This window comes from Argiope bruennichi, chromosome X2 (assembly GCF_947563725.1).
Source record: "Argiope bruennichi chromosome X2, qqArgBrue1.1, whole genome shotgun sequence".
Lineage (NCBI taxonomy): Eukaryota > Metazoa > Arthropoda > Arachnida > Araneae > Araneidae > Argiope > Argiope bruennichi.
The window spans coordinates 22,169,402-22,457,759 of record NC_079163.1 but is presented as its reverse complement, the minus strand read 5'-3'; the positions used below and the strand labels follow the sequence as shown (position 1 = coordinate 22,457,759).

Sequence of the window (288,358 nt, the reverse complement as noted above, 5' to 3'; positions counted from 1 at the left end):
ATTTTTATGGCAAAGTAAAACAAGAAGCATATAATTCCATGAAATGCAGTTTTCTCAATTGTTAATGGATTTAATTCGTATGAATGAGCATTTTTATGAGCATGAATGCGAAGAGCCAATTCTATTTAGCAATCAATTGCACATCTTAATGTTTTATCAAAGCACAGTGTAAAACAAAGCGCCGTTAAATGTTTAGATGACACGAGCAGTGACGTTTGTCATGTGACTACGACATCAGATGGATTTCCATTCTGTATAAAACATCTATTTGCCATCATTTCTCTGATAAGACATAACCTTGATGTTACTCATAACGGAACATTAATATAAATAAACTTATCAATTAACAATTTCATTGATAATACCGATCGATATAAAAATATTTTCGATGGGCGATATTTCATTTCAGGGATTCTGTTCCTAAATAGTCCTTTAATCTTTAATCAAGAATTCAAGTATTTGAAAAATCGAAGATGATGTGTAGGTATTTTGGAGAAGGAAAACAACCTAAAAGAATCCAACATCATCGATTGAAAAATATGAATGAATCAATGAAAAATATTATCTACAAAAGGAATAATCCGCCATGACAATCATCGATGAATAAGTCACAACGCAAGCAGTTTCTCAAAAAAGTCGCCAGAAATGTGTGAAAGAAAAAGGCAAAAAGTCTTTATAGATATTAAAAATTAAGTAAAATGAATGAACAAATTAATATGTTCTGAGTTGTCAGTTCGAGTCTTATTTTAAGCTCAGATATACCGTTTAGTTTTAGCGATTCGACAGATATTGTTCAGAAAATAAGACGAAAAGTATTGAGTAAAATAATAATAAAATAATGAACTTTTCTTAAAGGCTTAAATTAATATGAATTTCATTAAAAAATCGGACATCTTTATTGTTATTCTTATATATATATATATTTTTGGCGTATTTTGGCGAGATTTATAAATGTTAGAGTTAAAGAGATGAGATAGTAGAGCTTTCTTGCCATTTCGTTGCTTTAAAAAAAAATCTGATATTCGCTGACATCTGTAAATATAAGGTATGATTATTATTATCAAGCTTGCTTTATTTAAGAATTTTTAATGAATTTAAAAACTTACTAGCATTTTTAATTAAATATTTTTTCCGTATCTTCCAAATTAATGATCACACTATCAACTCAGCTTTTTGCTATTTGAGAGCAATAAAAGTTCTTTTGAAAAAATTAATGCAAGTATCAAGCTTAAAAACCTCGCTTGATTGTGCATCGGCCTGCATCAGGCTAAAAATACACATGCGATAATAAAAGATCAAGTCAATCGCTGCAAGCTTTGGAAATTAAATGGGAGTAGGGAATTACGATTTAGTTTCAAACTTATTATTAAAAAAGGAACAAATTTAATAAGTGAAAAAAATAGAAAATCTAATTTTCTAATGAAAAAAAATGATTATTCTCTTTTTGTTGGAAAAAAATCAAAATGGCTAGAAATAAGTTAACTCATATTTAAGCCCATTATGGATCATGAAAACAAGTGCTGAAAAATCACTTTCAAATATAAACTTTAAAATACAATTCAAATATATACATTTAAGCTTACAAATTAAGTTACTGAAGAAAATCATCACATAAATGCAGTGGATTAAATATTGGAAACACAGAAATAACATATTAATATGGTACAATAATCTGACTAAAACTAATCTGCATATAAAATTAATAACTTAAAGCAAATTCTAATTTTACAATCACAAGGGATTCACAAACAGATAATATTTTTACATTTCTAAATCACAAAATTAAACTACTCAATATTTGAGTAGTTATCTTTCGCCAGATGTGATCCTAGAAAAGATGACAGATTATCAAGTACAGTTTCAGTTCACGTTTGAAAAACTGTTCACTTCCAAAAATTTTACTCAGGAACACAGACAGATCTAAAAATTATGGAATCATTCATTCTGTTTTTTGGAATGTCTGATAGAAATGAATGTCTTTTCTGTTAATCACTTTTCAGCTCCAGGGCCCAAACGTGTTGTGGCCATCCTGTTCTTCCTTTGGATTTCCTATCGCCGTTAGGACCTGGAGTAAGATTTGCCTGAAAAGAAGATACAATAAAATGAATGAGGTTTTAAAGTTAATATGAATTTTTATGATTCCAATTATTACTGAAATCGTTAAGAACAAGAAAAAGTTAATATTCATTGAAAGTTAAAATGAATTTTTATCATTCCAATCATTCCTGAAATCATAAAGGAGCAAGAACATCGTTAAGGAATAGGAAATGTTGATATTCATTTAAAGTTGATATAAATTTTCATCATTCCAATCATTCATGAAATCGTTAAGGAACAGGATAAGTTGATATTCATTTAAAGTTGACATGAATTTTTATCATTCCAATCATTCATGAAATCGTTAAGGAACAGGAAAATGTTAATATTCATTTAAAGTTGACATGAATTTTTATCATTCCAATCATTCCTGAAATCATTAAAGAACAGGAACAAGATCTTGAAATGTTTTTAATATGAAATATAATAGAAAAGAGTGACAATTTTTGATACAATCTTTAGAGAAGTAAGAATAAATATTTTATTGGGTGAAAATACAAGAAAATTTAAATACAAATGTTGAAAATAGTGTACTATATTAAGAATTACCGTTACTGTAACCACATGCGAGCTACCCTCGAGCTTCTAGGTGTGTACAGGGTGATCTGAATGATAGGAACGCCGCGCCAATTAACACAAGAATTGTACTGATCACAAAATAATCCCCATTACTGAGCGGCCTTGAACTTGAAAGATACATCCCACTACTTGAGGGACTCAACCACACACCATTTCTGTACCCACTAGGGAAGCGAGGACCTGCTTATTTATACAACGTTTTTCTTATCCTCTAATTGGAGTTGACCTTAGGTAAGGTTACTGTTTCTAAAAGTGAGAAGTTAATATGACAACATCAGTTTTTTCTAAACACTCTTAATTAACTTGAAATGTTTTTAAGTTTTTAATGAAAGGATTTTGAAATCGATATTTTACTCACTTTCTGATGTGCCAGAATTTTGAAATTTTGTGCGCCTGCGTGTTCTCGATGATAACATATTATTTTAATATTTTTATAATTTAATCATTAACTAACGGATTATTTTATTTAGATTTAAATTTTATACGAGTGACATCAATTTAAGAGAAAATTGATTTCAAGAATTCTTAATATCAATAATAATAAATCATAAATTGGAAATTAAAATGTAGAAAATAATTAAAACAAAAAATTTTTCTTTTTAGCCCACTATTAAAAGCTTATTTAAAAAAAACTGTTTTAATTAAATTTATTTAAGAAATTATTAATTCTGAAAAAGCGATTTGGACTTTCAACAAATTATAAGATGATAAAGCACCATATTGATTACGGAATGTCGCATTTAATTGTAATTTCCTCTCCCAATTTGTATCGAATATTTTAAATGTGTTTTTCCTCTCCACCACATAGCAGTTAGAGCTTTAGATGAAAATTTTCAAATTTGATATTTACAGAAAATAACTAATACGTAACAGAAGATATCAATAATAACTGTAAATCTTAGCGCTCGATTTTCACTGGGTGAATTAATAATAAAAATGACTGAACAGCAAAAATTATCTGATTTTCTATCTGAAAAATATATCTCTAATTGATTTAATTGATGAGAAAAGTGATTTGATTCGGATAATTCTTTATCTTCTTAATTTTTTTTTCTTTCTATTCAATTGCAAAGTGTTTAAAAAATTATTTGAATCGCATATTTTGCCTCTATGCTTAATTTCATACGCCATGCATATTTAATTCTTTAGCGTATAAAGTTTAAAATCGCATCGTAATTTTCCTTTACTTATCTTACTTCCTATCTATTACTTTTTATAATTCCTTGGCAAAGAGGCATCTGTAGCGGACGCCCTTTGCGTTTTCAATTATAAAAATAACTTTTTTCTATGTGAATGACCCAACCTCTAAGTTTATATCATGATTTTAGTGCCACACTGTAGTTTTTACATGGGGTGTGAACACCAAGGGACTTTCATAAGTTAATTAATTGAAAGAAAAGGGTGCACAGGTTGAAATGCACATTTACACTAAACAATAACATAGTTACATAAATAACTCAATCACAAGTTTACGTAGCATGATGGATGCAAAGACAAGTAGGATGCTGTATCAATGACAGACATTTAGAGCTTTAGAACAAAATTAAAAGGACATGTCATCCATAGCTATATGCGTTTCACATAATGTTACTCGTGCACTGTATTGTTCTGCTATTTTAAATTTGTATTATGTTACTTGTGATGTACACTTTATTTGAACTTTTCCTTAATTTCCTGCCAAACAGCAACATATAGCAGTCGTTTGTGACTGTATGTTCTGTTATAAAAATGATTTGTTTCGCATTCTTCACCTACCGACTAAGTGAGTTTCATGATTTTAGAATAACCCTGTCGTTCAAGCCATCAACGAATTCAACAAGAAAATTTTATATTGTTTGTCTTTCAACAAGTTGTTTATACGTTGAAAAAGTTGTTATCATGTTTATTTTTTCCAAGATCTCACAAAATGAAATAAATGCATCATTTTTTTTTTTTTTCGTAATTATGCAACATGAAAATCTTAAAATAAAGTAGACGATATTATACAAATATATTTGACTTTAGAAACTTATATGTATTGCTTGAGATGACTTTTATTGGGTTCAAAATAAATTATTCTCCCACGCTAAAAAAAGGAGGGGGGTTGAGGAGGCGTTAAAAAAAAAGCGAAATTGCTGTTGATCCATGAATTTTAGCTAAATAAATTTCAAAAAAACCCGAAAATTTTTTTGATAGGGAATCAAATGTCCTTCCTTCCCCCGAAAATATTGTTGGATGCGTAAAATCTCGAGGAAACAATTAAATTCTTTCTGCAACTGACAGAGAAAAAAAATCCTGGCAAAACAGCCTTAAGAGATTAGTCTTGAATTTTTTTTTTTTTTTTTTAATTATGATAAAAAATTGAATGAAAGGTCTGTCTGTTGGGGATCTGCTGAGCAGATAGGTGAACTTTGAGTTACCAAATTTTGTATAGATATTTTTTTAGATCAAACTTTATATAGATTGAAACGGTGTTAAAGCGAATCTAGGAGCTCTTCTTCTTCTTTTTTTTAAAATTTGTATTTAAATTTTGCTTACTTTAAAATGAGATCAAATGTCGACGACTTCGGCCATTATTTCTCTAATAACTTGCGAAAGAATTATGCTAAAAAAACGATTTTTATACTTTTTTCAGTTATCGTGATCTTCAGTCAAGGTCGTTGAAGGGGAAAGTTTAACGCACTCTCCACGCGCGTTGAAAATGTAAAGGTAAAAGTTCGTAGTTCGATATTGAAAAGTGTTTAAAAAGAAATTTAGGGTTTCAATACTTTTTATTTTATTTTCCAGCATTTTTGATTTGATATGTATATTAAAATATTAAAATTAATCTTTAAATATTAATCCTAATGTTACGAGAGGTTTTTGTGAGATTTCACATCAATCTTTAAATTTGCTTCATATTTTAGCCTAACTTCTGTTTCAAAAAATTCAATTAGAGTTTCACAAATTGATAGATGAAATATTAAATTAAAATAATTTTTGCCCTAATAAATATTTTTTTTCATAAATATACAAATTTTCTGATTATACATGTTTCTAAACGTTTCATGATTACGTATGATTATCTTTTAAATTTTATTCTTTTATTGGTTTGAGTGATAGGTATTATTGCATTTTTTTATTTCATAAAACACCTCTTTTTTATTTTTATAGCGTCTACCACATTGTGTGTGTGTGTGTGTGTGTGTGTGTGTGTGTGTGTGTGTGTGTGTGTGTGTGTGTGTGTGTGTGTGTGTGTGTGTGTGTGTGTGTGTGTGTGTGTGTTAACAAGACATTTCCTTCAGATATACTTAAAATTATAATGTATTTCACATTTCACAGTATTTTTAGTATAACAAAACATTTAAAGTTTAGATTTAATTTACCTTCTTAAAAATCTGGTGTATGAATTGATATACCCATGAAGATGATAACATTTTGATTTTAATCCAGAGGGATTTCATTTTTGATTCTGAAATTAATTATTTCATCTAAAAAAATCACCCCAAAATTCACATTACTTAAACATTTTACTTCCTTTGCAATAATCATTCTCTTGAATTTTAAATTCTATCCATCGTCTTGCTCAAAATTAATAAATCAAATGAAAACTATTTTGCCGGCTATCTTTACTTTCAAATTAATAGCATAAAGTATACAATAATAAAAAGCTTTCAAATCTGATATATAATATAGCGGAAGGAGGACCAAATTGTCGCTGAAGCCCGCTAGTAAAGCAATAAAGCAACATACCAACATAAAATAACAAAAGACTTGGGCAAAGTCGCCCAGAGAATTTCAAAATAATATTCTAACATTTACTTATATGATACTGAATCCCTTCAGAATGGTTCTACTTGCAATCATGAGACTCCATTACTTTCTCTCAAACGAAATATACAAAAAGAATAAGTATTATAATCATCAAAAAAATTTGGCCTCGAAATTGTGATGAATCTTCGCATTTCATACTTTCCTGTGTCTGAAAAAAGTCTTCTTGTATCTGCTTGTTAATTTGATAATTTGATAGTTCAAAACAGAAGGATAGAGCCGAATGATAATTGGTGCATGGATAATACACTAATAATTTGTATATATATATATATATATATATATATATATATATATATATATATATATCAGATTTTGAATAAAATCCAAAGAAAGAAGTCTGTATGTTCGTTTACATATGAACATAACTCAAAGCTAGTACAAGGTAAATAAAAAAAAAAAAAATTGGCTTTTTTTTAATCACCAGAATTATAAATTTGTATCAAATTTTAGATCTCATCGGTCAATAGGAACTGGTCTAATGATTCTCTTTCTCATACTACAAAACTACACCCAAAGCGTGCTATTATGTGTAGGTGTACGAGAAAGTTGAGAGGAGAAAATCGCGCTGGTTTATTTCTTAGATTCTTTCTTTTGAAGCATATCTTGTTTCTCCATTTCTTTTCGAATGCTCAACAATTATTCGTTTAGTTTTGGATTGTGAAAAAGAGACTTTTTCACTAAAGAAAAAATGAACAGGAATGGTCTCACAAAAACTCTCTCGCATACTTTCTAATAAAGCTGTTATCCCCCCCCCGCCTTTAAAACTGTGGACCTTAGACAAGGCTGTGAATGATACGAGTGCTCAAAATTTTATTTTTAGATCGCTGCACGTGAGAGTTGTGCACTTCGTAGTGTAGTAAAGAAAACCATTACCTGCGTGCTCATTGCACTCCATTGGCGAACAAAGAAATATGAATCCTTGGCGTGAATCTAGATTTTTTAATGGAATCTAGCATGCAAACTTTTCAGGGGGGGGGGGTCCGATTAGCACGGGCACGTGATTTGAATATATATTTTAGGCCCCTATTTTTCGATCGATTGAAACCATAAGTTCACACAGAATGACAATTGTTGTAACAAGATCACATATCAGTTTCATTTACTTGTGTCTCTGCGTCTTAGATTTGCCGTATTTATATGTATGCAAAAGTACAGACCGACATATGATCAATCCCTGTATGAATTTGGTCCCAAAATTTATACAAATATACATTTTAGATGTTAAACTTGTATATCAAATTATCTATCTAGCTCTTTTCGTTTTGTAATTAACATGTTCCCTTGTATTCGGATAGCCGAACAGAGAGACATCATCTGAATAGATTTCGTACAAAATTTGATAGAAATCACTATATATATATTACAAATTTGATGTAAAATCCATGTGCCAAATTTCATACGTCTAGCTCTAATCGTTTTTTGAGCTATCATTTTTACAAACAGACAGGCAAACACAAATTCAAAAATGTGTTTTTCGGACTCAAGAAGGTCTGAAATGAGAAGATTCATTAAAATCACGAAATCGAATTTTTTGGCGATCACAATATTTTCTTTTTTGTAAGGGAGAAAGTAAAAACATTTGCCTGAAGGAGTATTTTCTTGTTAAGAAATGTAGAATTTTGAATAGATTATTTGTGCAACTTTACGTTTCAAGAACGTTCAACGTTCACAATTAAGAATAATACAATGCAATCGTTTTCCTGAAAAATTTACGTATTAAGTATATTCAAATGAGCGGTATGCGCTGTAAATCACTGACAATTAATTTCTGAATCACTGAAAATTAATTTCCTTTTCTATGTGGAAAATGGATTCTAATATTTTTATTTATTTAATAAACTAATATTTCACCATTTATTTAATAAATTGATATTTCACCACTGTAAGATTAGTTTTCACTTACTCAGTTTTCTGGAAACTTTCCAGAATATAATAAATGTATTTTAAAACACAATAACAAACTAGAAAAATAACTCATAAGCAGTTAAGATCTACTTCAGCTTTAACTGAAAGTTAATTTATCGATTATATGGTACGAAAGTACAAGGGATATGAAGCTTTCTATGAGGAAGAGGAAAACGGACGCAGTGCCATCTAGAAGAAAAATAGTACACTTTCACCAGCATTGATTTTTAATCACGAGATATCCGTTAGTGTCATATTTATGACAAATTTATATTCACTTTGAACATATTTTACAAAAAACGCAGTGTACAGTTCCTGTACATCTTAAATTCTCTCTTGAGGTAGATAACTACGTTAAAAAGTTGATTTTTGACGAAAATAACGATTTTTTTTTTAATTCCACGTTCGGAATAATTTTCTTTATAAAATCCTTTGAATTTTTTTCTGCTTTCATTCTTTGACAGATTAAATTCATTCTTATACTTGCATGTATTACTTTTTAATGGTATTTAACATCTTTAAATGCTATTTTCCCAAGTTCTAAATTTCAGCAAAATCTTCTAACGTGAAACATCTTAAATTAAAATCTAAAGCATATTTTTTGCTCAAGTTTGATATAGGAATTTTTCAATATATTCTGTAGTTTCTGAATTACAGAATAAACAATCTGTTCATTTAAAAAGATTTATTGTTGTTTTAATACTTTGCAATGTGAAATTTATTATTTATTTTTATTTTTATTTTAATATACAGACTGTCCACTCTAATCGTGACCAAACATCTAATATCTAAACAGTAATAGTACTTCCAATTGAAAAATTGTTTTACATAACGTAAAGAATTAACTTTATGTAATTTGTGACAAAAAATAATTTTTTGAAATTTTAATAATACTTATTATTAATAATAAATATATTGGTGAAATTTTTATACAGTCGTTTGGCTTTATAACCATATTTAGTAAAATAATTTTGTTACAGTAACACCACAAATAAAAGAAGTTCTATATTACTGCAGCTTTTACCTCAGCTTTTTCGTATACTTCCAGAATATAAGTGATTTTAGCATTAATGTTCTAAACAAAAAGTTTTAGTATTCTGTGACCAAAATCACTCCAGTTATGAAGCTTTGAATAATCTTATTTTATATCAATCAATGGTCTCCTCGATGAATCTCTATGCGTTAATTGGTAAATCTTTATCCAAGTAGCAATAGAAAGTGTATAAAATCGTCTATAGCAGTGGTATTCAAAAATTCCTAACTCTCTGAGTCTTAGTCGGAGAAGTTAACTTATTAGGGTGTCAAAAATATTATACGAAATTTAACTAACAAGACCGGAAATTGTATAAAAATTTTGATATCGTAATCGTTTCAGCAGTACATTAATTAACTCATACAGCATAAAGAATAATTCCTTACATGAACATATTTGCAATAATTAAAGTATTAAAACTCAAATTACTGAGTACTGAAATTTGGTCTGATTCTGTTATAAATAACAGAATCAGACCAAATTCTCGTTTTCTCGAACCAAATTTCTCGTTTTCTTATTGCTTGTACACTTGTTAAAATTACACTAGACCAGGTTCATTCCATTGAGCATAATTATGTCTTGATATGACAAGTGTTCAAAAATTAACTGTCGTCCCTGAAAACCATATGTCTCATGCGTGTAAAGTTGTTTTTAGTGTTTAAAAATTTTTTCTTAGAGGCCAGCTTTGAAAGGAATTGGGGACATTTAGAACTTCTAAAAATTGATTTTTTAATTTTAGTCTTATAAAATAGAAGCGTTTCATTGATTAAAGAAATGCATAATTTGTATAGGTTTCGAAAATCGGAGGCTCATAAATTATCCTTTAACTATGAATCTAACAAAAGCCCCTATGATGGAAAGATAGTTTTTTTGTATTTTTCTCGAAGCATGTTTTCTTTAAATTTCGGTACACATACTATTTATTATAATCTTATAAGATTTCAGACAACAGTATTTACAAACATTATACATAGGTTAAACATATTTTTATTTTTTTCCTACCCAATAGTAATAATCTTTAGAGGTTATTTATCATGCAAAATATCCTATTTTATATTTACATTTTTTTAATTTTTTTTTTTTTTTTTTTTTTTTTTGCAAAATATTTTTTTTATTTTCAAATTACACAACATTTATTTATTTTTTGAAATTTTTATTATTAGCATATTTAAATGAAAATAAATTAACTCTAATTATTAAACTTATGTTCATATATATAATGCTAATTTTGTAGTGATTGTACTCATGATTATTCTTTCTGAGCGTACCGATTTGTCGTTATGAACTTAAAAGCTATCGCATCACAACACAGGTTCGATTTGCCATTGAAAAATAAATACTTTAAAAAGAAAATATTTTCTACTGTTTTATAATTAAAATAAACCATTCGTTCTATATGACATAAAGTTTCTACCAGATATTAAATTTTACTTGAAAAAAAATCCCTTTTATTTACAACTGAAATTTCGGAAATTTCCATTGTCGGGAATGTCTCAGTTCCATTGAAGTTTTTTTTTTTTTTTTAGTGCGATTATCTAGAAAACCACCCGTCACAGAGATATGGTAATTTTGATATTTTTTATTCTCTGAGAGCGAGTAATTGCGCATAATCAATTTATGTGGTCACTGCAGGGCACTCTGTATCCTGTGTTTGCTGTCGTTTCTTTAAATTAAATTTGCATTAATTCACCATGCTTCACAAAAAAATGTGCATCTCTGATTCGACTTTCTTGAATTTTTTCCAATTATTTTTGATTTACAAAATCGAAAAGCAAGTTGTTGCTGTGAAACATTTTATATTTAATTAATTTTTGAAACGTTTTCTGCATTATTTATTTGACGGGATAGTAAATAAAAGGAGACATTTAGCAGTTTTGTTGAATTCCTGAATATGTTCTTTTTTCCGATTTTAAATTATCATTGATAATGCACTGAAAATTTATTCTTGCAGCTACATCATTTTCCGTATAGAAATGTAAACCGTTCGAAAGAATTAAAAAAAAAAAAAAATTCCCTGAATATTCTAGAAATACCGAGTTCAAATTCAAAGAAATATTTCAAATTGTGGTTTAAAAACAGTTTTTCTTCTTCATAATTCGCATCTAACAAGGAATAGTTAGTAAAATAGTTTTTTCAAACTAAAAGACTTTCAGTTGCACGACTTCCATGCATGATTTTACTTACCGTTTTAACAACTTAATATCATTTTAATATCACTTGATATCATTTTATTTTTTTCGAACATGATTTTTTTTCATACACTTTAATTCTTTTTGAGCTCTGACAAGTTTTCAACGATTTTAGAAAAGGCTCAGTATGGATTTGTCCAAAACAAATTTTTATACATTTTTTTTTACCTTAATTATTTAATTTTTTGGTAACTTTTTCATATGTTGATTAAAAGATAAAAGATTGATATTAAGGTTGATTAAAGATTTATCTTTATTATTAAATTCTGTTATTAATTGCTCCATGATGAATTTTATTATTTAATTTTTATTAATTTACTTAATTTTAATTACAAATTATTTTACATCTTTTGAGATATTTTATTTTTTATCTTTTTGTTTAAATTGATTACAAAAATTTATACAAATATTAAAACAATTGAATTTTTTTGAAACTCAATATAGACCATGCTCACAGAATCAAACAGTCCATTGCACATGGACCACACAGATATGATTCTAAGCAGCAATGGAATGTTAAATAAGTAATGTTGAGAAAAAATACTGATGTTTTTGTTTCTGATATGGCATTGAATTCTGCCATTTTATTTCTTTCATTTGATATATTTTCACCTTTCATGATGATAAATTACTTTTCAAATTGGAGTCAGATCCTTTTTTTCAATACAAGAAACAAATTTTTAAATTGGCAAGTAAATGTAGACTAAACGGGATAAGTTATTATAAATTAGATATATTTTTAGGTGTGTCGAGGAGTGTTAGTTACATCAAAAAATGTCATACAACTCATGTCATATATAAAAATGTCATCATCATGCCATATAACTCTAAATATTTCTCAAGCGAAAGTTTTGATAAATTTTTAAGCTATTTAATTGGATTTAAGCGAAAATAATTAACATTTCTTGATTTCTATAATATTACACGATGAATTAAAAGTTCTAAGTTTTAAAAATGTATCCTTTGAAAAAAATGGATGAAAATACTAGACTTTTCTACTTAAATAAAGTGAAGAAACGTAATTAATAGTTAAATAATAAAATTTGGTCAAAATCTTTCATAAGTACGCCTGGATAACAAATAAATGATTGGAGAAGATAAAAATTTGAGTAAACTGTTTTAAAATGAAGGTAAAGTAGAATTTTTTCTAAATAAACGATTAATAAAAGTAATAATTGTATTACCAATCGGTAGTTTTACTACTGCATTTTTTAATTTCCTTTTTACGATACTCGTTTCATTGTTCATAGCTTTTCCTTTAATATCTTGAAAACTCAAATATTTGTCTTTGCTCCCGCTCCACTTCGTCATTTCGCCTTTGTTGTATTTAAGTAAATAATGAATTATCCTTGTGCTTTAATCATATGTCTTTATTATTTTCAGCACGTCATATTTTGTTTTTCTCCCTTTGGATTACATCCAACTATATAACTGCAATAAATTATTTTCTGCATTACTTCAAAGAAGAATCAGAATACAATAAAAGATAATAAAAAGAATGATTTACCTTTATATACTAAGATAATAAGTAGACTTGAAGAATAAGAATTTTGCAAGAAGTTTTAATGTTACTTATTCTTTTCATCTAAAACTCGAATTATACTATACAGTTTTTTTAGTACAGAGTTCTAGTTTTTCAAGAGCACAATAATTATAGTAATAATTCTAAATGGTAAAATAAAAAAATAAAATAAAAAAGCGTATTAATTGAAATAATAATAATAATAGTTGCAAATCAATAATCTTTTTTTTCAGTTGATGAAGCAAAAGTTTCTAAAATCCAGACTTCGTAAATCCCATTAAAAAATTTGCTATTATTTTGTTAATAAAGTGTTAGTACATCAATACCCACGTAAAGCAAGTATGTCTCACAGCTAATGTATATGTTCCGGTCGTATGAATCACGTATGCTTCATGGGAAATTTCTTTTTTATTCGAGGCTCAGCTTCGATTCACACTTGTGATATAGATGTAGAGTAGGGAGAAAAAAACTGATAAAGCTTAGAATACTGAAAAAAAAGCTAACTGACCTATGTTTATGACATTTTTTTTAATGATGGGTTATCCCGATTTGCAACACTGATTGGTGCAAATCACGTGCGCGGAAGCCTAGAATCGATCATGCTCCCCATCGTTTTGTATATTAACCATTAATTTTGAAAAAAAAAAAAAAAACTGTTGCCCCTACTCATCACTACCCACATTTCTTTAAAAAATTATATAAAATTATGTATTGAACTAAAATGTGTGGTATTAGTAATTTCATACGATATTACTTTGCTCTACTGAGCTGCTGACAGAATGCAAATGCGAGTAAACTACAAGAATAGACTCATCCGTTTCTGAATCATGTATACAGTACACTCCCGAGTATCCGGTTCACGACTATCCGGCTTCCGTACACCCGGATTAGTTTTCTTTTATCGTAATTAAATGAGGAAGGCAAGGCGTTGCATTGGCAACATTGCCAAAGCATTGGATGTGAGCGTTTGTTACGATCTTTCTTCGTATCGTGTGCAAAATGCATGTTGTGACTGGAAAAGAGCAACATTAGTGCCTGTGTAATCATTTATCAGTGAAAAATAAAATCAATTTGAGCCAATTTTCTTAAGAATTAGGCCTACGATTTCCGTAAATGTTTTCTTTATGTTTCCTGCATTTAAGTTACGCATTATAGAATTTATGTTCGAATGGGAACAATTAATTCTTTAATTTACTTTTTCTCTAATAAATTCTTGAAACGTGCAGCGTAGTGTATAAACATATATAAACTACCAGTACAGACAGAGCCTTCTATTTTAACTCCACATGTTACCGGCAACTGCTTCTATGATTCATTTAACCGCGCTCACGCGGCATGAAATAAATGGAGGGCTTAGTACTCAATAAGAAGTGAGAAAATACATATTATAACAGTGAGTTGTGATATTAAAACTTTGTCTTCTGATATTGGTAGGCAAAGAAAATGAATTCAAAGAACTTTGGTCTATCCAGCTTTTTTGTTATTCCGCCTACCCTTCCGAAACATTAGACCGGATACTCAGGAGTGTACTGTACTTCGTCCGGTCTGCTTCATTGCTTTGGTCAAGGAAGCCGCTTGAAATACATTTACTTCAAGCTCAGAAACATTATTTTTGACAACTTTAATCAATATTGTCAATATTTTGGATGCATAATAAGACAATCGTTTCACGTGGTTTATTTGACCCAAACAATATTTTGTATGTGGTGATTAACGTGTTAAAACCATTAATATACATACAATTATAAGGCTACTAAATTACATATTTATTACATTGTCTTATTATCAATAACCTGTGTCAGCTATATGCATAGTGAGGATCGATAATAAAGCGCTCCCATGGTGGGGGGAGGCGGGGGGGGGGTCGAAAGAATTTCCGTATTGTTTCGGTGGAATGCTGTCCTTACTTGGTTTATTTGTTCAGCTGCACGCGCTCCGATATTAATGCAATGAATTTCCGAATCTATAGGTTTATTTATTTTCGGTTTGACTGAGGAAATTTCTTTACGTTTAGTAGTAATGAAAAAAATCAATGGATAGCGCAAACCAGAGCAAGGAAAATTCAATTTAGCAATTTAAATAAACAACTTTGATTTAATTGTTTCTCAAGACATATTTTGGAATTTCATATCGCTACTTTTACATGTGAGCATAATAAGCTTAACCAGAAAGTTTAATTAGCTTAATAGGGCTTTTTTTTTCACTGAACGCAGACAAAAAAAATTGATAAAATTACAAAGATTACAAAACAAATAAATTATACATATAAATCTATTATGAAATTATATTTAATCATTGCATACAAAAAGTATAATGATAATTCGTAATTATAAACTAATCTTTTCTCATTTATGCAAGATATTACTTAGGAAAATTGGATAACGTTTAATTGATTTCTTCAACAATTAAATATTTCAATGAATATACCGTCTCCTGGTTTTCTGAATTTGGTTGGGATTTCAGTTTGAAATACTAACATACACAAAGGAAGATGAAAAGAAAAATAGGATAGGAAAATCCAATTCGGATGTATGGGTTCAAATTTTAATTTAAAAAACGATTTAGATTTTTATTTTACCTGTTTAAAATGGTATTATAAAGTAAACAAATAGAAAGACTTAATGTGATTGTGAAAATTGTTAATAATAAATATAGTGATTTTTAAGAAATAGTGAATGGTAAAAGTTCCTGTTATTTTAAAGAATTAAAGTCAAATATGTATAAGTTGAACTTAGTAGTTCTAAAAAGGGTTAAAATATATAATCATTGAAAGTTGTAAATTGCATAGCCGATATGAACCATGTGTTTGGACAACATTAGTTTTTTTTTTTTTTTTCAAAGTGAGTCAGATATAGTTTTTTTTTGGTAATTGAAGAACATTTATATGTTTCGATTAAATTATCCGAGTTAACTATTGAAAATATTCGGATTTTTTTTTTCTGTTTATCGGACAATAATTGGTTATTAGACCTATTTTCAGAGCCACTAGCAATTCCGAGGAACGCCAGCGTAGTCGATATTCGAAATACTATGCTATGTCATAAATATAACAAAAGTAATCCTAATTGCAAAAATTCTAAAGTTAGCAATCAATAATAACTCTTTCTTAAAATAAATTCTTGATGATTCATAATTAAACATCAAAATTCATTATAATAAAAAACAGAAAAATTGACATAAAAATCATGAAGCACAAAAGAGGACATGCAAGGACAAGTATTCACTATAAAAATAAATATAACACCCATAGTAAAATGTAATAGCAATACGAGAAATCAATATATGAATCATAAGCCATTACAGTCATTCAAAAACAAAGATAATAAAAGAGAAAATGTAAAATTCGGTCAAAAGTAATAAAAAATGCTTCTAACTTTATCCATTAGATGCATTAATTTTTCACATGAAATTACAGTGCAATAAAAATACAAAACATTTAATACTATCAATATTTTAATTCGATATTCGCATGAAATTAATGGCAAAATATTGTACATGTCATTAAAATAATAAACGTCGATAATTTTTTTTCTGACAAGGAAAGAAATATGGCGAATATGGCTCAAAGGGAAGACGTTAATAGAATTATTGAATCGATTAAGAAAAGAAATTAACATAGCTAGTTAATTGCTTTTAAATTTTTAAATATAATTGAAAAAAATGCAAACGCAATTAAAAATTTTCCATAAATTTCCTTTGGATTAAAATTTTGAGAAATACTACATTTCTTTAACGAATGATTTTTAAATCGTTAAAAAAAAATCTTGCTTTTTATTTGTTGTTACTCAAAAGTTTTTTGACTGCCTTAAAAACAACTTTTTGCGTTCTAAAAAGAAATCGATTATTTCAAAATATTTCGCATTAATTGTAATTTTCAAAAAATATGAAGTTTAAAACATAACTGAATCAAAAATTTCTTTTCAATATCTACAGTATTTATTGATAAATAATATGATGAAAATTTCTCTTTAGTATTTACTGTAATTTAGGATATATTCAGTTTGGATAGGAGATACATATTGAGATATGAAACATTCGTAATAATATACTGATTCTCGGTCACACAAAAAAAGATTTAGCTTTCATTTATAGATCTCCAATAAACAAATAAAAAAATATCAGTTTCAGTTCTTTTAATTGTTCGAAATTTCAAAATTTGGCATACTTAAAAAACATGGATGGCCTTAGTAATTTTGACCTTTTCACTTGAGGCACTCTATGTCCTTTATATAATTACAAAAATTTTTACATATGTGCTTGATTTTCTTTAGAGCAAAAGTTCTTAAAATCTATGGGCCCGGCCCCAAATAGGATAGCACTCACGAATTTTTGAAATGCGAAAACATTGATGGAATAGAATTTAAAGAAGTTAGAGGATTTTAAATTTTTTCGATCCTCTAAACCATTTTGGCTACAAAAGAATTTCGACATTCCAACTTCGCATGATAAATTTATTTGGGATACCTTGTGATCGTTTCAGTTGGAAAATAAAGCAGGCCATGTGAAGCATTAATAAATGATGAAGAAAAAATCACGTGTGTTTATTTCAGAAACTTTAGAGAAATGTTTCAAATCCAGAGCTTTTTCGGGGGATATTTCTGCTTGTTAATATTTAAAATTGACTGAAATATTAACATTTAGCGTTTTCGTGACTTAAGAATTCCTGTAAGCGACGCGATTCTTGAATTATAGTTTAACCAATTAAGTGCGGAATTTATTTTTTTAAGTCCCTGAGGTCTCCCTTTTTAATGTCAAGTGATAATGCATATACAAATGGAACGCAATACAAATGGTTGCATAGTAAATTTTGCAAAAAATCATAATAAATCATAATAAAAAATTACACATCGACCGCGCCAAAATGAAGATCTGGAGTGACGTATGTACATGTCGAAAGCATGTAAGTGGTTAAAATACTCTGCTCTAATGAAAAGCAAATATTTTACAAATAAAAGAAAGGGAGAAAAAAAATGTTTTTTCGGAATTATTTTTACTTTCTGATACTGAAAGGTCTTGTTGAGGAATGAACCCTAATGATTTCGCGACTAAAAATCGGCGTACAGAATCCCACTTAAAACAGGAAACTACAGTTTAAAAAAATGTTGCTCTAAAGAAAATATACACTATACAAATAAATGAAAAATTATATAATTATATGAATGACATGGAAATGTTTCAAATGAACTCACGGTAACCAGTTAATTTTTTACATTGAAAGAAAAGAAAAAGTAAATAAAAAACTATTTTCAATTAAGCTTTTTCAATTGTTCGTTCTGTTTAGTTATTTTGGTTATTCGCCAGTTTGTTTTTATCAAATATTTAATGCGCACATACTAATTTTTTTAATAAATTAAAAGTTGTTTGCAATTTGCTTCGGTAAACCTTTCGATGAGTTTCACAATAATATGCCCAGAGCGTATAAATTCTACTTTTTACAAAGGGTTGAAATTTTAGTGTGAAAAACATGCTCAATCTAACGATTAAAAAAAATTGACTTCGACAGAGAGAAAATTTCGAGATGGAAATTAATTAACTTTGTTATTAATTTCCATGCTGATTCAATTTCCACTAATAGAGTTATTTTCGACACATTCTCAATTATTTCAATATCGTGAAAATGTAGTTAATATTTTTCGAATTATCAGAGGTTTTTGGTTTTTGTTTCTGACGATTTTGTATTCTCCATGTCTTCGAGGGGAAAAAAAAAAGTAATTTTAAACATTGGTGCATTATTTGTAAAAATAATTAAAATGGTTTAATTATATTAACGTCCCGTTTTAAAGCAACACTACGGCGATTTTGGGACGGACCTCGGAATTTTGAACCTCGCTCAGATGACGAGGACGACACCTGAGTTGGTACCCCCCTCTCCACACCACACCAGCAGGAGAGCGTTTGGTCCGAACGTTTAGCGTGCACCAGACCCGCTTACACGGCGGTTCTTCGGTGGAATCGGGTCTCGAACTTGAAACCCCCGCCTCCGAAGCCGAGACCTTACCACCAGGCCACCGTGGCCTCGATTATTTAAATAAAGGTACTATGTTTATTGGTAATATAACAAGGAATATTCGATGAATGAAATATGAAAAAATGAATTAATTGGTCTTCCAAAAAAACTAAAATTTAACGTTAATAAATATTACTGAATATTGCCAATTGGATGACTTCGAACCTATAGAGTTTTGAACAAGAATTTCATTACATAATACAAAACCTCTTTTCATTTAACATCATTAATGTAATAATTAAGTTTAAACTCTAATAATATGAAGGAAAAAAACAAATTGATATTTACATCAACTTGTCACGCTAATATTTTGATTTCAGTACTATTGGTGCAATCCAAAGTATGCTTCCAACATTAGCATAATTTTTCTTTACCTTATACTTGCAACGGTGATGCGTTTTTAGTGATAATACTGAATACTTTTATACCCATTAGTTTTGAGACATTGCACATTTTGCACATATATATATTTTCATAATTTGCATTAAAAAGATCAACAGAAATGTCATAACAGATGAAGATTTCATTGCTAAATCCAGTTCCGTTAATTAATGGGTCAACTTTTTTAAAAACCGAATGCAGCATAAAAATTTTAATTAAATATGAAATGAATTATATCTGTTTTTCAAAAAACAAACTGTGTTATAAACGGCGATTTTTTTTTTTTTTTTTTTTTTGCGCTATAGTTAGTAATTTAAAATATATGTTATTAATATTTCCAATAATACTGTCTATGGGTTTTTCTTCAAGGAAAATTATATTGTGGTATTTTTCACATTTCAAATGTAACAAATTCTTGGTTGATGAATCATTTGGCTGAAAACGTTATAGGGAAGTTTGCCAAATGGGGGATAAGGGATCTCTACTGGATAAACTCCCGATATTACTTTTTATTTCGGATTACTTATCTGTTTAAGCAATTTTTGATTGAAAAATTTCTCATAATACACCTCGACCTGGGTTCAGACAAAGAAAGTTTCAATTTGTAATCGTAATTTACTCTTACATTATTATAACGGGGATGTTTTTCCTATATTACATATTTGAAGTTTTCAGAATTTCAGCAGACAACCATTAATAGAGATCATAACTCTAACGATACAGTAATTTTTTGTGATAAAATTTCTGGTAAATTCACTGCCTTTAACATTAAACAAAGTATAAAAGACTGGAAATTTCGTTTCCAGAAAAAAAAAAGTGATTGAATATTATAATTATCATCATCATGATTAATTGAGCATGGTGTAGATTTTATGGGAAATGCTTTACGAAATTTTTACATGCTGTATGGATGAAAATCACGAAATACTACAGTAGAACTTCCTAAATTTGCTTCATGTAAACATCATTTGGGCTGCGAAATTATTCAGCAGCTCGACCTAAAAACAAAAATTTATTTCGATACATCAAACACATACACAAGAAGGGAAACAAAATGTAAAATGGAGCATTAATTAATGACAAAAAATTATTAAATATATTCATGTATCAGAATGAAATGAAGAATATATCAGAAGACTTGTTGGCAATTTTTGACACCAAATTTCATGTATATTGTCCCCACTTATAATCGATCCTCATAGTTTTAAAATCTAATGCAAGTTATGAACATTTATTATAGGAAATTAATAAATATATAACATATACATAGACTACACGTAATATTATATTTTACAGAGAAGCAAAATCAGTATAATCATTTAGAGTGACAGCCCCGTTTTTTTTTTGTTTTTTTTTTTTTCAAAACAATACAAAATTTCGGACAATTAAAAAAGCGGGAAGGGTGCAGTGGTGTTATGGAAAGCGAGAGAGGGTGTTCGACACGATTCTTGGGTAAATATTGAGTAGTTACACAGATAGTCGATATTATTTTGTTCATTTCACTTTTTTTTTACACGGCATGAAAAAAACTACTGCATCCCGAGTGTCATTTCTCCTTTCTATGCCTTTGGACAGCAAAAAGAATGAGAAATAAATAAATAAAAACAACATGCAGTGGCGTATCTAGTCAGTACAGCTCTCCGAAAGAAGTTTAGGGTGGGGCTCTAAGAAAATTAATCTCATATCTGTTACTATTTATAAAAATACTTTGTTTTCTAAGATGTTTAATTACTCTCTGTCATACTAGCGGGAGTTAACCTCATAATTTAAAAAGAGAAAGAAGAATCATTTTTCATTTGCATTTTTATTTGACACAGTTTTTTTTTTTTTTTAATTCTAAATGACTGATATTCTACAATTAATTTTAAAATTTTTATTTCGAGTTTTCATTTCAACAAAAGTGTTAATTATTCCTTAAAAATCCGAAATTTGGACCAAAGGATGCTCAGTTAGCAATATTGCTTGATTAAACAACTACTATTGTGCCATATAATTCTTCGAGTGTAATTTTATTAATTTTAATGTAGAAAACGAAATATGTGGTTAGGTCATTAGGTGTGGTTAAAAATAGCATCAAAGTAATAAATACTTCAGGAAAGCTTGATGATAAGCTTGAAGGTTAAATTTAATTTTATGCTATCTGATATCTTAATGATTTTTATAAGCACATTTGTTAATTTTTTAGTCCTGGAGTAAAGGACAGTAGCATTGCCTATGTAACACCTCCTAGACTAGGACCTTAAGACTAGGAGCTTTTAGAAGTCCTGTCACCTATAGTTATGTCAATGCTTTTTGATGAAGTTTCGAAATCAAAACTAGGGAAAAACACAAATAATTAAAAATGAATAAATACTCACTATTTCTCTCTTTCTTCTTTCTTCTCTGGATTCAAACTTTTTACAAAGTTCTGCCTTAAACCCTCCTTGAGGCGCCCTGTTTGGATCTTCCTGTGCCAGAAGATCCATGAGATAAGCAATGTAACTCGTGGCTAGTCTCAAAGTCTTGATTTTGGAGAGCTTTGTATCAGATGGAACGTTCGGAATGCACTCGCGAAGTTCCGCGAAAGCATTGTTGATGGACAGAGTCCGTCTTCTTTCCTTGCGGTTGGCCGTCACTCTTCTTTTGAAGCCTCTCTCTGGCCTGTTGCCGATGCAATTCTGACTCCCACCGAATTCCAAAGATGCGTCCGAACCGTAAGTGCCGAATGACCAACCCAGGTACGAAGTGTCCGGCGAAGATGTGACGCCGGAAAGCTCGTACCGATTGCCGTAGTAGTGTTGCGGATACGCCGTTTCCGAACTGCGAAAATGTTGCTGGTAATTGCCGACCAGGCTCATGCTGTACCAAGACTGCAGGGGCTTCTGGTTAGTCTCATCCGTTGCGGAGATTGGACTCCGCCTACTAGGGAAAGGCGTGGCCACGGCATCGTGGAAATCAGTAGCCCGTAAAATGGAAGACGGGTGCCAAGCGTGGAACGAAATAGAAATGTATAATCTGAGTAGATTGAGTTTGTTTATGAACAGTGCGAAAGTTTTATCAAGATTTATTGATCAGTAGCAAGGTAAGAGGCATTATTGAATTAGAAAGCATTCAGTTTCGTACAATTTGTTCTCAGAGTTCTCTCCCCCCCCCCCAATATAAAAGCATTTCAGTCATAGAAATCATATTTATTAACTGAGATACGAATAGAAGAAATAGAAGATTTAAAAATAATAAATTTCATTCGTCTAAAGGAGAGTAAGGCTCATAGTTATACAATTTTAGTCAACAAAATATAGTTCAATAAAATTTCATTTCTTTTCGATTAGAAAGCATTTTCAGTTTCGCAAAATTTGTAGTTCTCTTCCCATATATAAAAGCATTTCTGCCATAGAAATCATATTTATTAACTGAGATACGAATAGAAGAAATAGATGGTCAAAAAAATAATAAATTTCATTCGTATAAAGGAGAGTAAGGCTCATAGTTATACAAGTTTAGTCTACAAAATATAGTTCATTAAAATTTCAGTTCTTTTTCAGATTGCTTTAAAGTGAGGAAAATTTTCTTCAAATTTTGCAATGTTCTGTCACAGAAATCATACCGACCTTGATATGTAATTGGAATGATAGAGTTAAATTCGTTTTCTATAAATATTCGTGTTTTCCGAGAGAAAAATTCTTTGATATAACATTCTAATTATTAAATCCTTATTAGTGTAATTCTGTAATTTTTCTGATGAATTCTAATTATATTTTCTTTTTATTATTTGACTTCTCTTTGCATAATCAATGTGCTACAACATTATGGAGTCTTATAATTCAAAATTTTAGAAATCATTACAAAAATTAAAGAATTATTCTAGCAATGCATTTATTTAATAATTACCGAATTGTTCATTAGTTGATAGTGTATTTTATTATTTTTTTTATTTTAAAAAAGAATTTAACGTTTTGGTATTTAAAACAAGCATCATAATGCTCCGGTAAAATTCTAACTGAGTCACAATGATTAATCGTTTTTAATATGGCGTTAATTTGCTACTTAACAGCGCTTAATAACAAAGCATTTGGGGTTATTTAAGTTTTTTTTTTTTTTTTTTCAAATCTAATAATTACGATGCGTTGTTTTTAGGCCAATGATGAAAATTTTCTTTACTGGTTAGATAATAATTCTATACTTATTGAAAATTGATATTTATTTATTTTATAAGCATTTTAATTCAAATCCTTACTTTTTTGTTAACAGATGAACAATACAAAGAATAAGCAACAGTAATTTTAATGCAACCAGTACAGTGGTAAAATTAGTAAACATAATTTTAAAAATTAGTTTAAAGCTTAAATTTTTTATGAGAATCAATTCATTAAAAACTAACTAACTAACTAATTATTAACTAACTTTTAATTATTAACTAATAAAAAACTAATTAACATTAGTTAAAATTTCCTAACTAAGACTTTTCCTTCTTTAAGTCAAAAATGTTATAAGAGAATTATTTTATCAATTAATCTTCGAATTATTAAAAACTAATTGAAAAATGCAGAAATGTAATCGGTGCAAACATACGCATCACTAAGCACTGAAGGGTAAATGCATACAATTCTTTCTCATTCCAGGGAAAAATTATCAGAATTATAATTTGTCCCTGAATAATTATTTAATTCTCTACTATGTTCACTTTTGCTAAATTTAAAAATCCATTCGGTTTGAAAATCCATCAATACAAAGGTATTAAATATAAAAAATTTTTTAAAGAAATACAAGAAATCAACGTAAGAGGTAAGTTGTATAGTTTCAAATTTTTTTAAATGAACCTTAACTCTAAGATTTGTATTCAAATTTCTTTCTGAAATTGTTAAATGACTTTATTTTTTATTCTTTCAATGCATGCATGAGATCGCTCATTCTTAAATCTGCATTGCGTTCATTCTTCTCATGTTATGCATTCATTCTGAAACGAAATACACTATTGCGTATAATTTCTGGAATCAAAATATTCTAAAAAGGAATTTTACCAGGAAATTTCCCTTGGATTGTGTCAAAATCTATGAGTTTAATAATCTTTCCTGTAGAGTGCTAACATCTTGATTAATAGTAGAAATAGATGAGAAAATGATACAAGATTTATACTAGATAAAAATTATTATATTCAAAAATAGTTTAATGATATTAGTAGTAGTTTAATATAGTGAAGTGTATTTAACCTATGTCTATACGACCACTGAACCTTTAAAATCAAAGTTTGGAATAAATATACTTTGGACAGATAGAAAGTACGTTTTTTTTTTACTAAGAATTTTAAATACCGCTTGATTAATGAAATTATAAGTGGAATTTACAGTTTTTTTCTTTTGATATCTCAAATATAAAAATTATGGTACAAAAAGATTAATTAGATTTTAAAATTCAGCAAATTATATTTTAAGCGATACTAATTTGATCGCCATTCCATTTTTCCATAAGGCCGCGGTGGCTTGGTAGTAAGATCTCGGCTTCAGAACCGGCAGGTTTCAGGTTCCACCGAAGAACCATCGTGTAAGCGGGTCTGGTGCACGTTAAACGTTCTGGCCGAACGTCCTCCCGCTGGTGTTGTGTGGCTTGGAGAGGGGGGTGCCAGCTCATATGTCGTCCTCGTCATTTGACCGCGGTTCAACATTACAAGGTCCGTCCCAAAATAGCCCTGTTGTTGCTTTAAAACGGGACGTTAATATATAACCAAACTAATTCATTTTTCTATAACATCAATAAATTCAAAGAAGCCTTTTAATTAAATTATCTTGGATTTTGTAGCGATATTTTCAACTGTTATAAGAAAATGAAATAAATTCCCTTATTCTATACATTTATGTTACATCATAATTCCTATTTACTTTCTGGTATTTGAAGTATGCAAAGTTAAAATATTGTAATCGTCAAAATATTCGAATCTCCAAGTTTTAGATTCCCATTTTTCCGAAAAATACATTTTTGTTATTAAGCCTGTTTGCATGTCCTTCTATCTGTTTGTGATATGATAACTCAAAAACAGTATCAGCTGAAAGGGTGAAATTTAATATGTGGTCTTTGCACAAAATTTTCAGATTTCTGTTAAATTTTTAGTGAAATATATGCACAGATAGTTTGTCTATCCGAGTGTATGTAGAGATAAGATGACTATAAAACGTGTAACAGTATATAGATAAAATTTGGTGTATAGTATTAGCATCCAAAGTATAGATTTGTATCAAATTTTAAACAAAATTGGTCCGCAGTTTGTACATTTGTATGTTTGTAAATATGATAACTCAAAAATGCTGTCTTAAACAAATTAAATTTTGTAAGTAATCTTTTTTCTAAAATTATAGTTCAGTATCGAAATTTGGTTTCAGTTGGTTGAAAAAAAAAAGCGTAAAAGATGCCCACTCGATTTTTTTTTACAGTACTACGAAGAACACTGAAAAGAAATTCTTGATGCGGCACTCTGGAAATAAAAATCTGAGCACTCCTGGCATTCAAGGTTTTGCTCGAAGTATACAATTCTTATACGTTGGATGTAGGGAAAACACCTTTATTAAGGAGTATACTATTAAATTTTACGGATAACTCCCGCTGGTTTGTACTAATTTATGTTTGTATTAATATAAGTTTTTAGAACTGTTTCCAATCATTCGTAGCCGTATTATACGATACAATTTGGGAAGGGATAAAAAAGAAAAATATTAAATTTGGGAAAATAATATTACGAGCTCAGCGAGTGGCCTTCACGCGCCCTTTTCCAACCTTTATTTTATGTAAGTTTTACAATTTTTTGTTTCATACATTTGATAAACTGAATTTCACGAATTAAGATTGCATTTTCTTTTTTCTTCCCCTCTCTCCTTCATATTCTGTATCTAACATCTTTTTTTACATAGTTTTTGAGCTTTGTCTAACCAATCATACCTATTTAATTCGGATAATTAAAGCTTTATTGTTTGTATTTTTGTTCATTAAATTGAAACTGTGTGTTATTTCGATTTCAACTTATCATTAACATAAATAGCTTCAATTTTTTAAGAAAATGGGTTTTAAACCGAATTCTTAAAAATTATTTGAAGAAGTCTTAAAGAGACGCTGGACTTTGAAATTAGAAATAAATAAATAATAAAAAATAACTATGAAATTTTTCTTTTTTTAACGTTTCCTCTCTAAAATGCATGCTTATGTGAGATTAAAACAGCATTGTAAAAAGTATTATTCAATAAATTTAATATTTAATGAGTTCAGTGATTAAATATATTTTGATGGCTTTTTTCGCAAACGACGTTTCTTGTAGGTTTAAAAGCCTTTAAAATATCCCTAAGTATCCTAATTATTGAGGAAATAACATAAAATTTATAATAAGATTCTTGCTAAACATTAAAAAAAAAAAAAAAAAAAAAAAAAAAAAACTTAGTTTATGTTTTATTCTTCAAATTCTTTTAGAAAGTTAAATGTCAATTTTAGTTCAGAGAGACACAAAATTCTTGGAGAAATTCAGTGTGTGAGCAAAAAAATATTTCTAAAAATTAATTTCTGAATAGAATTACAAAATCTTTCACAATCCTGTTCCAAATGTATTTTTATGCGATAATATGAAGGGGGGGGGAATAAGAGAAAAATTTAAAACTACTTCATTTGGAGAGGTTTTAAATTTTTAAAATTTATATATATATTTTAAATTTAATAAAAATGGTACATTTTATTTCAAAGAGTTTTTTTAAAGATATTTGACTTATTTATATTCTAACACCAGCCGCCTAAGGCGACCAGTTGGCTCCCCGGGGTTAATGGTTGATAAAGATTTCAATTAAATATTTTGTATGACTTGGTCTTAATGATTTTCACAATAAAATATTTTAAAACTTCATTTAACTCAGACATTTTAGCTTGCAGTATTTTTCAAATCATTCTTTTCAGTGAGCCGTACATTTTCTTCATTTTCGGTTTCATTTACATCCAATTACATTACAGAAAAGAACAGCAATATTTAAAAATAGACGCACATAAAATATTTTTCACTTGCTTGATTCTGAAGTTAAACCTTAACTTCTAGTATAACAAAGTTTCAAACATTTTATTAAAAGCATACCTTATACCTAAATGTATTTAACATGGAAAAATAAGCCAAATACTCATATCTTGGTTATCCACAATGGGTTAAAAAAAATGCCAGGATGAAATATTAGAAGGAAAAATGAAAACGGTTTGAATTTCACTCCAACAATGAAACATATTGTTGTAAAATACACTTAAAATATTTTAAATTGATACACTTAAAATATTTTTTAATTGATTAAGAATAGAAAAAAATATATACGGCTAACACATTGATATAATTGAAAAGAAATTTTGTTTTTTGAATTTTAAGGTTATCTAAATATTATTCTTGTGCTGTAATATTTTCAAGAGTTATCTTGGAAAAATGCCAAAATTTTGCTTACTTTTTAATTAACTAAAATTCTAATTAAAATTTCAAAACAAATCACTCCTAGATACACATTTCCACCCTCCAGAATAATATATAAGTCCCGAATTTAATAACTGTAGGTGATCCTAGAGTTATTAAATTCGGGACTCTATTAGGTAAAAATCCCTAATAGAGTCCACCATCCTCTAAATAAGTTAAATTTCATTAAATTTTGTTACATTCAATTATTTTTTAAATAATTCAGTTACAAAAGAGTTCTCAGTTACACACAGTTATTATCTGTAGTATTACGATATCATCAATCGACGAGGGACGAGTTTTTGGTAGATTATTTGGTTTCTATGATTATCAATTGCTAGAACTTACAAATGCAGTTTTTTATTTGCCTAATATGTTAATTAATTAGATGGATATTTAAATTCGAATAGATTTTTTTATTATTGAAATTCAACAAAGTTACCAAGGTGAGAGAAAAATTAGTGAAAAGATAAGGAATAAAAAGGGAAAGGGGGGGATCTGAAACAGAAAGGTCTAGAGCAGGGGAGGGCGAACCTTTATGGACCAACGTGCCATTTTTTCTAAGGAAATGTTTAATGAGGTATAGACGTGCCTCAGATAATTGTGACTTGCGATCATTGGTAAAATAATAAAACTAAATACTAACAACTCTTTATTTACTACGAAAAAATACGTTTTGCACTGTATAGTAGTAAAGGTTTTAGTTATACGTGTCATTCAAATTAAAGTAACATTAGTGTGACTTCTTTTGTTGCAGATTAGATGACAACTTATAATTTATATTAGGATTGCAATATGTTACTTTTTGCAGAATGCATGCTGAATTTGAATCATCTGCCAAACGGTTTCTAAGCGAGTCTTTAATGTTATTCATCTCTGAAAATAATGACTTGCAGGCATAGGTAGATGAGAATATGGTTAAAATAGCATGAGCCAGCTTCTCCAAACCATTAAATGTGTCTGGAATCGAATTCCATGTTTCCAAAATTTCGTTACTGGCATATTTACTTATATTGCTTGTTAATCTTTCTGTTTCAATCAATTTCGACTTTTTCCTTATTTCAATAAATTTTTGAATCCATATTGAACTAGACTGGAAATCAATCTGTTCCATTTCAAATTCTTCAATTTCCAACTAATCGAATTGAGACAAGTTCAGTTAATCAAATGAAGTCACATCAGGCAGGGTACATAATAAATTTGAGCGTTTCCGATAAATCTTTGAACTGACAATATCTGGATGAAATTTCCTTGATTGCTGAATCAATTAAGGAAATAAATTCTTCAATAACTTTTTCTTCGTCTGGTTTCTTATGTACAACTAAATCTTTGATATATTTTTTTCAAATTTAGTAAATACTTGTAGTTTTTTTTAGTAATATTGTTCCTAAAACGTGCAATCTAGCGTCAAAAGCGTGACGCTAGATTGCATCCATCATGACCATAATTTTTTTATTTGTACCTTGAAGCTTTACGTTTCATTCATTGAATTGTTGACCTATGTCTGTAAAAAGCAACAATTTTGAGTCACATAACATACAACAACTGTGGATATTGTTGAATTTCCCCTTCCTTTTGCAGAAACAGTCTGATTTCTTCCAAGCACTCAACAAATCCTTGAAGTACGTTCCCGCGGCTCAACCAGCGAACATTATTATACATTAGTAAGCCATTATATACCTAACTGACTTCAACCAACAAAGCCTCAAACAAAGTCAAACTCATATGAGGTTGACTATTTTTGTGACTAACGCCATTACATTATCAAAAGATGTTAAATCACTTTTCGAACACAAGATTTATTGTTGAATAAGGCAGTGAAGTTTCGAATTCTAGAATCAAATGTCCTACACTTGTCTGAAGTAAACTAATAAAACCATTTTTTTTTTCGCCACCATATTTGGAGCACCATCAGTTACTGAAACAATTCTTTTCAAATCAATTTCTTTCTCAGTAAACGAATTTTTAACAGCTGTACAAATATCTATGCCATTTTTTAAATGGAACGGGAACACTCGCGTTTGTTCATAATACTTCATAATGAACTTTGTTATTTTGAACTAAAATGCAAACCGTTTTGATCGGCGGCGTGCCGAAAATATTGTGTCGCGTGCCAATGGTTCACCATGCCTGGTCTAGAGCATATTTACATAACTCAATTATTGCATACCTACTTGAGATTATCTCCCCATACGCTTGGAACTTGTCATCTTTAAATCTGATCGCTTCAGACCGGCCAGCTTGGTCCTAGGTTACATATGAATGGGATTTTCCCTTGCAGCCATGGCAAGTACGGTCCTCGCTCAACTTTTCATTTGACCGTTCGTGTCTGGAGTCCGCACATGATCTCTTCGCTGAATGGCCTTTTCTTATCTTGTCAAGGATCTTGATGGGTTGGATGGATTAGAGTACCTCGAAATAAGTTTCATCAGTGAGGGCATGAAGGTAATAGAAATGTTTTATGGAAATTCACAGGATATTTAGTGTCTAAAAAGTAGATTCTCCCCATGTCTCCCTAAAAGTAGATTCTCTTCTATATCTAAAAAGTAGACGAAATTCTAGAAAAGTAGATAAAAGTAGTATTAAAGAATTCAATTTTAATAAAATATATTTACATTTTCTAATTTCTTATGCATGGTTTTAAACCTTGTCATTATTAAGAGACATATTTTTGTGCATGAATATATGTTGTATTTTACACAATTGGAAAAAAAAAAAAAAAAAATTCTAAGATAGTATGGAATGTTATCTTTTCTCTTTAATTAAGTGTATTGTTATAAAAATTAGAACTTGGATGAATCAGTTGATTATCATGCATAACTGAATATCATAACAAAAAATTTCCAATTTCTAATAATTTTTAAAAAGAAAGAAAAAAGTGAAAAATGATGGAGAAATAAAGGTGAATTGTTTTTTAATCAATGATTCAGAAATTTTTTTTCGATAAATTTAATTTTGTGCATCATGAATTCATCCATAAAATGTTACAGAAGTTTAGAATAACCAATCCTCTTAATATCAGTAATATTTTCAACGACAGCAGTTCTGTAACCGACCCAGAATTAATGCTAGAAACAATTTAAGAAGACTCATTCTAGAAGACGAGGAACAGTGCTGTTGAGGAAAGAAATCTTATTAAAAATATATATGTTACGTTAAATGTAATAAACTGGTGATTATGAATTATCGCTGACAATTTTACATAATCACTGAAATAATCACATTTACTGCAACATATATATATTGTTTGCAGTTCTGACAATGCAAATATTTTCTTTTTATTTGGTGCGTTTCATGACAATTGTATGAAATGTAGTTACTATTTTTTGTGTATGTGTGTGTATGCAAAATGTGTTGCAATTTTTTACTCAGCATTTTTGTGAATGTGCGTATGCCAAAAACACTGCAAAATGTGTTGTAATTTTTTACTCACCATTTTTGTGAAAGTGTGCATGCCAAAAACACTGCAAAATGTGTTGCAGTTTTTTACTCAGCATTTTTGTGAATGTGTGTTTGCCAAAAACACTGCAAAATGTGTTGCAATTTTTTACTCCCCACTTTTGTGAATGTGTGTATGCCAAAAAGACGGCAGAATGTGTTGCAATTCTTTACTCACCATTTTTGTGAAAGTGTGTATGCCAAAAACACTGCAGAAAATATTGCAATTTTTCACGCACCTCTGTATAAACTAAATAATCTGTAAAACTAACTTTACTGTTGCACCATTCGAATTTTGCACTCCAAACAGAACACGATTTATTGATCGATCAATCTGTTAAAATCCTGATAGATTAATATGATTTAATTTTCAACAATTTAGTTGCACGCTCCCTTTTTCATATTGTTCTCATAATAATGCATTTGAAACATAAACTCACAACTCTTATCTTTCATCACTTTCAAATTAGAAGAATGAGTTGTTGCCAAAATTTAATAGGTTAAACTAAAATCCTTATTAAATAATATAATTAGCCATTAAAAAATTCAACTGGCATTCTTTATTTCATTTGTGGTTTTCAAATGATATATCTTCAAACCTTTATTGAAATTTATTAGGAGTAAGACCAATGAAAACAATCATTTGAAATAAACAGTAATATTTTTTACAGATATAATATGTACTATGCCTCAATTCGAGTCTTTTTTTAAAAAACCATTTTATTTAATTAGATTGTCTCTAAATGCACTTAGAGTAAATCAATTAGATTAGTTAGCTATTTCCACCCTATATTTTATTCTGAAAAGAATAAACATTGAAATGTTCCAGAATTCCAAAAATATTTCTTATTGTGTTGTTTACATTTCAAAATTTGATCACGGAATTTATAGTTTTAATTTACTAAAATACAGCATATGGTAATAGCACTGACGAAATTTAATTTCTCAAATTACTTATGCACATTTTCTTTTCAATTTTTTTTTTCTTATCCATTAATAAATGAGTTTGAAATAAACGAAATAGCGGTTGCTGACATACTTCATCAAACAAAACGTGATATATTGGAATGTGGAGTTCTTTTATGAATCGAAATTATTGTTATCAATGATTCATTTGCAAATAAATAACATCACGTTTTCAAATACGGAATACGGCGTCATGCATTTTCTTTCGTAAATTTGCTCTAAATACATTTATCTTTCGTTTGAGTCAACTATACATATATAGCTATAAAAAAAACTTGTGGCTAACTTGGTTTATATTCAAACATAACCCGCAATGCGGAAAATGCGTAGTATACATTTCTGTAGCTACATGAAAGCTCCGCCTTTCAAGCTTTGATTGGCTTCGAAAGAACTCCAACCCTCCAATCACATTACTTGGTGAAGTAATAACAGTATCTCTGACGAAAAGTCGCTTGGATGCGCAGTTTGAAGACAGAAAATCGAAGATTTTCAAGAGAGTAAAAACTGTATACAGTTCCGAAAGTTTCCGCCTTTCTTTAGCATCATAATAGCATTTAATTCCGCACTTAAAGATTAGGAGGAAAAAATGATGTAACCTAGACTAAAAATTCATTGTCACGCCTTTCCCCCTTTTTTATTACGAATATTTCCATATTAATTAATTGCATTCGAAACAGAAAGAATTATATTTTGCCCGTAAGATGTTATTCCTAGTTTGTTATACAAAAAAAAAAAAAAAAAAAAAAAAAAAAAAAAAAAAAGATTTGATTAATATTGATAATAATAAAAGGAAGTTGGATGCAAAGTGCTGATCATGAATGCATTTAAAATAGCATTTGAGATATTGATCGCAAGTTGAGTTTTCAAACGTAGTTTGTTAAATCAATTTTTTTAACTAAATAAATAAGTTGTTGAAGTAGATGCTTACTGCATGAAATTATTCCTAAGATCATGTAATTACTAAATTTGATGGATAATTTTTAAAAATTTTTGATAATAAATTCACACTCTGAACATTCACATTAACTTTTACTACATTCAAGGGTGAAAAAGAAAGTAAAAAAAAAAAAAAAAAAATAGAAATCTAAAAGTGGATTTTGTTTCTAATGGTACAAATGATAGGCCTGGCGATACTGTGTCTGAAAAAGTCTGAAATTCACTTTTTCATATTGCTTGGAAATTCCAAAAGCAAACAATATTATGATTTCATTTCATTTCATTCATTTTAAAAACTAATTCAAATAATTTAAAATAAAATGGATAAAAAATGCACTCTCTTATTACAAGTAAACCAATATTAAAAAAAAAAGTCAATAAATCTTTTCTAGAGCCATTCTTGAAGCACCCTATTGGGCCCGCTGGTAAGGTCTCGGCGTGTGAGTCATAGGGCTTCAGGTTCGAAACCCGATTCCACTGACGATCCGTCGTGTAAGGGGATCTGTTGCACGCAAAATCCGTCGAGGCCAAACGCTTTCCCGCTGGTATGGTGCGGTGCGGAGAGGGAAGTGCCAGCTCAGGTGTCGTCCCTATCATCTGACCGGGGTCCAAAATAGTCCTAGTGTTGCTCTAAAGCGGGGCATTTAAATATAGTGTTAATATAACTAAACTGAAGCACTTTATATGTATGACCTTGTGGATGAATCAGGTATCAATAATTTCATTAAACTCATTCCTCACATAATAAACGAAAATAAAAATACGGCTGATACACGAGTGAGATGCTAGGTCAAGCCGGAACTTCCATGTTAAGTCTACGGACGGAAATTTCACCTTTACTCAACAGAATAACAACAAACGTGACGACTGTCATATCAAGCCAAATTATTAGTCTATAGTACTTATATTAATCAAATATGTAGAAGATTTTTACTCCAAACTACAGAGAAGGTTAAAGAAAAATAGCTTCAAATTAACTGATCTTAATTAACTCCTCCAATGGAAAATTTCATTAAAAACAATTAAGTTGACACTTAAAAAGTAATTAAATTATCAGCTGACCAAATTCGAACCGTTTTGGCGAGAATATTACTAAACTTCATTTCTACTAATATCACTTGGCAATCCATGAAGGATTCAGCCTTTCTCATGTAAATGCAAGGGATTGCTGAAGTGAGAGTAGGAATAAATGAAAGATGAAAGAAAAAAAAAGTTATCCCTTTTGATTTTCGATATTAATTCTATTTTTACTTTCCTATACATGAAATATATAATCAGTTTTGAATCAGTTAAAGAATATTACTAAACTTCATTTCTACTAATATCACTTGGCAATCCATGAAGGATTCAGCCTTTCTCATGTAAATGCAAGGGATTGCTGAAGTGAGAGTAGGAATAAATGAAAGATGAAAGAAAGAAAAAGTTACCCCTTTTGATTTTCGATATTAATTCTATTTTTACTTTCCTGTACATGAAATATATAATCAGTTTCGAATCAGCTAAAGGAGAATATTACTAACCTTCATTTCTACTAATGGCAATCCATGAAGGATTCAGCCTTTCTCATGTAAATGCAAGGGATTACTGAAGTGAGAGTAGGAATAAATGAAAGATGAAAGAAAGAAAAAGTTACCCCTTTTGATTTTCGATATTAATTCTATTTTTACTTTCCTGTACATGAAATATATAATCAGTTTCGAATCAGCTAAAGGAGAATATTACTAACCTTCATTTCTACTAATGGCAATCCATGAAGGATTCAGCCTTTCTCATGTAAATGCAAGGGATTACTAAAGTGAGAATAGGAATAAATGAAAGATGAAAAAAAAAGAACAAGTTATCCCTTTTGATTTTTGATTTTAATTCTATTTTTACTTTCCTGTACATGAAATATATAAAGAGAAAGTATTATCATAATCGAAACGGATGTTATCTGTTTATAACACCAGATTCTGTTGATTGTCATCGTTTTAGATCTTTCTGAGTCCGAAATCTGAAATTTATGCCTGCCTGTCTGCTCATGTGTATTGATTTCTGTTAGATTTTAAAAGATATCAACAAATGGAAAATCTGCCCATCGATCTATTTAAGAAAAGATCAACTCAATAATTTAATAAGAATTCAAAAATGAAATTTAACATTTGACTTTAGCACCCGAGTTGTAAATCAATATTAAGTGAAGTTTTGGACCAAATATGCCGACGGACTGAACGTCTGTCGCCAACCAATCAGATAAATGAAATTGAGTATATGGTCCTGGTCACAAAAATTTTAGATCTGTGTTAAATTTTGGTCTGAAATCAGTTGATAGAAAGTAAAATGTCCAAACTGCATATTTCCTTTCTTTACAAAAATGAGCCAAATTCTTTTAGTATAGTCGTGGAGATCTAGTTGGTTTTAAAACTATTTTGAGACAACTGAAAATATTTTTTTCTTTTTAATACATATAAATATTGAAATATTTTATCTTAAAACTCAAAAAAATTTTTAAATATCGAGAAGTCCTGTGCAGAAGAGAATGGGAAACTATAATTTTTTTTTATTATTATTACATTTCTGTTATAGGAAACTCGTTGTCCCCAGAAACATTCAGCGCTCCCAGATTTTATTATCTCATCAAGTAATTGTTATGACAAAACTGCAAATCAAGAAAAAGAAAAATATTCCCATCCCTTTTCTTTATTCTTCAGCCTTTCAGAAGATATTTTCTGCATATAAAGGTTCAACAGGTTAAAATGTACCATTATTTTCTGAAGCGTGGATTCTTAAATTTTTTCTCTGGATCGCATTCGCAAATGAAGTTGCAGAGAACAATATTAGATCAGAAAACTGCTTTAAAAAATTTATCAGTTGTTATAAATAAAAAAAGATTAAAAATTCCTCATGGCATAAAGCAATTCCTTTCAGTCTGTTTAAAAAAATTATGCTAAATTTCATTGTTAGTTTCCTCTTCTAGCGCTTTCACATCTCGGGGAAAAGTTAGTGAATTTTCATAGTGAACTTTCAGGGTGAATTCATATACAGCTTTACTTCATTCATTCTGAAAATATTTTATATCCAGGCCAGTCTCCATTTCCTTCTTTTCTTCCATTATAAGGCGGTTTATATTCCATTCTTATAGCTTTCATTTATTATAGCAATCGCAAAATTAAAATGTATCTTAGAAATTCAGAAGCATGAATTTTTAAATTTCATTTTTCATTTTACGAAATACAATGTGATTTCTTGAAACTCTACTTTCATTTTGAAATTCTTAAAACTTCAAATTAGTTAAAGATTTTCATGATCAATTTCTGTGCTTTTGTTTTGTACGTATATCCACCATGAAAAATAAAATTATCTATTTTATTCGACCGGTAATTGGGTTTTAATGTATCAAAGAAGCTTGTACAATTGAAAATCCATTTATGCGTAAAATTGTGTGAGGCATTTTTTGAAATTCACAAAAATTGGAATTTTTATTGTAGTTTAATATATTTCACAATTTTTTATGTTTTAAAATCGTTTCTAGATCAAATGACAAGACAATTTTCTCTAATAACCTCCATGTAATAGCTATATTAAACCTTTAACCTTTAACAACTATATTAAAAAGAACTATTTGATACCTCAACCTTTTCAACTCAATTTGAGAGATTTTTTATCACTCTAAATTCGAGAGGAGAATAGATAGAGGTTAATATTTTGCTGCGTTTATTTTATTAGAGCAACTTCCCCTTTTAAAGCGCCACAAGAACTGAAATGAATTTTAGAATTTTGAATTGTGGCCAGATGACAATAACGATACTTGAAATGGAATTTCAGTCTCAAGACTTTCACACCATTCTAATGTTAGAATGAAATGTTCTGCGGCATCTTTAGCGTATACTAAACCTTTATGGAGACGCATCTTTTAACTCCTTAACTTAGTCGAGTATATAGAGTCGAATTTTTAATTGTCTGTCCTACTGTTCTTAATACGAGACATCATCAAGCCGCTAGGAATGAATAGTAATTCCTTTCTCTTCTTTAATGAATGTCTAAATATTCTGAATTTTTAACTAGAAAGACAGTAAAAAGGACATTCTTCACATTTGCAATTCAGAAAATAATTTTTGTTGTTAATATTTAATTATTTATTATTAACTTTTCGTACTAACTAGTATGTGTGTGTTTTTCTTTGAATTCCAGTCTCTTATTTATTTTTTTCCCATCAAATTTAAATAGTGCCCATTCTGGGTACGAAACTGTATGTTTAGAAATGTAATCTCTTTTCTAATTATCAAGTTGACAATCTTTATTCCAATATAGTTTTCACTCTTTAACAATTTTGATTCAAATGAGGTTACTATTATAAAGATGCGTCTATTCGAAAACGTCTATCATCTTCAGCAATCTAAATTCCGCTCTATTCTATGCTAAAGAACTGGAGTTTGAATCAACAATAGATGTGAAATGCAAAAGCCTCGCTATAGCGCTAAATTTTATGCAACAGAAGTCAGTGAAGAGAAACCTTTAACTTTCACGAGACCAACAGTATACTCGACGTGGAACGATCTCATGAAAGCCATTTATAAATTACTTTGCAGTTTTAATCTTGGTTAAAAAGTCGGTAAATGTCTATCTGTTCTCCCATGGCTTTATTATTAGGTTAGTGGAGAAAAAACGATTCGTTCCTTTCCGCTTTCATTTGAGATTTCAGAAGATAGTCGGCTATCCATAACAATTAGTGGTTCCTATATGACTGTTCCCTTTCCCGGTGATCGTAGATCGAGAGCAATACCCAACTGCGGGGGAACTCCAGTAATTCAATTACGCGATAGAACGGATGATTCTGTCTCTGGGCTAAAATGAGGGCGGGGGGAGAAAAGAATGGCCCTTAGTAATCCCGGAGAGGGGATTATTACATGGAAGGTAAACAGAGGGTATGAATATAATTCCTGAAAGAAATGCCCTCTTTTCGCGTTCTTTTTTTTTTTTTTATCACAAAACAAACAATTACACGCATGGCTCGTTTATTCAGTTGTAAGCGTGAGCTGATATCAGATATATTCTATTTTTTTGCCTCCTTAAATAACTTTAGTACCCGTTCTCCCCTCAGAACATGTGTAGGTTGTTGTGAAATTTCAGTTTCGAATAAACTATGACGTTACGGATAAATTAAAAATATATTTAATAAAAGCAGATTTTAAAATTCACGCTTTTATCAGAATATTGAAAAGCTGAAATTGTTTATTTGAATTATTTTTTTTATTTTTAGTCTTTAATTTATATTTTTTTTTATTATAAGTATTGCGGAATCTTAAAATCAATTTTTCACAGATTCATTAACAGATTTGTATGGAATAAAATTTAATTTAATTAATCAATTAATTGTAGATTGAGTTCAAATTAAATTGGTAATTAATTGTGTATTTCTATTCGGAACATACAAGAATGCAAAACTTGGAACTCTAGACCATCAGAAACTGAGTAAAAAAGAGGTTAAAAATATTCATCTTTACAAATATGAAACGAGTCAAATGAGATAAAAGTGTATAAAACGGACTTCAGTCGAATGCAGGGTAATATCTATATACTAACTTTATTAACCATTCTCCTTGCACAGTATATTTGTCATAGGACGTTAAGGATTGGTACTTATGAAGAAATTTTTTAAATTTGACTTCAGTGGGCTATAGAATTTCGGATTTTAATAAATATTAAACACTTAATATCTTAATATCCAGAATATTAAAAAAATGCGTGATGTATATGTATATATAAAAGGAATGATTATTAGAGAGAAATTAAATGTTAGAAAAAAAATCGCTCTTACGATACTTTCGCAGAGATACGAATTTTGCGATTCTGAGAATATAGCATCTAAAAATTTTTTACATTATTAAAAATACGGAACGAAGTAATTTTATGAAACTATAGTAATTAATAAACTAATCTTAAATTCAAGGTTTCCTTTAAAAATGTTTTTCAATTCATTCTGCCAACCTGCATTTTGTAACACTACCATCCTGTTAGCTCCATGAAATTGAATCAAAACTGGACCTCGTAAGGGAGTAGTAATATACAAAATATATGCATCCAAATTATAAATAGTTATAATTTATATAAATAAAAGTACAGCGAGAAGTGAAAATTTGTACTCAATATAGAAAAAAATTAAAGGTTTTTATTTATGTACATATTTTTGTATATATGTTGTTATTTTTATTTATTTATAAATTTATTTTGTGTACACGCAAATTGCTTTTTGTTATCACACGAATCGTATCATGCGGTAGTCCATTTTATGCTGGAGACTATAAAATTCGCAGTTATTAATGCATGTTTGTGAACCACATGAATGTTCAGTATTAAATCAACGTTTTTAAAAATATAAAAATAATTTTGATAAAAAATTTTTTTTATCGGAATCTTTTAAAATTACTTCTTTGTATCTTCACTTTATTGAAATAAGTCGCGGATGATTAACTTAACGCCTATTTTGTATGCAGCAGTGAGAAAATATTTCACATGGCTTAAAAGGTGACCAAAGAAAATCGCAAAAAACAGTGATTAGAAACTCGAAACTTATTTTTAGTTATTTTTTTAGTTTTTATTTTATATTCAAATTTTTCTTCCTTTCATTATTTATAAGGAAATTAAAGCCTATATACATTCGCTGTAATTGTTTTGAAGAACCCTCGATATAGCTTGCAAAATACATCGAATTGAATTCAAAATTCTGTAACGAAAATTCCTAAAAGCTTAGTACCAGTTTTTTTATTTTATGCATTCATTTCCATGCTGCTAACAATTCGTATCCAGCATTAACTGTAAACTGACAAACAAATCAATATCATGTTTTATATTATTGAGTCTTTCCTTTCTGATTTTGTTTTATTCATTTTTACTGTTTTTACTTATTTTATTACATTTATGATTATTACAGAAGTTTTTATCATCATTAATAATTTAAGATTATCATGCTAAGCAATGCCTTCAGAGTCAAGCATTGTCCTTTTTGCATTAATACGAATCAAAATTATTTAGTATTACGCAAATATTTTCTAATTTGTTTTTCTGTTCCCCTGGTATAAAATTTTAACTGAAGTTTGATTAATTTTTCCAGAATTGTTAGACAAATGCATTAAATTTTAATTTTTAAGTATTTAATTTATGCTTTAATTACTAATACTTTTATTCAATGCAGTAAAAAATTTAATTTAGTCTTCAATGTTTTATTTACGAAGTTCACATTTTTAAAGAAAAAAATTATATTTATTTGTTTCTATAAATTTCAATCAACATCAGGACATTTGAATTCAATAATTTCCATAAAAATGCTTTGCATAAATTTGTTTATGCAGTAGGTTTGGTAAAGGATAAGTTTTTTTTTTTTTTTTTTTTTTTAATTTAATAAATGGGTATACATACGTCGCATTGTAACCGATTTCACTAGAAATAATAAATTACTTATGTTACCTGGAAATGAACAAATATTTATGATGAATTTGAAAAAAGAAGGAACACAATTTCATCAACATTTATATTTTATTTTCGCCGCGGTATCGAAATCGAAAATTAAAAATAGTGTTTTCAATATATTTTGTTCAGTTTCTCATGGGGGAAAATGTGCCGTTCAAACCCATAAAAAACTATGCATTGTGGGTGTAAGAGGAAGGTTTCTTAAAAATTATGAGGGTGCCAAAATCAATTTGTTTATTTCGGCTTGGAAGTTTTGCGATTAAAGAACCATTGCGATTTAGAAAAATATTCGAAACTGATGACCGTTAAATAAAAGCATTGATCGATAACGCATGAAAGAAATTACAAGAAAAGGACTGATAATCTGAAAATATCAAGGTTTGAATATCATTTAATATTGCATGCATTGGTTGATAACTTCATAATTTGAGTCAGCTCAAAGATGTTAATTTCATTAAACGTGTTGATATATACTTCGGAAAAGTCGAGAAAATCACCCTTTTTATGAAAAGTATAATAATTTTCTATACTCTAAAACATCACCGAAATATAAAAATATAAGCTTTATAAGCATGCTTATAGACTTTCAAAAGTAGATATTTTTCACTGAAAGGTAACATAAGGAATTTTTCGAAAGTCCTGTACATTGTTTAAATTGCTTCTAAGGTAATACATAATTAAATGTGATATAATCAGTCGTCAGCTAATTGATTAAAGTGATGTCAACCAGCAGAAACAAACTGAGCTACTGATCTAACTGAATCACCAAAAACATTGTGCTTCATCATCATCATAATAAATCGTTACATATCGGTTTCAAAAAATTGCCGAATCTAGGTTAAAAAATCCTTCTAACTCATTTACCAAACTTTTCACCATCCAATTATGATTGTTCCGTTTTATACAATAATTAGTAAATACAATCGTTATTGCAACTTTTTTTTTTTCAACAAAAGATAAAGACGATTCCACCTTCATAAGAATTTTTATGGGGGTTGGAATCATGAAATAGTACGAAAGAAAAATAACTGAGCAAAATTGTTATTATTAATTATTAAATTATTAACATTATTACATTAAAAACATTATTTATGTTTTCTTCTTCTTATAGAACCTTACTTCATTAACACAGAAAAAAAATTACTTTTTGTATAATTCATTAAAATATTGACTGCAGATATATGATAACAAATATATATAACAAATAACACTTGTCTTGGATGAACAGAATTGAAAATATATTATTTCGTTTTCAACCGTTTACATATTCCATGCATACACATAATGTAGAAAAATACACTTACTTCTACAACATCTGAATTTTCTTTTCATAACTTTCTACAAAGTACATGGTATAAGTGATCTCATGCGTAAAACTATTTCAAGAAACTATAATGCGAATGGACGCAATTTACTCGGTAAAGGAGGTATTTTGGGAGGCATCCTCAAAAGTCTCAAGTTTTTCATTGCCTTTCTTTTATTACAATGTTTGAGCACCTCTGTCCATTAGTGAAGACTCCAACCCCTGATGATTAGCTTTACAATGACCGTCGTTATTCGGAGGGAGGAATAAGAATAGCGTTCTTATTCATTATCTGGAAGAAAAACGATTTCTGACTCGTTAGGTGTGTATAGAAAGTCGTGTAGGTAACCAGATGATTTGGTGGAGAGGTGTAATTCAGTTCAAAAGTAAAGTAGCTCTGATTTCTTATTTTCCGCATTCTTCATGGAAGTAACTTATTATATATGTTCCTACTTAATAGCAATCATAATTTCAGTCAACTGGATTGAAATTAGGTATTTAAGAAATCAGTAATTAAAGAGATTACATTAGTTTTTTTTTTCGATCAAATTGACACTCATCAAAGAAAAACGATTTCTGACTTGTTAGATGTGTATAAAAAGTCGTGTAGGTAACCAGATGATTTGGTGGAGAGGTGTAATTCAGTTCAAAAATAAGGTAGATATGATTTTTAATTTTCCACAATCTTCTTGGAAGTAGCTTATTACTTATGTTCCTTTTTAATAGCCATTATAATTTGAATCAAACAGATTGAAAGCAAGTATTTAAGAAATTAATAATAAAGAAATTACATGAATATTATTTCCCACCCCTCATCAAATTAACACTCATCAAAGAAAAACGATTTCTGACTCGTTAGGTGTGTATAGAAAGTCGTGTAGGTAACCAGATGATTTGGCGGAGAGGTGTAATTCAGTTTCAAAATAAGGTAGATATAATTTCTAATTTTCCACAATCTTCTTGGAAGTAGCTTATTATTTATGTTCCTTTTAAATAGCCATTATAATTTGAATCAAACAGATTGAAATCAAGTATTTAAGAAATTAATAATGAAGAAATTACATGAATATTATCCCCCCCCCATCAAATTAGCACTCATTAAAGAAAAACGATTTCTGACTAGTTAGGTGTGTATAGAAAGTCGTGTAGGTAACCAGATGATTTGGTGGAGAAGTGTAATTCAGTTCAAAAATAAGGTAGCTCTGATTTCTAATTTTCCGCATTCTTCATGGAAGTAACTTATGATATATGTTTCTACATAATAGCAATCATAATTTCAGCCAACCAGATTGAAATTAGGTATTTAAGAAATCAGTAATTAAAGAGATTACATGAGTATTTTTTCTCGATCAAATTAACACTCATCAAAGAAAAACGATTTCTGACTCGTTAGGTGTGTATAGAAAGTCGTGTAGGTAACCAGATAATTTGGTGGAGAGGTGTAATTCAGTTCAAAAGTAAAGTAGATCTGATTTCTAATTTTCCACAATCTTCTTGGAAGTAGCTTATTATATTTGTTCCTTTTTAATAGCAGTTATAATTTGAATCAACCAGATTGAAATCAAGTATTTAAGAAATTAATAATGAAGAAATTACATGAATATTATTCCCCCCTCCCATCAAATTAGCACTCATTAAAGAAAAACGATTTCTGACTCGTTAGGTGTGTATAGAAAGTCGTGTAGGTAACCAGATGATTTGGTGGAGAAGTGTAATTCAGTTCAAAAATAAGGTAGCTCTGATTTCTAATTTTCCGCATTCTTCATGGAAGTAACTTATGATATATGTTTCTACATAATAGCAACCATAATTTCAGTCAACCAGATTGAAATTAGGTATTTAAGAAATTAATAACCAAAAGATTACATAAGTATTTTTCTCCATCAAATTAACACTCATGAAAGAAAAACGATTTCTGTCTCCTTAGGTATGTATAGAAAGTTGTGTAGGTAACCAGATGATTTGGTGGAGAAGTGCAATTCAGTTCAAAAATAAGGTAGCAGTGATTTATAATTTCCCGAATTTTTATGGAAGTAACTTATTATATATGTTCCTGCTTAATAGCAATTATAATTTGAATCAACCAGACTGAAATCAAATATTTAAGAAATTAATAATTAACCACTTAACTGTTTTGCACGAATGCCATACGTGCATCGATTTATCGAATTTTGATAGTTGTAAGCAAAAAATAAACCATTCATAACTATTATAATTCAATATTAAATTACTTCGAATGCATAGATAAGTCAAGTATTTATGAATTTACATTTGAATCAAAATAAGAAAATATTCCTAAAATAGAAGGTATTATCTTATTAGATAGTAAACAAAATAAAACAGTTAAGTGGTTAAGAGATTATATGAGTATTTTTTACCCATCAAATTAACCCATGAAAAAATTCCTGTGAAAATGAAGAGGCAGATAGATACATAAGGCGGCATCCCCTTTCTAAATTATCATTCCATACTTACTGGAGGGGAACCTGAACTCGACGGATTTTCAATGGAATTGCGTATCGATTCCGAGACTCTATCATCAAGTCACTGTGGCTAGAAAAAAGAAAGAAATGTTAGGAAATTTCTCAATAAATTAAAAACTTCAGAAAGCTAAAAATCGCTTTCTTTATCTATCAAAATTGATTCAGAAAGCTGAAAAAAAGCTTGATCTATAACACTCGAATAAAAGTACCTCTTTTTATATCATGGGGAAAAATATTCTATATGAAACATAACAAGACAGAATACGAAATTATATTTTAGTCTATATTTAAATAAAGCAATTATAAAAGTTGATCACAAGAATCGAAAATTAGCAATATATTCTTAAGACATCGTTTCCTGACAAAAAAAAAAAAAAAAAAAAAAAAATCTTGCGAAGACATTATAACGTATTAATTGTTTACGAGCAAAATCACTTGCTTTAAAACCAGAAAAAAGAAAGTCGGGAATTGAAAGAAATTATACATTTTGTATATTTTTTTTATCTTCCCACAATTGATTGATTGTGGGAAGATAAAATTTTTGAAGATAAAATCTTGATTTTTTTTAAATCTCCAGTTATTTCAGTTTTTACAACCAAAAATCACTGAATATTACGTAGTTGCGATTTTAATTCTCTCATTTACGTATACGAACTTAATTATTTTATTGTTATGTAACGTTCCTAACAATGAATGTACTAAATGACTATACAATGAACACAAAATAATATTCATATGCACTTTACGTATATTATTTAGATTTACATAAAAATTGTCCACTATGTTTGGCTGCCTCAAGCAGATAATTTCTTTCGCACATCAGATGTAAGTTTGAATACTGCGAAAAGCGCCAATTTTGTCATTAGACGACCCTAGGCAACTTTCCAGGAGACGTAACAAGACTGGGGCGCACGCATGTCGATCAGGCATTAAAAGTTTATTACAAAATTACTTTCTTATAATAAATATGAAACTGCATTATGTATTTAACTTTAATCGTAGATATTAAAAATTTAGTGTGTTAAGGAATTTTTGAGATTTAAATATGATTTAATGAAATACAGAAAAAATATTTTTCTATTTTGAGCTTCAATATATTTTCAATACAGTTTTCAGTTGTTTATTTAAAAAAACTCAATTAAGTGTTTTTAATAAAAGATGCTTATATTGCTTCTATTTGGTTACTTATATGATTATATGCGTAAGTATGAATCGATTCAAGTACCCTTGTATTGATAGCGATTATGGCGCAAATGAACTTTATTTTGATTGAAATTTTGATTTTGATAGATAAAGAAATTGATTATTAATATGAATATGTGAATAAGTATTGACAAGGAATACATGAATCGATTCAGATACCCTTGTATAGATAGCAATTATGGTGCAAATGACCTTTTTTTTTAATTGAAATTTCGATTTTGATAGATAAAAAATTTCGAATGACACAAATTCTTGTATTTTTAGTTTTTTATTTCCAAACTTTGCATTATTTCTCAGATATTTATTTATCTTCCTTCTTTAATTTCATTTTCTTTCACACTGCTTCGCTTGTTTCTTTTCAACAGCTTTCACTTGACTCATATCATATTTTTAAAGATGGAATTGTTCATTTTGATTTATTCACTCATTTATTGATATACCCGAGTTCTGAAATTCGTACAGTTGTAAGTTTCCGATAACAATACGGCATTTTAATATTTTTGGAACGTAATTATTAATCATAATCTTATTTTTATTTAGTTTTAAATCGATATGAGAAGAACCAGCGATAGTAAATTTTGTGAAAAATTGATGATAGGATTGTATAAACACTATAATAATCAATTATGAAATATATGAAAGACTAAAAAATAGAAAATAATAAAAATAAAAAAAAATTAGTTATAAGAAAGTAGAAAATAATTTTTAAATCAAACTTATGGAGGCCAAGGCTTCTCATAGATGGATTTTGACCAAAACTTGATAAAAGTCTACAATTTGGGTGAAAAATCACTGCCAATTCTCATTTGTTAGCAATTTGTTATGAGTTATATGTCTATGAAATGTTGAATAAAAATATTTTACTAAGGACGTCATTAAAATCAAATTACATAAAATATTTAATTGAGATTTTCGGCAATCATTAATCCGAGCGAACCAACTGGTCGTCAAGAAAATAATATGCAAAAAAGCAAAAAAATATTGTTTCAATATTTCACTGCATTTTTACAGCTTCGTATTGTCTGTATATTTTTCTAAAACTTCCTTTCATAATTCACTCGAAAATGCCACTAAAAGGTGAATAAAGCGAAGTACTCCTCGAATAATTCTCAATGACGCCTCCTCTTATCACATCCAGAATCAGCCTCATGCTCTCCCAATTCTACGGATAGATCAAGATCTGATAGACACGGGCTGAATCGCTCTACAATTTACGATCGACGCACCCATGTAAATGTAATAAAGAGAACCTCGATGACTATCTATTGTAATGCGTTTAGCACATTTAGCACACATCAGTGCGTATTCTTATCAGCAAATAGCCTTCTAAATTGAATTTGCAGCTCTGGCAAGAGTGCAATGATTATCCGGAGTTTGTTTTATGATCAATACATTTACTACTTACGTTGCTTACACAGACAGTTAACGATGAGTATCTTTAAAATTAATTAATTAATTTTCATCAGTTATTACATAATGATTATTAATTAATAAATATTCTGTCTTAGTAATTGAAGAATGGAAATGGAAAACGAGGAAGTATCAAGTTGCAAATTTTACAGTAGACCGAAAAATGAATTTTCAACCCGATTTGAGCAATTATTAATTTTTCCAGATAAGTAATGCATCGTATTCCTTTCCCAATTTTTTTTATCCTTTTTTTCCTGCTATCTATGTAAATATACATTACACTTACATTTTTTCGGCAATATTCATATTTTTATTTGCTATGTGAGTATTTCTAGATACATTTTATATTATATTGTACTATTAATAACAAATAAAGCAGTTGATGAAATGATAATGGCATTGAGTATTATCATAGTATCTACAACATTCTTCAAGTCATTTACCGCAGTATTTATATCATAGACAAGTTTAGTTTAGTTATATTAACGTCACGTTGTAAAGCCACACTAGGGCTATTTTGGGACGGACCTCGTAATTTTGAACCGCGGTCAGATGACGAGGACGACACCTGAGCTGGCACCCCCCTCTCCATACCAGTGGGAGGACGTTTGGCATGACGGATTTAACGTGCAACAGACCCCCTTACACGATGGTTCTTCGGTGGAATCGGGTCTCAAACCTGAAACCCTACGGCTCAGAAGCCGAGACCTTACCACCAGGCCACCACCACCTCCGTCATAGACAAGATCAATGTATGCGTTCTACTTGAACTACTTAGACATTTTCATCGTTTCCTAGGTTAAAACTCCTGATATTTGGTACGTTTGGAAAGTGATTATTTTTTTACTTTTGCCACTTACTACATTTGTCATTTCCAGTCTTCAATTAAAGATAAATGATTATTATTTGATATTGTTTAAGTGTATAGCATTAAGAGAGAATTAACAAACATATTGAGCTGAAACTCTATACGCTTAGTATTAGTAGGTGAACATATATTTGTGTGTTCCCGACTTCAATTCTTTAAAGAAAACCAAATCAAAGGATTTTTTATACTTATTACATTGATAATCTCTTGTATTTACGTCTTTTCCTCTTCCAAAAAACACATCTTTATCCCAAAATGGATAAAAAGAAATTGAATTCTATTATTACGCAGAAACTATAAACTTGAAATGGCTGGGTTTTTTTTTTTTCTATTATAAAAATGACTACTCACATTTTGCATTGCTTATACAGTAATTTAAATAATTTTATGGTTCCCGATACAGTTGGTCCTTTCTATTTAATTTTCAGGTTGTAGTAAAAAGAACATTTAGAAAATTTTGTGAAAAATTGAATAAAATTGCAGATTTTGAAATCCCTAAGATCTCTCATATTTACAGTATCTTAAAATTAAATATTATCATGTCCTTTAGTTGTTAAATCTGTGGAAGTTAGTTTCAAATTACAACAAAGCAAATCGAAACTTTCTATTTAAAATAATAAGGTTGTACAGTATTATAGCTTCAGAAAATTGCTTACTTCTTCTTAAAACTGCCATTTATAAGAGTTAAATATAACTTTATTAGAATTATTTGAATTTAATAAAATGCCATATTGTGTAAGTGTCGTTTTTTAAAACTTTTATTTGATTTGACTAGTTTCATATTTATAAAGATAGAATTTTGTAATAATTTTTTTTATTCACTCCTGACTATCTAAAGTTTTAAAAGTATATACTCTTCACTGTTCTCTGTGACAATAGACAATTTTAATATTCTCAGAATCTAATAATTAGTTAATATATACATCTTATTTTTTTCTTCAGTATGAGAGGCGCCACCCGGTAATAAGTTTTAGATAAATTGATTCCTAAATCTGTAATAACGAATAAAAGTGAAAACAAAGAAGTAGGAAAATAATTCAACTTAAATTTTTTAACATTACTGAAAGTGTATTTTTAAAAACTATTTTTATTAAATTTATTCGCATTAAAATTTTATTTTTAAACACGAATGTAATTAAAATAAATTTTCACTCGTTTTTTTTAACATCTTTCTTTCACTTATTTTCTATGCTAAACAGGTAACTTTTTTATTTTAAATATTTTCTATTCTACTTTTTAACTAAACAGTGTAATTTTTTTATATTAAATATTTCTATTTTTTAATTTAGACAAATATTTTTCTCCAGATACTAAGCGGTGCTCGTGGTATGGAATAAAAATTTAATTAATGATTAACTATAATACTATTAAGAATATACAATTGCTCAAAATTGCCAAATCTCTAACGAAAATCAGCGAAAAATTGATTTAAAAATTCCTATTTACCAACTTGAAAAAAAAGTCATGTTGAATAAATCTATTTAATAAAAAGAATTGTGGTTGTCCACATTTTATGTAAAAAGGCTGAACATACTACCGTGAATACTTTTTCAATGAGAGAAATTTTGGTCAGAATATTATGAAAGGTTTTCAGTAAAACTATTAACTTTTAATACCAGAATGGATAGCAGACCTAGAAAATGATTAACTGAAATGAACACATTCATATAAAATCACATTTTATTGTCCTTAATCTTAAAAATGCGTTAGAATTATTCCTGATTCAGATATTCCTTAACGTGATTTTTTTTTATCAAGAAAAATATAGAAGAAGTCGAAATATGCTAATAAATATGTCAATAATTTTGTTACTTTTGTGTTTTAAATTTTTAAAAGCCTCCCAGAAAAATTGTATTCCTGATAAAATATTCCTGATATAAAATATCGCATTCCTGATATCGTATTCCTGGTATATGATATTCCTGATCGTATCCCAGAAAAATCGTATTCCTGATTATTTATATGTTATATTAATCAGCCCATTAATTTATTAATATTCTCACTTAATTAAATAATGATTGAAGAATGTATTCTACTGATTTAATGCAAATATAATTTTTGTAAGATATTTTTATTTTGAAATGTTAAGCAATTAGAATTTTAGTGAGTGAAATACTATGGGAGACAAAACTTTAAAAAAAAATCCGAATATGAGGTTGTCTATTTGATTAGCCATTCCATTAAAATTTTAAAGATTGTTTCTCTTCCGTTAAAATAAGAAAAGATGTCCATTTAGACTTGCCACCCGTACTTTCGGCGCCTGCGAAGGTCAAAGATCGTCATGCTGAGTTCACTGAGCCTCATTTAACTCGTCCAAAAAGCCATTATTTGACACAAAAAAAAAGTTCCTCTCTAATGACAAAAAAGAAAATTTCTTTTTCAATGGAAAAAATAAATAAATATAAGGGTAGCAGCGAGTACCATAAAATGACTATTAGATTACCAAGCAAGACTCATAGCTACGTATACATGGATTATTCAGTAAAGCAAATATGTATCAGCGTACTAGATACATATTTGCTTTATTGAAATTCATTTCACCAGAAATAATCTACATCAGTATCACAATCTATCAGTATATCAATTCCTATATCAGTATCACAAATTGATGGCATATGATGAAACTTTGGTAAAATTCTGAGATCAATAAGACCATGGACTGGATAATGTGAGGTTAGGGAGGGCAAGTGTGCACTCATTACTGGCAGTAAAGAATGATAGGAGAGTAAGTAGTGCCCAGCCTAATTGTATTCGTCGTTAGAAAATAAATGCACTATTATTTTTCCCAATTTATTTCATAAGTTTTAACCAGTTCTTTTGAAACTCTTTTCCCTGTTTCCAAAAGGGAAATTAAACTTATAATATTTTCATGGTGGAATCGAGCAGGGCCGAATTAGACCTTCTAGGGGCCCTTAAGCAATGCAAGTCTTTGATAGTCTTTTTAATTAATTAAACTTATAGTATTTTCAAGGCAGAACCGAGAAAGGCAGGATTAAACCCTTAGGGGTCATTAAACAATGCAAGCCTCAGGCCTCCTTTTCCCCCTCCCCAATTTTCAAAACTAGAATTTTTTTTAAAATTGACTTTAATTTAATCACTATGTAATGTATGCAGTTTTAAGCAGCAAATTTTGGCAAACTAAAACAGCAAAACATTATTTTCAAGAGAGTCAATTTTGATATATCACATACAAATAAATAAATAAAAGTAATTTTTGATATAGAATAACAAATAAATAATGACAATAGAATAACAAATAAATAATGACAGTAGAATAACAAATAAATAATGACAGTAGAATAACAAATAAATAATGACAGTAGAATAACAAATAAATAATGACAGTAGAATAACAAATAAATAATGACAATAGAATAACAAATAAATAATGACGGTAGAATAACAAATAAATAATAAATAATAACAAATAAATGATGCAACACATTTAAATAGCATAAATACATATAAAGGCTATTTAATTATAAGATAAGATATATTTTTAATTATGAAGTAACTTTTTTTTATATTTATAAAGAAACACGATATAAAACTTACAAAAAGTAGTTAATTAGAAATAAATTCGAGTACATGGCCTTTGTATATTTAATAAAGGTACAAAATTAAATTACTCTAAAATAACGCAAAAAATTCCATCTCCTCTTCCCCCTTCCCTCTCTAAATTTACGCGGCCCTTAAACAATAGCCTACACTGCTCATTTAAAAATCACCTCTGGAATCAAAATGTCAAGCACTGGCCTCACTAATTTTTCAATTTGACAATTCTTTGCTTCAAGTTACTCCACCCCCCGATTACATCCCGGCGTTCTCGTGGTACTTTGTAAAATGAAAGGAAACATGACACGACCTTCTCCGTCTCCGAGAAAGGCGATAAAGAGTCTCTCGGACTGAAAAGGTTAAAACTGAAATAAATGTAGTTTTGAAGAATCAAATATGAGCTATATTTTTAAATGAATGTTCTAATTGTTTTGGGCATAATAGAAATTTTATTTGAAATCATTTTTTAATGATGCACTTTTATGAATATGCTTACGATTCTTTTCATTTTGATTATTTTCTACTTTTAATATTGAGATCGATTGCTTCTCACACTCACTACCAGATGGCACTACTTTGAGGTAAAAAAATTAATTCAATCAATAATTAACTGACGATCAATCTAAAAATAATAAAACAGTATATTGTTATCAATAATACACAAATAATTAATCAGAGGGGGTGTAAAAAATCGAATACAAAACTTGAGTGCACTAATAAAGTGCATTTATTAAAACTTTTTATTAAATTTATTGCATTTAAACGTGATTTTAACTAAACCGAATGTACACTTTTTTTATTAATTCTTTGAGTCAAATAAAGTATACCGCGATAAAAATAAAGACAATTAATCTAACTTAGGGCTTTAGGCTAACACAGTTTTTAAAATCATGCTGCTACTAGTATTTTGAATTGAAAGGGTGATAGATTGTTTTAATTACTTTCTATTCTTCAGTTTTTAATCTATAATTTATTATAATGGATTGCATGGCATCTTGAAATTAATTTTTAAATCCGCTATTAGTTTTACTACTAGTATATTCTTTACCACTATCCGCTATTAGTTTTACTACTAGTATATTCTTTACTACTATCCGCTATTAGTTTTACTACTAGTATATTCTTTACCAAAATCGATCTGAATCAATCGACTTACTGATAATTAGGCTCCGGAAATATAAAGTGGAGAATTATTGCCCAAAACACATAATTGTTTTCAAAATTTCAAAAATTTAGCATATTAGGAAGTGATAGAAGAATAGATTACGAAATTCCATCTCTAAAAGCGTGAAATAAATGTAATTAATTTGAACTGAAACAGTCTTTTCTCCGTCGTGAGAAATGAGGAATATCTGTATAAATTAAATCGAAGTAAAAATAGCTTTTTGTAGGGAGAAAAGTTTTCATAATTATGTTAGTAAATGCCCTATGATATAATGAAAGGTTTAAAAAGTTGTCTAAAGCAAAGCTTTTTTCCCCCTCCTACAGATTCGTAAATAACTGGTATATCAACAACTATTGTATTTATGTTATTTGCATTCTTATCAGAAGTTTGGTTTTCATTTCTCGTTGATGTGTGAGACTTTCTTCATTTTAATTTTCTGTAAAAAAAAAAAAAAAAAAGTCGTGAAATGTTTATTTTATTGGAATGACTCTAAATAATTCTGTAATAAAAATTTTTTTGTAAGTATTAACATCTATTTCATAGATATCAAAAATTTTAAAATAAGTGTCACAGAATGAAAAAAATAATAATAATTTTCCTTCCTAATTAAATCATATTTCATTCCTTATTTCGTTTAAGATTTTATTATACTAAAAAGTTCCATTCAACCATATATAATCTATCTATTGTGGCAATTCCCTGATGTGGTGCGGAAGTTTGAAAGGAGTGAAATATCGGCTCAACATTTGATCACAGTTCAAAATCAAAATAACCTTTTTCTTCAAAACTTTTTTTAAACATAGGTAATGGATTTTCTGCATTAATTAGGCATTCGAACTAAATACCGCAATAAATGACATCAAATTTTCTAAATATCAGGTTTTGATCTATTTCGAACAACGCACATAGTAGAATTATTGTATTGAAGAACATTATATCGGGCTTCAAACCATAAACGCAGCTAAGAAATTGAAGCTAAAAATCAATAATTTTAACCATTCATATTTATTTTCTCATATACCAGGAGAAAGCTTCGCAATCACCAAAAATTCGACCTTGAAATTTTGAAGAATCTGCTCATTTTAGATCTCCTCGAATTCGAACAGCTCATTTTTGAAATTATGTCTCTTTGTCAGCACGATAATTCAAAAACACAATAAGTTGGATGAAATTTAATATCTTTTCCTAACACCAAATTCTTAGATTACTGTAAAATTTTGGACGAAATCCGCCCGCAGGAGGTATGTGTGCATGCGAACACGATAACTCAAAAACAGAAAGAGCTAGATGGATGAAATTTAGGATATAACTTTTATTATCAGATTCGTGTATAGATGCTAAATTTAGGACATGATATATCAAAGGGTTAATATCAAACATAAACCATTATTCAGTGTGTTCCCGTGTATGTGAATGCGATAACTCAGTGTTCTTCATTCTTTTATGAAACACAAACTGCGCCATATTGCTTCACTATACTCGAAAGGGGAGAGAGGATGAGGGGGGGGGGTTGTGGACTTTGTCGTGACCCGTTTTTCTCATCCATCCCGCAAAATCTTTAGGGGTCGCAGAAAGAATAATCGATAAGTAGGTGCTAAATTGTCTAAAGCAGCGTTCACACGAGGTATACTGTTACGAATCCTTGATGCGGCTTCCCAGCATAGTGGGCTTCATAGGGGATCCCAGAGCTTGGCGACAAACTTGGCGACCATTTGGCGACTTGGCGACGAATTTGGCGACTTTGGCGCCAAAATAGATTATACCCGAAACATCGAGAATTTTCCCGATCCGTTGAGTAGGAACGGAGATACGCCTCGAACGTTCCTGATTGGTTGAGAGGCGTCTAGCCCCGCCTCCTGAGACCTATAAAAGGAAGCAGCCGCAGCTTCCGGGCAGTCGTGAACCGGGACGGTGAATTGAGAAGAAGTCGGAAGCGGCAGAGTGGAGTAGTGTGAACCAGTGGTGAGTCGAGCGGTGAATTGAGGAGAAGTCGGAAGCGACGGTAAAGAACTCGTCTTCCATAGACTAGCGGAGCAGCGACGGAGTAGAGCTGCTGTGTCTAACAGCTGTGTATGCTAGAGTCTGTTGTATGCTGCACGTCTCGGCTGAAGATAATCGTCTTCTGTGCTGTATATAGTTGTCGTCTTTGTGCTGTCCTGTGTGTCTTCGTGTAAATAAACGTCGTTGTTTCATTTTCTACTGCCGCCTGCTGATTGAGTGTTCTCCACACCATATAACTCCCACTATCCTAACGAACCCCCGGAAATTTCGTAACAATACTATTGCGGTGCGATAGAAGACCACGCCTATCTCATGAAGATCACGTGACTCCAATGGGACAGTGGCAAATTGCTACTTGCCATTGCCCCGAATCAAGTTGTCTCAGCTATTCACAATAGGACAATATCGGGACAATAGCAAAGAGAAAACTATTGCATGGTCACAGGTAAGTAGGTCTCCTTAAGTAGGTGAACACTACTTAAGGAGAATCGAGGAGAAAATACGCCTGCTGGCTGTGTAGAAGATTAAAATTGTATTTAAATACTTTCTTTAGTAAAATATACTTTTTTAGCTTTACATACATGGGGAAAAATACATAGGAAAGTTCAGAAAAATTTTAAGAGATGGAATTTTATTGATCAGGCAGCTCATAAACGATCCGCGATTCGTGGATTCCATTAATGAGACAAGGTGAAAAGAGTAAACCTCAATTATCTTTTCTGTCAAGAACTTTGTGGACAACCACTAGGCTGAAAGCAATGTTGATTTAATTAACAGCATTCTTAAACTTTAAATGCCCTAAGTTTCACATTTGATACCGACTTTTAAATCGCATTGTACGCTTGGAATTAGTTTGTTTTTAATATTTGGCCTTACATATGTTACCATTGCATATTGCTCTTTTGTACAAAAGCTTCAAAAATAAACGCCTGCGGCCAAAATTGTTCAAATAATATGACATTTTGTTTCCTCGCCATATTGAACGAGTGACATATTTTTAGAAAAAGTTTTGCTGAATAAATCTTTGACGCATTTCATTTTTCCGAAAAATGAAAATACTTTTGAGGTAGGTGAGTATCTTATCTTTACTATAATACAATTATTTTTTTTATCAAGGGTCAGTTTTGTTTGAAGAATTAATACCTGCTTGAAAATTTTTGCCTGTTTTTTTTTTTTCGAAATAAATATATAAAATATGTATTGTGATTTTTTAAAATTATTTTTCCCTTTATCTCGCTACTGCAATAAACACATTTATATATATTTTTATTTAATTTGGAAAATCAGGCTTCTGAGGGTTAATAGCTATCATTTCCCTGAAAATCTTGACTGTAATAGAAAAATAAAATGAAAGATCAATACCAGCCAGATGGGATATTTACTCGATGGAAGATTACTTTTAGAATCTGTGTAAACAAGTCAGTGACTACAGACTCCTCCATAGCTAAGAAAGAATTTTTGATTTTTTAAGAAAGCACTACATCTTATCTTCTTTTCTAAAAATTTATTTGAAAAAAGCGCATTTTGCAAGACGACCAAGAACACAAAGTGAAGTGATAATAAATATAGGAATGGGTAGGATGCAAGCACAATATATGAACATCAAGGAAGTCTTTGTGGGCAATGAAGTCTCAAGAACTAGCATAATCTTGTTTTCCAGTTATCAATTATTTTAAATTTTATATTTTAAATGGATGAAGCAACATTTTCTAGGAGCAGTGTGTTCACAAGTATGAATGGAAATTAAAAATCTACGAGCAATAAGATTCACATTAATGACAATATAGGATCATCTATTGGGCTGGAATTTTGGGGAACATTTCTCGACGTGATAATTGGATTTTCTTGGAAAAGATTCTCCTGGAATCTCCTGTTTCGGCAGGTATATTTACCTTAACATGAAGCCTTATTCTTTTCGGTATTTTATTGCCATGGCGCTGGTTGTTCGTTTGAACCATGCATTCCGGTGTAACCCTGCAAATTCTGAATTATTTTTCTGACCCGTTCTCTTATTCTTCAATGTATACAAAAGATACATGTAATAGAATTCACATTTTATTATTATAGAATATATTTCACTTCGAGAATATACTGTAATAAAACAAAAACAAAAAATAAGTATCGCATTGTAAATCATACGTATACTTATTTTGCTGCATATGTAAATGCTTACTTAAACTTGTGATATGTTTATTGTAATTCATTTATCATGAATAATGATATAGAGTGACTTAAAACTGGCTCCCTAGACGAAAAGACATATTCTTGTGATAAATACTAGAAGAGATAAATATAATTTTTCAATTAATGAAATATTATTCGATGGAGGAATAATATTTCATTAATTGATCCAACATTAATTCAACAAAATCCCCAATTTTTGAATACCCGATTCCAAAAATGACAAGATTTTAAACTTGTCGTCATCTGAATGCCAATGAAATGTAAGTTCAATCAGAACATATGAGCTGACTAGAATTTGATTCCCATGGTACATCTTCTTAATGGAATAAATTCAGAATGCAAAATTACCATAAGTCAGCGAGAAAAGGTAAAAACAAAATTCTAGTCAAAAGATAAAACGGAACATTTTAAAAAGGTGAATCTCCCGAATTTTTTTTAATGTTCTCTGTAGGATCTAGTATCACTGCATGCATAAGCTACTGCATTTCACGAATGCAAATAATTTTAAGATCGTCTTGATACAAGATGATTTTCAATATCCAACACTCTTACTTTTATGCGAAAAGTTTTTTGAATTGAAAATTTGTATAAAGCAATCCAATCGCGATTTAACTCTTATAGTACGAACCCGGCAAAGCATGTTCTATTCTGGTTATCCAATTTCTATTTCAACGAGGAGTGCTGGATGTAAAGAGAGAACATCATTGGCGATAACTCGCCTTACATCCTGCACTCCTCGTTTGCAACAAATGCCGGCCTGCCAGTATAGAATTTTCACTGCTGGTTCGGCCGGATCAGTAGTGAAAGGGTGAAATCAAAACAGGTCTTCAAAATGGTCTGACAAAAAGCTTTGTTATTTGTGCCTCATTCATAAATTAAAATAAAGAAATTTGATGTTCGTTACTTATTTGTTGATAAGCAAAAACTGAATGTACCAGAACGGATAATTTTACCTTCCATTATGCTGTCTGTGGTTTAGACAAAAATCCAAATGAATATCCTGAATATTAAAAAGTTTTAATAATTTACTTCGAAAAGTGTTCTAATGGTCTCAAAACGAATTGGGTCGTTTTGAAAACTTTCATGCTGAAGTTTGTCTAAAAATTAACCAGATATAATTTGATACATTTCATAAATTTAATTAAAAAGCAGTTAATTAAAGATGTCTGAATCCATTTGTTTAAAAATATCTATTCCATTTTTGAAGATGAAATTTCATGAACACATATTAATCCATACATGATTTTATCCATTCATACTTTTATGACGACTTTCATTTTTGTTGTATTGTACCAATTTTTCGACAGCAAATTCCGCTTCATTTTCTTATTGCGTAAATGAAGAATTTCACAAACATTTTAGTAACGGGTTTTCATAGTTTCACCGGCTTTTCTTTTCTTTTTTTTTTTTTTTTTTTTTTTACTACCGGTTTTACTGCAAATGCTAGCTAAATCATGTGGATTGTCCACGGCTTCTTTTTTTGCATAAGAACTTTTTTTAAATGAATGTTTTATTTTCTAATCATTATTCTAAAATTACATGTAAAGACATGATTAACGCTTTGTCGACATGACTTACAAAAATAAAGAAAATGGCATTCTGAAAATGTTTGAATTTCGCTGTATATTTGAATTGCATTATTAAATGAAAATGCACGTTACTTAAAACAACTGTGGTTTACTTACCTAGGCGATTGAAACGAAACACTTCTGAGGTTCTGTTGAATTTTTAGATATGAATAGATATAGAATTAAGTTTTTGGATATTAGTTATGAATTGAAAAGTATTTATGAAAATTAAATATTTGAAATTTTTGTGAAGTTTTGATATTTGTTATATAACAGTTTAATGTAAAAGGATGAATGATTATTACAAACCGATTATCTCTAAAAAATGGTTATGTTAATTTAATCTTATGAGATTCAAATTTTAGTAGAATATAATAATCATTTCTAAGAAACTTTAAAGTTTTTTATGCATCTGGGCAATATCGAAATTTGAATTCAAAAAACAAAACAGAAATGCGAGTTTTGATAATTGATTCTTTATATAAACTAAAATTCCATACAATAACAGACTATTTCTAACATGATATACTTTTTAGAAATTTACGAAATTCTGGATTAATGAAGAGCAATCTGACATTTAATGGACTGTACATAAATGGGTCTTTACACCCAAAGTTCGGCCCAAATATTTTTACAAGTTATGTCTAACATTTCTTGAAAACTATAAACTTAGATATACGATCATAAAGTTTAGAAGCTATTGAATACTAAAATATAGGATGGTCATAATTTTCTTTTTAAAGTCTCTCCCAGATATAAGAATTCCTAGCAGTCTATCCGTTCAGTGCACGGTGTTGGGGTGGAGTGCCGTAATAAAAGTCTATCCGTTCAAACAATCGAAAAGAAATTTCAGATATTATTTTTGAAGGTATGCGCTCGCAATTGTGAAGATTTAATAACAGTAGAGCGCTTAAGATTACGGTTATAGAGAAAAAAATATCGAAATTTTCTAATGGGAAACCCCACTTTTCTCCTGCGCCGATTGATTAGTGCATAGAAAAGCCACAAACGTCAATGGGACAGCACACGTATGACGAAAACAGGCGTGTAAAACATTTGCAAGTACAGGACCAACATCAACCTAGAGAAATGGTGAGTTTTGTATAATACACAGGGATAGACAATAGAAGCTCCAATCACAGAACACAATGCGCAAAGCATAGTTTTGATGATAGATTTATTGCGTTGAGCTATTCGATACTTAAGGGAAGAGGTATGAACTGGTCTTCGTATTTATCCGATATTCCCTGCGACTACTTTTAGGGGACGCACTTCATTTGAGTCGTATGTGTTTTGCGAAAGGGGCACATTTTGCCTCTCTTTTGATGTAAATGCATTAAGGATGATGCGGGTTTGCATCACCCGTAATCTGCAGCCTACTTATGGTAATGCCACCGTTACGGCCATCTATCAGTACAATTTGTAAATGAAATTTTGAGGTATATGTATCAGATTCTTCTTATTTTTTTTAAAAAAAACAACTATTTTCATGCCCCTGCCTGTCACAGCTTCCAAATTATTTTCAATGTTAGGAGCCCTTCGTGAAATATCCCGCAGAATATTATATTATATATATATATATCTTTCGAATGCCGTAAATGATGAATATAAATTCAGGTTGAGATGAGATCAAGATCGTTGTATTTTGTCCTTTATAGTAAATTTGATAGTCTGATATATTACGATGCGACTCCTGTTTCTAGTCCTTTAAATAATAAAAAAAAAAATTATTTTGAAACTGGAAAATATTTATTTTATAAATCATGAATTTAATATACTTTATTTATTTTTCTCCTAATGTATTTTGCAACGGAATTCTTAATAAGTGTGATTAATGAAATATCTTTCTTTGTAATGCATTTTTGACTCACTTCTCGATGCGATAAAGTTTACAACTGTATGCACGTCTGTATTCTCTATGAATATACACAAAATGTTTTATCAGAATTACTTATCAATTAATTTTAATTCCAAGCCACGGAATGGACTTGGAAGTAAATTTTAGAGAAAAAAATTTTTTTTTTAAGGTTCCTTACACAATGTATATACTAATGACAAGAAAAAATTTCATTCACTAATAAGTTGCTTTTAAAAAGTTTTTTAAAAATAATAACATGTTAAAAGGTACGCCGATATTGTCTTTCCGTCTTCACCGATGTTTAAATTTATCTTGCAACAGGTAATGTTTTATGAAACTCAAAATATTTTGATAAGGAACATTGAAGCGCATTTATTAATTTCTTAATAGAATGTAATCTTTTTTTTATATAGTATTTCACACGGTAAATCACTGACAACTGTCGGAAAATTTAACATCAGTCACCAAAGATTGACGCGAGCCGAACGTAAAGTTCAGTGTTAGTCACCGATGACTGACGCGGCACTTAGGGTGTTAAATTTACTTTATATTCTGGATGAAAGTTGGCTGGGAACCACGCATTATCGATAATTGTTTCCATTTTGGGTCGTAAGATGGTGCTTCATCACACGTTAGACAAGTGATGCAATGGCACTTTGATGATAAATTTTCCATAACTCAGCAATTTCATAGCCATAGCCCTCCAAACTTAACTCCGATGGATTTCTGTTTCTAGTTTATCAGAAATATGGTGTAGGAGAAACAAGGGGAAGTTGTACCATGCAAATTACACCATGGTTTTTAAAATTTTAATTGGAATTTTCGCTAAATACGGTTCTTATAATGGGCCTTATGTCAACACAGTCCATTCACAGCCGAAACGGATAGCTAGAAGTTGTGAACAGAAAAATATTTTGCAAATTCCGATTTAAAATTTTTTTAAATATAAATCTACAAATATGTCCAAAACTAGAAATGAATTCTCTATTTGCTTGTGTTCATTACAATTCTGTTGCAGACTGACTTCTATGTTGATTCATTAAATAATTTTTATTTTGCTGTAAACCAACTGATATAATTTATCATTATGCTAAATAAAGTAATTACCATTTGCCCTATGCATTTAAATAAAATAATAGCACAGGAAAAATAATTTAATACTTGCGTTTTAATTGTTACAACTTTCCCTACATCTAGCTGGAGTTGTAATAGAAGACTTGTTTTGAAAAAATATTTCTTGTTCTAAAATCAACAAAATTGTTGAATGTTTTTATGCATGAAATAAATGAATAGTTAATCATAAATTAGTTATAATCATAAAATCTCTAGTACATTAAAAAAAATTAATTTTTGAGAAATGTCTAACTAGGCCCCATCTCTCCAACATATTATAAATTTTTGAAATTTGTCATAGGCCACAAAATGCGAATAATTCTCTTCATGTATTCAAAGAAATTCCTCTTGCATTGAATAGGCTTGTTAATATTATCAACATCTCCTGCATGTAATACGTAACTGCCTGCGAAGGCAGACGCGATGAAAACTGTTATCCAAAAGAATGACCTCCACCCCACCTCGTGTTGTCATAAGTCCATTACATAACTGTTTGTTGCAAATGTTTTACACCGCTAGTTTTCGTCATACATGTATCATACCAACGATATTTCTAGTTTTTCAATGAGCTAATAGATTTGCACAGAAAGAGTCGATGTTGCCACTCGAAAATTTTCCACAGTAACAGCAACAGCTCCATTTTAAATTTGCACAATCAACATTGCACACATTCAAATAATACCTGAAATTTTCTATCGACTATTTCTGCTGATTTTCTATTGCAAGTTCACATAAAGGAATTTTTTTTAAAAAAATAGTCTTGTACTTCTGGTAAGTTCCGTCAAATACATCTATAAAAGGAAAAGTACTTAAAGTAGTTTAATTTTCAAATTTTTTTCCCTCTCAGGTTTGTCTTAAACATTCATGTAGAATGACAAAAACTGATATCTTTTTGGAAGTATGTCACTCTTAATTTAATGATAGATTTATAATTTTGGCTAATTCTGAAGAATATTGGAATGCCTGAAAATTTTCAATGGCACTTGTTTACTCAGTGTTTAAATGGAAATATTTGCAAGTTACTTGCACTATTACAAATGGATCAGAAATACACACATAAAAGTGATTTTCATTGTTTTTTATTGCCCGCACACACACATACACACATGAAATAATCAAATGTCCCAAACCTCATAACAGAAACAATCAAGCAGTAATAAATGTAGCAAAAAGCTTAATTACACAATACAAGCATCATATTGATGCACCTTTACAATACATAGGTACATTTTTAATCACTTCACACAAATTTTCAGATCAGAAAACAGGCACTTTTAGAACTTTAAAGCTATTCACACTATTCACGAATGCTTGCACTTGAGCAAAAATGAAATGTACATTTGACATACACAATAGAAGTTTAATCTGTAGATAATCCAAAGTAATTCACAAAAATTATGTACAAACACAAATATTTTTAAGTAAAGAATGACTATATTGTGACAACAAAAGAATATTTGCCATAGAATCATGCAAAATTTTCACAGTTAAGTTTTACTTAAAACACTGAACTGTTCACTGGGATCACAGCGTTTAAATCTCAAATATACTGCAAAAATTTTATAAACCCATCACAAAAAGAATTTAGCTACTTGAAGAAAGATAAGAATTTAGCTCATGACCCTGAGGAAAACCCAAAATTCTGTCAAGTCTCTAATTAAGAGAGCTATTGAATAATTAAATTGAGTGAAAATGGCACTAGATGAAAAGCTCCTGTTTTTGAAAAGGTAATGTACCATTCCAAAAACATACAATCTCAATGAATTTTATTGAATCATGAGTCATGCATTCTACAAACCAAGATGAAATTACAAAATGTAACAAAATGATTTTAAATTTAAGGGGATTTTTTTAGAACTTAATTAGTCGACCGAAAATTGTTCAGAAGCTTTTGTAACCATTAAATAGATTTAATGAATACAACTATCCATCTAATGCCTGATTTGAAGTTAAAGGAAACTTAAATTTGGCACACAATGGGCGTTTACCAAAGAAAAATGAGTATATTATTGCTAGAATAATTAAATGGTTATGTATTTGAATACCTCTTTGTACAAGATAAATTTATTGCATAGTTGTAACAAATTATTTCATTACATGTAACAAATTAATGCATTAGGTATAACAAATTATTGCATTACACGCAACAAATTAATGTATTAGGTGTAACAAATTGTATTCAAACCACAAGTTGAGCACTTATTTAAAACCAATAAAGGTATAAGAAAAACAACAAAGAACGAATTACAATGAAAAACATTTTAACAATGAATTCTTATTTACGGCATATCTTAAAATATCCGAACCAAGAAAGTTCGAGAAGGCTACGCATATGTTAACATCTAATAAATATAAAACACTGCCCTCCCCTTTCCAAATATCTTCACATAAGCGAAAGTGTGGAAAAAACTGAACATAATTTTTAGATTATCTATAAAATATTCTAGCGAATTCGACGAACTTCAAGGCACTAGTAAAAAACGGAATTATCTGAAAATGCATGCTTGGCTTTTGGAAAAACAGCATGTTCACATAGGATAGAAATTTTCTGAATGAAATGCAAAAATAAATGCCAGAGAAAATAAAGACTATAGTTTATTATCTTTTGAAACATATGCTCATTTTAGAGCACACAATTTTATTTTTCTTACACTATTACCAATCATTAACAAATCAAACAAGAAATTCAATAGACTAGGGTTAAGCAATTATTGGATCATGAACATTGACTAGAGATAAAAATATTTTAAGGAATAACATTCCCAAAATGTTCCAATTAAAGATAATAGTTAGAGCGAACCAATTATTTAATGTTTGAGACTTAATAATCTTTTTGCTTTATATATATATTTGACAGGTAATGACATAATGATTGGTAAAAAACATGGAAGGAACAAATTATTCCAAGAATCGGTTTCACTTTAGTATTTACATCCTTAAAAAATATTTTACAATTTTCATGTTTTATATTTGTTGGAGAACAGGTATGGAAGCAAATAAGATAAGAATGCATATCAGTATATATATATATTTAGATGAATTAAAAATGTTGAACAGAAAATTTGAACTAAAACATTGATATTTTTCTGAAATTTAAATTTTAAAAAGGAACTGTAAACTTCATTATAGGCATCTGAAGCACAGAATATTTCTAACTGTCAGTAAAATGCTTAGAAATAACTGTAAAAATAATCAACAAACTTTGCAATTATTGACTTCAATTTGGCACTGAACCTTATTGTTTACAGCAGCAAAACTATTATAAAATTTTCATTTAAAAAAGCACCAAACTGGATGTAATCAAAGAAATAGAAATCAGCTTATACATTTACACTCAAAAAGCTACATAACTGAAATTTTTACATCCTTAGCTTTTGAGTATTTCAGAAGCTAACAAACATGAAATATCAAAAATAATTCACAAATAATAGGACACAAGTTCACAACACTTGAAGGGATACAAATCCAACGACATTTATATATAGCTCACATTTTGGAGCTTTTTTTCAATATTTTTCTTATAAATATTGCTGACATTTTTACATTGCTTAAACACTAACTCAACAATTTTCTTCGCCAGTTCTAAATACTAAAAAATTTAAATATAACGTCACGTAGAAAATGTTAAATTTCCCGCAGAGAGAAAATCGTTAATAATGAATGCATAGATAGTCAATCCTCTGAAAAACTAGTACACTAGGAAACACAGGATAGGTGTTTTTCTTCAAAAAGGCCAAGAAAATGCCAGTGTTTTATGTCACAATCAAGTTAAAAATCTATACATTGTCACATGAATTTAAATGTAACTAGAAAAATATAACTTTCCCAACAAGATGTATTTCACATATAAAGCTGCACTCACTCAAAATAAGTACATCATACACAAAAGGAAATGTTTAATTACTAAACATTAAATAAAAAATGTTTGACAATAAACCGTTATTGTATCACGATGATACAAAGTAAATACATATCTACCAAATGTACAAATTTTCTATAGATGCAAGATAACATTTTTCTTGCATGACTTGTCTTGCGGTATAAAATAAAGGTATACGTGAAAACTTTCATACAAACCACAGCATAGTAACTATATAATTCCTTTCATTCTTGGAAAATCAATACAATACATACTGCCTCTTTCAACTGAAATTTACTAGGCAAATCGCACTTTTTACATAAAGTAGTATTAAAATAATACTTGTATTTAGATTTTTAAACATACATCATATATTACATTGAATATAACTAATCAAATACAAAGAGAAATTTAACTCTTAACTGAGAGTTTGCACTTTTTCAGAGATTTTTTTTTTATACAAAGATACAAGGCACAAATATTACTTGAAAATGGCACAAACGAATTTTGTGTACTTCTAGAGCTCAGTTCCCAATACAAAAATATCTTTATCACAAAATCACTTTAAATTTGTAATAGCTTGAACTCAGGAACAGAGGGAAAAAATGAAGAAATATCTGGACTTATTCTTGGGAAGAGAAAAGGGAAAGAAAACCCACCTGAAAAAAGGCAAACTTAAGTTATACTATTGACCATTCAGTAATAAAATGTTAGGAATGGAAAAGTGATAATTTTATAGCAATTAGAATTCAGTCATTGTTTACTTAAAGAATGACTTTAAAAGAGAATTCATCAGAGGTAAGCCTGTCCTCTAATGATTATGAATTAATTCAAAATAGTAAGTGACGTTTCATAAATGCAATTATGATCAAGGCAGAAATAGAATTTAAAGAAATAATGAATCTACGACTACATGCTATTAAAAATCATTACATTAAATGGTGCTTCATAATATAATTAAGAGTACACTATTCTGTACATTATTTTTCAATTGCATATATCAAAGGAAGTACAAGGAGTTAAAGAAAAATTTAAAAGTAGTTCTGAATTTAAATTAACCAAAATAAATTGTTTCATTAAATTTCCATTAATAAACTTAAAAATATATACCTATACCAAATTATTACAAATGGTATGCATACATCATTGTTGTGCTAGATTAATGTACTAATATAGAAAATGAGCCATTTCACATAAAGGCTTTATAGATTACAGTATCATTAGCATCATAGAAATGAAAATAAAGAAACATTTTACATAGATAAATGAGAAAGTAAGCATGTAATTTTATAAGTACATACACCTATAATTTTATATGTACAAGTCAGTACTACCAAAAAGGGTATTTGAAACAAAAATAATCTTACTTAATAAAAAAAAAAAAAATCTTTAGTCGTGCTTTTCTTCTTTTAAATCATTCACAGTACAAGATTCTGATGTGGTAGCATTACTTTCGTTTCCATTGGGGTTTGCGCTGGAAATAGTACTGCTCAATACCTCAGTATTATCAATTGAGGAATTCTCCTTGACTTCAAGGGATGCATCTTCAAGCTTTGGTACTGTAGCTTCTGATTCCACGTGAATTTTGGTGTTATCAGGACTATTGGATTTTTTGGACAATGATTCACTGGAATTTATCTCTGATGAATCAGAAGTAGAATTTTCTTTTTCTTTTGGCAAAATATCAGAAGTACACTCTGTATCAGCCACAGATTCAGTAGCAGGACTACTGGAGTTTTCATTTGCAATACTATTTTCAGTGACATCTGATACACTTTCAGAAGCAGTCGGATCAGTATGGTTCAATTCTGGATCACTTACGCCAGGGTTATTTGAATCATTAGAGGATAGGGAGCCTTTTGACAGGGTTTCTGGATTAGATAATGAATCACTGGATTTTCCTGATGAAGAATTGATGGAATTTTCACTTTCTGAAACTTCTTTGATTTGTTTATTAGTTTCAGAAGATGAATCAATGACTGTATCAGAAACTACATTTTTTGTTTCAGATGAAGGTTGCTTATTTTGAATGGAACTCTTTTTAGAATCATTTTTGGAACCACTGCCTTTTCGGCGGCGAGATGTATCAGCAGCTGATATAGTATTTCTACGTGATCTGGAATCAAAGTTTTTATTCTGTCTTGACCCTGAAGATTCAGATAAATTGCGATGTCTTTCCACAGTAGGACCAGTGGCATAACTACATTCATATGCCTATAAAGAAAACTGCATTTAATACATACAGGTAACTTCCAATTTAATTACTTAATATGAAAGTAACGTGTCTTAAAATTTTACATGCACCAAAAATCAGCTAATAATTATTACAGTGAAACTACAAACATAGATAGTACTCTAAATTTTTAAAAATACATTAAAAGTATAAACATCAATACCCTGAAATCTTCCACAGTTTTAAATCTTTGAAGGGTTGCTTTAAGAACTGGGTCCACATTTAAGGTATCCTTTTTTCCTGAGTACTCCAAAAACGCCCAAAATTTTTCCAATCCATATAAATAACCTAAAAATAAAATTTATAATCACATTTGCTATTATTTCCACAGGTTGAATGTCAGCAAAATAAGATGTTTCGATTAAATAAATTGAAGCAAAATTAAGATATTCTGGTTAAGGTATTGTCTATTCAAAAACTTCAAAACAATATTACAGAGAAAACTGCTAAGACAGAAAGACACTACACCAACTTTCTATAAATAAAAATCTATTAATATTTCATCAAGTCAATTTGTACAACAGATGTTCCTCTAAATTTTGCAATACACAGCAAAAATGAAATCTAACAAGCTTAAAAAATAATGCAAAAAAATTAGCATTTTATGTAGCAATAGCACTTATATGTAATGAAATAATTATAACATGCTTATTTGAATAAGGAGGGTTAAACAAATGTTCTATGCTGGTCGAAGTTATATGAATAACAATCAATAAAATATGAAAGAAACCAACTAAATACAGAGAATCAAAATTAAAGACATAGAATTGTATACAATGATAAATTTTTACATCAAATTATTTGAAAAGGAATTTACACCAATTATATGAGCAGGAATGATGCAAATTCAATAAACACCGCGCACATTCATAACTATTAAATTCCAATTACAAAAAGCAAACCATTAAAATAAATGGAAAATATAAAAATATAAGGTTTATAAATTATTCTTTGAAGTAATAAACGCAAAGGACAGCCATAAGAAAGTTTTAAATGGACTATTCTAAAATAAATCTTGGTGAAAACAAATATGGTTAAGTGTAAACGATTTTACATATATTTAGGTATGATTATTAAAAACAGGGCTCAAATGAACAAATTGGGCTATGATGTAATGTTTAGTAAAATCTTGAAACTGATTATGCTGAATTACAATCAAAACTACGTCTAAAATGACATTCTTCATAAGTGAGCAAGTTTATTAAATATGGTTATAATTCTGGTAATAAGAAAAAGGGTTTTTTGCATTTTAAAATTAACGGAGTCTTGTGCAATAGTAAAACATATCAATACTAAGATATCCAACTTGAATAAAGATAAATAAGTAATGAATAAAACATGCATGCCAATGTTTTATATTAAAATTAAAGATAATGCACAAACCATTCTGTAAATCTTTTAAGGTTTCCTGTTGAAAGTCTTCATAAATGTCTTCTCTAAAATGTTTTTCAAGCCCATAACTGAAAAATCTGAAGAGACATTCCAAACCATACCTATAATGCCATAATAAACAAATATACTGAATCAGTTTTGAAAATATTACTCACGATTTTATATAAATACCAAATAAAAAAGATTTAACAATTAAAAGTATATTTAAACGATATGAAATAATTGTACATTTAATTATCTTTAAGAGAAAATTCAAGACTAAATACCACCTAAAATTTTTGTACGCTTATCAATAGAGTAAATTTCCTATTTTAAAACTCTTTCACAGTTCAATGACTTTATGAAAACTACAGAAGCACATTCACATTTTAATACATTCAAATTAATTACCTAAAGGCAATTCAAAATGGGGAAAAAAATTAAAAACAAGTTATACATATTACAATTTTAATATTTATTACTGTATATGCACAATATTAGTGAAACGCTTTCTATTGTAAAACAAATTGTCTTTTTGGTTTCGACAAAAACAAAAGAATCAAAAATGAAAAAGCTATCAATACCAAAAATTTAAGCGTACTTTTAAAAGATACAAAAGATCTGTGATCTTTTTAATATTTTTTTAAATAACAATTTACCAACTTTAGAAAGATATATCATTTCTGAAAATGATATATCTTTCTAAAGTTCATAATTTTGGTTGGTTAGTTGGTTGGTTTCTAAAGTTTTCATTGTTGTAGAAGCATAGGTATGATCAAACAATTTGTATTTGATTTTTATACATGCAACAACAAATAAGATTCGATAAAGCTGAGATAAAAAGCTTTAATTTCCTCCTGCACTAATTCGCTACATTTAAAAAACTTATTTGCAGTCTTATACAACTAACTAACCATTCTGGCTTCAATTTCATGGTAATTTTGGCAAAATTGTCATGCAATTGACGATAGATCTTTACCATGTTCTAAATAAGTTTTTTTAATAGAAAATAATAGCAGTATTTTGAAATGGTCAGACTATAAAAAAAATCTTATTGCTTTTAACTTCTGAAATTAAGTACAGGGCTTTAAATTTTAAGGTATGTGACTATATTTGGAATGGAACCTTTTTGAAAAGCATTCAAATGCACTTATATTTTTGAATATTTTTATAAAAAAAGATTGAAGGAACATCTATAAAACCAAATTATATCAGTTAAGCGAAAAAAAGAAAAAAAAAAAAAAAAAAAAAAGGAGGTATAAAACAAAACTTCCAATTTAGAAAATTATCAAATGATTTGCTTAACATTTTGCAGCTAAAGATCTATATTATCTAGTTCCTGAACTAAAAATAGGCTGTATTTTTATCCGTTCTTTAAACATTGGGATTCGACTTGTAAATTAGACGAAATTTTCATTCTGAAGCAATAAAGCAATTATAAAATATTTTTTAATGAATAGATTACTTGCATTCTAGTGCAGGAATTGCGGAACATAAAGAAATTATAAAAATTCGAACAAAAATTATATATTGGATTTTAGTTTATGAAGATATTTATATGAAAATTCTATAAATGATTAAAATTTGAGAAAATAGCATGTGAAGATGTAAAATAGCATTAAAACGTATGTAAATGCATAAGAATCAGTGCAACTTGCCAAAAAGCGGACAGGGAAACAAGATTTTTATGGTTTCTCAAAGAAACTTGTTCAAACATTAAGAATATTAAATTAATTTTTTTAAATCATAATTTTGGGGGATAAATTCAACTTTTTAATGTAATCGTCCACTTTAACATTCTGAAAATTTAATAAAAACTTGCTCTTTAACTCATATTACACACACACACACAATTTACTTTAGTTTTTTTAAAAAAATAAAAATATGATTATGTATTTTGTGAAGAAATGAATATAATTTAACTTTTAATTTCCCTACATAACCGAAACAAGTTCGTGAAGTTAAAAATGAGCTAGCTCTGTAGTTAGAAGCAAAATGAAGATAAAAAACGCTAACAGAAGCATTTCTTAAAAGTATTTTTTGAAGCCAGGACGAGACAATATATCGGATTGCTTTGAAATTTAGCAAAATTCATGAAATGACGAATTTTATTCAATGAACTGTTTTAAAAACTTTAAAGTTTAAATTAAAGAAAATAAAGCATTTTATTTTTCCTTTATCACAACGTCAACAGCGATAAATTAACGTGACTCAACGATTCGAAGAAGCAATGATATTGTTTTGATTTCATTATAATAAAAAATTATAATATATTATAATGTTATAAATTATGTCCAAAACTAAATTTTCAAAAATTACTAAAACTAAAGGGGGAAAAATGGATTCATTCAAACAATATTTGATGTAATTGGAAAAACTACTTAAACGGTGTTAAAATAATTTTCGTGCGATGATGCTTTAATGTAACGGTGACAAAACGTTAAAATTATAAGATTAATTTAAAAAATAAAAATAGAACTAAAATTTTGAAATATTCAAATTTTTTGAAATATATTCGAACGTTATAGAGTGTCAACAAATATGGCACAGTAAGTATTTCTTACTGCCCCTTCCGGACAACCATTTCAGTATTTCAATAAAAGGCAAAGCACATTGTTGAAAAAAAAGGGAGGGGGTATAAAATCTCATGAGACTTTAATATGTCATCTTAATATGCACTGGCACCTCTGGATTGCTTGTCCAAATCCTTCCCTTTGATTTTCTTTCTTGATATATCTAATGAACAAGCTTTTACTATTATGATTCCGAACTATCGTATTCAGCATGTGGGGAAACAAAGCTGTATTTGCACTTTTCAGGAATATTAAGCACTTTTCATGACCCTACGCACTCTGTCGAACTTTTTTTTAAATCCTAAGATTTTGTTAAATATGCAAATATTTTTTTCCACGTCACTACTAAGAAACTATAAAACTTGCTGTATTTCTCTTGCTAATATTTAAATTTTTTACTGTAAAGCATACAATTTCTGGAAAATGCATTAATTTTGATTTAACATTTTTTAAAAAGAAAAATATCTACATATCCTAGAAAAATTTCACATCTCTATTTCAATGTATAAAAAAACAAGCCTTAAGCTTTCATATATATATATATATATATATATATATATAAAGGGGGAAAAAAGATGAGAAATATGAATTATAATTTTTCATTCATCAATACCATCATAAAATATCCACCCAATTTGCCTGTATCTTTTACAAAATGTTATGACTGTGAAACGAAAAATATATGAGTGATCAATCTTTCACAAATCTTAAGGAGCAGACATTAAACTTGTCCATAGGCACACACATACTTTGGAGACATCTAAGGAAATTTCCATAAGATACAAGTCAACTGAAATCACTGCAAGTTATCAGAAAAAAAGAGTGAGTCATTTCAGTTTCCACTTAAAACTCAAGGATAGTGATTTGTCAGCATCATGTATGTTTTTCCAAAAATTACATCTACATACATTCAGAGATAGAAATAGGTATCAAAATTTGCAATGCAACACACAAAAATCAGATGCTTTTAAACTTGAAAGATTTCCACCAAATGAAATATCTGTTTGTTCAGAGGATTTACCTATAACATCTTGCACATACTACCACACTGGCATAATCAGACCATTGCTGTTTAGTTGATAATTACATAACTGACTACAAAAATTGACAACAGAATTTTAATAACTTTTTATAATGCAAAATATTAAATCAATTAAACTATTGTTTGTATGCAAACTTGATCATCAATTTGGCAAGTTAATAAGCAATAAAAATAAATTTGGAATTTAAATTACCATGGCACTTTTAAGGTTCACATAACTTTTTAAAAATCATAAAGGACGGAAATAAAATTTCCAAAAATCTTATATCCTCAACAATAAAAGAATATTTAAGTCAGAACAAGTTTATACTATTTTAAATTAACGAAATGTATTTTTCTCAAATTATATTAAAAGGGCTTTTTTTATGCAATAAAAATAAATTTTTCCATTTAATCAAAAACACGAATAAGCATACCTGTAGTGATTCTTTGCATCTTCTTGAGCTAATTTGCGAAATTCATTATACATTTTACGATTAAAATGGTCTCTGAGGAAGAATGACCAAAAACGAAAGAGAGTATTCATTTCTTGAGACTGACCAATGCCAAGATCTTGTCTTTCTGGAAAAAACAAATGTATTCATTATTCTGATTGCCTAATTTCGAGTTACAAATAAAAAATGAGTGATGTAACAGATGCACTGAACCTTGCAACATTAAAAAAAATCCACTTTTCACTGTATCTTCTATTTAACCAGTAAATCAATTAATGGTACATCAAAATGTAAAACAAATTGAAATACAGTAAAGGTACAAGATTCTTACAGTTACATACTATATACATTACAGGAAGTCTATTGGAACAAGACTTAAAAAATAAACTAACCTTTTAAACATCGTTTACGATAATTTTGGTATTCTATTTGAGTAAATCCATTTTCTTTTAATAAAGCATGGCTTGGATGTTCAAATGAGGGCAAAAGTTGAGGAGTACTACCATAACTACTAGGTGATAAAACGCTTTCACTGGGGGAAAAAAAAAGTTTTGTTACAATGAACTGATATTTAACAAAAGTTATAAAAAACACAATCCATAAATACAGTATGAAACACCTATATTTTAGGAATGCTTACTTAGAATATTTGATGTCTTACGATTAACTGAAAAAATAATATGTCAACATTTATACCTGGAAGAATTCGTCCGGGAACGAGAGGGGTGTTCTTTTATGTCCATCACCCATCCAACATGTTGTCCCATGGCATCGCTGTTACTCCGCATTTTTTGAAATCTTTGCCGCTTTAAAAAAGAAAATCAAAACGTTATGATGATCATTCAATTAAAAATTTAATTATGCATCAATTTTAATGCAAGTACAAGGAGGAAGGGAGATAAATATTTTTCATCGCTTTCGTAGATTTATCTTCGTAAAATTTGACTACAAAAATAACAAGCAATAAATTAAAGCAATATAAAAATTATCTTCACTCAATTTCAGATGGACTGATATTCGATTCCATTTTACTGAGTGAAAAGTTTTATACTTTCCATTAAAATCCCCCGAAATAAAAGTAAGGGGAAAGAATGGCAAGTATTATATCAAAATGATTTAATATTGTGTGATTTGAGCTTTATTTTAACTCTAAACAGCATAATCAACCTTTTCAGATTTTCATAATTATTTTAAGTATAGTAAAAAAATTCAAGAGAATATTTTTTTAAACAGAAATTCGATTAAATCCAACAAACTGAATTTAAAATTCTTGTTCGACTTTAAAGCCTTAAATAGAACTACTCATTATTTTATGATATTGGCTAATCATTTTAACTAAAAATGCTTCGATTAATGAGAAAATCCCAATCATTATTAAACTCGAGGAGGATGTTTCGTAAAAGACTTAAGTATATTATTTTACATAAAAACTTTGAGCTGACAAATGTAATTATGTTACTAATAAAAAATTAACCACCCTTGACAAACCAAAACTAGACAACCAAAATAAAAAAAACCTATGATTCTGATAAGAAAAGAAACATGAAATTCTTAACTAACCAAATTAGAAATAAATATTAAGTTAATAGTCAAAGAATCAAAAATTCTTAACTAGACACTAACTGCTCTTATACAAACTAACTGGTCTAAATCAAAGCATTAATGTTGCCCACAAAATATATACAAATAATTATCAAATATTTACCTGCGTTTCCATGGAAAAACTATTGGTTCTCACAACAGGATAAAATCTTGAAGCAGGAGTATGATTTGCATAAGACCATTTCCCAGACATCTGGGGGTCATTCATAGGTATGTGCATTCCTGGAGATGGTAAAGACATAGACCCATAGTACAAACCAGCTCCTTGATAACCCAACTGAAAAACAAATATTTGTTAAAAATTATTAAAAGTTTTGTTAAAAAGTACTTATTCATTCATGCTTAGTTTGGTTTATTGCACAAGGCCCATAAATATAGCACGGGGAGAGTTTAAGAAACAAACTTTTTTTTTAATAATTTAGTTCAACTTTAACTACATCGGCATAAATGTAAATAGTCGACAGAAAATACAAAAATTAATTCAATATTTAAAATGCAGAGTACTTACATCAGTTTGGTACCTTCCAATTAAATCCTGTTCATAATAATGAAGACCATCATTTATAGTAGATGCCATTTCTTGACTCATAACATAAGAGGGAAAGCTTGATTTATTACTGCGGTCACTTTTTCGACTTCCAGATGTTTGAGTCACAATAATAAGTTTATTAACATCTTGATCACTCAGTTCATAGCCACTTTTATCTGAGCTGCAATACATAAATAAAAAGTAATTAAATCCCCACTTAGGTAATAAGCTAGTCACAAAACAGAAAAAAAATTCAACAATGCTGATTTACTGCCTTTAAATTCCATATTGATAGCCTGTAATCTGAACAAGAAACTAATTAATTGAATATACTGCTTAGAAAAACATTTTAAAGAGTCATATCAAAACAATCAGAATATACACAAATCAACAATTTAAATGAGCATTTAGATTTGATGCAAATATTTTTTTTTAAAAATTGCCCACCATTAAACTGATTTAAAATTATTTAGCGAGCCATTTAGAATTTCAACCTCTTAAATATTCATCTGCAAATTTATAGCCAAACTAATGTTTTTGGCTATAAATCAAGCTGAAGCAAGCTAAGCATTTGCTATAAAGTTGATTCAAGCAGAAATTTTAATTCATGACTAACTTAAAGTTCTTTGATTCTAAAAATGGAAATTAATAAAAGAAAAAAAATACTAATATATACTATACAATTTTTAATTAGAGAATTACACTTTACACAGATTTAAGGACTAAGCCCTAAAACTCAACAAATTTTATAACATCAAACTATATAATGTAGTCCATTTTCATATTAATAGTTTTATTAGAACGAAAAAAAAAAAAAAAAAATTCTAGATTACTTTAAATCTCTAACCATGCAATTTCATTATGACTACAACACATAAGATTTGTTAAATATATACTAACTCTTCCTTCCTATCTTTTGTCTCTGCAAAAGCTTCGTTTTTAAGTTCTTCATCAAATTTAAAATCAAGTTCATCACTTTCAGACATCTTTGGATTTTCTTCCTTTATGTCCTAAATAAAAATTGGAAATCATTAGAACTATTATTCCATGCATTTGCCAAATTTTTTTTACACAATACATGAGTTACATATACATAAACAATTACCTAAAAATAGAATTTGAACTTGCTTAGGAAAGCATTATAGTTTTTACTTTAGACTCGATACTAAAATGAATTTTAGAATAGTTTGCTATCACAACCTCTTCAGGATCAAGACTGAAAATGCTAGACAGTAAATAAGCTTCACGAGTTTATTAGGAGAGATATACAAGCACATAAGTTACCCAAAATATATTATAAGAATGCAGAACATTTTAACTGCATATATAGATTTGAAAATCTTATGAAAATAGCGAAAAGTTCATTATATTTAAATACAACAAAATAATAAGCTTAGGATTAAATATTTTCGATTTCAAACTAAAATAATGTTGAGACAAGTCTTTAAATATATAAAACGTTCTCCATGATTAATTCATTTTATTTGCTTGCATTTTTTAGAATTTGTCAAACTTTCAATAAAGACTTCATTTCATAATACCCAAAGTTAATTTAACCAGGTTTTCCTTACTATTGCGCTTTAGGACAAATTCACAGTGTACCATCCAAATATTATGATGCGAATTACAATAGCAGCGTTCCCGAATTAACATCTGACCACCCCAAAATACAACCGATTATTTCCTTAAACTTTTCACAAATCAGTAAATCATACCTGGATCACATATTAAGACAAATGTAAACTTTACATCTGCTTTCAATTTTATATGAAAATTACATAACAGATATTTTTTACGGTAAAAACTCTTCAATACAATGCTATGAGATGGGGGGGGGGATTAATGTTGTGATTTGTGCAAAAACTATGTACTGGATCTCAAACCATTACTTAACACTTAAAAAAATTCGAAATGCCTACTATTTTAACATACAAAACACAAGTAGTTAAAAAAAAAAAAAACTTGACTCCTTGAAACCTGGCCAATGAGCATCACAATGCAATGAAATTTCCGGTTCAAATACTTCATGGTTACCAAAGAGGCATGGGTCGTCACAGAAGTGTTAGAAGATTTGTCTTCAACATCAACAAATAAACTCTTCACTTTGATCACTTCAGTATTAAAAACGATTATATGCATAATATTGAGATGAATTTTTTGAGGAAGATTGAAGGGGGGGGGGGGGAGGGGGCTTTCTATCACAATTCTGAACAGAGTAAATTTCCAAAATGAACAAAACTTAAAAAAAATGAAATAAATGTAAGATTTATACACATTTCTAATAGACTCAAGAGCTACAAAAATTAAACTTATTGACTGTCTTGTATTCATCTACTATTTGCATTCATTGAAAATTTAAAGTCAGATGGAAATACTTTTTAAAATTATCATTCACATAAAATGCATAGAAAATAAAAAGTGATTAAAAAAAAAAAAAATTCAAGCTTGGCTATGACCAAAATTCCCTAAATTTGGTACTTAAGGTCTTAACAGAATATATACAATTGAATTTTATAAAATTAAAGCAAAAACGCAGGAAAACATCATGCTGAAAGCTTTAATCCTTTTGCATACAATAATAAACCCTATTCATGCACCGATTTACAGAACTTTGTATCTATGAAACTGGGAAGTCCTTAATATTTTTTAAATGGTTTGAAATAATGAATATCCTCTAAAGGATTCATAACCTAAAAAGGCGTAAAATGCAAAATTCAGAAAGCAAAAATATAAAACATTAACATACTTTCATGGTCGAAGAAGATTTAGTCCGGAATCTTGATTCCTTTCTGTTGCCGTTTTTGGGCAATACACCAGTCTTCTGCTGAGACTCACTTTTTGCACTGGATCCTGTTGACTCTGAAACATCAGCTGAAAAAGAACATGAAAAAGTTATGTTTAACAAATTGATTTCAGGTTCAGTAGTCGGTTGAATATTTTTTTGGAAAAGTTCTCACACACAAATATAAAATCATAGAATAATTACTATTTGATGATCTATTGCAAAAATTTCATGCTTACAATTATCATATTATACAACAAAATTAAACTAATACAGTATCAAGTAGTCTAATGTCTTTCTGACCATTCAATTTTAAATGCGAAACCCATCCTGCCGTTGTTCATTTTAACATACATACCAAAAAATTGAGAAATAAGTTACAGTACAGAACATTCTTATAATTTATATTGATTAAACTAGGTCAGGTAATAACTTGCATATTATAGATGTTAGCAACTGGTAAATATGAATAGTATATTCTCAACAAGAAAGGATTCACAGTCATTGTACTGTGTGCAAGGGCATAAAGCAAATCTTATCCATTAAGGCAATAACATGAAAGGACTACCACAGATAGATGAACTTGCATTTTTTGAAAAATGGAAGCAAGAAATATCAATCCTTAATCTGCCAAAAAATGTTGGGGTAATAACTGATAATGTGTTATATCATACCATACAAATTAATGATGTTCCAATTTCCATTAGCTACTTGCAAAAGGAATATTATATTGGTTTACAGCAAATTCAATCATTCATTCATTCACTAGATGTTTTAAAAACAGAATTCTTATAACTTATAAAATTAAGTACCCCCAAATTTAAGACAAATTTCATATGTTACAATAATTCCTTTCAAGTACTTTGCCTTCAACCATACCACCGCGATTTTAATTTTTGGTCAGATATAAAGAGATTTAAAATGTAAACCCTACAACTGCCGAAGATATGAGACCCCTCCCCCCCCAAAGGAAAAATGCCTAATTGTCAGCTTGGTTTTATATTCTCAAGACTAAAATGGGCTTTATACTTATATTTATAGCATAAACTATAATTTATACTATAAATACAAGTATAAACTATCAAAAAGTTTTATATTTCCTAAACTAATTTCAACAGAAAAGATTCTTTTATTGTGTGTTACGAACTAAATCAAAAATAGGAACAGAAAATCATAAGAGTTGCAAGCTGTAAAGCAGCAATCAAGACTGAAATTTTATTTAGAAATAATCAATGTAGAGAAAAAAAAATGTACCTGGAATATTAAATTGTTTTCCAGGAATCACAACAGGAATTTCACTATGGAATTCAGTTGACAGTGCATCATGAATAGGCCACTTTTCAGGAGTAATAACAGTTCTGACCAATGGACCTTTTTCAGGGCAATCTTTAAGTTCCAATAGTTCACTAGAGCTAACAGCCTGTAAAACAAATACACATGTAATGCCAACACAAAAATTTAAGTTCCATTCAAACAATATTTTCAAAATATTAAATCATACTTAAAATAGCATTTTTATTACCTAACATATTTGCAAATTGCAGAATATGAATAAAAAACAAGAATATCCATAATAATAACATTTGATATAGCAACCAATAAGAAACTCTGCGACTTTAAAAAAAAACAAAACTTAAGCATAATGCTTGAAATTTTAAACTAAAATTAAAGAAACATTCCTGTTTTCAATTTTTACTATTCTGATCACTTCTTGATATAAACAAAATATAACAAACAACAATAAGGGCAACAATTTAAGCTATCTAAGAATACTAGTATACTCAGGACAAAAAGGTTAAGATTATTTTCAAAATAGCTCCAATAATAATTTTAAATGAATGATATAAAGAATTGTAAATGGAATGTTATGACAATGCCAGGCAAAAAATAATTAAGAACTAGATAAAATTATTTTAAGGTATTTAAAAAAAAATGACAGTAATAATTTTTCTATTCAATGAATTTTGTCAACAAAAATTGCTTCTTCTAGAAACAATACAGTTAAAATGAATTCTAGGAATTGTTTGGATGATGACCCGAGTTAAAGGCCCAAAGTAATCATGACGAACCTAAAATGGATAGCATAACCCACAGTATTCAAATTATGACACTAAAAGAAAACTACAGTAGGACTTTCTCTCCTCCTGGATATCAAATGGTAATTTACAAAAATATAAAAGAATCTGTATATAAGTTCACTGATTAAGACCATTACTGACATTCTTTTAGATTCTGCATGCATGAGTGACAGTATCTATGTTCCTGAACAATATTTTGGATGATGAAAGCGATTTCAGTTGTTTTACCTACAAGCCATAATTGAAGACTTCAGTGAAGGAAAATATCAATGCTTCATTACATAAGAAATCACAACATTCAAATTACAGTGAAAAAATCGACAAAGAACATAGAAAGGAATGGACCCACCTTTGAAGTCGCAAAACATTAATGGTAAAAATCCACAAATGCCAAAATATACAATAATAATGTTTTATATAAAAAGAATGATAATGATAAATTCATATCAAAATGAAAAAGAATTTCATTACATTGAAAACTTGCAACATTTAAGAATATTGTAAAGAATCATGGCATTTTTAGTTAAAATACAAACTTACATTATAGTTATATTTAGAATGCAAGCACCTTGTAATAAAAAAGCAATCAATCAAATGCTGAAGACAACTAGACATTAAAAAGGAGTCAAGTCTGATAAGTTTTTTTTTTTTTTTTTTTTTTTTTAATGAAGGACCAAAAGAATTTGTATTCAAATTATAGATTTATGCAATTTTAAAAACATTCTGCATTTCAAACTTTTGTTGGCAATGCATAAATGCCATAAGAAGGAATTCTCAGGAGGAAAAATTATGCTTCTTTGAAAAAAATATCAAATAAATGGAATTTTCATAGTATTTAAATACAATTCAAATCAGCAAGACAAAATACTGCTTTAGAAATTTCACATTTATCACAAAAATTAAAATATATTTTTTTGTATTCGTGCTTCTGAAAACCACTTTCTACACTGACCTTTGTATTAAAAAATCAAATTTTTGAAATCAGCCTAAACCATTACATTGCCTTAAAATTTATTAAAATGACAACATGTTATTAAAAGTACTCAAAATCTATTCGGTATAAATTTTACTTAAAACTGTTTGCAAAAAAAAAAAAAAAAAAAAAAAAAAAAATCCACATTATGCATACATACTTTGCCAATCTAACTTACCTCAAGCACTTTGGTAATATCCTGGGTTTGGGCTTGAACACGGTGGAAACTTGCAATAAGAGCAACAGGTATGAACCCTTCTGAATTCATTCTTCTCCGCATAAAGAAATCTTTTTGCAAGTTTTCTTCACTAAAATAATATTCTCTGCAAAGAATTGATGAAATTCAGAAAATTGATTAAAGAATACAAAACATAATTGACACTCAAGTTCTATTATTTTAAAGTATTTTTATCAGAATTCAAGCACCTTTAGAGAAAAATAAGAACCAACATGATTATAGTGTTACAAACATTAAAACTACATTTTAAATGGCTTTCATGCAAGTTTTATTTGAAAAAATTTATTAAGCTATTTTTATTGCATATTTAAAATTATTAACACTACTTCATTAATTCAATTAATTGAAAAAAGTGTTACAAACATAATTAAACAAAGCTCTGATATAATAATCATGCTAATTTTATTATTTATGTACAAAATTTGCTTCTTTCCACAAATGTTTTCCAAACTCTTTCAATTTATTCAATAGCTTTTCCCACAGCAAGAATTTTGATAGAAATGAAAAGCTTCTTGTTGAACTAGTGCATTAACTTTACATTCAATTTCGGCAATTTTCTTTTCTAAAAGAAATATAATTTTCCATAAAGACATCAAGAAATCAGATAATTTAATATCATTTAGTCATGATGTTGATATTTTCAATTCTTTAGTAATGTTTAACCAGTGGATTCCTAACAGACTACTTTTTACATGGATCAAAAATGTTACAAAGTGAAATAAGATTCAAATTTCCCACATCAATATTTTTTTTGTATCAAAGATGAATCTTCCTCCATCAAAAGCTAGCTCATGAAAAAGGGCCACGGTACCATAGTGGTAAGTACTCGGCTTCCAGACCAGATAGTTTTAGATTCAAAACTCGATTCCACCGTACTGCGATGTAAGTGGGTCTGGTGAATGTTAAATCCGTTGGGGCCAAATGTCTTCCTACTGAAGCTTGGAGGGTGCCTTTCAGGTGTCTTTCCCGCCATCTGGTCATGGTTCAAAATTACGAGGACCATTCCAAAATAGTTCTAGAGTTGCTTCAAAATGGGATTTCAACTAAACTTGTTTATAAAATAATAATGAAAAATTTTCAAAACTATCCTCAGTTCTGTAAAATTGTCTTCAAATAAAGAGCAACAACTTCATCTGCCAGACATTAAAAAAAATCTAAAAACCATGTACAGATAATTTGACAATCATGCATATACTCCACGAAATAAATATGTACTGCATCAAAACAGCATCACTCGTTTTCAATTTTCTAATATAATAACACAGAACAATTCTTTTTCACACCTGCTAGTTTTCTCTGATCTTTTACTGATACATAACTTATTAGAGATCTATTTAGGAAGCATTCCATAGTGAATTTCAGGCTTGATAAGCATACAACTTCAAATATTTGATCTGGAATGTAAAATTTTCAATAATTTATCTCTGTTTACTCCTGCACTTACTTTAATAATCGCAGAAAATGACGCATTATTAGAAAATTACTAATAATGCATCATTTCATTACTACTAGCACTAATTACAAAGTGAAGAGATTTTACCTAAGAAATTGTTTTACTAAATTAAGAAAAAAAGTAGAACAAAAAGGTAAAAAATGGGTTATCACTGATATATGAGGAAATGGCTGAATATGCTCTGCAACTCTTAAGACAACAATGGAAGTAATTTCTCTGAAATTTTCTAGCATGCTCCCCTAAAAAAATTCTCTCCCTCTCACATAAAAAATTAAGGATACTGGAAAAGGACATGGAAACAATGAGCATTCCAATTATTTTTTATATAGTTATACATAAATGTTTTGTATTTTGCATTATAGTAAGAAAAACTAAATTTAGGAAGTATTTGGTTGACCAAATGAAACACAGCTACAATTTTAGAGTCAAGATTATTTTCTAAATTGTTGCATCTTTCAGTTCCCGCGTTTATACGTATGCGAATGTCGAGACCGACAAATGGCCAACTCTTTGAAAAATCTGGTTTAAAAATTGATACTGATCCTTACTTTAGATGCTAAAACTGTACACCAAATTTTACTAATATAGCTCTTAGCGTTTTGAAGTCTGCAATCAGATAGATAGAAAAAAACTTTCATGTAAATGAATTTCATTCAAAATTTGACAGATATCTGTAAATTTGGTGTTAGATAACATACACGTTTCCCACATCTAACTGACAGAGTTACCATAATCACGGGCAGATACTGATTTTAAAATTTTATTTTTTGGAGGTCTGAATCGTGGAGACAATTCTCTCTGAATACTTCACTTACAAGTAAAAAAGGAATTTCATTGGCATCAAATTACACAATTTTTTTTTACATCAAATATTTTCACATAAAAAAGTAAAACACTTTTACTGCAAGAAATTTTTTGCACAAAGTGTTTAAATAAATTATAACTGGTAAATTACTAAATGATAAAAATAAACTCTCAACAAATCTTTTTAAAAAATAACATATGCAGAAAAGTGCATAACGACTTAAAGATGCTGTTAGTAACTAAGTCAATATGAATATAACATTAATCCTAAAAAGAAAGGATCTTTATATGTAAAGAAGCAAAAAGGTGAAAGAAAAGTCGGGTAAATAAAAGATTCTCATTATCAGTACTTCTCTATACTCAGATAAAACCTTTTCCCGATACTTCTGGACTAACTGAAACTATTTTGGGGATGAAAGATCAGACTTCACAAAGAAAATGCAATCATACTATCAGGCAGATCTGACATTGTTCTGCAATGTAGTAATTTTTTTTTCCCTCCTCAGAAAGAAAAATATGCAATCTAAAGGAACATATAAAAGGACCATTAAAAATTAGCTGCATTTAAGGACTTTTAGTGATGGTACAAACCTTATAAAAGGGCAGAAAATTTTATTTAAGTCTTCTGATTAAGAAGATTGCAGCAAAATGCCAGACTTTTGGGGAGGAGAGGGGTCAACGAATGTATCAAAAAATTTAAAACCCTAATTGCACAAATCTAAATAATTTTCTAAAATTTCCTAAGCGTGATACAAAAAGTAATTACATTTGTTTTTTCAAAGTATCTTTTAGTGTTTCTTCAGACAATGGGTATCCATTCCAATAGTATGAACAGTAAGAATAATAGGTCATATCTGTTGGGACAAATCCATTCATGTCCTGGTAGTAAGCTTCATCTTGGGAATATCCTGGGGAAAAAAAATGTAATAATTACAACAGTTTTATAAAAGAAAACAGTAGTACCTTTTAATAAGAGTTAGGTTCTATTTAAAATCTTATCCAGGTTTTTAAAACCGTTTTCAAAATTCAAGACAAAAGCAAAGAATTCACTAAAATTACAGAAATTACTTTTCCCAACTTCAAATATCAGAAACAGGTAATACTAAAAAAAAAAAAAAAAAAAAATCGCAAATATTGAATAAAAAGATTTGGCAAATGTTCTCAGTATTTTATACATTTATGATAGTAAGCTATATAAGAAATGCATCCATGATTGGATTTAAGATACAATACAAATAGCAGTTTTCAAAATGTATACCTAAGAATAAGTTTAGTCTCCATTCAGCAGAGATAAATTTTTGATTTGATGTCAAATTTAACTGAACACTGATGCATTAACCAGAAATTCAGAAAAATGCCAGCAATTAGCAAAGAATTAAATATTATTCTAAACACAAATGTTGGGCCATCTTTTAACAGTCAAATATTTTTTTAAAAACCAGGCAAAAAACAGAGAATCATATAATGTGCATTAAAACAAATTATAAAGGAAAAGAGATGGAATAAAAAATAAGATTAAATTATAAATAAAAGCAATAATGTATATTTTTAAAGGTTATTGTTTTACGCTTAAACACGCTTAAGAGAAGTATACAAATACACAAATAGATGTTACCAATACAAAAATATTGAACAAAAATTTAAAATTTTCCCCATTACACAAATTAGAAAAAGTTTCTAAGCAATAACAGGAGAATTTCATATAATGCATAATACATACCCCTTCGCTTTGAATTCCAATCTCTAGAATACCCACGTCCCTTTTTACCTCGCTGGCGTGAATTGCCATTTCGATCTTTCCTGTTTTCTGTAAACAAATATTAAATGTTAACAAATCTCAAAAATTTGAAATTTAGGAGTAGCATTAAAAGTTTAGGAGTTATCTATATTTTTAAAAAAATAATTGCTTGAAATCAATATTCAATACATAGATCTTGCACAACAAAATAACTAACAATTATTTACAATGTCACTTTTAAAAACTTTAAAATTGAAAGGTACAAAGCAATCATATTTACAAAAATCAGAAAAATGTCAAAGTAAATTCTTGCTTTAATCTTATCCCTTTCAGAACCTTGTATGCAAGGTAAAAAGTAATGATTTTTTCCATTGAAAACGATTAATTTCTTCAATTTTTCACAAGCTAGCTTATTATTCCTTTCCTAGTTATCGGAAAGAATACTAAGCAATTTGCATACTTTCATAAACTGTGATTAGAAAATCTATGAAGAGTCTTGTATTAAACACCCATCTTTTAAATTTGTGACCATACTACGTAATGTAAGGACTTTTAAATTTAAAAACAGTCATGTTTAATGATAGAGAATGAAAAGGGTAAAGACAAAAAAATTAATTCAAAAAGAAAAATACTGACAGAAATCACTAGGGTTCTTTTTTAAAAACAGAAACCATAACCATTCGCACCAAGTTTTTGAATGTTAAAAATATTAAAAAAGATATGAGAGCAAGAGAAGAAAGAACAAAACACAGAACTTTCATATAATTTGTACATTACACTATTTGATTACCAGACTTTTCAGGGAATGGAACATTGAGCTGATTCATGCAAAATCAAGCCATTCATTTAACAAGTGTATTGTTTTTATTTTTCATGTATTCAATAATAAATTCATATAAAAGATTTTTTTTACACATTACCTTTTCTACAGATAGAAAGTTCACTACTTTTCACTTAAGAGAATCTTTTTTCCATTTTATATTACTTAGTTTTATTGTATTAAAAAAATTCTTCCTACCAGATTTCTTGGAATCACTTTCAGACCTCCGCCGTTCACCGTTGAAAGTACCATCATCCTTTCCCGCAAAAGCTTTTCCATTGCGAGTCAGCTTCCGTTTATCACTTTTTAATGTTTCTACATCTAATGGCACCCATTTTTGCTTAGATCCTGGAAACAGAATATCAAATACTTATAGCAGATTAACTAAATCTAAGAATATAAACATTTCAAAGTTTTTGAAGAATGTCAAATTGTCCTCAACTGGAAGAATTTAGTTACTTGACAGAAATTTATTAAAAATAAACTTTATTTCGTCTCTATTCTTCAAAAATTATGAAGAGAATTTAATCAACAAGACCATTAGTAGATTATTGACCAGTTAATGACTGGCTGCCCTTCCATTAGTGCATGAGTTTTCTTATGATACCCATTTTGTTTGAAAACGTTTTTAGTCGCCAATAATTTAAAATTTCAAAATTACCAATATTTTTTAAAATAATAAATACAATTTGCAACAATATATTTTATTGTAATGTAATTAGAACAATTTCAATCAAATTATTTGTTTGCCTGCTTTTGTCATTGTTAATGTTAAGACAAAAACTTGCATTCAAATCTGGAAAGAAAACTAATATTGTATTTAGAGAGCTGCAACTTTGTTTGAAATTTAGCAAGCAGAATTAGCTCAAGCTTTTAAAAAAAAAATATTTTAATCATATTTTTAATGGAACATATTTTAAAACAAGTAATATATTATGCAAATAAAATAATAACCTATATAATCTATTAAATTCATAATCTCGGTATACGTTTAGGATTTAATAAAAATTTGTATAATTTGAAATTTACATGAATTTTTCATTTTTTTCAATATTAACGAGAAATAGCTTATTTAATATCTATTTTCAAATCTGCATTATATAAAAAGACATTTTAATGAAAAAATAAATATAAAATTTACTATTACTATCGTATTATTTTCAACAAAACTACAGTTTTGATACATTTTTAACACTCATCTTACCAATAAAAGCTTCAATTTTAATTTTTTAATACGATTTTAATTCTCGTTTTCATCATTACCTGAAATGCAAAATTGTACATAGATATTCATGAAATTTTGCTAATTTTTGCACACATATCTGAATTATTAAGAATTTCATTGAAGTTAACGTTTTAATTTTTAAGGAGGTGGGAACAAGTAATTAAATTGTTTATTCTAAAATTTGAAGCTTTGCATTGGTTAGATGTTAATTGGATATAAATAAAGATTTCTAAAATATCTATCACACTAAAAAATAAAACATTTAAAAGTTTTTAAAAAGTTATTATTTAAGGCTTCTGGTTTAGCTTTAAATATTTTTTTCAACTATTCTAAATGAATCCTAAGATGCTAAGGGACATTAAGGTTCCAATTTTGGATATCTGAATTTGCTTCTGAGCAACAAAAATATTTTCTCAAATGTATATTATTCTTTATTCTATTAAATCATTAAGAGATTTAAATAGAAAATTTTAAATCTGATTCTCAAAAATAGTAAAAAATAGAAAATTTTTAATGAACAAAGGCATAGCTTTAACAAACCTTTTTTCCTTGCTTGGGGAGCTGTATTTGATTTCACAGATTCCTGATTTTCTTTGGCAGAATCATCATCTACACCAGTATCATTTGGGCTCTGTTCTTTAGAAGTTTTTGCAGGAACAGTATTAGCAGAACTGGATGCTTGCTTCTGTAATAAATAAACAAGTTAACAACAAGACTTGTTTAAATTTATCAAACATAATTAAATTTACAAAGCTAACATATGCTTTACCTCATTCATATGAACTTCACCCAATGTTGGCCACTCACTAAGAGATCTGGGATCCTCCTGTAAAAAGTGAATTTCACATACATTAATAAAAGTTAAAAGGTATCATTTATACATTTAAATTTCCATATTTATGTTTGCCTCAAAATACTGGTACACATGAACAAACATGATTTGTTGATCTTTTAAATTCAATTTTTTAAATATCAATAAATGCACTTCAAATATATTAACCTTCATAATGTATTTTATTTTAATTACAGGATTCATTATCAACTCAAAGATCAATTCTTCCAAAAAGACTATGTTAAGCTGATTTAAAAATCTCTATCCAATTTCAACTAAAAATTGCAAGAAAATTCAATAACTGAAATTAAATTTTGAATGTTAAAAATTTAAGCAAGTAAAACCTACCTTAGATGCTTCAGGAACATCCTGGGCTTCCATGTTTAACCGGCAAGAAGCTTCCAACTCCACCTGAAAATAATAATGTTATTTTTCCCTAATTGTCAGTATTTAATGCCTTTAATATGATAAGCATAGCATTTGCAATACTCTGAAGAAAAGCACAGCAGATAATAAAACATGAATAAAAATATAAAAACAAAATTCAATACGAGTATGTTCTTACACTAAAGTTTTTTAAATAGTCCAAACACACATCACAAGGAAGATCACACATTGATTTTTGCTCAAGATTAAATTATTTGCAAATGTTACAGATACGAAATAAAATCAATCCAAGTACTGCACCAAACACAACAGATAAAACTCCAATGTAAAAGTGCAGAATTAAAGCTAAGTAAATTCATTTGACCATTTTTTTTTAACTGAGAACAAATTAACCAGAAATAAAATTAATAAAAATAATGTATATTTCCATATACAAGCCGATCCTTGAGTGCGTTTTTTTTTTAATATCAAAAACTTCAAAATTCAAAACCCGTTTACAAGCCAGAATTAAAAACGACATTCAAAAATGTTGCCATGAGGGAAAAATATTATGAAGCTATTAAAATGGGGGGAATATTCTCCAATCAAATCTGCACAGAGCGCAACACCATGTGCCAATAGTTTCAACTTTGGTAACTATCTAAAGTTAGCACCCCCCCCCCTTCCTAATGCTGTCTTGTATACGATTTGCTGTATCCGTTTTAGTCTTATTTTCTTCGCTATTTTATTTTTCGCTTGAAAGATAAGCGGGAAAGAAATTTTTAAATAGTAAATTTCAAACAGCTACTTTTCAGGAGAACTCTTAACTAAGATCATTTTTTTAAAGGACTTAAAAATAAATACAGAAAAAGTGATATCTGGCGATATTTTATTGCTTCCGTCCAAATGATAAAAATGCATCTACGTTTTTTTTTTTTTTTTTTTTTTTTTTTTTTTGAGGGAGATTAGAAGACCGTATATAAGCCGACCCCCAATAGTTAAAAAAAATTATTGGTTACCAAGAAATATACGATAATAAATGGTAACTTGGTAAATAATTAAAATCACATGAACTGAAAATTTTGACAATGTTTAAAATAAAAATAGTGACACAACGGAAATCATTTCCCTTAGATTCAAACAGTTTATCTTACGATCTAAATAAAGGGAGGGTGAAAATGTAGAAATGCAGGATAATTATGATCCCCCCCCCATACCACGAAAAACTAAGCTCTTGAGATTTTAGAAAAGACAGACGAAAATTACTGGATTATCTCAGTGATCAAACTTATTCTAAAGTAAGACAAATTGCAGATCAATAATTATTCTGTTTGAGAAAAAGAGATGGAATAGATAGAATTTTAATCTAAGTACATTCATTATCTGTATACGAAAACAACTGTCTCAACTACTGGTATATACTGGCTCAGAATCTCCATCAACACAAGATAACCCAACATATTTTACCAAGTGTTTGTAGAAGGTAACTTTTCATTTACATCTAATTATGAGAATCCAAGAAATGACACTCTTTATAAATGCCACACCTATAAGAAGTTTTCATAAGCAAAAACGAGAAATGCAATTTTGAACCAAGTTACATTTCAAATTTAGTTAAGATATAAAATACGTCTTTATCACCTCAATCTCAAATTAAAATAGTAGGAATTTTAAGATCTTAATCACATTTTGTTCGATATTTAACATTACAGAAATAATACCCTTTTAAAATCATGACAAACAAAGAGTCAACATCAATAATATATACGTGAACACAGTCTATATGCTAGAATACAGCAAGTTAATAAAAACTTTATAAAATGGCAAACCATAAGATTGACACAAAACTCAAGCAGTTTAAAAAATATATTTGCTTATCTATCTTCCAAAGCATAAAATATTTAAAAACATGTCAAAGTAAATTACGACTACTGCAAGTAGCACCAATTTAAACAATACTGGAACAGTCAAAATGGATCTAATGAAATAGATTCTTTGTAATCAGATTTTTAAATTATAATAAGTTATTTACTACTAGCAACTAAAAATCTAAAAAGGTGCCATATAGTAAAAGTTCATCTGATTACAGTTAAAAGATGTTCCAGATAAATTAGATGTCTCTTGATTAGAGCTTCACTATATAAAAAGTGTACAAAACATCTAATAAGACAGGATTCTTTTTCTTTTGAATGTATACAAACAGAACAAAAACTGACAACCACCTCTATAAGACAGAATTTAAAAAAAAATGCAAATAAAATTAAATATTTGTTACATAGAAAAATTATTAAAAAAATGGAATATTAATCTTATAAATTTATATAGAAGCATACATGCATGAAATAATCTGCAAGGCTATGATGAAATGAATATGGTTATATTATGCAGCTTATCTAAACAAACCGAAAGCAATAATCCTCTTCAACATTTCTACTCCCCCCTTCATTTTTCTAGGCGAAAAGGTAAATCGTTATAGGCTTAATGACTCATTTAGTTAGCTATTTCAAAGCATATATGTCACTATATACATACCAGTAACTTAAGGATATTCTAAAAAGTATATTAAAATTATATGTTATTATCAACAATCATTTTTTTAAAACATATGCAATATTACAATATTTTAGGAATACTAAAAAATTTCCCAAAAATATTACCATTGCATTTGAATTATACCTTTTAAATACAGATAAAATAAGAAAGCTTATCTAATTAAAATTTCTTTTAAATTGAATTACTGAAAAAACCCTTGCTGCTATTACTGATTATAGAAAAGGCCACAAAAATTTTGGATATTAAAATTTTCCTCATCAAAATCACAGATCTAACCTATGAAGTATAAACCTTAAGAAATAATTTTTATCTCGCTCTTTATGAATTATCTTAGAAACAAGAAAACAATACCTTCAAATCGTAACTCCCTCAAAGAAACCAATTATAATACTATACGTCAAAGTTTAAAATTTGCAATCATTTACCACATAGGTTTTCTTAAAAACAGGTTAAAAAATTAAGGGGACGGGGAATATTATCAAGTAAAAGCTAAAAGCTGGCAAAAGAATTACACAGTATATGTTCCAAGACATTTTTAATGGGATATTTTAAAGCAAATTATTTCATTTTAATTACAATTTGAACTATTTTATGAAAGTCTTATGAAATAATAAGTAAAAGAAATTAATATCTTTAATAATGAAAGCTTAATTATAACAAACCAATACACATGGAGTAACAAAGAATTGAATCATTGTAGTAGCAAGAGTATGAAATCCATAAAATCGTAAAGAGAGAGGAAGGGGGGGGGCACACCACTTAAAAGTAAAACTAGAAAACCTGTCAAATTTAAAGAGCTACTGCAGAAATTATCCTATAAACAAATATTAAGTCTATATGAATGTTGTTCTCAGGCAACTCATTAAATATAACTAAATATTCAAAATGGAAACATAGCAAATTCTGAAAATATTTTCAAAGCACCTCAAAGCAAGATATTGATTGCACCTCAAACAGCATGAAAATACAAATGAATTATAGAGCCTTTTTCCTCATTCTAAAAAAAGTATTAAAGACAAATATACTGTACAATCCAGTTCCGATTAGCAACCATGTACATAATTCAGTTCCACATAAATAGATTTCTTTTACTCTGCAACATTCAAAGACGCTTTCATTTGCTTTAAAAACTTAATGCATGGTACTTTCAAATTTTATTGAAACTGACAGATAAAAAGTTTTATAAATTTAAACAGAATTATTAAAATTCAAATACTGAAGTAAGCATGTTGAATTTCAGTTCTAAATAAATTTAGGGTTATACATAGATGTAAGAGAAAAATATACAAATATAAAAATTCTATGATTTCCTTTATTCAGATATTTTTTCTTAGACTTATAGAAGTTTAAGGCTACAAAAATACATCTTATAAATTCATAATATTCACATAAAAATAAGTCAATATGTGCTTTGTATCCGAATTGTACTAGTGGAAAGCCAAATTTTTCGGATTAAATTGAAAATAATACTATTAGAAATCAAAATGTCAACCTGGTCAAAAAATTTACACAAATGAACAAATTGAAAATCATACTTAAATCAGATTCTATATATTGACGAATTCACAAAAAATTGTAAATAAATATGCAAAATTATTTAAATAATAAATAAGGGCCTTTAATAAAGCAAGTGTATTTAATGAAGTAGTTGATGCTAGATACAATTATATATGCTATCTGAATAGCCGGCATCCACTATTTAAATAAACAAATAATTTAACATAAAGCAAATATATTAACTGAAAGAAAATTAAATGCTACTTTGAAAGAAAAAGAAAAAAAAACAGCCCTGAAAAGGAATAAGCAAAAATAAAGTATATTATAGCCTTTGTTCTGAAAACCAAAGAAATCCGTATTACTGCATAGGTTCATTATTTGACTAAAATATTATACAAAATGGCTTTAAAGTCAGATTTGAGTGAAACTTCCCTATTTTTATAAACTAAAATAATAGCATCTACTAAGCTCTACAAATAAAAAATTAACTGAATTACGTAAATGAGAACCAATTATTTTATAAATTTAAAGTTACTCTTATAAGCAAATTATACCTAATTGTGAGTGATTTGTTACACAAAATTATACCAACTCCAACCTGTTGTATAATAGCCATTTGAAATGCAAAATGAATTCTAGAAAAAAAAAATATTAACATTTTCCCGAGTTTCTAAAAATATTTATATTGATTTAAATATATTAAAGCTATTTTCTCTATTATAAAATTTAGCTCAATTTGCCTTCTTTTTTAAATACTTACAAGCTACAAAGATTAAATCAAGTTATTCTAGTCAAGTGATATGCATGACTAGATATTGATAATATCGATTATCAATATCAATAAATTACATTAAATCATATGCTGATGATTAGGTATTAATGAACTCCTTATATCTTTCATACTATTAACTGAAGTTATTACTGATTATAATATAGTTACTATATGATGAAATCTATTAACTTTCAAGTACTCACTAAATCAAGTAACATAAATAGCTAATACATCAATTTTAGAAAGGTGCCTACACAATTCGGACGTTTAACTCGCATTATGAATGGCGTTTCATATCAAAATTTTCATCTCAAATACTTAAAATAAATCTGCAGATGCCGGCCCTTGAAATAAGATAATTTGATTTTTCTTTTAAAATTATTTAAAAAGTTTTAAGTAGGATAAATATGCAAAAGATATGTACCAAAAATTGGAAGTCCAGACATCGACTTATTTATCTTCTTAATGGATAAGTTTTACATTCAGAAAATATTAGAGAGGGTATGTAGATTAATTTTAACCTAAAAAATAAGTAATTTTAGAAGGGGGGGGGACCAACCTTGAAGTAATTTTTTTTTTATTATTATTAAAATAGAACTACGAGTACGGTAAAATAAACTAAATTGGGTATTAACAAAGTAAGTGTCCAATTTTATTTTATACAAATATAAATGTAGAAACCACCAGGAATAACTGAATATATTTCACCAACACTAAAACTGAGTAATTTAAAATGCTTTCATGTAAGTTTAGCTTGAAAAATCTTAATTTTTATTAACATTCCAATTCCTGAAAAAAAAAAAAAAAAAAAAAAAAAAACTTAAGTAAACAAACCTCAAACATAAAAGCGTACTAATTTTATTAAATATGATAATAAAAGGTTGTTCCCTTTTAGAGATTTTCCTAAATTTTCAGTTTTCCCACAAATAAATTTTCTTTACTCATTATATTTTATTAGCAGTAAAAAGTTTCTGGCTTGGCGAACAAGTGTATTAGCTTTATACTCAACTTTTAGCAATTTCTTTTTCTAAGAAATTTCTTTTCCAGAAAAGTAATAAAAAAAAAATCAGATTCTAACTTTATGCCATTAACATCTATTTCTTTTGCCACCCGTTTCCACAAAAATAGACAATATTTCAAATGGGCTAAGAATTCTAATTTTTTTTTTTTCCCCCATAATATTTAGTGAGTGGATTCTGCCAGACTGTTTTCATTGGTCATGGATTATAGTTACAAAACATTTTTCCTTCAAATTCCCCACTTCAATATTTTTTATTAATGCTGAATCCTCTTCCAACAGATACTTGTTCATAAGAATAATAATGTTGAAAATAAATTTTTAATATAAATTTATAGTCTTCAAATAAATGATAAAAATGACTACAATCTCATATCCTGATATTAAATTTATTGAAATCAAGTAAAGATTTAGCAAATAAATTTATAAACTCAAATTTGGTTCAAAGTTTTAATATTAGATGCATATTTTAGATGCTAAAACTGTGTGCCATATTTTACCGATGTAGCGTTTTGAAGTTATTCTGTTCACCTCTACTTGGATAAACAAATAGTCATTCAAAATTTGAAAAAAAAAAAAAAATTACAAATTTGGAATTAAGAATTTCCAACTCAAAGCTTTTTGTGTTATCCGGTTGACAGATAAATTCCAAAAGTGTCAAATTCTGAGGATTGAATCAAAAAGATTGGGTAAAAACTCAAGTTTGATTTTTTTTCCTTTCTCCTTTTTTTTTTTTTTTTTTTTTGAGATTACATTTCCTCCTCTTTGAATAGTTTGTATACAAAAAAGTAAAAAGGAATTTTATTGGCATCAATTCATTTTTGAAATCTTTCGGCAAGAATAACAAATGACCTACAAGTAACTTTAAGACATTCAACATTTTACTTTGCTTTCATTTTTGGAAGACTTGAATCATTTGGTGTAGACACTATTAGAAATCTACAATAAATCAACTAGACATTTTCCTGCACATAGTTAAAAAGTTCTAAAATTTTGCATAAGAATTAATTGAAGTAAAATATTTAAATAATTCACTAGTGGCAAGTCACTAAATAATGTTGAAATATATCTAACAAATACTCTACAAACAAGTAATTGCATGTAGAAAAAAAACCCTGCTGATTCACTGATAATAACCAATATTAGCAGTTCCATTTGAATACATAAGATTTGTAAAAAGAAAGTACTTCTATTTAAACAAGTCAAAGGAGGTGAAAGAAGAGTCAAGTAAATGAGAAAAATATATTTTAATCATTCTATCAGTACTTTTCAAAATTGAGAACGTTTAACCACTGGCCTCCGGATTCATCGAAATCTATTAAACATTGAAAGATCCGATACCACAAAGAAAATACAGGCTATAAATCAAGCAGATCTCGAATGGTGAAATGGAACCCTCCCCCTCCCCATCAGAAGGAAAATACAAGCACTTGAATTTAAAAAAAAAAAAAAAAAGCACTTTTAAGGTCCTCATAAGGATTATCAAAAGTAAGTAGTTTTTTAGGACCTTTAAGGACACTCACTATACACTCGGATTAGATTTTGTAATAAAATTTTTTTTTTTTTTCCTTTTCTTCTAATTTCAGAAATATTAAAATTTTCAGGAGGTTGACAAACAAAATGAATATTTCATCAAACATAGATCCCCCCCACACCTCATCGGACACAGAGCAAGTTTCTCATAGTAAAAAAAAACACCACAATTAATTTTTTTTTAATTTTTATTTTTTTAAGAAAGCAAAAATATTATAACTCTCAATGAAATTTATACCCAAAATTTCAATTTGGGACACTTTCATGACCTTTTAGATTAGTAAATACTTTGCAATTTTAAAGTGGTTAGTTATATAAACAAAATCTTGAAATAATTATTAATATGAATTCAATATAAGCTACAAGCATGAATTTAAATGAACAATGAACTGTATTATAAAATATTATAAGCCATTCAATTAGATATTCGTAAAAAAAAATCTTTGTAAATGCCTTTAGAATGAAATAATCAAGAATCTTGAGTTCATTTCAAAAATTAATCTTTATAAAAACATAGGTGATATAACCCTTCCAGAAATCCATGCAAGTATTATTACTTGATGCACATATAAATTGATAACTTGCCTATTAAAAAACATTTCGCTATATAAATCACTACTTACTAAAAAAGCATTTTTATAGGTAGTGATTTTACAGAGTGCTTTAGATTCTAATGTTCAGATATTGCACTAGAAAAGAAAATCAAATAATAGGACATGGTATTCCAATAATAGAACATACACACAAGTCGGTCACAACTACAAACATTGAATTGCTATTCCTATGATAAAAATATCTGAATATAGTCTACTTTAATAAAATAAAAAATATATCTTACGAGAAGTCAGATGCTTAATTCACCTTTTCTAGGCATTCAAAGAAGGAAAAGTAATATATATATATATACAACATACATATACATACACACACACTTGGAGTTGAATAATCACTGACCAGATAACTTTAAATCCTTAAAAACTTACAAGAACTTCAGAACCCAATTAATAAGTATATACATTAGAATTAATTTTATGAATATTGTTTTCTGACACTGAAGATACTAATAAAAATACACTACAAAATATTTTGACTTTTTCAGATATTAAATTTTTTTTATAGATTTCTGAAAATATTCATAGCTTGTAAGAATCGTTAAAAGGAAAAGAAATGAATTTAAAAAAATTAAATTTACCTGGTTAATTTTTTCTGTTGTGTTTTAAGTTAACATGGTTGTTTGATTTTTACTATCATTTCTAAACCTAATAGGTCAAGATCACCAAAACTGTTTACTCTGAAATTTTGCTGCAGGACCTTGTCAATTCAGGTTCTTCTACATTTTCAATAAAAATCATTTTAACTACCAATTCATAATTTTTTTAAATAACTAATTTCTTTATTATTTAATGTCGTTTACTTTACAACTTTGAAGTCATGAGTGAAAGAGGCTAAAGAATATACTTTTCAATTCTAAACCAATATATCACAGCTTATTATGTATGTCTACATTAGATAAACTCCTTTTTACCAAGATACAACTTTAGGCAGCGATTCCTCGCATCACGTGCTTTTTTTAACTATAAAATCTTAACCTGACTTCTGTAATCAGATACCCACAAGATATTTAATTTTGTATTTACTATAATAATCAGGGTGCAAAGCGGGAAATTGTTACAAAAATAAAGTACTTTGTCCAAAAAAAAATTAAGCACTATTTATATCATGCATACGCAAACCTACTTATTTTTTTAGCATAAAATGTTTTCTGTTTTATAATGATGCATTGTTTTTACTTGAAAATTCTTATATTTAAATGTGTTTTTAAAATTAATTTTAAATGTGTATTTTTTTTAATTTAGTATCTATTTCTGCAACACTGCAAAAGCACAGCATTCTCTTATAAAACAATTTTTTCGTTTTGAAAAAAAATATATAATTACCAAAAAAAATGAAGTCAACTTTTATAAGATTAACAATAAACAGCTTGGATCTTTTACAATATTTCTTAAAATTAACAAATAACTAGTTAATTTAGATGGACATATTTCTGAAAATGTCGACATTGATGTAAAAGTATATGAATTACCAAAAATCTAACCAAAAAGCATATGATCAAAAATTTTGCATTTGATTTTTATATATGCAGCAACAAATAAAATCTGACATGGCTGAGATGGAAAGGATAAATTTCCTCCTATGCTAGCTCACAATATTTAGCAGCTTAACTAAAGCATTTCAAGAGGTACCATCAAAACTGCCAAAAATTAACAACAGAACAATGTGATATTCTAATTAACTTTTTTTAAATCAAATTTTTTTAACAGAAAAATATAATAATGTTTAGAATTCTTCAATCTATAAAAAATTAGTTTAGCAAAAGTTTTTTTTTTTGAACATTTCAAAAATTTAATAACCTGCTTCTGTTTCTGCTTCAATATTACAAGAATAAATAAAAACTTTAGCTGTAAGAATATTACAGAAAAATGCGATTATATATTTTACGAATAAATGAAAATGATTTCATAGTATAAAATCGCATTACTTATAAAAAATGTTTTTTTTATAAGTAACAGAAGTAAATTCACAAAGGTGTAAAAAAAAAAATTTTTTTAAATGACAATTAATGCATTTTTAAAAACTATTTTTTGAAGCTAGCACGCAGTAATATATCCTTTTGTCTTAAAATTTAATACAGATTCAACAAGCAGAGAAATTGTGAACTGCTTTCAAGTTTTAAATTAAAGCAAAGAAACCATTCTTTTTAATTACAATGTTAACACGTTTAATATGATTCAACGATGAAGCAAAGACAATGTTTTAAATTTCTTTATAATAAAAATCATTGTCACAAATTACATCCAAAATTAATTTTCCAAAAATTACTAAAGTTTTAAAAAATGTTTAACAAAATTGGTATCATTGGAAAGTCACCCTCTAAAACTTTTCACTATAAAAATTACTTGCAATATTATAGCGGAAACATTTTTAAAATTCTGTTTTTATTTTTTCATTACTCTAATTAAAACTTTCAAAAATCCATTCTTAATAGGTTTCAAATATCCAAGAAGTACTTTCTGCCAAATCTTGTGTTCCTCACTTCAGTGGTTTGTGTTTAATGTTACTCTGTCAATCAGAACAAACTTCTATATGGATAGGAATTTTCTTTTTTTTTTTTTTTTGTATGAGGGGGAAAAAATGCAAGTTTCAAAAAGAGAAAAAGCAAAAATCATTACCAAAATGATAAAATTTAAACCCTAAAGAATAAAAGTTTTTTTTTTTTTTCTCTTTTTCTTTAAAAATTTTAAATACCAGATCCAGTAGGACTTCACATAAATTAAAATTTGTCGATATTGATCCAAATAAAAATTTTCAAATGGATGGAGACATTAAAAAACATGAAAGAAATTACAATAGTTGAAAACCTATAGCTTCAAGTTAAAATTTCACCCTAGAGCTTCAGCAATCAGCTAACGTAATTGCACATAACAATGAATCAAATTCAGTACAGTACTGTAAAATCCCTCCGAACAGGTTGTTCAAGAGATTGCTTATAAACGACATATTGTCGAGAGCAATGATTGAATGTGTAATGTACTAAAGAGGCTTTATATTGAATATTTTTAGAGCAGCTTCTCCTATGTTCGATATATCTCTTTGGCACACCAAATTCATCCTACTGTATTCTTATTTTCTGTTGATCGGACCAATCTGCTTATTTTTTTTCAATACATAAAAAGGTTACATGTATATTTATGCGAGATAACAAAATCTTCACCATCTTTGAATTCCAATAAAGTTCAAATGATTTTCGAATCGTAAGAAGCATGGCATGGTAAGAATACCAATATTTCAATAAACATGGCACATCATTGAAGAGGTAATGGGGAAAAAAAGGCATTCAGTATAATTTTAATACAAATTTGCTATCTTAATACATATATGTGGGGAACCCCCCAAAAAGTTTTCTTTACACATCTTGAGAAAATTAAGCACTTTTTAAGGACCTTTTTTCAAAATTAAGCACTTTTAATGCGCTTAAAATGGTTTTAAAATTGAAGCACGTTTTAAACACTTTTCATGACACTACGCACCCTGATAAATATAACAATCTTGAGAAAGGGAGAGGAAATATAATAGAAGTAAAAGAAATTTTCATTACATTAAAATTTCAGATTCATCATTGGTTGTTAAAAAAATCACAAATTAGTACCGACTTTGATATTTATAAACTTGTATGTATATTAAAGAATAAAATTGTGATCCGAATCAGTTTTACATTTCATATTACTATAATTTAAATATAAATAAATCTTACACATATAAACACATTCTTTAATTTTTTTTTTTAGTGCTTGAATAGGAAGTCTTACCTTTCAATTGAATGTTGACAAGAAAATGAGGAGAATCATTTTCAAGGAATGAATTTTTTAAATCTCAAAATAGAAAATAGCAAGTTAATATTCTGGCTTGGATATTTTTAATACTTTACCAGCAAAGAGTTAACAAATGCATAGGGAAAGCTCCAAACTTTATTTTTAATAAATAAAATTTTTCATAAGTAGTGTTTTTCACATTAAACACCATGTTAATATATTTTCATATTCCATCAGTCGTTGACTTTGTACTTTTCATTAAGATGGCATCTCATGGTTGACTGACAATATAATTTTCATTCAGGCTATGTTAGTCATTGTTGACAGATATGTATTAGAAATTATATTGTTTAAATTTTAATCTGGATATCACAAAATAATGAACCTAAACACATGCTATCTTACCGTAACTTAGCATAGATTTCTGGTATGGCCAATCAAATATTGCAGGCTAGATAAAGAGGAAGCAAAAATAGGCTTTGCACTTAATGGGTTTACATTAAAAATAATTGCTTTTGTGACATTATAAGATGCACACATTTTACCAATACAACTGATTCTTCTGTTGGTCATAAAATTACACTTCCGGCATCTTTAAAAATATGTCTAATATACGATATTGATTTCAAGCAGACATTTCTCATTTTTACAAAAGATTCAAATTTTATAATGAATAATTACAATATATAGGCAAAGTGAAAAAAATATAAACTTAAGTATGGCAATCTCAGCATACAATTGAGTTTTCAGGTGCTTAAAGGCGGATGACTGAAAGTAAATTTCATCAATCTTCAGTTCCTTAATGATCAGTAAAAGTAGCTAAAACTAATAAGAAATTGGCTTAGAGGGAAAAAATACACTTAATGAACCAAGAAGTGCCCTGCACTTACCAAAGGGTAAACAATTATACCTTCAGACTAAAATATATTTCTAACACAAAAACTAGAATTACTTCATTAATATTGCATTAATATAAAAACCATGAGAAAGAAAGAATATTTTCCAACAGTAACATACTTTCCTATTTAAACATTTAAGTTTTTTTTTAACTTCAAAATAACAAAGAAATTGATAACTAATACTTCTTTAAAGAATAAACTGCTACAAAAAGTAACTTTTCAAAATAAAACACATAATTGTGGTCTTTCCTTAACGCCCTAAAGACTTTCGCAAGCCCTAAAAATATCGTATACATAATCATGTAATTCTGAGGTACTGTAATATAACTATCAGAACTTAATTCTAAAAAACAAAAATAAAATCTTTAACAATATTTACAAGAAAAGCTTACATAATTAAGAACCATTGTGTATACTTTATAATACTAAGCTAGAAGAAAAACAGGCTTAAAAAAAACTCAGCAACTAAAAAGAATTATAGTAAGCTCTTCAGGAATTTAAATCAAGATCTTACAAGCAAATTAACTTTAAAATGATGAGACACTAGCATGAATGCAATTCATTGCTAAAAAACAATATTAAATAAAATGTTCTTCGATTTCATAAAAAAAACTTTCGATTAAAAAAACTTCTAACCTTTAAAATGTTAGTTTTATCTTATTCCATAAACAGTTAATCAAAGCATTATAATTAAATAAGCAAGTGCCTCCAAATGCTTATAGTTTTCTTGCGACAAGCGATTTAATTTTGAGATTCATTTAATTTACAATGACTTTATACTTGAGCTAATTCAAATTAAAATCAAGTATTTTTAGAATAATTTTCAAAAATCTGAACAGCACTCAAGTTAACTCTAGAAAAATATTTTGCTTCATAATACAAAAATATAGGATCTTATAAACAATATTGTAGCTGTTTATTATTTTATTTTTCTATATTACTAATATTATTTTTAAATGTAAGTCCTCCACCACCACCCCCGTATACAAAAGGCTGAAACTGACTTGATAGTGTTTTACTTCAATTTATCAAGATTTAATTTTGATATAAACAGTTTTAACAATTTGCAAAATGTCATTTTAGAAGTTCAGAAAGAAGAAATTGTGCCCCCCCCCCCCCAAAAAAAACTATGAATCATGGTAGGCTTAATCTACCATGATTCATATTCAAGAACAAATTAACTTTACAATGATTTACAAGTACACAGCAAAAAGATTAAACAGAGAATACCTAAAAATATTCGAAATGAGACAAATCAACTTAAAATAACTTGTTATCAACTTAACATATCCATTTTAACCAGTAAATGTTTTTTGGATCCAAGAGTTAAAAACTAGAACAGACCAAATTACAATTTGCATTCAACAGAACTAACAATTTAATAAACACTGGAACTAAACCATTTGATATTGGAATGCTTTTGGAATAGGAACTAAACTATAGTTAAATTTAATCGATTACAATCAATGTTTTCCCAATTTAATGATATTCAGCTCTATTAATTAAAAATTAATCTGTTTTTCCAATGCTTCATGCAATAATTTTTATTGAAGCTTATAAAACAGAACAGTATATTACTTTCACAAGTAGTAGTTTGCCTCGGGCAACATCTTATTGGATACAAGAAACTTAGGTAGAAAAAAGTTTACAGAGACGATTCTAATATAAAATATTTTAGCTTTTTTTTATGTGCAGCTTAAAAATACCACAATCCATAAACAATTATGCCTGAAAAATAAACCCTTACCTAAAGGTGACCCTTGATAAAGTCTTAAAGCAGGAATCATTTTTATTCCTATTTTCTATACATTATAAACTTGAAGCTTTTGTTACCATGTTAAGAATACCGTAAATCGATATAATCAAACATTTACACTGTGATAATTGTTTTTGTTTTCTTTGAAGAAATCAAGAGATTATTATAAAGTATTAGATCTGCATTTTCTTATACAAAGTTTAGATGATAAAATTAAAATAAAAAATTACCAATTTTTAATAAGGAACTGGATATCCCCCCCTCAATTATTTTCAAACAGCTTAAGTACTAAACACAAAGTTTAAATAAAATACATATTTCCTGATAAGCAAACTTAGCTAAATTATTAATTTTTTATTAGTTAAAAGTTTTGATCTCCTTAAAAACTTAAACACATTACATCTCATACCTTTTGAATTTTTGAAAAATATTTCATTTATAATAATGTATGCTTATAATGTTAAAACTTCTTAAAAAATTAAAAATGCTTTATTTTTTCCTTAATTTTATTTCTATTCCTCCATTATTTTATATTAAAATAAACATTTAATAAAATTCTTTTCAATTTATAAGATAAGTTTAAATGCACAGGAAAAAGTTTCAAAGCATTATTTCAAAGTGAAGAAGATTTTAGCTTTATTAGACATAAAAGTATTTAAAATGCATTTCTTTTCCTCCAAAGTTTCAATAAGTACAACTTGAAATAAAAGAATACCACTGTCAAATACACATATCTTGTAATAGGAAGATTTTTATACATAAATACATCAACATGTCACATAGAATCTGAATCGCATAAGAATTCATATAGTCTTTGATATGCTCTTCAAAGTTTACTGAGAAATTATGCTTTGGAGGTGCTAATCAATATTTCAACTGACACGAAACAGAAAACTAAAATAATTTAGATTGTTTTAAATAGCAAAATTCCTTTTTAAAAAACAGACGTGTAAAGACAAAAAATTTAAGTAATATAAGAAGAAAAAGCCTTGGATTGTCAATAAACATACTATGACAATGACACAAGCATATTTTTTTTATTGCATTTCGTGTACAAAAATGTCATTTATGATATGTTATTAAGTGCGATTTATAGAATTTACAAAATTTTACTTAGTTCATTGAGAGAATAATTAATGCCAATATAAGTTATACAAAATCGCAGAATAAATAGACATAAATAGGATAAAAATAGTAACAGCGCTGAATTTCATCTTTATTTTAGTTCAATCCAACTATTATTCTACCATATAAACTAAATTTATCGCAGACCTTTAAATTTTTTTAAGATATCGCATATGTAAAAATCGCTAAATTAGTATAATTACAAAATAAAATAAAAATTAATTTAAAGTGTTCATAAAATAATGTGTGAAACTATTTTCAAAATTAATACACGTACAAGAGAACTCAATGGGCTTCACATATACTCAACGTGAATACCTATAAACAAACACTCCCGGCATACTGAGGGATGCGCATGTACACAAACTTATTGAACATGAAACCAAGGTGAGAAATAACGAAAAATTTCATACTGACAATACCTTTCAAAACTATCTAGGCTGAAAAAACAAAATTTTAATTTACAGACATTAATTTAAAATGATTAAAATTAATTATAACACATTTAAAAAACAACGTGCTCCACAAAGTCCAAAGGAATAAAACTATATTAATTTTTTATTTAAAATCTGAAACACCCAAAAAACAACTATTTTAAGTCTTAACAACAAGGCAAAACTTAAATGATACTATAAACAAGACTTACCTTCAAAATTAGTGTTAATAAAGAAGTTTTACAAACTCCTTATCGAAATAGCCATATGGCGAAACGTGCTTCCTGAGATTCGTACGAAATTAGCAAGTTAGTCAAAATAGTATTAAACCAACAGTTACAGCTCAAGGAAAAAATTTTATGCTTAAATTATAAAGTAATAATGAGAAATTTCATAAGTGTATAATTAGTTTTTATGTATTCTAAATTCAACGTGAACTACGTAGGCACAACACAAGTACCACGAGATACGAGAATATACTTATCTCGAGTAGAGAGTATAGACTTTGTTGATACTTCGTCTCTTCGGACCGATTTGTGCATGGGCAAAGTAAAGGCACTTTTGATTGGTTGATTTTTCGGACGCATGCGCATAAAGTTGGAAATCAGCAATCACAGCGTCTACATATTAAATTGCACGTTTGCTGTGCTTATCTCTATAACGCTGATAACATAAATAATCTCTTTTGATTGCAATAAATTAATATAAAAATTAATATAATTATTAGTTTCTTAACTTCTTTCGTAAATTTAGAAATTTAATCGATAGAAAACATGTGTGAGTAGGGAGCAATACAATGAGTTTAGTTGTTCAGGTGTTGTTTAACTAGTTATTAATTATGAAATGTGCTATAAATTATAATGTATTAAATCACCTGAAAGCATAGTGAACAGTAAAAGATGCACTTCTGTTTAGATTAAAGCTATCAAACTCATAGTTAACCAATTTTATTATTCATTCAGAGAAATTTCTAGCAAATTTTAAGATGAGAAATAAGAAATACCTCAAAAATTAAAAAGAGCTATTGAATGCACAAGATTTATTCATAAAATCACTTAGAGCGACTTGTCCGAAATACAATGATACTATTTCTTCTAAGTTATTTTTTAAATTCTTATTCTTTATTTTCGAAAGTTCGATCAAACTGCTGAACTTGAAATATAGAGAGGAGATTCAACTTAATAGGCATCAACGGCCTCCTTCTACATGACAGAAATTTTGCATATAATACGGTTGTGAAAATTTTGTAAAGCAGAATAGTGAGTTCAAGAAATTAAAAGATAGTTTTTCATACACTTTTATTAAACGTATACAGGTTTCATGTTTGTAAAAATGAAATACTGTAATCGATTTTTTTTTTGGCAGCTAGAATTCTGAAATTTTGTTTATTTATGTGTCTTTTCTATGTCTATACACTATTTTTATATTTTTAGAACTTAATCCTCAATTAATAAATAAATTCAATTTGATTTTATTTCCTGTTAGCACAAGATATTTTATACTATCTCCTCGCTATCGATCAAAATTCTGAACGCCGAACAATATCGTGAAGATATCATAATAATGTTTTTAGGCATTTCCTGATTCCGTACTAGTCGCATCATCCTAATAGTGAATTGAATAAAGAAACTGATCTGAAAACTTCCCAAAATAAACATAGTTGCGATTAAAAAGTAAAAAATAATTCAAATTAATAAAATTAATTTTTTAACTCTACTTCAATTTCTGTTCTTAAAGATGTGTTTTAAAAACTTTGTTTTATAAATTCTTTGAGGAAGGGCTCGTAAAATGCTGTTCTGAATTAATTTTTCTAAAAGAACGAGTCAGAATTTATCTTCAGTTGCGGATTTCTGATATTAGGAGATGTAGGGCCCAAATGGAAACAATTTTTGATGGTATCTGGTCAGCCAACTTCCATCCTGAATATAAAACTGATTTAATAAAAAACACTTTTTAAAAATTATGTTTACTCGTGAATAAGAAGATAGAAGTTATTTTTTTAATTATTTTCTGCTTTTTAATCATTAATTACTGTTATATATATTATGGAGTCTTAAACTGAAATTCTTTCTTAAATCCACTATCAAATGGTGCAACTAACATGAAATTAAAATTTAAGTAAATTGATAGATCAATTCATATGTAAATTCTAAAAAAAAAAAATCGTGTATAGTCATAAAAAATACAAATATGGGTACAATTTTAAAACTCTACCAAATCAAGAAGTAAGTGAAAATTCCAGTCAAAAGAAAGATATTCCATTAATTACGCCAGTTGAGAATTCAGACACAAAATACATTAGAAATAGATAAATAATGCAAAACTGCAATTGCAAATCATATGCAAAATTTAGGAAAATAAAGATTTTCCAGATTGAAGTCAAAATGCTTATCATTATTTAAATAGCTCTGTAGAAAAGTGTTAAATCGTAATATTTCAAAATATCAAAATTTTTATAAAGGATAAAAAATTTTATCTTGATATTAAAACAATTGTTTCGAGATTCAACTGCGTTTTTATTCATCGTCATCATATTTATTACATTGGAACGAAAAAAATCTTATTTCTCTTCCCAATATTTGAAAAATCTTCATTTCGTTTTTTATTTATTTCATCACGAACATCCAATGTTAATTTATACATGTATACATTTACATATCTGTTAAAACAAATAATGTTTTTGTAAGCAAATCATGCAAATGGAAGCTATCACAAAAGTTCGATTTATCAATAATAATAATAATAAATAAAATTTATACAAAAATGCAGCAGGAGAAAATAATGAATTGTAAATTAAAGTAGGCAAAGAATGATTCATTCATTATATTTCACAGCACATAATGAATAAACAATTAATGAAATTTAAAAAAAAAACATTGAAACTATGTTTATTGATAGGAAGTTTAACAATTTAATAAATCTTTCTAGGGCCGTGGGAAGTATGCTTCCCACCAAATTTATCAATATTTGTATGAAATTATGTAGGTTGGCATAAGTTCTTTTTAGAAAGACAGAAACTTAGATGCTTCAGTTCTTTATCTCAGACAAAATGATGTGTCTTGATTTGTTATTTAATTATTAATTAACCAAATTAATTAATTAATCAAATTAAATTCATTTAATAAACTAAATGAATCCCTTTCCTTATTCTAATTTCAAGCCTAAAATATTTTAACATAATATGCCTAGAAAAAAATAGCCCTTTTAAGGGATAACAGTAATTTTTATAAACATACTTAAATTTTTAAGAAATCCAGATATTTATTTAATTCATTGAATAACAATCAAATGAGAGAGGGAACTAAAGGCTTTAAAAAGTTATTTAGTCATGAACACTGTGGACATAAAGAACGGCTGAATTTAACTCATAAAAATAACTTTGGTTTCAATTTTTTTTTTTTTTTTAATTCGTCTTACAGGCGAACATCTTAACATCATTCAAGGTTATTCGGAATGTAAGGTTCGATTTCTTATAAAATATAAATCATCACAGATTATTTCAAAAAAATCATTTTCTTTACTTAATTCTTTACATATTTCTTATCTTCCTACTTAGTTTCTATGTTTATTTAAATATTTTCTATTACATTCTACAATAGAAAGTGTATATATATGTCGTAGAAGTTTGCTACTTTTGAGGTTAAACAATCTTTAACTGCTTCTTTCACCTCATCATCTGTGGCGAAGTGTTTGTTGCCGAGAAATTGCTCTAGGCAGTGGAACAAATGAAAATCGTTCTGTGTCGAATCTGGACTATTCGCTGGGGGAGGAATGGGGGGTAAATTTGCTCCCATTAAAAGATCTGATCAGATTTCGGATTCGACTGGCATAATAGGGTTTGACATTGTCATGAAGCAAAAAAATTCGAGACATCAGAAGGCCATATCTCTTATTTTACGTCGAAGTTTATTAATGGTAGAGCAGTAAGCGGCTGCATTTATTGTTGTCCCTGGCTGCATAAATTAAACTAAGAAAACTATTTCCTTTTACTTTCAGGTTGAGACTTTTTATTCGGCCTTGATTCTGACTGATGATCCGTATGACGCCTGTTACGGCCTTGTTGGCGCCTTTTGTAAGGAATGTAGCAAACCTATGCTGACTTGGCTTCAGCGATAAAATTATTGTAACCCTGCTGACATGGGGTCAGTTTGAAAAACAGTTTCGTACTGAGGAGTTCGTTGCGGGGTCGTTGCACCTCGATGAAATAAAAAGTTGGCTTTCGAATTGTCGTTTGATTTTTAAAGAATACAGTCCACTTATTAAAAAATTGAATGAACCAGCTTAACTTATGGTAAATTCGTACCATAAAATTTGGTCCGTCGAGCCGGAGTTTGAATTTTAATTAAATTTCGATTTGAATAGTAAATAATAATGGAGAAAGACATTACTTCGTTAAATAGGACTCGTGGTGGAATCAAGGCGCAAATAACTAGACTATTAACGTCAATAAAGGATCAGCAGTTTGAGGATGTTGAAATAGAAGAAATTGAAGTCAAGTTGGATAAAGTGCGTAAATTAAATCAACAGTTTGAACTTTTAAGACAAGACTACTACAAAGTTGTGAAAAGAGATGAAGATTTAGTGGAAATTGAAAATAGCTTCGAGGATATCGACTCGGATCTCCTAAAATTGGAGGTAAGCTTGAAAAAACTTTTTAATAATTGCATGCATGAAAATGGGAATGCAAAAATTAATAAATCTAATGATGTTAATATCAAGCTGCCAGAAATCCCATTACCAAAATTTTCGGGTAATTTTGAGGAATGGAACATTTTTAAAGCTCAATTTGATTCGTTAATTTCTTCTAACAAACAACTTTCAGAGTCGCAAAAGCTTTATTATTTACAATCATGCTTAGTTGGAAGTGCGGCTCGGATGATATCGAATGACGATACATTTCATTCCTTATTGAAAGCTTTGGAAGATAGATTTGATAATAAAAGACTTATTGTTAATACTCACATTAATGAAATATTTTCGATTGAAAAGTTGCACAATGAAAGTGCCAAAGATTTAAGATCATTAGTTGATCAATTACATAAACATTTAAGAGCTTTAAAATTATTGGATTTAGATTTGGATAAACTAAGTGAAGCTATGTTGATTAATATTATTATGCAGAAATTGGATAAAGAATCGCGTAAACAATTTGAAATGACTTTGACGTCAAATGAGCTAACTGATTGGAATACCTTTATAAAATTTATTGAAAAAAGATGTCAAATTTTAGAAAATTTACAAAGTAATATCGTTCAACCACCAAAATCGAAATTTATTTCCCAAAGTTCTAAACCTCGTACTTTGGTAACAAAGGTAAATGACACTTCATCAAAGTGTCCTGTTTGTCGTCTACCAGCAAATCATCCTATCTATAAATGCAAAAGTTTTCTTGATTTAAATGCTGTGGAACGTTTTAATATGGTTAAAAAACTCTCTCTGTGTGTGTTGTGCTTAAAACCAGGGCACAAATTAGCTTTTTGTCGCCAATCTAAGTATTTGTGTAACATCTGCAATGGTAATCACAATTATCTCTTGCACAGACATCGCAAACCTTCGATCGGAGGAGAAAATGTTACTCATTCCGAAGCAATTCCTTCGGAGCAGAGGGCTGATTTATCCCCCACAGATGTGACCTTGGCCGATCCACAGCATACTTCCTCTGCCTGCTTAGTCGTAAAAAATAAAAGCGTTCTACTTCCAACTGCAATAGTACTTATTCAGAATATTTATGGCCACTTCTCGAGGGCTAGAGTAATACTTGACAGTGCTTCTCAGGCAAATTTTGTAACAAAGCAGTTTGCGGACAATGCGAATTTGCGAAAACAAAAAATAAATACATCGGTTTCTGGATTGGGAGGAATTTCTACTTCGATTGAATATGAGGCTGTTGCAAATATAGCCAATTGTAATGGATCTTTCTTTTTATCACAAACCTTTTTTGTAATAGATAAAATTACGGATATGGTTCCGGCAACAAATGTTAATTTAGAGAATTTAGAAATTCCACAGGTTATGCTTGGTGATCCGGAATTTACACGGAGTTCCAAAATCGATGCCCTTTTGGGTGCTGAAACCTTCTTTGAAATTGTTAAGGGTGAACAAATACGTTCATCTCTAAATTCATTAATATTTCAAAATACTGTATTTGGTTATGTCGCTGGTGGCTATGTAAATACAAATAATCAGGAGCCATGTACTAATTTATGTACTTTAGTTTCCCGAAATGAAAATATTGAAAAAGTAATCGAAAAATTCTGGTTAGTGGAAAATATTAGTGAAGAAAATACTATTCTTAGTAGTGAAGAAGAGTTTTGCGAGGCTCATTTTAAAGAAACCCACACCAGAAATAAGGATGGTCGATTCGTAGTTAAAATGCCGATGAAAGAAGGTTTGTTGGGTGATTCTAAAGCCTTAGCCAACGTTAGACTTAACCAAACAGTTAAGCGATTGCATAAGAATCCCATGATGCAAAATTTATATAAGGAATTTATTGCAGAATATGAAAATTTGGGTCATATGGAAAAAGTGAATAATGACATGTGTGAAGGATCTTATTATTTGCCGCATCATGGAGTTTATAAACCTGAAAACTCAACCACAAAATTAAGGGTTGTATTTAATGCCAGTGCCCCTAGTACATCGGGACAAAGTCTAAATGATTTGCTTCTTGCCGGTGCAGTGAAAGAAAATATTTTTGAAATAATGACTAGATTTAGGACTTATAAATACGCATTTACGGCAGATATTAAAAAGATGTACCGTCAAATATTAATTGATGAATCGCAAAGAAATCTCCTAAAAATATTATGGAAAGATGATATGAATGAGTTTCCAACTACTTATCGCCTTAACACTGTCACTTACGGCACAAAATCGGCTCCATTTTTGGCCATTCGTTGTTTGAAGCAACTCGCTTTGGATGAAGCGAAAAAATTTCCGTTAGCTTCGCAAGTTACACTAACAGACGTGTATATGGACGATTTCGTCTCGGGTGCTGCTACTTTAGAAGCAGCCCAGGAATTACAAAGGCAGTTGATACAAATGCTGCAAACTTGTGGCATGGAGCTTCATAAATGGACTTCAAATTCATCTGAACTCATAAACAATAGCACTGAGGAAACTAACCACCAATATTTTCTCGTTGATCGACATTCTTCAGTAAAGGCTTTGGGTCTGAATTGGCAACCAAAAGAAGATTATTTTCTCTTTAAGGTAGACTTAAAGATCAAGCCTTTCTACACTAAAAGAGGCGTGTTATCTGTTATCGCTCGTTTATATGATCCATTAGGTCTCGTTGGTCCGGTTATCACAAAGGCCAAAATTTTTATGCAAAAATTATGGATCCAACAATTGAACTGGGAAGATACTCTCCCCCAGTCTATTCAGCCAGAATGGTCGAATTTTGTGACATCTTTGAAAGTAATTGAAAATCTCAAAGTTCCTAGATATATCTTGACAGAATCTTATGAAAGAACTGTTATAGTAGGTTATGCTGATGCTTCTGAAGCTGCTTTCGGAGCGGTAGTTTATATGAAATCTATTATGGAAGATGGCACAGCTGTCAATAAACTTATTGCCAGTAAATCAAGAGTTGCTCCCATTAAAGTAATTTCGATCCCTCGTTTGGAGTTGTCAGCGTGTCTCCTTCTGTCGCAGTTGATAGAAAGAATTCGTCCTTCTCTTCAGATGCTAATCAGTGAAACAATCTGTTACACCGATTCAACAATTGCACTTGCCTGGATAAAAACACCTCCATATAAACTAAAAACTTTTGTCGCTACTCGAGTATCAAAGATACAAACTCTCACAGAAAACTTCCAGTGGAAACATATTTCTTCCCAACTGAATCCTGCTGATGTAGTATCTAGAGGTTTGAACCCTCATGAACTCTTAACCAACGACTTATGGTGGCGTGGTCCTGACTATTTACCGGACTCTAAAAATAATTCTAGTGAACTTGATGAGTCTGCAATTTCAGATGAACAATATCTGACTGAACTTAAATCACAGTCAAACATTAGTTTATCTTCTGTAAATAATATTTCATTTCTTGAGGATTTTTTAGCCATAAGTAATGACTATGTAAAATTAATTCGTGTATTTAGTTTTATTTGCAGGTTTTTATTCAATATTAAGAATAAAACAAAAATTACCGGTCCAATCACAAATAGTGAATTGGAAAGAGCAAAAAGGAAATTAATGGAGATTATTCAGGTAAGTGAATTTTATAAAGAGATAAAGGCCCTAAAAAACGGAGTAACTTTGAAGAAGGGTCCTGTAAGTCATTTAAATGCTTTTTTAGATGCAGATAATTTGTTAAGAGTAGGTGGTAGATTGGTTCATGCAGATGTTAGTTATAATCATAAACATCAGATAATACTGCCTAAAAAGCACAAAATTACCACTCTAATTTTCCAGTATTATCACTTAAGGAACTTTCACGCAGGACCTCAATCATTATTACATTTTGTTCGGCAAGAATTTTGGCCCATTGGAGGCAAAAATATCGCAAGAAAGGTTTTGCGCAACTGTATAACTTGTTTTAGGTGCAAACCTACTCCTTTAGACCAATTAATGGGGAATTTACCTCCAGAGCGAGTAAATCCCAACCCTGTATTTTCTAACACAGGTGTAGACTTTTGCGGTCCATTTTTCATAAGGTACAAAAATCAAAGAAAGGGTAATCTACATAAGGTGTATGTAGCTATTTTCGTTTGCCTAGTTACTAAGGCTATACATCTTGAAATAGTTTTTGACTTGACATCACAAGCATTTATTGCTTGCTTGAAAAGATTCTTCTCACGTCGAGGGAAATGCTCAACTTTATTTAGTGATAATAGTAAAACCTTTATAGGAGCCAACAAAGAATTGAAAAAACTCGCTTCACTTGTTAATTTTCCTGATGAAAATTTATCAAGGTTTTTGGCAATGGAAAATATCTCCTGGAAATTTCTTCCCCCTCGGGCCCCTAATTTCGGAGGACTCTGGGAGTCTGGAGTTAAGTCCTTCAAGCATCATCTGAAAAGAACTGTTGCTGATGCAAAATTATTTTATGAGGAATTTTTAACTGTTATTAATCAAATAGAAGGCATCCTAAACTCAAGACCTATCTCACCTTTATCTTCCGATGCTTCGGATTTAGAACCATTAACTCCAGGCCATTTTTTAATAGGCAGGCCCATAAATTCTATCCCAGAGCCTTCAGTAATAAATGAACTAGACAGTAAATTAACCCGTTGGCAAAGACTAACAAAAATAGTAGAACAAATCTGGAAACGCTGGTCGATTGACTATCTAAATCATTTGCAAGACCGAAAAAAATGGCGATTTTCAAAAAATAATATTAAGAAAAATGATATGGTTATACTAAAGGAGGATAACCTTCCACCTTTTAAATGGTGTCTTGGAAGAATAAGTCAAGTTATTCCCGGACAGGACGGCAAAGTTCGTGTTGTAATTGTCAAAACTAAAAATGGTCATTTTAAAAGACCAATATCTAAAATTTGCCTCCTACCCATTCAGACTTGATTTTCTAATCTGTACATAAAAAAAAAAAAAAAAAACTGTATATTATTCTGTACATATTCAAATGTTTATTTTCTATTTTTACATATTTAATTGTACATTTATGCTTTATACTTATTTATATTTCTATGTCTTTTTTATATATGTTTTCATGTTTGAACTCGAAAAAAAAATTTTTGTTGTATATTGTGGATTATAACTTTGAATCTTGTATTGTAACTTGTGTTGCATAAACACGCAACGCGGGGCGGAATGTTACGGCCTTGTTGGCGCCTTTTGTAAGGAATGTAGCAAACCTATGCTGACTTGGCTTCAGCGATAAAATTATTGTAACCCTGCTGACATGGGGTCAGTTTGAAAAACAGTTTCGTACTGAGGAGTTCGTTGCGGGGTCGTTGCACCTCGATGAAATAAAAAGTTGGCTTTCGAATTGTCGTTTGATTTTTAAAGAATACAGTCCACTTATTAAAAAATTGAATGAACCAGCTTAACTTATGGTAAATTCGTACCAACGCCATTCCATTGACTGATATTTGGACTCTAGGGTCATGTGAGAAACTCACATGACCCTAGAGTCTTTCGTCCCCTGTGACGATATTCTTTGAAAGTTGATCACCCTCTTTGTGACATAGGTTTAAAAAATCAAGAGCACAAGCCTTTTTTTTCTTTGGTATTCTTCAGTAAGCAGCCTGGATACCCAACGTGCATGCAATTTGCAAAATTGCAAAATTGACCATTTTGACAATTTTGTGCAAATTTGTACTACCCACATTCAGAAATTCCAATGCTAAAGTTGAAATAATGAATCGCCACTCTTCTCGAATCTTTTCGTCCACGGCATTCATCAAAACTCTGATTACCGATGATCGGCCTGACTGCGGTTCATCATAAACATTTTCTTGTCCTTCCTTGAAAGTTTTCGTTCACTTACGCTCTTTATCACTTATCTCATTGGGGCCATATACCTCACTTATCTGTCGATGAATTTTCACCGTTGAAAAACGTTCTTTGATTTCAAAAACGTATCCCTGGCCGTATTTCATAGCCAACGGATTATCAATTGTTTTAAACATTTTGAATTGACTCGTTACAACAATATCAATGACATTGTTTGATGACGCAAATGACGTTGTTTGATGAGCAAGGCATACAGAGAGTTGGGGCACGTGTGCATTTCAAAGTTCGTCCGACATTCGATTAACTATCTCGTTTCGGATCTTACTTTCGGAATAACCCTCGTATTAGCAATAAATCCAATGCTCCAGAGAAAAAAAATCTTATTTGCCCATGATTTAAAATTAAAAATCACTTAACTAAGTTATTCAGTTCCATCAATAATTACTTAATCAAGTTATTCAATTCCATAAATAATTGCTTAACCAAGTTATCCAGTTCGGCCATAAATCTGTTAAGGTACGTCTGTTTCGATTCTCTTTTTCGCAAATATTGCAGTCCTAAGACATCATCGAATTACACCTTTTGCTGACTGACCAGTTTAACAACTTGCCCTACAGCAAGCCCTTTAACCCATAAGACCTCAGGATGTGTCGGTGAGAGAGAGAGAGAGAAAGAGAAGAACTTGAAGTTACAGAGTATTGCTGGAACTTTCCGCACTTTTTCTCAAACAAATAATTAGTTATAAATTTTATGTAAGAAGCAATCTCTTCTGTGCAAAGCCTGGCAGAAAGGACCATACAGATTTTTTATGGCTGATAAGGCTCATGAAAAACAACAATTAGGAAATAGCAGTCTTTGCAGGAAGTGACTAAACGATGTGCTTTTTTTTCTGTTTTCTTTTCTTCCTTTCTTTTTTTCTTGTTCTTATGTAAGACTCATGGCTATAAGAAAAAGGACCACATATGTCAAGAAATGAATTTAAAAATGTGAAAAAAATCCTTGATTTAATTATCAAAAAATAAACTGATATCTGATTTTGATTTGAATAATTTCTAGTGTATTTTTGTTGCAGCTGGCGTGGGGCCCTATTGGAAACAGTCGGTTGAATCGGCTAAAGGCTGATCCTGATTCCTGATTATTATCACAGTTTTTTTTTTTTGGTTGTAGCATTAAAAGTTTATTTTGCAAGATTTTTATCTACACTGATGCATTAAAATTCTAAACCGCACTTTCATTTTACGTCACTGGTCTTAAATAGCATAGGTAGATGAGCTCATCATATTGTTTTATTATATAGGGCACCTAGAATGCTTTATTATAAAGTTTCTTATAGTTTTAATATGAGAATGTTTAATGCCTTATATAGTATAACACTAGGACATTCTTTTGAAAAGATTGGGTATGTTGTAAATCTTTAATTTTGGGTAGGGGATTATATTACTGATTATTATCGTGCTTTTTTTCAACTTCAGATTTTATTTTCTATCTGAAAAGTCAGTGTTCCTGTTTGAGATAAATATTTGTATTGGAAAAAGGGCTTGGTCTGGAATTTGACTTGAGCATGAATGGTAGTATCCAGTAATACAGTGTGGGTAAATGTTGCTCAAAGTAAATTTGATTATCCGTAGTTTTCATCAAAAATTTAGCGAGTGGAAATGTTACTCAGGGAAAGGTGTTATATTGTCGTTCCTCTTCATACTTCACTGTAAATAGTAGCATATGCACATTAACGCTTTGTTCTCATGGTGATCCTTAAGATTGGTGTCAAAAACACCCTTGCTGCTTTACCACTCTATGTAACATCACTGATAGTATCTCCAGCATGTGGACTCAATAATATATTTAGTTGGTATGTATGGAATTTGTGAACTATAAAAAGTATTAGAGAATCTAAATTTCGGCCCTGAAGGTAGGCTTTCATTTTAAAGTTTTTTTAAAATTAAAGTCAGGTGAGAGTAGTTACTATAAGCTATTTATAAATAAAAGATTTCTTTAAAAGTTTTATACCATAAAAGTGTAAATTTTAAATTTAGTCAAAAAGTATTGAAAGTTATATATATATATATATATATGTGTGTGTGTGTGTGTGTGTGTGTGTGTGTGAAATTAAATTTATTCGAATATTTAAAAATAGCCTTTTTCTAACCACTTGAAATTATAATTCACTTTAACTTCTGAGTTGCGTGGGTAATTGGCTTTCTCTCGTTTCTCGGTTTGATATTTGTATACGTAACTATCCAACGTTAAATCACAGTATCATATGAAAATTACGCTCTTAAAATAAACGCTTGTTTCATTAAATTTTGTTAAAATTCCCGGTTGAAGCTCTGTAAACCTTGAATGCGTTCCCACACCCCTTTTCTTACTCTGATTTCCACATTGTTCTTATCAGTGTGCCCATTGAGTTTCTGGTAATGGATCTAACAAAAAACTCTTAAAAGCTGCTGAAAATGTAGCATTCTGCCTAATAATGTAGGAGAAGGAAGTTGTGATTTAAATATAATTCATGTTCTGCTCTTTTATTAGAAGTTTCCTTATATAATTTTATGGCAAAATGTATGGCCACTTTGCCTTAAAATTCTATGTGTTTTGAAAGGCTCGCAGGAACGAAGGGAAAGGATGGAATAGCTATTGCTTTCTAAAGGATATTCATCTGCTGATATATTTTATTTTTATCACTAGCTACCCCTGAAAACTGCAAACGTCTAATGTTTATTCTGAATATTATTAATGAACTTTTATGATTTATAAAAGTTTAAGGAATATTGATAGAAATTATCAGTATTTTAAATTCCTTTATTTATTTTGAATTTTCTGAGTATTTATGTTTTGAAACGTTTGACTTCATAGTTTATGTATTAGGAAATGTATTTTAAATTCAAGAGTATTTTCATATCGTTTTACAATAGAGCACGCTATTCGAATTTTTGCAGAATAATATAAATTAAATAATTACATTTTAAAAGCGAATACAGAATTAGGGAAACATGAGTTGTTCATGATTATCAAAAAACATTTCATTCTTGAAAATATTTTAAATATAATTTTTTAAATTTGATAAAGCATGTATCCAGGATAGTGAAAGGGCCTTACTAGTTCATGAAATCCCCTTTTTCAAGTAAAATTCAGTTTCATGGAAGGAGCAAAAATTTTCTCCTTTTGATTTGCTTTGACCAAACGGCAAAGGGTTTAGTGACCAGAGAGGGCATTTGTAATACAAATACCCCGGGCTCCAATCTTAAGGGGTTCTATGATTACAGACTATTAGTGGGCTTACGACGTTTTTAAAGCAAAATATGGTGACGGGACAGAAAATATTTCTATGATTGCACTTTCAGGGGGGGGGTATACTAACTTCCTGACACCATTTACGTACACTACGCCACTTAAACGAGGACATTTTTATTTTCAAATAAAAGCATTGAGTTGTTTGCTAAGTTCAGTTGTTCAAGAAACATACTTTGCTTCCTTTTATGCTAGACGATGTATTATTACAGCTGTGAAAACACTCTTCGAGTTTAAAGCTGTAAGAATTTCAAAAGCAATTAAAAGAATTATTAAAAAATTATTTCAGATTTTATTTAAATTTTTTTCGTAAATCTTAAAATTAAGCCTCTTCTATTAAATTAAATTACGCTAATGAAAAAAAAAAGTATACCTAATCTATCTATCTATCAATAGCATATGACAAATAAATTTATAGAGCTATAGATATATTTTACCTCATTCATATGATCGTCAACTAATGTTAGCCATTCACTGACAGGTCTGTAGGGTATCTGTAAATGAAGCGAATCCCACATGTAGCTATTAAAATTTATTCATTAAATTCCCATTTTCATATTCTTATAAACATTTAATTTGAAATATTAATTAACTTGAATGAACAAGTGTTGAGAATCTTATTATTTTCATTTTTAAACTATCAATTAATTCTTTGAAAATACATAAAACTTCTAATGTATTATAATCAAATGCTTTAACTTAGACATTAATTCTGAGATAAAAATTCCATTCCGTCATAGAATATCTATGTGAGGCTAATTTAAAAACTAGTTTTTATGCAGCAGCTAAAATAATCAAGTAAATTGAATAACTATGTTTAAATTTTACATATCATAAACTTAATAAGGTAACACTTATCTTAGATGCTTCAGGAACACTTTGTGTTTCCATGTTTGACTAATAAGAACTCAAATTTCACTTGAAAGAAGAAAGATATTTTTTCTGAATTTTTTAATATTTATATACGTTTAATATTATCCAGGCAAAACGTATTGGAAGACATGGCAGAAATAAGAAAACTATATGCATATAAAAAACATACCTTTCTTTCAAAAAATATAAATTCTTAGATCTAAAATAAACATATAATGAAACACTAAAATTAAGGTAATTAGGGTTCTTAACGAAGACTCTAAGTCAGTGGTTTCCAACCCATAATAGTCAGTGGGTTCCGAAGGCCTGTGTCCTTTACAGATATGGTCGCAAATCTGCCAACTGACCCATTGTTTGACCAACCCTGTCTGTGGACTCGATCCTGAGCTTCCCGCAAATTACCAGTAAACTGAGCAGACATCAAAGAACTACGGATAACCACAAGAGAGGGGGAAGTGTGCCTATTTCCAGACGCGCACAGGTCGTTGGAACGGGGCTTAAACCAGAAAGCGAATCATGGGCAGACCACCATCAACCCCAACTTGGGAGGAAAGTTTTTCGGGGAGTATGGAATTCCTGCAGGCAAAGAAGGGGCTGAGGGTACCCCAGAAATTTTTTTAAAAAAAATTAGGATGCTAAAAATTGCACTTTTAAGTATTTTCAACCTGTTATATGTGCTGCCGGATCCACCTGTGGATTACACCCGACGCCCTCGCTGACTATCCGTGGTCACGAGCCACCAGTTGAGAACCACTGCTCTAAATCTTAGCTTTTAGGAAATTGGGCTATTGCAAAATAAACGCACCAAATTATTCCATGTATTAGGTCAAAAAATTATATCCAATGCACAACAAATTCAGTAAAAGTCTAGATTTCAAAAAGTAGAATCATATGGCAAATGTATTTTAAATAAACGCTTGAATTAGCAAGATATTGAAATTGGTATAAGTAATAAATTGTAAACCAACAAGTAGTTGGAATCAGGTACATTTAAATTCTCAAGTAACTTTAGGAGAAAAACAATAAAATTACAGTGAACATATTAAATTTATTTGTTTAAAATATATGCTGAACTAATATTTTTTTTCTGTTTATCAAAAAAAAAAAAAAAAAAAAAAAAGCTTTTTTAAAACTAAGGATAAGACAAGAATTCTTATGATTTCTTTTAGCTTAAAATTAAATAGGGAGATCTTTTATTATGAATTAAAAGCATTCAGTATCTAACAAAGTCCGAAGAAATATACCTTGTTTGCTTTTATGTTTGACTTATATGTCGTTAGAGTTGTGGAAATGCATTTCGGATATGATACAGTAGCGATCGATAAGCAAGTAAAAAAAGTATTATTTTAAACTTTTCATAATAACTTGCACTAAATCCTTTCTTTTCATTTAAACTGAGCTGTACAATAGCAATTATATTAATAAAATTAGGACTGAAGATTGTATCACATTTATCTGCATGTACAATTTAAGTGCTCTTATTCTTATGGATATTTTTAGTCCACTGTCCTTATTAATGCAATGAAAATTAGATACAATTATTACTCGTTTAAGAATTGGCCATACGAGACTTACACATAAACATTTGTTGTTGGGGGAGCCCGCCTCTCGATGTACAATATGCCAATGCCTTTTGACAGTCCGACACATTCTTATAGAGTGCCCACGTTTGAACTCTCAACGAGTTCAATGTTTTCATTCGCCTCACCTTGTTTTAAAAGACATCCTTAACAAAGATCCTCATCCTCATCTTTTTACCTTTTTAAAAATGATAGGCTTCTTCTATTTTATATGAGTATTGTTCATCCTCTTTTAATGCTTCAAATCTTTACAACAGTTTTTTCTTCTCTAGAGCAGAGGTTTTGAATAACCTTTTAAAATGTGACCATGTACCTTTTTAATGAACCATATGTATGCATTTACCTTATGGTTGGCGCTGCATAATCAAAAATGGTTTTAGCGCCAGTAAACTTCATCAAACTCAAACCCTTATTAATGCAATTTAACCGATCTTGAAATTTCTTGTCATCACTATCCAAAAGTTTATATTATCAGAGTAACCAGATTCGCCATGATGAAGCGTCTGCGGAAATATGATCAGGCCTCTACTACAGTAAAATCATGCACTGAGGTGAACATAAAATGGTCCTTCTTACGATACAGCCCATACGTCCACCCCACACGAAGGGGTACAAACCGGCATTAGTATGGAGGTCGCTCATTCTCACACAATTACTCTAACCACCGGGGAAGAGAGAACTTGCTTAGTTATATAGCAATTTTTCTTCCTAATACCTGAGATGTCTTCTAGTAGAATAGAAAAGAAAATCTAGAAGTTAGAGCAACCACAAAAGGATAATCCACCCCGCCCTAAGGCATTCGGATTTACCTGAACGACAGGGACACCACGATATCATTGGTGGGAACTATGTTTGAATCCTCACCGGTTACAGGACCATCACCAGTTACGGCAGAACTCCTCCAATAGGAGGCGCGTCCCTTCTTAGGTAAGGATAGCCAATCCCATACCATTTCTGTGCCCAACAGGGCGGTGAGAACCAACCACCATGCCGGAAGAGTCTTATCTCAATTTTTGAAACCCACCCGGGGGAACAGAAATTAGAATAAGAGAAGAGAAGAGAAGAAATAAGAGTAAGTGACACAGGAGCGGATATATTTTAAAAGTATAGGGCTGTTAGAGTTGTCACATGTTGAAAGAGAAACATTAAGTTTCTAATTTCTCAACACAATGCATTCGTCCATAAGAACTAAACAGACAGTTATTCATGATTTACATTGAAAGAGTAATCTCATATTCAAAGAGAACTTTTAAATATTTTACATTTCTCTATAATATCTGCTCAGTTCTTATTTCTGAAAAGAAAATCACTCAAATCTTTTCAAGTCTCTTGTGCGAAACAGATGCAGATTCTTTACCATTATGTGATATGGGGACGTAAAGTAATTATAAAAATGTCTGAAAACGGTTATAGTCACAATAAAGCAGAGTTTAGAAATACTGTTAATACAAGATATACTTCGTTTGTACCGAAAATTACATATTTTATTAATAGCAGCTATTTATCATTTGTTTCCAAAAGCAATTAATCCAAAACTCAGTCAATTTACTTAGGAGTTTCGGTTTATATTCCTCTCACATTTTAAAGATCACAAAATATAATATGATGAATATCTTGCCATCACGTAAAATAGAAATTTCCCGAACGGAGGGAGGAACAAGACAAATGAAATTTCCCAAATTTTGCTCCAAAACAGCACACAGTAGTTAATTTACACTTAATTAAAGATAATTAAGAATTAATATCTAATTCAATTTTAATAAATAATTATATGCTATAAACTGCTATTTGTATGGTGTTGGGCAGTGCGAATTGTCCGAAGGAATGGCAAGAAAGAAAAAAAAAATGGGAATATATTCTCAAATGAAGTGTAGAAGTCGGTTGGTGGAAACAAATTTTAACATTATTATTTAAGTCTCATAACAAAATAAAATGGTATACGATACAAGTGAAAATAATTATTATAATTATTATGGTCGAATGTTGGAAGATATTTTAAGCTAACTGAATGAGACCTTTGGAAAATAAATGGATGCCATATGAAATGAAATAAATTAAATAAAATGCTAAAAGCTTTTCAAAATCATATTTGGACTGTTCATTAAAATATAAAAATTCATTTGTAGTAATTAGTGTTATTTTTTATGAATTATATGAATATTTACTTAAAATTAAATTGGTACTTCTAAACATATGCTAAAATATCAGTACCAAAATTTTTTAATTAAAAACAATTATTGAGAGGATATTTTTTGTGATAAATTATTGTATGTAAATATTTTTTTATATAATTGTTTATATTTTTAGTTCTTCAAACTAAAGCAGCTTGAAGTTCTTTTAAAAGTAAAAATAATAGTGAACAACACGGAGAAGTATATTCATATGTTTCAAATTTCATTCGAATATCTTTAAAAATTTAATTGTTTAAAAAAATTCCCCCTTTGTCACACCCCCCCCCCGAAATTTAACCCTTTTTCGCTTCCCTTTCCCTCTCTTTACATTAAGAATTTTCCCCTTAAAATCTTTCCCTTTTCCCTTAAATGGAAAATTTTTCCCATTCTTTTTCTCTTAAAAATGACGCAATTTAAATGTTGACATTAAAAAAAATATTTAGAGTGAAAGCAAAAATTGTTTCATTGAATTTCAAAACTTGTAAACTGAATAAACTTAAAGTCACCTTTAACTATTTAGTCAATTTTGTCTCCTCACGTCAATATTTCTTTCCAATTACAATGGCAGGGCATGTATTCATTGTTTGAACAGTATTTTGTATAGTATAAACAATAAGATATTCGAATTTAAATATGACAATGAAATCATACCCTAAAAGTTGACTACAATCTTTCTCTATATTTAAAAACAAGAAACCAACATATGATATACATGATACAAAAGATAAAATTAAACCTGCTGGCGTTGTTTCCCCGAAACTTTCTCGTTTACTGTCCTATAAAACTTTTATCCCCCTTCTTCGAGCACAACATTCTGAGCCTTAGGTAAAGCCGCGTATATATTGCATAGCAGTGGTTACGAATATAGATATTTGATACGAAATATGGATATTTGACGTGAATCTAGAATTTTTACAGAATTTATCGCAAGAACATGTATTTTGAATACCTTTTTACCGGCCGATTGACAGTAAAATTTGACACAAAATTACAGATGTGGTCACAAAATGACATACAGAATTTTATTGATTTAATTTATTGAACTTACATAGATGCAAAAGCTCAGATTGATAAACGGTCAACCGTTTGATGTATTTGGTTCAAAATTTGGTATCTATATTCTAGATGTTAAACCTGGGTACCAAATTTTATCTACTTAGTACTCGTTTTGTAGTTATGGATTTAACTTATACTAAAACAACCAGAGAGACAGCCTTCATATAAATGGATTTTGTTCAAAATTCGGAAGAAATCTACAAATTTGGTCTTAATTCCATGTATCAAATTTCATCCATTTAGCTCAAAGTGGTTTTGAGTTATTGTGTTCCCAAAGAAAGAGACTGACAGACAGACACATAAAATGGCAAAAATGTATTTTTCGGATGTAGGAAGGTCCGAAACGTGGAGATTCGTCACAATCTCGAGTTCCTATTTTTTAACGATTATAATACTTCTTCCATACTTTGTATACGAGAGAGTAAAAAAATTAATAATTTTATAGCAAATTTGTTTAAAATTATACAAAAATTACCGATAGCTTCGATTTAGGAAAGCTAGATTGAAACAATTTTCAAAACGCTTTGCATATTTTATAATTCAGACAAATTATTTTTGTATGCAGTATCCAAAAAATAAGGAAAGATTTGAAATAAAAAAAAAAACATTTTATGATGAAAAATGCATTATATGACAGAATATAAAGTAAAAGGTATCGATTTTCCAACAAAATGCTATTATTTGTAATGTATACAATAATTATGAATAGTGAAAATATTGTGATACAAAAAATAAGCAGAAAATTACACTGTTTTTTAAATTTTTTTAAAAAAATTATTATATATGAATTTTCTTTTTAGAAATATTAAAGGAAAGATTGTTCAATGAACAAATCTAAAAAGATAGCATACCTAAAATTTACCTTTCCCATTTTGTTGAAACTACATTACAAATCTCAGAGTGAAGCAGACACTTCTAAATAATCAGATAAAGGTCCAGATAAAATAGCCAGGTAATTATCAGATATTAAAGCATAATCGAAGAAAAATTGTCTAATTAAAGTACTCTTCGACACCCGTACTAAATATTTAGGGCACAATTCACTTGGGGCTTATTTGCCGGTACATAATGAGGATTTTCTAGCAGGGAACCTGACTATTAAGTGTATTATTACTTTCTTCTTTTGTAAATTAACACTCATCGTTTCACAAAATTTGATTAAAAAAAGATGAACCTTTGTCATGTTTGTTTAAAACACAATTTTAAAAGTCAAAACGCTGCTCTGGTTTTCTTGGCAAAAACTCTTGCCCTAACATATTGCGATATGGATATGCCCTATAGTTGTTGTTTAAAATTTTCGTACTTGCGATTTGAACATGCACAGATTTTGCTGATTTCTAGTAAACTACTTTCGGAATTAGTGAGGACATTACTCAGATAAATTTCACTCAGCATTAATAACGTTAATTCAGTAGAGCTTCTAATCTGAATAGAATTTTTCATGTCACCAGTTTTTCCGAAGCATTTTTATAATTCTAAAACCAGCGGTTGTGGTCTCCACGAAACTTTCTCGCATACTGTCTAACAAACTTATCATTTCATAGAACGCCTTGCATGGCATTAGCGTATAATAGTTAAGAAATATTAACTTTTAGTGTGGATTTAGCATTTTTGCTAAATCGATGGTATCATCCTTGGCGAGTTTTTTTTTTTTTTTTGGAGATTACTTCCTGGCGTGCCATTAATAGTACCCGAAAAGCGAATTTTCGCTTTAGACACGTTTTTCTCAACCGGTTGGAACAAAGATTTGACACAAAATTGCACTTGTAGTCACAAAATTCCATACAAAATTTGATATATTTAAGTCATTGAACATTTGCAGGTTTCTGAAAGTACAGACCGACAGACAATCAATCAATCCATTGTTGGATTGGCTCAAAATTTGATAGGTGTCTATATAGTATAGATGTTAAATTTGTGTACCGAATCTTATCTATCTAGCTCTCTCCGCTTTGTAGTTATCGTGTTAACTTACATTCAAACAGCCGGACAAGCGTATTTCCTCTGAACAGATTTTACTCACAATTTGATAGAAATCTGAAAATTTGTTGTAGACTGTATACCAAATTTCAACCATCTAGTTCAAAGCGTTTTTGAGTTATCTTTGTCAGACAGACAGACAGATGGACATTTTTCAAAAATTCTGTATTTCTACATAGAAAGTTCTAAAACGTAAAGATTCGAATTCGAAAGAAAGAACTCGAGTTCGAATTTTTTTGACGGTTACTATACTTTCTCTATATTACCTATACAAGAAAGTAAAAATGTCATTTTAGAAAAGTTAAACACTTTAGCATTTGCAGATAAATTCTTTCAGCAGGAAAATTTAATGCATAATGCAGGGCTTCATTTATTTCGATTCCACTATCCATAAAGCAATAACATTTCGCAATATGTGTAAATATTCTTTGGCTGTCAGTTATCAGTAGACTGTAAAATGAATCATTCAAAACGATTTTAGTCTTAATTCTTGGCCAGGTGTACAGCCACCAAGACTAAGCATAAATAATAGTAGCAGAAGCTTTAATTCACTGAAGTTTTTACAATAAAAAACAATCTCTCTTTCACAAATCGAATATTAATTCTCTATAAAATCGAAAATATTAAAAATTAAGAATAACATATTACTACAAGCAGCTGCAATTCTACATAATAAAAGAAGAATCAAAATTTTGGTTTGCGCGTTGACAGCTGTTTGTGATCTATTAGATGTGATTATTTTTTGTATTTAGAAACACAAATATTTTTATTTCACTCTTCTGTTTTGCCTTTATGAGTTTCTAATATTTTCTGATTTTCTTACTGATATTAAAGGTTTACAATCTGAAACACAAACTTTATTTATTTATTTTGCTAAATTGTCCCCAAAATAAACGAAGAAATGTATATTCTTCAAATTAGATGATGTTCTTTTGCAAAATGACTAAAAAATAGGCGCAAGAAAATAAAATAAAAGAACTATTCAGAAAAATAATAATATATTAGTAATATCTTCTCGTATATAGTATTCAAAAAAAATAAGGTTAATAATATATCAAAGCATAATTTCAATTTGCAAATGACTATATGATATTTCTCTCGAGACTGCGATGTTAGCCGCCAAATTCGTCTTGGGGATTTCGTCTTGGGGAAGTGGGGATTTTCAACACCTCATAATTCGATCAGTTTCAGTCACAGAATATGTATATATATATTGTTTAAAATATTACAGTGTCAAAAATATTTTTTTAAATATGATTGATAAAAAGTAAATTGTATAAAAATTTAGATTTCGTAAATTTTTTAGAAATATATTTATTGACTTAAACAACATAAAACAACATGAACATGATAAAATTAAATTATATTTCATGAATTATAGGAAAGATGTATTTATCAAGGTCTTAGATGGTATTTAACAATGAAATCGTGGATTGGTAAACAACAGCCATTCGCAGTGAAGAATCTGAAATTTGACAAAAACAATATCAATCGCTTGGACTCATAATGCCCATATTGGATTCATTTTAGAATCGAAAATTAGAATTCAGTTCCTTCTATACATGCACTTACAGCAATTAAATAAAGCTTATGAAAACAGATAATCTTATGAAGATAAGAGATAGAATAATAATAGAAAAGAAACAGAATATTGCAAGTCTTCAGCAAGTCAATGGACATTTCCTGCCATGACATACATTACTTGTTTTGTACTCTATTTCTTAGCTTTTATCATATTGGCCTATTATCTTAAACATTTCTAGTATTGATGTAAATAAATTTCTGTCTCTGATAGCGCTTTTTTTTAAATTTGACAGTTTTGCTGAATATTTAAAATTTTCCTTAATTCTAATTTTATTACTCATTTGTTTTCTTTTTGATTCCAGCTCTTTTCACTTAAAGAATGATTTTTGGAGAAAAGCTTCCATTTAAGCAAGTATGTTTAAAGTGTTGTAACTTAGAAATGTTTAACAAAGATCTGTGAAATTTTGTAAAACATAAAAATTTCATTTAAGAGATATTTGTTTTAAAATTTTGCGAGTTTGAAGATATCAACTTCAAACTCAATATCATAATAAATCCCTTTTGCACATTTTCCTCAAGATTATTTTTATCATTATTTTACATTTTGAATATTACATTTGAATGACAAGTAAATAAATATTACCAATTTTTTTTTTTTTTTTTTTTTTTTTGAAAAATGAGTACATGGCGATCCCTTGACATAAGTCTTTAATATCATTAGACAAGATTCAAGATAATATTGTCGTTATCATATCAAGGATAAATGCTTGATTTCATATTGTAATTTGCATTTTGTGGGAAAATATTAAGGCATAAAAATATGATTATAGACGAATTCTTTGCATTAAAAATTTGGATACTCCTTGAAAATAAATTTTGATTTAAAGAAATACATGTGACCATTTTTGTATAGAAAATACGAACATTAGATGATTTTGTGTAAAAAATGAATAATAATAAAATTTACGAGCAGCAATTTGGGTCATGTTGCGCAAATAAATGAAAAAACAGCTGTCAAAGAAGCACATCAACCTTGTTAAAGAAGAACGCTACCTTATTACGTAGAATGTTAATTGCTTTGCTATTGCTTCTATATTCGTATCGTATTCAACTTGTAATGTTTATTTATTTTGAATGTCTTAATGCTTAATTGTGATAAATGTAATATCACGATCTATTAGTTTTCGTCGGAACTTATTATCATTTAATCAAAGGGGGATTGATTTTTTTAAACACTATTTTCTCTGTAAATTTTCTCTTTTTTTTTTTTTGTTGACTGCTTTTTTTTGTTGACTCTTCTGCAAATTACTACACTCGTCTCCATTCATAGTTACTGGAACACAAAACCACTCTCTGTTCAATTCATTTGTATACAGAGTGATGCCGAATTCAACGGACAAATTCAGAGGAGTAATAATAGGCATCAAGAGGATGAAAAATTACCATAGAACACATGGTTCTCAAATGTTGGCTGTTCAATGATCTTATTGAATCAGTACAATTCTTTCAAAAACTTCTCGTCCGTCTCCTTTCTGATGTTGAACTGTGTGGATTGTCTGTATTACAATCCTACTTTACATCAAATAAATGTTTTCATACTTATTATTGGCCCTTTTTTTTTCTACTCGACGTCACAACCTTCACTCATAACTATTTTTGAGATTTTTTCCCCACTAATCTAGGTTTGTAACCCATGTTATATTGCAATTTTTCTTCCTCTGTATACCTGCATATATATACACAGAGTGAATTTGGACTGATGTGCCATTCGATAGAAGGTGATAAAAGAGCCCATTTGGATCTAAAAGCACTGTGACCACACTGTGTTATCTCTTACCTGTAATGGAGGATAAAGTGATTATACTATCAATCGAGAAAAAAAAAATATTAATTTGAAACATTTCAGACAGACCTATATGTAAAATATGGATATATTTTGAAAGAGCAGGAAAAGTATTATAAGAACACACCATTTTCATCAGGATGGACTTAAAGCTGAGCAACAAGGGCCGAAATGGAAAATCGAATTGTTGCCAAAATTTTTAACGTTGAATACCGCAAATTCTACAATACTTCTCTTTCTACAATACATCAAATTTACCAAAAACTTTCCCATTCCATAAGCTATTGAATGAGCCTACAATAAACCATATCAGTGCTCGGATTCTAGAAATATTTAGTCTTTGGTTTTCAATACATCACTGAAATCGACGGTCTACGAAATAGACATCCGTCATAAAGTCCATGAATGAAAGGATGGTGGAGAAATGGAATGAACACAAACCTTCGCTGGTGGAAATTTGAATGAAAAAAAGGGAGAGCGATCGAGAAATTTTGCAAATTTTTATCATCTTATAAAAGAGATACCATGTTTTGGAAAGGAAACTGGAACTAAAACCAAAGAATTGCTTGAGCAGCAATATAAAATAGCTAAAATTACAACTATTAGATTCATAGATGCGTGGGAAACCTGCTGTACTCAATAGATAAATTGTTTTTTAAGGATGAACTTAAGTGGGTGGAAAATAATTAATTTTTACTACAGGGAGTTACTACACCACAAGCACATGCATGCACACGTGCACACACGCAATAAATTCAATTTATTCTTGTTCTTGGAATAGATTATTTTCCAATCGTTTGAATCCAAATTTAACAATCATCATCACTTTAACTTCTGAATGAGCTTGCATGTCTAGCTTGAGTTATAACATTATGCAGAAATCATGCATATAAACCAAAAGTTTGCCAACCCATTTTCGGTAAAATCCCCTTCAAGAATGTGCATAAACTGAACGCTTTACCAGGACTTCTTTTCTATCCTAGCATCAATGCTGAGAGGACGCTGCTCTGTTTCCTTGTTTTGATTTAAGAAAAAACTTTAAAATGTCCTCTAAATGATAAATATTTGGCCTAAAAATGAAGAAAAAGAATAAAGAATTGATTTATTGACACTCTTCGGCTACTTATTTACCAAAAGAAGGCTTCATATAAATACATAATTTCAAATTTTAATACAGTCCACTTTGCCGCTCTTGAAATGCTTTAGACTAGAACCTTTCACTGGCTATGATTTCATCGACATTCTTTTTTTAAAAAAGCTGGATTACAATTTGGAGTTTTCATGCTTTCATTTTAGTATGCTTGCCCGGAAGTTGAGTCGATAACCCCTTTCGAAAATAAGTTTTATAAGAAGCTGAAGGTTTAGCTGTTCTTAAATCGTTGAAAGCAAGTAGATTGGCGACCAGAGGATTGCGAGTTCGAAACTTGATGACACCAAAGAATCGCCATGTATACGAGCAGTGTATTTCCACTAAACCGAGTTAGAAAAAATTCTTCCTTCGGTTTGTAGATAAAGATTTTTTTTCCTTACTGTTTTACCGACGTTTTTTTTTTTTTTTTTCTTCTATTACCAACTTATTTATAACTCAGTATATTTCATTTCTTTTAACACGGACTATCTTAACAGATTTAAAATATGATAAATCAATAAATTTCTTTTGGGTAATTTGGATTTTGGATGAAACTTTAGAAGTGTAGTAGATCTCAAAACTGTAATTATAACAGTGTTCATCAAGTTGTACATTGCGGCATAGACCCCAAACAAAGATAATCTAAAAAGAGCTACCCCACTATGCTTTAGCGTTCGGTCTTAACTAAATGACTGGAATTATAAATGAGTTCTTTTGGCCAACATTGGCCACAGTATAATCCTTCTAGTAGGCAGTATGGAGTTAGCCAAACCTACACCATTTCTATATCGCCAGGGAAGCTAGAACCAACCACCACGGCAGAGGCTTCTCGCTCCCATTTTGGAGCTCCTGTGGAGGCCCAAACAAAGATAATGCGAGCGATTTCGATACCTAAAACTATACTGATAATACACTTTCCTACTTTTTGAAAATTTTCTTATCGGAAAATGGTACAAATGTTTAAAAGACTGCATATACTTTATTTTTGACAGCAGCACTTCATATGTAATATAAAGATGCAACTATGTTAAAAGCGAGAAAATCTTTTAAAAAATCTTAAATGAAATATATTTTAACAAAATTTGAATAATAAGTGGTTAAGTCATCGCTTTCACTGCACAGTAATGAAAGAATTCTATTGGAAAAACAGCGATGATCACAAAATACAATACTTTTTTAACACATTTTTGGCGAGTTAAGAAATCAATGTAAGACCAGAAAAAACAAACGGTAATATATATCAAATGGTTAAATTATTACAAAAAGCATTGAATTCTGCATTTTTGAATTTTTTTATTGTATCTATATTCATGTAAAGTTTTTCTTTTTGAAATATCTCTTAATCAAAGTAACATTACAATTTTTCTTTAGATTTTATTGAACCTCAAATCATAACGGGAAAAAAACACTTTTTTTATTGATAAAATGCTATTTTTTTGTAAATATACCTTTTCTACTTATTGATACTTTACTTTATCCTTACTGATTTGAAAGTCTGATTTTTAACATTAGTTACAACTATAATTTTTTTTAAAAAGGAAAACTCATTCTTTTCCTATTAAAGGTCTAAAACAGATACATTAGCACACTATCTTCGTTTCCTAGTAATGTTTTTAATAGAATTTTTGGTTTAGAATCTCAAAGATCTTCGAGCTCCAATAATATAAAGATTATGCTTTTATCGAATTCATACAGACAATAGGGAAATAAATTAAATCCCTTTCTATGAAGGTATCTACAAATATAACATATAATGCTATAGTATGAGATACAATTTTCTTAATTATATTTGTCTTAACTTGTATTTTATCAAGACGTACCTTTCGTTTTTTATGCATCTATATAATATTCATTTAATTATTTGATAGCTACAGGAATAACATTAAATTGCTTTAAAAAATAGGTCATCATTCGTAAGTAACAAAAATTTAAATCTCACCATGCTAAATTTGGAGGAAAATAAAGCCGACATTCTAATTACACTTTGATAAACCACAGAGAATATGAAAATAAACTTAAAAAACAAAAAGCAAAGGTATTTTCAGAAGAAAGAGTAAAGCATTTATCAATTACTGATAATTGTAATAAAATATTGAGTATATGATTTCTGCAATAAAATATTGAATTGATTATAATTCTGGAAATAATATTTGGTTTGAGAAAAATCAATATTTCAGCACAAGACGTAATTTAAATGATAAGCAGATATATTTTAAGAAATCTTATGATATACCTATGTGTGCATGTAACGGTAAATTAACACTTGCGTTTATTTATCGATACATAATACATAGGTATATCACAAGGATTCAGGATGATATTTAACGAGTTTACTTTCCCGGACTCGCCTGATTCAAAATTAGCTAACACTTTTCAGCACTTTTATTTTCCTCCTTGTTGCCTAGCAACGTTGTGCATGAATGGAGCGCCGCCATTCCGTCTCCCAGACTATGTCTTAGTCATTAATTCAAAAGGGCGAAAACCTATGAATGTATTTTTAATCCTATATGGTTTCGATATCATATAAAGGATATTCCTATAAATGAAAAATTATAATACATATTAATACTTCTTGTTCTTAATTGATTCTTTATTATTAGTAGTAATTCTTTATTATTATTAATAATAATTGATTCTTTATTATTATTAATAATAATTGATTCTTTATTATTATTAATTGTATTAGATTCTTTTAAGATTTTATACTTGATGAAATCTGAAACTCTTGTCTTCTCTAAGCATAATCTTCTTTTTAAAGTTTGGTCTTACATTAATTGTTTTTGAGTTTTCTTCATAAAAGTCAGCTTTTCAGGCTAAAAGACATTCATGATCATATGTTATTATTAACATTTTTTAACATTTTAACATAACGTATATTAACCTTTTTCATGTCCTTGAGAAAACGAAGGAGAACAAAAGAAATAAAACATTACTGAATGATAAATATATGAATTTTAAAACCCTTATGTCTATTTATTCTTAAAAATTTTAATATATCTAATAAATTTCAATGATGTCATTAGTCAATTAATTTAGTAATTTTTATTTACCGAGCAGAAAAATTTAATGTAAAGATAAGCTGTAAAGAGTTCCAAGATCTCGTTCCGTTGGCAATCCATCGGTTAAAAAAATCCACTTGATATGTCTATATGAACTATGAAAAACCGGTTTAACTTATGACTGTTTAAAAAAACTGCAAATTCAATTGGAATAAAACGAAAATTCAGTAACTCAGAAGAGGTCAAAATTGTGTAAAATTGATGAATAAAGAGAAGGAGAGAATTTCAAAATACTGAAGAAAAACTGTATACTCTTTTTTAATATATGGTCGTTTAGCAAGCAAAACCTCCTATCGCAATTTTCCAATTTTTGCAAAAGTAAAAAAAAAAAAGCTAAATTATTTTAAACCAGTATTGCATGTGGCAGAACATAAACGTGTGCAGCTTTCCTTTTTAAGATTAAAAAAAGAAGAAGAAAAAAAAAAAAAAAATCCACAACATTCGCTAGTAGTGTATGGCGGAAAATTCAACTTTATCTTTCGGTTAAGAATGGTATTATAGCTTGTTAAGCAACGATATATTTAAAAAAATCCATAAAAATATTGATTGAGTCTGAATATTATCATAAACTTATTTATTTTAGCGAAATATTAATAATTTATATTAATTTATTGGCAACTGTTCAAAGGCACGCTGAGTTTCTTTATTCCAGAGTTTTACATGTAACTTAAGCTTTCAGACAACAATTTCCAGACTAGCTTTCATAACAGAGGGAATTAATTCCAAGAAGCTTGAAATTCGCTTAAAGCATACAAACACGCAGTTCATTCTGAAAATATGTATATCTTATATTTAAACTCTTCAAAATACACTGCCTCTAAGCTCATTGAATCAGTCTAAAAAATAGTTGCTTGCATCTATATTATTATGATACTATTTAGATACCGACAAGATAAATAACATTAATTAATTAATTTATGATGATGATTGATTAACAATCAACACGTATTAAAATCGAACTATTTACATGCTGACAAGATTAAACAAAGAAAAACTATTGCAAATAGTTGTTTGAAAATATGAATACACATTTTCTGAAAATATTAACTCTTCCATATCATGGAGCAAATATCTTTACCTTAACTTATATTTGTGTAACTCAAGATAATTACAATGAGAACTATATTGCATGCAAACATAAATTTACCTTTTTTATTTCTACCACAAGCAAATTGAATTTCCATTGGCATAATATGATTTTAATCTATTTTCTTATGCATTTCCCACTCACTGCATTTCTTCATGAAGAAAAAAAAGTTTTTTTTCCACCTCAACTCAAAGTGAAACCCATTTTTACGACTCCGAAATTGGAAAATAAATAAGAAAATGTATCAAAAATCAAGACAAATAAGAAAATAAAATTAAATGAAATGTAGATTTTTTAAATCAAATTTTGATGTTCTATTAGAAACCTGGATTATTTTCTGTATTATTTTTACTGTTTAACATTGAAAGAATTGAAAAAAGAAATCCTTGTGTAAACTTCGTACTACTACTACTTTCTGGACTAACATTCATGGCACAAGCAGTTTGAATTTTGATAGGGAAAATATGATTTTCAATCTATTTTCTTTTACTTTTTTTCTAATCATGGTCACGATGTGAATGAATTAAATTTCATCATCGATTAAACGGAGTTTTTTTGTCAAATTTTTAAGCACTCTTAGAAAACCTAGATTATTCTCTAAATTATTTTTACTGCCCAACGATGAAAGAATTTCAAAGAAATCTCTGTATATTTTCTCCACTCTTTCTAGAGAAACTTTCTGTTACTACTACTTTCTGGACTAACCTACTTGGAATCATAATTTTTTACTTAAAATTTGTTAAATCTTGTCTTTATTCGGATCTCTAAATAATTGGTCTTGAGGGCGCTTGTTTTAATTCCTGTTTTTTTAAATTCATCAGAATATATATATTCAGAAAATTTATTACGAAAATGAAACTCTCATTATCTTCCAAGAATATCCGTGTGTATATTTTCACCATTGTTTTTGGAGAAACTTTCTACTTTTTCTACTTTCTGGATTAACCTACTTAGAATTATAATTTTTTACTTAAAATTTTGAAAGTCTTTTCTTTATTCAATTCTCTAAATAATTGGCTTTGAGGGCGCATTTTTTAATTTCTGTTTTTTTAAATTCATCGGAATATATATATATTCAGATAACTTATTACGAAAAGGAAACTCTCATTATCTTCCAAGAATATGAGTCAAAAAATGCTGTCTCTTTTCTTCCACTAGCCGTTTTGTTGCCGACAAGACAGACCCACATGGGGAAATTATTCTCTCTCTCCCCATCCCTTAATGTCAGGCGAGATACGCATGCTCCACTCCATCCGCTCACGAGGAGATGTGAAAGCTACGAAGCTCCACGCTTTTTTTAAAACTTCCATTGCGACGAGAATGCTTTAGAAAGATCTCGAGATGCCTGTCCTAAATCTTGATATGGTGGATCTTGCAAGCTCAAATCCGGTGAGTACTTGTTTATTCATTCTCTGTATTTGCATAACATGATGCAGAGAAAATGCTCTTCGGCTTCCGATGATTCTCAGAGGTTGTTGCGATGGAGAGTCGATACGGGGTCATTACCCTGTCCTGTCAACATAATAGGGAGGCTTAATCATTTATTGCGAGTCAGTTTGTTTGTAAGTGATGCAATCCGAATTTTTTTTTTAATGCAGCTGTGTGGGGATATTTGAAATACAATTTTTGCGAAATTTGTTCTTTGGTTTAACATGAAATATCGTGTAAAGGAAAATCGAAAATAAAGGGTGTTTTATTCCATTACATGTTCATGAAATGTTAAAACATTTTGTTAGCAAGTGTGTTTTATATATTCATGTCGCCATAAATATTTTAAGTATTCAGTTTGTTAGAAGAAAGGGTTACCGACGAAAGTGTTAAAACAAGTATCCATTAGCAAATGGTCACGGAAAAGCCAATGCATGTGTCAGAGAGTCTGAAAATGAAATTATTTATTTAAAAGCTTTATGTTATTTTTGTTACAGACGTATAAGTTGTGTACATTGTTTATTACCCTCTTAAATATTGTGAAAATAGCTACTGTTTATCAAAATAATGCAAAATATCATATGCCATATGATAACTCGACGCATATGTCATTTTGAAACAAAATGTGTTATTTCTCATGGTGTCTAATTACTCAGTATAGTACAATTTTGTAAGTGCATGGTGTTTAATGCGAGTTGTTGACACATTTGAATTTCTATTACTAAAGCTAATAGCATGAACTGATATCAATTTTAAGACATTTACATTACTTTGTAATTTGATGTAAAAAATACTTATTTCTTTTATAAGAAATGAAATAATATTCTATGGAACTTTTTAAAAATAAATTGAGCAGGTAAAAGTTAGATTACAATTTTAGAAAAATTTAGTTAGCTGAAAATTTTTTGAACTGAAATATTATGTCTTCATACACTAAAGCAAAATTTGAAAACAACAACCACATGTTGAAAACCAAGTTTAAAAAGATGAGTAATTTTCCAAAGTTGCTACCTAAGTTCTTCTTTGTAGTCGTATGCATATGTTATATATTATGATTTATACAAATTTTGTATAAATTGTTGTATATTTCTTGATCAACCTGATATAATGAAACATTAATAATATTTCTCAAGATCCGTTCCTTTGTAAATTATCAATCCAGAAAACAGATTATCTCAATTTTTATTCAGAAGTATTATATTTTAATTTTATATATTAATTATATATATATATATTTTATTATTTAGAAAGAGTCTAGTTGGAAATGGTCTAGTCTTGATAAATTGAATTCCTCTAACCTCCTATCAATATTGAAACTGGCACTTAAGGTTAAAAATGCAATAAAAAACCTGCACTAACGTATCTTTTATATCAATATGCCTGTATTACATCATGTAAAGATTGAGTCATATAAAAAATATAGACCTGAGAGATATAGACCTAAATATAGACCTAAATGTATTTGCAATATTTTGATATTTTGATTCAAATATTTAATGCACCATACAGAACCAAATAGACCTGAGAAGATTCAGAATGCATTGGCAATAGTTTAATTCAGATATTTAATGTTCCATACCAAACAAAAATAAAACTAGTTCCTTTTAATTTTGTTGTTTGTAAATCCTTTAGACCAGGAACATGGCAAAAATATTGTCAGATATTGACCGTTAGATCATGTTTGAATTGATTAAGAGATATATTTTCATTGATTAATTAATTCACTTGCAACATTTGCACACAAAAAATAGTTAAAGTTGATATGTAGAGTATTCAATATAATCGTGTTGCCATTTCAAAATACATCATTACTGTCGTATATTGCCTGGAAAAGAAAGCAACAACAACAACCTATTATTACAGTTTTTTTGTTACCTATATATTGCATCCAAATATCCATATTACTAAATTATATTCAAAACTACTTAAGTATTTTTAGATGGTAAGAAAAAAAATATGAGATAATAATGAAGAATTTGTCATAGTCAGTTAAGTACATTTATGTTCTGTTGATAGCTAAAAATGTGTCAGAGATGCTGCTGTTTGTTCATGAGAGGAAGGAAAGATTTTTGAATAATATGAGCATGTATCCCAAATAATCCTGTTTTGGGTCAGATGCTTAGTATTACTAGTTGTTTATGTCAGGAAAGAAAGATGTTAGAATAATAAGAGTGTGGCTCTGAAATACTCCTGACTTGGGAATATTTATGGTACAAATTGGTATTTTCATATTAATGCAACAGAAAAACTGTTTTGATGGATTTTGACATTTATAATTAATTAATTACATTAATATTACATTCTAAATTTACATGAGAGGTAATAATATTGTTATGAGCACTTTTAGGTAGGTTCCTATAAGAAGATTACCTATTTTTTAATAAATATAACCAATATCCTCTAAACATGTTGAACCTGCTTATTATTAAATGATTGCAATTAATTGGGATGCACATAAGTTCTGAATGCTCATCAGTTTATTATGGTTAAACAAAAATAGCTTTATGTGAGCCGTTTTATTTTTACATTTTAAATCCAAATACTTCATTTCGTGAGAAGATGAAACTAGGACGTTACATATCAATGTCACCCGTAACAGCATCTGTATAAACAGCGTGGGTTTGCCTCATCATATTTCTTTGTTAAAAAATTATTTATAATAAAATCCGGAAGGAAAAATTATCTGTTTGGATATGTTTCTTTTTTCCGCCATCCTGAATTTTGTATTATTACATAAATTAATCTGGTGCAGTTGTTTCTCAATAGTCTGTGCTTGCACAGTAGGCGTTTAACACTTTTCAACGCTACCGACGAAATATCTCGTATTTTAGATACTTCCAATTACAGGTTTCTGTGGGCTAAAATTTGTCTCTTATGCCAGTTTAGATAGGTTGAACTTTCTAATACATATCTGAAGAATACCTTTACTTTTTTTCAAACTGGCATAACAGACAAATTTTAGCCCACAGAAACCTGTAATTGGAAGTATCTGAAAGACGAGATATCCCGTCAGTAGCTTTGAAATTGTTAATGGACTTTTTTAGATGACGGCTAATTTGACGTATCCTTTTATTAATAAAGTAGAACGATGACATATCATTAAAATTCACCTTGATCTTTATTTAATCAATAAATATATCTAATTCCTTTTATCTTTTAAATTTAATTAAATTCAACAATTTAAAAGGGAGATACGATTAGTCTATCAGAATTCCATGTACTTTTTTTATTTACTTACTTATTTATTTCCCTACGCAAGACACAAACTTTCATATGTTTTATTATTATTTCTGTAGGCCCTGGTACAGAAGAAAGCTCGGATTTGTGTAGGACTAGGCATGGCTCAAGCCAGAGATTTCGAGATCGATATTCCTCCCTCACATGTGGTTGAGCGGTGAGTAAATCTTTTGATTTATTAGCGATAAGTTATTTACACTCGGCGCCCAGGGTGGTGAAATGACCTGGAAACAAATGTATAAATCCTTATAATAAGAATCTTTGGATAGGAATTTTTTTGATTGTAGGTTTTTGATTCGATCTGCTTTAATAATTCACAATCAAAATTCTTATGAACCTAACAAATGGACAATTGAGGACTAAAAATGGAAAACGTTGCAAGTGCTAAAAGCAAAATAATGTTGGGAATCACATTGATACACGCAGAAAAAAAAAAGAAAAGAAAAAAAGTAAGTAATAAAGAAAGAAAGAAAAAAAGGTTGTTCGATCAGTACTCAGCGACCTCTTTACACGTTCTTTTGCACGACGACCTCTTTACACTTAGAGGAATGTCAGGCACTTTTACAGTTTACCGCATTATAAGGCATTGCTTAATTGATACTTCAACGTGAAAAACGATGCCTGATATTTTTTTATTTTTTATTTTTGCCCTCATATATCGTTTACTATTTTTATTCCTCAGTTAATTCCACCCATTTGCTTCGGAACATGTAGAGTTAGAAAAGAATAAAAGAATTTTTAAAAATGAAAAACTGGAATGGGAATGGTTGGGAGATAAAATACCAAATATATTGACTGATACTAACCACATTTTCTTGTTTAATCGTCTTTAATATTATAACTTTCACAAAATTGATTTTTATTTATTTATTTATCAATTATTTTACGTAATTAGTCCCTTTATAAGAAATATTCTGGGAAGTAGTTTCCAATGCTTCGATTTTTTTAGTCCTCTAGTTTCGTAAAAAAAAAAAAAAAAAATGATTATTTGCCGGAATAATCGAATAATAATCTTAGAAAATGTTAAAAAGTCGTAGGAATTTAATCCATCAATTAATCCGTAGGAATTTAATAGTCAAGAAATCCATCAATTATATGTTTTTACTTAATGCTGTACCTAAGTAATGAAGTGATTGAATAAGTTACTGAAAATTTCCAACGCGTTGCATATGTGTCGTTTGAAAACTTGGTAATGCACAGAGAGTAAAATTTATTTTGATATAGAAAAGTAACATTAAGTATTAATTAACAATACATTTTATCTAGAAAAGTTTATAAAAATATTTTAAAAAAAGATTTTTTTTTTAATGTAAAATTCCTTTTTATTTTTTCAGAGAAAGTCTATTCATTTCGGTTTTAATGAGAATAATTTATAATTTATTCGCATGAGGAAAACTCACCATTTCTATTATCGTATGCAGTTCTTAATAAATAAAGAATAAGCTAATACAAATATTTGTTATGTATTTTAAAAAGTTTAAGTTGTTGGGGGTGTGACAGTGATATCAATTAACAATGAAATTTATTGAGCAAAATTAGTCAGAACAGATACTTTTAAAAAAATATATTTGGATTCGTTTGCTATTTCAGTCATTTCTATCTTCTGCAATATTTCGCATGTACCATAGTTAAAAAATGTTTTTTTGGTTTTAGCAAGTATCTGCTCTGACAGCTAGTCACAGCGGATACTTTTTAAAGGTTCTCTGGTTTTTAACTCTTCTTCATATAAAGATTAATTAAATGTTCGATTATATGATATCTGTGAAAATATATATTTTGGTATAAACCATGCCAAATTTAGAGTGGCACGTTTTTTTTTATATAAAATCTGATTTTATAAAGAATAAAATGCAATACGATGCAGTAACACATAGTCCATTGCAGCAGTCACCATATAATGCTCCGAGTTGATTCCTTGAACGATAGCTTAGCTTAATTCTGTTTAAAAACAAATCAGAACTAGTGATCAGATCACAACCTTAATCGCATTTACAAGAATTTTATGCCTTTATTTAGTTTTTATCATAATGCCATATTTATTTATAAATAAGATTGATTCATATTAATTCCAATGCATTTCATCTTTTAAATGAGCATCCATCTTGAAGTTTGAAAGATAGAGGATGACCTTGTACTTTTAAGCTATGACCACGCAACGAGAATGATACTCTGTCTTCGGTATCTTCCATGCCACACGTACATCGTGATGCTTCACGCACTATCAGATGCCCGCATACACACCTTTTCCGGTGGAAAACGTTATAACTCGAAAGCTTCCGATTTGGAAGGCCAGATTGCCACTGTAAATTCACCAATAGAATTGATACTGTAAAATATAACTGAATATAATTATGCGAAATTGCACCGCTTTGTATAGAATGTATGTCTGAATGAAAATATTTTCAAATTTGTTAAATTTTAGGACAAGTATATAGCGTTTTCAGCTTCCTATTACGTTAGGGAAGAGAAACATTTTGTGTGGTGAACAGGGCAGCCAAAGCAATCTATTTTGAGCACAATTATCTAAACGTCGCTTTTGGACCTTTCTTTCTTTCTTTCTTTTTCTTTTTTTTTTTTCTTTAGAGGAATGAAAAATTTATAACCTTTATTTCGTAAAATTAGAATCAGACATTTTTTTTTTTTGAAAAAATTGGTAAAAATTGAAGTTTTCTATTTTTTTTAACACAAATAATGATCTTGGCGTTTTATTGCGTTTACCTGTTCAAATAAATTTTTGAATGCTTATGATTGGTTCACTAAATCCCTATTATGTTTTTCTCTATTTCAACAACCACAAAAACCAGAGGAAGTGGTCTCTACAGAACTTTTTTGTGCTATCCTCTTCCCCCCGCACAAAATAGTGAACCTTAAGTAAGAATGTGAACGTTGTGAGCGGTCAAATATTTGTGTTCAGATTCCCACAAATGAGAATTCTGTGCTTCGTTGTAATATTAAAGAAAACTGGTACTTGTGTATTAGTTGCATGCACTGGCGAACAACAGTTACGAAATATTGATCTTTGGCGTAAATCTAGCATTTATATTGAATCAAACGGATAACCTTTGACTATTAATATACAAGATCTAGAAAATCAAATATGTATTTTGGATTCTTTTTTCTGAATGATTGGAACTAAAATTTGACGTAGAAAACGATAGTAATCCTGAGATCATATATCAAATTTCGTTTATTTAAGTCATTGGGCTTTTGAATTATTACGCTTACATTAAAGCGAAAGTAGAGACCGACATACGATCAAACTCTTGTCAGATTTGGTTCCAAATCTGCTACTGAACTACATTTTATATTTAATTCATGTACCAAGTTAGTTAGTTAGTTATATTAACGTCCCATTTTAAAGCAACACTAGGGCTATTTTGGGACGGAACTCGTAATTTTAAACCTCTGTCAGATGACGAGGACGACACCTGAGCTGGCATCTCCCTCTCCACACCACACCAGCTGGAGGACACTTGGCCCGGACGTTTAACGTGCACCGAACCTGCTTACACGACGGTTCGTCGGTGAAATCGGGTCACGAAGCTGAAAGCTTCCGGTTCTGAAGCCGAGATCTTACCACCAAGTCACCGCGACCAACAACTCATGTACCAAATTTTATCCCCCTAGCTCTTTTCGTTTTCTATTTATCGAATTCACTTGCACTCCATCAGCCGGTACAGAAAAACTACCTGAGAATGGATTTTGTACAAGATTTGATCGAAATCGATACATTTGGCGTAAAGGCCATATACCAAATTTTAACTGCTTAATTCAAAGCGTTTTTAAATTATCGTTTTCTGAGACAAATATAATTCCTGAAATGGTCTTTCGAACTCAGGGATATTTGGAATATGAAGATTCCTAAAAAGTCGAATTCAAAATTTTGTGACGATTACTGAATTTTCTCTTTGTATACCTCGTTTACGTAAAAGTAAAAAACTGCCTTTCTTAATGTTTAAATGAATTCCTTTTTTTAACATATGGGACAAATCTTCTTCTGAAAGAGGGGAAAAAAAAGCTAAATTATGAAAGATTATTTATTTCAGAGTTTGTAGTAAAAAAACAATTTAGAATCGGTTGATCTTATTACCGCAACTTGCATTAATAAATTCAGTTTAATGATTGCTAATAAAGTGATGAAACCTAACAGTAATTCAGCTTAAATACAATTAAAATGGGACAAATCTTCTTTTGAAAGAGGGGGGAAAATACTAAATTATGGAAGATTATTTATTTCAGAGTTTGTTGTAAAAAAACAATTTAGTAATCGGTTGATCTCATTACCACAACTTGCATTAATAAATTCAGTTTAATGATTGCTAATAAAGTGATGAAACCTAACAGTAATTCAGCTTAAATATAATTAAAAAGGGACAAATCTTCTTCTGAAAGAGGGGGGAAAATACTAAATTATGGAAGATTATTTATTTCAGAGTTTGTTGTAAAAAAACAATTTAGTAATCGGTTGATCTCATTACCACAACTTGCATTAATAAATTCAGTTTAATGATTGCTAATAAAGTGATGAAACCTAACAGTAATTCAGTTTAAATACAAAAATTAAGAAACTGACGAAAAGCTAGGTTCCAGTTACTTTTTTTTATCATATATTATCAAACAAGTTTATGTGAAAATATGATTAAAATAACTAAAACTAAAATATTTCCATTTTATTTCAATTATCGCATTTTCAATATTTTATGATGTATTGAAAAAGCTGGTATCGTTTATATTGACATTTATACTAAATAACATTACTCTTTTTTTCATGAATACATTTATTCACTTCAAGAAATGCTCAGAGTGGAGTCAAACTAATAGAATCAGCCAATTTATTTCACAATTGTTTCTCGTTAAAATCATTATATAGTTTTCATCAATCATTTTACATCCTAAATTCTTGTCATTTTTTTTAAAAAAACAATCCATATTCTGATGTTACAGTCACTGTTTATGCAAGAAAACTGATATGCATTTCAAAATTTATCAGCTTTTCTAAGATAGAAAATAGAATTAATGATAGGCTCCTCTTACAACACAACAGTATTATTCGTTGGAATTGAATAAGCATCCTGATGTTTCTATCGCATTGCACAAACATATGCTTACATAAATCAACTATTAAAATAACTGCAACTTCGCGCTTCGTTGTACATGATGAAAGTCATAAAGAAGGAAAAAAGACGAGCATCTAAAACTGCTCAAACCTTTCTTTCATTTATTTCACTGGGTTTCAGAAAATTAGTATGGATAGAAATAATTAAATATCGGCGTTACCGATTAAATACCGATTTTACATATCGAGTAAATTGGAGATCACTGAAGTCTGATACAAACGAAATATCAGTTCCGATATATGTTTCTGTATAAATAGTGCTGTATTAACATTTGTAATCACTCTCAAAACATAGATTTATTTATGTACGAGTTCTAACGATTGACAGAAAACAGAATAGATTTTAGTGTCGTGGAACCTCTGTGGTGGAAATGACATGCTTAATATAATCCCACACTGACTACTCCCACCTTCCCTGAGGCACACGGATAAATCTGAATGACCGGGAAGCCGAGACAACATTGGTGGGAACTGAGGTTGAGTCCTACGGATCATCACCGGCCACGGCACAACCCTTCCCGTGGGAAGCACGTCCTGTCATCGGTAAGGCTAATCGATCCCACACCATTTTTGCACCCACCCGGGTGGGGAGAATCAACCACTATGCCAAAAGCTTCTTATCCTCATATCTGAGATGCCTCCGGTGAGAGACATGCTTAATATAAGAATAAAGTGAAAACATGGAGCCATGGAGACACCATACCCCCCCCCCCATGGTAAAAAGAGGAGAACACAGCCTTTGACTTAGCTATGTTACCAACAAAACCCGAGGCAGATAAATAACTAAGCATTGTTCTTGTAATGTCTGCTACTTTCAGTTCAACAGAAAATTTTTCAAACTCTATGAGTCAAATTATCACCTCTTATGAGCCAAACTGAGCATCAGGATCTTGGAAAAGTACAGATTCAAGTGCCGAGAGTCCAATTAGTTTAGTAAATTTTTTGTTGAAACAATAAAGAAGACATACATAAATGTTACTTTGAACAATTGATTCATGAGCGTTGCTTGAATATTGCACCATGAAAATTATAGATTAACTGCCATCGAAACTCAAATTTGAATGTGAACACTTAACAGAGATCTGCGATGAAAAAAATGTCTTAAAAATAAGATAGCAATTGTTCGTATTTTTTAATGCTAATTGCTAATGAATATTAATTAAAAAAATTCCATCATATACAGTTTTATTTCCTATCACAAGTTTAATATATACGAATTTTATACTTTGTAATGTAATATTATTTGTTAAAAAAAAACTAGGTAAGTATATTTATAATATAATATTTTTATTTAAAATTTATTATTATTTAAATTTTATGGCTTTAAATAATAATTTGCTCTTTATAAACTCTATCTCAAAAAAATTATTTTGCATGTAAGATTTTCCTCTAAACTGTTTGGTAAACGCAACAGTAAAATAAGATAAAACAAGTTAAATTTCGTAATTTTAAATAATAATTTACTCTATATAAATTCTATCCAAAAAAAAAGAGCAAATTATTATACATTTAAAATTTTCCTCTAAACTCTCGGTTAAACGCAACAGTAAAGTCAGACAAAGCAAGTTATAGCCAGATTGCTGGTTTGTTGATGCATGTCTGTTATTCTCTTCTTCTTCATTCTCCTCGACAGTTTCTGCTATTTTTTTTTTCTGCTTCCCCGTCAAAGTTTTTCTTAGGTAGCGCTGTAAATCTGTATATAATTCCGAGCTCTGAGTACGATGAATTTTTGTAATTATTTTATGTTGCGGTTGAGAGAAATGACTTCCAGAGGATACTTTAGTTGGTATATTTTTTTTTAACTATAAACATCTTAAGGAAACCAAAGGAAACCTCTTAGAAACACTTCAGAGTTTGTAGAAAAAGAGTACGTAATTTATCTGGGCACGAAACTGGTAGATCAATATAAACCTTGGGCACAAAACAAACTTTGTTCCGCCTGTATAAAAGAATTAAGACAACAGTTTCAAAGTAGAATCAAAAATAAATTTCAAAAAAACTTATTTTAGGTGTAATATATACAGGGTTTGAAAAAATTAAATATATATATATATGTAATAATATCTCTTAATCTAATTTAAGTCTTAATTAATTTATAAATTTTTATCATAATTTAGTCCATATTAACTTCATTCTAAAATGATCTCTTATTTCCTGATCCGATTCTCCCTTTTTTTATTTAATTAATGCGACACGTGCTCTATAAAACTGCTATCTTCAGCAAGTCCTCACGCTCTGAGTGAAGGGATAAAAAAACCTTAATGTTTAGCACTTTCTTTAAAAGATACCTAAATTTCCCTTTCCTAAGAAATCTCTATCAAAATCTCATCGTAAAATCACTGAAGGAAAAAATTTTGCTCTCTTTTACTTTGTATCGCGATGTGAAGGGGCGTCAGATTATCATCGCTTTTTCTTTGTTCAGAATATGCCTCCCAGATGAAATCGAAGTTTAATGTTTTTAATCAATAAATCGAAGTTTTAAAATTTCAAAAGTTTCTTCTATTCGGCCATGCAACTACTGAAGTGTATATATATATATATACACACACACAGAGTGGGAGAGAGATATGTAACCACAATTTTTGAAGTAGAGTCATGGCCGAAGACAGAGAAGACACTTTGAATTTTTAACTTCGTTTTATTTCATCCCGGGAGGCATGATTTATGTACAAGCATGTGCGACGAGCACATCAACACAAAACGACACAGAGCAAAAATGAGGGAAAGCTAATGAAAATTTTATCCCTGTGAATATGTACTGTGAGATTTTGCGAGGGATTTCCTACACGTGTCAAATTTAAGTAAGGGGATTATAGGGATCTTTTAAAAGAATTTGTTTAGGTCAGCAATTTTTTATCCCTTCACTCGGAGCGCTGACGAAAGTATTTTTACAAAGCTTTCTGTTACATTAATTAGATAGAAAAAATGAAATGGGATCAGGAAATAGGAGAATATTTTAGAATGAAGTTAATATGTGCTGAATTGAGCTAAAAATTAGGAAATTAATTACGTTTGAATTAGATTTTAAAATATTATTACACACACACACACACACACTACTGATTGTTATTTTTGTAAGTGCAATATGAAATGTTTTAATCTGAAGAATTAAAAGAACATATTTTATCCTAACATTTGATCACCGTGACGCCCTGTTCCATATGAACCTAATATATTCATTCTGTCTCCTCCAGATCAATAGCGTATAGGCAGGAAGGAAGGGGGGGGGTATAGATATCACGGACGTCATGAAGACAAAACATTAGTGCATTTTCTGCCACTTTTAAAAAAGAAATATCATGAAGAGAGTTAAAAAATATTGTCAAGCCCCCTGCCCCATTTACACTTGCTACATCTTAGAAACACTTCAGAGTTAGTAGAGAAAGAGCACTTAATTTATTTGGGCGCAAAACTGGAGGAATTTTATAAACCGTGGGCACAAAACAAACTTTGTTCCATTTGTATAGAAGAATTAAGACAACAATTTCAAAATAAAGAAGAAAAAAAAAATTTTTAGGTGTGATATACACAGGGCTCGATTTTTTTTTTTCAAATTATACTACTAACGGTTATTTTGTAAGTGCAATGTAAAATGTTTCAATCTGAAGAATTAAAAGAAAATATTTTATCCTATTATCTTATCAACGAGATGCCCTGTTCCACATGAACCTAATATACTCGTTCCATCTTCTTCAAATCAGTGGCGTAGTGATAGGCAGGAAAGGGGGGGGGGGTTGTATGCGTCATAGTGACAAAAAATTAGTGCATTTTCTATCACTTTTTAAAAAAGAAATATCACTAAGAGATTAAAAAAATATTGGCAAGCCCCTGGCCCCATTTACACTTGCTAGACCATTTATGACAACTGGGTGTGAAATAGTAAGATTTCCGCAATACCGACTTTCCTCGCAACATCAACTGTAGTTGCTCTTAGTAACTTACTTAATACTACTGTTTAAGTAATTGTGATTTTAAGAATTGTAATCCATAAACAGAGCAAAATTATTCTTGGAATTTTAGATATGTACATTAGGAAATGCTAGAGACATAAATGTTTAATGATAAAATGAAATGTATTTGAGCCATAAACTGAAAATAAACTTGTCAGTCATAATCATATTCATAGAAATAAAAATGAGAATTTCACTAATTTGATTTTCCGTAAGCAGTAATTTAAGTAACTCAGTATCAATGCATATAGTTCATTAATGGTGACCGATTGTTCTTAATTTATATAGATGTATGAAAATTAAAAGTAATTTAGATGTATAAAAAATAAAAGTAATTTACATTCTTTAATGTAGCTTCTTACTGACCAGAATGTCTGTTTGGAGTAAACTTTATCCATTGAGTCTTCTGCTAAATATATACATATCGATATACGACCAAATTAGATAAGTTCAAAAGGTATTTCTCAGAAGAACAAGCAACAATCGATTTATCAATTTTTTTCAACAAATGAATAAGAAAGGTTTTTTAAATTCAAAAAGTGATAAAAATATATTGAAAATAGGCGAGCTTCATCTGCAGATAATTTTTTTTTGGAGAAATCAAAAACAATTTTGATTTAATTCTTGCGATTAATAACTGAAAAAAACCACACTATCTTTATCACCTAGAATATAGCATTCCTGGAATAAGTAATTTAAAGAAAAACATAAAACTAAAACACACTGAAATACAAATAGACTCTAGGAAGAAAGAAAAACCCTAACAACTATTCTACAGCTGCGTTGAATTTCCAAAACATTACAAAAAGAACGAAAAATTAGAATATTCGTATACTGATCACAAAATGAAGTGAAGGTCAAATTTTCACGGTTTCAGTTCAAATTCTTCATTCAAGCGTAACAGACGTATGTATGATTCTCACAAATAAGAAAAAAAAATTCTTCACAAAAAAACTATTGTTTTCTTATGTAACGTCAGGGATGAAAAAGTCTCTTTCAAAAAAGAATGCCTTCGGCCGCTGAAGTTCCATGATGAAACGGTCGATGAAGCTTTCTTGAGTCACTTACATCATCAGTGGACTTTGGTCATTCAATAGACGGCGTATTTTTGCAACAACAAAATAAATTAGCAGAAGAAAGAAACGAAAATATTATTAGATTGGAATTTGGGTCTTCTTTGCAAAGGAAAGGACTTACGACACATACAGAAATATACATCGATTAATATAAAGTACAGTGTACGCGTGTAATGCTTTTCCAAATATTTTCCATGCAGAGTCGGATAGGTGATGTAAATTTTTAAGTTCCTTTTCCCACCAAACAAGGGCTCCACGCTTCTAAGGGCCCATTGGCAATGGAAATCTCAAGGCCCCTTTCCCCCTCCAAACTTTTTATTTTTATTTTTATCTAATTGAATTTAGCTTTTATATAAGTAGTTTTAAGTAGCGAGTTTTGACAAATTGAAAGTGCAAAAAGCGTAATTTCAGATAACATTTTAGAAAGTTGGTTCCAGTAAATCAGGTATTAAAAAAAAGACAGCTGAAATTTAAAACTAATTTTAAATAAAATAATAAAATAAAACAACAAACTTTTTGAAACAATGTAAACAAAACTTAATAATGAAATCGGACTTTTTAAAAAATGATAATGCACCATATTTTTTTAAGAATTATAAATTCATAATAAAAAAATTGGTTTATTAATGAGGAAGGTTACTAGAATATAATGTTCGAAATATAATTTAAACAATACTTGATTTTATTGTGAATAATTTTGATTTCCCAACCATTATAGTTAAAAGAAAGTACAAAATAAAATAACTTTCAAATACAACAAAAGAATTTTGATAGCTATGCCCCTCTAAAGTAGTGGTGTTCCTAGGCAAATGACAATATAACCTATTTAATAATCCGGCCCTGGTTGCACGAGACTTGACTCTACTTAAAGCACACAATAATTCTTATTAGGTGTTAAAAACTAAAACTCTGACTTATAATGCAAAAGAATTCCCATAATTCAACCATCGAATTACAAGGATGTATCCAGTATAATCTGAATGTCAGAAACAATGAAAGAAGGGAAACATTTCAAATTCAAATTAATTGTATTTTAAAAATCATGCAACATATTTATATTTATAACTTAAAGACTTTCTATTAGACAAAAAGACATTTTATTTTATATATTTTTTTACGTTCTGCGCAGGAAAATATAATATCATTACATTTCATTACACTTAAACTATTCTTGTATTTATTCTACGTCTATTCTATTTTTTCTCTGAATTCGTTTTTTTTCTATTTCGGTGACTAATTTTTATCAAATAAAAAACATTATTTTAGACATCTATGAGACTTATCATAATTTTTATAGACTAAATCTGTATTTTTAACCTCTAAATAGTTTTATGTATACACAATCAACGAAAATTATTAAACAACTTACTTACATGGAAATTGCAATTACTTACGCTTTAAGTTATATCAATATATATAATTTTTTTTAAAAATATCGTAATTAACGCAACGGAAACATCAATCCAGAAAATTCAAGCTATAAATAGCTCACTTTTAAAATAAATATCATAAGTTAGTATTATTTCATTATATTATCAAAAAATACTAAAAAGACATGCAGAAAAACTGTTTCATTACGTCGTCGTTCTGCTTTTGAAACGAAAGGCCAAAGTTAATGAGATTTCACTCAAGTATATAATATGTCAAAATTTTCCATCTTTCTTGACCTCACACCCGAATACGAGATTATTGATGAAATATATCCATACTGATATATAACGAGATTATTGATGAAATATATCCATACTGATATATACAACGTCCTTTCTAATTTTCAATAATAGTCAACAATACTTTCGGTAATACTAAAGTCCACTTAAATGTACAAACATCTTACATGGAGAAAACACTGACACGATAAGATCACACGCAAACTAGTATATTTTGTACCTTTCAGGGGAAATTTACGATTAATATAAACATGCACTTCGGGAAGATAACCAAAACGTGTCGGGAAACAAGGAAGTAGGGCATTTTTTTTGTCGGACTTGACTGATAAGCTGAAGTAACACCTGGAGGAAAATGAGGGTAGATAGCCGTTGTCCAAATGCTGAGGGATGCTTGCGATCGGAGATAACCTCATATTTTGGTAACTTCGGAAGACATCGGTTGACCTTGGAAAGACATCAGACACGCCCCTCCAGAGGGAAAGCAAAATGTGAGCTTGAGCTTGGAGGGAAGAGGGGTGCTGTCAGTGCGTGTTTCCAGATTGCCAAAGGAAGTTGATCCAAGAGGAGATTTCAAAAAACAGTAAAAGTATCTAATGGAAGAAATGTTTAATAGTTTCAGTACAAATAATATCAGGGAACTTAAAATTTGCACGATGTTTCAATGGCAGGCAAATACGTCTCTTGTAACATATATGCTATTTGTCTTGTAGAGTAAAAGAATAATTTTTACCCAAAATATGTTTTATAAATGAATCAACATGTCGAAAGTGAAATGTAATCAATAACGATCCATTCATGCCTAGTGGCTTAATTAAGGGGGGATGTATGAGACATGTCAATACCCTGAGTTATAATTCCGAGGGACATTCGACAACTAGACATTTTTGCCATTAAATTGAATGTTATATAGTTAATCTACAGATTAATTCATTTGTTCCATTAAAGTGCGCAATAATCTATAATATAAGAGTTTTTCGATTATGTGCTCAAGAACAAATTTTGAATTTTTAAAGTGCAAAAGCTGATTTCTGACTCATTGACTATGTCCATCCATTTCATTCTTAAGAATGTGAAAAAATAAATAAAGTATTTTAACAATTTTCAGTACTTTTTATTTACAATATGTTGATTATTACGTCAAATTAATCAATCAATAAGTATTATCATATTTAAACAGATATCAGTATGTTTTATTGAAAATCTGCTGATTATTATCCCAAAATTAATCATTAAATATATATTATTATGTTTCAACAACTGTCAGTATATTTTATTTAAATATTTTTATTATTATAAGAAATTCCTTATATCCTCAAGGATTAAAATTAGAAACAATTTTCAATTAGTAGTAAGATGTGTTACTGTGGTGCTTATTTAAATATTAATTTAGGTGTAAAAAAATGATGCTCTGTTCTGATAAATATCTAATTTTCACTTCAATGAATGCCTAGAAAACAATGTGCTACTAAACTAGATGATCAGCAGATTAATTTGGTGATGTGCTAAATGAAACCTATTTCAGCACTTTGGCATATTGACCTAGTTAATTACCAAATTACCAAGATAGTCTACACAATACCTGGCTTTAGTAATAACATGTGCATGTGGTCGACAAATGCAGCAAGGAAACGGAAAAATTATATTTCCCATTCACCGTTTTCCTTCAGTACACAACTGGTTATGTGATTACTTTTAATGCACTTTTGGGAAAATATGCTTGAAACATTAAAAACGGTTACAATTTCAAGACAAACAGATAAAATGAAAAGGATAGGTTATTCAAAAAAAGTCTGTTGGGTATAATCAGAACTAAGACTTTTTTGAATGTCCAACTATTAAATAAAACTAAATAAAAGCCATTATTTGGGAAAATAGATTATTAATCAACGAAATAAAAGTTTTTTATTTCTTCTTCGTGCAATTAATGCTATATGAGAAAGAATTTATGTTTAAGAAAAGAAACACACAAAATATTTATCACTGGAAAATGAATAAATGAGTTAGAGTTGCAGTATACGTATTTAAAAAGAAGAATGGTAATCGGAAACATAAAATACTACTATGTTCAAAAATTTCTGGACCATTTTAGATATTTTTAAATGTAAGTTAATTCTACAACTTCTGACAGAACAAGAGTATCTAGTAACCGACTAATCAGAACAAATACATACAACGTAGCTTATAATTGAGGACATTAATTTTTTTTCCTTTGTCGTAGGGAAGGGTAAGTCATGAGTTTTTCACCTCAATAAGACAACGATTCACAGAGCACTCCAGATTCAAATTACTGGACAAAGCACCACATTTCCGTACTTCTACAACCAGATCACACCCCTGATCGCTTCTCATATCACTTTTTCTTCAAATGAATGAATTGTCTTAGTTAATAACGATTCTCAAGTTCCGAAAAAGTGCAGTGATAGAGGCACTGATGGAAGTTCCAAAATTAGGATTGCAATCCGCAATTACATCTTCTTTTGAACGATATAAAAAAAATACATAGCTGCACAGGGAATTACCTCAAAGGAAATAAATATTAGGTAGACAAGTTCGTCTTGCGTTCGTTCTTCCGTAATAAAATAAGTTCCGAATATTTTGAATGTAGTAATATTTTCAATGCTTTCTATTCACTATTTTTTTTTTTTTTTTTTTTTTTGAAAAAAAAAGAGATTTTTTCCTCCAGTAATTTCCTTCAAATTTGGTTACAGATTTCTTAAAATGTTTTAAAAAGCAATTAATGAGGTGAATAATTCTTTTATTTTTTGTTGGAGATAAATGACAGAATTAAGAATCTAAAACAAACTACTCTAAATTGAAAAAGCAACAAAAGATGAACAAAGAAATTTAAGACCTGGAACATGGAAGAAAATTATATAAAACTATAGTCTTCAATAAAAAGCTTTTAAAAAGGTGTACCTTAATTATAATAAGTGGTAGAAAATATTTTCTTATCAAAAATCTTTAAGTCAGAACAAAATCGTGAAAGTTTGAGGAGCTGATAGGAAAGATTAAGGTAAATTGGAATTATAATCATATTTATGATATTTTTTAATTCGTTAATCTTAAGGAATTTTATTTCTCATGATATATACAATATGAATTAATTTCTTTATTTAATCGCTTTTAGTGCTTCGTGCCAATGCAATTTTTTTATATTTTCATAATTTTAATTAAAAAATATTCTCTTTTTTTTCCACATATGCTTGTTTTTAAAGCCTTTTACTTTTTATTATTTTCTAATTTTTAGCATAATATATTTCATAATTATAATTATAGTGAAATTTTATAATATTTTTTCTCAAATTCATGATCAGATGGTACTTATCATAGGAAATTAAAATTCTTCAATTCAGAGGTAATTAAATTCTGAAAATATAAAAATATTTTGTTGTGATCGGAAATACACAAGTGCACAAAAGTTCAGAACTTTATTACATTAGGAAAAGAGTGAAACAGTCATTACAAACATGAAACGAATCAAATAGTATAAAAGTGTTTAACAAAAAAAAAAGTGTAATACTGCTCCATATCTTTTTTATGTGAATAACTGAAATATCAAATTTACTAGGAAATGAGTTTTATCGTCACATTTCTTATATTTAAAATAAAAAAAAGTACTTTTTTTATTTTAAATACTTTTTAGTGTTTAACTTCTAGTTCATTACTATAAATACTATAAAATATAGAAATAAATTTTTCATCATATTCACTAATGGGTGGTACCATTCTAATAATTTTAACAAAGTTTCATCGTTTAACTGATAATGAATTTCTTGAGATTTTAAAATGTATGACCCTCAAGAATACATAAATGTACAAAATTTCAAAGCTTTAGCACATCAGGATGTGACTGAAAAATTGATTAAACACTTCATCTTTACAACCATGAAACAAGTCAAGTTAAATAATAATGCACAGAAATAGAACAAACAAATCAAAACAAAAACAAATTGAGAAAAATAAAGGCAAAGTAAGGAATGCAAGGGAAAATAAAATGCCCGATAACAGAAAAGAAAAGATAATATTGAATGGTCCAGGGTGGAAAGTACAAGTATTTGTAATGTTTACTAATCCTTTTCTCCTATTCTAAATTCGCTTTACAAGGCGTGGGCTGTTAATAGCCGTTCCATTTCCATACTTGTCACTTTCCCACTTGCTTTCTATTAGTCTTCTAGAAATCTCCAACATTTAAAGATGATTCACTGCAATTGTCATAAATATTCTTGCTCTCTTAGAATTGATTCATTAGCTTTATCTTTCATTGGCTAAGAATATTGGGAACAAATTTTTGATTATACAATTCTACATTTAAATTTATTATATTTTTTAAAAAATACTTCTTTAATTCCATGCTAATTTTTCTTCCGAGATAAAAATTATTCATATTTTAAGGAAAGAGCAATTGGTTATTTAATATCCTAAAGATAAATAATTTTTGGGGTAAAGATGGATTCATCTATATTTTTTATCTTTATCAATCGATAACACCTCAGATAAAGTAAAACAGATTAAGAAAGTGCCGATTTTACATCACAGTTTTTTAATTTGCCCTTGTATGTTTTTGCTAGCTATAATTTTCCTCATTTATATTATAATTGTCCAGTAGATATTATCCTTTAAAATGGTTTATTTATTTAAATTCTTAAAAAATAATCCTTATTTAAGGATAAAAATTCAAGTTTATAACTAAGTGATCACAGATATTTAGCTCCTCATGTCATCAAAGTGGCACCCTTTCCTTTCAAACTATAAATAATGAAAGAATTTGTTTGTACCATCTTGTGAGTTCTTTTGTTATTTAAGGTGTATATACACACTTGAAACTTCGAAAATCGTTCCAAATATCGAATATTTTTTTATTGCTTAAAAATGTTATCTGATTCTTTAGCTTTCATTTATACCAAGATGTTGTCAATATTCGAAATATTTCTCGAGTTATAATTATTTTTCTTGAGGTGCTTTCATTAAAAACTCTAGTTACGGTGTTTTTAAAACTCATTTTATGAATGATATTTTTCCACTATGTTGCTTCATTCGAACAATCATAACTCAACAAGAAATGAACCAAATACAGTTATTTATATATCAAAATAATCTGTATGAAATAGCGGATGTTTTGTGCCTCAATCAAAGTTATATTTATAGAAATAAATTTTTAATAGCTGTTTAAAAGTTAAAATGACAGGAAAAATCTCGCTTTTCCTATTCATCGTTGATGAAAAAATTGTTTAAAAAAAACTATACATTTTTATAACTTGTTTGAGGCAGACAACATGAAGACTAATGTTAGGCATAATTTCCAACTAGAATTGTGTGTCTGTACAAATTAGAATTTAAGATATCATGTTCCAAAAAATAGGCTAATTAGCTCATTAAATATTATTTAATTATTTAATAATTAGTGTAATATGGTTTTTTCTCACTGAAATGAGTTTAAACATATATTAATAACCTACTGTGAAAAAACTGGATTTTTAAAGTTAAAATTTAAAAAAAAATCTTCAAGTGTGTACGTACACCTTAATAAAATTAAGCGCTGGTTAAATTTTTAACAATTTTATTGTAGTTATTAGTGAGAAGCACATATACTTTTAGCATAGTACTAAAATGAAAGTTATTTAGATAATATCAGTTGATTTCTAATGAATAATCTATTAATCCTTTGATAAGTGGCGCTATTATGCTTGGTGTATACTCTCAGTATTTGACAGACAAGAAGGCCTGGTACCCGAGAGACAATTGCCTCTTTGAAAAACGTAGATAGCAATTGGGTACACCAGATGTATCTCCTATAAAGCTGAGATGTCAGAGAAGTAATTAGCGACACTTTTGTTCACAGTTTTTCACAGAGATATGGAGAAACTGGAGATTTGGGAACACTAACCAGCTGGTCAATCGTTCATTCGATATTTTACCGTTAATGCCTTGCCTCACAAAAAATCTGACTTTTGCATTGGACCCTTATCGGAAACCAGTAACCCTACTTTACCTTATTTCGGTATTGAGAAACGAATTTTAAAAATGTCTAGATACTCTGTTTATACAAGTATCTTTCTAGAAATTGAATTCTTTGAAATTTTCTTCTATTTATTACACATTTTGGATTTCTCCAAGATAAATATTATAGAAAGTTTGAAGATTTCAAGCTATGAAGCGAAAGTACTGTGAAATGTTTCCTTAAGAAGTCTAATTAAGTCTTTCTAATAAATATAACAAATTCTTAAGTTGTTTAATGTCATTGCTATGCTTTCAAATGTTATGAAATTGTATTTCTTTCATATTTTAATTTTCAAAAGAATACCAAAAATAAGTAAAAGTTGTTTGATTAAACTTAGAAATGAAAAGTTGGTGCAAATTTAATAAATGCTAAAATTTTTAAGATTTTAATTACTTATTTCTTGAAGGAAGTATACTATTTTTAAACCTTAAGTCCTTTTAAAATAAAGAGGAAAAATAACTGTGTAAATATTAATTTCTCAATGCCACAAACAAGTTTTTTTGGTTTTTTTTCATCTTTTAAAAAATTTATCACATTGTCACTTTCGTGTTCTAGACGCAGAATAATTATTTTCCTTATTGCATAAAGTAATCGATATCTGTTCATTTCAGCTCGCTTAAAAATCATTTTAATCATTTCGAATATATAGATATGCTGTGATCTTTATGCAATAGTTTAATTTACACTTTAAGAATTAACAAAAACCTGCAAATATTTCATCTTGATTCTTTCGCATATTAAACACTACATTATGTATAATATAAAACATTTACTGTATATCTGAATATAAAAACACTTATAAGCAAGTTGAATTTAGTTTGATCTTATTATACTTATATCCCGTTTCAAAGCAATATGAGCAAGAAATAATTAATTTTTAATCCAAGGTATGAGGGTATTTTGATATTATCGATCAAATCTAATTTGAATGTTTAATAGGATCGAATTTGCAGCATCGATCTTGGATCAGAAATTAAAAAATATTTCTTAAATAAAAATGATACATACAAAACCTCTGATAAAAAGAGACAGAGAAAGAGGGATAAATTTGTATGATTAGAATTGAGTTAAATATGACAGAAGCCAACAACTGTGAAGAAAACATAAATATATTAGTCGAGGCAAAAGTAGAAATAGTCAGTAGCTAATGGCGAAATTTGCTGTCTCCATATATAATTATATGAAGAAGAATTAAGAAATAATAATAATTTTTTTACGACTATAGTTTGAATAACTTAAATATATAACTAATAAATAAAATGAAAACACAACGACCTTTCAAACAGTGGCGCAACTTGGACTAGCAATAATCCGATCCCGTATCACATATTACGCTACAGACGAGTTATATTGATTTCAGTTTAGGTATTTTTTGATAATCAGGGACAACCAGAACAGGATTATCAAATAGAAGCTGCCTAAGGGGTCTAACAAATTTAAGGATCAATTTGTGTTAATTTTGTGCCTTCATTTTACTTATTAGAGTCATGTATTCTAAGTTATTTAAACTAAAATCAAGGATCGTTTAAATTTTAGAACATTATTCCTAAGACCTTTTTTTCCCTCATGTGTGTTTTCAAATTTGCTTGCTTCTAGATCAATGTGACCCTATCTTTTTTTTTTTTTTTTTTTTTTTTTTTCATTTGGTTGGCTGCCATACAAGAAATCATTTCTAGAAAACATTGTGTTAGAGTAATTCGATTGACTTCAAAAAGTTTTGTAATTTTCTAGCATTTTGCTTAAAATTACTCTATATTTTATGCGCTAATTACTCGAACCATTTCTCTCGAAGATGATCCTCAGTTAAATATTTTATTGCTACAGTTTGACGTGTTTGCTGTTTAAAATCTCCTTGCATAGCGATTAAATAAAAATCCATGGGGAAGTCTGGCTTTAAAGTGGGAAGATGAGTGAAGGCGAGATTTGCATTGTTAACGGCATACAGGTTTAATCTTACCTTGCTGACAATTGTCAGATTAACAGCATATAGGAAACGTCGAGCGATAGACAGTAACGTAACAAGAGTAATCGACATGGTTCTATGTCACTTGCGCTCGGTAAATCACCCCCTTTCCGCTCAAGTGTCAAGAAAGACTACCACATTATAAACTTTATCTTTGCATGTAAGATTTGGCGATTTTACAATGTACGCCAAACTGTACGGTCAACTGACCCATCAACCACCCCCAATAAAACGATTAACCAATAAAACTTTCCCTTACTCTCTGAAGAGGTCACTGTCTTTGTACATCACGAGAGGGGTTTGGTGGGGTTAATGAGTCACCCAAACTTGTTTGGAAAAAATACTCTTTGAGTTGGATATTTTAGATTTTCTCTGCTTGCACAGAAAATCATACTGAGGCCCGCGTGAATGTTAGAAGGGCTCTTAGAACATAGAACTCATCACTGATTAATTATTGAAGCACTTCGATTTTGGGACATTTACTTGTTCTCTATAATTCTGTTAATTAACATTACCGAATTCTGTAATTTAGAAGGAGTAATTCAATGTTTATAGTATTTCGTTTGACACGATTTTATTTTTATCAATAATTGCTTTTATTAATTTTTCAATCCAGGAGAATCGGCCAACATCTATGGGCCTATGAAATTGTAAGACCTCGGATTCATCCCAAAAGAATGGCTCAATCCTTTCTCTCAATAGTTTTAGTACTAACAGCGAATTTTAATAAAATGTCCCTAATTTTTTTTCGAATTTTATAAGTAAATTATTTATTCAAAAAATATTAAATAGGTTTAATTGAGAAAGAAACGAACAAAATTAAATTGAATTTTTGTATATTTCGTTATTTCGTATTAAAGTTCTGGAATATTTCAGACTGAATATTCATCTAGGAATTGTTATAATTTTTACTTATACATAAAAAAATAATATGAAAATAATAAAAAGGTGAATTAAAAAAATGAATATAATTTCTAAATAATTCTTTTTTTAATATGCATTCACAATATGCATAGTATGGTCACTTACATTTAACAAAAATAAATAAAGAAATAAAAAAAATAAACTAACTGCAAACATTTATCTCTCTGACATTCAGCATAGTCAAGACTGTTCCGCATTTCTGAAAGCTTAACGGCATTTTTTGTTCATTTGTATGTAATCAAAATTTAAAAAAAAAAAAAAAAGTTTTGAGAGATTCCTGGAATAACTTGGTAGTAATGCTGCTTTTTTCAAAATAGAAATTATGATTACTCCTATATAACCATGAATTGAAGAAAAATAGTTGCAAAATATATTGTTACACAAATGCTAATACACATTAAAAAGCATTTTTTAAAAAAGTTTTTATGAAAGCAATGGCCAACTTAGTTTTATAATTCAGATTTATGGTTGCTAAAGTTTACTTAACTTGTCATTGATCGCTTACTCACAAGAGCATATTTAACTTCAAATTCTATTGGACATGTAACATTTACTATTGTTCTTAAAACCGTATACTATTCCGCTTTTTGCGCAATGCATCTTTTTTAATTTTCAGTAATCTCAACAAAAAATGGGAACTTGAAAAAACGAAAGTGTTTAAATTTCAACTAATACGAAAACTTTCTCAATCAGCATTGTTTATGAGCATTACAGATAATATACTTATCTAATATTAATTCATTTCACTGACATTGACCCTTATACATACAATAATTTGTTACATTAAGGAGTAACAAGATTTAAAAATGGGTAAACTTTCTAAAAATTACAACGCTATAACTTCCGAAAATATTAAAACACAAAATTGATTTTTGCATCAAGATAAAGCTAAAAAAATTATCTTTTTAATGATACCAATGCTTTAATTTACAAATTAAGTTTCGATTTTTAACGTGTTTTTAAAGAAACATTTTAACCATATTTTTCAACAATGTACTTCGCACAAAATAAAAATAAAATTTAATCTGCATGAGCACGTCAATGGGAAAAAATTAGCTGTTATCCACCTGTTGCCATCACATTGAAAGAAGTTCAAATTAAAAACATAAATCAAATATTATTGTAAATTAAATATATAAAAGTGTAAATTTCAGCTAGTGTCTGTATGAAGCGAACAAATTTGAAATATATTTTCTAAAAAGTAAATGGAGGAAAAGATTTCTATGAACTTTTACAATATCTATATTATTAATTAAATCAAACAATTAAATTTAAGGTAAACAGGGTTTATATATCTATTGGATAGTCACTGTAATCAGCGCCCATCAGTCAATTTTAATCAGGGGCACGCATCTACTAACAAAATGGTCTAAATGAACTAAACAATTACAATTTATGTTACTGGAGTCAATAAAAGCTCCGATGAATTAAGAATTTTAAATTTTTTCATAGGTCCTTTCAATTACCCTTTGTAATCCGTTTACATGTTTATAATTTTACATTAACCTTTGAATCTTATTTAACAAATTGTTTTGAGACATGAATATATTTACACTTAGCACTTAGATCTCTCCTCTCAGGAACAATTCAAGGCAGTGCATCATTTTGGCGTTTTATTTAATTATTTTATTAAATTTTGAGTGATAAAAATATGTAGATTAATTTTCTGGGAAAATTCATATATATTAATTTTTCGGAGCAATGAACAAGGCTCTTATTAATAATAATAAGATAAATGTATGTACAAGATCTCATAAATGAAAGATCAAATAAAATTTTTACAAAAATTATCGCCATTCCATTATTACCAATAAGCCCGACTGGAAATGCAGCTATGGAAAACTAAAAACCGTCACCCGCGCCAAGTTTTCTTGCCAAAGGTCCAAATCCCAGTAAACCTATGACAGCAACAGGGGTAGGGAATGATTTACCGAGCGCAAAAGTTCCGATTCCATCGACATCAGGGTATGATATGATCCCCCCCCCCCATAATCGTTATTGCAGGGTTAGCAAGTGTAAATGGCGCCTGGAGCACGACATTATATTCAACGACGCTCCGTCTCCTAAAGCCTGGCGCCTCCTAAAGCAGACGGCAAGAACATCTATACTCTTTTTACCTCCCATTGAATGATGTAATCTGAGTTTTTTACACGTCATTGAGCTGAAGAAAGATATCTATAAAAATAAAATAGGTTTCGTTCCAAATAAGGAGTATTTTTTTTTTTTAAATACATAATATCGAATTTCATTTTTTCAAATACAATTCTGTTTAAAAATAATAATTTTTAAAGACATTCCAAGCAAACTCAGAACTATTTTATAGAGCATAATGATATTTTAGCTTTATCCTTTCTAACATCTCCTACTGTCTTTGATTACAGCAAAGTTCCGTTTACTTTGAGTCAGTGCTATCAAGCCAGTAAAATCACTCACTCATTGAAAGACAAAATCATGGGACAGCAGCATGCAGTTTCTCATTTGGGCAAGCAAATGTCATCTTCTATTCATCATTGTCTTTTTTTGCGCATACGCGATCTCACTAAGGTGATAATACAGCGTGTTCATAAATAGACTGACGATTTTCAAAAATGCATAACAGGAAAACGCCATCTATCGATCACTTTTTGAACTGAAATCAAAAACAGTGGGAGGGAAAGTTTATGCCCTATCACACATGAATTTGCTGCAAGAATTTTTCTTTAACCTTAACCATTTTCATGTTATGTATTTTTGAAAATCGTCAGTCTATTTCAGAACACTATATATTAGCTTTATATAAATCTCTTGTTTTGAGTTTGTTTTGAGTTCATGAGCATAAGGATTTTGATATTATGCTAGAAAATTTCGCAGACAGATGTTTCTGAAAGCATTATTCTAAATTGTACAAGTGGGATTTTTTTAAAAAAATTTTAATTTATTGAAATTCCCTGTTCTCAACTGCAAGTAAATTACACGTAGAATTTGATAGACATTAAATATGCCTACTTCCCGTTTTGGAAAAAGGCACAAATAAGGGTTTGCCAATGATTTATTTGTCACAACTATTATTAGTTTCAATTTAAATTTTCTATACTCAATCATAGCAATTAAGGGATTTCAATAATTTACCTTTACTCTTCAGTATTCGTTTTCTGTAAGAACAATTTCAATGGTAGTTGTTCTTGTAGGAAATATGAGTATAAATTTACATTTATGAAATTATTAAAAAATGTACAATTTTATTTTTCCTAGATATTTTGTACACATTCTTGTTTCTTTCCAATATATAAAATCAATACACCGCAAAAGCGAGACATTCCTATCCGGTGGCATCTGAGTGATCGAGTCGCAAAGAGATTTATTTCTGACACTGAGATAGATGCAAAATAGCCCTCATTATGATTCGGCTCATGCTGTCATTGGAGTGGTGGTAACTCGTCCCTACACTATTGCTTCACGAATATGAGTACCTGAAGGTCTAATGGAATGCAAATTCACAATAATACATTTGCATTAATAAGAGCATTGCATGTCGCACACTGCATGACAAATAACTGACAAGTAGGACGCAGTATCAACAGTAGATCCTTATACTTAAAGTAAGTGTTTAAAGGAAATGTCCTAAGCCATGCATGTTTCACATTCTTAATGCATGCAAATGTGTTATTGTGCTATTGTGAATGTGCATTTATTCAATTTATGTTGTGTATTTCATGCGGTTAATCCTATTTTTAACTGAATCCGCCAACAGCAACAATAAAAAATCCTTTGCAGCGGTTCTTTGCATTTGCGACCACCCCTTGTTCCATTGTTAAATAACCTGATCTACTCTTAAAGTTTGTAAACGTCCTTTTAGGATACCCTGTATAATGCATGTAAGAATACGCACTCAAATAATTATAATTTTCCTTTTTTGCAAGCACAAAAAGTCTCAAAAGTTCGCTAAATGTCATAATAGTAGTTTTCAGTATTCTAAATACTCGATTTTATGACTCCTACATTCTCGCACAAGCGTCAAGCTGGCAACTAAGCTACACTAAAGTAACTGATACAAATAAAGTTAAGTTTAGTCTAGTTCAGTTATATTTACGTACCGTTTTTAAGAGAGAAGATCAATAGCGGTAGAGGGAGACGAAAGACGTGGGTGAAATGAAGAAACAATTCTACTCTTACCTATGCTGCTTACACAAGTTTTTATTTCAGCGCAACATAGCAGCAGAAACCTTTAATAGCAGACATTTGATTCTCTTCTTTACTTATTTGATTTTAATGACATAGACAGGGATTTTATTCTTGGGAAAAGGCTAGAAGGTTAAAATTGTGGCAATATTTTGATCGGAATAAGCATTATAAATGGAAAAAAAAGAAAGAAAGAAAGGAAAAGAATGCTCTAATTATTGTTGTCTTTAAAACACTTGTACCCAGTGGCGGATTCATACATTTTACGAGCTTAGACAGTGAATTTTATGTGGCTCTGTAAACAACTGGTGAATATAACTTCGCATTTCAACACATTTTTAATTAATCAACTTGCTAATGATTAATTAATTTCTTATTTAGAAACTTAACGTTTTTATTATTTATAACGTTAACGTTTAAAACATATGTTTTTATTCATCTTCTAATATTATATCATTGAAAAAAATGGCTAAAGTAAAAAATTTTTTGAAAAATTAGCTATAACAAATAGCTAATGATTTTTTTACTTTATGTAAAGCGTTTAATTATCTCCATAAATTATAAGGAATTTCAAATAAATATAACTTTTAGAATTATTATTTTACAGGACTTTGATAAATGGGGTATAACATAATGAATTATATGAATGGTTGATATGCCAATAAATTAGATTTTAATTGATTTAATATTTATGTTAACAATTTTTTGTAAACAGACATTATAACTCAAATATTTCATAACTCATATAATTTGTATTTTTTAAGATTTATTTATTTGATAATTAGGATTATAACATTTTTAAATGATCTGTCTACAGCCCTTTTTCAGCTTAACAGCCATACGTAACCATCTAGACTACCTAGTCGGAAATCTGCCTTTTCTGTATCATAAATTATTTGATGAAATATACAACTGATCGATTAATAAAATACTTTTATGTACCGGAGTGGAACATTTACTCAGCTTTTCACTCGTATACGGTTTCTAGAAGGGTTATTAACGGAAAGGTCTCGTTCTGGTGTCTGCTTTATGTTAGAGTTCATACTGTGCACTGTCAGAAGCATATAAACTTCTGTAAATCATTGCGACTTTTGATACAAAATTGAATGTCTAGAATTCCATGGTTTGCTTACTTACAAGAGAAATTTTTTTCAAACTTTCTTTTATTATATCATACCTGATGCGGATTTTTTTCCTTCTGATTTCTGAAGAAGTAAGCGCCTTTTGTAAAACCCTGGGAATGACGTAATTCGACATAACGATACAGGTGCAGCCATAAAAAAAGCGCTTTTACTCAAAATTACATTGAAGAAATTGCCTAGCAACAAAAAAATCTCGAGAAGAACATTTTCTTGAAGGAACATTTTAACCCTTTTCATCCTCGACAACTTTTAGTGGTAGCGAGCAAAAAAAAAAAAAAAAAAAAAAAAAAAAATATTTTGAAGCAAAGGAAATGTTTAAAAGATCTTAAAAAAATAATGAAATATAGTTACCAAGAAAAATTTTAAAGGAATGTTCGACATCGAGATATTGTCTTGATTGACGAATGAGTTGTTAATGCTGAAGAATCTAACAAAAGCATGCATTTTTTTTTTCGAGATCTCTAAAATTTAAAAATCAATATCTCAATTTCAGTCCAGGCCCAAAATTTTCGAAGTTTTACCATACAGTTTATTAAATCAGATTTTACCACAAAAGTTAAAAAAAAAATGTGTATCCTTTTCCACGAGCGTCTGGTTTGTAAGCTTCGGGAAATGGTTACAAATTATTTTCGAAATTACGTTTATAATATTTCAGTATTTTGGCATGTTGTTTTTCAACTAATAACCAGTGGCAGTCACCTCTCCTTGATTTTCTCATATGTTAACTCAATACGACGGACTTTTGTGTTCAGCTTCGCAATATAGTTAAGAAAATCGAATGCGCTTTTTGGAACTCTTTCTTTTCTCCAATTGTGTAAAAAAGTTGACACCCATATATAGTATTAATATCATTACCATACGACAAATTTCATTTGTCTAGGTTGTTTTATCCCTGAGTTTTCGTGTTCGTGTACACAATAACAAACAAACTGATAATTTACTATTTAGGAGATTTTGTCCAAAATTAGACAAAGATTTACAGATTTTGTGTACAGAGCATACTTTAAAATTTATTCTTTTAGCTGATTGTATTTTTGAGCTATCGCGCTCACATATGATCGACAGATGATCAATCATTTGATCTAATCTACAATTCTTAAAATTTCACCCATCTTGCTCATTCTATTTTGGAATAAGCATGTTCACAGACATACAGGCAGACTAATTTCATTCAAAAGGTGATATAAATCTGTAATTTTAGTGTAAATACAAACATCATCCATTTAGCTTATTGCGTTTTTTTTTTCATCATGTTCTCATCCAAAAATTCCATTTTTCTCTAACTTAATTTTTTAATTGAGAGAGAATTAAAAGTTAAAAATTTAAAAATAGAAATTCTTCAGAATCTCGAAGTCAAAATTTCTTTTAAAAAATGCAAAGTTCTGTGTACTTCGCACTAAAGAAAGAAGATGAAAATAGCTCGGGTTCTTTTGTAATTTTTAAATACCCTTTCGAGAAAAAAAAAATTAACTAACAAAAATTATTTATAAATAAATCCATTGTTTTTTGTTGCTCAGCAATCTGATATTTACATTCAGCTCGCAGCTGTTTTATCTCATTCGAGATAAATTTGTTGTCTCCTCACGCTGTTCTTCATTTACAATAAAATGGAACACAAGTGAAATGTTATCTATGCATGGTTACGATTATATTCATGCTTATTCAATCTCTGTGCTGCTCGGTTTGCAAATTGTACAATTATTTATTAAATATAAAATTTTAAATAATTGAAATATTATTAGCGTTATTTAAATTTATTCAAATATTTTTGAAATCAGCCATCAAATGAATACTGTGGGTTTTAAAATAATTACATCGCCATAACTTTGAAACTTGATTATTTTGCGGCTTATTGGCGCCAGAGATATGCTTCCATTACGTTGCGCCATTTTTCAACCTAATCGTCTGAAACTGGTGCATTTAGATTCATGATCTTCAAAAATCTATCTGTTGCTTTTCAAATTTTTTTTCTAACTTTATTTGGATGGCGAATTTTATTTAAACGTATTTAAATATTTGCAATGCAGTTCGGCTGAATTGATTAATATGACACGAAAAACTTAAAAAAATTACATTCATTTTGAAAAAATTTCAAAAGATTACAGATTTCTAAAGTATTTTTTTTGGTAACTTTTCGAGATAATTATCATTTTGAAGAAAAAATTTTTTTAAATTCTTTTGTAGTCAAAAGTTTTTTTTTAATTTATTCAAATTCTTTCATTAAATTATACAAATTATTTTATTCAATTTAAAAAATGATATTTATTAATGTAATTAATTTAAATTTTTTTGGCTAATTAAAATAAAAAATAAAATCTTTATTAATTAAATTTTTGCACAAATAAGTAGTGACAATTAGTTGAATTAAAATCTTTGATTAATTTTTTATTAAAATTGTCTTTATTCTTTTCACATCAGAATAATCTGATTAAACTTAAATTTTGACTCCAGTGGCTATTGTTAATCGGTCTAAATTTAAACTCTGATTAAACTTAACCGAACATCCTTTTCACTGTGAAATAGGAGTTGATACAGTTATTTTCCTTTTGTGTACTTTCGGATTACAATTAATCCTTCTTTGCACGATTTTTCAATTTTTTTTGTGAAATAAATCAGGGTAATAAAATTCATGCTCTAGATTAATGGGAAATTTTTTTAAAAATCCTAGTATAAATATATAATATAAAATAATTAAAAAACAGTATGATGCAAATATCCATCATCATGCAAATTTACATGTTTAACAGTAAAAAATCTTCAATCTTCCTGTCTTTTATTCATTATCGCTTTTATCAGCAAAAAAATTTCAGATTAGTTATAAAAAATATTCAAGAAATCGCAATTCTTCCAACCACAACAAGCAGCGGCATGACAAATTCAAATCCGCTGTAATGATTGTTATTTTTTTTTTTCAGCTACGCTCCTTGTTACGAAATAGTTGTGAAAAAGTTACCAGCAACAACCGATTTATTGTACCCTGTTTTGAGTACAATTTTTTGTTCACTAAATATTATGATGGAAATTTCCATCATCATGCAAAGAAAAGTTAATTCACCAAAATCGCAATACAATTCAATTTTGTGAGCAATCAAAACCAACGCAAAAAAATTATAAAAATATCCCCCAGCTTTTTAAAAGAATTTAAAGGGGATTTATTAATCTAATTCCCTTTCATTCTTTTCCTAATAAAATGAAGTGTTTATTTATTCATCTTTGCTTCCTTCTGGACGCTTTCTTCAATCAGGAAGTCCTGTTTTACAAGAACTCCGGAGCATCTTAAGAAAGATTTGAAGTAGAAGTTATTTGTTATTTTGTCTCTGCAGTGAAAAGAGCAGATGCGAAGGAAGTCGGACTGCTTGAGCGTCAAATGTTCCAATGAATCACTATTTCCTTATTTTGTATCAATAAGCTGTAGTAAGGGAATGTGTGCAAATATGACAAACGTTCGCGTGTCATAAATAAAATATCGACTCGAATGCGTGCCAGACTTTGATATGTTTTGAAAATTATGAATTCTTTTGAATAAAATTGTATCCGGAAGCTTATATATTATAGCGAAGCGTAAGAATGTAACAGTTAATATATTTGTCTGGAGTATTTTTATTATCCATTGATTAAAAATTCATCACAATCATAGGAAACGAAAATAATTTTTATTGACTCATTAACTGAAAAGGCAAAGGCAATTTAATAAATATGTATTTTTACTACAATAAAAGAGGTAGAATCTTTATACATTTTTGCTAATACAAATGATCTTTACTCGTATCGAAGAATTTAACTTAATCGATTAATTTATAAATCAATCGATTAATTTATTTTTTATTATTACGAAGCAGCAAGGATGTAACAGTTAATATATTAGTCTGGAGTATTTTTACTATCCATTCATTAATGATTCATCGCAATCATAGGAACGAGGATAATTTTCATTAATTCTGTAGCTGAAAAGGCAAAGGCAATTTAATAAATATGTATTTGAACTATCATGAAAAGTTAGAATCTTTAGATATTCTTGTTAATTTTAAATGTCTTTGCTCATATCGAAGAATTTAACTTAATCGATTAATTTAATTTTTATTATTAGAAGCAGTAAGAATGTAACAATTAATATATTAGTCTGTATAATTTTTACTACACATTGATTAAAGATTCATCACATTCATAGGAATGAAGATAATTTTTACAAACTCTATAGCTGAAAAAGCAAAGGCAAAATCGATTAATTTATTAATGATCTTGACTCGACAAAAATTTTCGAAAAATGGTTTTAGATTCGTATCTTTTAAGATCATCTGGATAAAGATGTTGCCTTTTTTTTTAGTAAAAATACCTTTATCCTTTTAATATCTAAAAAGCAATAAATCTCATTTATAATTATTCTTTTAATTTTAATCATTTGATTAAAGAATAGGACAAACAATTGCCTCCCATTTTCTGTGAGAACGAAGACAATACTTTCTAAATAAAACAAATTTATTGTTTCGACTCTCCATCCCGGTGGTTTTTGAACCAGAGGCTGGAATAGAAAGCAAAGTATAAAAACCAAAATCAGTTTTAAATATAATAATTGTATAAAAATTTATCATTACTACTCGTTACTTATTTATATATTTACAGTATTTATTCAGTATCTATTACAAAGAAAGTGGGGAATACTTACCAATAGTTAAATCCTACCCGGGGCAACTTAGTTGAAGCTGCTTGTGTTTTGTTCTTGCCACCCAGGTGGATACAGAAAAAAAAATGGTGTGACTTAGACTATTTCCTACCAATGTTGTGGTATGCTTCCTTCGGGTAGGGTTGCACCGTGGCCGGTGATGGTCCTTAGGACTCAACCTTAGTTCCCAACAAGGCTGTCGCGACGGTCAGGTCATTCAGATTTTATCCGCTTGCCTCAGGGTGGATTGGAGTAATCAATCTGTGATTACCAATAGATCAAAATTATCGAGCATACATTTGCAGAATAAAAGTCTTCAGTAAAGCTTTTCACCTTTTAGCTGGGAAGCGAGCAATGTTATTTAAGTGATTTAGTATGGAATGTGTACTTCTATCCTAGCCTTACAATGAATTTTAAAGTAATTTTTCTTTTACCAAATTGTAATTTAAAAATGTAAGTGGGCAAATATATCCCGTTATTAGTCACAGTGTTAATCTGAGAATTAAATTAATCCTTCTAAAGAAATTGTGTAGGCATTTTTAATTTATAATAATTTGTGTTTATTTTATGAACTAGTAAAAATTGTTGATTTGATTTTTAGTAGTTAACTGCTTCCTTCCCTTTGTGTGTGTGTCACGATTCTGAATCTCAATAGAGAGTTCTTCTTTGGAAAACAAGCACTTCGGCTAACTTCGTCATCTTTTCAGAATTTGGCATTGATTGAAGGTTGATAGAAATTTGAGTGCGAAAAATGCACGGCATTTTAGGGCTTCTCATCTTCTCCAAAACTACAGCATTGAATGCACCAGAATCTTTCGAAAATTTCTAATAACTACAGAGTCAAGGGTTTCTATTTATAATGTCCTAGAACTTTTTCGATCGAGCTGGAGTATAATGACGTGCTGGTAGAATTCCATATGCTGGTGAATTTAACAACATCATCAAATAGAAGACAATCCAATAGAAAAAACTTGATATTTTTATTGAATAGTATGACAGCATCTATTGCTTCTTTGGCTTTATATATACATCTATTTATATTTTGTTAATCTTAGTTGTTATAATTTGGTTAATTTCTGCTGTTTTTTTTTTTTCTCTAAATGGTTGTGGGTTTTCTTGTTTTCATTTAGTTTACTACTTGTGGGGTCATCTGTAGATCAGCAGACCTTTCCCACTGAGATATCTTAAAGATATTTTGTAGAGTTCATTTTCATTGAACGAATGAGTACTATGAATGTATGATCTTTACAAAATTCTAATCTGTTCACCTATGGTCATTAATAAACTACATATGTGGGAACTTGAAGTTTAACATAACTATAACTGTCTCCTCCGATCCGCTCGAAGGCACACGGAAAAATCCGAATGACCAGACCCTCGCGATAGCAATATTGGCCGGAATTATGGTTGAATCTTAATCCATCACCTACCACGGTGCAATCCTTCCCGTAGGAAGTACGTCCCATCATCGATAGGAGGTAGACGAAACACACTATTTCTGTAACCACCAGGGTGGCGAGAACTAACTACCATATCAAACTTCTCATCCTCAATTCTGCAGTGCACCCTGGTGGGAGATTTTAACATGCTAATGTTTGTAAGCTGAATAATATTTGTAAATAATTTGATGCTTCATGCCTAAATGTGATGCAAAAATTGTTCAAAACATTCTTTAGAGCAAACTGTTGGCAGGGGCGGATTTTGATCATATGAAGCCATAGCTGCTTAATTATTTAGAGACCCCGCCCCTGTAAATTCTATTGATGATAAGAAAATAATGTGAAGTAAACTTTTTTTTTTAATTTTTACCTTCATGATTATTTTTTTTATTTAATTTGAAGATAATTCCTATATTATTATTTAGAATCTATAGCGTTTATTTTTCCATATTTACACACAGAATATTCTTTATTATTGACTTAATACACAGATCGCTTAATTTTCATACATTTACATATGTATGTATGTGTGAATTTATAATTTGAACAAAAATTTCGTCATTCAACTGAAGTACATGCTATACAGGAGTCAATATTAGCAAAGATTTCAGATTGCATTATTTTCCGTGAAAAAATTCGTTGGGAAATACCTATAAGTATTTTTCCATCTATCCAAACAAAGCAAATCCATTCTATAGGTGTTCTACAATTTCAAAATGATTTCTATATGTTAATTTTGAAAAAGGAAGTTTTTCTTATGACAAATGTTAAAAAAGCAGTATTTGAGAGCGGAGAACCGTGCATGATTTGGGATTTCGAAAAATGCTCTTTCATCACTTTTGAATAATGATGATACATAAATAATCGGAAATTGCAAAATAACACGAATAGAATATGATTTTACTTTTTCCACATGAATTCAAATAGAAAAGTATTTATAGCCATTTTTCGACAAGCCACTTTCCCAATTCGTTAAATTTTTCCGGGGAAAAATGCGGACTTCGATCTGAAATATTTACTAGATATACCCTCCTATAAAATTGATACTTTACAAAAAAAAAAAAAAAAAAAAAAAAAACCTTTACAAAAACTTGTATTTTACAAAAAACTTTGCTCAGATAAAAAAAAAAATCCAGTGATAAAGACATTCAGCAAATTTTAAATATTTATTAGTTCGAAACTTTTCTGCTTGCATGCTCACCAGCGGGCTGGTAGATAGACTGCCCATTGAATGATTTCTATATAATCCAAAATTTTTATACTTCTATTCTATTTTCGTCCAAAATTTGACAAAGGTATTCGATATTTATGTGAACACTACATACCAAATTTCATTCCTTCCATGGTTGTGCTTACAGACATACACTTTTCAAATACGGGGCGACCTAAAATGTGGTGAAAATATTTTTGAAGGTGAAAGAATTTTTTGACGATTACAATACATTTCCTTCCCATACGAGAAAGTATGGGAAGGAAATCCCATACGAGTATCCCATACGAATATCCTCAGTGCAGATTTTTAAAACATTAGAAACGTAATTCCAAAGATAGTATTTGAAATCGTGTAGAAATGCTAATTTTCTACAGCTTACGTGTTCGAAATTCGAGACACACAAAAAGGTTTGAACCTGCTTTATCTTTAAACGCTGTTTGCTCTTTTTTGAAGGGTAATTCTAATAAATATTGAGCAGCAGTTTGAAATAATATATATATATATATATATATATATATATATGGAATGATCCCTCGTATTTTTGAATCAATGGTGATTATAAGTCTTAAGAAGCAGTGCACATATGCCATCTCTTTTTTAATAAACTGGTCAATTTAGTAACACATTACAACACATTTTTAATTTAATCAACGAATTAAAATTTCTTTCGGACTAATTTCTTTCTTTTAGTGATTGTGTATATATATATATATATATATATATATATATATATATTAATTATGACTTATGGCTGTCACGATTTTATCTAAGCAGATACTTTGTGTCAATAAATACTATAACAAAATGAAGGTAACCCAACAGATTATATCTGACCAATTATATTTTACAAAGTACTATTATTTTATAGTTAACAGAAATTTTTTTACACATTTATTTATTTGTCATCTATTCTAATAGCATTTTTTAATCGATCTACTTATAATCTAATTAGTTAAAATTAGTTTTTAGAAAAGGCCCAAAAATACATAGTAAGTAACATTTAAACTATATTTTTGAAAGGGTAATAAAAAATGAATAAAAGACGGCAATAAAATTTTGCAAGCACAGAAAGAGATATCGAAAAGCATCAAAATACTAAAATTTTATCTTTCTTGCTTTTAATTGTTTAGGTGCCACAGCATGCTGCAAAATACTGTACACTACTGTATATTATGTGATTAAATATTCAACAATTTTAAACAATATTGTGAATATTATTTAATATATAATATTGTATAATATATATGTACTACTAGGGGGGAAAATAGCCACCCAGCTTTATTCTGCCGTCTTTCATCGTACAATCATAAAAAAAAAGGTTTCATTCGAAAGAAATGACACATAGATTTGAAGAATTTTGAATTAAAAATTTCATAACATAATGTCTAAATATTGAAATAAGAACAAACTTAAAAATTTCCAAAGTCAACACCCTTTATTTTTCTTTTATAAAATTTCGAAACACCAAACACCCTTTTCTGAAACCAAATATCTTTAATCTAGGTCAATTTGTTTCGAAATTATAAACTATTAAGATTTTGACTTTATAATGTAAAACAAGTCGCTGTTTCTAGATCTATTCTAGACTTTTTCTGTATTTATCTTCAGAAACAGAGCAGGAAATAACATTTCTAAAGTATTTAAAATAATATGAAATTTGCATTTCAAAATAGAAGAAAAAATATTTTAAAAACTTGTTTTGAATTTACATGATCAATGAATTTTTTGAACTGTCTTCCAGATTCTGCATCGTCATTACTCCATTACATTTTCCGATCTTTAATTTTTGCCTTAATTTTAAATACACATAAGGCAATGTGATGTTTGTTCCCTTTCCTGTAATAGACGTTGTTTTGAGAAAAGTAATTTCATTTGTATTGACAAGTATCTTCATGCCGGCGTCCTGGCATAGGATAAAAATACTGTACATGTTCCTAGTGATCTGGGCTTCCTGGGTTCGAGTCCCGGTTCAGGCATGGTTGTTCCTCATCTGTGCTCTATCTGTGAGATGTATGAATGTGCCCCCTTGTAAAAAGGGGTTGTGTTAGCGTTTGTCTGAGTTTCATTTCCATATGAGCTAGAAGGCAGACTTCTTCTCTTGTGTGCTCAGAAGTCTTTGCCCTCAGAAGCTACTGCAACCGCTTTCTGTAGTAACGCGGGCACGACATTAACAAGTGTCTTCATCAAAGAAATTCTAACCAACCGCTCCATCTGAAATTTAATTATTTTTTTTAAATAATATATTCGGATCAAGGCCTCTTAGTTCTCTGAGTTTCTTTAGATAACTGAATATTTATATACTCAGTCTTCCGATTTTCTTTCAGTGAATACCGATGATGATTATAATAATATTGATTTGGATAAAAATTCTAATAAGGTAAAAACAAATTGACATAATAACTAATTGTTTCAGAAGCAAATAACATAATTGCATAAATTGTTCCATACAATCTTGGAAAATTCCTCCCTATTTAATTTAATCTATATGAACTTTACTTTGAATTGTTATATGGCTGTGGCATTCCTACCATTCAAAAATCTAATATATGTAAACATAGATGTGATACAAAAAATATTAATTTTTTTAAAAAAAATATTATTTCACTTTGTATCTTGAATTTTAAAATCTGCTATGTCTTGAAAACAATAACGTTTTCTAAAAAAAAAAAAAAAAAAATATATATAAAAATTGTTAATTTATATGATATATATTCTGTGTATTAATGCTTTATCTCCTAAAGGAATAAATATTCTTATATGTCACAAGCAATAATTTAGATAACAGAAAGTTAATAACGAACATATAGAATAGATTGAGGGAAATTCGGAATGCTGATGTTTTGGTGAAATGTCATTAAGAAATGTTATTGATTTTGAATAGCTGAACTATAGAGAGGTTCAGTAAAGTCCTTTTAAGCTTCTTAAATTTAAAATGGTGTCTCGTCTAACTAGGGAAGTAACAATGTATTGTAAACGTTTTGGTAAAGTCATTAAGCTAAATTTATTGGGACAGGTTACAGCGCCTCCAGCCGCGAAATAAGGAAGTTACAAAAAAAAAAAAAAAAATACAAAAAATAAAGAAGATCAGCCAAAAAGTTTATTAAAAATGTACGCTATACCATAAAGAAAACATGGAAAAAGTTTCATGTAGTTATCTGTAAAAACGGCGAAAATATTTGCGATTAAAATTATTAACTTTCCGTGACTTGTAAAGGCAATCCTCCTAAATGAAAAGTATTATCTGGTATTTTTCTGGTATTATCTGGTATTTATCTGGTATATTCCCTGGTATTATCTGGTATTTTTCGATATTATAAAAATGTATTATCTAGTATTTCTCTGATTTTAGCCATTGGCGGCATGGAATTAAAGCAAACGAAGAAAGTAAACAATAATAAAAAAAATCTCAAAAATGCACTTGAGTTGAGGAGAACACTAGAGAATAAATTTTCCAATTTAGGAAGAATCCTTTTTCAAGTCACGGAAAGTTCATAATTTCAATCTCAAATATCTAAAGCCGATTTTACAAATAATTTCATAAAACTGTTCCCTGTGTTTTTATTATGATATATAATTGGATATTTCGGCTGATTTTCTTTATTTTTTGAGTAATTTTGATTATAAATTCCTTTTTTCACCGCTAGTTGCTCTGTAACCTGTCTCAATAATCAGTAAAGTCACTTTACTATAAGTACATGTTAATTCCCAGATTATATAAGAAGCCATTTTGAATTTAACTGCTTAAAGGGAAGTCATCCTATACATCAACTATTATTGCAATTAAAAACAAAGATATTTGCATTAGAAATATTTCTTTAAAAAAATTCTTATCAAGTGTCATAGAATCAATTCATGCTCACTGGGTAATCGTCAAATATGTTTCACTAATTTAAGTTTGAAATCCATTGCACTTTTTGTTAGAGGAAGAAGTATTCGGTGTTGCAATACAACGTTAAGCATAATTAAAGGTTAGATGCTAAAATTAATAAGATTATTATAAGATTATTAAATTAATAAGATATTCTTATGATTTTTAATTTATACATATTAACATATGCTTAAATATAGAACTATTTCCTTGTAAAATCGTATAAAATAAAAAATAATCAGAAAGACCATAGCAAAAGAAACGGAAGCAAATTTTTACTTCTCATGTTAAAACCTGAAAAACAAAACTTTGAGGTAGATGAGGTAGATATAAAACTTTGAGGTAGATATCAACAATTAAAATATACTTAGGAATTTCGAATACATTTTATTGAGGTTGATAACACTTATCAACAATTAAAATATTAATTTTGAAAAAAATCTTATTGAGGTTGATAACACTTATCAACAATTAAAATATTAATTTTGAAAAAATCTTATTGAGGTTGATAACACTTATCAACAATTAAAATATTAATTTTGAAAAAATCTTATTGAGGTTGATAACACTTATGAACAATTAAAATATATTTATGAATTTCAAATAAATTTTATTATGTCAGAGATAAATCTGCATCCATTGACTAAAAAAGATAGAAAGAAAAATTGAAATTTATTTTCGAGAAAAATTAGAATTTCTTTCCGGTTTTCCATTTCGAATGAAACATGACTTCAACGTACTTATTGTTCAATCATTTGACACCAGTGTCAAGCAGCACAAACGTAAGGAATAATAGCTCGAAGTCCTCAACAAATGTATAAAATATGTTTTGGTACCTTCTTGTAAAAAAAAAGGATTTCTTACGTCAGAATATGATCACGCGGAGAAGGTTAAAAGATGGGAATCGGTAGTTACGAGCAGCTGTTCATACAAGTAGATCGCTGCGAATTGTAAAGATAAAATATCTAGATAAAAAGGTCTTATAATATCAATGAACTGCTTAAAGGATACAAATTTAAAAAATTTTTAATACATGAATTATTTATATTATTTATGAGCAAATCGCTGTATTAATCGTGAGGATTTTAAGCAGCAATTTAAAGATAAATAATACTGTAGTTGTTATTTGAAGAATTCAGTTGATGAGTTCATTTTATGGCTGTAATGACTTGTATTAACACATCTCATTTATGATCAGTGTTATAAACTGGAAGGGGAGGGGGGGGAATGCAGCTACTCGGCCTACACAACAGTGTGGTTTTGTAAAAATGGGAGGTACGCCACTTATATATATAAAGACAAATCAATGTTTTTTCAGCTAAATTTCAAGTTAATTTTTTTTCGTCAGTAAAAAAAAATTTACCTGATAAACATAAGCTTAAGATTTCTTTATGGACATTATTATTATATGAAGGCTACTTAAAGTAAGGTGTCATAACAAGATAAGTGTTAGTATATGGCGTTGTTTAATAACAAACAAAAAATATTTGGCCATATTGCACTAATCGAGTGTTTAAAGAATTATAACTGTAAGAGTTTTTTTAAGAAAGTATTTGGTTTGAAAAAAGCCTGACATGGAAGTGGCTCTGTGAGTTTTTTTAAAAATTACTAAGATACACTGTTTCAAAAATCCTTTTAAATAGAAGAAATTATTTAAAATGCTAACTAATTGTACTAAGCTGAATTCTTTTTACTGACCTATTATTTGATTCCATTATTTAAACATGTTTTTTTTAGACATCCAATCAAAAACATGAAAATTTTCAAAAACAGAAAAAAAGATGATTAATGGATTTAAAAAAAAAAAAAAGAGAGAATTGAACTTTGTTTTGCATAAAATGCTTACTGATCGATTGAGCAAATCTATTAGAACACGACCAAATCTCTACAGAAAAAAAAATCAAAACAATATTATTGCATATATTTTTAAAAATCATTTAAAAATTATTTGAATGAAAAAGATATTGCACAAAGAATAAGAGACGCAGAATTTTTTTCTTAAATTTAGCTGAATTTTTTGTGATAAAAATGATACAGCAGACTTGAAAAAACTTAGGCAGCATCTAATTTCACTGCTTTACTAGTAAATATTTGAAAACTTTAACTTGTCTTTGCTACCCTTAGTAATTCGACGCTATGTGTTAAAGCCAAACAATATATATCATTTTTTGCACTTCTTGAGGAATTCGGTTTATTATTTAATTCAATATTAACGCAAGTATTTTAGAAAAAAAACTAGTTTTTTTATTTAACCAATAGCATTTATGTTAACGTCCAGTTTTATTGCAACATTATGGATATTTCGAAGCGAATCTGATAATTTCGGGGTTATGACATGATAGTACATGAATCGACCCTCCTTTATCCAAAATTCTGCGCCACACCAGCAAGATGACACTTATCCTTCGAAGTTATATATGCCCTAGACCCACATACATGGAGGCACGTTGGTAGGACCGGGTCCTCGAACATGAAATCTTCGACCCCAAGATTGAGAAATTATCAGCAAGCCAGCGCGATCGCAATTTTCGCATCAAAAGAAACTTTAAATCACTCAACATTAATCCTTTTTATAAAGTGAATAGAATTATGTTTTTTAAAACACACTCATTACTTTCTCTAGAGGTAACCAATTTATCTGAATAAAACTTTCAAGTGTTCATTTTTTTCTTTTCTTGAAGTGCAGAATGTGTCTTTAAAGTTTAAAAAATGTGGTTTTGCCACTGGATTTTTTTTCCCTTAGTGGGACAAATTTTCTTTTACTGTACATTCATTGTAGTAGTTATATAGAAAAGTTCATCGTTAGAGAGAATAAAAAAATGTCCGGTGACAAAGTACGACACTGAATCCATAAAAAAAAAAAAATTATAATAAATAAACATGTACTGTACTCATAAGTTTCATCATTAATTCATTTAATGAATATTTTATAAAAGTTTAATTTATTATTTTTATTTTTCTAAGAATATTTAAAAGACAAACCTTTTCTACCTGTGCTTGAGCAAGCCACCATTCAGAGCTTAATCGATAATATTTTAGTAATTTATTTTTTCTCAGTTCAGTTTAATTTCAAAATGATTAGTTAAAAATTTGGCAGGAATTTCTGCATCTCACTTTCTCTATCCATAAATATATATGTTTGCGAAGGTGAACCAATTCTCAATAAGCGATGTTTTTCCTTCATTTTTCTAAAATCCTAATTTATTTCATGACAAAGAAAAAAATTGCAAAAAATATTCTTCTCTTTTTTAAAATTCAGTAATTTGTTCCAGGACGAATTAAGATAATTTTTTAGCATTATACAAAGTCGGCAATTATGAGCTAATCAGGAATTCCATTTTATTCAGTTATCAATCATAGTTTATATTTTTCGATGCATATTTCATCTTTATCTACATTCATCTATGAGGGCGATTTTCCCATTAATTCCTGTTTGATGTCTTGCCACTTGAAACCTTATCATCGATTAATAATGTGATAATTAACGTAAACGTTCCAAACATTCCTATGGCAAGAAACAAAACTGCTTCATCTTATTTATGAAATACTGTTAAAGTGTGCACTGAAAAAAAAAAATTGTCTGTTTATTACAGTTTTTTTTTTCTCTTCAGAACGCAATTTCAATTTTTTATTTGCATCTTTAAATTTGGCAGCCTAATTTTGTTCCTTGAAATCAATAATTATTTGTATAAAAACAGCTCTTAAAATGTTTTTATAAATTCACTGTTCCGATATTTATTTGTTTTAAATACTTTTTCCTATCTTATATAAGATAATTTGTATTTCAGAGAGTTTTAGCATTTTCTGTTTCAAATACAGTGAAATGGCATAGTATATCTTTTTTCGTTTGCGTGTAATACTCAAAACAATAATTTATTTTTGTGAGAATTTTTTTTCAAATAAAACACACGATTCCATTCAATCTATCCTGTATATGTCTGGCTTATTCCAGTACATTATTTAAATAAAGAAGATTTCCGTTTCTAAAGGGCACATTTCATATCTAGAAATAAAATAGCCCACCAATTCCTTTATAGACGAATTATTAGAGAGTTTGGTTTTTAATTCTTTTAAAATTAAATACTTATTCTATTTTGCATCTTCCATTATCACAAATCTCGTTATAATGATTCATGAAAATTTCCCAAGAATTTGATAAAAGTTTGAATATTATTTTGTTCATAGCTTTATAAAATACTATAAATGAAATTTATTTAACTTTTAAAAATATATCAATGAAGGGAATTTTTGCGTGATTTTGCATGTCAAAATCGACAATAAAATACCAGAGATTTTTAAGTGGTTTTAATTTCCTGAATAAAGATGGCGCCACATTAACATTCCATTCGATTAATTTAATTGTTACCTTTTTTTTTACTACACTGCACGTTACTTTATTCTTGATGAGACTTGCCAGTTTTTAAGGGAAAATATTAGCTTTAACTAGATTACTAATAATTCTATAATTATTATGAAAAACACGGAATGAGCTCGGATACCGATGAAAATACTATCCTTGGAATGGCGATGAAAGTTTACCATAGTTATCGATAGATGGCATTGCGTATTGCGACTGTTATCTGATGAATGGGAAATTCCATACAATTTGGCGGAGCTGTGATGAAAGAAGAAAATACACCCAAATAAGAAATTCTTATTCATGGAATTTAGTATTAGTTCGCTGCAAAAAAGGAAAACAAATTTCATAAACATTTCTTTTAAATTTCGTCATTTTTCTATTGAAGCGTAATCTTTTAATCAAATAAAATTGGAGAAAAAATTACGTTCATCATAGGATTTATGAAAGTTTATAAAATTAATAATAGTATTTTAATGACTTGTTACGTAATTCAAGAAATATCCAACGTCGTAAGACAAATGGCGCTTGAATTTTAGTATGTTTTTCATACCCTCTAATTCATTTGTTAAATTCTTATATCTAAAACTAAAAATAATGTTATTCCCACCTCTTGAGACAATACCTCCCTTTCAGCTCCTTCGCCACTGAAAATATCCCGATTTATTTAGTGTATATTGCATGCAAATTGTAAGGACAAAATTATTCGAAATCAGTAAAGATTCCGTATTGTTTAAGATTAATAAATAATGTTAAAAAATCTTTAAAACTTCAGCATTTTTAAAATAACCGGCAATCGAAATTTAAGGTCAGGATCAATTTATAAAAAAATGATACTCAATGGAAATAGATTCCCTCAATATTTCAGGGAATCTAAGATTTTTCATTATATCTTCTTTTCTATCAGGGAATAGACCATTTACTCTTGAAGCTGGTATTTGGACCTTGGATTGCATAAATTATAGAAGTTAACTATTTTAATAAAAACTTTTTGATGTAGTAAAATTAAGTGAAGAATTAAAGAATTATTTTCGTCTCCATTGTCATTTTTTGGCGTTATAACCCGAAATATATCTAAAATGATTTTGTATTCGCTACGAGCAGGTTATTTACTCCTCTCTGGCTTCTTATTACCGCTACCCTACTTCGAAAACAACATCACCGTCAATTTGAGGAGGTATAGAACAAACTTGCATTGACGTATTGTCGTTACATGGTTGAAAGGAAGCCAACGCAGAATATCGTATACTTTACATAAATGAATAATAGCTGGAAATACCCTCTCAATAAATTAGACAATTGATTCTGAATCCTCTTAGTTTGTCAAAACACATCTTAATAAAGTAAATAATTCCTCTTCTTGTGCTTTTTTTCCCCAGTTTTTATGCCGATGTTTGTTTTTTATGATTATTTTACATACCCTTGAATTCTTGTCATCGCATATAAAACGTTTGAGATATAATTTTTTTTTTTCGTTGTCTTCTTTTATACCCTTCCCAATTCGACCTCAACTTTCAGGATGCGCGAGCATATTATTTGTAGGCGCAGCTGAAGATTTAATCATTTCCATTTCACGTGATAAACAAATCGCGGACTAATATCAGATCGATTTGATAATTCTTCTTCCGCTTTGCAGTATCTCTTAATTAAAGAACAAAATAAATTTTGTTTGTTTCTGCTTTAATTTGTGCTTTTAGTTTTTTTTTTTTTTTCAAATTTTAATTGGTAACTACATATGGATGATTCATACCTATTTATATCCTAAAAGGATACCCATTTAGAGATAGGGTAACATGAAATACGTTGTATAAGTGATTAATTTCAAAAACATCTGTCTCGGGTTTATCTATTCCAAATGAAAGAGTAAAGTTTTACAAGTATAATATAAAAGAATCACAAAGATTCAACTACGTATGCTAAAATTCTATTCTTTTCCATAAAGTGAAAAATAGAGATTTTAATATTAAAATTTAAATAAATGTTTCATATATTTTTAGAAGATATTGGGAATGTTGACCAAGGGGTGCATCAACTGGGAGGAAAGGCGTAGGTCTTAGCGACGACGTAGAGACAAAATATTAGTCTGTATTTATACCACATTTTAAAATCAATTATAAAGGGATGAAAATTCCTATCTCAGCTGTCATTTCCAAATTCGAACTCACTGAAAATAACAGAGGGTAAATAATAATAATAATAATAATGTCCCGGGTGTTAATTATCCTGTCTACGCCACTGAGTTGACCTGTCTCTTATTACACCTAGTAAGGAAAGTACAATTATTTAGATTAGTTATATGAAAGCCTCAATTGGAAAGTACAAATAGTTCTTTATGGGATACATTTCTTGATTTTATGCCATGATCAAATGTGAAAACAGGTATCTCAGAAGGCCTACCCCTCTCCATATTGCCACGCCACACTAGCCCTGTGATGTTTTATGCTAACTGATTAACATGAACCTAGTTAGGGCACAAGGTGTCTTTAGCAAAATCCAATTTCGAGCCTGAGATCTTTGTCTAATGATTTAAAAAATAATTGAGAATGAAAACCTTTTGTTGTCAATAATTTCTCGAGCTATTGTTAGCCAAGATACTAAATTTTGAAAGGTTTATTAACCCACGAAAACAATTTTTTTTAACAAATGAAATAACATACATAAATCCAAGATATAAAAGGTCTGTTTTACAACGATTATTATCCCACAAGTACACGAAGCAACTGAACGAACGCCAGGAGAGAGAAAAACATCGTGTTGTTTTAATTAGGAAATTCTTTGTGAATAGTAATGGTTTCAGAAAAAACTGAGATACTTTCTATTTTTTGTTGTTGAGCAACAAATCATGATTTCAAACTTTTTTTCTTTGAATAACGGTAGGCATTTATTTAGGTAAAGAAACAATGATCGCATTTTCAATTTTTTTTTTCTCCCTACATGATTTACTAAATCGCGCTTTCATCTTTTACTTTCTTTTTTAAACTTGAAACCACGTAAGAAGGAGTTCTTTCAAAATAAGATGAGATTTGTTTTTGGACGAAAGGGATAGGTTTATGTGTAGACTTTAGAAAAACATTCTAAAGGTGTATTTTTTCCCTTTGTGTTTTTTTAGAAATCGCTTATGTTAACCATTTAAAGAACGATTTCTTCACTTTGAAAATGCTACATGCTTTGTAAATATATTATAAGCTCTTTTAATATTTATATCGAAGCAGTTTAAAATATTAAATGAATATTTATATTTTTTGCTTTTATTTATTTAATCTGGTTCTTTAAACACGTAACATTCTTTAAACGTTCAGACATAAGTAATTCAAATTTGTCATGCATTGATCAGTTAGATTATTTTAAAAGAAAGTACAACTACTTCAGCCATTTTTCTGAAACGGTTTTAAATTAGATCGTAGGTAATGAAATCATTTAACTAAATTATTTTCTACTATAAAAAGATCTCTTGTGCAATTAAGAAATGTCCGTTGCAGATTTTAAATTTCTCTTGTACGAAGTATTTAAAGAGAAGGTATTGTAATCGTCAAAATATTTGAATTCGACACTTTGACGAATCTCCACGTTTCAGATCTCCCTCAATCCGAAAAGTACATTTTTGGAATTCTGTCTATCTGTAAATACGATGTCTCACGGTTTTAATCGTTCTTCGAAAAAGGCATCCATTATTTACAAATTTTGTGTATTAACCGGATGCCACCGATTTATCACCAAAGATTGCACGCTAGATTCAGTAAAAAAAAAAAAAAAAAAAAACTAGATTCACGGTAAAGATCGATATTTCATAATTATTGTTAGCCATTGACCTGCAACACAAATGCCGGTTTTCTGTATTAAAACACACAACTCTGACTTGTGGGACTTTGAAAATAAATATCTGAGCCCTTGTGGAGTTCAAAGTCCCCAATTTTATGCAGTTTTCGGGAAGGGGATAAGATATTTATTAGAGAGTATGCGAGAAAGTTTTGGGGAGATAACTAACGCCCCCCTCCCCGAAATTGTGGCAGTAGTCAAGCATGACTTAAAAGAAAATAGAATGAAATAATGAAAAATTAAATGCGAAAATGTTCCAAATGAGTAAACTATCGCTACATAAATATCTAGAAAGAAATATAAATCTTATTGGGCGTGTCTGTCTGAGTAAGGAATAACCCACCACGAAAGACCAAAAACTATTTTTTATTTTTTTTATTTTCCTCTTCTTCGAAATTTGCCTTGAAGATTCAACGGACTGCAAAAAACATGCGTGGAATAACCACATAAAATCTTTGTCATTTAAAAATGAGGTCTGATAAATTTCAGCTCATTTAAATTCGTGGATTTCAGTTTATGGCTATGGTTCATCGCTAAATAAAACTCATTTGGATAATTGCAGTAAAATTTTTCATAATATTTTTTTAAATAAAGTTTTTAAAAAATGAAACATGTTTCTTATATTTTCACTAATGTTTCATTTTGTTTTCTCAGTACTACATAGTCATGCAATTTATGTAGTTATTAGTATGAAGCGTATCATTTTAAACTTAGAATTATTATTGTAATTATCTATGCTTCTACATATCAATAGATACTATTGAAATTCCTCATTTAGATATAATTTATTATATAACTTATTTTTCGACCTTTAAAAATATTTTTCTGAAAAATTCAAGATGTGTGAAGTTTTGTGAATTTTATAAAAATAAAAATCTGCTATCATACATTCAATTAATACGCAAAATGTATAAAGATTATATGTATGCATATCTATTAATATGTATATAAAATATATGTATAATATGTGCATCCAAAATGATATGTATGTGTTACCGTTAAAGTATATAATGCAGTTATTTCATAGAATACCTAGTTATTCCATGAAATAACTGATCGTGTCCGTTAAAGTGTGTAATATGTTATTAATTTGACACTTTAACTGATTATTCTATAAAATAACTAGGTATTCTATAAATTAACTAATGAGAGACAGTTAAAGTGTAAAATAAACAATTTATATAAAATGAAATTAAACTAATGATAGACAATTAAAATGAAAAAGAAGCAATTTATCTAATTTATGCAGCGTATAAATGGTATTTATGGAAACGTACCATAAAATCATTTGTTACAACAAGGATTACTAAAATGGCACTTGGAATTACAAAGAACATTATTTCTAAACCAAAAACATTTTTTGTTGACACACTGGATTTTACATGAACATTTTTTAAATCCCTGACCAGTACCTAAACTTTGAGCTGTAGCAACCGACTGGAGCTATATTTCTACATCCGGTACTTTTTCGATTTTAATTTTTGTTCGCAGGCACTGAACTGGAATAGGGAATACAATTGTTTTATGCGGCCGTTTCTTGTGCCCAATTGGAAAAATCCTTCTTCGGTTATTTTTATGATGATAGCTAAAATAGATTTGGCATCACCTTTTCCTCTGTCAACTTCAGGCACTGGGATGCGGACGGTAAACCCCACAGAGGCTTCAGAATGAGATTTATCCGACATTAATTTCATCTTTTTCGCTTGAATTTCTAAACATTTTTTAGACTTTTCTCTTTCTCTTTGAACATAATCTTCCGAAACATAATCTTCCGAACATGATATATGGACAGGCTCCATACATTTGAAGCAAACTATATCTTCACTGCATTCTTTTAAACAGACAAGACATACTTTCGTAATGGGATTATTTAATGCTGTTTCTTCAACTACTTTTTGTCGTGCGAGATATATGATATAGATTATTTTACGCTTTAACGGGCTGCAGATCGTTATTCTATGAAATAACTAGTTAAACCATGAAATACAAGAGAGTTTTACACTTTAACGGACACGATCAGTTATTTCATGGAATAACTAGGTATTCTATAAAATAACGGATTTCATACTTTAACGGTAACATATGCATATATATTAATATATATACAAAATATATACATTATATATGTATGTAAAAATATTACCTCTTTGTTTGCTGAACACAACTTTTGCATTAATCAACGAAGTTTCACTTTATATTAAAAGCGTTAACTTTAAAATAGGTTGAAGGGATTTGCATCAGATGTATTATTTTTCTCATTTATAAACTATCAAATACAGACAAACTAACGGAAAGATATATCTATTATCTTCACTTTCATCGGTTTTATTCTGCTTTTCATTGGAAAATAGAAAATTTAACATTCTGGGTGATGAATTTTTGTTATCTTAAAGAATATGATCAAATATATGAGTCAAAAATCATTGATAATTTTTATTTCCAAATTAGTAAATTATGCATTACATTGAAACTTGTATTCTAATTAATTTAGATTCATAAAATCAGAGAAATATGTTAGAATGATGATTTTGAGTTTTAATGATCATAAATTGATTGATTAGCCGTTGACATTACTGACTATTTTAATCATGACTGATTTGACATCATCCTTTGACAAGAGCCATTTGATACCACTAATTTCGGTCAATCATCCGCAATAAGTTTTTCTTCCTTTATTCATTTAAATTTATAAAATCCGAGAAAGGTGTTCGAATCAGAATATGATTCTGAGTTTTGATGATCCTAAATTGATTGATTAACCGTCACATTGATTTTTATTAATAATAGTCTTTGACATCATCCTTTAACAAGAGTTCATTTGATACCACTAATTTCGGTCAATCATCTGCAATAAATTTTTCTTCATTTATTCATTTAAATTTACAAAATCCGAGAAAGGTGTTCGAATCAGAATATGATTCTGAGTTTTAATGATCCTAAATTGATTGATTAACCGTCACATTATTGATTTTTATTAATAATAGTCTTTGACATCATCCTTTAACAAGAGTTCATTTGATACCACTAATTTCGGTCAATCATCCACAATAACCAGTTTAAAAAAATACTCTTCGTTTTTATTCGTTTATTCTAATTCATTTAGATTTATAAAATACGAGAAATGTGTTCGAATCAGAATATGATTCTAAGTTTTAATGGTCATAAATGGATTGATTAGCCGTTACATTATTGATTTTTATTAATCATAACCTTTGACATCATCCTTTGACAAGAGTCATTTCACATCACTAATTTCTGTCAATCATCCGCAATAGCTTAAAACAACAACAACAACGCTTTTCGTTTTTAAAATGATGAGTACGTAATCAGAGAAATTTTCAAAAATAATGCATTGAACGTTTATTTTTCATAAGCATATTTTACATTTTTTTGCAAGCGTTTAGAATCATGCCGATGATTAAAACCACAGTGAAATGAAGATAACGCGTTTCGGAAAGCAACATCTTGTACTCTATACCCCTCGATGGAATTAATAAAACAAAAGTGTCCTCCAACACTTTTTACACCTCTTTATTATCACGTTGTTTTTCATGCGGCGTGACTATGAGAGAAATCCATTCATGTTCTAAATTTAGCGAGTCCAGTTATTGTCTGTGAACAATCAGCTGAAATGAATTTGTACCTTAACGCATCTTAGAAGCTGGATGTACAAATGTGTGCATGAAAATAAGTGAAATTAGAGCGTTTATTTATGAATTTACAAAATTACGAAAGTGAGTCATAAAATATAAAAAAGGTTGGGAGTTAAGAGTGAAGAGCAGACATTACATATATACTCTTGCTGTAGTGTTTAGAAACGCCCCTTGTATGCTTACAAACCAATTTCGTTCGTTTTTGTTTCCGAAGATAAAACCGGAAGTAAACCCATGTTAATGTTCTCCTTTCGACTTTCTTGTACATTTACGACATTACCCAATATGGTACGTTTTGTGTTTAGTTTCTTAGGGCAGAGAGTCGTTAAGCATTTTTGATCACTTTCCAAAATTGGATAAAGATTACCAATGCTGGTGTCAAGACTACATAAATTTCATTCATGTAGTCTTTAGATTTTCCATCCAATTTCGGTCCTTTCGACTTTCTTGTGCACTTACGACATTACCCAATATGGTACGTTTTGTGTTTAGTTTCGTAGGGCAGAAAGTCGTTAAGCATTTTTGATCACTTTCCAAAACTGGACAAAGATTACCAATGCTTATGTCAAGACTACATAAATTTCATTAATTTTCCTAGTTGTGTTATTATGTTCAGATTCACAGGTGAAAACAAAAACAAAACAAGGTACGGTACTTGTAAACGGGTTTAGTTCAAAATTACAACTGTAAAATTTAGATATAAATTACAATAATATAAAATTCACTGGTCTTGCTTGTTGCATTTCTGAATTGCTGTATTCACAGGCACATGACAGCCCGATCAGTAAACAGCCAATGGTCTCAGTATTTTTGGCCAAAGCTTGCCTAAAACCCTCAAAAGCTGTCCTTCATGTCTAGTAATAAAACCTTATACTAAACTTCATATGTCCCGCTGGTTACGTTTCCCAATTATAGTGCTATAAAGGGTGTAGACATATAGATATAATTGCAAAAATATTTTCTTTTCGAATCCGGGGAAGTTTGAAGAGTAGAAATCCATCGATATTTGTAGTAGAATTTTTGGGCGATAACGATACATTCTTTTAACAAAAACATAAAAAGTATGTATGCCTTATTCGCTTGGAGTACTCGGTCCAAATCTTTGAGATGTCAGGTCTTTGGATTCCATCCATTTTATTACAATCCATTGGGAAACTTCGCATATGAAAGCTCGTGACGTACAAAAAATACCTTCTGAGATGAAAATTAAGACGAATAACAATATATATTTTTAAGTAGAGGTTTCCAATGAAAGACAGTTTTTTTGCAATCTATCGTTCCATGTATGTATTTATTGATATTTAATCTGTTAAAACATCTTTTGCTTTTCATATGAAATTAAATGATAACTTGTAAATATCAACCGGTGAATTATCCATATGTAATTACAACTTAATAGTATTTTTATCTGTTTCATTTGATGAAGCTCGTTTTACTAACTTCTGCATTAAAAATAAATCTATTCACAATAACTTTTTTTCATTAACTTTTAATGATAAACCATCATAAACTAAAAATTTTCATCAATATTTTTTTTGAAATGTAGCTACTTGTAGTCCAGCTACTGATTATATTATACAAAAAAAACTTATGTGTAACGGAAATTGATAAATTAATATATTGCATTTCTTTTAAATGTAAATAAGATATTCAGAATTAAATGCATTAGACCTTTATTTCTCAAAACATGTTACTTCATTTTCTTTCCTAAAATACTCTCAATAATTTAGAATGATTTAAACCATTATAGTTTCTCATTTTGTTTTTATGTTTGTCTGACTTATTAACAGCTTTCTACTATTAACTCATATTATGTCATTACCCAGCTTTCCACTTTAAATCACTTTATATCATTTATCGGTACTTTTAAAAAACAGAAGTTTTTATTTCCCAGAAAATCGTGCCAACAAAAATTCTCCTTTAAAATAAAACTGAATTCAGCTGGCTGATACTTGGTGTAGCACTTAATGAATCCACAAATGGGAATGTATGTGAAAAATGTATAAAAATTAACTATTAAAATGTTTAATAATTACGAATCGAAAACTTTTATTTCTGTTATAACCTAGGCATGATTATTTTATAAAACAAAAATGAAATAAGCAGCTGTAGTTAAATGATATCCTCAGTTCATTATGTAATCCTTACATTGTAATTATAGAAACTGGACTTTGTAAAATCGTGAAGTATTTTAAACTATTAATAAAGAAATATATTTAAAAAAAATGATGGGATGTTGTTTCTCTTTATACCCACAATCGTAAATGGCTAAAGCCAACACTTAAAGTTATCAGAATTTAATAATTATCCTATTTTAATAGTTTTAAAGGTGACTAGAACCATGTTATTATTAATAGTGTATAATTATTATAAATATAATATGATTATTATTTGCAGAATATAGTTATTATCAGATAGTTATTACTAATTGCATTCCTTTGTATCAGTTGATAGCAAATTGAACATATATGCTTTGTAAAAGAGATTTTTGTGCTAAATTTATACGTTAAAATATTTTACTATTTAAATTGTTTGGAAACAATGACATTTGTTCATTGATAATATAACATTGCTGTTCTGACATTAAGTAAAACATTTTGGAGGTATTTTTCTAAATTGACAGAATAAAATTAAGGTACTGGCATTAAGTGAAACATTTTGGAGATATGTTTCTAAATATTCGGAGTAAATGAACAAATTTCTTAAGCATATAAAAATGCAGACGAAAATCATCAATACTATTTAGTAAGAAATCTAAATTTTTGAACAAAAGTAATTTACTACACAAGCATATTAACCCTTTGCCTCCGGATGACTCTTTTCAGGCACCATTCAAAACAGTGCATCGTTTTGGCGTTTTATCATTTTTTAAAAAATAATTTTGATTGTTAAAATTGTCTATAAAGTAGAAAGAAGGTTAATCGTACGGATAAATGCAACTTTAAACAATTGTATATATTTATTTTTCGGAGCAATAAACAAGTCCTTGTATTAGATGAATAATTATGCATCGAATTATTTCTCCGAGTGCAAAGGTTTAAAAACATAAGAATAGAGCAATTAATTATTTTTTCTTCATTGAAATGGCAAATTTTTTTTAATTTATTATTAAACAGCAGATAAGCCACTTGTGGAAAATTCTTATGTATTTGACTTCATTCTTAACCTTCCGTCGGGCGCAATGCAAATCCTCACACGATCGGGCGCAATTCATCTAAGAGATTAATGTACTCAATTAATGCAATTTTTGAATGTATGTTAAAAAAACATATTAAACAGAACTTTTCACTTACATTTGAGTATATTTAGTATGAATATTTGAGTATATATAAGTACTCAATTAATGTGACTTCATCTCACAGATTAGTTGCGCCCAATGGAAGGTTAAAGAAGTATTTATATCTAAAATATAACTTCATCTTTATTATAACAAATAAAATAAATTTCTAAGGATATCACTACTTAACCAAAGCTCAAGAATTACAATTAAGAGACAGTTTAGAAGAATTCTTCGAGGAGAATCTGTCGTGTGACTTTTTAAGATGTATTCTTCAAGAGTTAATTTTCTCTAAGAAAAAGGCTGTAAAGACATTTGAAAAACTAAAACGCTTTTTTCCAATTTTTTTTATGATATATGAACTTTCGTGTTTATGTTGGATATTTTCGATATTCAGAACAATGGCCATACACATCTCCAAAATTAAATATCATAAGAATAAAGATATTTTCACTGTTAAAATTCTTGAAGGTATCTAAAAACTCTGATTACCGCATTCCATATCAATATGACATTTTTACTGTAAATTTTAATGCAGTAAAAATGATCGATTATTCTAATATTCCGCAACGAGTATATAAAATATATGGCATGCTTTAGAAGTAGTGGCTTACATGTTTTGCCTTATATAGTAAATTAATAATACTAATTAAAAAGTTTTATTAGAAATAAGAAGAGTTTTCATTGACCTCTTTTTAAATATAATAAGTGTGAAAAATATCCTTGCACTTCTTTCTGACATTTAGTTATTTTATAATTATTGTATTACGGGACTTGGAGGCGGGGGGTGGAATAATTAAGATAGAAAAATATAGTTCAAATTAAGATAGGAAACATCATGGCAACGATTTCAACATCTTTATTTAGAAAGTAGCAATACATACAATTGTGTTTTACATCATTGAAAATTTAATTATTTCTAGATTGGGTAATTTCAATCATGATGTTAAAGATACCCTGATGATGATGTAACTAATGAGAAATTCCTTCCATGGGGTCGTTTCCAGAATTTGTATAAACGTTTTGAAAGCAACACTGTAAAGCAGAGTGTCCTCAAAATTAAACTCGTTTATCTTTTGGCTTTTGTTGATGAGTTGGTTGTTGGTAATTGGTTAGTAAAATCGAGTTTTTTTTTTTGAATTGCTTGCACTAAACCTGTAGTGAATAAATATATCAGCTAATTGCGTGGTGTTTCTTAGTAAAAATAAAGATACATTTCAAACAAAATGTTTTAAAGCTCGTTAATTAACGCTTAAACACTCACAGAGAAAGAATATTTTGGTATTTGTTGTAAACATCAAATGCTTACTGCTTCCATTTACAATGAGTCAATACCATTTGAGTCAGTGCTTTTACATTAATTATTTCAAAATAATTATCAGCATTTAGTCAAATAAGAGTATTATTGATGTAATACTTTAAATCTCAATAATTTGACTGTCTAAACTTTTTCAGTAAACATAAATAAAGAGTATGATGTTTTCCGCCATAATTTATTAACGTGTTATTCAAATAGTTTTTAACAGAGTCGGTTATTGATTTCCCATTAATTGTTATTATTTTGCTGTATCTCTTAACAATTGTCACATTTCCTTTGGAAACAGATATGGAGATGGGAAGTTGTTGGATAAGTAAGAGAATGATCGTTTCTCCACATAATGATAATAAGGGTATAATGAGGTTCTCCAGAGGTATCTAAGTGATGATGTGGTTGTAATGACTACATTTCTGATGAAGGGACGTATTGCTTTCGGTGGAAGATGGGGCATAAATAGCAAACTACCTGGAGGCTTGACTATAATGGGGGCAAGCTGACTATAATGCTCACCTTCCTATTCTCAGGGACTAGATTATTCAGGCTTAACTGGGCGTATCCATGCTTAACAAGATGGGAATAATCATTTATAGTTATCATTTGTCACAGTAGGTATGTAAATCACGTGGGTTCCCTTACTGACCAATTAATTTTAGATAGGCGTCAATTTAAATACTATTTGAATTTGCATTGTAATAATAATATATAAATAGAACAGAGTAGAATAACACATAATAACTAAAAGCAGAAGAAGAAAATGTGTTTTAAAGTGAATTGTGAGTTGAAATATGTATTTGCACATATTAGACATTTGTCACTCTAAGATTCTTGAAAAAAAAAATAACAATAATTGAACAATAAAAGCTAATTTAAAAATGTAACGGTAGAACTTGTTTTCTAATGTTATAATTTCGATCGCACATATTTTAACAAGACAATTCTGTTCTTCTTTACAGACGAAGACTTAAGAGCTTCTTCATAGGAAAATTTAACAAATTCTATTACAAGTGCATGGAAGGGCAAAGGAGAAAGGCGAGAGCACATAAATACATTTTTTTTTTCATTAAAAATCCTATTCAATGTGTTTTTTAACCGACTTATGAATTTTAACGATAAAACAATTTTTGAATTATTTTTTTATGAAGTTCATCAAACTATTGAAGCAATTGAAGTATTTTGTATTGTAAATATTATTCGAAAAATATGAGAATGATATGAATCACAGTCCAAATATTTTTTGCACTTTATGCTAATTAAATGTGCTTTTAAATCTCCGGATTTGAATAACTGGAATTCCAAGTTACTGTGGTATTTCACTTAAAACTAATTTTTAATTTCCATCAATAATTTGAAATTTTTTTATGAGCTTATCTCAATGCTACAATTCCATTTTAAATGAACCTTTGTCACTTAAGTTGCATTTCAGTTTAAATCCCCAAAAAGAATTCGAAGGCGTTGTCGACTCTCATACACCAAATGTTCATGTTTTTTGTTTTAATTAATAGGTTTATCGAAATGTGGAAATGGACAATATTCGTGTGTTATACAAGAACACAATATTCTTACGTTCCATTCCATACCTTTTTCAATTCTTTAGAAAATAACTTTATTTCAAGGTGCTTGATGAAAACCAAACACATTGGATGAAGTGCCTTAATAAATATAAAAATTAATTTTTTTAGTTAAAATTTTGCTCCAGGAGTGATTTAGTATCGAAAATCCTGCAAATGACTAAAGCGAGCAAGACGCCACCCGGGGCAACCCCTCGGTTGGAACTTTATTCTCACTCCGTTTATTGTATAGATCAAGTTCTTTTATATACATTTGGGAGATCATTCGTTCTACCCTTTAATTGCCTGGCTCCGTGGTGTATGTGTTAGAGTGTTATTGATGTGCGAGAGAAAAGCCCGAGACAATACCTACGGTTGATGGACAGCCGAACCATTGTTGTACGGCTACTTAATGACAGGTTCTTCTGCGGCACTTTTTGCCGCGCTCGCGTCCTGTCCACAGCTAGCACTTCTCCAACGGATCCGTAGCCGAACAAACTGGCCTACCTCACACCGAGGAGACAGGTGCCCCGACATGGGCCGGTGGGCATTGAAAGCCCCGATGGCCACGCGGGCGCCCTGCGGGTCTCCAACCCAGATGATATGTCAATGGACATTGGGAATTTCAGCTCGGAAAGAGCCCAGAGAGAAGACAGGGATAGAAGAAGGTAAGTTTGTTTTTTGAAAATTACTTCCGGGAATGGATAAAATAGAAATATATTTGATGGAGGTCATTTGTATATGGGTTTCAGCACAATATTAATTCATGTTTTCAGTTCATTAAACTTTGGTCAGATATTATATCAAATCATTTGTAGCTATTTTATAAGTATTTCACCGAGTGGATCAAGATCAATTCTATGAAATTTGCATTCGTTTCAAATAATTTTTATATAAATATTATTTTTCGAAACAAGAAAATATTAAGATCCATTAGCTTATAGCTAAATTTGCTATTTTACTTTGTTTCCTTTTTGAGCAATATCAAATATGTATTTTCGGCACAGTTCCATGGATTACTTCAAGCAATATTATTTGGAAGACTCACCTGTATTTATTTAAAACCTTCTTCTGTTTTATGAAAATAATTTTTTAGAAAAGAAGACTGAGGAGTATGATGTTGAAAAACGAAAAGAAGTTATAATATCGCCGGAAATAAAATAGAATAGAAATGAGAAAGAGAGAGAGAGAGCAAGAGAAAGAGAGTGAGTGAGCTTTACAGTAGAAAACAAGCCGGCAATCATGGATTCGAAAATAAATTGTTTTCATTCTAGAAGAAAAAGCCACCAACCTTTCGAGGGATAAAATTTATGCTTCTATAGAAACTGATGCATTTAGTTTGAAAGAAAAATAAACATAACACGATCAACCTACTTGTGTACATGTCTGTGACAGAATGAATTTCAGGCTTCAGCGCGTCTCTAGTTACCATTACTCAGATTTGCTATAAAAGAGGAAGGAAGCACTGGCTTTGCAAACTATTACTTAACTATTCACTCTTCTTTGGATTTATTTTATGTAAATATCCTTTATGTATGGCTTGAGATATCCGATTCATATTATTAAAAATCCCAGCTCAAATTAATTATAACAAAGTGTTTCCAGTTCGTAAAAAAGATCAAAACATGTTGTTATGTTTGATGTATCACGAATCTCATTATTAAAAATTATTATATTAATTATTTTTCTAGGTGCTTCAGAGTTGTGAACTAATAATGAGATTATCATTTTGTCTTGGTGAATATTTTGGCCATAATAATTACAAGAATTTTAACTCAATATACCCATGACCATGAAATTGAAATTTAGAGAAAAAAATCATAATGATTATCGTGTTGTAATAATTGATTTTGATCATTTTGATTATCAATTGTTGAAAAAACTTTGAGCAATTATTTTTGTTGCAATTTTTTTAAAAAAAAAACTGAAAGGATAATGGGAATTTTATAAAACCCAAAACTTCATCATAAATTTTTAAATAAATGATAAATGATGAAAACCATGTAATTCTTTTGCTTAAAATGAATTTTTTTTATTTATTAAAAGCAATTTCCAAATGAATAAACATCATAATGCGGTGAAATGTTCTGAAATTTTTACTTTAAATTTATTTGTGAAATAATTGACTTTTATTGAAAAAAAAAAATTCAAAAATTTTTCCTTCAAAAATGTAAATCTATTTATATATATTACACCGCATAATTGAGAAATTAAATTTTTTTGTGGGAAATCAAAGTTAGAATTCTGTCGTTAAAGAGGTTTTTAGAAGGTTTTAACTTATCAAGTTTCACGTTTATTTATGCAGCCAAATTTTAGCTCTTTCATTCAGAAGAGCTTTCACACATTGCAACCTTCAGAAGATGTTTTTCTCTTCCAATATCAGATAAATAATTGAAGTTACTGATTGTTTTTCAAGAGCACTTTGGGAAAGATAAGCGAACTGGATTTTTGAAATCAATTCTCAGCTGATCGAGACCTTGAGCTTAAATCGACTGATTTTTTGGTTGCAGGTTTTTGAATTTTCATCTGATTAATTCTTTTCTTTCAATTATAGTTTCATTTTTTTTCTGTATGATATTGCTTGTAAAAAGTAAAGTTTATTGAAAAACTAAAAAAGAATGCCAATTTGTTTTTTAATGAACTTAATTAAAAAGAAAATAGCATTTAAATGTCATTGAATGGCTTCGAAGACACTTTTTAGACTTAGAAAGGTTTGAATTTAAAATAAAGATTGTATTTCGTTACTGTTTTTGTAATTAATTTTTATTATGGATCGTTCAATAAGTTAACTATTTATCTCTATTTTCATACGCAATATGATCAATTTATCTAAAAGTTAATATGATTAATTAATCTAGATTTAAATCATATTTTATTATAATACGCTTTCAATTAATTATAATCTAATGGTTTATTATTCTATTTTACCCAGGTGCATTTTTATTATCCTACTTGTTTGTAATTTAAAATAATTAGTTTTATTATTTTGTGAAATTAAACTTTAGTAAATGATTAAATAATTAATTACACTGTTGTTAAATATTTATAAAGCGCAAATGTTTTGTTTTACGAGTATGTTATTTTGTAAAAAGAAAACATAATTTTTGTTGACCTGATATAGAGGGAAAAAATTCCCAGGGATCATTTTTTCCCATCTAAATTTGCCAGCAGTTGCAAAATGATTATCATGTCAACAGAATTTGTAAGTAATATTGCTTGCTAATTAAAATCTTCATAGAATATGAAGCTTCCCATTTTTCTTTCTGGAGGAAAAAAAAAAGACGCCGGTCGATTTTTGATGCATTTGAAACACAAATCTTTTTGAACGTTCTAGATTAGATAAAATATTTTTAAAAAGGTTTAAATTTCTCACGAAAGAGAGTGTATTTTGATAAAGTTGTTTATTTAAAAAAGATTACATAGGCACATTTTTATCATCGACTGCAAAGGACAGGCGACTTTATGTCGGAATGAATTGATTTAAATTTTCTGTGACTGAATGAATAAACTCTTTAATTGTACTTATTAATATTACTTATTTAATTGTAGTTATTGTAATTATTTATTTATTTTATTAGCTATAATTATGCAAAAACATTGTTTTTTTATCTTATTAATATTAATTGTGCGAAAACATGCATTTTTTCATTTTATTATTAATACTGTTTCTACAAAAATTAATACTTTTTCTAAATTGTATACAAAACTGCATAGAAATATTTTACTAATCTATTTCAGATATAAAATATAAAAGTTAAAGCATATTATTAACTTATATTGATTACTTAAATTGTTTCATTGAGAATTTTTAGTTAAATAAGTGATGCTTAATGCATTTAAAATACAGTTTTAAAGGATTTTCTACATAAAATCTAATTTTATGATTCAATGTTTTTTGAAAAAATAATTCTAATGCAGACTTTTTTTAATGTTTTCTTAGCTATTATGAAATAATATGATTTGATGTTGATTTAGCTTTGGCAGTTCTTAAAACATTTTCCTGCTTTTAGGGGTAGCGTTAAAAAATGGAGTGGGGTATTTATTTGTGTATTACATGTGCGCAAATGCCATTTAGCATTAAAGAAACACGTTATAAAAGATTTCGAGAATTTGAAAATGTGAAATTAATTTCAATTATTTTTCATCTAATTACAATCCAAAAAGTTAATTATTGTGACTACTGCAATTAGAAATAAGCGTTTTCTTGATTGAAAAAGGGAAGTTTTATCTTTTATCTAATAACTAAGCATTATGTTTTTGTCCGTTTTATTTTCGAGAAATTACGTAAGTAATTTATGTAGCTAATTTTTATTAATTTGTTATTCATCTAAGTAAACATCTTTAAAATATATCTGGTATATTGCTTATAAAACCTCTTTTTAGATTTTTATTTACAATGAACTGTGCATGTACTGTAGATCAGAATTCTTTTGTAAGGAAGAAAAAACTTATCAAGAAATATTTTGTATTAGGTTATTTCAAACGAGAAAGAATTACATTGCTCTAAGTATCTCCAAAAAATTCTTCTGTGGAATTTCCTTCCATGAAATGCAAATGAAATATAACATTTAATTTCTAAGATTTTATTTTGAGAAATTCCTGTATCAAATAAAAGTGATAATATACTGCTACTTGGAGTAGATTCCACTATGACTAAATACTTGATAATTGTAGTATCTATTTTAATGAACAAATTAATAAAGTCTTTAATAAAAAAGTAAAACAATTTACTTTTTCCATATTTATGCATTTTTGATGAGAAGTGTTTTTCGTCGGAAAATCTTCTTTCTGGAAAATTTTATTATTAATATTTGTTTTAATAACGTTATAGCGGCAAAACAAGCTCCACAAAGCCGAGTTAACAATTATTCACTTTTCGAAAATTTCTTTTAAATGTTACTGATGAATAACATTCGTAATGAAAGTTTTGAATCATTGTTAAAAGATATAATATTAAAGTTTATGAATATTTGAAAACCCTTGAAGAATAAAAAAATTATAAACAAGTCTTCTGTTACATGATTTTTTAAAAAATTCTCAAATTGTATATTGTAATAAGCCAGATAGTATTTATATTTAAAACATGATAACTTATAATAATAAATAAACTTAATTGGTACAAACAATAAACTTCATTGGTACAAACAATAAACTTCATTGTTACAACTTACTTACAATAAACTTCATTGGTACAAAGTTTGAATATTACTTTTCATTTGTAGATAATATGCTATGAAAAAGTTTTTAAATAGAATTTAAATCCATTTTTTTTATCATTCTTTTTATTTATATTTTCAAAATAAAATCTTTTTTAATCATTGAAAATTAATTATTCTCTTTCATTAGTACTAGTTACCCTTCAAAACTAGAATTTCATAAAAGTACAATTGCATTCCTTCATGTGTATTTCAAGAATAAAAAAAAATAAAAAAGCCACAAAAGCGTTTAGATAAATTTTAATAGAATCATATGCATTTATATTTATAAAGCGCATTCCGTCGCTATTAAATCAAATTATCGTATGTCAAATCCGTACACAGCAAAAAATACGGAATTTTGATGTAACAGCTGGTTTACCGTCCTTTGCTCATATAACTAAGCTTAGTTAAAGTTATCTTCTGTAATATTATTTTACTTCAATAAACCAGCTTTATTTATCAAAAGTATTTCGTCACTGTTATATCAAAATGTTGTTTGTCAAATTTGTAAAACATTTTGTTGATTCAGAACACTTGTAAAGGTGAGTTACACATGCTTACAAATTGCTATATGTGATATTGTTTAGGTGATATGTGGTTGTTGCATTGATTATAAAATGTTAAATGTCACTGATATTTCCAGCTACTACATCATAACTTAATACCTTTTGTTGTGTGCACTTTGCGCCATAAAACATTTTGATATAATAGTGATGATTTACCGCTCAATCTTAGTTAGCAAAAAATATCATTGTTGTTACAACTATTTTTTACTTTTTTTTTCTTAACAAATGTTTCACGGCGTTGGGATGTTTGCTAAATGTGATTGTTTCCAAAAATCGACTATCAATTGCTATTTGGTACCCTCTATCTTTATTATCTTTATTGTATCTTGTTTAGCCACCAGGACTCATCAAGACTAGGTCGTAATTTTCAACACGCTGTTACGAAGTCGAAGTTGTTTACAAATTTAATTTTGCCGATCATGCTGAATATTATTCAAGTGAGTTTTGATATGATTCATTATCACAGATTAGGAGTTTTGGTGATAATTCGCATCCAGCGACGTTCACTATTGATGTATCAAACAGATTTGACGTCAAACCACAACTACTGCATCATCTAAATCGCTAGCTGCTTTTTTTAAAACCTGATACTTTAACAACCTGATACTTTTCCTTAAAACTTTCAAACGGAAATTAATTTGAAATGTTACATTCTAAAAAGAATCAGTAAATGAGTGCCAGTATGTCCATGCTTAGATAAGCATATAAGGATGCATTTGATGACAAATATTCATACCAGAGACAATGACAATTATCAGGATAATATGAATGATCATGTGATTATCTAACTTATGCAGTATAAATGAAACATTATAATGCAACATATAAGAAAGAAAAGTAGATAACTCGTTGGAAGCTATTATTGATATTATTCTAAGGAGCAAATAGAAATATTGTATATAGACGAAACTTTTCAGATCAAATAGCTTGGGAACGTTAAAATTAACTTAAAACTAAAAGAAGTTGGTTGTTTGTTTGGATTTATTGGCCCAAGAAACAGATATGACCAGGCTGTTGTCGTTGTGTTGTGACTTATGGCCCGCTGACAGTTATCTATCAGCGATCAGCGCCAACTAGGGCCAAGAGTACGACTTTGCTACTTTATGCATGACATTCGCTTGCACAAGCCCTTTTCATGGGGAGGGGGCCATATTCACACACCTGACAGATAGAGCATAGAAGAAGAACAACCATGCCCGAACCGGGACTCGAACATAATAAACATAAAATTATAAAGGGTTTCATATAGAGAAGACAAAATTGTTCAATAAATCTGTATATGGATTGGTAATGATATGAATCTGTATAGGCATAGAGTCAGTTTTCTAGATTTTTCAGTAAAAAGGAAAGCTATGCGAATAAATTCAAGTTCCAAATAGGAAATGGAAGCATCAGTACTCGAGGCTATTCTACAATAAAAATAAAAAGTGTTATTATGATTTTATTTTATTATTTTTTGCATACAATGCCAATTGCACCACGCGGAATCCATTGTAGAGCACGAACTTTTTCTTCGACGGTCACTTCCGAACCTGTCTAGCAGGAGCAGAAAAAATTATCTCTGTTGAAAAAGAAGAAAAAAGACTTCATTACAAGTCAAAAATCTTCCCCATCATGATACAAAGGTTTCGTGCCCATACGATCGGCCACGGATCGACTTAAAAAAAAAGGAAATATGAAAAATACATTTTTTACTTTCCACATTTATTTTGATATTTTAAGCTCTGATTGTTTACTGACTTGCAATCTTTATTTACTATTCGTTGATATACCCAGCTTTGCTTATGATTAAAGTTTTTCATGTATTTTTAACACAAAACTATGTATATTTGTAGGAAATATTACAATATAAAAAATTTCCTTTTATAATATAAAAAGTTTGTAATTAAACTTAGAATATCAATTGAACCAGACGATTTATAAAAATCATCGTTAAGCTAATTTTATCCACATGCTATTAATATTTATGTACTGCACATTTTGCGGTATACTGTTCTGAAAATTTTGCAATATTAGAAAAATTATCTTCGTTTGACTGAGTGACTTAAACTCGCCTTTATTTTTACCTTCAATCATATTAAATCATTATTTTCAAACCAATACAAGTACGGTCAAAAGACCTATTAAAATAAAAAGGAATTAAAAGATAGTGGTAAAGTAGCTCACAGTATATAAAAAGGCCAAACTTTGGTTAATTTCTACTTAATTGAATATTTAATTAAATTTTATACTTTAAAAAAGTGATAGTATTCTTTCTCTGATTTTATAAGACTGCAAAATTTAGTTGAATACAGTTGTTTAGAAGGAGTTGTGGAACATACATACATATATATGCATAGCTTCAAAGAAGATTTTTATTTTTATTAAGATAAGGATAAATATATCTATAATTTTCGATTATTTCATTCCAATATTTTTGTTAAGGTCTATTTCCATGACAATAAATATTTTCTTTAGTACGAAGTAAATAAAGGAAAAGCATGCCGAGAGAGGCATACAAGGTAAAGTATTATAATCGTCAAATAATAGTAAAAAGTTGAAAATGATTCTGATACTTTAAATTTTTATTTTCTAGTATATAAGGCAATCATCAAAAATTTGACCTCGAGACGAGTATTAGACCTTTTTAAATTCGAAAAGAAACATATTTTGAATTATACCAGGTTATCTATCAACAAGTTAAACGAAAAATGAAGACGAAAAATTGATATATGGTCTTTACAACCGTGGATATGTGTAAAATTTTGATGGAATTGCCTGTTCGTCTGTATGCATGATACTCTAAAAACGTTAAGTGTTAGATAAATAAAATTTAACCTGTTACTTTGTTACTAGATTTATATATCTTAACAAATTTTGGATCAAATCCTCAGAAAAATTGATTGTTAATCTGTTTTTTCCATGCATAGTGATCGTGAGAATTCAAAAGTGCCACGAGATATAGGGTGAGAATTTTAGTTCTTATTTATTTTCAGATTGTAAATCTCGAAATGAGGGGACACTTCGAAATGAGGATAAGATGCTTCCGGCATGGTGGTTGTATCTCTCCACCCTGGAGGGTACAGAAATAGGTGGGGGATTGGACTCCTCCTATCGATGACGGGACGTACTTCCTTCAGGGAGGGTTGTAGCGTGGCCGGTGATGGCCCTTAGGACTCAACCACAGCTCCCGCCAGTGTTGCTGTTGCAGCGGGCCGGTCATTCAGTTTTATGGTTTAAATCCGTGTGCCTTCGTGGCGAGTCGGAGAGTCAGAAGTATGACTTATTTTCAGATTGTCGATCTGTGCCTCATTTTGGACTAAATCTTACAAATAGTAGAGAGTCTACTTGTTTATCCGTTTGTATAAATTTGAACAAGATAGTTAAAAAAAATCAAGATAAAAGGTAAGCGGTTTGTGGTTTTGATGCCAAAATTGGAGAAGAAGAGATTTTGTACAATAGATCAATGGGAAGTTGCTCAAAATGTGCACTCGATTCCGTTTACTGTACTTACGCAGCTAATCATATGTTGCGCCGCATGGTGTAAGTATGTGAGAAAGTACCTTTACTGTACTTACGCAGCTAATCATATGTTGCGCCGCATGGTGTAAGTATGTGAGAAAGTACCTTTACTGTACTTACGCAGCTAATCATATGTTGCGCCGCATGGTGTAAGTATGTGAGAAAGTACCTTTATTTCAAAAATTTATCTAGTTTTGCCATATAGTTGATAGCCTTTTAATAATTAATTACTGAAATGGCTTTACAACCAATCTCATCACAAAATAAAAGATTTCTACATTCGATCTACTTGATTAATGTCACTTATTTTCTTGGAATATAAAAGAAGCTTTGCATCAAAAAGATACTGAAGAGTCTTCAACCGCATTCGAGCTTCTGATGTCCTCAAGGTGATTATCTCCACTCATAGAGAAAATCGAGTTCGTAAACCTTGAGATCATGCAATAGGAGGCCTTATAGTGTCTTTTCATTTCTTTTTCTTCTATGATGGCCGTTATTCATTTGTCACTGTTGGATGGAAAAGAAAGAAAATATTCAGAAATGGAATAGTACAAACGAAGAAATATGCGTTTCTAATTCATAAAACTGAATAAATACTTGCATTCATTTAAGGGATTTATTTCTAGACAGAGATGGCATAGTAAATTAGATATTCGCAAAAAAACATGATCCTACTATGTGAATATAAATGAAGGAATATTTTTTATTTTTTGGATTTCAAGGCCAACCTGAAAAATATTTTACAGCAAAATCCTGATTTTCTCTTTTGGGGTTCATCCACGATCTTTTTTCTACTTTTTTAACAAAATGAAATTAAAAGGCTTCAATCACAAGGAAAGATGTGATTTAGCGCATTAAAGAAACAAAATCAGAAATTCATTGTGTACTGAGTCATAACTGTATGTGCAGCCCTCCCACTGCAAATAAAAATTGTTCCAAAGCATTTAGGCGTTGATTTGTGCCCTTTTCCGATCATTTTGCAGATTATTCGCGGACTTATGAGTGATTGCTGAGTCATCCAACTCCGCGGAAATAAGAATTTACTGTTTGAAAATGCAAAGAAAGAAGACACTAAAGATAAATTCCTGACATTTCTGAATGAAATTATTTATTTTTTTGTTTCAAAATAGTTCAATTCTTGCAGAATTATAAACGTCTCCAATTAGTAAAACAGGATAAATGATAGCGATAATTTTGAAAGATTTATTTCCAAGATTGGTTTGTAAATTATAATCGTAAAAACGGGAGTTTTACTGTGTGTGCAATTAGGTCTTATAATTTTTATTTATTATCTACGTTGATATTTTATTCCGAAAAGCAAAAATAGAAAGAAAAAAGTACTAAAGATATCTTGCAGGAGTTTTAAGATGAATTTAGTTTTCTTCTATTTATTTAAAATTACTTCGACAAAAAATAAAACTTTGTATTCTTTTTCTTGTGCAAATTCTTGTGAACATGAAATATGTTGAAGCTTTACCGATTTGTTATACATTAAATTTTTATATAACTTCTTTATTGCGGTCTTGAAGTCTGGAGTTTCCATAAAATGTGAAGTATGCGTCTGAGATTTTCAAAATAATAGCAATTCCGAATGTTTCCTTTCATTCAGAAAGCATTTGAGTTTTTACTCGTTACGAAAATCTAGCGAAATCTCTGAATGATGTCTACAATCGATGCTTCAAAATATAGTAATCGTAAATCATCATCATCTGAATGTTTTGAAGTTGAGCGATCTAAAGCGGAAATGACTCGGTCGATTTTAGGGAGGTTGACCCATTCATCTCGATAAATTCTTAGAATTCACCTTTTGTAATGGTATTCAGTGCTTGTTCCAAGTCACTGCCTGAAAATAATAATGCTCATGAAACGCTAAGATAAGCTAACGCTGTTAGAGTAACATAAAAGAATCACATTATAGAAACAAAAGTTTATAGTTACTGGAAATGAGGTTTCTTATGATATATTGGTAGTTTTTTTGGAAGACAAAAGGTATTTTTTTTGTTTTATATGATACAGGACTTTAACTAACATCATTGAAACATATATAAAGATACGTTTTTGACTTTAGCGGAAAAAAAATTTTCGTAATTTTTTTCTTGTTTATTAATTCGTCTTGCGTCACAAAATATTATTTTATATTGGACAAAAAAGTAAAAATTGTTTAGTTTTTTTGTCTTATGGATAATTATATTTCCACAATTAATATTTTTTTTTCAAAACCTGAGTTTTTGTTTACTATATTTCGTTAACTTTAGCCTATTTTTTAGATTATGCATGGCTATATTGAACTCTGAAGAGAATGATTTTAATTATTATTCTTTAGTTGCTCTAATTGTAACGTCAAGCGTGTTTTTTTTTTTTAAAAAACATTTTATTATATGTTTCTAAATATCATAAATTTTCATAAAAAAGATCATTGCGTCGAATGCTATATGAAAATTTTAAATGTTATTTGTTGTACAATATTTATTTTGTCATATCACTGCTTAAAATTTTTATTTCCTTCTAGATGTCTTTTATTTTTGAGTATTCTCCATTGTGTGTACATTTCTCCCAAAGAAGAAATTTTTATTAATAATTTATTAATAATCCCAAATAAGTTTTTATTAATAATTTATTAATAATCCCCCCCAAATTTTTTATTAATAATTTATTAATAATCCCAAAGAACTTTTTGATCTTAATTTGTTTATTATCTCAAAGAACTTTTTGATAATAATTTATTAATAATCCCAAAGAACGTTTTATTAACAATGTTAACTGCTTGTTTTATTAATAATGTTAACTGCTTATAATCAAGCGATTCAAATTAAATTCAAAATCAATTTCAATACAATTCTCATGAAACTGAGCTTTGTGAAATTAAGTTTCAGTGAAGACAGATATAGTCTCGTGCCTAGAACCGCATCAAGGTTACTACAATATTTGTTATCAATATATGCATAAGACCAGTGTGCTCTTTTCACAAGATTCGTGAAAGTCATTAAATATTTTATTGCTTTAACACCGAGTTCTTGGCACTTTTCTTTTGTTGCTACCTAGTAGACTTTTGGACTTGCAGAACTTTCACTTCTTCCACGAACTTGAAATAATAAAATTTTATAACTTTTTAGCACGTTTTTTATTAACTCGCTTTCTTGTTTGTCTGTTTGGTAGAAATTTTGCAATAGATTTTAAACTAACTTCCCGATAAACTATATAATAACTTCTTCTAGTCCCATATAGATATATAATCCCGTATGAATTGTTAGCCCCAAACAGATGGTCCTGAAAATTTGTGATTATGAACTTAAAATTTCACGATCACGAATTTTCAGGATAATCTGTATAGGGATATGAAAATTTATTTTATATTTTTTAGTCCTTTTAAACACAGGATATATTAAATTTTTTTATTTAAATAATTATTTTTCAAATTTTAATCTCTTATACTTTGTGTTTCTCGCCATGACAAATATTACTTTCGTGAGCCCGTAACCGGTTAAGTACTACAGGTTGATATCATCTGCTGCATATGTAAACGTGTAACCGAGAAATTAACCATCAAATACAAGTAAAATGGATTTTAAGTGCATCATCAGATAATACATATGGATCATCTGCTCCATATGTATTTCGTCGAACCAAGAAATTAAACATGAAATACATGTAAAATGGATTTTGAGTGTAATACTTGTATATTGTTGTATAGACAAAAACACACTATATTAAGAGTGATTATGAAAGTGATGTGAGCGTTACCGAGGCTCCAAGACAATATATTAAGGAATAGGGATGGTTTATATACAGTTTTACCCAATGATGTTCAATGTTTGCTCATTCAAAGGTTTTTCATATACATTTCGACTAAAAATATTTTTTCCTTATTATTTTTTGAAGTAAAAAAGAAGCTGCTTAAAAAATATATTTTTCTTTTGAATATTTAATTAAAAAAGATTCGCTTCAGAATTTTTATTTCATTGTTTGTTTTTACTGTCATGTTTTCATTAAATGATGCAAAGGACTTACTTTTGCTTTTTTTAAAAGAATTTTTTTCTCTATAAGTGTTGCTGAGGAAGAAATTCGTTTTTACCCTAAAAGTACTAAAAGAAAATTTGTGATTTACCAGAAATAATTTTATTTTTCTCTAAAATAAGACCTTGTTTAAGTTTTTGTTTCAAAATTCGAACAGTACATAAAATATATCTTTGGAACTTCTGGAAAAATTTTAAGGATACAGCCAGTAAGACATAATCATATTTGAACTGGAGAAATTTACTTGTCTATTTTTTCATTTATCCTGAATTATGTCATACATCTTAAAAAGATTTTCCTTTTTATTTTCTAGAATAAGAAATATAAAAAAAGTATCGTAATCGTCAAAAAAAAAAAAAAAAAAAAAAAATCAAAGTCGAAGACTTGGCGAATTTTTTTCTCCCCGTTACAGACCTCTCTCCGTCCAAAAAACACATTTTTGGTGTTATGTCTATCTGTCTGTGAACATGATAACTCAAAAACGCTTTGAGCTTGGCGGAAATTTGAAATTGCTTGGCGGCTTTGAAATTTGGTATGTGGAATTATAACCAAATATATAGAATTCTATCAATTTTTGGAAGAAATCCATTCTCAGGAAGTCTGGTTGGCTGGTTATTCAAGTACAGAATTTGAAATTGCTTGGCGGAAATTTGAAATTGCTTGGCGGCTTTGAAATTTGGTATGTGGAATTATAACCAAATATATAGAATTCTATCAATTTTTGGAAGAAATCCATTCTCAGGAAATCTGGTTGGCTGGTTATTCAAGTACAAGTGAACTCGATAACTACAAAATGCAAAGACCTAGTTGGATAAAATTTGGTTCACAGCATTTAGCATAGCATACAGGTTTTAGCATGAATACTTACCAAATCCAGCCAAAATGTACAACATCCCACGAACGATTGACCTGACCTATGTTTCTAGTTTCACATGCATATAAGCGCAATAACTCATGAACATAATGATTTAAATCAATGAAATTTGTTATGTTATCTTGTGATTACAACTGTAGTTAAGTGCCAAATTTTGATACACATCGGGCGAAAAAAAGGTGTCCAAAATACATATTATCGTTATAGATTCAATAAAAATGCTAGATTCACGCCAAGTATCTGCATTTCTATCATTCAACAATCCCATGCAAGGTATTCGCAGCCTTATCCACGATACTTAAGTTTATGCGGATAAGGTAGATAAGACCTTTATTGGAGAGTATACGAGAAAGTTTCGAGAAGACCACTCTCTCTAATTTCAGAAGTCTGATGTGATCTTTTCAGCCAAAATGACTATTCGTCAATGTAAAAAGTAAGTAATAAAAAAAACTATTCTGAGATATTTCGTGTTTAAATTATTTATTCATAATTCATATGCATCCAGGCCATTTTCATCTAAGTGAAAATGAGTGGAAAATGATGGCATCTGCTGATTATTAGAAGTTGAATATGATTATTTAAAAGAATGGAGAATGTAAAAAAAAAAAAAAAAAAAAAAAAAGGAATGAGCTTTTTGTCATCTTCATTTTTATGAAAAATACATTTTCTACTGTTAGTTTGTCACTCTACGTTTTCTCTTCTATGGAATTAAATACGCTAACAATACGCCGACAGAAAAGGGGCTGCTTGCAACTATCGAAATGTGTCACTAAGAATACTATGACAATATTCTGACAGTCCAGGACTGAAGAACGATTATAATTACGATAAATTATATTTAAAAGAATAACAATAGCTGCTAAAGTCCAGTAAAAATCATTTAGGAATAGAGATAAAATATGTCATTTAAAAAAAATATTTCTCTCGTACTGGAATCATTAAAGCGCCGAGAATTAGTCGGAATAGTTTCCGCAAACCATTCCGACAGATGGTTCAGACGAACCATTTGTAGTGCAGCATACTTTGGTAATCTAGAAATCATTGAGTATAATGAATCTAGAATATATACTTATTTACATAAAATGTAGACATGTTATTTACAGTTTTCATGTTTTCGTTCATTATATTCAAGGATTGGAATACTCAAAAAAAAAAAAAAAACTGCAGTCTTCCAAAAGACTGAGTATGCACTGAAAAGATACCTGGTCAGAGTTTCTGTCAAAATCAGTCTGAAGTCTAAAGGTCCAGTCACAATATTTATCGTAACAACATTTGATATCCTCCCACCCCCAGAATTTTTACGCATGCTCTCATTGCTTTAATAATCACATGTGCTATGTTGCTGCCAGTGTTCCCTTGCACATGGATCACAGTTTATCCGACAGCGCAACATTGCTGGAGGAATATGTGCGCTACTGAACTGCTATCGATATATTGTAATTGCTAATCGCGTCTCCGCCATTTTGTCACAAATTTTCGCCACAGAGCGAATGTGCGCAAGTTCCTTTATCCGACCGATGAAAACTGCTGCCATTGGCGCTATGTGACAGTTTGGATATGGATGCCATCAGTGGCGGTATTTTCGTCATCAGATCGTGGTACAAAATTATGTCCATTCCATAATCGCCTTCATGTTAGAGTTAAGAGATGTTACTCTAAACTCTTAATCTTTCCTTGAAAATTAAAGAAAGTTCTTTAATAATTGTAATTATAATAAAGCCAGTGGAGTTTCTATCGAAAACTGATTATTTGTCTGATGGTCAGAATTATATTCCATTCATTTCTTTTATGTTTTTTTAAAGTATATATATATATATATATATATATATTTGCTGATATATATTCTGGTTTTTGAATTTACTGGAAAATATATGCTAGACATCATCTAATGATGTAAAGCAAATTTTCGTTGTTTAAGATTCGTGTATTTATTTGCATCTATTAATTCTAATTATATTTAACTCAGAAAATTTTAGTTTTACATATAATGTTATAGATTTTACACTGGTAAACATAGAATCCAAATTTCCATGTTTCGAGCTATATAATCATTATGTCATTTAATAAATTTATTAAAAACCCTTTCTTAAAACTCATTTTTATTGGAGTGCTAATTATTTAAATATATATTTTTTCTTTTTACTCATTAATTTAACTTATTATGAATATTAGGAATTATTACCTGGAATCAGCAAGAATTATCCGAAAAACATTTTTTCTCTATAACTCTCATCCAGATGGCGCCACATGCATGGAGTGAAAATTTAATTAATCCAATCGATTAATTGGTTATATATTTTTAAAAATATTAAAACTACATACTACCGCTGAGAACAAACAAGTGTAGAAAATTTTAAAAATGCTGTCATATTGGGGAACGGGTAGAAAGTCGATTACAATATTCCACCTTCAAATGCATGAAGGTAGGCAAGTTAAATAAAAGAGTATAAAAATAATTTATGTTTGGGGATAATAAATGTTAAAAGAAATCTAACCTGCAAGAGGTCTCGACAATGTCTAATTGAGTAAACAGTAGGTAAATGTTTGCAAATGTCAAGGATAAGAATCCAAAAAAAATTCCATCTTTATGCTAATAATTTGTAGGGATAGGCAATTGAAACTATCGAGAGAAATGAAACTTTAAACACAAATTTGTTTTATTTTAAAATGCAAGACATGTATGAAGAAGAAAGTTATATAACTTCATTTTTAATACGATTTCCTTTCTTATGCATTTATGAAACATCGGATATTAACCAGAATATTTCAAAGAAAATAAAAGTTGATCTTACATGATAAAAATCATCGCATTCGGTTTTATTTCTTAATATTATAAAGATATTCTTAGATTATCAGTTTTCCTATTATTAAGACTTATTCAGTTTTCTTAAAAAGAAACAATAGAAAGACCCAACTTGTAGCGATAGATTGGTCAAGTTCCTTATGATTCGATTTTATTTTTTTAAATAAAATTTTTCTTAAGTTTTTTTTATTATCTTTGTCAACACAAGGAAGATTTTTCATAAAGCCGAATGAAACAAACCAGGACAGCTAAAGAATTACTGTTTGATAAAACAAAGTATAGGAAAATTTGCATACAAAATACTTGCAAAATAGTGAATAAGGAGTAAAAAAACTGCGAATAAAATGCTCTTGGTGCTTATAATTATCATATCTTAGCTGAGAGAAAGTAAAATCTCCTATAAAAGTGACAACATCAGGATTTTATGCACTCCTCCAAATCAAAAGCATTGGTAGAACTTACAAAAAAGAAATAACTTTGTTTAACGTCTTGATAAAAAGTTTCTGGAATTCCGGACTTTACGATTCAATAACAAAGAACAGAAGGAAAACTGTCAAGGAAGTGAGAAATTTATCAACTATTTTTTACATTTTTGGGGAAGAAAAGGGTACATAAATAGAAGTAATATCAGGAAATGAAAATGCTTTTAATAGTAAGGGGAAAAAAGAAACAGCAATGAAATTGCATTTACAAATAACTAAGAAACGACCACAGCTATTTAGCAAAAATATTTTTCTTTTTTTCAAATTTTTGCACTGAAGATGGTCAACAGGGATAAAATTTCCAAATAATTTAAGCCCATTGCAAATACCTGCGTAGTAAAATATTAATGGTAATATCATAATAACAGAAGATGAAAACTGAGTCTTCAGGTCATTAAAAATTCCTCTCTGTAAGCTATAAGGCAAAGGTAGATTCCTTTTCCTCTAAGTAAATATTTCATGAATCTAATTTCAGACAAAATTAGGGCTTGAAAGTCAGTTTTTAGCCCCTAACTTCTAAGAAATTGTAATTATCGAAAAACATTAAATACAAAAGTTGTTCTTCTTAATGAGATGCTAATTTGGCTGATTGGGTTTATTTTGCTATCTTCAATATTAAGGAAGTTATAGCGAAATAAAAATTTCAACCAACCCCATTTCCACCCCATTTGAGCTAGATGACCCATTTACGAACTCTTCCGAGGTTTCTACATTTCTAACATATCCCAAACCGGCTAAAATTCAAAAGAATTTACTGCAATTACCTTGTTCACACGATAATATGGAGAAAGCCTTATACGCCTGCATATATATACATTGCTGAATATCTGCAGAAATTTTCCTAAAGTCGTGTCATGAGAACTATTGCAATAGGTAGTCTTCCTATACGAATCTACCTAAAAGTGGTCTCAACAGTTTAGAAGACAGTTTTTATTCATTTTTTCATAGAGAAGGTTGAATTAAGGATTTATTGAAATTTTCTTGACGTGGCGAATAGATAGAATATTTACTTTTCAATGTCCATTGCAATAGTTTAAATTCATTGCAAATATTTGCGAATCTAAAGAATTGAACACAGAAAATTCTGAGATGTTCATTCTATGACGAATTAATGCAAACAGGCAGTTCACGCCTTCTCGAGGAAGCGAAGTCCATAGAGATGGTCTAAAATAATGAAATTTGAATTGTTTCGCTCAGTTTTTATGGTAGAAGACTGAGACTTCTTTCGTTTAAAATGTTTGTGTATGAAGATTATTTTACTACGTATGATTAGTAGGACTAAGAGGCTGCATAAATTTTAAATTTAGTAATTTTTTTTGCCGTATACTTTTTAATTCAAACAGCATAGAAAATGATGAAATATTTCGTTTAAAGCATTTTTCCATCTGGAACTATATGGTGACTCTAAAGGTTTGGAAATAAACACTTGGTTAAAAATTAGAGTGGATGACTTGTAAAATATTTCACTCATAATATTAACTTGTTGAACTGGTACGACTCTAACAATGTTCACCAGTTAGGAATTTTCAGATCAAGACATGCGGTTGATAGTTTTTGAAACATATAAAGGTACAGTATACTCCCGATTATCCGCGGAATTGGGTGGCGCGGCCGCCGCGGATAACAAAAATCGCGGATAATCCGAAAAAAGCTAAAAACGGGTATAGCAAAAGAGAAAACAGTCATTCCAACTTTGAAAAATAGTTTTATGTACAATAAAACGTAAAATAAACAGCAGGAAATGTTTAACTAACGCTTAATATTTTAGTATATCACTCAAAACTAACCTAAAATGCATTTTGTTAATGAAAACAGAGAAGTGCTTTGTACTTACGAGAGGCGTCAAGGATACACAGAAAAATGAATACATACAGTTGACAAAATGTTTATTTGTACACTTCAGTTTTGGAATATTATAGCAAAATAAAATAAGGTAACTAAGTTAAAATTGCAGAAATATATTCTAGTGAGGTAAAATAATAATAAAACATCAACAAAAAAACAATCACATAAACTTTAGTTGATTAATGAATAAAACTTGATAAAAACTATACAAAAAGAGTATTTGTACACTTACTTAGTGAGCAATTTTAAACATAATTATAATTATTTTATAGAAATTTAATACTTTATATGCATTTCATTGGCTTTTACAATTGCTTCAAGACGTCTTGGCATTAATTCTATTAACTTTTTGGTAGTTTCTTGATCTATTTCTTCCCAAGCTTCGATGAGTGCTTCTTTCAAATTATTTTTACTTGTAATATTTTTTTTTCGGACTTGAGCATCCAATAGCATCCACAAATTTTCAATTAAATTTATATTCGGGGACTGTGGTGGAGTTTCAAGGCGTCTTGGCGCATTATAAAGCAGCCATGTTTTAGTAACTAACGCAGTGTGTTTTGGATCGTTATCTTGTTGGAATAAGAAAGTGTCACCGATACCCAATTTTCTAGCACTGTTTAATAAGTTATGCCGCAACACATCAATGTAACCTAAAGCTGTCATTTTTGTGTCAATAAAGTGTAATTTTCCAACACCGCCATGAGCTACACAGCCCCAAACCATCACATTTCCACCACCATGTTTCAGGGTTTAAAGTACACTTTTACTATCAAGGGCTGTTTTATTTTTTCGCCAGATTTTTCGGATACATGGGGGTGAAAAAATTTCAAACTTACTCTCATCTGATAAAATAACCTTTTTCCAGAAGTCCATCGGTTTGTCTTTGTATTTCATAGCAAATTCTAGACGCTTCTTCCTATTTACTTCAGAGATCATTGGTTTTTTTTCTCGGAGTTCTGCCTTTTAAACCAGCACTATGTAACATTTTTATATTTTTTGAGCAGTCACTCTAAAGTTAGAAGATGCGAGAAGGTCATCTGCAATTTTCTGAGCAGAAATTTGTGGTTTTCTAATAGCTGCTTTAATAAAACTTCGTTTATTTCTTGAAGTTAATTTACTCGGGCCGCCTGATCTGCGTTCATTTTCAACGCGTCCAGTATTTTTATATTTTCTTACGATGTAACCAATAATTGTAAAGGGTAACTTAACCATCTTTTGAATTTTGCGATAAGATTTTCCACTTTTATTAAGGTTAACAACATGAGTTCTCATGTCTAAAGAGACTTCTTTTGATTTCATGGCCATTTCTCAACTTTTCTCTGCGAGTGGCCTTCACTGTTAAAAAAGATAACCTTCAATGTTTAAAAAATACAAACTATCCAAAAAATTAACTATAATGTGAAAAATTACATGAAATGATAGTAATACTGAAAGGAGATATAGGTGTACAAATATACTTTTTGCAAGAAATTTTCCAAGTTTGTTAGATTTAGATTTTATTTTCAATTATTTCAAAATATTTTTTTCGTTTACTTAGAAATAAACAACAAACTCACGCTCACACGTCACAATTAATAAAATAGCTGCTTATATGTTTCTAAAACTTAAAAAAAAGTGGTGTACAAATAATCATTTTGCCTACTGTATGTACTGTTTTAATACTGTAATGTATTACGTAATTACAAAAGCATAACTGTAAAACTACACCTTTTGGAAGAAATCAGCCATTTGTGTTTGCTTCTTGCTTTGGAAGCATTTTCTCTTTGCTTGGAAGCAAAAAAAAAAAAAAAAACCCTTAGTGCGGCAGGCGCGGATAACCCGCCCGCGGATTATCGGGAGTCTACTGTAGTTCAAAATATTCTGTTTTCAAAACATTCGTGTTAAAAGGACAAAATCAATTTTTTCTAACTATTAGCCAGGGGAGAATTGAAGCAAGTTGCCTACTTTCTTTTTAGTCTAATAAAGGCCTATACTTTTATCTTTCATTTTTTTTTCATTATGTATAAAAAATCAGGAAATCTAAAACTGTGATTTTATTAATGGGGCCTTCAAAAACAGTTATACTCATTTTCACAAATTGTATTATTAAAATCATACATAAACATGTCATCCTTTAGTTCCAAAACTAAAACCATCAGATTCCAATACGATGAGACAAATTTTAAATCACTATAATTATTTAAAAGATCAAAATGAAGCGATGGTTTTTATTTCTAGAATATTTTATTTTTTCTTGCATAAAGGGTGTCCAGTCTAATAGCCAATACATAAGCCGTCAAAGATAGACTTCTAGTACGAAATGACTTTGAATGATGTAAAGAATTATATTTTATGTTTTGCCAGTCATCAAACGCAGTTCTGAAGAAGAACCTCCTCAAGAATATTTTACTAAATATGACTTATAGAAAGGTAATAGAGCGCTGTATAAAAATTTAGATTTTTATACAGTTTCTCAATGTCATTAATCATATTTAGTAAAATATTCTTTGCACATTATCATTTTAAAGAAAGAAAATTCAACTTTTCTGCTATCAAAACTAACCGAATTGTTAAGTTTTGAATTTCATTATTTTAGACCAATCAACAACCACCTTGAGGCAACTGAATTCATTGAGAGGATAATCATCACTGAAGAAGCTTTGAAATAGTTTAAACTCATTTAAAACATCTGTGTTCAAAGCTTACAATTCAGCCAGCTGAAAAAGTTGAACTTTTTTTTTCTGGTAAAATTTTAGTGAGTCAGATTTATTTTACCAAATACGACAAATAAGCCGGAGAATTGTGTAAAATATTCAGATTTCGTAATTTGTACAGCAACATTTTTAATGACAAAAACAACAAAAATTAGAATTATTAACTTAATTTAAAGTATTTTTCCAATTGGAGCCGTATATCTGTCTCGGACAGTTTAGAAATTAGCAATTGAATCCCAGTTAGAGTTATCACTTTGGTATATATTTATATATCAATATTGAAGAGTCTTACAAAAGTATTTTCTAAGTTTTTGACCTCATAATTCATTTATATAACCTTATATTTGGGTAGGCACCTATAGATTAAAAATTTTTGGTTTGCAATAAAATACCTAATCCTGAGAATATGGTTTTCGTGTAGCAGCATTATGACACACATTTGAGATAGAAAAGCAAACATTGTTGTAACAAGGATAATAAGCAATCAGGAAGCTTAGAAAACAGTAGTTTGTAGTAAACAGTTTTTGTATTATAACTTAGTTACTGAGTTATGAATAGTTAAGAAGTTCACACAATTTGAACTATATTTTTCTCTCATGCATTGTTCTTTTCGACTTTTGGGACGAGTGCAATGTCCTTCAACCTTTGAAGGACTGGAACATTTCGATTTGAATGAATCACTTTTTATTTACTTTGATTTTCACAGCAGAAGAAACAATTTTGAAATAAAATGTAGATAAAAACAGTAATTTTTCATATACATTGATTTAACTTGAATTGTTTCATATTTGCAACACTGAATTTTTGTAATCGATTTTTTATTAAGTTTATCTCGAGCGAGTGTTTAAATTTTGCACACTTGTGCATTCTCGATTAATCAAACATTATTTTAATGTTTCCAGAACTTAATTATCAGTTAATCAATTATTTTAATTAAATTTTTATTCCATAAGAATGGAACCATCAAATAATGAATTTGATTACAAAATGATTTCAAGATGTCATGATATTTATAAATTATTACAAAACAAAGAAAAACCAGAAAATAATTATTTTAAATACTGTAATTAAAGTGAAATTTAAAAGTTGTTTTTTATTATGATTTTCTCTCTACACTGGCATCAAGCGTTTTGTGCAGTTAGTACAGATACTGCAAAATTTCATACAGAAAGTACAGGAGCTGGATTCCAGACAACAACTGAAGTTTTAAAATAAACCATTTCATTTATGCTTCCGTGGTTTAGTTTGGTTTGCTTATATTAGCATCCCGTTTTAAAGCAACACTAGGGCTATTTTGGGACGGACCTCGTAATTTTGACCCGCGATCAGATGACTAGGACGACACCTGAGCTCGCAAACCCTCTCCACGCTTCCACGCGGCGCCAACGGAGAGCGGACCCGCTTACATGACGGTTCTTCGGTGGAATCAAATCTCGAAACTGAAGCCGTCTGGGCCTGAAGCTGAGACCTTAGAACCAGGCCACCACGGCCTCTTATACCTCGATATGCTTTATTACACTGTATAGAGGCAGATACGAAAAAGGTACAATGCAAAGAAAGTTGCACAGGTTTTATACGTAGAAAGATTTTGATTAATGTTCGTGCTGTGGTGGTAAGACAAAAATGTTTTGAGGCAGCAAAATTTTATTGTGATTGGGTAGTAGCCAATTTCTTAAAAATTCAACCAAACGGAAAGATAGACTCGAACGCGAGAAAAACATAAATTATAAACATTTAGAGAAAGATTTATGATAATTTTCATCAGACCTATAAATGTTGCAATAAAATCAATGTTATTATTGTATAGTTTGATTATAAAAGTGAAAGACTAAAGAAATAACTCACATAGTTTTCATTGCAGACATTTACATTCTTGATGTCTCTTCAGAGATTTTGTTGATAAAAGTTGATTGGTATCTAAAAAACGGTTATTAAATAAATTTTTCTGCCATAAATAGCGAAGAAACGATGATCTTCAAAATCATTACATATGGATATTCTTGATCTATTTATGAATAATATTTGGATTGATTGATTAATACTTTTTGACGCTCATAACTGAGTGTACATCATTCATAAGCAAAATGGAGATTTGTTCAAATAAAAAGCAACCCCCTACAAATTGATTGAAAAGGACAGTCTTCACGATTTACTGATTCCATATACCTTCCTTCAAAAGAAGTCCCCCTTCGTGACCTTCCGAACTTTTCGGCTGCTATCGCCTCCCCTTGGAAAACTACAATAGCACCCCTGAAGCATAAAAATGAGCTTTTGAACAGTTCTGCTCCCCTCTCTCTTGTGCTTGGGGGAAACTATAGTATAGTTTCTATCCCAAATAAGAGGTTATTGGGTTACTTTTAACGTTGGTATTTTGTTTCATTAAAGGAATGGGATCAAATCATGTTATGTAATACAGTGTCATTGTAAACGTATTTGTGCATGTCATATACCATCTAATATATGCCGAAACATTAACAATCAGTGAAGGCAAGATGTGCAGTGAACCTCAAAAAATTAAACCGTCGCAGCACACTCGATGTCTTTCAAGAGAACATGAATTGATCCAATTAAACCGACTTGCTCATTAAACTAATGTTACTTTTCTAACAGCTAATTTTCCTTAGATTTCGGAAATAGCTCGATCATTTAATTTTGAATGCTGTATTCCCACAGTTAAGCAGAGTTAAGATGCAAAGAAGGTGTAGTTGCCCTGGACAACGAACTTGGTGTAGGAGAGGCGAAAAAAAAATGTCATACTACAAGTACTATATATAATACAAGTGCTAATATCATTTTATTACAATTTGATTTTTATTAAATGTAACTTAATCAACATTTTTTTTTTGTTTATGTTTCTTGTTTTATGTTTATGTTTATGTTTAACTACTAGAATTACTAAACTTAATTTTAAATACAGAGTTAAAAATTCGTTTCGTTGAGTGATATTCAATTTTTCTATTTGCAAGTAAGAGTTGTAGCCACACAAATATTTTTAAGCTGAAAACCAAAATTATTGACAAAATATCCAGCTTCTTTAATAAATTTGATTTCAAGCGTACTGAGTATCAAACGGATCTCATGAAAAGAAAATTCTTCTAATTTCAGATTGAAACTTGACTCATTCTAATGTTGTAACAGAGTAATTGCATTTTGCAGCAAACTGAAATAATCTATCATAATCTCCAACATAGAATATATAATAAAGTATATCATTGCAAAACAAATTATAATTTCCTAAATAAAAATCTAGCTAACGACTTGACCGAAATAATAAGTATAATTCTAATTACTACCCAGAAATTTCGACTGTCTACTCTAACCGTAATCCAGTAGCTAACTTCTAAACCATTAGGGATATACATATACTTCCAGTTGGAAAAATAAATGAAAGAAAGAATAGTATTTTATTTTGTTTGAAGCAATAAACAAGAGTTAAACATAAGACTGCAGAAATTACTAAAATGCAATTGAATCAAATTTATAAGGAAATAAATTTTTATGTGGAATTATGTCATGTTCGTGTGATTAAGTCCAACTTGACACATAAACTAAATTTTATTATTCAATGTGTATCTTGAAAAAGGTGCAATCAAGTTTTAAATGGTATGTTCAACTGCGTTTGTCATGTGTATGCGACATTACGAAAATAAATTTTATTAAATAGTTTTGAAAAACAAGTTGTTTTAAAATTTAATTACAAGCATGAATATTCAAAGTAAATTAAAATTATATTCGAGCAAAAATTTAATTAATTTTGATTTATTAAAAACCAGTAATACCATTCTCTGCCCGTTGGTGACATTGAAGGAAGTATTATCATTGTTATACATTTATACTTCGAAGCGTTAAGGCTCTTATCAGAAGATTTTGAAGGCTGAGAGTTTTGTCCGAGTACGTGTTTACAGAGGTAAAAAAGCAAAATAAATCAGAAACTTTCTTATCTTTTCCATGCGATGTAGAAGAGAGAAAAAGCAGTTTTATGCCACTTAAGTAGGAAAAAATATTCATGCCTGACATCGCTATAAAAAGAAAATGTTTTGTATGACGTTGTTAACAAGGGAGGGGGGAGCTTGTGTACTGTTGCAATATGATAAAAAAGGAATTATTCCATGAAAAAAAAACAAAAAAAAAAGCAAATCCTAACCTTTTTATTAAGCGTAATATTTTTGTGAATATGTCTCGTTTCCCATGGAGACCTAACAACAAAAAGATTCAAAAGTCAACTTCTTTTGTTTTTTCGAGAATTAAGCTAAAGATTAAATGTTTTATAATAAGTAATAATTGCTTGTATCCTTTAGTTAAAAGATGAAAGTTTAGGCTTTGACTAATCTTCAAAGTATTGCTATATGTATTCAACCGCCTTTTTACACGATCAACTCGTTGAGTCTTGAATTGAAATCGCATTGTATGAAATTTGTCAGGTTGCCATGTTTTAGATCGTCAGAAGCTGTATTTTCATCTTATTCTAATAATGTCTCCGATTTTTCAATAATGCGTTTGTTCAACACATGATATATTATATATCGATGGGGTTTTCATTCGTTTTTGTTCTGATAATGTATCCATTTCCAAATTATTCTGTAAAATTATTGATTACTTGAAATTTTGCATAAATTATTTCTGGAGAAATGCACAGATTTATTTTATTTATGAAGAAATAAGATAGTATTCCAAAAGTCAGGAGATTGCTACTATTGAATGTGAGAGGAATGTAACAACTTCGAAAACAGTTTATATCCAAAACAGGGATTTCTTTTAAACCCTGAGCGACAAAAATTGTACGAAATAATGTAATCGAGAATACTCTCTTGTTAACGATTGCCTTTTTGATTCTTTAACATTTAAAAGTGAATAAAATGATTATGAAAATCGTTTTGATTAAGTTGATTAACTTGCCAGATAATTAAAACTTACTAGATAAGTATTTTAAAATTAATTTCATTTTAGTTATTAATTAAATTGCCCTTCAGTTATTTCATTGAGATCTTTGGAGGGTCGCATTTAAATTTTTTGGTGTGATGGTTTTTGACATTATTTTTTTTAATCTGAAGAAAAGTTTCACAATGGGAAAAAATACAAGATGCTCTTGCGCGAATAAATAATTGCTCGAAAGTATTCTAGTGAATCCCATTCTTCTTTGATTCCAAAATTATACTCAAACCGACATTCACCTATTTGTTGCAAACGAAAATCTGATAGATAAATATTTCTAAAAAAAAATAAAACACATGTAAACAATTTAAATTCATATACTTCATAAACCAAAATTTTTATGAAATAAATTAAAGCTTGCTTTTAAATATCGGTATGGATATATTGCCAGGACATTCTCCTGTATAGTCTTGCATTGTGAATGAGTTTTCCTGAATATTTGTCATATTTCGAAATTTTAGATTTACATTATTTTTAATTAAGCTAAAATTAATAATCTATGAATTAGAACATTTCTACTATAATACCATAAATAAGACTAAATTGTTCACACATGTTCAAATTGTTCACACTTCATAAAATCTCCATATATTTACTTAAAATATGAATTTTTGAAATAGTTCTTTGTGTATATTTCAAACACAGTGTTAACGCTCGTTTATACTTTTCAATGAACTTGAAAAATCGTAGTATAAATTCTGGAAAAGTGTAAACAGAGGGAAACCACTTAAATAGTATTGTTGACTTCGTCAGCGGGCTTGTCTATGGCAAGTGCCATAAGAAACAACTTCCATATTTAAAACTGCTCAAAAATAATATAAATATCCAATCCTTATTACTGATTTTTACTCAAAATAAATATCCAGTGTGAATGAATAGCTGATATATTCTGCCTTTGTAATTCTGCTTATTCAACGACTAGAAAAAGGGTAGTTAATATAAACTGCAGTATTTTCTTTTAATATGCTTGTCCTTCATAGTATGGACATGGAATAACTTGATATATTTGCCCCTTTTTTGCCTGAATTATTTAAATTCTAAAGACTAGTATCGTATTTTTAATATTAGGAAATATTTACACCAGATTTAAAAAATGTAATGCAAAATGGATTTCTGCTGCTTATTCCTTACTTGCTTTTCAACTTCAAGAAGATTATAGAAATTATTTTCAATTTTTTTGTACGGAAAATTTTCTGGAAACATTTCTGGGAAATGCGATGTTATTTTTTTTTTCAGTTGATTTCCCTACTTGGCGTGATGTAAAAGGCGAGAAGCATTAAAATTTTTAAACGTGGACTTTAAGATTGTAATGTATAATGTATGAAAATAGAAAATCGAAGAGGACCAATAAATGTTTTTGTAAACAACAACAAAAAAAGACATTAAAGATAAGAACGTAAGAGTACAGTATACTTTAAAATAAGGAAGGAATTTCAAAATCACTTATACCATGTAAATAGCTACTAAAAATAAAGAAAATACTCATTAGTACTCCACAACAATTTCCAAGGTGAATGGAATGAATATGTATCATCGATTGCAGATTTGTTTTTCTGTTGAGGAAATCCAATGAATGATTCTGTTCATAGGATGAATATGTCTCCTGGACTTTGCAACAACCTGTAAGGTGAATGGAATGTATATGTCTCATGGACTAGATTTGTTTCCCATATAAGGAAATTCAATCAATGATCCTACTCATAGGATGAATATGTCTCATGTCTCTATGTTGCAACAAACTGCAAAGTGAATGGAATAATTTTGTCTCATGAATTATATATTTGTTTACTTTGTGAGGAAAATCAATCCGTCATCTTTCTCATAAGATGAATATGTCTCATGGTTCAATATTGTAGAGATTTCGGAGGAAAGACGGAAAAGCGGAATGATAAACAAAAACACAAATCGAAAGTGTCTTCCTTCAACTTTCTCTGAGACTTTTCATAATATAATACGATTTGGGCTTAATTTTGTTTCATAATGAAGAGAATGAGGGCAAGTTCCTTCGCCGGTAGACGGATTTGGTCCAAAATTTGAAGCAGATATAATTTTTGGAGCAGATATATTTTTTCTCTTCTTCAAAATGTTCGCAATTATTCTATACAATTTGGTATGGGATCCTATTTTAGAAGGGTTTACAAATAATAAATTACAATTTACTTCGTTGCAAAAGTATTTGGATCAATTTACAAAAGTTTCAAATAGATAGCTTTTAAAGCATAGGTCGAAGAGTTTAACCAAATGATAGTTTTATGTTGTTGTTTAAAAATTTCACTTTATATACTCGTATATTTAAAATCTGATTCTAGTGTTCAGCTGTCCATTAGTTCATGTTTTGAAAATTTAGATAAAAAAGGATATAAATAAAAAATTGCATCTGCTAATTTGGGATTGTTATGTTATGTTATTGTTATTGTTATTGTTATGGGATTGTTATATTATGTTATGAGATTGTCATTCAATATGTCTTTCTGTTCTGAATTATGTTTCACTTTCATTGATATTTCTCAACTGTAAACTTCAAAGCAAAAAAAATGTGAGGTTTGTTGAAAATACTATTAAAAATAAAGATTTTTCTCAACAATAAGTGCAAGACTGAAAGGCACTTTTTGGATACCTTATGTCTAAAAACTGTTTTTTGGTCCTATAAATTTAATGAAAACAAATTACCGCAATTCCCATTAATTTTGATAAAAGAGAAAAATCTCGTGATATAAATGTCTGCAATATATTCACGCAACTTATGAACAAAAACTAGCTCTACATTTCCTTTCTCCGAAGTACAATTTTATACTTAACATTTTGAAGTAATTTGATGAAAAAATCTAGCAATTTAAAACAAAAAAGGAGAGAAAGTTTAATATAAAAAAGAAAAGATAAAAAAGTAATAGACTTTTTATTAAAATAAAGGGATTATTGTTGCGCAAATAAGTAAATATCACCATGCTTCTTTAAATTTATAGCAATATATATACCAAAATTTCCCTTTTCCCCCAAAAATTCCTTTAGATGTATGACAGCGGTAATAAATATTCATTTCATTTTTTGATAAGTATTCTTTTATTTCAGCATGGTGTTCCTATATGTAACTTTTTATGAGGGATTTTTTTGTGAGGGATTTACGTAAAAACGTAAAAAGATATATATATATAGAGAGAGAGATAGAGAGAAATTTTTTTCGATAAATTTACATCTGGATATAAGTCACTTTGGTTGGTTCTTGAATAGGGAAATACCGTGAAATAAAAAAAATAAATAATTAATTAAGGATTCCAATAGCCTTTCACAGAATACCGTTTACAGAAAGCAGAACAGCGAAATTTTTCACTTATGTAAAGTGAACATTTCTTTCAAAACAGAAGGGTAAGTTTTTTGATTGCTTGAAAAAACAATGATGAGAAACTTCTTTTAGAAATTTCGCATCATTTCGATTTCTAAAGATAACTTCTTTTAGATGATCACACCAGCACAGACATATTCTTTTTCTCTAGATGAAAGTAACATTACAAACACGCTTAAGTGTCTGAAAAAATATTTCATGAAGTATCTAAAAACTTAGAAATTTCGCATCATTTCGATTTCTAAAGATAACTTCTTTAAGAGGATCACACCAGCACAGACATATTCTTTTTCTCTATATGAAAGAAACATTAGGAGCAGTCTTAATTGCCTGAAAAAGTATCTCATGAAGTATCTAAAAGCTTGATTATTGAAGTATCTAAACGCTAGATTATTGAAGTATCTAAACGCTAGATTATTGAAGTATCTAAACGCTAGATTATTGAAGTATCTAAACTCTAGATTATTGAAGTATCTAAACGCTAGATTATTGAAGCATCTAAAGCCTAGAATATTGTAGCATCTAAAGCCTAGATTATTGAAGTCTCTTCTGTAGCGAAGAAAGGCAATTGCAACTGGTCAAAAAGTCGACGAGAACACAACCGAAACAGATGACGCGAAAGTGCAATGCTTTATAGTATGCAAGTGCAATGTATAACGTCTGTAATAAAATATTATATTCGTATAAATTCTTATTCCTTTCTTTTTACCTATTGCTGGCTTCTGAAGCTGTTTCCATTGCGAGGTAGAACCACAAATAACTCGTTCGACTCGTAAAGTGGGACCCGGCTCACGTACCTTAACGGATTATGCGCATATTTCTGGCCCTGAAAAGTTTCATCTGACTTCTTTATGCTTCTATTCAATGAGATTTTATTTTGGCTTTGCGTTTATACGTAGAAAATAAGCCTCAAGATCCTGATGCTGTTTTTAAGATAACGCATTGTAGTCAAACACATAAATAACTTTGTCTTTAAGTCTTAAAAACTGATTAAAAATATGAAAGATGCCTCTAAAATTTAGATTAAGTTCAGTTATTTCTCATTAATTTCTAGTCCAAATTCTTAATTAGACTTTATCCAAAATGGCGGCTTATGAAAATATTGACAAGTATTTTTCTAAAATATGCATCAATCTTCTTATTTTTGAAGGAAATTCATGATTTTTTAAAATTAAAGTAAATAGATGACATAGATTTTTAGATGAATTATGAATGAATAGGAATGGGAATTTTTTTTTAAACATAAAGCTTCTAGATTCCGAAATTTATTATAACGAAATGTGCATTTTCTCACAACGGTGAAAACCTAAATTGGGTGATTTATTTTGAAGTTATATTGTGTCATAAAACAATCATTTTTCTTTCTTTTTTTATGTTTTAAATCATGTCCAAATAAAACTTTATAACTTGGAAAGTTTCTTGATTAATTCCTGAAGACTTAGAATAATTTTTTTTAGAGATTTATAACATATTAATAAGTTTTTTTTTTTTTTTTGCTAAAATAATTAAAATACGAATGTCAACATTAAGTGAATTCTGTTCTAAAGTGTAAATTTTTTCTGCCTTGACACTCATTGAATTTTGAAAAATATTTTGCCAACTGTGCAAATATTTGCTGTGTGTCGTGTGATTGTTCTGTGTGTCATCGAATATTCATCCTTGTAATACGATGGAAAGCTGCAATTATGAAAAAAAAAATGATTCAGCAAAAGGTAGAAAATGCTTTCATGGAAAAGGGCAAATTAAAAGATATTGATGGACCATCGAACTGGACGGTCATTAAATGGATATATGATTTTAGACGCAAACTGATAAATTGAAAATATTGAATTAAATATTAATATTTTATTTATTAGAAAAGTAATAGTGCATTTGAAATATTGTTTGAAAAAAGCGATAGGCATTCAAGAATAATTCAGGAAAATATAGAAAATGGTTTAGAAGAAAAGTGCAAATTAAAAAATATCAACGGATCGTTTTAGACTGCATAGTTAACAATTACTCAATATATGATTGGACACGCAAACTGCTGAATTGAAATTATTGAATTATCATTAATATTATTTTAATTTAACAAGACAATAGTATATTTAAGAAAATATATGCGACAGATGGGCGAGAATGACATGTGTGAAAAAATGATTCAACAAATTATAATAAATGATTTCACGGAAAAGCATTGATAAAAAGTTATCGATAAATATTTTGGAGTTGCACTGTCGATGATTCATACATGGTCTGAAATGTAAACTGCTAAAATGAAAATATTAAATAAAACATTAATATTCTTTTAGTAGGGCACGAAAGTAGTGTTTTTGAAAGTTGTGTATCGACGATCAGTAGACCTTCAGAATCCATATAGTTAGTAATATAAATATATGTTTTAGTTTAAAGAATCCAAAACTCAATTTACTAAACATATTATAATAAAGAAATGTTCTTTGATCTGTAAATAGTTCATTGGTTCTTTATATAAACACATCCATCTTCAAAGTAAAAATTATTTTTACTAAATCAGAATACGAACTATCAACATACACAGACAACACATCTGCTCAAGTATTCAAATCTGATTTGGAAATTTCCATAAAACAATTTTTTCTGTTATGATGGCTTCCTAAATTTTAGACAACTGCTGTGGCCGACCATCCTGTACCCGATAAAGTATGTAACATCGGTAGGATAGAATGTGGTCGGCCGCTGTATTTCTCCATATCCAGTTACGCCAACAGGCCAAGTCTCCAGATCTGAAGATTCATTTTGGAGAGGCCAAACCGCTCCCCCTTCTTCAAGGACAACTTATGTTGAAACACTAGTGTGCCCTAGTCATCAATCTCCGTGAATCACTTTCTTGTTTGTTGCAATTGGTTGCCAGCTATAAGTGTCAGATGAAACATCTAGCGTTCCGGAAAACTTAGGCTCATGCACCTCCTGATCAACTGCTAGTCATCATCCTCTAATTTCATACTAAATGTTACCCCATGATCAATTTCGGAGCTCGATGAGCACACCAACAGTCACCACCCTCATACCAAGACAACATCTTGATGCTGGAACTAAACACCAAAGAACAAGCTCGAAACCTACAATTCATTCACGTGGAGAAGAAAAGTTATCCCCATCCATTATGAGGCTTGAAACACAGCTAAGTGGGTTGCTAATGTCTACTAATTCTTCATTTTCTGTCTTATACCAGATGTTGTATTACCAAAAACTTCATTTTCATCCTACACTACCCTTATGATTGACTAGCACCAAATTCTTTCACGCTGCTCGCAAATTCCAAAGTTTTACTACCTTGATAATCAATTTAAACAACAAGTGCCCCAGAACAATTACTAATATCTCTGAGTATCCGAAATGTACTAAGCCAGGGGCCACAAATTCTTGAGTGTTCCAAATCCTACTAAGCAGTCTGCGTTTTGTTGATCTATAACTCGTTAACATCTGAAAGTAGAACATAAATGTCCATTTTTTCGTATGCAGATAAAATTATGTTTTAAAAAATATTTTTATTAAGTTTTTACTGCTACGTAAAATGTTTCTGCACGATGGCTAATGAAAAATTTCTGCTGCTACGACGGCTAAATTCATTCGCAAAGTCAATGTAGGTAATCATTTCGTACAGTTGGAATATCTCAAGCACAACTTTGGAGATTTTTTCCTTCTCATTACGCATAATGCCTATTTATTCAGATGTACATTATGTCCTCACATCCTTTCATAATTTTCGGTCCCTCATTATGTAATAAAGTATATTTTATTACCTTTACAAATATAAGAACCTTGTAGTTTGATAAATGAGGGTTGTACTGAGGCTCTTCTACTGAGATCTTAACCTGGAGATCTACAGATGAAGCCAGCTTTACTGCTCGTCTTGCTGGACTTTTATGAGTTTATTAAACAACCTAGGAGACAGGATGTACTACGCGAGTCGGAGTAAAATATGCTCTTATTCACTAAATAATTGAAGACGGATCACAATTAGAAAAACTATGCGCTTTTTATCATTGTAGATTTTGTTTTGGGTATCTAATTATTTGATGCGAATAAATAATAGAAAGCTGGAATCTTTCGTAGTAAGTCGATAGATATTTTGTCTTAAATATAGTGCTTTACTGATAAATGATGAAATTCATCATGCAAGAGTTTCTTTTCTAAGTTTTTTTATTACTCTTATTAAAATGATATGTTTATTACATATACTTACGTATTAATCTATCAATGTATGTATATTAACTATATGCATATATTAATAAACTATATACATACATTATAACTACGTATATAAACTATTCATGAATTTTTCATGAGTAAATCAGCACGTATTAAAAATATTATTGATGTTCTAACTGTAATAAAGTTATCAAGCAAAGTGACGTAAACAACAGATATGATAAATTGCTCTAATATATTCTTGTCTAATAGCTATATCATCACTGTAATATGAAAAAGAACTTTTTAATGAGGCAAACATTTGTTTAGGTTTAGCTACATTTGTTCTCAAATTGTTGTATGAAATATGTGAATGATGTATGTTGTCATAAAATTACGTATATCATTAGTGGCTTCTTTTTTATCAGAATGTCGTATGTATTCCTGTGCATGGCCTTTGACACACGACATTTTGATATAAGGAGGGTGATATGTATACCCAATATTATAGTGAAAACAGAGTACACTAACAATATGATAAATGTACAGTTTTTGGAAGTCAACAAATCATGTGGTATTAAGAATTTGCTTACTTTTCCCATTTTAAAAGTTGTTTTAAATATAAATATTTTATACGAAATCAATTATAATAGTCTAAAAAACGTAAGAATATTTTACTTGTATCTTTAAATCCTTCGTGTAATTAAACACTGAATGTCCTTTTTCAAAATACTATTAAAATTTATTAAAATAACTATAAATATATATTTCAGACGAGTTTAATACGAAAATATATGCATTTTTTTCAGCTTATGTTAAATTAAAAAAATAAAAGTTTCGAAGCACTATCTATTGAAAACAATATAATTTCTGCTTTCTTTTATACATTTTAATGCTTCTTTCATACGTTTAAATTTTTTAAACTTCATTTTTCTTGAATAAGAAATGCACCTCAAGGAAATATAATAGTCTTCAATGAATATGACGTAATCATGTTCTGTTGCAATACTGATTTCCGTGCTGAAATGAAGGAAAAAAATCACGTTTTCATAAATAATGAGGGTAAGCGACTGAACAATAAGTACATGATCTTATGTAACTGTAATAAGATTTTTTTTTCTAAATGTGTGCTTTCATCTTTTAATTTATCATCATAAGTTTCGAAGGTCAGGAAAAGGTTATGTTGATGTATCAGTAAGGAATCTTAGCAATTTAAACAAAGATTTTAAATTTATTCATAAATTGAAATTCTCTATTTGGTAATCTGAAAATTTACTTTTATTCCCAGAACTACTTATTAGGCCTCTAATGAATTTGAAATTCTAATAAACATATATAGAAAGTTTTTTTTTTTTACTTTCGCAGACAATTTAAATTGTTAAAAAATCTGATTCAGAGATATTGCGAATCTCCATATTTTAGACCCCCCCCCCAGACCGAAAAAAGTGATTTGGCATTAGGCCTGCCTGCTTGTCTGTCTGCAATATTTTGACTCAAACAGGTGAAATCTGGCATTTAAGATTTCTATTTCCAGAAAAAATTATTTATTTATTCGTTTCTGCTGAAGTTAACACAATGAATCAAATTTCATTTGTAAATTCGACTCACTTCTTCCAAATCATAAGTAAATTCAATTCATTTCTTTCTAATCATAAGTAAATTCGATTCATTTCTTTCTATTCATATATATATTCTTAGCATAAAAATAATCCAAAATTTGATTTTAAATGTCAGCTTACCATTTTTATACGGAATTAACGAAATCAGAACAAAAAATTGCTAAATATATGAACAATCTCTGAACATTTCCTTAAAAAGGTTTACATAGTAATGATAAATGGTTTTATTAAGAAGAAAAGTAATTTGTCTTGATCCATGTCATTTTGAAGCACATACTTTGTTCTGATATATAATTATCACTTTTCTTAATTTTATTTTCTCATTTCTTAATATTGTAATATATTTTCATATTTTTGCTCACAAGTCTATTTCCCAAACCTGTTGATGCATTTCCTATTCTAATTATCGTATGTGATATTTAATGAAGCGTTCATGAATGAGATTAACTTTAGAAGCATAACTAATTTAATATTCATCTAAACTAAAATAGTAATCTAGAATGTACTATAATTAATTACACTTAAACCATCGCTATTTTATAATTCCTATAACCAATTTATATCTAACTATAAACTATTTTATATCGGTCTATTAATTTCCGTTTTAGAAAGTAGCTTATCAAAGTCATTAGAATATAAGTTTTGGCAAACAACGCTAAAGAACAACTTCCAAACAAAGGATGTTAAATTTTCAGGTTCTACAATTTTAATATCTAGGATTAAATATCCTGAGTTAATAGAGGAAGTCAGGAACTTTTCTAACTATATTGAAGCTTTCCTCAATGTCAAAATCTTTAAAACTTTTAACGTGTACCCACGATTTATGACACTGCATAACTTAGGGGAAAAGTTTTAGCAGGTATTGAAATCAAATTAAGTATTACGTTCTTGCGCGTAACATTTTATAGCATAATTCTAATTTTCAACAATTTATTTTAAAAAAATTTTTAAATTCTTAACACCAGCTGAATATTTTTAATGAAATTTCTCTAAATGAATTACGTAAGAAAAATCCTGGCGATTTCTATACGGTTACAAATACTTATGAGGATATAGTTGCAATATTTGACTATTGTTATTGGATACTTTTAAGAGATTTCCTAACAGTATATTTAAAAGCAAAGGGCAATTCCAAAGAAACAAGTTTAGTATGGAATCAAAATCAGTATACGCATTTTCAAGTTTAATTTGTATTGTGGTATAGTAAGGCCATATTTGGCTGCATTTGACCCAAATAAACTTAATATCATCTTTTACGAAATAGATTTTCTTTGGATAAAATAAGTTCCCAATGGTGTGGAAGTTTGTTAAGAGAGTTACCGACTCAGGCATCTCTCTTACCATCTGACCACAGTACAAAATCTCAGCGGTCCGTCTCATAATAGTCTTCACGTAGTATAAAAAAATAACTTTAATTTTACCAAACTAACAAATTTGTACAAATCACAGATTAAAAACTAATTACGTTTTCTAAAATCAAGATAGCAGTTAAGAATAACATTTTTTTAAGCGCTATTTATATAAAGTCTACTATATCTTGTAAACTTACAGAAATCTTGTAAATTTGTTTAATGCAAAATAATTTTATTTTTGTTGATTTTTATTTGCGATTGCTGCCCAGGGATTTTAAGATTTTATGAATGCCCTTAAAGCTTTCTCCATCAATATTCTGTTATTCAAATTTAAAATTTTTCTTCCATAAAAGCTTGGGGTTGTTCAAGTACTTCTTGTAGGCTTACAACTCTCCAAGTACGTTTCTAATGAAAAGTTTTGGCATTGAAATCGTGTTATTGTATTTGTGGGGCAATCATTCATTATTCACAGTTTTTCTACGAAACAATGTTTCTTTGTTTAAAATTATGAATTTTTAAAGCTATGACCCTCATTCCTGAGAACAGGAATATACACTGGCAATTTGTTTTCTTTGTTGATTCCAGCGAGAATTTTTTAGTCAGTTTCGAAGGTTAGAAAACTGAAACTTTGTTAGTTCAATAATTTAGTAAGAATACCGTAAAAAAAAGGAGATACATTCTTCATCAAACATCAAATATAAGAATTATATTTGGTGCTTGATAACAATAATTATAAAATACATCGACAAGGATATTATTTTAATAGATTTTTTATTTTAAGAATTCATATAAATTTTTTGTAATTAATCAATCAAAATCGTAGATAAAAGGATGGTAAAATTCTAATATTGCTGTAGAAGTAAGTTATTGAATTCAAATAGCAAAATTCTAACTTTTTAATTGGTTTTCTCTGTGAGTTCATCTTTTGCAACATCTTAGTCGGCAGCAAAATGTTTAATATTAGACTTCAAATTAATTATTAAGTTTAAACCTTTCTAGGGTCGTGGGAAGTATGCTACCCACCAAATTTATCAATCTTTGTATGAAATTATGTAGTTCAGCATATGTTCTGACAAATTTTTTTAGTAAAATAAAAACTAAGATACTTCAGTTCTTTATCTTACACAAAATAATTTGTCTTGATTTGTTACTTAATTATTAATTAACCAAATTAATTAATTAATCAAATTACATTTATATAATAAGCTAAATGAATCCCTTTTCTTATTCTAATTTCAAGCCTAAAAATATTTAAACATAATATGACTAGAAAAAAATGGCCCTTTAAAGGGTTAAATGAACTTTTTCGCCTCTAAAGTCACAACTTTATAATTTCTTCTCTCTTTCTTAAAATATTAGAGAGAAAGTAAGCAACTGACTTTATAATCCTCAGAGTTAATTATTTCTCCTAGAAATCAAAGCACTTTATTATGTCGATGAATCTCTCAATGAAAGTACAAAGATTGCATAAAATGCAAAGAGTTTTGTATGCAAAGGTAAAAGAAAGATGTAAAGTAGCAGTAACTTAACAATCAATAATTTAAATTAATGTCAGTTACTTTTTGCTCTTATCTGACGCAATATTTCTTATTTTAAGACGCTATTAATACCATGGAAAATTTTGATTTCATAAAATCATTAATAAAATACAGCCTTATACGTATAAAAAGCTGCTCCTTTTAAACGCCTCACGCAAAAGAATATTCAAGTTATGGCGCAACACTCTTGGAAAGAAAGGATTTTTTACGAATATTTTCATTTAATTTTAATTATGAAATTATCATTGGTTAAAGATGAATAAAATGTGTTGTACCGAAACAATCATCTTTTAAAAGCTAAAACTTCTGACGATTAACACGTTATATTCTGAAATATTCATTTATTTTTTAAAGCAAATGTAAGTTAAAAAATATCCTTCAATTTCTTCAGTCAAAAATATTGAATATAGAACAATTGTGATCAAAATGAAGGGAATTTTCACGTTTGGTCAATTATTTCTAGAATTACTGGCATATTTAATAGATTAGGCTTGTACATAAATTGGTATAATGCGAAAGAAAAATTAGACGCAATGGTTGCAGAGGATATAGATAATCGTATGAAATACTCATCAGTGGGGAAAGAAAAAAACACACGAATGAATGTTGTCACTTATGAAAATGAGATAGGGATAAACTCACTCCTGAAAAGCCGAGCCTGGAATTCCGACATCTAATTCCTGTATCTCATAGTAGTCACAACGTCTATGCAAACGATGCCCATATGCCATCCACTATCAAGTTTGCCAGTACGATCACATCTCCGCTATCATTTTAGTTTTTTTTTTCGGTAATTGGAAGCTGTCCTCTATATTCTTCAGGTGAATTTCTATCGAGAATCTGTGATTAACGTGACCCGTGATTCATCAATGAATGGAATTGCCTTCCACTACTATTGTGTCAAAACTAATGTCCTCTGCATCATGCTAAACAGGCTGTCTTGTGCGCAAAGATGAACCAAGCTACATAAACAAACTTCTCTAATTTAGCCTTCGTAAAACAGTAACCCCACAAATTCGTTTTCCTGTTGAAGCATGAAACTCACGAGAGAGTTGAGAAACATTCATAATCTGTTGATATTATTATTGTCCGTTGTGGCTGTTGAATGACTTTACCCAAGATTTCTTTTTATGTATCGGATATCCTTGAACTATTTCCATAACTGAGATATGATGCTGAATGCTATATTATAATTTCTAATGGTCCGCAATAAAGACTGTCCATCAACAAATTTTCTGCTTCATTCAGTCTTTTAAACGTTGATTGTTATTTATTTTAACTATTTGTTTTTGAGTCTAACCAAATGTTACAAAAAATTATGGAATCCGTACACGTGTTCAAGAGAACAATGCACGGAAATTGCTACATGTTCTGGTGAATCATGTTCCTCACAGTACATCGCCTACACACATCTGTGGATTTGCGTGTTAACTATTTTATATTCAGATATTTGTTTTGAAGCATTAATTTAATTTTTCAGTTGATAAAAAAATATGAATTTCCTAAATTTAAACACCACAAGTGCCGGATAAAACTTGAAGTTTTTTATCATTGAGTTTTTGGATTGTATGGATTTCAAACTCTTTACAATCCATATAAATTTCCCGGTTTCAAAACGAATCCGTATAAATTTTTAGCTTTCATACGGGAAAAAGTACTCGGATATTCTTGTTGTTATTGTTCTCGAAAAGTGAAAAAAAATTAGCATGTTTCATAATTAATTACTAAAACCTGTATAATCATTTAAAGTTTTTAATAATAACGATATTAGTTTATGAACCTAATTTACTTATGTTGGCGTCAGATTTTTCAAATATCTCTGAATTTTGGCTCTATTTAGATCTCTTTCACACATATATAAATTAAAATCCTTTAGAGAGTAACAAAACAAGTAATAAAATCTCAATAAGGGGAGAAGGGGATTAAATTGAAGGAAAGAATATATAATTTTAACAGAACAGAATTACTTTTACGTATAAAGCGTTAGTAAATTATTTTAAGAAATTACAATTGAAATCATAACGATTCAAACAATGGTGTTTGTCGATTCAAACATGGTAATATATGTCTGCTAATAATATTTTATTGCAACTTTTAACAGATTGAATCTACAAGAATATTTTAATCAATATCTAGAGAATTCATAGCGAAATTCCCATGATATTTATAAATAATTTAGTATGTTAATATAAATAATTTTGGGTTAATCAGGGTAATTGACCTAATTTGGCCCTGGTCGCTTTAAAATGCAGCGGATTTATTTTATTGTTGGTCTGTTTCTATATATTTGTATACTTTTTCTATGATTAGACAGTCTGCAATTATTATTTATCATTTATCAAATTTTTCACAGTAGCTTTCTTATAATTATTAGTCTTGCTATTTTTGCAGACATTCAAACGTTTGAACATTTGTACAGAAATAAAAAGGATGCGATAATGAAACAGATGTTTCTTTAATATGTGTACATATAATAAATCGTCTTTCCCTAAAATCGTACAGTTTTATAAACTCTAAAGCGAAAATATGTGCTTAAGAAAATAATGCATTTCGAAACAATATGTAAGTAAAATTCTTTAGAAATAATATAAACATTTTCGTTCCTGTGGCGCGTGCCTATTTTTGATAGACCGTTTTTCATTGCATTTTAATAAAGCGTTTTCATAAATTCTAAATATTTTAGCAGACAGGAAAGTACTGTTAGTTCAAAAGCGATAGAATAAAGCATGCTACAAGAAAAAAAAAGTTGAAAGAAAGTCTATAGGAAAAGAACTCACGCCTGTATATCCTTATAAATGAAATTCATGCTATTATTCATGAATGGAATTTTCACAAAAGCGGAATCTTGTAGAGATAGTGGACGTTACTTTCTTTTTCACTAAGTTTCAAGCATGGAACAACATTTCTTTTTGTTAGAACGAAAAACAGGTTCTAATGAAAGTTTTCTTAGTAGAACCTTATACACGACTCTCGAAGCAATAGAGTAACTGCACAATTTCTTTCGTGAAGAAAATATTTCTGATCAGTATCATTTTAAACATGTGTCTCGCTGCGTTTCATTATTTGAAGTTGTTGAATGCAATAACAGAATATGTATATTAACCCCTTCGGAAACAACGACAAGTATGGCTCGCTCATCAAATTACTGAATTTTTAATTTTACATCTGCTCTTAAGTGAAGATATTAAATAATTTAAAATGCAAAAAATCACTTAAAAATGCTTCAATAACTCAAATGACCTTATATTATTACACAAATTAAAATAATAATAAATGTACCAAATTGAATGTATAATTTAATTAGGAAGTAAAGAAAAGGAAGTAAAAGTCAAGGGACTAATTTCAGTACGTGAAACGTTTCACAGAAATTACAATTATTTCTTTTAGCTTATATTTTATTTCAGCCAGAATAAAAAATTTATATCTTGAATCAATTATGAGAAATCATTATTTTCAGCCAATTAAAACCAAAGTTTGACAAAATTTTAATGAAAAGATCGCATATCAATTTTCATTTATCTGAGTTGTTTCCTTTTTGACCTACCGTTGCTGTATTGTGACTTATGGCACTTGACGAGCCCGCTGACAATTATCTGTCAGTGATTTAAGCTGAGCATCTCTAGTTTTTCAGTAGCGGCAACTAGGACCAAAAGTACGATTAAGCTATTTCATGCGTCACATTCGCTTGCACAACCCCTTTTTACAGTGTTTGGGGGAGCACATTCACACACCTGACAGAGAGAGCACAGAAGAACAACCATGCCCGAACCAGGATACCAAGATCTCGGGGAAGACGCGCTACCCCTATGCCAGGAAGCAGGCTGAGCTATTGTATTTACGTAATGTAAACACGATCGTACTTACATAACTATCGTACTTGAAAGTTTATATGTGGTGTTAAAAATAATATACATTTATTTATTCGGTTATATAGCCCTACTAATTATTGCATACACCTGATATATTAAAATGAAAATAGTTGTGACAGAATATTCTAAAAGAAACACGTCACAATTAAAAACTTGAGCACTTGTGACATCTGTAAAAGTAACATCTCTAGAAGTGTGTCAAAGGGTGTTATCTCATGAATGAAACTAATTGCGCAGTCAAAGTAATAAACATTTATAACGATTTCGCATCTTGAAATTCCCTTTACATGTTCTTACTCGCTCTTCGCACACCATGCATGTACGGATTTTGATTCAATTGAAACATGCTTCAATTATTGATCGCATAAAAGAAATCGCGCAAGGAAATATTTTGATACTTCATAAATAGCTATATTAAATAATTTTTACAACATATTAAAAAATTATGCAGTGAAGAGTGATCACATAAAAAGATACGGCGAAGGGCGACCAATAAAAATTTACCGTAGATTTACGTATTAATGAAAAAGTGATTTCCAAGTAAAATAAATAATTAAATTACACCTAGCAAACACTTAAAAAAAATTTAATTTCTCATTTTAAACAAGGATTAATTTTCAAAATGCACATAATTCAATACTACTCGTCGTAATCAAAACCACTCATCTTCTTGTCATGAACTGGTTCAAAATCACTTTCATCACTTGAAAATATCAGAGTTGATTTATTTTTGGAATTATTTATTTTATTTTGGAATACTGGATTTATTGACATAATATGTACATACATTGTATATCATACACATTATGTTAGTATACACATATACATTTATCGAAAACTTTACAACAGTGTTGTAATACTAACACCGTTGGAATTCATATACCGCATAAAAAAGAACTGTTAAAATACAGGTTTGTCTCTCTCTCTCTCTCTCTGTGTGTGTGTGTGCGTGCGCGTGCGTGCGCGTGTGTGTGTGTGCGTGCGTGTGCGTGCGCGTGTGTGTGTGTGCGTGCGTGTGCGTGTGTGTTGTATTTCCGAAAATAAAAAGGCAAACAGCAAGTAAAATTTTAGGCTTTTGAAAATCTTATTGGAGCTTATAAAGTAGGATGATTTTTTTTTAAATTCTCTGAGTAAATGATTTATTTTCATATTAGTAACATTTTTTTTTTCACATTAAGCAGAAAGTAAAATTGAAAGCACCAATCAGAGACGATCTTTTTCATAATGTTTTTGGTGTTCTTAAATACAGTTGACTCGTCTAGTATAAATCGAATTACTTTTCTGATCTCTTGGATTTGTCATAAATGTAATGATAAAATATCGTCTATAATTCGAATTAATTTTCGTTAATTCAAAATCAAAGTAAAAAAAAATGCTTGTATTTCTGAAATGTTTTTTTAGTTCATTATTATACCTTGTATTCTCAAAGATCGTATGTAAATAATTTTTATAGCCTTAATTCACTTAAGAAATTTACTTTTGTCAATGAATTCAATAACAGAAGCAATAAAAAAAGTTCGTTTTTTTACGGGTTAACGATATTATTTGAAATGTATTGCTCATTTGGAAGTTTTACTGCGCAAGTGTTACTTTCAAAGTGCATATTATGCTTTTATTAAAACCACTATTTTTATTGAAATTATTTTTTTTAAATTATTTAATTACGATAATTGTTTTTTAATTAAAATTGCTTACTAATTATTCCTCAATTTTTCAATAATTATTAAAATGGCTATTATACAAAATAATTCAAGATGAGTTCAAAAATTGTAGTTTTCTTTTGCTGCATTATTTTAAACTTAATTTCTCGAATTTCAAAATGTTGGGAGTATCAAATTTTTATCTTGATCCTTTCAAGTTCAAACAAGCCAATTTTCCTTGTATTAACGTTTATAGAATTCGAAAAGATTTACTAACTAAAACTTTTTATCTATCAATGAAGCGTATAACGGTTCTTTAAGTGCAAACTTAGTCCTTGTAGGACATCTGTGACAACTAACTTCAGCAATCACAGCAAGTGAATCACTGTCAAGGGCATTCCGGCATTGTTAATTAATTTCCATGTACGCAATGTAGCCCTTAACAATTGTTTGAAACTTTACGACATGTGCTTATATATTCTTTAGTAGAATTTCTTTCACAGGAAGACAAAAAAATAAATAAAAAGAAATTTTCAAAAGTCCACTTTTTATCTTGCATCAAATTGGTTTCTTTTACTGCTCGGACGTGTATTTTAAGAAGTTTGCGTAAATGATGATTAAAATGGTTGACTGCATCATTGTGGTGTAGTTCTAGTGCGACGAAAATCTAACAAACCTTTTAATTATGTTCTTACGATACACACAAAAAAAAAGTTTGGGTTTTAGTTTTATATTTTAAATGTTCTTCTACATCATCCTTAAAAAACATAAAACAGAAAGACTCAAAGTAATAAACTGTATAAAGCATGGCCAGCCATACATTCATTTGGTATTTCTATAATGAGCATCGCTGTGATATAATGCATACAAGAACGAGTGAAACATCCTTATCGGTTGGAGATGGAACTCCAGCAATCCCAGTATTCTCCAGGTGATATAATATTTAAATACTATTCTAAAATTAATGCAGTGTTTTTTTTAGGAGAATGGTGTCTGTTATCTGTGGTTAAAATTATTGTATTTATCTTTGAAATAGATTCACGTACTTTTTCATATCTTGAATTCTTTTGTAATTCCGATTTTGTATATTGATGTAAACTACTTTACGATCATTGCTAACATGCAGCTAGATAATGGTTGAAAAGATCTGGTATCCAACAATGGAAATCATCAGCATATATATTGATGTATTTATTATTTATTAATATAATAATAATGGAGCTGTACTAGCTCAATGTTCAAATCTTTTTTAGGAATCGTGTGATCCAAAGCATTCGTTAGATGGATCTGTTTTATATCTATTATTATCAATTTTCAGTCATTATGGTCTATGAAATCATTACTTTATTGAAGTCAAGGTGACAGAAATTATTTCGATAAGCATTGACTTTTTCTAATTCAGAAATATAAACTATGTAGCCAAATTTATTTTTTAATGAATCATAACTGAAACATAGAAATAATCTTGCAAACTTTAACATTGCTCAAGGTCTTTATTATTGAGAATTACAATTATTAAAAAATTAGCTTTATTTTTTTAATAATTATTAATTAGTTTGTATAAGGAGTTGACAATTGCGCACTATAAGTAATTATTAAATACGAAATTACATTGAATTAATTTTTTATTAATGCATAAAAATAACTGAATTGGGAAAATGTGTTTTTCCAAAAAAAATTTAAGTTATGCAATAAAAACAATATTCATATCACAGTTAATAAAAAATATTATTAGAAGAAAAACTATAATTATGACATAATGGACCCTACACATTTGGTAAATGCTTCAGTCATATTCATATTATCATCAATAGTCAATGATTACAATCATTGATGTCATTATCCAGCACAAATCAAGGTACCTAAAGATGATAAAGACTGACTTATCAATTAACTTTTGCGTTATACTTTATAAATATCTATTATGTTACAATTTTCAATTCCGTTAACGAACCATAACGTGATTTTTCAAAAATGAATATTTTTTAATTATCATCATAGTATTGTTCAAGGTAACTATTGATGTCAGTTACAACTAATAAAGTATCAATGCACTTTATTTTTAAAATAAATTTGATCCTTAGTTCATCGATAGAGGTAATGGAAATTGCATATAATATATTTTTAAATAAGATATTTGTTATCATGTATTAATTTAATTTGTTATCATTTAATAATTATTAATTATTAAATAATTTAATGACAATTTATATTATTTGCAAATGAAATTTCATCTCAAATTATGCTGTATGACAGTAATTATCATGCAATCAACTTGTATATGGAATATCTGTAGAAAAAAGTAATTTATAGCTATATGCTTATAGCTATAATATATATAGTTCTTCATATTAATTTAATAATTAACTCATCGAGTGAGAAATTGGCAATCTCATATTTTGTGGGATTTTTAAATTAATTCCATTTTTATTATTAAAAATAAATAATTTAATTACAGAATATGTTCTTAATAGAAGAAATTTCATCGCAAATTAGACAGTAAAACAACAACAAAATTAGCACAAAACAAGCAGTAAACAAGCATGTTAGGCAACAAACAGCTAGGCAATAGCAAACAACTGATTTTTGTTCGGCATTTATGTAGAAAGAGCGAAAGGTTTGTGCTTATATCCCGTCCTGCGAGAAACAATTCTCTTTAGAAGTCTCTTGTATGCATCCCACTTATTTTGAACGAATCCGTGTCACTCGAGAGGCCCTCAAATTGGGAAATATGGAAAACGTTACTTGGGAGATTGAAAAATAGCTGCTTATTTTATGTAAATGAAGGGTCAAGAGAATAATGCTAAAATCTCATAGAACAATAGAACTTGGATAAAAAAAAAAGAGGATAAAAGCGAAAATATCAGGGTAACGATGTGTAAAGCATTTATTATAGATAAAAAGAAACTTTTCAATGCTGGAATTTTTGTTTCTATTGGGAGACAATCTTGTAAAATAATGATGTGTTATATCTGGAAATAGATTTTGGTGGATAATATTGTGCTGCTGTCGATTTAATTCACAAAATAGGTAAGATCAAAATAAGTGAGACAAAAAGTGGCAATTCTTTTGTGAGTAAACTGTTTCATCTCCCCCCCCCCCCAGTTAAATATATCTTTTATTGATTAACCACCCCATCTTATGAGAATAGGATATTTAAAATGGCAACAGGAACTATATAATCGATGCTATCCTATGATATGTTTGATTAATTTCAGCTGAAAGAGTTTAAAAAATGGAATAAATAGATTATTATTGAAATTGCCTCATACGTAAGATTTGATCTTTCTCCATTGAAACAGCTGTCTTCACTTAAAATGCTGAGTTTATTTCTCTGCTTTTTACAAATATTCTGTAAAAAAGTATTTGTTTGTGCTTGAGTTTAGCTTTTCCATTTGATTTTTAATACATCATACAAACGAAAGTTTTATTTTTAAGCACCTTTATTAAACTTGATTTGTTTTATGTTTGTAAAGATCGAATTCCGTAATCGATTTTTCAGTTCCTTCCTGGTGGGTTAGAATTTTGAAATTGTGTACATTTTATATTCTTAATGACAATACAGTATTATATTTTCAGAAGCTAATTATCAGTTAATTGTTTAATCTAATTAAATACTGATACCATTGGAGTGGTGCCACCTGATTGTGAATTTGGAAAAACACGATTTAAGATTCCATAATAATTTCCATAATAATGAACTATAAATTAAAGAATGAAAGGCGGAAAATAATTAAAATAAAGAATTACTTTTTAGCACATTAATGGAAATGTATTTTTAAAAACTATTTAGTGAATTTATTCAATATATTACGTTAGATTTTCTTTCTAAAGATAGATAGATAGATTTTCTTTCACATGAATTGGAGAAACAAGCTCACTATTGTTGGCCAGTCATCTGAAGTGCTCAATGTCTAGTTTTACGATGTTTTAAATCAGATATACGTTTAGCTGCATTTTCTGTCAATTGAAATAAATCTCAGTTTTCTCCGTTAATACTATTTATTTAAAGAGCTTGCCGCCTTTACTGATTAATAATTGCAATGCATTTCGTTGGAACTTTGGCATTCTTTATGTTGCTGTGAATTCCACTATAATAGAGGAAATTCGGAAACGTTTATTTTAATAGCTGTTCTTGCTTAGATATTGGAAGATGATTATAATAAGAAATTAAATCTTTCTGGCTATATAATGTAACATTCTTTTCATAAATTTTGAAATAATAGTGAATTTCTTTTTGTATTACTTTTTATTCTGAAACCAGTTCAACTCATTTTTGGAACATCATATAGAAGAAATCATCCAATCTCAAAACTTTAAAAAACTCAGAAGTGAATCTTTAAAAAGAAGGAAAACTTCCTTACTTTGATTTTTTTTTAAATAAGATATAACTTAATAACTGTTACACTTATGCATACATTTGTGTAAGATATAACTAATCTGTACTTTTTCATTATTTTGTTTATATCGTTTCAATAGCATATCGTCATTATTACACCAATTTTTTTTAGCCAAATTTACCAAAATCTTTTATTGACGCAAAATACTTATCAGTTAGTTAAGTCTGCTCTGAAATTGCTGTATGTTTTCACAAAATGCTATATGTCACCAGTGGTACTAGTTGTTACATTAGAATACTGTATGTCTTATTGTGCGTGATTTCTGACATACGATTCACTGCTATTGCGTCGATATAAGCTTAGTGGGGAGATGGGAGCTTCGTGGGGTTGGTATGAATAAAATTTAAGCCAGTACCTCTCTTCAGAGCTTCCAATCTACACCTACGTGAACCGTCAAAGGTTTATAGTTACTGGTATTTTGTGCAAGGCAAACTCGAAGTCTGTTACCTCCTCAATAAGTCAAATAGAAAGAGACTTTCAGTAATTTGAAAGAAAAAAAGAGAAAAATGTCCCATCGACAGTAAGAGGGAGTGAAGCGTCGAATCCACAGATTTAATTGATGATGAAACAAAAGAAATTCTTTATTCATGGATGGACACTACAAAGATTACGCAAAAAAGGATTTCACATCAGGGAATTTCAGTAACAATAAAAGTAATATCTTTAGAAAGCATGGCATGAAATTTTGCACATTCTAAACAACATGAAAGTCATTTATTTAAAGAGTTTCATTTTGCTTTTAGAAACAAGTTAACATTCTATCTCTATTAAACATTGTTACTTTTCAAAAGGGGGATATTTGAGATTATTTTTACTATAGAATTGCTATTTATTCATTATTATAGAAAGAATATTCATAATTATATAAATTGGAATTAGTAAATATGTTAAAAACTTTAAAAAAATCGCAAAAAGCAATAAAAATTTAATGAAATGAAATGTAAAAAAAATTAAGTTTCAAAAGTATTTTTTAAAAAAAGACTCAGCATTATGATCGTGATAAAATAACTATTTAGTGTTTTAAATATATGAATGGGTTCTACATTTAAAGAAATAAAGTGGTTAACAAATAAGACCTTTTTTTAGAAAAAAATTATTTTGGACATATGCTGGGAAAACGGAGTTGGACTGAAAAAAAATATCAAAAATAATCATATCATTCAAAAATAGCCAGTTAATGAAAATTCAATACATGCGATGTTTCTTATTCTTGTATATTTGATCTATTGAAAATTTGTTAAAACAACTAGTTTTGGCTCTCTGTAACAGTAGAATGTCTTTATGATTTACTGTATTTTTCAATGATGATATATTAGATCAATTTTTTTGTTAAAAAGTGCTTAGTAAGCAAGTACATGATAAAATTATTTAAAAAAAAAGAAATAGAAGAAGAGCCTGTTGATTTTTACTGAGTTCTATGACTGACACTACGCTTGAAAAGCTTCACGGTATGGAGTGCTAAGTTTTTCAGTGTCTCTCAATAAATGCTCCTTTCTATCTTTCTTCATTTGGGTCAATCTGCTTTACAAATGCAAGCAATTCCTCTGCATTTTTTAGCAATTCGTTTAACGTTTTGTAAGTTAAAGGCACTTCATCCTTTTCAACACAACCGTTTTCACTGTTACTTATCATACAAAATCATTTAAATCTTCTTTCTTTATTTCCTGATTAATTTTTTGACGTTCCCTCCTTCCATACCCGAAAACTTCTTCGACACCTACTGATTTTGCTGTTTGTACGATTTCTTTAGTTTCATTTCCAATGGAAGGACACCTATTAAATTTGAAAATAATTTCTGCCGACATTCTGCCCCGTACCGCATATAAATTAAATTCCAGTTTTGGACAAATTAAATCAAAACAATAAGATGCTTCTTATATGCAAAATTGAGTTCCGCCCAGCTATACTCGTCTGGGGTTTATTGTGCTTTTATGCATTTTGAACAGCAATCGTTTTTAAAAGCAAACCTTTCCCACTTCAGATATTACTTCTCACAATGCGCTTACTTCCTACATAACCTAATAAAATGCACAGATACCTGAGAAATTACTTCTCACATAACCTGTACCTGCTTATAAAGTCATATGATTTTATCACATTAGACTTTCTTTACAAAGAGTTCAGAAATCCTTACTGTGATATTGAAGGCAAAGAGCTCAGTGTTAGTTACCAATATTCCACCATATCTTTATATTTTAATATAATTAAAGTGACTCAATTTATACACAGTGGAACACTTTTTCTACTTTGAAGTAGAAAGTATAGTTGATTTTTATTGTGAAACCTTTTGTATTTTTTTCCTTAAGAAATCTGATATCCAGTCGGCAATATTAAGCATATCTAACTACATATGCATGACTAATGTAAATAAATAGAACTTAATACACTTTAAGAAAAGGGCTTTTGTAACTAAAGAAATAATGTTTGAGAAAATTTATTTTTTATTAAAATAAATCTCGAATTATTCATAATTTTAGCTTTTTTATTTAAAAGTACATTTGATTAAGAATAGAATTATAGTGCTGTATACTTCTATGGTAAAAATGGCAGTAAAAATTTATCATCGAAGAAATTGTTTAAATATAATGATATATCACAAGGCAAGAAAGAGTTAAATCACCAAAATTTGCTACATTCCATTACCTGCCTTCAAATAATTTAAAATAAAAGTTTATTCATTTTAGAATAAAAACTTCAAAAAATCGAGATTTAACTAATTCATTGAAAATGTATTATGTGGTATTAAAAAAATGGTGATAGTGAAACCACAACATTAAAACACAATGTCTCAATTCATGACTTTAAAGTATCTCATTTTGTGGTTAACGTCAAATATCAACAGACTTCGGTAGACAGGAAAAACGTGTCTGCTATTTCACTTATGTTAATGAATCTTTACAAGTAACTATCTAAAGAGGTAATACAGATGCAGAACCGTGCAAAGTTTGCAGCATTCAGTTGCAGTGAATTACTCACTAGACATCTTATGTTTCTGATGTAATTTCCGCTTTTTAGACTGGAAAAAGGAACTTAAAATTCTCGCACAACTACATCTCAGTGTATTCTGCCAGAAAAGTCAACATTTTCATTCTATCACGTAAGTCTTTTAAATCTAAAGTGTCAATTCTTTCTAACTAGAATTTTCGTTAATGTTTTAATTAATTATTTTATTTAATGCTCTAATTTATTTCTGTATATTTTTTACGGTGAAGACTTGGTATTTCTGCTCTGATTTTACTTATCGAAATTGGAAAAAAGGAATTTATTCTAGAAATTCCTATACTGCTACAGCTCAGTGTATTATGGCGCTAAGGTAATTTTTTTTAATATTTAAAAAGTTAGTAATTCCAAATTTGAAGAAAAATTTTATTTTTCAGTTGACCATTCTACATAGTATCTTTATTTTCTTCAGTGGAACTTGCGCGACAGTATTAGTCTGCACGCTTTAGCTCCAACTTTGCTTTTAAAATTGGAAAAAAGAAACATTCTGAAAATTCTCGAACTACTACGTCTCAGAATATTCTGCTACGAAAATCTTTCTTTTTTTACAGCTAAAAAGTTAGCTTTTTCCAACGAGAACATTTATTTATCCTTTTATTAATCATTTTACTGGATGCTTGTGTTTATATCAGTGGAGTTGGCATGATGAAATTAGGCCGTAAAAATGTCAAACATTCCCAGTACTGAAAAACGGGGGGAAACACACAAAAAAAGAGCACCAAAAAACAGTGAGCCAACCATAATAAACCCAGGAGGGTAACCGTAATAAATATTTAACGAGCCAGGTAGAAATTAAGCTCTGCTTCGAGTAAAAAAGTGATTTAAATGCTGGCTGGAAAGAGAATGGGGAGACCTTGTCAATCATTCGACGACAGGCGACTGGCTGGCTGCTTAGTTCGCAACAGAGTTGTGAGAGGTGCGCACGGAGTTCGCAATGCCTCAGCAGGATGATGAGTGGAGTGCGGGGATGCATTTGCCGAGAAGGGGGGTCAGTTCCGGGGACCATTCGGGAAATCAAGATTCGGGAACGCACGATAGGAGAATGGTGGAATGGCCAGTGGATAATTCCAATTCCCAATCTATATGGAGGATTCTCAGTCATCTAGTGTAAGTTACTTTTTTCTTTCCAAAATCATAAGAGATATTCCCTATTCAGTGGAGTTTTGTTGTGAATTGCTTTTAGGTACAGTCGAGTAAACACTGTAATTGCTATTTCGAATCTGTCATTTGCTTTGTGTAAGTTCTTTCGTTTGTTTATAAAATCCTTCTATTCAGTGGAGTTTTTTCCCCCATTGACTGAGTTGGATGAATGTTGATTACATTAATGTTTTTTTTATAAAAATAGTAATCGATATTTATGATTTGTGAGTTACTTAATGCATTTGGTATGCCTTTTTTTTTCTTTACTTTCAAAATTCGACGATAAAGTAAAGTTTTTTTCGCAAAGCATTATTCAATGGGTTTTTTCCCCTTCTTTCTTCGTTTCCCCCCCCCAGAAACTATATCGATGAAATCTAATGGATTTACAAATTGATGCTTTCAGTTATAAAAAGAAATTTAAAAGTTAACAATAGGATTAAAATGAATGTTTTGAAACGATGAACAATCAATCTAATATTGATTGGTTTCGAAAGTTGGTAATGAAGGTGAGAATCAACATTCCCTGTCTCTTAATTTTAATGCGCTTTATAACGCTGCTATCTTAATGTTCTTTTGAGTTAATTTTGGAATTCAACCTTTACATACCCTCAACAATATGTTTTGCTGCCTTACATTCCTTCTCCTCTTTTTATTGTTTTCTTGGAATTCCGTAAAGCACATGATTCAACGTAATTTTTATATGCGTTAAACTCTGGAAGTTTTGATTAAGAAGTATTTTCTTAGAAAAGTGAGAAAATAATCTTTTTTGGAATATAGGAGTGCGTAAAATTCAACGGTAAAGTATTTTTTTTTACAAATGTTTGGTATATTCCCTTGTCATTCGGTTTATTTTATTAGTATTGTTTTAAAACCATTGCTACCGAGTGCAAAATTTGATAAACTTTTTTTTATATTGTATTTGATCTGTTTGAAACTTGAATTGATTTCTGTTTTATATTAGTACAAAAGCGTGAAAAATAATCTGTGAATTACAGATTACAGATAAAAAGCTCATAGACTGGACTTCACAATTATTATTAGTCATTTATATGCCCAAAATATATTCTAAATTCCTCTAAATGGTAACGGAAAATGATTAAAATTAATTTAATCGGACGATTACACTTAATATTGAAATAATTAATGCTTCAATATGATAAATGAATTCATCTAATTAATCATAAATGGCACAATACAGTTCAATTGATTGAAAAAAATCTAAAAACGTTTTCATCTAGAATATAAATATATCACAATGTCATAATTGATTAAACAGATATTAAAATAGAAGAACAAAATACATAAAAAAATTTTTTGAACTCATTGCTTTTCATGGCGATATATTTATTTACACATTAGAGTATCAAAATTTGAAACAAAGCTCATAAAAATTTGAAGTTAGATTCAGTAAAATTATTTATGTTGATTATTTGAGTCTCTTGAAATTGATATTTATTATTAGAAGTTCAATTGTGATATTGTATCATGAGATACATGAATCCACATTCCGATATGATAATTTGAGATTTTTCAAAGATAAATTAATGTGATAAAAAATAGGGAATATGCAGGAAGTATATTGGTCGTAACATAATATGTTAAATGTATTTTAAAACAATTTTTAGTAGTAACTGTTTTGATGAGATATTAATATATTACTACAAATTAAAGAAATATTGTTTTTGTTCCTGTATGACACTTTATGGAAGCGTCTTTTATAAATAGAAGCATTTGTCAAATTCGAAAATTAAGATTTTTTTTAAAGAAATGCTATGGAATTAATGTAAAATGAAATGCTTCCTTTAATTTTATGAAGCAAGAAAATAGATTTAAAAAAATCGATCAACTATGTAACTTAAACAATTCCAAATGTATATGCTTAAAAGCGGATATACATCAAATAAAGAGCACTCGATGATTTTATTAAATCAAATTATATTTAAAGAATGGTATAGAAGAAATTAAAGATTTAAAAGATTGCAAAATTAAAATATCTATGGGCATACTATAAAGATTTACAAGTCAAAAAAAAAAAAAACTAAAAATATTAAATCAGTATCAATTACGAAATCATCATTAATCAATTATTTTCATCATTAAAATCATAAATCAATTACTGAAACAGTTATTGATCTGGTATGCCAAATTTGAAGAATATTCTCTCGATTCAAATAATGATTCTTAATCACATAAACTTTAAGAACTTCATCTCCCTTTCCTGCCTTCTAAATGTTGTTACAAAATAATTACATTGAAAAGTAGTTTAAGAAATTGAATAAATTACCGATATAACGTGTTACAAGTAATCATTTTGGTAGTTTGTGTAATTTGAGTCTTGCTAGTCAAACAAGCTTAAAGCTAATATTCCTTAAATATCTGGTAATCTAACGCGGTTATATTCACAATTATTTTTGAGTAATACAATTCCATTTGTTCTTAGTAATAAAAACATTTCATTGAATAATACCCTTTCCCACAAGGTCGTTTCCATTTTAAGAAACAATTTCATCAATTGCATCATGCTTTGGAAATTGGATCATTCATGAAATCTATTATTCTCATGGTTGCTGAAGCCTTGAGAATTCCAGGTAATGCAAAGCTTGAGCAAGAAAAGAGAGCATCTGTCGTATTAACATGAGTTACGGCATTCAGGTGAAATTCCATCTTATTTGAAGAGCAGAAGAGACGAAAAATTCATTTTAATAGACATGGATAATTTTGAACTCAAAAATGTCCGAAGTGAAGCGGATCAAAAAGAGAAAATTAATTTCTGAGAAAGGAAATAATTGCCTTTACGTTTGCATTTTTTTTTTACAAAAAGTAATTCCTTTATATGCATTTGGGAATCATAAATAATATAAAAAATTTATAATAAAAGAATTTCAAAGAAAAGAAAACAAAAACAAAAAAGATTATGGATAGAATTTTTTTTTAATTTCGTGACAATACTTTTATAAAATGAATGAAGTAATTCATAAAATCTTCAGAAGTGCAATTTGTAAGAATGGTAATTAAATTTCAAAGAATAGAATGTTTCTTAATTGAGTGGCTTTAGAATGGTTTTTATCAAAGAAGTATAATGGCAGAAATCGTAAAATGTTCTTTAAAATAACTCATTATTTGAGTAAAAAAAATTAAAGTATTTCTCTTTTCGGTACTATTTTTTTTTTACTTTTTTTTAAGTGCTTTATTAAATAAAATACTGGAATTTTCTTTTTTAAATTTATGTTAACTTTTCTCTCTTTTTTTTTGCAACAAAAGAACTACATTTTCCATTTTATTTAGTTAAAGAAAAGTTAAAGATAAAAAGAAGAAAAATTTTAAAGAAAAAAGTTTCGATTTAATGAAATATGAAAAGTTTTAATTGTAAAATGTTTTACCATTACGAATAAAATCTATTTCCATTTTCCTGGAAGGATAAAAAAAAGGTTTTTAAATCCGAATAGAAAAGTAGTTAACAAAAAAGTTTAACTTGAAAAATAAAAAAAATTATTTTCAAAAATAAATGAGGTTGAACATTAACTAGTTTTTATCAGAAACGCATTGGAAAAATCGTTATATTGCACATATTGTTTGATTAATTGCTTATATTTATCTGATAATGAATACGTAAAATGTCTTTCACTTAGTAATGAATTAATTTATTTGTCATTGTATTTTAAAAGTTTATTGGCGATTTCTTTTTACTGCTTAAAAATTTCAAGAATTCCTACAATTCTATTCTTTAAAATTCTTTTAATATTTTTGAGATAAAAGATTGCAAATACATGAATTTTATCTAGTGTTTTTAATTTTATTATGATTTTTTACTACGTATGTTGATTTTAAAAAGTATATTAAATGTAGATATGTTTCTAAGAAGAGTTTGTAATTTGTTTATTGCTCTAAAACATGGAAATGCTGCAGAGGTTCAACAAAATTGTTGTGAGAACTGTATTGAATATTTTGCTGGCCCTGATTAGTTCTTTGTATTTATTTAATCATTCGTCATTTATTTATATAAACTCATTTTTTTATAAAATAATCTGTTTTATAAAAAGAATTTGAAGATGGCAACATTACCTCAATGCGCAGTATTTGCTGCTTTAGTTCGATCATTATGTTTTTCTTTCACATTAGGTATTTTTAGGTTTAAAAGGATTTTATATATATATATATATATATATATATATATATATATATTCTGTATGTATTCTGAATGTTTTTTATTAATAATTGCTCTAAAATATTGCCTTTACAACTTTTATTCTATCTCTCTGTTAAAAACAATTAATCCAAAAAGTATGAGTTATCAAAATGTTTAAAACCCAAAACTACCCAACTGTGTAAATATTTTCTTTAAAAAATATTTTTTAAAAAATGAATAAATCTAAACATAAGTCTTAGAATGTATAAGACATTCTTTCTTATGTATATTTAATATTCTTTCTTTTTATTTAAGAATCCTTTTTTTTCTGTTTGGTAGGATGTTGATTTTATTGTTTTATTTGTATAGACGCCTCTGCTGATAAATGAGCCTCGTAACCATTACCGTATTGTTACACAAACTCATATATATCCTGAAAAAAACATATATTTTCACAGTTGCTAGAGATGGTTTTGTAGCAAGGGAATTTCACGCTGCTCAGATTTTTATTTTCGTCATTTGAATTGCTGGCAGAAAGACTACATATTGAGTTTATTTTTCAATCCAGCCACTACGAGATACGAAGCTACTTGAGCGAAACGTGCGTGCTGTTCTCTTTGATGACTGCACATGCCACAATTACATAAGAATGAAAAACCGAGTGGAAAATCATTTTTTAAAAGAATTCTGATACGTCATATAGTAATAACTTTCTTAAAAGCGCAACTATCGATATTCTTACTGATTTACAGATTAACTGTTTTCTTAACTAATGTTGTGAGTAGTATAAGTAAAACTATAAAATATCACTGAGTTCAAGCCCATTTAAAATCCCTATATAATCCTTTAAACTAAACTTTTTTTAAATGTATATATACAGAGATAGATGGAAAATTCATCTGAAAAGCAAATTATTAAAGAATTCTATCATATAAAAGAACATAAAATTTCCCCTTAAGCATATCTAAAGATATTTTTTTTCTGTGCGAAAAGATTGCAATAAAACCGACGTATATGCCTGCATACAGAAAATGATGAAGGTCATTTCAGACAGACAGTCGCTCCTTGCTAACGGGAAATCGTTTGTAGTGAAATTAAACTCTGATTCATTCAAAAGCCATGTGTTAGACATTTCATTCAAACAATTTAAAAAAAAATAACCGCTTCATATTAGAGGTTTTTTAACCTGATTAAAAAAGCATCGTTTCAAGAATGAAAGTATTTTTTTTTTAATTCTCTCCTATTGAAAGAACGGAAGTTTTTCAGATCTTCGTAGTAAATTGATTTTTAAAAAAAATCTTTTTTTTTTCGTGGGGGGTGGGGGAGAGGGAATAAGAATCTACAAAATAAACACTTCCCAATCAATTTTATTCAAATATTATCGATTGAAATAATTTTTGTTTCTCACATATTGGTTCGTCCATTGGTTAAGAATAAGAAAGCCCAATCTTCTGCTGAAGAACTAAATGATACTTCATTCATGAATATCTTCTTTATTGTGATCCCATTTATTCATATGTTTAAGTGAATGTATTTTTGGTGTAACTGGGATCCTTATTTGAATAAGAAATAACAGATTAAAAAATATGCCTTTTCACGAAAACTATCTTTATATGAGTTTTGATTTATTCACACATTTTGTTTCGATTGTATGATTTTTTATTAATGATTAAATTTCTGAAAATTCCTGAATTATTTAATGCAGATAATAAAAATAGCTTAAATTTAAATAATTCTAAATCCATGTTTTTATTTTATCATCCAAACATTTTAGGAAATGTGATAATATAAAGCTAATATGATTCTTCATAATTAATTTTAATGCAAAAACTATTATTTGCACTGTACTATTTATTTGTAGCCATGTTGTTTTCCAGAGAAAACGAAGGATTACGAAATTATGAAGCAGAAAGTCGCTCAAAATCTTGTAAATATTTTCTTGAACATAAACTTAATCAATGTGCTAAGGATTAGAAAAATCAAATACTCAAATAATGAATTTTAAATTCAGTTTCTGATGAACTATTTTAAAATGTCTGTTCTTTTATCTTTTAATGTAAAATAAAATTACCTTTAATTTTCAATATCCTTTTTACATTTTAAACATTACACTTCGAAATTTATCAGTTTATTGAGTAATTTTGCCATCTGAATTAAATATTCAATATTTTTTTTTTCCAGAAGGTACTGAGTTTTCTTATAAAAATGGCACAAATGTTATTGAAGTAAAAATACCATATTTGTTTGCAAACAAGAATGGTTTGAAAATCCAACCTCTGCCGGTGCTACCATTTTCGTATAAAGAAATGCTAAATATAAATTTCAATATATATCTTATGGATTATGCAAAAACATAATAATAATAATAATTTTGGTAAGATGAAATTCCTCAAATTTTTTCAAATTTCTATCAAATAGATTTCTTTTAAAATTTCTAAATATTAATGATAATCACAAAATTCTTTCATAAATATTTGGCTCAAACGGACGGAATATTGTAACAGGCATTTTAATAAATATGTTATCAATCTTATCTGAAGTTTGTTCGAAATTCATTATGAATACATGCAATTAATAAGTGGAATAATTTATATTTTTTGCTGTAATTTGTTTATGCATGGCCTTTGTTCTCAAGCATGTTAAAAATTTAAACGAATAAAATGCGAGAAAAATCTACAGTTGATTAAACAATGATCTTAAATTGTTGTAAGATGCCAACATGATGCATTACTTTTCCGAAATTTTATTGGAATATATTTAAAGCTGATTTATATATTTTGAAAATCCGTGAAAGTATGAATAAAAATGTATTCGAAATTTAATTTCCTTTTTGCAATTCGAAACACATGCGCGTCCTAGAAGAAACCTTGAACAACTTTATCAACGTTTTTTGCAAGATATAGCCACAGCTGTTAAATATTATATCAGGTGCTAACACCAAACACAAAAGAGTGGGAATAAGATATTCCGTTTTCTTTTGCATTTAATGTTACGTAACGTCACAGTATTTACGTAACATTGTCTGCTTGTTACTGTGTATTAAGTCTCTTTTGATTAAGTATAAGTTAAGTAGTAAGTACTCTGTATTAAGTCATCTTTTGATTAAGTATCAAAATTTCATACAAAATCTTCGGCAAGTTGACAAGAGAGAATCGTTCCAATTGAACCTAGTGATTTTAGCGCTAGATCCTCTGTATGATTGATTATTTCTATGTTTTATATATTACTATAATAATTTCAAATATTAAAAGAAACTAAAAATATGTCGAAATGAGGTAAAAGATGTGGCACAAAATAAGATTTTGTAGCAGGAATTTAACTGTTCATTTAAGTGTTCGTATATTATTTGATTATATTTAATAAGAAACAATTTAAGAGCAAAAACTTAACTACAGTAAATTCCATTTATACCTCATCAAACAAGCTATTTAAAAAGTAACCATCGAGGGCTTCATATCTCTTTTTGTACAAACTCTAAACTAAACTCATCGGCAAAAACGTGGTCATTGTTAGCATTAGAATGTGTATCCAGGGCCATACCGGGAGGGGTGAGACTGATTCCTGACAATGACGCAGAAAAGAGAGCAAGCGAAGAAATGACAATTCATAAAGTAGTTAAGGTTTAGATTGGCATGATCTACTCTGCAAATAAACAAGAAATTTTTTCTGTGACTGATTAAAAATTGTGATTAATCAAAATTATTTTAGAAAAATGCTTAAATTAGGCATTTATTTAGTGCAGGGATATGCTAAATGTGTGGAGTAGAGTTAGGCAAGTCAATTGAAATGGTTACTGAAAAGCACACTGATGAGACTTTAACAAACTGGAAAACAGGCATTTTGATTGGCACTTTCTAGAGGCAGAAGAAAACCCTTTGCCATTTGGTGAGCCGTCATCTGAAAACGTTTGTTTTCTTTAGAAGCAATTATGTTCAGAAAAAGTGAAATCAATCTTTTATGAGTTTCATTTGTTCGCTCCCTACTCCGGTTAAATTTAAAATAAATTTCTAAGTTATATATTTCTTGTATCTATAAGATATAAAGATTATAAGAAACTGCAATATTTGTCCTCCTGGAAAACTGGAATCTCAATTACCCTTGATAATCTTCATCAAGGCGTAGTTGGAAATAGACTTTTAAAGAAACAAAAACATACATATATATATATATACATCTGGAATAATTAATTATATGATAGGAAATAGTTTTAAATTTAGTAAAGCAATAGCGTTCCGTCTTGACATTAATGCTTGCTTTTTATGCCAAATCAGCAAATGATATTAAAAAAATTCTTCCATGTAATCAACATATATCTTACTTTTGGCGCATGAAAATTTGTTGTTAATAATAATTTGAAGCCGTTTGATGTCAAATATGGAAGAAAACAACTACAAATGGCGATTAATATGAAAACATGAAAAATTCTGAAGAATGAAGATGATGATTTAGACCATTTTCTGCAAGAAATGGAGGCTGCAAAGATAGAAAAAGCAACTTATATCGAATCATCTATGGCAGATTTTTCCACATACATATTTTGATTGATAATGTTGAAAGCGACAGAATGAAGAATTATTATTGGTAAATATGCAGGACTGGTGATCTGGATGATGATAAATTGTATATGATAGGTTTAAGGAGCAGCAATTTCGCCAAATCAAAATTTGTTTTAGAAGCAATTATCCACTGAGCGATATCCACGAGTTCAGATGAAGTTATATTTCATATAGAAGTAGATAGTAGAAAAAAAAGCATTTGTCTATTCAAATAGACCAAATGTCAATGAAAATTGAGTTAAATAGTGAATTGATAAGTCCACTTGAAGTGGAAGCTCTACTTTCTACAACTAAATTGAAATGCCAGACTTTTACTAATTTTAATGGGTATTCATAAGTCTGAAATATTTCCATCTAGCATGTTATATATTCACTCTTTTCTGTTTGTAAAAATGCTCATCTTTCAGCAATTGAATAAATGTACAATATTTATCATCATTTCAAATATTTTCTCATTAGATTAATTTATTATGATGACCAGGAACCGAAACACCTATTCCCATTAATTCCATAGCCATTGGGGTAACTGAAATCGCTCCTGAAAACACCTAGTGAATTAATAAATTATTTTATAAGATAATTGCTTATGAACCCTGCATAACATGCCTGTATACTCACAAAAATATAAACTTCTTCTTAATCTTATGCTATAATTTTTAATAAAAAATAAAACCTCTGCAAACTTCGTCCTGAATTACCTTAGACACTCTTACAGCAATTTTCATCGATAAAGGTAATTGATTTTCAAGAATGTATCACTTTTATTGTATCTACTCACAAAAGTATAAAATTAGCTAATCTGTGTAAAAAAAATAAATTACAGGATGATATTATAAAACTTATAACTTCACTTATAAAAGCGTAGAGCCACTTACATTTCAGCAAAAATAATGTAGGAGATTTATAACCTTTGAATATGAAGACTTCGTTTAATCTCATGTTATCATATAATAAATAAATGAATGAAGTGAGTATGAGTTTTGACATATTAAATAGTTGAAGGACATATTAATAGTTTTTCTAAGGGAGGGGATTATAAAGGAGATAAAATATAATAAAAATGTTGCACGTGGGGGGGGGGAGGGGGGAGCACAGCTTTGACAGTTCTGCGAGATGAACAGTAGTCTGAAGAGCCAGATTTTACATTTCATAAAAACATACAATACATTGCATAGAAATCAAATCAATATTTTTCTCATCATATTTAAAGCATAATAAATCTTTAATGCACAGATTTAGTTTGTATATTACTTTATTTAATGGAATAAAGAGTATGGAATTTAACTGCTCTATTATTATAGCCGATGATCTGCAGAGCCTGGTTTGTACCAAAGAGCCTTTCTATTTGCAACCCAAATCATATGAATCCAAAACATTTTGTGAATAAGATTTATTTCTTCAATCTACATAAACTTGAAAATTCTTCTCAAATGTAAACGTTTTTAAATGAAAAACAAAAACAAAAACATTTCTTATATTTTCTGGATTACTTGTTTCAAAGTCACTTGCAATTTTAAAGCCTGTTCTTTCCAATAAATTAGCTCACCTGTTTACTGTGAAAGTGCTGATTGCACTGTGATTACTCAAGTTTCATTGCATTAACGTTTCACTCCTAATGTGAAAACGCATCATTATAGCTTGTAATATAAACTTTGATTCAAGGATTTATTTTGATTTCACTTTAATAGGTTTTATGATTCAGTCATAGAAAATGCTCTTTTTAGAAACACATTGCGATTAGTAATTTAGAGCGCTGATAAAATAAATTGGTCTACAAAAATAACAGTTTATAGTAGAATATTAATGCGTTTAATTTTAAGTCTCTTTGTCCGTCCTTTTTAATTTTACTAAACAAACAAGACAATGCGATTATTTCAAATCGGGATATAATATAAATATTTTTGTTTCTTATAATTTGTAAAATCAGATGGGCATCCTTATTAGTGTAGTGTGAAGATTCTTGTTAAAAAAATTTTATTGTTTAAAAAAAGACAAACATTTTAAAAACCTAATAAAATAGATATTAAATGCAGTAAAAGCTTTATTTTTAGTTAGAAATCATTTATTGAAATTTTCTGCTGCATGAATTTCAATTATATATAAAAATATATATTTTTAGCTAATTAAAAATGATAATGTAGAAAGAAAATTTAAGTAATTCATATTTATAAAATATATTGAGTCCACAATTGAAGCAGTTTATTGAACCTGATGTCCTCCATTGTTTTCCAATATTTAGTGAAATATTGCTTTTATTTAATTAGATTAAAATAAATGAAAAATCCTAAAATACTGCATCTCCGTTTTGAATTTGTTTTCAACTGACTAAACTTGAATTAGAATTCTATGAACTTAAAAAAATAAAACTTCAAATAGATTTTAAAATATTTTCAATTCTACTATAGTAATTATAGTCAAATAGCAACATTACTGTAACTTTTTATTAGGTTTCTATACTTCTGCATTATATTAAAAGGCATAATCCGTTGGTATGAAAATGATCTTGTAACAGGAAATATGGTTGAACTGTGGAATAAAAGAATAAAAATGAAGAGTTCTTAAACAAAAACATCGTATCAAACGAATTGGGCAAGAGAAAATATTTATAGTTTGTAACATAGTATTTATTAGCCATCAAAGCATTAATTTCGCTAACTACTTTAGGAAAAATTTCATGTTTTCTGATCAAGAAATTTCTGCAAGGCATTTTACTGGAGAAATTTAAAATTTTGCCTCGTTTTAATTACATTTTTCTGTCTGTTACGGTATTAAAAAAAGTAGAAATTCCAAGAATATTCTGGAATTTTATCTGCAATGACATAAGAGATTGATTTAAAAGTATATCCATTGGAAAGCTACCGGTGTTTTTATTACTAAGTGGGTTTAAAGCTATTTTCTGCTCCATCAGAGGTTATAAAATCTTGGTCAGAAAGAAATATAAAGATGCCCAACCATGAATTGCACTGTGTTGGAGTGCAACCATCTCAAATAAATTGAGATAACATGTCTAAATATCAATGCATTCTGAAATCTCGATAAATATTGTATTTATGTCCCTTTATCATCTTCAGTCTAATCCCTAACTTCATCCTTCAACAAAAGAAGTTATAACTTCACAATTAATATTATAGCTTTATATATATTTATTGATACGTGCAAGATGAACAGAAAATAAATCTTCATTCTCTTATAAGGTATTCATTTATAAATGTTAAGGAGCATTCGTTTCATTGTGCAAAAATATAAAAAACACTTAAGGGACTTCCTTCTAAATAAAAAGTGATTGCATGCTGCTCGACCAAATCAACCCTTTCGAGTGATTAGAGTCAAGTTCAGAACGAGTAAAGCATGCAAATGTATATCCGACTACCAAAGCGTATATTTTGCTTTGGAAAATAAGAATTTTTTTTTAATCTCTCGTAAGTGCATTTGTCCTTTTTGTTTGAATTTCAAAATTGTTCCATTTCCGTCTGCTTTTGAATTTTACAAGGATTTTAACTTTTGGTGATGATCCTTTTTTTCCAATGATATTTTTCGCTATATACGTATATCCTATGAATAACTATTTTATTAAATTATCACTTGTTGCTATCCATAGCACAATTTAAAATTTTGTGGATGCTTAAAAATAATTTAATTAAAATGCCATATTTAGTATTTTTCTGAAAAAGTGAAAAATAATCTAAAATACAGTGAAGGTTTTATTTTTTTAGACTTAAATAACAAACATTTATTTATTAGGGGGTTTTGGTGAATATTTAGTGAAAATACCATATCGAAATACGTAATGGATGCATCATAGCATCATTTATATATTTTTCTATCCGTCCTTTCTTAAAGTAAGAGATCTTAGTATATTTTCTCTCTACAAGTTTTTTATTATATGTACGTATTATTAATCTGTTTTTACAAGCAAATGAAAAATTTCTCACTTTTTAGCAGAGTTAATACATTGAAAAGATATAAAGGCTGTCCTAGAAATAGTGCAAGATTTGAATTTGTCACCATTTGTGCACAAGAGTGTTGGTAACCTTATTAAAAAACATTTTGACAGCTGATTTTTTAGGATTAGTAAAAATGGAACGTTACGCGATAGAACAACATGTTTTAATTGTTGAACATTATATAAAAAATAATGAAAGTCTAGCAGCCACAGTTCGAAAATTTGAGAATTGGCCCCTTAGATCATGTGTTTTAACACCATTGGTTTTCGTTTTATGGGGTTATTTAAAGAAATGTCTATGTCAACAAACCCACAAGAATGCGTGCATTGAAGGAGGAAATCCAAAGCTGCATCAACGAAATTCAACCACATTTATGCTAAGTGGTCATGGAAAATTTCGACAAAAGAGTGCGTATGTACCAGCAAAACATTGGAGGCTATTTGCCTTATGTGCGACTCCATACATATCCTGATCCTGTGTACCTTACGATTCAATACAAATATAACATTTTAAAGAAAAAAAAACTGTGTTTTTATTTAATTCAAATCTTGCGTTAACACATAATACAACAACCTTGAAACGTTCCATTTTTACTAACCCTAAACTATCAGCTTTCAAATGATTTTTTAATACAGTTTTCAACACTTTACTACACGAATAGTGGCAAATTCAAATCTTGTGTTAATTTTGGTACACCCTTTAGAATGGAAACTTGAAAATAATCTATAGCATCTTTAACAGATGTTAATTACATCTGAAAACATTTAGATGTTCCTTGAAAGCATTTACATAACCGATTCGAAATAATAGACATCTTAGGAATTGGAAACAGCAATTATTTCCCACTTCCATGCCATCTATAATTATTTTGGTTTTTCTCCTTAATCCGCAAGCTCAAAAGATGCCCTGGAAGTGGAATAATAGCATTTTTATTTTTACGAACAGAAAGAAAAAATATTGTTATTCTGAATTTATATCTAATGGCAAAAGAGGTAATAATTAAGGCTCTCTCATTTTATAATATTAATATGAAATAGGAATTAGTTGGGAATAATTCCTCTTAATTCTTTTTGCAATCGAACTGATTCTAAACTTTATTAATTTCAATGCATACATGAGTGATATAAATTGAAATATATGTATATGTTTTACGAACAGAAAGAAAAAAATATTGTTATTCTGAATTTATATCTAATGGCAAAAGAGGTAATAATTAAGGCTCTCTCATTTTATAATATTAATATGAAATAGGAATTAGTTGGGAATAATTCCTCTTAATTCTTTTTGCAATCGAACTGATTCTAAGCTTTATTCATTTCAATGCATACATGAGTGATATAAATTGAAATATATGTATACTAAAACGTATTTGGAATAATGGCGTAAGAAATGATTTTCAAAAGAAGTTAACAATAATAATTTTATCAGGTGTATTCCCAATTTTTTCCTACGGAAATATTTCTTTCTTTTTATTGCCACCATTTTTACTCAATTTTTTTTTATTGTTGGCATTTCTAAAGGCGATGTCTCTCGCAAATAACAAAACGGTATGAAAACTCTTCCTAAAGTTGGATGCAAGGGAACATGCCTTCGTAAATCGAGCAAATGACGTCAATGGAAACGAGTACGGGATTCTCATTCTTAAACCACTCTGGATATGAATCTTCGTTGTCACATCTCAACATTCAAATTTGTCAGTAGAGACACGCGACTCGAATGTGAACGACACAGTCTGGTATTTCTCTCCTCACCAACCACAGAGTTGGGCCCGTTAGCAGCGATGCGAGCAGTGTGGGTGCACACGTATGCATGTATTCGTCATGCCTATAAATTTGCATTTAGATGAACATTCGGAATAATGCATGAAGCATAAGTTAGCTGCATAAGAAGCGATATCGCATCAATGACTACACAAAAAGTATTATGGTCTTCCTTAAAAGTATGTAATTTTCTTTTATCAAGACATGAGTTTTATGACAGGATTATTTATCTTCAGAGGTTTATATGTCATAAATGATCCTCATTGTATTCCATTAAAAAACAAGGATATTTTGCTTTGTCTAATAAAAATCAAACAACTGATCTGAAAGGTTTCCGCAAAAGAAGTGAATTAATTATTTTAAAGAAAGTGCCTCAAGACCATTAAGATGACATAAGGGGTTCCGGCTATAAAGTAAAAGCTATTATGCTATTAAAGCGGTGCCTTTCGGATAAACTTGAATAAGGAATCTAACTAAATAAATTAACTAATCTGCTAATAATTATCCCGAGTTAGATATATTCACCAGAAAACTAAAGAAAATTTTCTTGAATGTGAGCTTTAATTGGCGAGGTTTTGTTTCACATCAATTATTTAACCGAAGTTTAATGAACTGCATCTGTCAGCAAAATATGTATTATTTAAGAAAATATGTATTATAGTTCAGCAACGGATTGTAAAACCCTCCGCGCTTTTGCGCATGCGTTAGGATGGGTTTAATTAGTCAAAATAGGGGTGAAAGGAAAGATGAAAGGAGGAGATGTTTACATTTAACAATGAAGACTCGCGGTTTTCTAAGACGTAAACATTGCAGATAATTATACCGGAAACGCGCTTTTCGTTCCGCGTCTCACCCCTTAATGAGATGGGATCGTCGAAAAGTAGTCATCTCAGAATCCGCTGACGAACTATATCGGTCTATTTTAGGGATAGTAGGAGCTGATGGTATTTGAAAATTTACCGAAGAACTATTTTTGATCTCAATTTTGCTATAAAAAGATTATTTTCATAGTGAACGAAGTTATATAAACAACATTTGTTATCAGGAATTATTGATTCAATATTTTCTCATATAGCAACAACTTGCAAATGCAGTTTAAAAAGCAAAAATATGTAAAGATCAAACAAAACTACAAATATAATCTTCACTTTTCAATGAAAATGTAAAGAAATTTGATAACGAACGCATCACCCGTTGTCCTATCGCTGCCCTCACACAACGTCCTAATATTCTTTAAAAACTTCACCATCTAGTAGAAAATCACAAATTGGCTTTAATGGCCCATAAATTACATCACGGAGAAAAAAAAAGCAAGAATTCATTAGTTTTGGTTTAATTAATGAATTATCGCTTTTTAATTCGCTATCGCTATCGCTAAATTAATTATCGCTAATTAATTTAATTAATTTGGTTAATTAATTAATTTAATTAATTTGTCCCGTTTATTCAATAAAATTCTTGAGAAAACTTTTTTTAAAATTACATTATTTTAATTGGGATCACTAATTTAAAAAATAGATGTATTTGTTACTCAGAATCTAGACTTTTAGTAAGTTAAGATAGTTGATACATTTTTTCGCTTCAAATTATGTGTTCAAACTGCAATTTCAGGCTGAGCATTCACTCATTCAAAAGCATTGACTACTAAATACCGTTTCTTAATTCTCCAAAAGAATTCTCGAACAGGAAATGCATCAAAACTGAGCATTTTCTTTTTCAAGAAGGAAATCACGTTTTACTGGTAACAAGTTTACTATTATGTGTTCGCGTAAGATAAATAACACTATTCTCGAAATCTATTCTAATAATTTGCATTCTCTTATTCATGCAGTTATTCACAGTTAAAAGCATTGTCATGAGGATTAAAATTTTCTTTTTTCATGCGAATTTCATTTTTTTTTTTTTGTATTTAAATAAACGCTAATAAATACCAGAAATGCAATATAATAATATTCACAACAAGAATGGAATTTATCTAAAAAAATGCGAGTATTATCTCAGACATGTTTTCGACAATTAATAAGTTCAAAAATAATACTTTCAAAATAATTCATTTCTTTATTAATTGATAAATGCTAAATGAATATTAAAAAATGCTGGAAAGCTACTGTAATAACTATGAAACAATAAATAACAAACAAATTAACATGCGTTTATTTTTTATTTATTGATTGATTGATTATCATATCTTTATACGAGATTAAAATCGTAGAAAGGCCGAATGTTCTTCTTGTCATGTCGTTTCACCAAAGCCTAAAAACGCCCTTTTCAAACTCAAACAGTACCGAAGAATTTTTCTTCCTTTAATAACAGCGAAAAAAAAAATGTTTTAAAATATTTCCATTTTTTAAAAAATAATATCCGTTTATTATGTGTTTCCTTTGAAAGCACGCCAACTTGACTTTCCCTTGATTTTGATTCCTTTTTCAAAGCACATGATCTATTTATTAAAATAGATTAGATCAGAAATGAATATAAATAATTTTTTTAATAGAGCGTTCAATTTCCAGTATGAAGTTCTTTTAGCTTTTGCTAAACGCTGCACCACATAAGTTTTGCTTTTTAAATGCACATTCTTTTCACTTATTATATAATTTTAGTCAGAAAAATAATGAATAAGATCTCAAGTTTTTGTTTGTTTACAGTTCTGTAAATAAATAAAATAATGCATGAAGAATAAATGCTGTAATAATAATATATGAAAAATAAATGCTGCCAAAATAATACATTCAAATCAACTATTTCCCCATCTCAAACCTTAGTTTAAACAGTTTTGTTATTAATAAAAACGGAATGTATTGAACATCATTTTTAATCTGAGGGAAATGGGAAGAAAAACAAAGTCAGATATTGTATTATTTGTTAAAATTCAATAAAAGTTTAACGTCTTATATTTTTAAGGCGACCAAAAATATGCATTTTTAAGTATAAAATTTAGGATGAAATGTTAAGATATTAATCAGCTATTCGCAGCTATTTTTAATAGCCGATTGTAGATGTCTTCATTCCGGTGCAATATTACGAGTAGGACATATTCGAAAATTTTTAAATAACTCCTATCTTTTTTATTGATTATTTAATTTTGGAACTCTAAATTAATTCTCTGACAATAATCAAAGTTTTCAAGTCGTTTTAGAAAAAAATGTTCAGCAAACTTCTGTTTGATGAGGTAGTTTGCAGGACTTTGATTTGGATGTGAGAACATAACACGGATTGCGTTGAGTGAAATATTTTTTCACAGTTAATGATTAAATATTTTAAGGCAATTTTGTAGTAATTGAATGTAGATTCTCTATCGTTGATCTTTTAGGAATGTAGATCTTTTTTAGTGTTGATTTGCTATCATTGATCTACTATCAAGTTTGTTTTGAGTTAAAAGCTCTGCAGCTACTAAGCTGTACCTTATGGAAAATTATTTAAGACAATATTAAATGACGGATTAAAAGAATGAAAATTGTTGAAAAATATGCTCAGATGAAATCATTCTTATTAAAAATTACTTAAGAGCTTTTCGTCTGTAGGTCCAATATGAAGCTTTTTCTTTTGCAACTCTATTGAGGTTGGTATAGTTCACCAAAAAAGTATCCGAAAACTGCACGTTACTCTAAAACTAATTATCATGCAATAAAACTGTGAATGCTTTTCGGTTTAGAAATGTGCCTCTGTATTTATAAAATATTTTTCATGCAAGGTGTTGTCTACATATTTAGGCTTCCACTAACTCATTTTTTTAAAAATATCAACTACCAATTTCGAAAACATTTAAATTTCTCAGATTATAAAAAGTATAACATTTTGTAATTTTGTCTAAATGTTTGATGAGTTAAGAACAATTGAAAAATGACATTCCTAAAGTTAAATGAAAGTTCCAGTTTTTTTTCAATATGTTTAAAGATATAACGAATTGTTGAAAAAATTCTTAATTTACATTAAAATACTTAAGATGACAAAAGCTGTGTTTTTTTAATAATTTCAGAATTTAATAATATTAATAATATATTTTATCCTTTCTATTAATTTTTAAATTTTTATATTAAAGCTTTTTAAAGAAGCACACAGAATTTTTATGCCAATCGAAGGGGAAAAAAACATAAAACATCGCTGTTCCAAATTTTATCCATTTTTGTCGAATAGTTTTTAAGCAATAAACAAAAGCTTTCAAAAGAGAATGATTTTCGCTTTTGTGAATGGCATCTCAATTTTGCAAAAGTACTTGCGGAAAAATATAAAATAAGTCGCTAAAATTGAACAGAAAACAATAAAGGTCTTTCAGCTTTATTTTAGTTTCAGATTTTTTTTCTTTTTAAAATGAGTATAAAAATGAGGGAAGAAAATTTAATATTTGCAATAGATTCTACACCACTTGCATTTCAAGTAAAATGACATTTGAATCATTAAAAAAACAAACGAGAACCGATTAAAATTATGAAAACGCATTGTGAAGTATTTAATTAATAAAAAAATTTAGACTCTAAGTAAAATTTTGTAGAAAATGCGAATTTGTAATCGGTTAAAAGTATGAATGAATGAAACATCATTGAATAAAATACAACGTCAAATTCTTGTATATGGATAATACAATGCCACTAAACCTTGACAAAATGCTTTTTTTATTAAGTGAAAAGAAAGCTTAAAAACACTTCAGTAAATTAATTGCTTTTATTTAATGATATATCTGGTAAAAAGAGATAAGCATAAAAATTATTAAGAATTTATTAAAATATCGTTTGGTAAAAACTTGAGCATGCAAATAAACAGCATTATGCTCTTTTAATTTCAATTATTAAGTGTTGTTTCCGAAAATAAACATCTGTCTTTTATTTTTCGATTGCTCCAATATTTTTTTTAGTATAAACATGTTTGGGGATATTCTATAGCGAAAGGGAAAAAAAAGTATAAACTTGTTTAATATTAATTTTTAAATTTATCCATAAGTTTTATATACCTTTTAGACAGTGTTTACCTTACTTATTTTTTTTTTAGTTAAATATGCAAATAAAGGCATACATTTAAAATTCTTCTTTAGTCATATTTTATCGTCCCTGATAGTAAATTAAGAAAAAACCATTAACTTTTCTTAGAATAAAGTCACTGTATTAACGATTGAAATAAAATTTTAAATAAAAGAGCATATTATTATTATTATTATTATTATTTTTTTTTTTTTTTTTTTGCTATCTTTGTTCAATTTTTTGTTATGTATTTCGGTTATTTTGAACCAATATGTCTAAAATTTTGTATCTGGGTATTTCTCATTATACAGAATTTTTTAAAAGAAGAAGGGGGGGGGGGAGAAAAAAGAAGAAAAATGTGAAAATGATGCAAATATAATTATTAAGATGACCCCTTATGCGAATACAGTTTTCATAATTTTAAACAGGATATATTTCCATTGTGAATTACATTTTTTTTCTCTATTTAACTTTTATAGATTACGAGCCATAAGAAATGTTCAAATACTTTTTGGACAGACTGTGCAATTTTACTCATGCTCAAAAAACATTTCAAGGCTTTAGCTTTTTAGTCATTTGGAAAACCTGAGCAGTAAAAGTATATATATTCAAAATTGACATTCTTTTTCCGCTGAGTCTTTGTCTTAATGTAATTCGGTTTCTCTTTGAACTTCCAGAAGAATAATTTAGAAAGGAAGTAAAGTTTTATGTCACGAGCATGATACGAGGTAATCAAAAAAGCTCAATTTTAATTTAATTCCACTCGTCTTTTTATTTTTCTCGCCTGTAGTCTTGATGTATACTTTATATAAAACTTCACAGCTCTGCTGTTTATTTAGCAGAGGATCACGTGCTCATTTTCTCTCAAGAATGTTTCACTATGCTTCATTAAGCATTTCAGTAAAAAATATATATGATGTAAACACTTTAAAAATGCTTGAGAAACTATTCAGCAAAGCATTTTGTAAGGTCTAGAAATTCATCTAAATCATTAAAAGTTATTTATTAATGCTGAAAATATTCCAAACTAAATTGCATTTATTATTAACTTTTACCATTTTGCTATGATTTGTTTCAAAAAAAGGCGTATTTATCGCTTTATGAACTGCTTTATTTTTTTAATGTATGCCTTTCTGCATTTCTATAGTTTTTCTCTACATACAAATTCTCTGTTTTTATACAGAATATATTTAAGTATAATAAATTATAATACCATGCTATAATCCATACAAACGATAAATTTTTAGTCATATTGATCTAATTGGATTAAAGATGACAGAATTTCGTATTAGGAAAAAATCATACTGGAAGCTATGGGGTTCTTCCTTTAGAACACTTTACTTGCTCGTGAACTGGCATTATAAAATAAATGGAGCATTAGTGTCAGTATTTAATTCATAATGTGGTGGTATAGTAGTTCTTAAACTTTAAAAATGAAGCTGAATGGTATTTATAAATAAATAACTTCACTTAGTTGTTCATCTGTTGTGTCTTGTATAACATTCACCAGAATGAAGTTGCGAAATGTTGTATTTCATTTAGAAAACTTATAGATCGAGATTTTTAAAGTCGTCAAAATATAAATTTCTGAAATTCAAATGGGTTACACCGGATAGTCAAAGAAATGAAAGGAAAAGACCAAGAGAAATATATATCAGCTTTTTAATAAATATTCTATTCTGAAAACACACAGTTGTTTTTTTTATGAATCACTCTTTCCTGCATTTATGTATAGCCATAAAAAAGCAGCATTTGGAAAAAAATAATTAATTATGAAGAAAACGACTTTTAAAATTGAACAGAAGCCATTTACTTCAACTTTAAATCAATTCTACTTATATAGATGCATTGATATCAACATTATCAACAATAGTTTTACTGGTGCTAAATTCGTTTTTACGTAATTTTTTTCCCAGAAAGCTTTCATTTTATTAATTTGAAAGGAACAATTAAATATCGCCAGGTCTGATGATTGCGCTTCCTTTATATGTATGAAAATCGGTCTATGCCCTAAAACGCAGAAAATTAATAATGATGAAAAATTATTAGAAGTAAAAATTATCTATAAAAACAAATCTTGTAATCTTATCACTATAAGTTGAATTTAGAAACTCCATAGGGCTGTTTTAATTTTGGTTAAAATAATCTTCAGTTTTTATTCGAAAAAAAAATAATAATTTTCAAATCCTGCAACAAATTGATCAAGAAATTCGTATTCTTGAAAAATTTTGCTTTGACAATTTTATTGCTTTTCGTACCTCTGACATCGCTTATTTATTTTTATCGTTAAGTTAGATGTCACGTGGAAAGGCATGCATGTTTTTTGATCACGTTGTATTGAAACTGATTTAAATTTTTCGTTTAAATTTTTTCTCATTCTGGTATCCTCTTAGTCTTTTCTCTGACTAACTTCCATGTTTTTCATGTAATTCAATTGAAAGCCTTCACAACGTTAGCACTAGCACAATCAAAGAAAATTCTATTTGTCCATTATTACGGAAAATGGCTTGCTATCTAATCTTATCTGTGATCTTTTTATTGTTAGGGGTTTCTGCATTTAATCGTTCATCATTTTGGAATGTATTTTCAACAAACAATAATCGAAAGATTTTTATTAGATGATGAGTTAATAGTGTTTTAGTAATTTTCTTCCAAGATGTCAAATGTAGCACAGATTTTACATTTGATTTCCTGAAATGAGAGCTACTTGGCGAGATCACTACGTTCTAACACAACTTCTGTAACAAACAGCGTGCCTCCAAGACAAATACTATTCACTAAAATAGGATTTTTATAGCTCTATATCTTAAGAAAGAAATGTTTAAATATTTAAAGACATTTCATGATATTTGTTCATTGTTTATCAAATATTAGGAAAAATCAGACTTAAATGAAAAGGCACAATAAATTTTTTTGTTAAACTGAATGCTTTTAAGTAACATCAAATAAAGTTAAGGATAATCATCTCGGCTTTAATTTCTTATATAGGCATAAAATATTGCTAGAACTAAATTACTATTCAAGATAAATCATTAATTCATCATTGTAATTTTGCTGAAATGAAAATCACAATTGTCAGCACTTTACATTTCCATTTAAGCAAGACATTTTTTAAATAAAATAATTTTTAGATGTCAATTATTGTATATTAAAACCACAAAAGTTAATTTTTTTGAAATAAAGAAGTAGACTGTTTTCTCAAAAAATGCATTCTGTTTTAAAAAAGACGCAATAAATACGCAATTATTTGATGAATTTCAACTCTTTCTAATAAATACCATGGTTTAGATCTTAACTGATTTCAATGATAAATGAATTTAATTAGCAAAACATCAATATATACCCTCCTAAAGGAAATTTTTAAAAGAAAGATTAAAAGATTCTATAGTGATGCAATTACTTCGAAAAATTTGTAAAAATATCTCTTGCTTTCCCAGATGAAATGGATCTTTGGACTATTCCTTGTTAAGATTTATATTATTTAATTATTTTATGTCTTAGAAATTCATGTCTTCTTTGCCTTTCAAAATTCTTTAATTTGGAGAATAAATAGAACTAAATTAAAACTAACTAAATAAAAAAACAATATCTTGAAACGTAAAATTTATTTTTAAAAAACAAAGTTTTTGAAAAAATATTTTTAATTATTTTTAAAAAAATGTACATCTTCTGAAGAGAGTTCTCTGATGATAAAGTTAATATGGAAATTTAAAAAATAATAAATGGATCAATTTTCAATTAATTCAGTTTCGAAATAAGCAAAATAGAAGTGCTGAATAGTATTTGAAATTTCGATTTCAATTTTTATTTTAAAAGGAAATTTTATAAAACAGTTTGCAAAACTATGGTATGAAATCAAAGTGTTATGCATATTAAAAATTTAAAACTCAATACTAATAAATTGCTAATAAGACTGAAAAAAAGGAAGTTCAATTATTTAAAAATATCGACAATATATTTCATTCATCAAATAAATAAAGAAGAAATACAGTTCATAATTATTCATTTTACAGCACGGATTCAGGAAGCAAACCAACTGCTGTTTAAAATTATTCATGGTAAAAGATACCAATTAAGTTGCCTTGAAAAATAAACTAGTAGTCACGATGTTACACACAGACGAAAACACCTGCAAGTTTTCAAAACCCATCTGCTAAATGTAAACGAACTCTCCGAACAATCAATGTTGTTGCAAACAAAATGTTAGAATAAAAAAACAATTCTGCGAGAGCTTCCCTTTCTGAATTGTGATATTTATTGAGTAACTTAGCAATATTCTGAATAAATCTGATTCTTATTGCGATGTTTTTACAATATAAGGATAGTAAATAAAATCTAAAATATAATTAGAGTGCTTTTGGCTGAAATTCTAATCAAGTTTCTATTCTCAATAAAATGCCAAGAAATTGTTTGAATCATAATACAATTAATTAGTCTTCACTTTTTAGCTCCTTACTTTTTAAAGTTAAAGAGGAAAAAATAAAATTTTCATTAACTTTTAAAAGTTTTTAAAATGTTTATTTTCCATCTATACCGAAGAAAATGTTTATGAATAATGAATGACATGTTTTTCTTTCTTTTTTAACAGGACTCAACAGTTTATCATATTGAGTTCTATGTACGCTCAGCTAGTAGTTGTGATATGTGTGGCATTCTTTATATCTGAAATTGTTACACCACAAGTTCCATTGCTTTATTTTGAGGTAAGAACACAATTTACTTATCTCTGTGTAATTTATATGTCTATATCCAAATATTTTTAGGTATTATTCAGAAGATAAATTTAGAAACATTATGTCAATTAACTTTAGCTCATTCGGTAAATCTAAACACGTTTGACAAATATGAAATTTTTTATTTATATTTCTCTCTGAAGAATTTGTGACTTCAAAATGCTTCTATTTCTATTAACTAGATTCATTTATCTTCCTTTACCTTTATTACACGGAATAAATAATTTAAAAATTGTTTGTTATCAATTATAATGAAATCATCAGATTGTTATCTAAGTACAGTACACTCCCGATTATCCGCGGAATTGGTTGGCGCGGCCGCCGCGGATAACAAAAATCGCGGATAATCCGAAAAAAACTAAAAACGGGTATAGCAAAAGAGAAAACAGTCATTCCAACTTTGAAAAATCGTTTTATGTACAATAAAACGTAAAATAAACAGCAGGAAATGTTTAACTAACGCTTAATATTTTAGTATATCACTCAAAACTAATCTAAAATGCATTTTGTTAATGAAAACAGAAAAGTGCTTTGTACTTACGAGAGGCGTCAAGGATACACAGAAAAATTAATACATATGTACTGTTTTAATACTGTAATGTATTATGTAATTACAAAAGCATAACTGTAAAACTACACCTTTTTGAAGAAATCAGTCATTTGTGTTTGCTTCTTGCTTTGGAAGCATTTTTCCTTTGCTTGGAAGCAAAAAAAAAAACTTAGTGCGGCAGGCGCGGATAATCGGGAGTCTAGTGTACTAATAAAAATCATAATGACTTTATGGCTATTTTTTGTATTTGTTTCTTTTTTTTTTCTAGCAATATTCGTTTATCTCTACAAAATGTAGGTTTATTTTGTTGGAGTTCAATATATTAGAAAAAAAAATAGAAATAAGTGAAAAAATAAATTCCAAGACAACATTTATAACTCATCAGTGTAAATAAGTTTTTAATTTTGAAATAGAAACTATAAAAGAGTTTTAAGAAAAAGCTAGATGTTTCTAAACTCCATTTTTCTATAAGGAACCACAATTTTTATACTTCAAAATTAAAATTCCACAAATCAATAGTTCTGAAGAAAAAACTTATTTTTTAATATTTTATTAAATATACCTGGTGTTTCTAAAGTATATTGCAGAAGTATGAAAAAATGCTCTATTAATTCGATAATTTAATTTTACATTTCAATTACTGAAATTATTGCAACAATTAATCCTAACAATAAAGGGGCTTGGAAATGGAATGTTAGAAATGTATTTTTAATAATACTTTTTTATTACAAATGCAGGTGTTTATTTCAAATACATTAAAACAGTTTTTAAATATACTACTTCAGACGTTTATTAATGTGCTAAATATCAGAAATTTTTTAATTAATTAATTTCCAATTTTTACTTTTGAATACGATTTTTTTCCATTCAAAGGTACAAAATTTCAAACTCCAAGCGTCTTAGGAAGTTAATGAAAAATTGATTTCAATATTCCATCATTATAAATATAATAAAACAAATCAAATTAAATAAAAGTATTTAAAAATATTGTTCGGAATGGACATTTTTGGCATGAAAAATTGTTAATTCATCCAATTAAAAAAGACGATATGATTTTAAAGATTCAGACTTTTGTAGTTTAAATTTAAAACATAATTGGAATTTCAATAAAATTCACATAAAATTATGTGAATTCTGTGATGTGCATTAGTAATTCATATTTTCAGAAACGGAACAATGTGAATTAGTAATTCAGAAATCAACTAAATTTTCTATTGTATTATCATTACGTAATAAAAGTCCATGGAATTGAATTTTCAAATCGGGAATGCATTTTGAATACTAAAAAGTAATAAAATAACAATTGAAACACATTTAAAACAATATTTTTATTTAAATAAAATGATAATTTAAATTCATCTATTATTTTCGGCACTTTAATACTCAAGTTCCCCCTTTTGAATACTTTTCACTTACTTATCTTCGACAGGGCATAGATATTATTATAACAAATAATAATAATACATCTATGAATCAGAATACCAGTTGGTTCATAGATGTATTATTTCATTCTCTGCATATTATTTCGTACAAATCAATATTTATTGCTCTGATAAAACTAAAAAAAAAATTATTATTGAGTTATAAAAATTTCATACATTAGAAATAAAGATATTTCTTAACGCGCTTCCTATAATAATAAATCAAAATAATAGTGTTAGATGCAATTAAACTATTGAAATAAATTTAATTTCTTTCATATAGACCTCTACAATCACAGAAAAAGCAAAAAATATTGAACGGAAAATTGTAACGTATTATTTTGAAACTGCATCCTTATTTAAATCATATTTTTTTTAAGAAATTAATGATAAAGCTTTTAAATTCAAAATATTAAAGTATTTTTATCGCTTTATCATTCCTAACAGGTGTTCGAATTACAAATAGAATCCAAACAATTATACATTGTGCTTTCATGATAACTGCATGTTCGCATTATTTAGGAGATAAACCCTATCTTATCGTAATTTCCCTTTTCAAACACAAAATACATTGTTGTGATTATGTGAAGATAGTAGTCAGGCGTGTAAAATTACAGTATAAGTTTTTTTATTATTATTATTTTAAATATTTTCTTATTCGTTAAGCTAAAAAGCATTAAACAGTTGAAACTTAATTACTACTCTAAATACTTTAAAAAAACCTGGTAATGAAATCTGTTCCATTTTTAAAAGATATTTTTCAGAAATAAAAAAAAAAGTATACTTCAGTCTTTGGTATTTAGCGATTCTTTCAACTGAAACTTCAAAGGGAGTTTTGCATTTTTCAAATTAAATCATTTTTCCAACACCTTAAAAATAATCTCAATTATTACCAATTATAATTACCATTTAAATTACTAATATAATTAGCAGTTTAATTAGTAGTCGTATTCTAATAGAAATTACGATCAGGAATTACATGAATAAAAAATTCAAAAATAAATAAATCTAAATAAAATTTTGAAAATTTTCCCGGAATTTTAGTTAGAAATGTATTTTTCCTTTTTAAAGCATATTAGGAAGAATGATCATCATATTTTATATTACATATTTGAAATTCTTCCACAAACATTAAACTAAGCTTAAGACAACTCTATCCTAGGTTAGGTTAGGTTAGGTTGCCTTAGGTTAAAGTTGTAGCCCTATAAGCTCATGTCTTACAGGCTCATTTAATTTTACCATTTGACTTTCAATCAATTGACATATCTAGCTTTGATCATGTCACTTGACTCCACTGACCGTTGAGGAATTTAGTTAGCTAAATCTTTTCTATCTATTTTAGGATACTAGTAGTTACTAGTACTAGTTTAATTCATTAACTTAATTTTTTTTACTTATTAATTGAACTTTCTTATCTGAGTTTTGGTACTTGTGTAATTTTAAAACTCTGTTTCCTTTGACGAGATTCGGAGAAAATTCTTTGATAACATTTTCAAGATAATCCATTTAACGCAAAACTTTTATTACTAACCTCTTTTTTAAGATTGGCCCTAATACCATATTTAATTACAATATCTTTACAACAATTTTTTTTTATTAAAACATTTAGGAATTGTAATATATGTTTGAAATCGTATACATTAGAAAAAATTATACTTTGAACAATCGGTAGTGAACAATTCATCACTTTAGATAAGTTAAAATAAAATTTAATGTGAAAAATACAAATATTCTGAATTTTTGATAAAATAAAATAAATTAATATTAGACTAATATCGGATTTTGAACCATATATTTAGATTTTCTTAAACGCTAACATAAGATTTAGAACATAAAATTTATGTAAATTACTACTATTTTATTTTAGATATAAAAAGTAGTGCCAAAGTACTCATAAAGCATCGGATGGAAACCAGAATCTAGAATTATAATTTAGACATTAGAACAGTTTGAATATTCGAACTAACAGCTGCTAACTCCAGGTGGTTTAATTTATCTACTGAAACAGAAGCAGACGATTTGCCGTTTTACTTCACAGAGATAGATTTAAGATCAGATAATACATAGGAAATATTCTTCGTAATGGCACATGAGATAGGCGTAACAATAGTGACAAAATTCCAGGGTCCTGATTTTTAAAAAATAATTAATATTTTTACTAAAACGAAAACTCGAAAGAAAAGCCTTAAATTAATTTATAAATATATTTAATTTACAAAAAGATAAAAAAAAAGACGTGTCAATTAAAATATTGAACGATTTTCTCATTCCTTTGAAATTACAAGATTTTTTTTAAAAATCAACTAATAGTATGGATGGAGAATGAATAAACATTTTGAGAAATTAAGTGTTTTTAAAACTAATTATAACGATGCGTTTAATATTTTAAGGACCCCTAAACGTTTATCTCTTTCTCTAATAACACCACTGATCTGAGTAACGGTTAATAACTTTTTGCACATTTACTGTTTCTATAAATAAGAATAACACAAAGAGTTTTCTGAATATTTTCTCTGAAAAGAATTTGTAAAATATTGTTTCTTGTTAAAGAATAATAATAAGACATTTCTTTAAATCGCAAATGTGTTTATTAGTGTTTGTACATCGTATGTGCTGACTGATATAGTAAGGCATAGTAATATCCGTATATGAAGTAATAGCTTTTAAGAACGACATGTTTTTTTATTATTCGAATATCATGAACATGATATACCGTAAAATAAAAATTTCCTTAAGTTTCCTTTCATAATTCCCAGAACATTGGTTAGTAGATGAAATTTTCGTGTAACTTTTGCTTCGTTCATTTTGTTACTCTTAATATGTTTGTTTCACTTATGAGGTTAGAAAATTCAGATAGTCTCCGAAATAAATTACCAGCCACTTCACTACTTGGAAAATTTTACAAAAAATTTCAGTTATTTTCTAGCTGATTTTCATGCCACTTTCAAGGAATTTTACAAATCGATACTTCTCTATATTTTAATTTTATACATAGTGTTATTGTACTATGAGACAAAAGTTATTAAAACTTAAACTTAAAACGAATTTAAACTTAAACAACAATGCCGAAGAGTGAAACATGCTGAAATTCGACATTTGTTAATGATTATGAAGCAATCAGTTAAAAGTCTATGAACTAAGATCCTTTCTTCAACTTTATCCTCCTTTGTCTCTTAATAGAGAAGTATTACAAAAGACAGTAAAACTCCGAGAAAGTATTTTTAGATTACGGAAACATAATTCATCAAAATTTGATTTTAATTTTTAAAATTTTCCAGCTATTTCGGTACGAAAATCGTTTATCTGGTTATTTGTTTCTCTTTTTACGGTCATAACTCGAGTTTGAAAGAAAAGTTGAATTTTCTTTAATGGTCTCGACGAAACCTTACTTATATAAATCAAAATCTCACAACAGCGAAAAAGAACCACGTTAAACAATAAGACATTGTCTGTTCAACTGAAAATTTCTTTTTTTTTTCCACAATTTTTTTTATACAGGAAAAAGGAAAAAATGCAGCTAAAATGTCAAATCGTGCCGATGTGATAACTTTCTTATTACTTAGAAAACAACTGTGCGAATACACTGCCTCTGTTTCTTAGTTCGATTTTATAATTTACGGCGGACTATACAAAGTATACTAGACGTCACTCCACAATACGTCTCACAAAAGAAGCGGATTACGCAAAGGTATTTCCATTTGTATGGCTTTGTATTAAAGAAAGCTCGAGGAAATACACGTGACATTATTTTCTATAAGATGCTTCCTTTAGTTCATTAATCCCAATAATATCTTTTTATTGAAATTACCGCAAAAAAATGTCATTTTTCTAGCCGAAAAAGGCTACACTAAAACATAAAAAGTTGGTATTTTTAATGGATTAAAATGCATTTACGTAGCAAATTTTTATTAATTTTCTTCTGTTCTGCATTTTAGTAAATTAAGAAAAAGCTCTATTCTTTTAAAGTAAAATTAAAGAAGTAAAATCCACTTCGTTTTATGTTTAATCATTGGTTTATTAAAAAAACAAATTTAAGTGACATAATAACTCTAATTATTTTCTATCCTACAACAGCTGTCATTTACTGTGGGGTGTGTCATTCTCTTTCGTGTAAAATGGACAGTAAACCGTCGAATCAATTTGGCGCGGTCCACCTGTCCTATATCACGTGACAATGAGTTGAGCCCATTATTATTCTTAAACTATTGGAGTCCTTAATGCGATTGTTTCAAGATTTGTTGTATATCTATTCAAAGTGCTCAAAATTACTATTTTAACCTTCTACTATTGCTTTGCCATGAAAGATCTTTTGTATATTAGGAAAATAGACCCTAAAGTAAGTATAATTTTCAATCATCGTCATATAATTAATAATCCAGTTACTTTCCAGCTGGATATTAATAGCGAATTTTGAGAGGCATGAGAGCAGAGTGGGTACTTTGAACTGTTTTAAGCAAATAAACATCCTTTTCCACATATTAGAGAATACAAGATACAGAATTGTTAGAATAACTGTAATTTTTGCCTCATTTTCTGCTTAATTATTTTATGGAAGTCATTCGTTTGGTTCTAAAGTGTATACTAACAATATTTAGTGTTCTTATGACTACTGTTTTTTTCTCTACCATCCTTTGAACAAGGATGCTTTATAATTCCTCATTATTTTACAAACAAAAGAATGATATCATTCAGCTGGGAAAAAAAAAACTTCTTTTGTTTCTCATACTGTTATATAAACTTGGAGTTTTTTTTACCATGCAGATGTGACTAAAACAACTGATGCTGAAATAAGACTTTATACTGAAATCATTTTTAGCATTGTTTAAAAACCAACTTGCACAGTTTTGAAACATGTGACGATCATTAGACTCTAAAAGGGATTTTAAAGCTTTTAGTCATTAAAAAGGCTTTTAAGAAGTGCAAGTTCTTTATATCATAGACGCATAATTTTTTTTTTCACCACGTGCTCTCATATTTTGAAATGAAGTTCTTTTGGCATTTCTTTTTCTGCTATTTCATTTTATACTTTTGAATTACAGTACACAAAAAGAAAGAAAAAAATAAAGTTTCACGATCAACTGAAAAAGAACTTCAGAGACTTCACCTTGGCCGAAATGCATTTCACCCTTGGTAACAAGTGTGTTATGAAGTAGAAAGCTTTTCACTGACTCAATGTCTTCATATTTTGCTTCCAAAATGTGCTGTAGCATTCTTTTTCGAGCAGTTTTTTTTTTTTTTTTTTTTTTCATCGTGAGCGCCTCTCTCAATGATTCTTTGCATCTTTTCTGTTTTATTCTTTTGTTCTTTAACCCTTTGTCTCTCAATAAATGCATTGTTTACGGGTGTTGCTGCGACAATTTTTGATGACTCTTTTGTATGAATTTTTAGGAATCCCTGCCTTTTAGAAGCTTATTTTTTTTTTATTTTTTTTTTTTTTGTAGCAAGATAATATCACTAGGGAAACCTCAATTGTGCACTTTTTGCATAGCAGTTAGGATTTAAATTCACATCTCTGGTTCTTGAAAATATTTCAGGAATAAGTGATTTTTCAAATTGTTTGGAATTAGTAAACTGTGCTTATCATTTTCTACGAAAAAATCAAACTGCGTCTTTCATTTTATACAAATATCTTTCATGTCCTTTGAAAATGAGAAAAAGAAAAATTATCATTTATTTCATTGATTATATTTCTCAAAACTTGATAACGTTTCATTTTTTCCCTTCCATAGCTATTTATTATATTAAATATGAGAAATTTACTTTGCATCTGATTTATCTATATCCTGAGTTTTAAAAATAAATGAGGGGAATAGATGACAAAATCCTTAAATAACTAATTAATTAACTCCTTATTAATTAATTTATTATAGGATATAAAGCTAAAAATAATTAAAGAAAAATCTAAAAATTATGTACGGTTCTTCAAATGTACTTGAAAATTGTAATAATTATCCAGCTTACTTAGATCATTTAAATAAAATGTAGTCTCATTATGGAGTTAAAATATTTCTACTTCATTGATTCTGACTTCAATTGCGTGGCGCCATCTTTACGAGCAATAAAAAGCAAATATTCTCTAATAAGCAAATCTATTCATATTTTTCTTTGTAAATCGTATTGTATTCAATATTAAATAAAATCACCGAGTTTAATAAAACTTTTTCACTGGAAAATAACCAGTTTAGTAGATTTATGTAGAAATTTTACAAAACAATTTATTTTTCCACTTATTTTCCCACTTTTTTAAAATTACATCTTACACAATCAAATTTAACCTGCAATTATCTGTGTCGGACATTAATTTTACAACCTAAATTCTTTATTTTTTTTCTGATAAGAAAATATAAAATTTTCAAAGCAAAACCATTTTAAAATACTCATAATGACTTTGATTTCTTTCTTTTTTTTACAGGGTTTTTATTTATACTTGTATTCTTTGTCACTTTTATTCTTGCTGTACATCTACATTTACCTGTTACGTGATTCAACTGCTGGAAGTGGTCTCAGTGCGGTGGCCAAAAAGATCACCATTCTTGAAAGCTTGCGTCGATTGGGTGAGAAGGGTGTTGACAATGGACCTGATGGCCCAGTTCCACCGCGGCTCAAGAAATACCGAATATCTGATAACGACAAAAGTCATGGGAGCCTTTTCTTACGAATAGGAGCCATAGGTCAGTGGGTGAGCTTCGAAATGAAGCCAGTTTTCTTCATGTATTTAAAACATGTATTATGTATTTTGGATATTAATTAATGAGGATAAGTAAAACTGGAATTGCCTCAAAGTGTTCATGCTTTCAAATTATATGAGTGTTAAAAACTGAAAATTAATAACATTAATTTCAGAATTTTATTACTTAATAACTGTTTATGTTCCTTAGCTAAACGTGCATTGATATGAAATCGGTGGTTTAATTCGTGGTATATGTCGGTATATAGGTAGTTTAACTTGTGATATGTATCGGTGGTTTAGCTCGTGGTATCGGCGGCGTGCGTCGGTATGAAATCGATGACTGGCGATTAAGAGAGGTATAAATGCTCCTGGTGCCAGTATTATGTGGCACCATGGAAACAAAACTTTAGTGTATTTACATTACATTCAAAACTAAATTCAATATACGGACGAAAAAATAATGCCGTGTCTGGAATGTAATTTATATTTGTAACTAACTCACTATAGACGAAAAGATGCTAAAATTCCCTGGATGACAGATACAATCACTACGTTTCTGTACATTAAGACCTTTTACAACAATTTTGTAGAACATTTGGACAACTGGAAAATTCTTAGACATCACATTAAAGCTGCCGTTCTTGACGTTATTACTAAAGATTTAAGAAGACATTAGGGAAGACAATTTATGTAAGATTTTCCTGAGCTGAAAAATTATATATAAATAGGGGGATTTAGCAGATTATAAAAGAATTGCATGAATTTCAGAAGTGTTGAAAAAGATTCAATTTATGTGTCAAAATGAACAAAAAATGATTATTTCCCCAAAACTATATAGCTTATGGTGAAACAACCAACAACATAATGAAAAACGAAACAAAAAAATTGTATCATATTGTTTTCGGGTTTTTTTCCCCCGGTTTTCAAATTCACTAATATATTTATATAAAAATTCTTACGCTTTCTTGAATATATTTTAACAGCTACACTTTAATTTTTGGCGGGTTTTTTTCCTCCAAAAAATGATGTTGCTTGGTTGGCTATATTTTTTTACATAATGCTAAATTTATTTTTATTTATTTCTTCTCTTACATGTGTTTTCTTTACAGCTTTTGGTCTCGGAACGATGGTCTATAATGGATTAGAATTCGGGTCATTCTTTGAAGTACCTCCGACATCTCTTTGCTACAATATATTCTTAGGGTTGAATCCTATCTTGCAAATGATCTTCACTTTTGCTCAAATGTATTTCATATTTGTTAATGCGCGGGTAGGTATGACTATATATATTTAACATTACAATCCATGTATATAAATATATGTGTGTTTATGTGTGTGTATATGTAATGATATCTCTTAATCAAATTTAAATCCTAATTAATTTCCTAATTTTTATCTTAAATTAGGCCATATTACTTTATAATAAAATTTGCTCTTATTTCCTGATCCAAACCCCACTTACTTTTCAATTTTTTACTAACAAGCACTCCTAAAAAATTAATGACCCTGTAATTCTCAGGCTGCAAGCGAAGGAATAAAAATCACTAACTCCCACGGTTTCCCCCCACCACGCCCCAAATATCTGAGATTCCTTTTCCCGAATCGGCACGTGGTATGGTAAAGAAATCCCTATAAAATACTCTCACTAAAAGTGTCGAGGGAAAAATCTTTTGAAACTTTCCTCTTGTGTCCCGCTACGACAGACGTGTCCCATTGTTATTTAACATGAATCAGTTATGTGCTCCATGGAAAAATAAATTAGCTTTATTTATATTTCTGTTGGCCACTCATTCATATATATATATGTGTGTGTGTGTGTGTGTGTGTGTGTGTGTGTGTGTGTGTGTGTGTGTGTGTGTGTGTGTGTGTGTGTGTGTGTGTGTGTGTGTGTGTGTGTGTGTGTGTGTGTGTGTGTGTGTATAGAGAGAGAGATACACACCCGTGAAAATCCCGTGTCTGTGATAAACGCTTGTTTAGCTACATTTAGGTAAAGTATCTTTTTATGATGTATAAGCTCTAAATGCGTTTCCATACCCCCCCCCTTCCCTGTTTCCTACCATTTTAGTATTTTACTCCCTAGTCATGAATTAACTCAGAAATTTTAAAATATGTTAATAATTGAACAATCCCTATCATGAAAACACAAGCAAAGAACTGATTTTAGGACACTCTCTTTTCTAACTCATTTATCAGAAGAGAATTTTATTACATATGTGTGTGTGCCCGTTCGCGTGTGATTTTATGTATATATAATTAAAAACATATTCAAAAAATTCAGAATTAAATAATCACTTAAAAGTTAAACTTTTAAAATGTGTTACAAACATCAGATTACTTCTAAGCTTATTTTATTTATTTTTTTTTTTTTCTCAAAGTGTGAAAACTTTTCCTGATTAGGATAATGTAGATTAACACAGATAAGCAATGTACATCTCTTGCATATAATTATTTCCTATAAATTTATTTCTGTATCAACATATATGGACCATCAATTATTTTACTAGTTTTTGGGTCATATCAATATTTAATTTTAAATTAATTAGCATAATCGATTTCTGAATGATGCAAATATTCTAAATATTCGCTTCAATTAAAATTTAATTGATACATTATTGATGTCACTTTTTTGATCGAAAAATAAAATTTCTGGGGTGTTTAATTGTATACTACTGTGCTTGTACGTTTTTACTATATGTACGAAAGGACTGTCACATAATACAATATAAAATTTTAGAAAATTTTCATATGGATGAAAGGGGGGAAGATAAGTCATTCTAATGGGAAATTTCATTTCAGAAAATGTATCAATTTTAACTTTGAACTAATTTTTTTGAAGAACGAATATAGTCAGAAGAAAATAATTCTCATAAAACTGAATGCCAAAACGATTTTTTGTTTACATAATTCATTTACTGATTTTTGCTCTTTTATTTAAGTTTCAGAAACCGAAGTTGATTCATTCGTATTAGAATCTGTAATTACTTTTATTTATTTTAATCGCATTGTAAAAATAAGATCTTTGACATAGAACCTATCCCTTAATGTACGGGCAAATTTTAGAAATCGAAATAGACCGACAATTTTCAAATATAATGCTGAATGCCTGCATATCTATACCATTTATAAATTTTTAGTGTTACAAAAAACATTTAATTTTAATTTTAATATAATAAAGAAGATTTTCTCATGTTTAAATTTCTGGTTTTACTTTCCATTTTAGCTCAATATACAAAAATTCAAAGTTGTTGCTCGTTTCGGTCTTATGCATATCATAGCGACAAACCTTTGCGTATGGATTCGAACTGTAGGAAAGGAAGCATTAGAAGCCATTGCTGAGAATCAACGAGAAAGTGGGCTTGGATCAAGCTTAGAAGAGCTTATCCTACCCTTCAGAGTCACAGGTATTTTTAAAAATCTAATATACATTTTTCATATTAAAAATAATAATAATTCTGATCTAATGCTGTTTGTAATTGATGAAGTAAGATATGCCGTGCTGCCATCTAGGAACGAAATTTACTTGTGTAGCAGATTTATGACAGGTATAACAAAAATTTGTTTTGCTTGTTTTTCAAAACCAGTGCTGAAATAAATAATCAATGAAGTGATTAAAGTAAAATCTGTGCATATTTATATTGCTTTTTCGATAATAATCATTGTGAGAATAAGTTCTGTTTGAATCTTTTTAAATGCTACGTGCAACTATGTCAAATATGCATCTATAAGAAATGCATCTTTATCCTAATAGCACAGATATGTATGATATTTTCAGGATATTTGCAGTAACCTAAAAATATTGGAGAATGTCATGTCTAATTTATTTTCAGTACACATGTTAAAATTTCAAAAAAATCAAAGAATAAAATGAAATACAAATTTTAAAGTGATATGCAATCTTTACAGAAGCATGAGGGTTAAAATTCAAATGACTTCTACTCCAATTGTGTACTCTTCGATTGTATATTGATTGTATTGTGTACTCTTCGATTGTATAGTTTAATTGATAACATTTTATTATATAAGATGAAAAATTTTACCATTTTCTAATTATTATTCTTATTTTTTCAAATTATTATTTTCTTAATATTTTGAATTGTTATTCGAATTAAAGCAAGATTAATTATGAAAGAAGATTTTTTAAATAAAATAGTCTGGACAAAATCACGTGACCCTGCATCACTTTTATATATTCTATTTGGTCATACATTCTTTTTGTCAGTAAGTAAATATTCATTTTGATAAATACGTTTAATTACGTTAGAAGAAAGATTTCTGCTCTCTTCTAATATTTCAAATTAATGTTACCATAATTATTTGAAACGTTATTTGACTTATTGTGAAATTACCTTGAAAGGTAATTGTGTAACTTTAATATTCTTATTGAAATCTTAGAAATGAGAACGAAACATCTCAAAATAGAAACAAGATTAAACAACAAACCGGAAAGACTGAAACAAATTTCGCGCACATATAGTAGATAAAAATCATTCCTCCAGTATGTAATTAACCTTTGTTCAATTCAAGAATATTACCAAAATATGTATTTTTAAGAAATAAGCGATTTTTAAATTGAAAAATTATGAGGAATTTTTAACTTATGGTGAATATGAAAAGATAGAGATATTAGTCGATGCATTATTTTCTTTGTAAAATCATAGTTTTTTCATAGATATTAATAGCTTTTGAATACAACACTCTAAACACACTTTAATCAATACTGTGAATATTATTTTCATTCTTAATTTATTATTCTTATTTTCATGCAAATGCATTAACTTGTTTCTCTTTTTCTCTCCCTACAACCGCAGAAGACAACAACAGTTCCTTGAATCTGAGCAACCCTTGTCAGAAGCAAAACATCATGGGATCCATAGTTTCCGATGCTTCGCCCTTTTTGTATCCCTTCATTGTAGAGTACAGTTTAATAGCTGCAGCCGTATTGTATGTTATGTGGAAAAACATTGGACATAACCCTATGTTTCGCATTGAACAAAGTGCTGAAGATGCATTGTCCAGAACCTCTAGCTCTCAGTCTTTCCATAGGGTGAATTGTGCTGGTTCAAGTAGAGGTCTATTTCTTGGCTTATTTCTTCTGGTGATTTCTACAATTTGTCTGATTGTCTTCTTTGTTTTTATTCACCATGAAGACTTGAATCTTTTAGCTGTTTATCTGTCTGACTTATCCCATTCGATCATAATGCTAATTTCAATATTTGCTATCATTGTTGGATTTTTCCGCGTACGATCTCTACGATTTCATTATGACCGTCAAGACCATCTTCGAGATCTCTTGCTTCGAGTCAGTGCCTTTGGTCTTTATACTTATGCAATGTTTGGAATAATCGCAGGTACCCTGTCACCGCTTCATTACACGCCGAATCTGCTTGTCATGATCACAAGCTGCCTAACTATCGTTCAGGTCACTTTGCAATCACTTTTTGTTGCAGATATTACATGTCGATCAACCCATCTTCCGGAGCATGACAATACCAAGCCTGGTCGTCAAGTTATAACGTTTCTTCTGATGGTAAATCTCACTTTTTGGATTATCTACACTTTTGAAATGCAGAAAGTCCAAGCGAGTCCTGTGCAGTTAGGGTTTTACGGATTTATGGCTTGGACTGTCATTGTTAGAACCACTTTGCCACTGAGTATATTTTTCCGGTTCCATTCCTTCATAACATTTGCTGAAGTTTGGAAGAACTCGTACAAAAATGTATGTAACTGATTACATTCTAACGTAATTATTATGAATGAATGCTGGCGTTTTTCAGATGAAAATAAGTTAGCAATTTCATAAGGATTTTCTTTGGAATCTTCGATGGTTACAAAATTTTATATGCATGTTTTCATGTCATAGTAGAAATCGAAGTTTCTTAAGAACAATCAACATGAAATCTGTCTTATTCATCGAATGAAGAACAGTAATGTGTTCCAGCAAAAGTGGATGCAAGAAGATTTGTACGAAAGTTAGGATATTAAATAAGACATGTATTTCTAAGCTGTTCGTTGTTCCAAAATAGTGCCAAAATAAGAGCGTGAAAGAAAATTGTTTAAGTACATGTAGTCAGAAGATATGTAGTTTAGTCCACTGTTTGCAAAATTGTGAACATGACAAAATATGTTTAGGAATTTGCGCTTTATGGTCGTGAAATGCTCAATGCCCACAGTAAACGCTCGTTATCTCTCGAATGGTAATTTTCTTCAGTTAAACTCTACTCTAATTTATTTAGTTAAAATAACACATTCAGTACCTCTGTTCACTCTGAATTTCATCTCATACAAAATAAGTATTTAGTGAAACTGGTAAACCTGATAGTTATTTTTCGTTATCAGTTTGCTAAAGCAGCATATCATTTGCGTCGAAAAAGAAACATTGCATGAGTGAGAAAGGAATCTAAAAAAACTCAGCATTTGATGGAGATGAAAGCAAGAGACTCACGGAGATGGTTGGTTTCAAAATTGAAAGATTTCAATGGACATCGGTCTGAAAAACTGATAAATCGTCCACCTCATCTTATGTTGTTCCATGATCAAACCTATTTTGGTTCACATGAACGCAACCTATAATTTGAGCAATATTACTCTTAAACAGAGCCAATGAACTCTATCTTTTATATGCTCCATAGAGCAATAAGCACCATAAGGTTAGTAAAACTGCAAATAAGTTGCAGTTTGGGTTGTGTATTATGGAAGAAAAACTCCTCGAGTGTCAGTATTCAGTACTGTAATTCTTTTCTGCTAATTACTTGAAGGATTGTCAATGCAATGCAAGATAACAGAAGCAAATAACTAAGATTTACAATTTTTAGACTTGTACTATTATTTAAAAAAGAAAATTCGTTTTGCTTAGTGTAAGATAGTTTGTTTTGTTCTTTGATATAATATGAGCTACTTGACTATAAAATGGTTATTGGATGCCTCAAGGATTTGCAGAAGTCAAGTTCTTAGAAAATCAATAGCTCTTTTTCATTCTCTATTTTAAATTTCACCCTTTATCTATTACTGATTTTGTTCTTTGCCATGAAAAGCTTTTTAAAGTAATATGTGTTAAATAAAAGCACTAATCACTGTATTGTCTATGCAAATCGAAGCATTGTCTATGCAAATTGAAGTACAAATTTTTCAGTGTGCAATGGAAATTTTGAAATGATGTTTCTTAAACCAATGTTACTTTTTTACTTGTTGCTTAAAATTTTTTGTAATAAATTCAAATAATTGTACTTGTTGTTAAATAATTATACTTATTTCTCAAGGAACTGTAGTGAAAATAAAAAAAAAATATTAGTTTTGCTACTTTCACCTGCAAAAAATTTAACATGGTATTAATAAAGTATATTTTTAATTAAGATGTTCTTCATAATCTTACCTTTTTTCGTACTAAGATTTGATATTCTGTGACGGTTTTTAAATGAATGTTTTATAAAATTTGATCTTAAATATTATTAAAGGCATTTTCCAATATAGTAGTATTTGCATTAAAGTCATTCATGTTTGTATACACTAATAAATCTATTAGTATGAATATTAACAGCATTTCTAGACAGTTTATGTAAGCAATAAGAATGCCATTGCATTACTAAAAGTAAGATATGTAAGAAAAATTATTATACTATAAAAAGCAAAGTATGTATTCATTAATTTTTAATTATCTGAATCACTTCTCAGTGTCTTGTAAACAAAGTGAAATGACATTTGTAATATATATCAGAGAAAAGAGAAGGATCTGCTGTTTTCAATCATCATGTAATCGCAATAATTACATATGTTGCGATTTTTTTTTTTGAATTTTTGTCAGCAAATACTCTCTGTGCAAATAAAGAAAAGAAATTTGTTTATCTAGTTGTGTGTTGATTCACATAAAAAAATTTGTGTATTAAAAACATTGTTTATAATAGCAATCGACCTTTTAGCAAGCAACATTATATTTCTTTGTATATTTTCCAAATTATCTTCTGGATATAACTATTGTACCAATAATCAAGAATTTACAATGGCCGCAGAAAGCTTAACCTCAAATTTAAAAATTGTCGAAGCAATAGTTGATGTAGTAAATTGACAGCATTTCCAAAGGAAAAATGGGAAAGAAAGATTAAAAAGGATTATTTTAGTTATTAAGATTTCTATGTAAATAAATTAATAGTAAATTATTCTTTTATTAGATTACACATTTTTGGAATATTGCAGATAATGTACATCTATTTGCTCATGTCGTTTATTATAACTAATCGTGAAACTATAAAAAAAAGTGCAAGTTTGAAAATAGAGACGTTATATTACCAATTGTATTCTGATATATAGGGTGTTCATTAATTATTGTCGGGGTTTCCGTACCTCATAACTTTCGAATAAAAAATATTACGCAAAAACCGATTACATATTCTTAAATTACAACTCAAAGAATTTTATTAATGATATTAAAGTGTAAAGCTTGCACAATTTGCACTTTGTAGGCATTCAGCTGAAGGCGATTACGTATTCGTAAATTCGCTGAACAAATTTTGACTTTTGATAATCGTGCGGGTTC

The 288,358-nt window shown here is 29.0% G+C and overlaps 3 protein-coding genes across 8 annotated transcripts; 1 reads left to right on the top strand and 2 right to left on the bottom strand.

Moving 5' to 3' along the window:
* Window positions 1–1,757: 1,757 nt before the first annotated feature.
* LOC129959657 (heart- and neural crest derivatives-expressed protein 2-like) lies at window positions 1,758–22,342 on the bottom strand. Its single transcript, XM_056072545.1, has 2 exons — window positions 21,863–22,342; window positions 1,758–2,081 (listed from the first exon to the last, which is right to left on the bottom strand). Exons 1-2 carry the CDS (start codon window positions 22,340–22,342, stop codon window positions 1,986–1,988), a joined length of 576 nt encoding a protein of 191 aa, XP_055928520.1. The 3' UTR covers window positions 1,758–1,985.
* A 40,151-nt stretch (window positions 22,343–62,493) lies between these two features.
* On the bottom strand, window positions 62,494–104,871 carry LOC129960125 (la-related protein 1B-like). 2 transcript variants are annotated; one of them, XM_056073266.1, is made up of 20 exons: window positions 104,552–104,871; window positions 88,365–88,427; window positions 87,954–88,010; window positions 87,725–87,869; window positions 86,158–86,307; window positions 85,122–85,208; window positions 84,168–84,309; window positions 81,085–81,229; window positions 79,110–79,275; window positions 77,820–77,944; window positions 75,974–76,083; window positions 75,053–75,254; window positions 74,648–74,821; window positions 73,639–73,748; window positions 73,335–73,474; window positions 72,925–73,069; window positions 68,906–69,015; window positions 67,686–67,810; window positions 66,657–67,503; window positions 62,494–65,948 (listed from the first exon to the last, which is right to left on the bottom strand). In XM_056073266.1, the coding sequence occupies exons 2-19, from the start codon at window positions 88,395–88,397 to the stop codon at window positions 66,679–66,681; spliced, it is 2,991 nt and encodes a 996-aa protein (XP_055929241.1). In that variant the 5' UTR covers window positions 88,398–88,427; window positions 104,552–104,871; the 3' UTR covers window positions 62,494–65,948; window positions 66,657–66,678. The 2 variants fall into 2 exon arrangements, with proteins under 2 accessions (XP_055929241.1, XP_055929240.1); XM_056073265.1 differs by having other exon boundaries at window positions 62,494–67,503.
* Window positions 104,872–135,643: 30,772 nt separating this feature from the next.
* Window positions 135,644–287,633, top strand: LOC129960764 (proton channel OtopLc-like). Of its 5 annotated transcripts, XM_056074383.1 has the most exons (7): window positions 135,644–135,737; window positions 139,073–139,170; window positions 271,046–271,160; window positions 279,574–279,832; window positions 280,941–281,101; window positions 283,052–283,232; window positions 284,640–287,633. In XM_056074383.1, exons 1-7 carry the CDS (start codon window positions 135,690–135,692, stop codon window positions 285,557–285,559), a joined length of 1,782 nt encoding a protein of 593 aa, XP_055930358.1. In that variant the 5' UTR covers window positions 135,644–135,689; the 3' UTR covers window positions 285,560–287,633. The 5 variants fall into 5 exon arrangements, with proteins under 5 accessions (XP_055930358.1, XP_055930359.1, XP_055930361.1 ...); XM_056074384.1 differs by lacking the exons at window positions 135,644–135,737; window positions 139,073–139,170 and adding an exon at window positions 194,660–194,826; XM_056074386.1 differs by lacking the exons at window positions 135,644–135,737; window positions 139,073–139,170 and adding an exon at window positions 245,925–246,076.
* Window positions 287,634–288,358: the final 725 nt, after the last annotated feature.

What these genes read in the sequence shown, in the direction of transcription:
- LOC129959657 (XM_056072545.1), bottom strand. Translation starts at nt 22,342, where the DNA reads ATGAGCCTGGTCGGCAATTACCAGCAACATTTTCGCAGTTCGGAAACG. An exon ending in AAAGAAGAAAGAGAGAAATA is followed by an intron (nt 2,082 to 21,862) that starts GTGAGTATTTAT and finishes TCTTCTTTTCAG; the next exon opens with GCAAATCTTACTCCAGGTCC.
- LOC129960125 (XM_056073265.1), bottom strand. Translation starts at nt 88,397, where the DNA reads ATGGAAGCCCAGGATGTTCCTGAAGCATCTAAG. An exon ending in AATCTTCTTCGACCATGAAA is followed by an intron (nt 76,084 to 77,819) that starts GTATGTTAATGT and finishes ATTTTTATTTAG; the next exon opens with GACATAAAGGAAGAAAATCC. An exon ending in GTTTTTCCATGGAAACGCAG is followed by an intron (nt 73,749 to 74,647) that starts GTAAATATTTGA and finishes TCTTTTTTAAAG; the next exon opens with CGGCAAAGATTTCAAAAAAT.
- LOC129960764 (XM_056074381.1), top strand. Translation starts at nt 246,914, where the DNA reads ATGCCTCAGCAGGATGATGAGTGGAGTGCGGGGATGCATTTGCCGAGA. An exon ending in TTCCATTGCTTTATTTTGAG is followed by an intron (nt 271,161 to 279,573) that starts GTAAGAACACAA and finishes TTTTTTTTACAG; the next exon opens with GGTTTTTATTTATACTTGTA. An exon ending in CTTACGAATAGGAGCCATAG is followed by an intron (nt 279,833 to 280,940) that starts GTCAGTGGGTGA and finishes TTTTCTTTACAG; the next exon opens with CTTTTGGTCTCGGAACGATG.